Here is a 288,358-nt window from a genome sequence, read left to right on the forward strand (position 1 = left end):
CCGCATCACCTGACCACTGTCGCGTCCATAAACTTCTTCTGGCAGATATGGACATCGCACTTACTCTCGATGCCAGAGTGCAAATATCCCTCTGAGCATCTCGCATATAAAGAAAAGCATCCTTTAATTGCTCTATAGTCAATAAAATACTGTCCCTATCCAGGGTATCAATATTTTCAGTCAGGGAATCCGACCAGACCACCCCAGCACTGCACATCCAGGCTGAGGCGATGGCTGGTCGCAGTATAACACCAGTATGTGTGTATATACTCTTTAGGGTAGTTTCCAGCCTCCTATCAGCTGGATCCTTGAGGGCGGCCGTATCAGGAGACGGTAACGCCACTTGTTTTGATAAGCGTGTGAGCGCCTTATCCACCCTAGGGGGTGTTTCCCAGCGCGCCCTAACCTCTGGCGGGAAAGGGTATAATGCCAATAACTTTTTTGAAATTAGCACTTTTCTATCTGGGTTAACCCACGCTTCATCACATACATCATTCAATTCCTCTGATTCAGGAAAAACTACAGGTAGTTTTTTCACCCCCCACATAATACCCCTTTTTGTGGTACTTGCAGTATCAGAGATATGCAAAGCCTCCTTCATTGCCGTGATCATATAACGTGTGGCTCTACTTGAAAATACGTTTGTTTCTTCACCGTCGACACTAGATTCAGTGTCCGTGTCTGGGTCTGTGTCGACCGACTGAGGTAAAGGGCGTTTTACAGCCCCTGACGGTGTCTGAGACGCCTGGTCAGGTACCAACTGGTTTTCCGGCCGTCTCATGTCGTCAACTGATTTTTGTAATGTGCTGACATTATCACGTAATTCCATAAACAAAGCCATCCATTCCGGTGTCGACTCCCTGGGGGGTGACATCACCATTACCGGCAATTGCTCTGCCTCCACACCAACATCGTCCTCATACATGTCGACACACACGTACCGACACACAGCAGACACACAGGGAATGCTCTTATCGAAGACAGGACCCCACTAGCCCTTTGGGGAGACAGAGGGAGAGTTTGCCAGCACACACCCAAGCGCTATAATATATATGGGAACAACCTTATATAAGTGTTGTATCCTTATAGCAGCTTAAATATATAAAATATCGCCATAAAAAGTGCCCCCCCTCTCTGTTTTACCCTGTTTCTGTAGTGCAGTGCAGGGGAGAGTCCTGGGAGCCTTCCTCACAGCGGAGCTGAGCAGGAAAATGGCGCTGTGTGCTGAGGATAATAAGCCCCGCCCCCTATTCCGGCGGGCTTTTCTCCCGTAGTTTGTAATATCTGGCAGGGGTTAAATACATCCATATAGCCTCAAGGGCTATATGTGATGTATTTTTTAGCCATAAAAGGTATTTACATTGCTGCCCAGGGCGCCCCCAGCAGCGCCCTGCACCCTCCGTGACCGTTGGTGAGAAGTGTGTGACAAACAATGGCGCACAGCTGCAGTGCTGTGCGCTACCTTCAAGAAGACTGAAGAGCCTTCTGCCGCCGGTTTCTGGACCTTCAATCTTCAGCATCTGCAAGGGGGGTCGGCGGCGCGGCTCCGGGACGAACCCCAGGGTGAGACCTGTGTTCCGACTCCCTCTGGAGCTAATGGTGTCCAGTAGCCTAAGAAGCCAATCCATCCTGCACGCAGGTGAGTTGAACTTCTCTCCCCTAAGTCCCTCGATGCAGTGAGCCTGTTGCCAGCAGGACTCACTGAAAATAATAAACCTAAAAACTTTTTCTAAGCAGCTCCTTAAGAGAGCCACCTAGATTGCACCCTGCTCGGACGGGCACAAAAACCTAACTGAGGCTTGGAGGAGGGTCATAGGGGGAGGAGCCAGTACACACCACCTGATCCTAAAGCTTTAGTTTTGTGCCCTGTCTCCTGCGGAGCCGCTACCCCCCATGGTCCTGACGGAGTCCCCAGCATCCACTTAGGACGTTAGAGAAAAAAGGTTAAATGCACAATTAACCCACAAAGAGCCCTTCCAGGGAGAGACAAAGAGTATGGAGCCAGCACACGGCGCCCTTACCGCTAATGCCAAGCTTAGCTGGGTAGCAGACAAAGGACCTAGATTAGGGATTTAGTACACTAATAACCGCTCCCCCCCTGCTATGACCCCCTGGTACCGCTGAGGTAATCTGGAGTCTCTCCAGATGAGCTGCGTGTCCCTGTCAGTCAGTGTCTGTGTCAGCTGCAGACGGAAAATGGCGCCTGTGAGCTGTTGGATCCGCTCATAGTGAAGCCCCGCCCCTTCAATGGCACATGGTCTTCCCGGTCTTTTTTATACTGGCTGAGGTAATTTTGTGCCTAAAATGGAGTCAGCCCCCTTTAAAGTCTGTAATGCCAGTCTGGGTACAGTGTACACATATAGTGCACTGAGACTCAGTTCGCTCCCTCAATAGCTTTGCATCTACACTGTGTACTGAGTCTGGAGACCCAGCCGCCCCATGTAGAAGCCGTGCGTCTCCGTGCCCTCATGCCGCCATAATGGCTGGCGACCCGCTAACGGGACTCCGGCTTAGTACTCACCACTCTTCATTCTTCTGGCTCTGTTAGGGGTGGCGGCGTGCTGCGGGAATGTACGCTCGCCGTGGTGGGGCTTGCAAATAGTTCCCTCAGAAGCTAGTGTCCTGTCAGCAGATAATGGGACCATTAAGCCTTCAAGAGGTTGGGCCGTTCTCCCCCCTATGTCTCACGAAGCAGGCAGGCTGGTGCCATCTAGTCCTGTCTGAAAATAACAAATATATCAAATAAATGCAGAAAACTCTTCAGGAGCTTCCAGAGACGTGACCGGCTCCTTCGGGCACATTTTCTAAACGGAGTCTGGTAGGAGGGGCATAGAGAGAGGAGCCAGCGCACACTATGACATTCTTAGTGGACCTGTCTATACCCCATGGTACTAAATGGATTCCCAGTATCCCCTAGGACGTAAGAGAAAAGGGCTTTACAGGCAAGGATACAGATTTGGATTTAGGCCCTCATTCCGAGTTGTTCGCTCGTTATTTTTTTCGCTACGGAGCGATTAGTCGCAAACTGCGCATGCGCAATGTTCGCAGTGCACCTGCGCCAAGTAAATTTGCACAAAAGTTTGGTATTTTACTCACGGCCTAACAAGGTTTTTTCATCGTTCTGCTGATCGTAGGGTGATTGACAGGAAGTGGGTGTTTCTGGGCGGAAACTGGCCGTTTTATGGGAGTGTGCGGAAAAACGCTGGCGTGTCAGGGAAAAACACGGGAGTGTCTGGAGAAACGGGGGAGTGGCTGGGCGAACGCTGGGCGGGTGTGTGACGTCAAACCAGGAACGAAACTGACTGAACTGATCGCAGTGTAGGAGTAAGTCTGGAGCTACTCAGAAACGGCTAAGAAATTTCTATTCGCAATTCTGCTAATCTTTCGTTCGCAATTCTGCTAAGATACACTCCCAGAGGGCGGCGGCTTAGCATGTGCAATGCTGCTAAAAGCAGCTAGCGAGCAAACAACTCGGAATGACCCCCTTAGACCTCATGGAGCCCTAAACAAGACACAGATTTGGGGCCTTTTTTCTTCAAGCAATCCTCAGTGTGCCCCCACCCCACCAATTGTAGCAGACAGGTCCTTCTGCCCCCCAGTCAGTGTATGCTCCTCAATTTGCCCAAAGCCGATTATAGCAAGCGGAAGGTAGTTGTACTAGTGTATTGATTATTATTTATTACCAATCATTTATATAGCACACACACATATTCTGCAGCGCTGTGAGGCAGCTTTGCTAACCATTACATCGACCTTGCAAAGCTTCAAATGGGCACTGAAAACCCACCTATTAATCAAAGCGTACTCTTCCGATGCATAACCTAGTCCTGAGGTTGCTCCTCCAACCCCCCTGCCTCATGCCTTGACCATCTATGCTTTACTTACATCCTGACATCAGGCTACCTCCCTCTTGCTGCCCCTCATGTCATCTGTCCGTCGTTCCTTCCCAGTAGATGGTTAGCTCCTCAGCCACACCTGGCAGCTATCTAGTCACTGACAGCCTACCGGGAGTACTCAGCCAGCCCAAAACAGCACTCGAACATTTTCGGCGGAAATCAGAAATGCCCTCCTGACTCCCATGATCTATCGGTGAGCCCCCTGGGACCCACCGGGCCCTTGCGGCTGCTTTGGATGCCTACTGGTAAATCTGCTACTGCACGGTAGTCAGTTTGCTAACTTAATTGTCAGTGAAGCTTGTGGTCCACTAGAAATGCCATTTACACAGACTTGTCGGCAGGCCCCCTGGGACCAGCAGGGCCCTAAGCAGCCGCTTTGGCTGCCATGTTGTAAATCCCCCTCTGCAAGGATATTGTTGCTAGTAAGATTGCACCTAAATCAACCATTTATTGGACCATCAAGGAGAGAGGTTCAATAGTTGTGAAGAATGCTTCAAGACACCCAAGAACGTCCAGCAAGCGCCAGGACCGTCTCCTAAAGTTGATTCAGCTGCAGGATCGGGGCACCACCAGTCCAGAACTTGCTGAACGATAGCAGCAGGCAGGTATGAGTGCATCTGCACGCACAGTGACCCGAAGACTTTTGGAGGATGGCCTGATGTCAAGAAGGACAGCAAAGAAGCCACTTCTCTACAGGAAAAACATCAGGGACAGACTGATATCCTTCACAAGGTACAGGGATTGGACTGCTGAGTACTAAGGTAAAGTCATTTTCTCTGATGAATCCCCTTTCAGATTGCTCGGGGCATATGGAAAAACGCTCGTCCAGTTTGGTGAGGAACACTGCCCTTTTCCAGCATGATAAAGCCCCTTGCCATGAGGCAAAAGTGATAACTAAGTTGCTTGGGGAACAAAACATCGATATTTTGGGCCCATGGTCAAGAAACTCCCCAGACCTTAATCCCATTGAGAACTTGTGGTCAATCCTCAAGAGGCGGGTGGACAAACAAAAACCCACAAATTCTGACAACTTCCCAGCACTGATTAGGCAAGAATGGGTGGCCATCAGTCAGTATGTGGCCCAGAAGCTGATTGACAGCATGCCAGGGCGAATTGCAGAGGTCTTGAAAAAGGGTCAACACTGCAAATATGGCCTCTCTGCATAAACTCAATGTAATTGTCAGTAAAAGCCTTTGACACTTATGAAATGTTTGTGATTTTATTTCAGTATGCTATAGCAACATCTGACAAAAAGGTCTAAAAAAAACACTGAAGCAACAAACTTTGTGAAAACCAATACTTGTGTCATCCTCACAACTTTTGGCCACGGCTGTGCGGTAATAGAGTCTACATTTTATTGCTGGATAGTCACGTACAGCTTACTGTGAACACAGGACCCATCCAGTATACAAGGATGTCTAGCAGACCCCTTCCTTTCTGATAGGCCCAGTTTAAGTAGCACAGTCTTTTCAGGCAAGTCCCTTGCAGTATATCTTAAGAATAGTAAAACAAGAGAGCTGAAAAACCAATACACTGCTCTAACTAGATCTCAGAGTGCAGGCCGCAATTAATGCTTCCCTTCTTAATGAGCTCTGGATGTCTATGTATAATTAATAAACTATAGCAGGGGTTTCAACTCCAGCCCTTACGTACTGCCAGCGTCGATTCCAGGATTTCGGTCTCTAGAAACAGGTGGGATAATTACTCACCCATCAATATATATTAATTCATCTAAAATAGATTAATTCACCCGAGCATGATTAAAGATCCCCTGAAAACATTATCTAGGCGGCAGAGGGTGCCTGGGGTCTGCACTGAATGCGCCTGAGCTATACAGTATTATAGTTGCATTGAGGGGGTCATTCCGAGTTGCTCGCTGCCATTTTCCGCAGCAAACAGGTTACTACTGCGCATGCATATGCACCGCAACGCGCAGGCGCGTCATACGAGTACAAAGCGGATCGTTGCTGGGCGATGGATTTAATGAAGAATCCATTCGCACAGCCGATCGCAAGGAGATTGACAGGAAGAAGGCGTTTGTGGGTGGCAACTGACCGTTTTCAGGGAGTGTTCGGAAAAACGCAGGCGTGTCCAAGCGTTTGCAGGGTGGGTGTCCGACGTCAATTCCGGGACCAAAAAGACTGAAGTAATCGCAAGGGCTAAGTCTACAGCTACTCAGAAACTGCAAAAAACGTTTTCGTCACGCTAGCCTGCACACGCGTTTGCACACTTGCAAAGCGAAAATACACTCCCTCGTGGGCAGCGACTATGTGTTTGCACAGCTTCTCAAAGCTAGCGAGCGATCAACTCGGAATGACTCCCATTATTGGCACTCACAATGCGCGAGACTGGAGAGGCGGGATGGGGAAGGAAATACCTAACATACGAGTACAATAGACAGGTCTTTACACAAGTGCAGTTCACGCAGCCCTGAAAACACGCACATATGCCTTTTACCAGGGAGGTGCAAACGCGTTGGGTATGGTATCCTGGCGGTCAGCATACCAACGCTGGGATCCCGGCCGCCAGAATGCTAGCAGGGGGGCGAGCGCAACCATGCCCCTTGTCGTGGACACCTGTGTGAATAGTCCCTGTAAGTCGGCACTCAGGCTGTCGGCATTCCAAGCGATCAGGATTCTGGCGTCGGTATCCTGACCGTTGGCAACGTGACTACATTCCGGTGCAAACACATGCTGACAGCGACTAGCCTAAACCAGGTGCATTTGCACCATATACTGAGGGGTAACTTTCCCATCTACTCTCATTTTATTACCAACGCTGCTTTGACCCCTTTAATTAAAGTAAGATTTATTGATTTTCTAGGCATGCTCAGTAACGCATGTCTGTGGGAGCTGACATACTGTACAGATATCATAAAATATTTCAATACACAAGTGCCACCTAGTGGCCAATGTGTCATAAGAGCAATTACGCAGTACTGGGAGTAAGCTAGCCCTATCCAGTTTTTATTCTTGTTTTATTACTGTTTGTTCTGAATTGTAAAGCGCTGCAGAGTATATCGTTTAAGTGTGTAATGTTAATATACAAATGTTCAGAAATTAGCATTTATGAAATAGATTGTAAATGGCAACCACCCAAAAAAACTGCCCAATTACATTTAGTGCTACAACTTACTGCAATAACACATGAAACTTGAAATAGGACTTCCGCCAGAAAACTCCAACTGAAATCTCAAAAACACACTGTGGCTGCATTGCAGTATACTGTAGGTCAGCGCTCAGCAACTTCCTAAGTGACATCTGGAAATTATGGAGTGCACTGATTGGGTCTATGGTCGCTGACTAAAGTGTAAAGCTGTTACGGATTCAGTATGAGGCGCCCGGCAGTGGGACGGGCACAAAGAGTGCCCTTGCGGGCTTGCTGCGCTCGCCACAGGATCTATTCCCACTCTACGGGTATCGTGGACACCCACGAGCGTGAATAGGCCTGGTGCGCAGGGTTTACAGCTGGCGGCATTGTTGGCTATAAAGATACAGGAACTGTGTGTTTCTGAGGTTTCAACTGGCAATTTCAGAGAGAAGATGGGAGAAAAAAAAAAACAAGAAAAACCAAAGTCATCCCACCAAGAGAATAGATCCCACTCTAAAATACCGACACAGATTACTCATTCTACCCAGAGAGCATCATTATAAGACACATTTAATCCGTCAGACAGATTATACATCACTGTTTATCAGGGATTTGCATAATGGTCCACCAGTCTCCATAAAAAGCAAGAAAGTTTTCCTGGGTTTAGATTACTAATTTTACCAAATTGTTAAAGGGAGTTTTCACATTGGATTTCCTAAAAGTTCTACTTTGTTATTTTTTTTTTTTTTATAGAGCTGTTTTTGCTGGACATTGTCCCATCTCCAAGAAGCTTTGTCCAAAAAAATAGCCATATATTGCAAACAGGGTGGTTTGGCCACCAGGGGGCACTGGTTTACCAAAGTCTATTATGCGGGATGCAGTTACACCGCCAGGCTGTCGGGATCCTGACATATTACCGGCAGTCGGAATGCCGACACCTGCCCGTGATTTCTACTTGGTTGGTGGGTCCACGTCACCAACCGAGTGGCAATAGAACCTGTGGCGACAATAGCTCGCCACCGGGACAGAAGCGTGGCGAGCGCAGCAGGCCCACAAGGCTACTCATTGCCGGTACACCGGCAGACGGGATGCCACTGTGTGTATACAGATGGAGCCTTGCTCATCTAGCCTTCTCTGCTGCGCCTAGGTGCACCAAGGCTTATTAGCATAAGCCTTTCATCTATTGTTCTCAGCTGCAATACAATACAAGAGAACAATACAGCAGGGGATTACCGTATATACTAGAGTATAAATCGACCCGAATATAAGCCGAGGCACCTAATTTTACCACAAAAACCTGGGAAAACGTATTGACTCGAGTATAAGCCTAGGGTGGGAAATGCAGCTCTACCCGTACACAGCCCTCATACTGCCAGATATTCCCCCACAGTGCCAGATATGACCCCCACAGTGCCAGATATGCCCCCACAGTGCCAGATATGCCCCCACAGTGCCAGATATGCCCTTACACTGCCAGATATGCCCCCACAGTGCCAGATATGCCCTCATACTGCCAGATATGCCCCCACAGTGCCAGATATGCCCCCACAGTGCCAGATATTCCCCCACAGTGCCAGTTATGACCCCTACAGTGCCAGTTATGACCCCTCACACTGCCAGACATGCGCCCCCCACAGTGCCAGATATGCGCCCCCCCACCGTGCCAGATATGCGCCCCCCCCCCCACCGTGCCAGATATGCGCCCCCCCCACCGTGCCAGATATGCGCCCCCCCACCGTGCCAGATATGCGCCCCCCCACCGTGCCAGATATGCGCCCCCCCACAGTGCCAGATATGCGCCCCCCCACAGTGCCAGATATGCGCCCCCCCACAGTGCCAGATATGCGCCCCCCCACAGTGCCAGATATGCGCCCCCCCACAGTGCCAGATATGCGCCCCCCCACAGTGCCAGATATGCACCCCCCCACAGTGCCAGATATGCGCACTGTGGTATGCGCCCCCCACAGTGCCAGATATGCGCCCCCCACAGTGCCAGATATGCGCCCCCCCACAGTGCCAGATATGCGCCCCCCACAGTGCCAGATATGCGCCCCCCACAGTGCCAGATATGCGCCCCCCCACAGTGCCAGTTACTTACCTTCCGCCACTCCTGCGCTGTCTTGTGAAGGAGGGACACGGAGGGCACAGCGCGCTCCTCTCGTGTCCCTCCTGCGTCTCCGGCGGGTCTGTTAAATGAAGTGCCGGTTCGTGAGCCAATCAAAGCTTACGAACGGGTACATCCTTTAATAGACCCGCCGCTGCCGCCGGAGATGCAGGAGGCGCGCGCTGTGCCCTCAGTGTCCCTCCTTCCCACTGCACTGCCACCGACATGACTCGAGTATAAGCCGAGGGGGCTTTTTCAGCACAAAAAAAAAGTGCTGAAAAAGTCGGCTTATACTCGAGTATATACGTTAAGTCTGACAGCACTGCCTCAGTGAGCCTATTAAAGGGATAGATGAACAGGGCTCCATCTGTATACCATCATGATGGAAGATTCGTTTTCTCACCAGTTCACTCTATGAAATCCCAGTATGCCGCTACTTGCAATCACAGCTGGTAACAGAGAACAATAGCTTACACTCCACTGCCAAACCAATGTAAATACCATATTAAACTACATGTTTTGCCGTGTGGAAATTTTGGAGTCTACATTTACTTAGGAGCATTATTCGGTAAAGTTTTGTTTCCTTTAGGTTGATACCTGTCGCGGACCACGTGTACTCATGTAAAACACTGACAGGCGCGACGTTTTGGTCATTTATTGCAATCTACCATTTACAAAGACGTCTTACGTAAAACATAACAGATATTAAAAAAAAAAAAGTTGTTTGTAAATATCCTGCAGCAGCTTTGCACGTCTGACAGTCTTTAGAGAAATGAACGCATGGAACAGAAGTGGAATTGCCGTTACGTTTGCGGAGCTGGTCGCAATGGGGATTTTACGGCATGACTCCGCTTCTTTAATGGTCACGCTCATTTGGAGATGTAAAAAATAAAATAAGAAAAATGTCTTTATATCTACACATTTCCAAACCGTACAAAACTCTAGAGGCTTCCCGGCAGGTGTGCAGATTCCGTGGGGCCGCACTACACAGAAATATGGCATGGTGTGCTGTGATGGGAAATTTATGCTGCTCACTGTGTCATTGGTAGCCTCATGGGTGCTGGGGGACGTGGAGGGGCGGGGCGTGGAGGTGGGAGGGGGCCACGTTGGTAACCATAGGGTGGAGGCCTTGGCGGGCCGTTGTATCCGTGTGGTGGCATCAGAGGTGGTGGTCGCATTCCAGGAGGCATAGCCGGATGTCCTAGGGCAGAAGTGATGAACATGTGAGAAAGCAGCACAATTTCTGGGGCACAGAGCTAATAATACAGCCAATACATCCGCTAAGGAAGCCTACCATCAGAAGTGTGCGGCACTTTATAGATAGACAGCTGTACCAAGCACAAATCTTAATAATGGACACAAACGTAATAAATGACCCCACATCACTTACACAAGAATCCTCAGAAACAGCCAAATGGCATCATGTAACCTACCCATTGCTCCGAACGGTGGCCCTCTCGGTGGCATGCCCATCGGAGGGGGGCCTGAATGGGTCATACCGTGTGGACGTGCCACCATCTGATTCGGTGAAGGTCCCAGGGCGTGATGTGGAACCTGCATTTGCAAACCTGTGGGAATGCAAAGTGTTAAGTCACCGGGGGAAACACATACAGGGTGATACACAAAGTACACACAGCATCAGTCACCGGGGGAAACACATACAGGGTGATACACAGAGCACACAGAGTGTCAGTCACCGGGGGAAACCGCAGCAGCACATACAGGGTGATACACAACGCACACAGAGTGTCAGTCACCGGGGAAAACACATACAGGGTGATACACAGAGCACACAGAGTGTCAGTCACCGGGGGAAACACATACAGGGTGATACACAGAGCACACACAGCATCAGTCACCGGGGGAAACACATACAGGGTGTTACACAGAGCACACACAGCATCAGTCACCGGGGGAAACACATACAGGGTGATACACAGAGCACACACAGCATCAGTCACCAGGGGAAACACATACAGGGTGATACACAGAGCACACACAGCATCAGTCACCGGGGGAAACACATACAGGGTGATACACAGAGCGCACACAGCATCAGTCACCGGGGGAAACACATACAGGGTGATACACAGAGCACACACAGCATCAGTCACCGGGGGAAACACATACAGGGTGATACACAGAGCACACACAGCATCAGTCACCGGGGGAAACACATACAGGGTGATACACAGAGCACACACAGCATCAGTCACCGGGGGAGACACATACAGGGTGATACACAGAGCACACACAGCGTCAGTCACCAGGGGAAACACATACAGGGTGATACACAGAGCACACACAGCATCAGTCACCAGGGGAGACACATACAGGGTGATACACAGAGCACACACAGCATCAGTCACCGGGGGAAACACATACAGGGTGATACACAGAGCACACACAGCATCAGTCACCGGGGGAAACACATACAGGGTGATACACAGAGCACACACAGCATCAGTCACCGGGGGAGACACATACAGGGTGATACACAGAGCACACACAGCATCAGTCACCGGGGGAGACACATACAGGGTGATACACAGAGCACACACAGCATCAGTCACCAGGGGAAACACATACAGGGTGATACACAGAGCACACACAGCGTCAGTCACCGGGGGAGACACATACAGGGTGTTACACAGAGCACACACAGCGTCAGTCACCGGGGGAGACACATACAGGGTGATACACAGAGCACACACAGCATCAGTCACCAGGGGAAACACATACAGGGTGATACACAGAGCACACACAGCGTCAGTCACCGGGGGAGACACATACAGGGTGATACACAGAGCACACACAGAGTCAGTCACCAGGGAGGACACATACAGGGTGATACACAGAGCACACACAGCATCAGTCACCGGGGGAAACACATACAGGGTGATACACAGAGCACACACAGAGTCAGTCACCAGGGAGGACACATACAGGGTGATACACAGAGCACACACAGCATCAGTCACCGGGGGAGACACATACAGGGTGATACACAGAGCACACACAGAGTCAGTCACCAGGGAGGACACATACAGGGTGATACACAGAGCACACACAGCATCAGTCACCGGGGGAAACACATACAGGGTGATACACAGAGCACACACAGCATCAGTCACCAGGGGAAACACATACAGGGTGATACACAGAGCACACACAGCATCAGTCACCAGGGGAAACACATACAGGGTGATACACAGAGCACACACAGCATCAGTCACCGGGGGAAACACATACAGGGTGATACACAGAGCACACACAGCATCAGTCACCGGGGGAGACACATACAGGGTGATACACAGAGCGCACACAGCATCAGTCACCGGGGGAAACACATACAGGGTGATACACAGAGCACACACAGCATCAGTCACCGGGGGAAACACATACAGGGTGATACACAGAGCGCACACAGCATCAGTCACCGGGGGAAACACATACAGGGTGATACACAGAGCACACACAGCATCAGTCACCGGGGGAGACACATACAGGGTGATACACAGAGCACACACAGCATCAGTCACCGGGGGAAACACATACAGAGTGATACACAGAGCACACACAGCATCAGTCACCGGGGGAAACACATACAGGGTGATACACAGAGCACACACAGCATCAGTCACCGGGGGAGACACATACAGGGTGATACACAGAGCACACACAGCATCAGTCACCGGGGGAGACACATACAGGGTGATACACAGAGCACACACAGCATTAGTCACCGGGGGAAACACATACAGGGTGATACACAGAGCACACACAGCATCAGTCACCGGGGGAAACACATACAGGGTGATACACAGAGCACACACAGCATCAGTCACCGGGGGAAACGCATACAGGGTGATACACAGAGCACACACAGCATCAGTCACCGGGGGAAACGCATACAGGGTGATACACAGAGCACACATAGCATCAGTCACCAGGGAGGACAGCCCTCTTCACACGCTTATCTCTCTGCCCTCTCTCATCTCTTCCCAGTTATACCTTAACTACGCTGGTTTGTACACTCTCACAAGCAGGGCCTTCCACCCTCCGCTTCTCTCCTTACACCATTACTCCTTTCTCACAGTCCGTTACCCTAATCCTTTCTGTCCGCCCTTTCCATTGAGGGCTATTGCTTTTGCCAGACACTCACTTGTTTAAATGTATTTTCCCATAAACTGTCTGTTTGAAACTTTTTACATTGAATTGTTTGTTTTTCGCTGTTATTATGCCTGTACGGCACTACCGACCCCGCTGTTATTATGCCTGTACGCCACTACCGACCCCGCTGTTATTATGCCTCTACGCCACTACCGACCCCGCTGTTATTATGCCTGTACGCCACTACCGACACCGCTGTTATTATGCCTGTACGCCACGACCGACCCCGCTGTTATTATGCCTGTACGCCACTACCGACCCCGCTGTTGTTATGCCTGTACGGCACTACTGACACCGCTGTTATTAAGCCTGTACGGCACTACTGACACCGCTGTTATTATGCCTGTACGCCACTACCGACACTGCTGTTATTATGCCTGTACGGCACTACCGACCCCGCTGTTATTATGCCTGTACGCCACTACCGACACCGCTGTTATTATGCCTGTACGGCACTACCGACACCGCTGTTATTATGCCTGTACGGCACTACCGACCCCGCTGTTGTTATGCCTGTACGCCACTACCGACACCGCTGTTATTATGCCTGTACGCCACTACCGACCCCGCTGTTATTATGCTGTACGCCACTACCGACACTGCTGTTATTATGCCTGTACGGCACTACCGACACCGCTGTTATTATGCCTGTACGCCACGACCGACCCCGCTGTTATTATGCCTGTACGGCACTACTGACACCGCTGTTATTATGCCTGTACGGCACTAGTGACTCTGGGTGGCTGGAGATTTGATGAGGGCCCACACCTGGGATAGCGGATACTTGGATTGGGGGATTAGACAGCTTCTAGTGCTGGGCGACTTAAACCACCCAGGGTATGCGCGCTTCAATGGCCAGAAGTACAGAAGTGGATGAGCCCGACTCTGCGCCACCGATCATGAGAGCACACTTCTCCTAATTACTGTCCTTTATAGTATGTGTGGCATGTTGGGTCTTATGCTGCCACACAGAAGTTGTATCAGTACATCTGAGCCTGCCCTGTACAACACAGCCCATCTCCCGATCAGTGTCTGCCAGTATTACTCACCAGGATGCATAGCACCAGACTGGAAAGGAAGCGGCACTTGTGGATGGCCGGCACCTGAAGCGGCCTGTCCAGCTGCAGTGACTGGAGACATCGGAGGTGGAGGCATGTTGGGGGGCATCCCAGGCGGTAATGCACCGGGTGGAGGGACTGGAGGAAAGGTAGGCATGCCTGTAAAGAGAAACAACAGATTTATAAGCAGCAGCAGTGCACGGAGTGGATAAGCACTGAACACCCCCTGCGCTATACAGGTACACCCTACTTGTAATACGGCCCATTGTCCGACAAACCCCCTACCCACAATGCTCCGTACACAGTTATAGACAGGGATCGGGTCTCACCTACACCAATATATCATGTCAGACACTCCACTCCTTGCATTACTCACTGCACGACAAATAGGATAATCCTATCTAGTTACATGTATCCTCACCTCACTGCTACATGCCCACATGGGGCTACAAGTCACTGTGAATTTCTGGCTCCACAACAGCAGTAAGTGCAGAGGACGAGTAATTCTCTTAGATAAGGCTGCTGGGTCCCATCACCAGTGCTTTCATTATCTGTTTTTGTGATGCACAGACGGAGAAGGACTTTGGGGGTAATTCAGAACTACAATCAGTTACTCTGACATGCGGGCTCTGCTCCCACCCCCCTCCCGCACAGGTGCAAAAGCATCACATGGCGGCTATGCTTTTGCACCCAGCGAGTAGCTCTCTGCCTGCGCAGCCTAGCTGCGCTGGCAGGTGGCTACCCGGCACGTCCCGGGTCGCAGTGGCTGCGGCCCGCCCCCAAAACGGTCCTGACACGCCTGCGTTGTCGGGACCGTGCCCTGCCAGCGGCCTTCTAACGCCGTTGGCACGCCCCCTCCTGCCCCACCTCTGCCTGTCAATTAGGCAGAGGCGATCGTAGCCCTGAGATGCTTTTAGCATCTCGCTGGGCTCCCGGGGTGCGCACGCGCAGCGCAAAGGGCATCAGACTGTGATGGCTGCAACGATCCAGTCTGAATTAGGCCCTGTGATGGATCAATAACAGAAGATTTCTTTTCAGCTTAAATCAAATGGATGAGGGGCTTGTGAGACGACTGTCCTTTTAACTGCAGAAGCCAGTCACTAATACACACACCCACCCTTCCTAAGCAGAACACCCACAGTAAGATGCTGCCATTCAGGCTAGGCACAATGGTCATGTCTAACAAGCGCCAAGTGCCCAGACTGGATGACAGACAGCCACTTCCTGCTGGACCTGTCCCGGAGTCATGTGGCTTGTGACCACACGCCGCAACAAACGGACCATTTGTCCCACATCAGTTGAAGTAGCATGCGTGTCCAAGCGTTACGGACAACTTTATTAACACAAAACGCACACACTCCACCACACTTCTATGGTATAAAAGAAGGCAACCTATACTACCCAGTTTCCATGCTTTTAACTGATTACTAATTAAACTGATTAATGAGATCATATACCACAATTAGATATTGCCTATTATGGAGTACTGACCCTTCTATCCCCAGTAACAATATATACCCAATACAAGCGACACTGATAAGTTTTCATTTCCCATTTCCACCCAAGAGGACCCATTGTTTTCACTTGCACCAGCTGGCGTATGGAAGCCATAGCTAGACTGTGCCTCGGACATCGTCTAGTTCAACGTATAACCAGGAGCATAAACATCTACTCACCTGCAGCAACCGCGCTGGTTAAGGAGGTGATGACAGCGGGCACGCTGGGAGGCGGAGGGGCGTCTGCAAAAAGCTGGTGAGGCCTGTCGGCCTGGGATAGTGGGTTCTGCGCGGCCAGCAACCTCTCTGCTGCGGACCCGTGCCTTTCACCCTTGGAGTCCTTCTTAAAGGCGTAGGACACGGTGATCGGCCTGTTACATAAATACTGTCCGTTCATGGCCTCGATGGCTGCGTCAGACGCATCGAAGCTGGCAAAGTTGATGAAAGCATAGCCCTTGGAGTTCCCCGTGTCTGGATCTCGCATGATCTTGGGGGTTTGTAAGATCACTCCGAATGCGCTGAAGGTGTCGTACAAAAGCTTCTCATCAATCTCAGGGTCCAGGTTCCCAATGAATATATTTGCTCCGACATCCAAGTTCTTGTTGTGTGCTGAGGCTTTATTTACTCTGATGGGCTTCCCATACAGCTTTATCATGTTCATAATCTTAATAGCATAGTCTGCATCTTCCTCACTGAGGAACTCCACAAAGCCATAACCTGGGGAGGGAAGCAACATGGTCAGTCCCTTATTATAATCATAACTTTAATTAAACATGGAGACCACACGCTGGCCAAACATCAGGCGGTGATCGGAAACAGACCAGGCCGTCAGGCGGTGATCGGAAACAGACCAGGCCGTCAGGCGGTGATCGGAAACAGACCAGACTTGCCTTTACTCCATACATGTGGTGCCATGTTTTGATGATAAAACCCACCTTGCAATACATATCTAGACTGGCACAAGTTGAGCCAATGTAAACGGAAAGATGTCTCCCTGCACAGGGCCAGGACACGTGCAGATTTCCTCCATTATGCCATTGCAGGACGGGGGCATTACAACGCAGGTAAGAGTAAAGAAAGAGTGGTCGAGCAATTGTGAAAACATGCAGGCCGGGACACAAAAGACCCGATGCCGGGTACACCCCTGAGCGGCCAACCGGCCGTCCTGCCGACTGATTTGGTAGCTATGCACACTGACCAATCAGGCGCGCGATGTTTAGCCAGTCATCTCAACTGGTTGGACATTTCAATCTGCCGCCTAGTTGTGATGTCATTGTCGGCAGTTCCTGTGGCCCAAAAACGGGACGTCAGTGGGACGCCCGTACACACAGCCAAAAGTACCGACATCTGCAAGATATACCGTCATCGACTGTGCTGCAGGGCCGACCTGATACGTCGAACAACATCCTGCACACCTGCTGATGCACTAGCGATATATTGTATGTCGGCTGTAAAAATATATCAGTCAGTGTGCAGCCAGCCTGAGAAAGCTGTACTGTGTGTGTGGTCGCAGGCAGGTGTAACCAGCGGCTGATGAGAACCGCCCTGCAATTAGAGGTTTCCAGCTCTCCACTGACAGACTAACGATCTCTCTCTCACTCGGGCATAGATTCAGCAATTATGTTTAAGTAAGTGTTTTATTTTTCTTCTAGTAAAGGGGAGACGGGAAGGGGCTTGTGATGTATTAGGGAAATTTTCAATAATTAATTGAAGCCTTATAGCAAATGCCTTTGTTGCAAACAAAATAACTGGTTATATCAGGAGCTTTAAATATGTGACATAAACCTGGTGTAAACGCATTCCAATTCCGCTGTCCAGCACCAAAACATTTTCAGGGATACGGTCATTAGGTCGAACCACGCTTAGGTCGACAGTCATTAGGTTGACCACTATTGGTCGACATGCATTAGGCCGACACGGGAAAAGGTCGACATGCGCTACGATTAGGAATAGTAACCTGTGCCAAGCGCAGCAGTAGCGGAGCGAGGAACCTTGCCCGAAGCATGGCGAGGGGACACAGTGATCTAATTGGGGTTCCCCGTCACTTTAAGAAGAACACAATACCAAAAAAAGTAATAAAAAAACTCACGTCAACCTTTTTCCATGTCGACCTAGTCACTGTCGACCAATACTGGTTGACCTAATGACCCATACCCACATTTTTATATGGTAACAATTGTAGCCAACTCTGCTTCGGATGTGGTTCCAGAGCAAGGGTCCAGTTACTCCACTGAACCGGTACCCTGGAGGCCGGCCGGCCGGACGGATTTACCAGCTGAGGCATCCGGCACTTAAGTTTATAACATGCTGTAGTTCTAATTTAAAGAATATGGGAGAGGCTGCGGAGCAAAAGCTGCGCCGGATCAAAAGAGGTGATAAGTGACATTAATATAGCAAATGCTCCAAATTCATCTACAATCCCAATGCGCCTGGGATATCGGAGAAATCCTGTTACCGTCACAAAGAATGACCATTCTTCCATGATAAACTCTAGGGAACAGGCTCTTTGTGCATCCCATTCTGTTTGTGTAGTGCTATTAATGATTGCAATAATCAACTATCGAACAGATAATAAAATATAGTTACCTTCAACTATGTAAAAGCTATGAAATGCAAAAATCACGTCATTTTTATTAAAGGTTTATAGTTTTGCATCGTCTTTTATGGGGGAGATGTATCAAACCATGGAACGAGATAAAGTGGAAAATTGGTCATAGCTTCTGTGATTCCATAGACAGTGCTAGATAAATGATAGGTAGTAGGTGATTGGTTGCTACGGGCAACTACTCCACTTTTTCTTTTTAGAAGGTCTGATGCATTTCCCATTTAGGCACTAAGACAACGAGTGGAGAAATATTAGAGGGCACCCATGACCACAAATATTTAGACAGGGATATTAAGGCCCAGACTGGACACATGCCTGGAGGCTCCTGAATAAAAGGACAATGGGGTCAATTCAATTCGGCAACAGATGAATAGCGCCGGGAATTAGCTCCCGCCGCTATTCAATTCAGCTCCAGTTAAGTCGGCGATGGCCCGTTTCTCCCTGACTAAACAGGTTGTTTTGTCGGGAGAACGGGCATTCTCCGACTTAACTCCCCGGCGCGAGGCTGATTCCCGACAGAATCAGCCTCGCGTCGGCCGTGCGGCAGCACTTTTGTCGGGTTTCTTCTCTCATCCACCGGGGATGAGAGAAGAATTCCCGACAATTGAGGGTCACTCGTCGCTGTATTGAATAGCGCCGGGAGTTTGCTATTCAACTGTCAGTGAATTGAATCGACCCCAATGTTAGAAGGTAGCGGGGGTCTCAGGGTAGCAAATGCACTCTCCTCACCTTGGTGCTGCCCCGTGACCCTGTCTTTGGGCATGTGTGTGTTCACTACGGGCCCGGCTTGTAAGAAAAGCTCCCACAGCAGCGGCTCGCTGACTTTCTCATCCAGACCTCCGACGTAGACTGTGGCATCTAGGGATGAACAGGGACAAGTTACTACACAGGTATCACATTGCCAAAATATAAACTTTTCTTCTACAATTGAAATCCTATAAGATAAAGATAGGGCTTATTACCAGTATCAACAGCCGAATACGCTGCAGGGGCGGCCCTCTAACCTTCCAAAGTGCCACAAATGGCTCTTACCCTCAGTGAATCAAGGAAAGACAACTATAATAATAGTAACTGCAGTTTAAAAGCCTGAAAACACAGCAGGAGCAGCTCAGCTCAGAAACCAGTGCCCATAGCGAAGCTCCTTCTCACATTAGCAATCCTCCAGTGTCCTATGCACACCACCTAGCCATCGATGGTTAAATGATTACATTGCAAGAAGAGTTGCTATAGCGGCAACGCCGACACCATTCAATGGCCATCCCTAGTGGCAGGAAAGGCTGGAAGTGTCACTATTGTGCCAGTTATCTGCCAGGCACAGCTATGTTATCGCACAGGGCACTAGAGGGGCCTATTCACAGTACAACAATGCAGGCTCAATTTACCAGCGGAGGCCTAACCTCTTCAGCACCAGTTTCAGATATTAAAAAGGATTGTATATGCCATGCAATGTACAGTGGACATCACCGGGCTGGTGAGAGATGGTAGATACCGGCGGTATAATAGTACCAAAGTGAGATACAAGGACAGTAACCACACAGCAGAGGACGCTGCAGAGGGCAGCGCCACTGGACCTCGCCAAGCTGGTGAGTGATGGTAGATACCGGCGGCATATTAGTATCATTGTGCGATACAGGGACAGTACCACACAGCAGAGGACGCCGCAGAGGAGGGAGGCACCGCTGGACCTCACAAGGCTGGTAAGTGATGGTAGGACCTCGCCAGGCTGGTAAGTGATGGTAGGACCTTGCCAGGCTGGTAAGTGATGGTTGATACCGGCGGCATATTAGTATCATTGCGCGATACAGGGACAGTACCACACAGCAGAGGAAAACGCGGAGTAGGGAGGCACCGCTGGACCTCGCCAGGCTGGTAAGTGATGGTAGATACCAGTTATATAATAGAGCGAGATACAGGGACAGCAATTTATTATATGGACTCAGCACTGGGGGCGCATGTATGCATCACTGCTGAATCAGTGTCATGCAGAGCATGCTGGGAGCTGTAGTCCTCACGCACGGGACGCAGGCAACACCTGGGACACATACTCCAGGCTGGAGCGCTCGGTTCCCCTCAGCTACATAAGGGGGAAGAGAACTCGGGCGGCAGCAGCCTGTTATAGAGGTAGCACGGCTATGCAGGGACTTGTATCTTCAGAGAGGACAGAGAGCCCCTGGTTGTGGGCTACACACCCGCCGTCACATGCAGCCTGCTGCCTCCCACCCCCGGCACACAGCGTGGTGTCCCCCCACTATCTCACCCTGATTCCGCTCGGAGATCGGCCCCGCCGCCATCTTCTTTCACCTCGCGCCGTCCTGCCACTTCCGCCACATCACATCCGCCCTTTTCCCTTGCATTTCCGCCACTGCGATCTACCACTTCCGCCCGTCTCCTCCTCAGCTCCCATGGTACCGCACCTAGATCCCCTTCGCCGGAGGACCTTTCCCCAGCGATAGTTTTTTTTTGTCCACCCTCCAACAGAACTTTATTAACACACGCCGTTGTAGTTGCAGAGGCAAAACCATGTGCACTGCAGGGGAGGCAGATATAACGTGCAGAGAGAGAGAGATTTGGGTGGGGTGTGTTCAATCTGCAATCTAAATTGCAGTGTAAAAATAAAGCAGCCAGTATTTACCCTGCACAGAACTAAAATAACTGACCCAAATCTAACTCTTTCTGCACATGTTATATCTGCCTCCCCTGCAGTGCACATGGTTTTGCCCAACTGCTAAAAAATTTCCTGCTGCGATCAACTTGGAATTACCCCCATGGTTGGGTCTGTGACTGTGAATGACTCTGACTGATGTATTAGAATAATAATAATAATAATAATAATAATAATTAATAATATTGATAATAATCATTATTATAATAATTATTATTTATATGGTGCCACATGTGGTCCATATCGCAGTACAGGGAGCAAACAACTAAGCAATACATGTTAACAGTACAATACTGTGGCCGGTTTTTCGGCCACTTTTCTGCTGTCCCAGTGCCACCCATGGGTGTCACGTGAGCTGAGGGAAGTTGGGGGAACACTATCACTGCGGCGGTGATTGGATGAGAATTGCATTTGTGCATCAACCACACTGTGCAGGAAGCGGTTGGGGGCTGCCCAGCAACTCCCGAAGCGCTGGGAAACCCCCCTTCAATGCTGAGAAATACAGGAAGGTCCTTATCCATCATGCAATGCCATCAGGGAGGCATCTGATTGGCTCCAAATAATTCTACAGCAGGACAACGTCAAAACATACAACGAATGTCATTAAGCGCTATATTCAGCATAAAGAAGAACAAGGAGTCCTGGAGGTGATGATATGGCCCCCAGAAAGCCCTGATCTCAACATCATCTGTCTGCATTACATGAAGAGACAGGAGGATCTGAGCAAGCCTACATCCACAGAAGATATGTGGTTAGCTTTCCAAGATGTTTGATACAACTTCCCTTCACGTGTACCAAGAAGAAATGATGCTGACTGGGGGCCCACCTCATCCTTTAGTGATCAGGATTCAGACTGTACACCTGAGTTATACATACGTTACATTATACTGCACAGGACCTTGGTGTATTCTCTACAGTGTTATTCATTTGGTATATTACCATGCATGCACTACAGGTGCGTATTAACAGAGGAAAAGGCCTGTGTGCAACCTCCTCTATCCGGGCACTCTACTCTGTAGCCGGCGCCGGCAGCGCAATGGAGTCTGAGCACTAGAAGGGCACAGGCTCCGTTGCGCATGCTGAAATCTCCACAGAAATGGCATGGCGGGCATTTTCCCAGAGATTTCCTTACTGCGCATGCGCAAAACTCCAGGAAAATGTCCAACGCACCATTTACCCGTTGATTTGTGGCGATATGCTGCTGCCGGTGAGGAACTCCGGAGAGGTGAGTAATGAAAAAATGGGTGCAGGGTGTGACCCCGTGGGCACCGCACACACTGCACCCATTATATATACGCCACTGATGCAGTAGCAGTATGTACTATATATATATATATATATATATATAAAATCTATACAGTATATATATTTTGTGTATTTTTAAAGGGGCACAAGCCATGCACACTCCAGTGGTTAGCCAAGCCTCTGTGGAGACTGGCCACACCCCTAAGTGTGGGCCCTTACCACTGCATTTCCCGGTGGGCCCTTCATGCCCCAGTCTGACACTGCATGCGCTCATCCGTCACCATCATCACCTCGCCTCCTTCATACATGGGCTCATCCGCCACCATCATCACCTCGCCTCCTTCATACATGGTCTTATCTGTCACCATCATCACCTTTCCTCCTTCATACATGAGAAATTGATGATGGGGTATTCCTGCACAGCTAGGGAAAATTAACTAATATGCGTAATTATATAATTATGTGTTTACCAACAGTGTGTATTTATTAGTCATAGTAGGATTGACAAAATAATTAATGGTGTTGGCGGTGCTCCCCTGAGGTTATGAAAATTCAATCATAAAGGGTTTTTTTGTCCCCAAAAAAAGAAGTAACGGGACTGAGAGTTTTTTTGTTTTGCCACACAGCATACGATCCTGCACCGCCTGCAGTGCTGAGAGGAGCAGCCACACGTGGTAAGTGAAATGGCTGAAAGAGCTCAGCGCGGGAGTTGCTAGGATGACATCAGACATTCCATTTGCGTGATCATAGCCCAGTTTATAGTTGCGGCAGGATCTAACCAAGGAATGTGATGAGGCCTGCCGCCTCGCTGAGGTATTTAGTGTGCCTGTGCTGTATAGTCTCGTGTCACAGCAGCTAGATAGAGGCGACATAGGGAGGAGGGTGCATAGAACCTTCACGGGAGGCCAGCTCAGCACCGGGGTGCCTCCATAAGGACAGGATGCATTATAGCACTATAAACTCGGGCAGGGCGTAGTGCCCCGCTAAAGCAGCCTAACAGGAACGCTAGTATCACTTCTACTCTTCCAAATTCTCGCTCTTAATCTTTGTATCTCCTTATTTTGTATCTGTGGAACAATGCTCGGTACCAGTACTCCTGGTGATACTTTTATCTGGCTCACTCAACTACCTCTCTGATAATTCAATGGAACATTTTGGAACTGTCCTGTCCTGACACGGTGCAGGGTCCCTCTCTACCGTCATAGCGGCAACGCTCAGCCATCCATACTTACCGCTTTATTCGCCAGAGTAGAGGGTCCCTCTGTACCGTCATTGCAGCAACTTTCCTTGCCAGAGTTCAGTTCAATCCTTCCCCAAAATTGGACACAATTCCGTCCACACACCCAGGACATGGCCACAGCCAACTCATGCTAATTGCGAACGCCCCCTTGCTGCTTGGGTACAGCCATTTTGATGCCAGTGTAGACACAACTGAGTTTTCTGCTGCTCTGAGCAGCCAGGCGTATTTGCAGAGGTGCGCAAGCGTGCCTCATTCGGTCTTGTGAGTATGCAGAGTCAGCAGCGCATCACTAAATCAAGGCCCCTTTTGGCCATCTGCAATAAAGCCAAGAATATTAGACTTAGGAAAGGTTTGCTCTCTTAGGGGTCTATTCATGAAGCAGTGAAAAGTGTGGAGAAGTGAGCCTGTGGAGAAGTTGCCCATGGCAACCAATCAGCTGCTCCGTACAATTGAATAGTATGCAAATTATAAATGTTACTTCATTGCTGATTGGTTGCCATGGGCAACTTCTCCACTGGCTCACTTCTCCACACGTTTCTCTGCTTCATGAATAGACCCCCCAGTGAATATGACAAAATGTCACCCCTGACAGCACAGTGTGTTTCAGAGGAGATTTGTGAACCGCTTTGTGTGACCTGTATAAAATTAGCTTAAAATAAGTTGCAGACATTTGGGCAGTACTCTGTAGTGTCCCCATTAACAATTATTATTATTATTATTACCAGTTATTTATATAGCGCACACATATTCCGAAGCGCTTTACAGAGAACAATGAAAACACAGAATAAGGTTTATTATAAATATCTTACTTTAATAAGCTTTTACATCACTACAAAAATATACATGTGATCAAAAAACATTAGATGGACGTACGCGTCATTTCACATCATAGGAATCGGCATACGAGGGCTTATCTGCGTTATCAGATTTGTATACAGGAACACACCCAGAGCAACTCATACAATGACCAATTCATGTGATAAATATATGGACGTCTTTCTCACAGAGAAAAGAAATGACAGTACCGCCGTAAGCCTTATACGCAGTGAAGGGGTCTTAGAAGGATGTTATGGGGGACAGAGAACCGGAGCAGGAGCTTACCCTGAATATTTGCTCACATTACTGGAGAAGACCAGAAAGACTGCAATATTGTGGTTTAAAACAACAAACAGATCGTTAATAAGGGAGGAGTAAAGTGACATCTCTGTGACACAAAATGGCTGACATGGAGTTGGCTCAAAAATATAGTGCATTTCCGCACATTTGCAGAACTGTGTGTGTGTATATATATATATATATATATATATATATATATATTACCTCATGTATAGCATACCCTCCAATATTTTACACATGAAGGGGGTAATTCAGACCTGGTCCCTGGTCATACGAAGGCTATTTTTTGCACTGCTGCGACCAGGTAATCGCCACCTACAGGGGGAGGGGGTAAAGGCTTTGCAGGGGTGCGATGGGCTGTGCAGTGAGCTGCTCAAACAAAAGTTTGTGCAGTTTCTCCACAGCCCAGGACTAACTCACCTACTGCGATGATCCAGGAAGCAGCTGACGTCAGGGACCCTCCTCTGCAACGGCCGGGCACGCCTGCGTTTCTTCCGACACTCCCAGAAAACGGTGAGTTGCCGGCCAGGAACGCCTTCTGCCTGTCAATCTTCTTGCGATCGCCCCTGTGATCGCTTTCTTCGTAGAAGCCGTCGCTCTCCGGCGACCCCCGTCGCCAGGCAATGACGCGCCTGCGCATTGCGGCCTGCACGCATGCGCAGTTCAGACCCGTTCGCACGGCTGCGAGAAAATGCAGCGTGCGAACGGGTCTGAATGACTCTCCAAAATCGGTACAAATTAGAAAAGGGGGCATGGCCACGGGTAAACGGGCGTGGCCATGCCCCTTTTCCTATACTTTCAATGGAAGTTTGGAGAGCCAAAAATCGGTACGCTGAACCTGCGCAGAGCAAACTGAAGTTCAATGCGCTGCGCAAAGTGATGTACGTTGAGCTCTGCATCAACCCCAAAATGCTTTAAGCTTAAGAAGCATCTCTAGCTCCTAGACCATTGATAAGTCTGCACCTCATAAACACTGGGGCTCTACTCACAAAATGGCTGCCTCCGCTGTGAGCGGGCAATGGGCCTACTTTAATTGGGTGTGAATAGCTCTGATTTGTCTTGTTCCTGTCAGACTAATACAAGCTCATGTTTGCCAGGTTGCTGGCTACAGCATATATTTGTCCTTCATCAGTGATTATTGATGGAATCAGTACATACATAGAACAGCCATTTCAAGTGGACAAAATAAGCGGACATGAAAACAAAGGGTAGGGAGGGCCCTGGTGATGAGCTTACAATCTAATGGGATCAGGGCAGCGCTGTGACGGGAGGGGGGCAATGGGAGAGTAAGAGGGTGGGTGTAGTATAGTGGGAGCAAATTAAGCTCTAATAAAAAGATCGCTTTTCAGAAATGCGTTGATCTTTTTTAATATTGGTACATTGTTATGAAATAAGCTTTAACGGGTTTTACATCGGTTAGCAATGCAGCGCTGACCCGCAATACGGTTTCGAGTATCAGAGCGCGAAGAGGATGAAATATCCCGACTGTGATGTTATGAAGAGACTTTGGTGACAGTCGCCATTCAGGGCATTCAATGCACGAAAATACAAATGCTTAAAATGTTGCTTTTTATCCGTGTCTTGAAGCATTTTTTAATTAATGTAAGTTTTTTTCTCCACATTTTATCTACATTTCATTCTTTCAATTCAATATTCAAAGAAAGGTGGATGCTGGAATGTAAAGAAGTCCAAGTTTGGTGGCGGTGCGGTATGCCGGCTGAACGCAGATGGCAAGTGTTCTTTTTAAAGGGCCCATCATGTACAAGGCTAAACCATGCCTTGTACATATTTGCTCCTTTAAAAAAACATCTGAGTTCGTCCGGCATCCCAAACGGCCGCCAAACTCAGACTTCATTACATCCCGCCCCAAAAAAGGTTTTACCCCTTCCCCTCTCATGGGACACATATGGTGTTACATACAAGGCATATCATGAAGAAGGACTGCTTAAATGACTGCAATGTGCCATTAGGGGTCTATTCATGAAGCAGTGAAAAGTGTGGAGAAGTGAGCCTGTGGAGAAGTTACCCATGGCAACCAATCAGCTGCTCCATAAAATTTTATAGAAGGCACTTTAGAAATGTTACGTAAGCACTGATTGGTTGCCATGGGCAACTTCTCCACTGACTCAGTTCTCCACACTTTAACTGTTTCATTAATAGACCCCTTAATGTTTTACGGGAAGCCTCCTGCTTTTAGTATATAACAAACAAGCAGTACTATTGGGCGGCCATTTTATTTCCTCACAGACTGTGTAATGGTGTCCTGTGGGTAGACAAGGCACAATGCCCTGACACAACGGGATAGAATGAAGTTGACTCTTAAATTACTACAACGAAGCATAATACAGCTAATTTGAAAGTTGAAAGTTCATGTACAAGTTAGGAAGAGAAATCTGTGTATAATTTAAATGAGACAGCAATAACACTACTAGTCAAGTAGTAAGACTGGGCCCATAGCAATATGCAGCTCCCAGCCTGTACAGTCTGCTCTAGATGCCCTCCCAGGCTTATTGCAGAGCCTGATCAATGGGCAAACAGGGGTCTGTCATCTCTCCACTTGTCATTGTGACCCCGTGTGTCAGTGTGTCACTATTGTGTGATCTTGCGTGTTATTGTTCTGTCACCCCAAGTGTCAGTGTGCCATTGTTCTGTGACCATGTATGTCAGAAAGCCATTGTTCTGGGACCCCAAGTGTCAATGTGTCATTGTTCTGGGACCCCAAGTGTCAGGATGCCATTATCCTGGGACCCCAAGTATCAGGATGCCATTATCATGGGACCCCAAGTGTCAGGATGCCATTATCATGGGACCCCAAGTGTCAGTGTGCCATTGTTCAGGGACCCCAAATGTCAGTCTCCCATTGTTATAAGGCCCCAAGTGTCAGGATGCCATTATCCTGGGAAATCCAAGTGTCAGTGTGCCATTGTTCTGGGACCCCTAGTATCAGTGTGCCATTGTTCTGGGACCCCAAGTGTCAGGATGCCGTTATCCTGGGACCCCAAGTGTCAGTGTGCCATTGTTCTGGGACCCCAAGTGTCAAGATGCGATTATCCTGGGACCCCAAGTGTCAGTGTGGGCACTCACAGCTTTAGCTTAGCTCATTACTTGTATGACCATGACAAGTTGAAGTGAGTATGAAGTTGGATAGTTTGCTGTATATTCCAAGAAACCTAATGAACTGTTCTTATCTATTCCATAACACTTGCGGTATTGTATACATTAATGCACTTGGGGTGATTGGCCCTCGCGTGTGTATGATAAATTACCCTGAAGAGTGGATGTGAGTGGGTAATAAATAATGATGGGTGCTTCTCTGTGTGGTCAAGCGACTGAGCCCTTCCTAGGACTAATGGTAGTTTTGGTATATTATATTCATAGAACACCTCAAAAATATTCAGTAAATAAAGATAACAAAATACATTGGGGTGAAAAAGTGTTTGCCCCTTCTAGTTTTTGCTTCTAACAAAACTGAATATAACATGAAGAAATCCTGAGTAAACACAGAATACACAGATCACTTCATTTACTGATGGGAAAAACACCAACACCGACTGGCCCTGTGTGAAATAGTAATTGCCCCCTTAGTTACTCATTCAACCAATGAACCAAAGTGAATTAAAGCCATTTCTAAGGCTCTGGGACTCCAGCAAACCACAGTTTGAGCTAGTATCTGCAAATGGAGAATACTTGGAACAGTGGTAAAAGTTCAGCGTAGTGACCGGCCTACCAAACTTCCTCCAACGACTCATCCAGGAAGTCACAAAAGAACTCAAACATCTAAGGATCTGCTGGCCGCACATCAGTTAATACCAGCGTTGATGATTCCACCATAAGAAATAGACCGGGCAAAAATGTTATACATGGGTGAGTATAGATGAAAACTACAGCTTGCCAAGGAGAACAATCGTCTCACATTTACTAAGAAACACATTGACGACCCACAAGCCTTTTGGGCTAATGTTCTGTTGGCTGATGAGTCAAAAATTGAACTTTTTGGAAGACACGGGTCCTACCACATCTTGCATGAAGCTAGCATAGCATTCCACAATAAGGCCATCATACCAACTACCACACATGCTGGTAGTAGTGTGATGGCGTAGGATGCCCAGGGATTTGCCGTAATTGATGGAATCATGAATTCTGATCTCTACCAGAAAATTCTGAGGGAGACTATCCGGTCATCAGTATCTGAAGCTCAAGCCCAATTGGGTTATGCATCTAGACAACAATCTGACATCTGAATGACTAAAAAAACAAAATTGAGGTTTTGGAGTGACCTAGTCAAAGTCCTGATTTGAATCCAATTTAGATTCAGTGGCAGGATCGTAAAGGGACAGTTTCTGCTCGGAAACCCTCCAATGTGGCTGAGGAAAGAAATTCTGCAAAGAAGAGTGGGCCAAAATTCCTCCACAGCAATTTGAGAGACTGGTCTCCAGTTATCGGAGACATTTGGTTGCAGTTGTTGCTGCTCAAGGTGGCACAACCAGTTATTAGGTTTAGAGTGGCAATTTATTTTTCACATAGGCGATATATGTGTTGGATAACTTTTTTCCTTCAATAAATGAAATGATCGATTAAAAACTGTATTTTGTGTTTACTCAAGTTGCCTTGGTCTTATGTTCAGTTTTGTTACAAGATTTGAAATAATTGGACAAATATGCAAAAACAGAAGAAATCAGGAAGGAGGCAAGCACCTTTTCCCACCACTGTATAGGTACAGATTTGACGACCTATGCTAGATGCTACATCTGCTCCTGGATTGCACCTCGACAACTTCGAGCCGATACAGGTTCAGCAACTGGACAGCAAAGGCCATTCAAGCAGTTTCCAAATAGTTTCTTTAGAATGGCAGAAGGACCTCTTCCTTTTAATGTCAGAGGAAGAAATGTCAGAGGAACTCATTCCCAGTGTTTGTTTAAGCTTTAAATTCCATTGTATCTCCGCATGAAGATGTAAACGGCCTGCTAGACAGTTATATATCCTGGGCCAATATACAGACAATATACAGGTCTCCACTGACAGAGCATCTGAAGACATGGAGAAGCATTGCATGTTTCTTCTCATGGTTTAGTCATGTCATCATGTAGTCTCTGGCAATCTCTGCTATCTGTAGTATGAGAGGGGAAAGCCATTTACACCAGTCTTGCTTGAACCATTATGTTTTCCATCCTGGCTCTTTACATGAAGGTTCCTCAGTCTGTCTTCAAGGACCTTCAGCTCTTGGGCTAGGCTGCTTGCCGGGGGACGGGTGATGTCACACTGCCCATAAGAAGAGACAAGAAGTTCTTAAGTATTTTTGAATGGTTTTATCGATCTCTGTGATATTACATTCCAACATACTCGTGTTTTGTGTTTTACCTCATGTGTCGTTAGTCTACATGGAAAATTATACCCTAACCCAGAGGTTCCTAAATGCGGTCCTCAAGGCACCCCAACGGTCCTGGTTTTAAATGTATCCATGCTTGACCACAGGTGACTTAATTAGCACCTTAGTCAATATTATTTAACCATCTGTGCTGAGCCATGGATATACCTAAATCCTGGACTGTTGGGGTGCCTTGAGGACCACGTTTGGGAACCTTTGCCCTAACCAAAGCTACAGGACTCTCAGGGGGGACAATTAAGTTCTTAGGGACAATGCATACCGCCGGGAATTACAGTACCTCAACATTTAGCTGCACAGCTCTATGGGGTGTTAGGGAATATTATGCAATGCTGGTCCTCCAACTACTTCTTAGCCACTTGGAACTGAATTGTGCTCTCTCTCTCTCTTCCATTCATATTACCTTCTTGGAAAAGGTACAATCATGGGCAGTCATTGAAAGCTGCTGCTGTGTTTGGTTACCAGCAGGGGGCAGACTGCCACAGGACAGTTGACTAGAAGTTGAGATGTCATAGGTCTGTTAGGTGCAAGTGAAGTGAAAGGAGATAATGATTTTTTGAAGAAAATGTCTGTAAACATGTATAAGGACTATAGAGGCAAATACTGTATATAGGGACATAAGATCCAAAAAGGGGTTATTCTATTCTGTGCCAGAAATGTCTCAGTCTGTTATCGCTGGTAATATCCCATTTGTTTTGGGTAAATATCCATTAATATAAGCGCAGAAGGAGAATCTGCGGGACCTGCCTTACCTGCATCTCTGTGGCACAACGCAAGTAACATCTTTTCCACAGCCTGATCCAAGGCCCCACGCACATGGGAGACAGAATGTCCGCCGCGCTGTGTTCAGAGGAGAGGTTGCTCCTAAATTGCTTCTCCTCTTCCAGCAAGCTCTCTGAGGACTGGGCTCGGCGAGCCACTCGCTTTGACACTGTGCCACTCTTCCGTGGGAAGAACGGAGATTGCAGGACCAGAGAACCCTTGGACAGCAGGTAGATACTGCATGAACTGGAGGCATCCATCTTGGAAAAGAAGATGACACACGTTAATTTATCATGTATAAGCAATGTCTTAGTAGAATCTCAAAGTGCTATATCTCCGTACAGGTACGAGATATCTTGGGCATGCCAAATGACGCCTGTCACTACTGATGTCTGATGCTCTATCTTCTAATTTATTGCCCCACAATACCGAGGAAATTTGCATTTTTATTTCATAGATAATAGCTTGTTTTCCTTCAATATATCCTCCTGTACAGTACATTCCAAGTGCAAGTATGACATTTACTTAGTCTTTCAGGGGTGGGTGCAGAGTTGGACATACGCTTATTTGCGGAGCATATTTAGCATGTTTTTGCACGGCGCATGCTCCGAAAGGGAGAACGGAAAAACGGGCGTCGCACAATCGTTCGCATCTATACTTACATATAGACCCGCTGCTGGTGCATTCATGATGATGATAACTGGTCGGAAGCCAGGTGGACACGTAGGGGCAATCGCATCGCAAGGTACTTACAATTCTGCATGCGGAGGAACATGCGCAATTCTTTCACATAGCAACATCCCCCCGATTTACTTTCAACTCTGCAACAGGCACTGAGTCTGCATCTATGATGAGCATTTTTTCAGACAATGCAGAAAATAGCACCAAACACTGGACTAAAAATAAGGAGTTGTGCGCTTACTTAATTTTACAGCAGAGGCCTCACATTGTAGGCTGAAAGAGGATTCAGCCTATCAAATTGCTATTAGCCAGTGACATCACTGAGACACTGCTTAACCAATCTTCACGAGGCCTGACTAACATTCACGAGGCCTTGACTAATATTCATGAGGCCTGACTAATATTCATGAGGCCTGACTAATATTCATGAGGCCTGACTATATTTACGAGAACTAACTAATATTCATGATGCCTAACTAATATTCACGAGGCCAAACTAATATTCACGAGGCCAAACTAATATTCACGAGGCCTGACTAATATTCACGAGGCCTAACCAATATTCACGATGCCTAATTAATATTCACGAGGCCTAACTAATATTCACGAGGCCTGACTAATATTCATGAGGCCTGTCTGATTGTGCATAGGTGACAAGGACACTTACACCAGGAACTCACCTTGTCAGCATTGTGCATAATCCCATTGCCATTTAATACACCATGTTCCTTGATTTGGTGATACGTGGGATTCCGGAACTGCTGCCTGCGCGAACGACTGTAGAAGAGGTTCCATTCCCAAACGGTGGTGGGGCCAGCCTTTACCTCATCCTCCGCCTTGTAGTCTCCGTTCAGGAATATCTTTTCACGCACAAAGTCTCTCCAGCCATTCACAGGGGTGTAGGTCTGGCTGGATGAGTGCCGCTAAAACAAAAATATGCTGAATGAAATGTAGCAGATCCGCATCCATGTTCCCAGCTATTGCATACCCCCCCCCCCCCCCACACACCCCCCCAACAGTCCCTATTTTGGCTGGACTTCAACATGACAGGGACCGGTGTCCAAAGCTGTCAGTCTTCCGGTCTCAAATGTGGTGTCTCTCTACTGTAACTTTAGATGATGTAAAAAAATAAATGAAAACAAAAATGTTCTAAATAAATAAAATATTTAAAGGGGCGCTGCAGCTGCTGTCTGGGAGAGAAGAGGCGCTGCCGCGGAATCAGCGTAGACACTGTTTCCCCAAAACACCAGCATATTATGTTCAGTCACTGTCTCCAGGATGACGTACGTACCTGGCTCCCTCTGATTCGGTCCCAGTGGCAGTTGTGTGTAAAGGTGCTGCAGAAGGGGTTGTAAGCGCTGTCGTGTAACGCCATCAGGTAGGACTCTGTAAACTCAAAGGAGGCCGGGAACTGCTGCACAATCTGCCAGACGCAATCCAGGAACAGCGGGAACACGGGGGACTGGAGGGGCAGACAAGCACCAAAATGTTACTGCTCTAGTACCCAGCCTCGCATCATATCATGTCCTCTGCTCCTGGACATAGGGGGCAGGTACAGTTCAAGAATAATTAAATTAACATCCAGTTACGTTGTATGGTGAAAACTATACTCGGATAGGTATTTATTGTTATCTCTCCCATTTTATATATTGGGGCTAATTCAGGTTTGATCGCAAACCGCGATCCAACCGGAATTATTACGATCGCCCCGCGGGCGCATGTGCAACGCCCATCCTGTGCATGTGCATGCACTTCCGGTCACGGTGCGGCAACGTTTCGTTTCCAGGGCGGAGACGGAGTGTTGTGGGGGGGCGGTGCGGCGCGAACGCGGGGCCAGAGGCGGACAAATGGGGGCGTGATCACGGCGGCTGCATGACGTCACACGCAGCTGCCGCGATTGAGAACATGGCGGTGGGCGTCCTGCGGGCTGCGCCGGCCAGCCACGCCTGTGTTTCTCCTGGCACGCCTGCATTTTTCCGAACACTCCCTGAAAACGCCCAGTTGACACCCAGAAACGCCCACTTCATGTCAATCACTCTGCGGCAGCCAGTGCAACTGAAAAGCTTCGCTAGACCCTGTGTGAAACTACAACGTACGTTGTAATAGCACGTCGCGAGTGCGCATTGCGCCAGATACGCATGCGCAGAAGTGCCGTTTTTTTTTTTGCCTCATCGCTGCACGGCGAACGAATGCAGCTAGCGATCAACTCGATGGTTTTGCCCATTAGCTAACAAATTTTCTGCAGCGATCAACTCTGAATTAGGCCCAATGTTTTTGCTGTGCATACGTATATATCACACTGCACATGCATCCACATTATGTGCATACAGGGTCGGAGTTGCGATTGAGGCCCACAGATTTTTTTTTTTAAATATATAGTGGGCGGTCTTGGGCGGTGACATGGAGGCAGCTGCGGTTGCATGGAGATGGTCCATCTTATATGTGTCATATGTTACAGAAGTGTTGCGACCGTGTTGCGGATAGTGGTTACATACAGAGACATATAATTGCTCACATTGGAGGCCATTCTCTGACGGAGAATCTGCTCCTGGCATGGGGCTGGAGAAAGTTTTGACGCTGAGACCGATGGTGGCGTCTACAGACGCACCATGTGGTATGGCAGTAGGCGTCCTTGCACACGCAGATGCAGTGATGTATGTCAGGGAGGGGCCTATAGCAGTATGTGCATAAAGTCGCAGAAGCATTACTGGCAGCAGACGCACACACTAATACTGCAGCTTCCGACGCAGAATCAGGACCATTGTGTGTGAGAACTGGACTACATTTGAGGCCAGTTCTCACACACAAGAGTTCTGCCTCAGATAACCAATAACATAGCCCAGCCCTAGGCACTTGCCTAGGATACGTAGTGAGTAGTTCCATCATTAAATGTACAGTTCTATTGGATCTGATCTCAAACTGCTTCCTTAATAATACTCCTAAGTACAGTAATAACGTTACAGTTTTTAATACTCATTACTCACTTCCTCCTTGTCTGATCTCCGGAAGTGATTAAACCTTTGCATGAAGGGATGTCCGGCTGAAACCCACTCTTTCTGCACCAGACTCTGGAAGCCGGACAAAGTCCTTGTGTGGGGGTCCAGTATCACCTGGACCAACGACGTCAGCAGACAATTTATATCCCGGTCCTCAGGTTCTGACAGAAGAAGAGTAAAGACTGTTATATAATGTACATAGGATAATGATGAAACCTCATCTTGTGGGCAAACTAAGCAGGTCCATGTGTCCTAAATTTGTAGCCCGACTGTGCGTGGCTTAGTTGAGAACTTTAGGATTAATAAGTGTGCTGAGATTGTTGGGTAGTAGCTCTGATGCAGGTACACACATTATATTATATATACACGTATATATACGTATGGGTATCCGTTCACATGGTCGACCATGTTATGGTCGACAGTCATTAGGTCGACCACTATTGGTCGACATTTACATGGTCGACATGGACACATTGTCGACACATGAAAGGTCGACACTTGAAAAGGTCGACATGCATTTTTTTACTTTTTTTTTCTTTTGGGGAACTTTTCCATACTTTACGATCCACGTGGACTACGATTGGAACGGTAATCTGTGCCGAGCGAAGCGAAGGCACCATGCCCGAAGCATGGCGAGTGAAGCAAGCCATGCGAGGGGACGCAGTGCACTAATTGGGGTTCCCAGTCACTTTACGCAAAAAACGACACCAAAAAAAGTAAAAAAACTCATGTCGACCTTTTCATGTGTCGACCTTTCATGTGTCGACCATTTTCATGTGTCGACCATGTGTCCATGTCGACCAATAGTGGTCGATCTAATGACTGTCGACCATAACATGGTCGACCATTCATACCGGAACCATACGTATGTATTAGGTGTGAGTTTGGGCGACTGCCCTATTTACAAACGTAAACCAGACTCTACTACCACGCTGCCCTACCTACCCATCATAGGAGCTCTCTGAGGTGTTCATTAGGCTGGGAAAGGTTACAAAATGATTTATTTGGCCTTCACCATTCCACTTTTAGGCAAGTTGTGTACAAACAATGAAATGTGCTATAATACAGTATATAATATACTGTATTTCTACTATCCTGGTAGGGGTAGATTTACTACAGCTTCTAAAGCAGACAAACTGTGGAGTTGCCCATAGCAACCAGATTCTAGCTATCACTTAGCAACTAGGATCTGATTAGTTGCTATGGGCAATACCATCGCTTTTCTGTTTTAGAAGCTTTAGTAAATCTACCCCCTGCAGTGGTCACCCAACAATCATGAGCTACTTTCTAATGCTGGTCAGAGCCAGAGCCGGACCTAGGCATAAACAAACTAGGCAAATGCCTAGGTGCACAAGCAGCTTCTGCTGATTATAATGATATGCGGCCTGTGTATATTCTGTGTGTGACTGCGGCTGTATCTGCATACAAAATGCTACGTTGCAGTGTCTTCCTGGAAATCACTGTTACGTAACATTTCGTATGCAGATCCAAAGTCGCACACAGAATATAGGCATGCCGCATATCATTTTAATCAGTAGAAGCTTCTTGTGCATCCTAGCCACATAGCAATGCAAATAAGACGCACTGTCGGCATATTGAGGCAGGATGTATGAGGATACATCTGTATCCAAGCAGAGGCATGTGAGTAAGCTGCATTGTGTGTTTCATGTGTAGAAATGCATTAATAATGTGCGGCATATGTGTAAGGCACATTATGTTTATAAGGAAAATAATGTGTGTCATATGTGTAAGGGGCATTACTGTGTGGTATTATGTGTATAAATGCATTACTAATGTGTGGCATTATGTGTATAAGGTGCTCTACTGTGTGGCATAATGTATAGAAAGGGCACTACTGTGTGGTTTAATGTGAATAAAGAGCAATATGGTGTGGTGTAATGTGAATAAGGAGCAATTCAATGCGATGTAATGTGAATAAGGGGCACTACTGTGAGGAGTAACGTATGGGTGAGGGGTGATGGTGCAGGGTCAGAGGTGGAACTAGCGGCGGGGCTAGGGGACACCAGCCAAAATCTTGCCTAAGGCATCATATTGGTTAGGGCCACCTCTGTCCATAATGCTTGTCAACATTTGGATTGCCTACTAGCTATCTATGGTGTCTATTTACTAAGCCTTGGACGGAGATAAAGTCCCAGCCATTCAGCCCCTAACTGCCATGTCACAGGCTGGTTTTATAAAATGACAGTTAGGAGCTGATTGGCTGGTACTTTAACTCCCTCCACTTTATCTCCAACCAAGGCTTAGCAAATACCCGTGTATCCCATGCGAAGATGGTGGGGGGGGGGGGGGAGATGGAGGAGGAGTTAAAGATAAGACACAGGATGAGGGGGACAGAGATGAGATGGGGGGGGGGGGGACGGACCTCCAGTGCCATGATAACTAATGACCCCGCATATGACAGGCCCAAAGTGCATTGGTGATTCTATAAATGTGATATTATAAAACACAGAGGCATTAGTTATTTTTGTGATCCAGGGAAGGTGGAGTGCTTGCTCCCCACAATACTATGTGATCTTCACTAGTGTTTTTCCACACACTTTTTTTATTTTATTTTATTTTACATTTGATTCCTTTGCCAGTACAGGGGTAAGCATCACAACCCTTACGTATCCCTTGATCACTGTATTTGCTCTGTGTGTGTGTGTGTTAGTGTGGGAGACCTCAGTCGTTCATGCTGATTATGGGCCTAATTCAGACTTGATCGCTGCTGTGCGTTTTCACACAGCAGCCGATCAGGTCTTCAGCCCTGCGATCGCCTCTGCCTCAGCCAATGGCTGTCTCAGCCCTGCGATCGCCTCTGCCTCAGCCGATGGCTGTCTCAGCCCTGCGATCGCCTCTGCCTCAGTCGATGGCTGTCTCAGCCCTGTGATCGCCCCGCATGTCAAGCCCTACGGGGCGATCGCAGGGCTGAGACAGCCATCGGCTGTAGGGCCTGACATGTGGGGCGGACTATCCCTGTGCTGGGCGTCCCGTCCCCCCCCCCCCCCCCCCCCCCCGCATGTCAGGGAAGCTAATCGTAGATGTGCTAAATTTAGCACATGTACGATCAGGTCTGAATTAGGCCCCATGTGACTACTCAGTCCTGGTTTTGTTGGCTTTATGCCGGGGCCTAGGAAGAAGCACACACGGTGATGGATCGCATGAAAATCTGTTACTTTGCTGTTATGTCTTGTAATCTTTTTATTACAGCTGTAAATCTATCATGTATGTATATAATTCCTGTCACTTATTTTTGCTTTCTGCGATTTGTGCTTCTGTTCTTCTTTATTGCTGGGTGCAAAATCGTGGCAGGACATTCTGGGATGTGTAGTTCTACAGCAGCTGGAGGGACGCTTATTGCCCACCCCTGATCCAAAAACAAGGCCTCCACGTGCAATAAAATGGTAAAAATGTATCTCTCAGTCAAGAGTAAACACACACACAAACATATATTTCTACACATTTTATGTACTCCAAATGTAATGAGAGCAATTATTTTGCTGGAAAAAAAATAGATTTCTATAATTTTTTCCCCCTTAAAAAAAAGTAAAAAAAAAAGCCTATAATAGCCATTTGACCCAATGTAATGACACCAAATAATTTTATTATGGCCACTAACAGACGTCTATAGTATTTTCCTATATTAGGTTGGCTTTTTTGGGGTACAGGCAGATTAACCCATTTTCTCCTATACTTATCTCTGGTTTTGCTGGCTAGAATTATGTCATGAATCCATTTTCGAATTTTTGCAATAGGATATGTGTGATAAACGGGAGTGCGCAGTCTGTGATAAGCTGTGTTTTGGGAGTTAAGTGTGATAACTTTGCCCACAATCGTGTTATCACGGCTAATTGGATCCCCCCCCCCAGTGTTGGTTTATGTGTTAGCTGCAGTGGAATGTATGCCATGTGGGTGACGATCCACACTTACTAGTCTGGATACCAGAAATGGTTCTGGAGCTGGCTTCAGACTCGGTGACATTGTTTCTTCTGTCTGCTGCTGATTCCTCTCCCTATGCCACCAAACATCTGACTTTCCTTCCTCGTAGCTTTGTTACATTGCTTACCTGCCTCTGTCACCTGACACAGTGACTCCTAGATCCCATCCAGTATAGCGCCATTAATACTAGATTTAGCCTTTGGGTTTCTGAGACCCAAGTACGTGATTTTGCATTTTTTGGCATTAACCTGTAGTTGCCATGCTCTTGACCATCCCCCTAGTCTACCTAGATCATCAATCATTTGTTTTACCCCTCCTGGTGTGATACCCTGTTGCATACGTTAGTGTCATCTGCAAGAAGGCATATAGTACTCTTCCCTCCAATACCATATGCAATGTCCCCAATAGAGTGGTTCGATATGAAATACCGAAGGTCGGTATGTTGGCGGTCACATGACCGACAGTGATGTCCCGACAATGAGGATCCCGACACCAGAGAGGGTTAATTATTTTACTCCTCTCATGTGCTCTAGGCTAATTAGTGGGGGGGTGGCTAGGCTTAATCCTCGGGGTGTAGGCTATGGCTATAACCACCCCCGTGCCTAACCCTAACCATCCCCCTCCCCCCCTCCTGGGCCCTAAACCTAACCCGCATACTCACCTTCAGCATTCCGGCAGTCGGTGTTCTGACGCCGGTCTCCTGCGTGGTCTCAGGATTCTTGCGTCGATCACCGACGGCATCCCGACCGCTGGGATGCCAGACACATCCCCAAAAGATATTTAAAAAAGCACTTGTCCAAAAGAAGATCCCTGGGGTACGTCGCTGTTAACCTGTCCCCCCTGTGAATGCACTCCATTTACTACAACTTTCTGTTTCCTATCCTGCCACCAATATCTTATCTATTCAACCAGTTTCGTATCCGATGCCATGCTCCCCAGATTTACAGTCTGTGATATGGGGCCACTTCAGAAGCCTTACCAAAGTCTAGATAAGATACATCTAAGCCCCCCGATCTATGCTCTCACCCATAGCTGTATCCCAGGGATGCCTAGTAATTGTGGGTACCCGTACAAATAGTTATTAATAAATACGTATGTCCCTGGGTGTGATGTAAGAAAGTGGCAGATATGCCTATGACCTGTATAAATAATAAGATGCCCTGACTATGTACTGTAGCAGGAATACAGAGTGAACTACAAAACATTTCTAATATCTCAACAGAAAATCAAAGAGTCAAACGTTTGTTTTAAGATTTATTTAGCAATTAGCCGCTTCCGTGGTCTTGTGATCTAGCGGAGGGCTTGCTGGTGTCAGCTGTTCCTGGATGCTGGTGGCTTCTCGGCACCTCTAGCACATGTATATAGGATGTACATCTATATTAGCCACTTCCACGGCTTGTTGATCTCGTCGAGGGCCTGTGAGGGGCCTGGAGCTCCAGCCTTCCACCATGCGGAGATCAGCTGTTCCTGGATGCTGGTGATGATCTGGGAGACATCCTTGGGCTGCTGCACTTGGTTGTTACTGGCAGCTGCCAGGTTCATCCACTTCTCAGTGAGACACTGAGCCACGCTTCTTGCACCTTGGTGGATGTCGGCACACGGATGTCTCAGCGCTTTCTCCAGATCCCTGGACACGTTTCTGAGGTCTTTGGATGACATCACATGATTGGGAATAAATTCCATCATTGCCGCAATGAGCCGCACAAGGTCTTCTGTCTCCATGAAGATGGTCAGTTTTTTCACTGCCTGCAACAAGAGCTTCTTCAGCAGCTGTTTCCTTGCCAGGAGTGTGTACAGGGACTTCTTGTACTGGGGATCCCCCCAGCTGTTGCCCCTCAGCATGCTGGTGTTACACCCCAGGTGGGGTAAGCAAGCGTGGAGACAGGCGGCTGCAGCTGATGACAGCTGGGCGTTGCTGCTCTGCATCTTGGTCATTATGACCAGAAGTTGTTCCTTTATAATGGCGCTGATGTCGCTCCATGGATAGCATCGGTAGCGCTTTATCAGCTCCGTGAGCAGGTGCAGGGCGCTCAGCTGGACGTCGTCGCTGGGATAATTGATGTACCTTAACATACGGAGCAGTATGTCATCGTGTCCATGACAGCTTTTCCCGTGGCCGGTCTGCACTAGGGCCGTTACTGCCTGCAGCACTGCCGGCAGAAGTGCCACGGTCGCCTTTCTCATCATGCACAGGAGAGCCTCGGTGATGGTGCTAGCGTGGTTCTTGGCCTCCTTTGGTGCTGAAGTTGCGCCATTGATAATGCACTGTAGGGCGGAGAGGCGTACGCCCTCATCACAGTGATTCAGCGCAGTCAGAATGTCAGTAAGGGCGATGTTACAGATTCCTCCTGACGTGCAGTTCTGGTGTTTCACCAGTTCTTCTGCCACTGCAGAACGTAGGTACTTTTTGGGTGCATCGTCGGATGTATGTAGCAGACATAACATCCTCAGCACCTCGGGCACAGTCATATAGTCTGTGCCCCGCATTTCTGCGTCTGGAGCTGCTAGCTGGTTGGTGTTGAGCAGCTCTTACCTCCTCTATCAGTATCACTGATATCTGGCACACAGCTTCTTATCACTGGTGTAAAGGAGATGAAGTTGTTGTAGTAAATCGCAATCGTAGTCTGAATCCGATGAGTAGACAAACTCGATCAAGCTCTGGATAGCAAGGTAAGTTGCCACCAAATGGGGCTGCCCCTGGCCGGCTGCCCAAGATGTAGGGCTTTGAGGCATTATGACATCATCCACATGTCATTATGACATCACAGATGGCGGCAGTGGTTAAGGATCTGGTTAGAACTAGTTAGAACTGGTCTATAGAAAATTTGCTTTAACCAATAACCTCATAACCTAAAGTCAGTTTCTACAATAAGACCGACCAGGACAACTGTAGGAAATGTCAATAGATGCGTGTATACATATACATATATTTTAAATTGAGCAATTTTTATTATTTCAATAACACACATTTGCAAAAAGTGGAAAATACTATAATAAAAAAACATATTATACAGCTGCACAGAAACATAGACATAGAAAACACCGTCACACTACAGAAAATAATATCCAGAGGTAACGAATATAGGGCCGAATTCAGACCTGATCTCTGCTGAGTGAAATCGCAAGGCTGCCAATTATAGAACGACTGCGCGAGCGTACGGATCGTAATGAGCAGGCGCGAGACCAAACTGCGAAAGTAATCAGCGTCTTGTTTGATTGCTAGGCGAACGCAGGCTAATTGACAAAAAGTGGACGTTTGGGGGTGGTTACCGGCCATGTTCTGGAAGTGTCAGGAGAAACGCAAGCGTTCCCAAGCGTTTTCAGGGCGGGTGTGTGACGTCAGCTCCGGCCCCGATCAGCCTGTTTCTATCGCACTGTAGGGGTAAGTCCTGGGCTGCGCACAGACTGGAAAAATCATTCGATGGTGAGTGAGTTGCAAACGGATTTGCAGCTGACCGGCATTTACAAAGCTTTTCGCACGGGGTACGCCGACTTGCACGGGGAACAGCGGGAACACGGGGGACTGGAGGGGCAGACAAGCACCAAAATGTTACTGCTCTAGTACCCAGCCTCCCATCATATCACGTCCTCTGCTCATGGACATAGGGGGCAGGTACAGTTCAAGAATAATTAAATTAACATCCAGTAACGTTGTATGGTGAAAACTATACTCGGATAGGTATTTATTGTTATCTCTCCCAATTTATATATTGGGGCTAATTCAGGTTGGATCGCAAACCGCGATCCAACCGGAATTATTACGATCGCCCCCTAATGACAGTTAGGAGCTGATTGGCTGGTACTTTATCTCCATCCACTTTATCTCCAACCATGGGGGGGGGGGGGGGGAGATGGAGGAGGAGTTAGAGATAAGACACAGGATGAGGGGGACAGAGATGAGATGGGAAGGGGGAACCTCCAGTGCCATGATAACTAATGACCCCGCATATGACAGGCCCAAAATGCATTGGTGATTCTATAAATGTGATATTATAAAACACAGAGGCATTAGTTATTGTTGTGATCCAGGGAAGGTGGAGTGCTTGCTCCCCACAATACTATGTGATCTTCACTAGTGTTTTCCCACACACTTTTTTTATTTATTTGATTTTACATTTGATTCCTTTGCCAGTACAGGGGTAAGCATCACAACCCTTACGTATCCCTTGATCACTGTATTTGCTCTGTGTGTGTGTTAGTGTGGGAGACCTCAGTCGTTCATGCTGATTATGGGCCTAATTCAGACTTGATCGCTGCTGTGCGTTTTCACACAGCAGCCGATCAGGTCTTCAGCCCTGCGATCGTCTCTGCCTCAGCCAATGGCTCTCAGCCCTGCGATCGCCTCTGCCTCAGCCGATGGCTGTCTCAGCCCTGCGATCGCCTCTGCCTCAGCCGATGGCTGTCTCAGCCCTGCGATCGCCTCTGCCTCAGCCGATGGCTGTCTCAGCCCTGCGATCGCCTCTGCCTCAGCCGATGGCTGTCTCAGCCCTGTGATCGCCCAGCATGTCAAGCCCTACGGGGCGATCGCAGGGCTGAGACAGCCATCGGCTGTAGGGCCTGACATGTGGGGCGGACTAGCCCTGTGCTGGGCGTCCCCCCGCATGTCAGGAAAGCTAATCGTAGATGTGCTAAATTTAGCACATCTACGATCAGGTCTGAATTAGGCCCCATGTGACTACTCAGTCCTGGTTTTGTTGGCTTTATGCCAGGGCCTAGGAAGAAGCACACACGGTGATGGATCGCATGAAAATATGTTACTTTGCTGTTATGTCTTGTAATCTTTTTATTACAGCTGTAAATCTATCATGTATGTATATAATTCCTGTCACTTATTTTTGCTTTCTGCGATTTGTTCTTCTGTTCTTTTTTATTGCTGGGTGCAAAATCGTGGCAGGATATTCTGGGATGTGTAGTTCTACAGCAGCTGAAGGGACGCTTATTGCCCACCCCTGATCTAAAAACAAGGCCTCCGCGTGAAATAAAATGGTAAAAATGTATCTCTCAGTCAAGAGTAAACACACACACAAACATATATTTCTACACATTTTATGTACTCCAAATGTAATGAGAGCAATTATTTTGCTGGAAAAAAAATAGATTTCTATAATTTTTCCCCCCTTAAAAAAAAGTAAAAAAAAAAGCCTATAATAGCCATTTGACCCAATGTAATGACACCAAATAATTTTATTATGGCCACTAACAGACGTCTATAATATTTTCCTATATTAGGTTGGCTTTTTTGGGGTACAGGCAGATTAACCCATCTCCTATACGTATCTCTGGTTTTGCCGGCTAGAATTATGTCATGAATACTATTTTCGAATTTTTGCAATAGGATAGGTGTGATAAACGGGAGTGCGCAGTCCGTGATAAGCTGTTTTTCGGGAGATATGCGCGATGGTTTTAGCTGGGATTGTGTTATCACGGATAATTGGATCCCCCCCCAGTGTTGGTTCATTTGTTGGCTGCAGTGGAATGTATGCCATGTGGGTGACGATCCACACTTACGGGTCTGGATACCAGAAATGGTGCTGGAGCTGGCTTCAGACTCGGTGGCATTATTTCTTCTGTCTGCTGCTGATTCCTCTCCCTATGCCACCAAACATCTGACTTTCCTTCCTCGTAGCTTTGTTACATTGCTTACCTGCCTCTGTCACCTGACACAGTGACTCCTAGATCCCATCCAGTATAGCGCCATTAATACTAGATTTAGACTTTGGGTTTCTGAGACCCAAGTACGTGATTTTGCATTTTTTGGCATTAACCTGTAGTTGCCACGCTCTTGACCATCCCCCTAGTCTACCTAGATCATCAATCATGTGTTTTACCCCTCCTGGTGCGATACCCTGTTGCATACATTTGTGTCATCTGCAAGAAGGCATATTGTACTCTTCCCTCCAATACCATATGCAATGTCCCCAATAGAGTGGTTCGATATAAAATATCGAAGGTCGGTATGTTGGCGGTCACATGACCGACAGTGATGTCCCGACAATGAGGATCCCGACACCAGAGAGGGTTAATTATTTTACTCCTCTCATGTGCTCTAGGCTAATTAGTGGGGGGGTGGGGGGTGGCTAGGATTAATAATCGGGGTGTAGGCTATGGCTATAACCACCCCCCGTGCCTAACCCTAACCATCCCCCTCCCCCCCTCCTGGGCCCTAAACCTAACCCGCATACTCACCTTCAGCATTCCGGCAGTCGGTGTTCTGACGCCGGTCTCCTGCGTGGTCTCAGGATTCTTGCGTCGATCACCGATGGCATCCCGACCGCTGGGATGCCAGACACATCCCCAAAAGATATTTAAAAAAGCACTTGTCCAAAAGAAGATCCCTGGGGTACGTCACTGTTAACCTGTCCCCCCTGTGAATGCACTCCATTTACTACAACTTTCTGTTTCCTATCCTGCCACCAATATCTTATCTATTTAACCAGTTTCGTATCCGATGCCATGCTCCCCAGATTTACAGTCTGTGATATGGGGCCACTTCAGAAGCCTTACCAAAGTCTAGATAAGATACATCTAAGCCCCCCGATCTATGCTCTCACCCATAGCTATATCCCAGGGATGCCTAGTAATTGTGGCTACCCATACAAATATTTATTAATAAATACGTATGTCCCTGGGTGAGATGTAAGAATGTGGCAGATATGCCTATGACCTGTATAAATAATAGGATGCCATGACTATGTACTGTAGCAGGAATACAGAGTGAACTACAAAACATTTCTAATATCTCAACAGAAAATCAAAGAGTCAAACGTTCGTTTTAAGATTTATTTAGCAATTAGCCGCTCCCGTGGTCTTGTGATCTAGCGGAGGGCTTGCTGGTGTCAGCTGTTCCTGGATGCTGGTGGCTTCTTGGCACCTCTAGCACATGTATATAGGATGTGCATCTATATTAGCCACTTCCACGGCTTGTTGATCTCGTCGAGGGCCTGTGAGGGGCCTGGAGCTCCAGCCTTCCACCATGCGGAGATCAGCTGTTCCTGGATGCTGATGACCTGTCTGATGATCTGGGAGACATCCTTGGGCTGCTGCACTTGGTTGTTACTGGCAGCTGCCAGGCTCATCCACTTCTCAGTGAGACACTGAGCCACGCTTCTTGCACCTTGGTGGATGTCTGCACACGGATGTCTCAGCGCTTTCTCCAGATCCCTGGACATGTTTCTGAGGTCTTTGGATGACATCACATGATTGGGAATAAATTCCAACATTACCACAATGAGCCGCACAAGGTCTTCTGTCTCCATGAAGATGGTCAGTTTTTTCACTGCCTGCAACAAGAGCTTCTTCAGCAGCTGTTTCCTTGCCAGGAGTGTGTACAGGGACTCCTTGTACTGGGGATCCCCCCAGCCGTTGCCCCTCAGCATGCTGGTGTTACACCCCAGGTGGGGTAAGCAGGCGTGGAGACAGGCGGCTGCAGCCGATGACAGCTGGGCGTTGCTGCTCTGCATCTTGGTCATTATGACCAGAAGTTGTTCCTTTATAATGGCGCTGATGGCGCTCCATGGATAGCATCGGTAGCGCTTTATCAGCTCCGTGAGCAGGTGCAGGGCGCTCAGCTGGACGTCGTCGCTGGGATAATTGATGTACCTTAACATGCGGAGCAGTATGTCATCGTGTCCATGACAGCTTTTCCCGTGGCCGGTTTGCACTAGGGCCGTTACTGCCTGCAGCACTGCCGGCAGAAGTGCCACGGTCGCCTTTCTCATCATGCACAGGAGAGCCTCGGTGATGTTGCTAGCGTGGTTCTTGGCCTCCTTTGGTGCTGAAGTTGCGCCATTGATTATGCACTGTAGGGCGGAGAGGCGTACGCCCTCATCACAGTGATTCAGCGCAGTCAGAATGTCAGTAAGGGCGATGTTACAGATTCCTCCTGACGTGCAGTTCTGGTGTTTCACCAGTTCTTCTGCCACTGCAGAACGTAGGTACTTTTTGGGTGCATCGTCGGATGTATGTAGCAGACATAACATCCTCAGCACCTCGGGCACAGTCATATAGTCTGTGCCCCGCATTTCTGCGTCTGGAGCTGCTAGCTGGTTGGTGTTGAGCAGCTCTTACCTCCTCTATCAGTATCACTGATATCTGGCACACAGCTTCTTATCACTGGTGTAAAGGAGATGAAGTTGTTGTAGTAAATCGCAATCGTAGTCTGAATCCGAAGAGTAGACAAACTCGATCAAGCTCTGGATAGCAAGGTAAGTTGCCACCAAATGGGGCTGCCCCTGGCCGGCTCCCCAAGATGTAGGGCTGTGAGGCATTATGACATCATCCACATGTCATTATGACATCACAGATGGCTACAGTGGTTAAGGATCTGGTTAGAGCTGGTCTATAGAAAATTTGCTTTAACCAATAACCTCATAATCTAAAGTCAGTATCTACAATAAGACCGACCAGGACAACTGTAGGAAATGTCAATAGATGCGTGTATACATATACATATATTTTAAATTGAGCAATTTTTATTATTTCAATAACACACATTTGCAAAAAGTGGAAAATACTATAATAAAACAAATAAAAACATTATACAGCTGCACATAAACATAGACATAGAAAACACCGTCACACTACAGAAAATAATATCCAGAGGTAACGAATATAGGGCCGAATTCAGACCTGATCTCTGCTGAGTGAAATCGCAAGGCTGCCAATTATAGAACGACTGCGCGAGCGTACGGATCGTAATGAGCAGGCGCGAGACCAAACTGCAAAAGTAATCAGCGTCTTGTTTGATTGCTAGGCGAACACAGGCCGATTGACAAAAAGTGGACGTTTGGGGGTGGTTACCGGCCATGTTCTGGAAGTGTCAGGAGAAACGCAGGCGTTCCCAAGCGTTTTCAGGGCAGGTGTGTGACGTCAGCTCCGGCCCCGATCAGCCTGTTCTATCGCACTGTAGGAATAAGTCCTGGGCTGCACACACACTGGAAAAATCATTCGATGGTGAGTGAGTTGCAAACGGATTTGCAGCTGACCGGCGTTTACAAAGCTTTTCGCACGGGGTACGCCAACTTGCACGGGGCAGATTTTCACTCTGTCTGGGCAGCGACTATCCAATCGCAAACCTCTGCAAATTGGCAGCGGTGCGATCAGGTCTGAATTAGGCCCATAGAGTCATATATTATGCAATTAGCAGCAAAAAAAGTATATAGTTGCACACTTCTAAACAAAAGCAACAGTTTATAGGTGGATACACACTAGGACGACTCGCACACGATGCAATGTTGTCAGCGACGGGACCCGGCATCGTCGGGAGGTGGAGCCACGCTGCATTCGTTAGCATGGCCCTAGCTGGTGCTGTCGCCCGTTGGACCTGCATTCAGATCTGACGGAGGATGTCGCTGATGATGTGTGGGAGCGCGCCACGTCAGGGGCATAGTGCATACACACTGGACGATATTGTAAACGATGTGTCTGAATCGGGCGCATCGCGCCAATACCGCCCCAGTGTGTACACATCGCAACGCCGGAGAGGACGCAGAGTATTTGCAGGAACAGGCGCCTCAGTGATCACACATACTACAGTAGGGATGAAAGGGGAACAGGAGTAACAACGGTTCAGCATTAAATCCCCTCAATCAGATCTCAATGGGGGGCATATTACCATTGTTATTTATGAAACACCGGGACCCCAGCGCTCACCTGTGTGGGGATCCCGGCTCTGCACGACATCACGCCACATAATACAGGTGTTCTGTATTTATATTCCTCACCCATCCTATCATCGCCCCATCGCCCTCCATCCCCATTCCACAGAGTGGCCGCTGCTGCTTGTACTGGTGTCATGTGATGATGCAGCCAGTGTCAGACTGGGGTGTGAAGGGCCCATCTGGGGATACTGTGGGGCATGGGGGAGATGTACTAAGCCTTGGAGAAAAAGCACCAGCCATCTGGCTCCTAAGTGTCAGGCTGTGTGATAAATGGCAGCTAGGAGCTGATTGGTTGGTAGTTTCTCTCTCTCTCCACTATATCACTCTCCAAGTATTAGTACATAGACCCCATAGTATAGCAAGGGCCCGTGGAAAAGTGTGTGCGCTGCCACTGAAGGGGTGTGGTCACCTGCCGCAGGGGCGTGGACAGACACTGCAGGGGGTGTTGTCAGCCCACAGAGGATGCTGCATGTTATGGAGTCTCAGATTCCCAGACGTAGGGCTGCTGTTTATATCCTATTTATTATTAAAATAAAAAATGACTGTACAATATATTATAGAGAGCGACGCGTCAGGGAGTGAATAGCGCGCGCCTGTGTTCCTGCTGGGTGACCTGGGAACGCATCAGGGAGTGATGAGCGCACCCGTGCTCCTGCTGGGTGACCTGGGAAACGCGTCAGGGGTGATGAGCACGCCCTTGCTCCTGCTGGGTGATCTGAGAAACGCGTCAAAGTGACGAGCACACCCGTGACCTGGGAAACGCGTCAGGGAGTGACGAGCATGCCTGTGCACCTGTTGAGTGACCCGGGAAACGCGTCAGAGAGTGGCGAGCGCATCCGTGTTCATGCTGGGTGATCTGGGAAACGCGCCAGGAGGTGATGAGCACGCCCGTGCTACTGCTGGGTGACCTGGGATATGCGTCAGCGAGTAACGAGCATGCCCGTGCTCCTGCTGGGTGACCTGGGAAATGCGTCAGGAAGTGACGAGCGCGCCTGTGCACCTGCTGAGTGACCTGGGAAACGCTTCAGGGGGTGATGAACACGCCAGTGCTCCTGCCGGCTGACCTGAAAACGCGTCAGGGAGTGATGAGTGTGTCCGTGTTCATGCTGGGTGACATGGTAAACGCGTCAGAGAGTGATGAGCATGCCTGTGCTCCTACTGGGTGACCTTGGAAACGCATTAGTGGGTGATGAGCGCGCCTGTGCTCCTGCTGGATGACCTGGGAAACGCATTAGTGGTGATGAGCGCGCCTGTGCTCCTGCTGGGTGACCTGGGAAACGCATAAGTGGGTGATGAGCGTGCCTGTGCTCCTGCTGGGTGACCTGGGAAACGCATTAGTGGTGATGAGCGCGCCTGTGCTCCTGCTGGGTGACCTGGGAAACGCATCAGAGAGAGGTGAGCGCGCCTTTTCACCTGCTGGGTGACCTGTGAAACGCGTCAGAGAGTGATGAGCGCGCCTGTGCACCTGTTGGGAGACCTGTGAAATGTGTTAGTGGGTGATGAGCGCGTCCGTGCTCCTGCTGGGTGACCTGGGAAACGTGTCAGGGACTGATGAGCGTGCCTGTGCTCCTGCTGGGTAACCTGGGAAATGCATTAGAGGGTGATGAGCGCGCCTGTGCTCCTGCTGGGTGACTCGGGAAATGCGTCAGAGAGAGGTGAGCGCGCCTTTTCACCTGCTGGGTGACCTGTGAAACGCATCAGTGAGTGATGAGCGCGCCTGTGCACCTGTTGGGAGACCTGGGAAACGCGTTAGTGGGTGATGAGCGCGCCCGTGCTCCTGCTGGGTGACCTGGGAAACGTGTTAGTGGGTGATGAGCGTGCCCGTGCTCCTGCTGGGTGACCTGGGAAATGTGTTAGTGGGTGATGAGCGTGCCCGTGCTCCTGCTGGGTGACCTGGAAACGTGTTAGTGGGTGATGAGCGCGCCCGTGCTCCTGCTGGGTGACTCGGGAAATGCGTCAGAGAGAGGTGAGCGCGCCTTTTCACCTGCTGGGTGACCTGTGAAACGCATCAGTGAGTGATGAGCGCGCCTGTGCACCTGTTGGGAGACCTGGGAAACGCGTTAGTGGGTGATGAGCGCGCCCGTGCTCCTGCTGGGTGACCTGGGAAACGTGTAAGTGGGTGATGAGCGTGCCCGTGCTCCTGCTGGGTGACCTGGGAAACGTGTTAGTGGGTGATGAGCGTGCCCGTGCTCCTGCTGGGTGACCTGGAAACGTGTTAGTGGGTGATGAGCGCGCCCGTGCTCCTGCTGGGTGACCTGGGAAACGTGTCAGGGACTGATGAGCGTGCCTGTGCTCCTGCTGGGTAACCTGGGAAATGCATTAGAGGGTGATGAGCGCGCCTGTGCTCCTGCTGGGTGACTCGGGAAATGCGTCAGAGAGAGGTGAGCACGCCTTTTCACCTGCTGGGTGACCTGTGAAACGCATCAGTGAGTGATGAGCGCGCCTGTGCACCTGTTGGGAGACCTGGGAAACGCGTTAGTGGGTGATGAGCGCGCCCGTGCTCCTGCTGGGTGACCTGGGAAACGTGTTAGTGGGTGATGAGCGTGCCCGTGCTCCTGCTGGGTGACCTGGGAAACGTGTTAGTGGGTGATGAGCGTGCCCGTGCTCCTGCTGGGTGACCTGGAAACGTGTTAGTGGGTGATGAGCGCGCCCGTGCTCCTGCTGGGTGACTCGGGAAATGCGTCAGAGAGAGGTGAGCGCGCCTTTTCACCTGCTGGGTGACCTGTGAAACGCATCAGTGAGTGATGAGCGCGCCTGTGCACCTGTTGGGAGACCTGGGAAACGCGTTAGTGGGTGATGAGCGCGCCCGTGCTCCTGCTGGGTGACCTGGGAAACGTGTTAGTGGGTGATGAGCGTGCCCGTGCTCCTGCTGGGTGACCTGGGAAACGTGTTAGTGGGTGATGAGCGTGCCCGTGCTCCTGCTGGGTGACCTGGAAACGTGTTAGTGGGTGATGAGCGCGCCCGTGCTCCTGCTGGGTGACCTGGGAAACGCGTTAGTGTGTGATGCGCACGCCCGTGCTCCTGCTGGGTGACCGGGGAAACGTGAGCTGTGTGGGGCCCTGAGGACAGAGTCTGAGAACCACTGATAAGATTAGTTACTGGTGACACTCTTTTGGGGCCGGAGTTTGGTGACTTGCAATATTTGCTTTAGTCTCTCCCCATAATAACACTGACATACAGGGCGTGTTCCTGGGATGACTGCTACGTATCAGGTGTAATGCTCCACATGTCTCTACTAAATACATTGTATAATAGTAATGTGCCCATTTTTCTTGCTCAGTGCTAGCATACCAGATGGTCTGTTTCATCTCCGTGGAGCTATTGGGGAGCTATTGGGGTGCTGTGGGGGGTGGGCAGAGTTATGGGGGGAGGGGGGTTAACGTATGTATGTTTTAAATTCTGTAAACTAAATAGGAACTTATGTTTCCTCTTCAAAGCATACAGTTGGTAGTCAGTGTTCTTAAAGTGAAGTAAGGTAGAGTCTGATTGGTTGCTATGGGAACATCCCATCTTAAATAGAACTCCCATCTTAGTAAATTTACCCCTATGTCTATAAAGAAATGAAATGCAAAATAAAAAGTAAAACAGGCTGTGGGCTTCCTGGTGCTCTGACCAGAGCTGGTCCTAACCAATATGATGCCCTAGGTAAGATTTTGGCTGGTGCCCCATAGCACTGCTGCTAGTTCCGTCTCTGACCCTGCACCCCTTTCCCAGCACCATCACCCCTCACCCATAGCAGTGCTCATTTTGGTGTCCTACCCCCTATATGTTAAATAGGAACAGTGCGCACATTCGGCGCACAGCCCAAAAAGGGGTGTGTTCTTTTGGAAAGGGGCATGGCCACACCATAGTGCCCCCAATTCAAATTATTCCACACAGTAGTGCAACTTTATCTGCATTATATCACGCGATAGTGTCCCTAATTCATGTTACATCACACACTAGTACCTTATATACGTTACTCCTCACAGTAGTGCCCCTTATTCACATTACATCACACTGAACTGCTCCTTATTCACATTACACCACATCATATTGCTTTTCCAACAAAATCAGAGCAGCTCCACCTTGTTGCATCATACCCACGGGGAAGTAGGACCAAGCGTATGCCACTGTCCATTAACCTGGTGGCCACACAACGATGGCACCTGAGGCAGAGTTAGGAATAAATCCAACCGAACTCGGGAGGAACTACCATTGGTGCAGCAGGTGCAATCGGGGCCCCTGAGGGCTAGAGGACCAGCTGCTGCCTAGACCAGCAATGAGTTATCTCCTGGCACCCCCGCAGACCATTTTGAGTGTCGGATGAATGTCCCGTGCAGAGACCAGGGTGGGCCCTGCTTTCTGGGGTACCTGCCCCTTACCTTAGGTCGGTAGGGCTGACCGTGTGTGTGCCGGAATGGCAGAGGAGTCCTGCCACCTATCAGTGCTGATGATCACAGCCACATACTGCCTCTAATTAACATACAGCTGTACATTATTTCTGATTCACTTCTGTCTGTGAATTAAAGGCAGGTCACACTCGGTGTAACTGGCACTGTCAGAGTCTGCCTGACCGAGCACCAAACTGAGTAAAGGACAAGTGGCGGGCGTCCCTGTCACGGGCAGAGTAGAGGCCGCTGCATTCTTGTCCCCACCATGGTACATGCCGCGTTCTCCACACCACACAGGACATTGTGCTTGTACCCATGTCACCCACTGTCTCTCCCTGTCACCCTCTGCCTTCCACAGTCTGCCTCTGCCTTTCACTGTCACTCTCTGTCTCCCCCTGCATTATGCCGTGACCCTCTGCCCCTCCCTGTCACCCATTGCCATGTGGCATATTGTGAACTTGGGTTGAGTGGAGGAGGGGGAAGGGGGGGGGGGGCAAATTTATATTTATGCACCTGGGCCCACCACTCGCAAGTTCCGCCACTGCAGCTGGAAGGTGCAGTTTTGCACCTTGGCAAAGTGTTCACCTGCAGCAGGGGTGGGGGAGGGCAAATGTAAAATATGCTGAAAGATTTAGGTTTGGGAGGGACGGATGCATCCTGTCTTGTCTCTATATAGCAGTGTAAAAGGCCAGCATTGATGAGCTGCTGGTAAAAGCGGGCAGCGTCTACACTGCTTACAGCGTGCTTTGTCCAGTCACACAGTTGCACCACTGAGCAAATAATAATTCTATTTTGCAACCATAAAGGGGCCCATATGACATCTCGGGATCCAGTTTACATACCGGCGTTTGGGATGCCAGCAGTTGGAATACACTGATCAGAAGACTGACGCCGGGATCCTGACATCGTTCACAAAGGTTAGGCTGCAGGAAAGGGAGGGTTTAGGGTCAGGCTGCGGGGAGGGAGGGTTTAGGGTTAGGCACAAAGGGGGTAGGGTTAGGGTTAGGCTGCAGGTTGGGGAGGATTAGAGCTAGGCACTAAGGAGGTAGGGCTAGGGGTAGAGGGAGAGGGCTAGGCTGCAGGGGGATTAGGGTTAGGCTGTGGAGGGGAGGGGCTAGGCACTAAGGAGGTAGGGCTAGGGATAGAGGGAGAGGGCTAGGCTGCAGGGGGATTAGGGTTAGGCTGTGGGGGGGAGGGGCTAGGCACTAAGGAGGTAGGGCTAGGGATAGAGGGAGAGGGCTAGGCTGCAGGGGGATTAGGGTTAGGCTGTGGGGGGGAGGGGCTAGGCACTAAGGAGGTAGGGCTAGGGGTAGAGGGCTAGGCTGCAGGGGGATTAGGGTTAGGCTGTGGGGGGGAGGGGCTAGGCACTAAGGAGGTAGGGATAGAGGGAGAGGGCTAGGCTGCAGGGGGATTAGGGTTAGGGTGTGGGGGGAGGGTTAGGGTTAGGCACTAAGAGGGTATAGTTAGGGTTAGGCTGCGGGGAGGTTTAGAGATAGGCACTAAGCGGTTAGGGTTAGGGGTAGAGAGGGAGGGTTAGGGTTAGGCTGCAGGGGGAGGGGCTAGGCACTAAGGAGGTAGGGGTAGAGGGGGAGGGTTAGGCTGCAGGGGGATTAGGGTTAGGCTGTGGAGGGGAGGGTTAGGGTTAGGCACTAAGAGGGTATAGTTAGGGTTAGGCTGCGGGAGGGATAGGGATAGGCACTAAGCGGTTAGGGTTAGGGGTAGAGAGGGAGGGTTAGAATACTCACTTAGCAGGTGCCGGGATGCTGCTGTCGGTCCTCTGACTGCCGGCATCCGAAGCGCCAGGGTACCAATACTATCCTGACATCTCAGGGGGCCGCTTGATGGTAAAGCCTAATGCAAACAGGCAGGGACCTAGAATGGCCCTTCCATACTACACTGCCCCCGCACCCAGAACATACAACGTCATGACATCACAAAGAGGTGTCTGGTCCAAGCCCAGCCCTGTCGCTGTGTGCGGGACACGTCCTACGGATGCACCCCACAAGCCGCAGAAGGCTGTGACTGGGGCTGAGAGGGTGCTGCCCCTCAGCCTTACACTCTGGGCGGTGGCACCAGCCGCACACCCCTTACACCCTAGTGCCTGGATATAGAACAAGTACCGCTATTACCACAAAAGCAAACTAGGATAACAACAAAGAAAACAGACCGGAAACCAGCTTATAATGCATTCAGTTTGCATTTACCTTGTAGGACCACCGACCGATTTCTTTCACTCAGCAAGACGGACAGCTCGCTGGCTTTCTTCAGACACAACCTGCGGCAGAGATAAGGTCATGTAACAGGTCAGGTGCAGCCACCCCATACTCTGCTGCCTCAATGCACGCCTGGCCTCTCCTGCTGGAACATCTCTGTCCAGTCTCTAGTTTCCTCCCAGCACAGCATTTTATTGCGATCCCACAGTCTTTTTCCACAAGCAGAAAAATGCTGATCGCAAGTTCTTTTGTGGATTATCTTATTACAGTTACCTACTCCCTCGCCAGCACCAGACAGTTGAGATCAGAAGATATAATAAAGTCTGGGGATGTCCAGATGCCCTGTACAGATGCCCACTTTGTGCCTCTCCAGGAGCAACCATCGAAAGCACTATCGGAACTTGCCCTAGCCCAGTGCTAGGTGCAGAAGCTGCATCAGACTATGACCTCCAATGTACGTAATGGAGCGTTGGAGTTCAAAACCACTCCTGTGTCACGCCCGCAACACTTCCATAGCATGCCCATCAGACAGAATAGCTTTGTGCATCTGTTTAGCCACCTCCCAATGCAATCCAGAGTCCTGTATGGAGATGATTGCCCCTCTAGTCCTGCAAAGAAGCGGTTTAAAGGTATGGGCAATATTCAATTCACAGGACTGTAACCAGCTGCTTCTACACTGCGGAGAACTAGGTTATCCAGGCGTTTATCACTACAACTAATTCAAACAAAATACTGCAATGATTTCCAAAAAGGATCATTCAGACTATCTAACGCTACTCTCCACCCCTTGTCCCCTGCAGACGTCTCCATCATTCCAGCTCAGCCAGTTGGGACCCCCAATCACAATGCGTCAGGAACCTGCATCAAGGAGACGTTTGCCAGTGTGGCGTAGCTGGAGGGCAGAACAGCCTGCAGGGGATAGCTCAGGGGTGCAGCTGCCTCTAAATACTGAAAGAAGCTTTAGCTGGGCTGCTGGGTGCTATAGTATGTAACCATGCCATTTGCGGGGAGACATCCACTTCAAACGAAAAAGTTCTTAAAGGAACTTATTGGTAAAACACATAATGTGGTCAATGACTTAATTACACCCAGAAATGTTATTATATAATTCACATACTCGCTCCAAGTAACTAGGGAAAGATCTATCCAGTCAGAACTACTCTGTATTAAAGTTCTCCCTGGCCACATCCATTACACCGCTGGCAGCTCTCCTGTGGTAGTCCAGGCACTGGGCCGCCTCAGTCCTGGTAATTAGGGGGCTGTTACTTCAATATTTGTTCAGAAAGTTAATTTTTTTTAAAGTTCATAGAGTACAGAAAAAATGCTGCAGGGGGAACCCTCTTCTGGCTAAGATTGCAATGTGTAACCCATGTGCTACAGCGGGCTGCCGCCATCTTTACATGGCAGTAGTTGCAGGGGGCCAAGGTCAGGAATTCTTATTATTCGGGAAGTTGGTAAATCTACCAGCATCGTATCCCCAATAGACACCTAAGAGGGCTGCGGCTGCTGGCGGAAACGGAGGGGTCGCAGCAGGTATCAGAGATCTCTGCTGCAGTCCCTCTGTGATACATTCAGGAGATGGTAAATATTTGCAGTGACCCCCCGAAATATGGTATTTTGGGGATTAAGGGGGAAATGTACTAAGCAGTGATAAAAGTGGAGAAGTGAGCCAGTGGAGAAGTTGCCCTTGGCAATCAATCAGCTGCTCTGTATGCTTTTAGAGTATGCAAATTATAAATGTTACGTCAATGCTGATTGGTTGCCATGGGCAACTTCTCCACTGGCTCACTTCTCCACTTTTAACACTGCTTAGTACATGTCCCTCTAAGCCACAAATATTTAATGATAACTGAGCCCCTGTGTGTTGTAAAGGACATTTCCGATAACTCTTTATGCTATTACCTAACATGATCGAGCCAGTGTGTTCCCTCCAGGTACGACAGCCATTTCTCATCAGGCACTGGTGCAGAGGTATCTGTGAGAAACATACACAGTGACGTTATAGTTAAGCAGGTGACATAACTTGCCTTCAGCCTAGGTGGAACGCGCGACCATGTGAGGCCCTGTCAGGAAACAGTCGGCATATCCAGATTACAGTCCGATTCCAAATTTGTGCAAATGTTTGTGTAGAAAAAATTAATCCCCGCCTTACCCGAATTGTGGCTGCCCCTCCCTTTACAGCCCCCCGCTATCTGCGCTGCTCGGGTACCCTGATGAAGTTGGCAGACTACTGTTTTCATAGCAGCCTCAGTAGAAAGCTCTTTGGGACTATCTCATGGCACGTGATGGCCTTCCAACCGTCCAGGTTTTAAGGATATCCATGCATAGACACAGGTGTCTTAATTAGTACCTCAGTCAGTTTGATTATACCATCTGCGCACAAGCAGGGATATCCCTAAAACCTGGACTGTTGGGTTGACTTGAGGACCGCATTTGGGAACCACTGGCATTAGTGTGATATTACCTATTCACACACTAGAAGGTATCACTACCTAAATACAACACACAGCGTGGAAACAGAAGATTGTCATACCACAGGAGCACAGGCCACGCAGCTTGAGGTAGGAAACCTGGATATCGGCTATAGAAGGAAGGTCATCGTTGGTGTCAATAATCACACACTGGGAATGGTTGGCAAATAACAACGATCTTATGGACCTGGAAAACACAATTTAATAATTAGCTACCAATCAGAACAGAGGATTAAATCATCTACAAAGCGTAGCATTTTGTTACAAATCCCCAGCTGATAATAGACACAGCACACAGTGTATAATATATGACACAGGGGAAGGTCAGACAATGAGGTGTAACAGAATACAAGAGAGAAGTGTATTTTCACAGAAATCTCAGGACAGGAGGCCATGACATGTAACTGGAGAATGACAATGTACTCAGGAGTATTACTTTACAGAAGTGCTATTCAGTAGGACTATGGGATAACGTACCCTCTAGCATAAGTCATAAGGACATGAGCAGTGTCATTGCCATATACTGTACATTGTTGAGGACACAAGCTCAATGTTTTAACGTTCACCTGTTAACACCACACAGTGGAGGTAGCCATTTTGCAATATCCTTTTGAATTAATCTTCCAGATAATGTATTGCATGTAATAATCTGAGAATATGTGTAGGCAGCCATTTTGTTGCCTAAAGCAATCTTTTCGAGAGCAAGTGCTAGCAGCCATTTTGATGCCCGAGGCAACATTCTTCAGAGTTTATGCCAGCTGCCATTTTGTTGCCTGAGGCAATCTTTTCAGAGTTTGTGCCAGCAGACATTTTGTCACCTGAGGCAACCTTTTCCAGAGTTTGTGCCAGCAGACATTTTGTTGCCTGAGGTAATCTTTTCAGAGTTTATGCTAGCAGCCATTTTGTTGCCTGAGGCAACCTTCTCCAGAGTTTATGCCAGCAACCATTTTGTTGTCTGAGGCAACCTTCTCCAGAGTTTGTGCCAGCAGACATTTTGTTGCCTGAGACAATCTTCTTGACTGTGTTTAGGCAGCAGTTTTCAGGCAACAATGCAACCTGTAATTTCAGTAGGAGCCAGTGTCATCTCTGAGGCATAAAGTGAGGTCCGTGGTTCCTTCTGAATTGGTTTAAGCCACAATAAATAGCTGACTCACACAGGGATAGGAATTTAAACACCTGGTCATGGAGTTCCAACACTACAGTATTGTTTACCTCAAATCCGCTTTATCAGGGTCTGTGTTGGTTTGAAATACAGCGGATCTCAGTAGGTCACTGCCCCCAGGGTGATGCCAGGACCACCTCTGCCAAACAGACACAAAATCCGGTTATCACGTTATACAATATATTGTACATGTTAAGATTATTATTATTATTATTATTATTATTAATAATAAATGAAGAGGTTGCATGCTACTCACGGGAATGCGCCGCTGGTGAAAGTGTGCAAATGTCTTTTTCAGGTCATTGTCCAAGAGCTTACATGGAACCACAAAATACTTGGAGAGGCTGCAAATGAATACATAAAGGAATAATTCCCGTAAAGCAAGAACCTTAGCCAAAGTTACAATTAGTAACAGGACATGAAGTAGCTGCTTAAGGGCTGCATTGCACTTCTTGTACGCGTCGGCCATGACAAAGCCTAAAAATGTCTGATATCATTTTATACTAGTCAATATTTGCAAATATGCCCTCAAAAGAAGTGTCACAACAACACGGGATATAATAAAAGTCCTATCACCATTATCACCCTGATCCTGCTCCACAGTTGTCGTGAATGAAAAACAAATACTGAAAATGAAAAGTTGGGGCTGCTACGAGAATAGGACTAGAGGTGAAGCGGACATAAAAATTTGGAAAGTGTCCACCTTTCTTCATTGGCTCAAGGACATCAAAAGCCCAACAGACCTTGTTAGAAGCAAATGCTTGTGGCTTGCATATTTACGGTGCAATCTAGGTAAAAATAGGAGCCGCCTTTGGTTAAATTGGGTTATGGACAATTTTTGACCCAAATTTGTCAGGAGAGGTGTCTATCCCTTCTTATCCTCCTCACATTACCTAGTACAGGTGTCGCAGCGCTCATTGAGGGGGGTTACTCTCCAGGCGGTTGCTCCCAGTCTTTCAATCTCATTCTCCCAGTCAGCTGCAGACTCAAACAAACGCGTGGGGTAGTCCATCTGTGCCACGCCCTCCCTCTTGTCTGTCAACAGAAAGATGGTTGCTGATGTGAAACAAACCGAACTGTGAGGTAACACTTGTTGTAAAAGAGCTAAAACACATTACAAAACATTATTTTTGGATTTAGGATGTATGATCTCAAAAGCTACGTCCTTGTTTACTACCATACAACGCAATTCCTTTATTTTAAATGCCTTTATGTTATTTTTGTATATGTGCCTTGAATAGCAATAAAGGGCCTAATTCAGACCTGATCGCTGTTGTGCGAAATCGCACGGCGGCCGATTATAAAATGACTGCGCATGCGTACGGATCGTAATGCGCAGGCGCAAGGCCAAACTGTGAAAAAATCCTGCGTTTTTTTTTTTTATTGCTAGGCGAATGCAAGCTGATTGACAGGAAGTAAACGTTTGGGGGTGGTAACCGCCCGTTTTCTGGGGGTGTCAGGAAAAACGCAGGAGCTCCCAAGCGTTTTCAGGGAGGGTGTGTGACGTCAGCTTCGGCCTCGATCGGCCTGTTTCTTTGCACTGTAGGAGTAAGTCCTGGGCTGTGCACAGACTGAAAAAATCATCAGATGGTGAGTGAGTTGCGAACGGATTTGCAGCTGACCAGCATTCGCACAGATTTTCACACGGCGTACACAGACTTGCATGGGGCGGCTTTTCACTCTGTCTGAGCGGCGACTATCCGGTCGCAAACCTCTGCAAATTCACACAACAGGGATCAGGTCTGAATTAGGCCCAAAATACTTACGTTTCAGTAGAAAGAACTGTGAGAAATAGTATTTTTTGGGTGATTAGTGAGATCAAAAACAAAGATAATATTTTTCACTGCTGTGTCCCCTTTAAGACATACTCTAACTATGTCAGAGATGTCCCTGGAATGTCCTTCTACTGTCTGATAGTTACAAACCAAATATAATATTATACTTCACAGTAGCTAATATATGTTCTTTATACAACACCTGCTCCTTCTGTGCCTCACACTGATATTCTCCACCTCAAACATGGTTTACCTGTCCACAAAACATCTGGCAGCACCCCTGCCCCGGCACGGCCACAGACGTGTCCACAACCTATCGCTGACTGGCATACTCGTATTACACTCACAGAAACAGGCTTGTACTGGCCTGCCGGGGTGCCGAGGGATCCACCGGTAGGCCCTGCCAATTGATAGCCACGCCCATGTCTGCAGAGTGACGGGACTTAGCCAGGCAGGTGGCAGGCTCTGTTCCCAGAGAAGCACTGCGGGTTTGTAGCGCCATGATGTCACACTGCACTGCACAGTCCCACCGTGGATCCCCCTGCCACGGTCCGCAGGGGACCGTGGCGATGGTGAGTGCGGTCAGCGGGCACCACCAGCAGGAGGGGGCTGAGGAGGTCCTCCGGTGCTGGAGCTGGTGAGTGCGGTCAGCGGGTGAGTGCGGTCAGTGGGCACCATCAGCAGGAGGGGGCTGAGGAGGTCCTCCGGTGCTGTCAATATCGGGAGCCTCTGCCAGCGGCAGCCCCAAGCTACTGTGAGTTGTCCAGTGTGCTGCCCGTGACGTCTGTATGTTTGGGGCTATATATTTGCTCTATGCAGACTCTGCATTGAAGGATCCCACCACCACAGATGACAGATGTCATTAGCAGGCTAGCTGCCTTGTCTGGTCCTGAATGACAGGCTAATATATATATATATATATATATATATATATATGTATATATAGATAGATATGCAGTACTGTGGGGCAATAGATATGCAGTACTGTGGGGCAGAATGGGTAACTAGCACAGAGGGGGCATATGTGTATCTGTCACTGCACTACTGGGGGGCATGTGTATCTGTCACTGCACTACTGGGGGGTATGTGTATCTGTCACTACTACTGGGGGGTATGTGTATCTGTCACTGCACTGCTGGGGGCGTATGTGTATCTGTCACTGTACTACTGGGGGGGGTATGTGTATCTGTGACTGCACTACTGGAGGCGTATGTGTATCTGTCACTACTACTGGGGGGTATGTGTATCTGTAACTGCACTACTGGGGGGTATGTGTATCTGTAACTGCACTACTGGGGGCGTATGTGTATCTGTCACTGTACTACTGGGGGGTATGTGTATCTGTAACTGCACTACTGGGGGGTATGTGTATCTGTAACTGCACTACTAGGGGGTATGTGTATCTGTAACTCCACTACTGGGGGCATATGTGTATCTGTCACTGTACTACTGGGGGCGTATGTGTATCTGGCACTGCTGGGGTCATTATATGTATCTGACAGTCTACTGGGGTCATTATGTGTATCTGTCAGTCTGCTGGGGTCATTATGTGCATCTGACAGTCTACTGGGGTCATTATGTGTATCTGAGAGTTTACTGGGGTCATTATGTGCATCTGACAGTCTACTGGGGTCATTATGTGTATCTGAGAGTTTACTGGGGTCATTATGTGCATCTGACAGTCTACTGGGGTCATTATGTGTATCTGAGAGTTTACTGGGGTCATTATGTGTATCTGTCAGTCTGCTGGGGTCATTATGTGCATCTGACAGTCTACTGGGGTCATTATGTGTATCTGTCAGTCTGCTGGGGTCATTATGTGCATCTGACAGTCTACTGGGGTCATTATGTGTATCTGAGAGTTTACTTGGGTCATTATGTGTATTTGACAGTCTACTGGGGTCATTATGTGTATCTGTCAGTCTGCTGAGGTCATTATGTGCATCTGATAGTCTACTGGGGTAATTTTGTGTATCTGAGAGTTTACTGGGGTCATTTTGTGTATCTGAGAGTTTACTGGGGTCATTATGTGTATCTGACAGTCTACTGGGGTCATTATGTGTATCTGCCACTCTACTGGGGTCATTATGTGCATCTGACAGTCTACTGGGGTCATTATGTGTATCTGCCACTCTACTGGGGTCATTATGTGCATCTGACAGTCTACTGGGGTCATTATGTGTATCTGCCACTCTACTGGGGTCATTATGTGCATCTGACAGTCTACTGGGGTCATTATGTGTATCTGATAGTCTACTGAGGTCATTATGTGCATCTGATAGTCTACTGGGGTCATTATGTGTATCTGAGAGTTTACTGGGGTCATTATGTGTATCTGACAGTCTACTGGGGTCATTATGTGTATCTGCCACTCTACTGGGGTCATTATGTGCATCTGACAGTCTACTGGGGTCATTATGTGTATCTGCCACTCTACTGGGGTCATTATGTGTATCTGCCACTCTACTGGGGTCATTATGTGCATCTGACAGTCTACTGGGGTCATTATGTGTATCTGCCACTCTACTGGGGTCATTATGTGCATCTGACAGTCTACTGGGGTCATTATGTGTATCTGACAGTCTACTGGGGTCATTATGTGTATCTGCCACTCTACTGGGGTCATTAGGTGTATCTTGCACTATACTGGGGCAGAATGTGTAACTGGCACTATACTGGGGCAGAATGTGTATCTGGCACTATACTTGGGTTCTCTCCCGGTGTAACCCAGGCACATACACAACAGCTTGAAGTGGGCAGCGAGGCAGAGCTCTTTTTCTTTACACACTATGCTAGGTGGTGCCTATAATGGCTGGCCACTCCTCTGTGGTCACGTGGCCACACCCCTTCCAGAATATGGCAATGCCCCTTAGTGGGCCCCTGTGATTGCATTTCCCTGGTGGTGGGCCCTTCATGCCCCAGTCCGACACTGCACAGAAGAAACACAGCCATTTGGTAGATGCAGCAAATGGGGAATTGAAGGTTAAGTAAAAATGTGTGTTACATTTGGGTAGAATTATTCTTGACCTTTGCTGGCAAAATGCATTAACATTTGGGTTTAGTTTTATCCATATTACACATTTAGTTCATTTTTCGGTAAAGTCTGCCAAAGGCAATAGCCCCCTCCTTGAACTTGTCTGGAATGCATGTCTGTACATACGGGCTTTCATTACTTCATCCACTGTGAACAAAACACGTTGGAGGGCCATCAAGTACATTAAACTGTAATGGAGAATGATTTTAATTAGCTGCTTCTGTTAGAAAGCTGCGTTCTCCCATAATCCAGTTCTGTTCTCCGTCCACAAAGGATTCCACCTCGGAATGCAGGGATAACTCAGAGCAGCAAGAAGCCTAACCACGGAATTCTCAGTCTTCCAGTCATACAGCCCACCAGAGTCTCATCATAGCTAAACTGTTGTGGATGGAAATAGCTCAGTGCATGGAGCCTCTAATTGGCTAGCTCTTGTCCAATCACCTCTTCTCTGCACTGAATGCCGCCTTTGAATAACATTTTAATTATTGATAAGTGCTCTCACACTTGAATTCCCGCCATAAAGGTGAGGAGCAGCATTAGGCTTTTATTATATAGGATTGTCTACAGAAAACATAATATGTTTGTAATTTTTTTTTTGCATAGTTCCTGTGGGAAGTTTCTAATGAGTCTTTATAGTGTTAATTAATTACCAGAAAAGTGACAGATCCTCTTTACAAACGTAGTGATTGGGTGTGAGCCTTATCCCACAGATCGCACTATTCCCTCATCCATGTTCCCTGTTTTACACAAACTCACTCGGGAGGCAGCAACCCAGGAGTGAGCATAAACAATATGGAGTCGGGGGTCTCCTGTCCAGTCAACAGATTTATATATAGGATGTTTTTTTCTTTAATGCTCTTTCCATTCTGCATTCACAATCTATAGGAACTATGGGGGACATTTACTAAGCAGTGATAAGAGTGGAGAAGTGAGCCAGTGGAGAAGTTGCCCATGGCAACCAATCAGCACTGAAGTAACATCTAGAATTTGCATACTATAAAATGATACAGAGCTGCTGATTGGTTGATAGGGCCACTTCTCCACTGGCTCACTTCTCCGCTCTTATCACTGCTTAGTAAATATCCCCCTATGTCATACTTGCCTACTTTCCCGGAATGGCCGGGAGGCTCCCAAAAATCGGGTGACCCTCCCGGCCCCACGGAAGAGCAGGCAAGTCTCCCGATTCGCGGGGTCCCCCCTGCCCGTCCGCCCACTTAGTGTGTAAAGTGGGCGGTCCGGGCAGTTGATGACGCGATTCTTGCAGAATCGAGTCATCATAGCCACGCCCCCTGCAGTGTAATGCCGGTGATCGCGGCATTACACAGTGGGGGGCGTGGCTTAAAGGAGGAGTCATCGTGACCCCACCCTTGCTCCGTCCCCGCCCGCCCTTGCTCCGCCCCCGTCTCGCCTCCGGTCCACCCCCTCCTCTTCGTCACAGCCTCCCCTACCCGCCCTCTGAGCCGACCTGGCTGCTCTCTCCCGCAGAGAGCAGCTAGAATGTTGGTAACTATGCCCTGTGTCCCTAATTCGCAGTTGTACTCTATGCCAATATTTTTTTACAATTGAGCAATTATCGGCAGACTGCGCACATGCTGCGATCACAATGTGCATGCGCAAATGTACCTTTGCGATTACGTTCGCAATGAGGATTCAGCCGCAAAGTGATTGACAGGAAGTGGCGGTTTGGGGGTGGTAACATGGTGTTAGCGAGGAGTGGTTGTAAAAAAGCAGGAGTGTCATGGCCGTATATGGGGCGTTTAGGTGATGTCAACTGCGAGCTTCTGTGTACAAAAACATGGCACCTGTGTGACTTCTGCCGAGTCTAGTCTGCATAGTCATAGACCTACTCGAGCAGCGGATGTTTGACGTTCTTGCGTATAGGCTGCGTGTGTGTATGCAAATTGCGAATGAGTTGCGTTCACTTCATTGATCGTCTATCTTCATTTATGAGCGTCAGCTTCACCTGCTAACACTAGGCCCGCTTCAGACCCGATCGCTGCTGTGCGTTTTTACACAGTGGCCGATTACCAAACTACTGCGCGTGCATATGTACCGTAATGCGCATGCGCGTCGCCTAACAGCAACATGATGGTGCAAACATTTAGATTGCGTGGCTGTTCGCAAGGTAATTGACAGGAAGAGGACGTTTGTGGGTGGTAACTGGCTGTTTTTAGGGAGTGTCTGGAAAAAAACGCAGGCGTTCCCAATTGTTTTCAGGGAGGGTGTGTGACGTCAGCTCCGGCCCCCGATCAGCCTGTTCTCATCGTACTGGAGGAGTAAGTATTGAGCTACGCACAGACTGCACACACTGCACAGAATAGGAAAAACATTCGATGGTGAGTGTGTTTTGCAGCTGTCCGCTGACTGAGAGGAATTTTCGCACACAGTGTACACATGCAACTGCGCTCTTGCACAGGGCAAATTTTCACTCGCCCTGGGCGGTGACTATCTGATCACAGGACAGTGTCATTTGCAGCACAGGGATCAGGTCTGAATTAGGCTTATTAGCAGTTGTGTAGGGTAGAAAATCGCAATTGCAATAGTACACAACTCTCAATTAGGCCCTATGTTAATTTAAAAAAAACGCATTCACCAAATAGTGATATGTCCTCTTACCGAACAACTCCCCCCAAAGCTGATAACCTCAATTTGGGTATCGTTTCATAATCATTATTTTTTTTAAGTTGTTTTTTACAAACTTTCCCCACTCCATCTATAATATACGTTGGATACAAGACGACGCATTTCACTATCCTCATGTTCTAAGGTACAGGACCATTAGAACCATGGCATACTCGGCAGGACTCGGTGTATTGTGAAACGTGTTCATTTTCAAATAGATCTCATGAAATTTTGGGCGTTCTTGGGAGTTGTCCTCTAAACACCATCACTATGGTAACAGTGGTTCCTCTTTCATCCACTCTGTAATTTGCTGGGGGATTTCCATGAAGAATGTTTTGGTGAAGCTGCAAACTCCAACTGTGATTTCAGCTTTCATAGAAACGAGACCCTATTTCAAAGTGAGCTTACTAAAGATCCGGGACAGTATATGGACATACACTTGATGACAGAAATGTAATGTGATGCACTGTTTTCTCTGCGGAGATACAATGAAACTCCATATATAGACAGCAGCAGATTAGTGCCCCCTAGTGCACAAGAACAGAATGAAAAACATCAGATCCTGTACACTTTGTTTTCATCTAAAAACTAATTAGAAATGGAAGCATTCCTGTTATGGTAAATCTGCTTGATAAATAATTAGATGATATATAAATATGTCCCTGAATACGAGTCACACCCTATGCCAATCATTACGCAAGCGGCTGATGATTTTTTTTTCTGCGCATGGTATCAGATGTACACCCGGTGGGAAGGGCATTGTAATGGCAGTAATATAAAGTCGCAGACGTCACTGCGGCAAAAGACGCTTCTGTGTGGAACTCTGAATTGGCCATTATATCCCATCATGCCCTATTTCTCACCTAGACTTCGTAGCATAGCCTCCTCCTGCTGGACCACTGAGATGATCACCTGCTGGTTCCTTACCATGGATTTCGTAATCTAGCAGGAGAAGGAAGAAACGGGGCAATGCGTGAGGCACAGTACTCTGTGTGAGTATACAGAGAGAGCAGCTGTATTGTAATGCTCTCTATTTATATCCCTTTATGTAATGTAGTTATACATAAATATTCACATTTATACACTATAGATTTCTGTGACGGTGTCGGCTGTAAACAGCAGGTAAACAACCAGTGTGACGCACCACCATACTTCTGGGCCTCTGTGCATGTGGTAACAATTTCCTCCCTCCCGACCCAATCTCCATGTGCAGTCTAGGAATGGCCATTGGTGGGGTTACCATCGATGGTGATATGGCAAGAGGCCATCAATGGTTGGCAAATATAAAATGGATGGTTTCACCAACTGATGGTAATCCCTGGTCTTTGACTGACTGGCCCATGGGCCAATCAGAACCTAGGGGTGGAGCTTCACGGGTGACAGGGGGTGGATCTATGCCCAGTGCATTTCCCGGAACGTTGTACCAAAAAAAAAAAAATTTTGTTATGCTGTGCCATCGATGGAGAGAAGTCAGCTGGTTTTCTCCCTCATCAATGGCAAAAGCATTCGACAGTGACGATTACGAATGGTAAGGGCCATCCCTAATCTGCACTGCCCCCTTCACAGCTGCAGACAGAAGTACTGTACTTTCGGATCTGACATAAGTTTGGATTAGAAGAGGTAGGAAGGGAGTCTAGGGTTTGGTGTGGTGCAGAAGGTAGAACCAGTTAGATTTGGGTGGGTTATATTGTTTCTGTTCAGGGTAAATACCGGCTGCTTTATTTTTACACTGCAATTTAGATTTCAGTTTGAACACACCCCACCCATATCGAACTCTCTCTGCACATGTTACATCTGCCCCCCCTGCAGTGCACATGGTTTTGCCCATTAGAGAACACATTTGCTGCTGCAATCAGGGCTGAATTAGGACCCTAGAGTCTTATTCAGCACCAGTTGCAGTTTTGCTAATTTAATTGCGATCGCATTACTGACCATGCAAAACAAGAGTAGCCTAGCTGCGAAGGTGGCCACCCTGAAACTGGCCCACCCCCAATTTCCCTGCACCACCGACCAGCAAACACCTCTGCCTGTAAATCAGGAAGAGGCGTTCTCATCAATGCGATACAAACGTATCTTCCGGTCGGCCCAGGCGCTGCGCGTGCGCTCTGGACCCCGGATCTGGAGAATGCGATCGGATTGGATCTCCGATTCAACCTGAATAGAGCCCAAAGTCTCCCAAAGTAACGTCTCTACCCAGTAACAGAGCATAATAAAAGCAGACAGTATTAATAATCTGAAGGTAATATTATTAGTGACTGTCATTTTGCTTACACTATAGGCCTCAGTCTTTAAGCCATTGTCACCGAAGAGAAAGTGCATCAGCCGAAACCCTCTATTATAGATCAGCAGTTCTGACGGGATAAACTTCAGGCTGAAGGGGGCAGAGACAGCTTTCACCTTGCTTTGGCTGTCCACTACAGAAACACAAAAAAAATCAAAGTGACAATAAGCAGAGGCCATTACTCCTCATGTTAGTAACAAGCAATGTGTCTTATTGATACAACCCGAAGCCTTGCAGAGCTGTGTGTCACCAATGCAAGGCTAAGTTATTATAAGGCAACATAGGGCCGAGCCTAGCCGATCAGTCATGACGGACATGGGAAATATAAAGTATGTTATACACTGACCACTGTACAGATCATACTTTGTGACCTAGGCTGGCAAAATATATGGTTACACCATCTGTCATTGTGCCCTGGTTCCTCTTTCACATCAAATATTTACAGCATCTTATATTAATGCCATAAACCAAGGCACTAGTGAGAGTGCGGGGAAACCACCTTGGGTACTTTTGGAGTTGGGTTGATTCGGGAAGTTAACTTAGAGAAGGAAATTAGACATTTACAGTCATTACAGCAGTATTATCCCAGGAGAATGGCTCAGCAAGATGTGATTAGCGTAAACTGTGTGTTAATATACATACAGCACAGGTCTATCACTCCAGAAAAGTAACAGTGGCTGTGCCTGGTGCCTTCTCAAATAAATTGATAAAGTCAGCACTCAGGTCAAATGAACAAATGACAGAAGGCTGAACAGCATTTCAGCGTTATTGATATACGGTCTTCAGGATTACATTCCTCCTACTGGTCTGTTGGGTTACAGGAACTTCAACACAAAGCTCCACGTTTAATAGAAATGGTTAATTAGACCTAGGTATCTGGACTCTAGGTCGACACCAATAAGGTAGACAACACATGGATCGACACCAATTGGTCGACACCTGAAATAGGTCAACATGGACCAAAGGTCGACCTGACTTTTTCAATTTTTTTTTACTTTTTCATACTTTACGATCCACGTGGACTACAATTGGGAATGGTAACCTTGCCCGAAGCATGGCTTGCGAAGGGAGTCATGCGAGGGGATGCGGTGCACTAATTGGGGTTCACATTACAGAGAAAATGACAAAAAAATAAAATAAACTCATGTCGACCTTTTTCCATGTCGACCTGGTTTATGTCGACCTATTTCAGATGTCGACATAAGGACACACCTTAAGTGTTGTCGACCCTGAGTCCCAGACCATAGACCTATACCACTGGCCATTCCATGTTTATTAGGAATCCTAACAGTCTTTTGAAAGTAATGCCCAGATTTATCAAGCCTTGGAGAGTGATAAATAGCACGGTGATAAAGTGCCAACCAATCAGCTCCTAACTGTCATTTTTCATACGCAGCCTGTGGCATGACAGTTAGGAACTGATTGGCTGGTACTTTATCACCGTGCTATTTATCAGTCTCCGAGGCTTGATAAATCTGGGCAATAGTTATAAATGCCTCCTCAAAAATACTAGTGAAAGGGGTCAGGATTTATGTGTTTCTGGTTGGCCAAACTGGTATTGCAGGCACTGCTGGGATAGCATAATGCTGGGTTCAAGCTCCAGGCGGTCAAAATCCAGAACTGGGTTATGTTAGTTGTCCTGGGTCTTGAATCTAACGGTCTTCTTTGGGAGTCTTTTGGGTTATAAGAATTTAGGGTGTCATTCCGAGTTGATCGCTCGCCAGCAGTTTTTTTGCAGCTGTGCAAACGCATAGTCGCCACCCACGGGGGAGTGTATTTTCGCTTTGTAGGAGTGCGAACGCCTGTGCAGTTGCACGGCAGCAAACACATTTTGTGCAAAACAAGACCAGCCCTGTAGTTACTTATTCTGTGCAATGATTGCTGTGATGAATGACACGGTAATGACGTCAGATACCCGCCCAGCAAACGTCCGGCCACGCCTGCGTTTTTCCAAACACTCCCAGAAAACGGTCATTTGACACCCATAAACTCCCACTTCCTGTCAACCTCCTTGCGATCGGCTGTACAACTGAATGCGTCGCTAGAAGCAGTGCAAAACCACGATGCTCTTTGTACCCATCGCCGCGCGGGCGCACTGCAGATTAGACGTTTTTTTCACTGATCGCTATGCAGCAAACAACGGCAGCTAGCGATTACTCGGAATGACCCCCTTAATCCTCCACGTGGATCGTAGACATTGGTCACTCTTGGGAAATTCTACGATGAAGGTGTCCTCAAATATTTTTTTATTTTATTTCTCTGACGTCCTAGTGGATGCTGGGAACTCCGTAAGGACCATGGGGAATAGACGGGCTCCGCAGGAGACTGGGCACTCTAAAAGAAAGATTAGGTACTATCTGGTGTGCACTGGCTCCTCCCTCTATGCCCCTCCTCCAGACCTCAGTTAGATTTCTGTGCCCGGCCGAGCTGGATGCACACTAGGGGCTCTCCTGAGCTCCTAGAAAGAAAGTATATGTTAGGTTTTTTATTTTACAGTGAGACCTGCTGGCAACAGGCTCACTGCAACGAGGGACTAAGGGGAGAAGAAGCGAACCTACCTGCTTGCAGCTAGCTTGGGCTTCTTAGGCTACTGGACACCATTAGCTCCAGAGGGATCGACCGCAGGACCCGTCCTTGGTGTTCGTTCCCGGAGCCGCGCCGCCGTCCCCCTTACAGAGCCAGAAGCATGAAGATGGTCCGGAAAATCGGCGGCAGAAGACTTCAGTCTTCACCAAGGTAGCGCACAGCACTGCAGCTGTGCGCCATTGCTCCTCATACACACTTCACACTCCGGTCACTGAGGGTGCAGGGCGCTGGGGGGGGGGGTGCCCTGAGCAGCAATAAAAACACCATGGCTGGCAAAATAATCACAATATATAGCCCCAGAGGCTATATATGTGATAATTACCCCTGCCAGAATCCATAAAAAAGCGGGAGAAAAGTCAGCGAAAAAGGGGCGGAGCTATCTCCCTCGGCACACTGGCGCCATTTTCTCTTCACAGTGTAGCTGGAAGACAGCTCCCCAGGCTCTCCCCTGTAGTTCTCAGGCTCAAAGGGTTAAAAAGAGAGGGGGGGCACTAAATTTAGGCGCAATATTGTTTATACAAGCAGCTATTGGGGAAAATTCACTCAGTGATAGTGTTTATCCCTACATTATATAGCGCTCTGGTGTGTGCTGGCATACTCTCTCTCTGTCTCCCCAAAGGGCTGTGTGGGGTCCTGTCCTCAGTCAGAGCATTCCCTGTGTGTGTGCGGTGTGTCGGTACGGCTGTGTCGACATGTTTGATGAGGAGGCTTATGTGGAGGCGGAGCAGATGCCGATAAATGGGATGTCGCCCCCTGGGGGCCGACACCAGAGTGGATGGATAGGTGGAAGGTATTAACCGACAGTGTCAACTCCTTACATAAAAGGCTGGATGACGAAACAGCTATGGGACAGCCGGCTTCTCAGCCCGCGCCTGCCCAGGCGTCTCAAGGGCCATCAGGGGCTCAAAAATGCCCGCTCCCTCAGATGGCAGACACAGATGTCGACACGGAGTCTGACTCCAGTGTCGACGAGGTTGAGACATATACACAATCCACTAGGAACATCCGTTACATGATCCCGGCAATAAAAAATGTGTTACACATTTCTGACATTAACCCAAGTACCACTAAAAAAGGGTTTTATGTTTGGGGAGAAAAAGCAGGCAGTGTTTTGTTCCCCCATCAAATGAGTGAATGAAGTGTGAAAAAGCGTGGGTTCCCCCGATAAGAAACTGGTAATTTCTAAAAAGTTACTGATGGCGTACCCTTTCCCGCCAGAGGATAAGTTACGCTGGGAGATATCCCCTAGGGTGGATAAGGCGCTCACACGTTTGTAAAAAAAGGTGGCACTGCCGTCTTAGGATACGGCCACTTTGAAGGTACCTGCTGATAAAAAGCAGGAGGCTATCCTGAAGTCTGTATTTACACACTCAGGTACTAGACTGAGACCTGCAGATAGTGCTGCTGCAGCGTGGTCTGTAACCCTGTCAAACAGGGATACTATTTTGCGAACATAAGTCGTCGTCTTATATATGAGGGATGCACAGAGGGATATTTTGCCGGCTGGCATCCAGAATTAATGCAATGGCCATTCTGTCTGGAGGGTATTAGAGACCTGACACTGGACAGGTGATACTGACTTTAAAAGGCACATAGAGCTTTATAAGGGTGAGGAATTGTTTGGGGATGGTCTCTGGGACCTCGTATCCACAGCAACAGCTGGGAAGAAAAATTTTTACCTCAGGTTTCCTCACAGCCTAAGAAAGCACTGTATTATCAGGTACAGTCCTTTCGGCTTCAGAAAAGCAAGCGGGTCAAAGGCGCTTCCTTTCTGCACAGTGACGAGGGAAGAGGGAAAAAGCTGCACCAGTCAGCCAGTTCCCAGAATCAAAATTCTTCCCCCGCTTCCTCTGAGTCCACCGCATGACGCGGGGGCTCCACAGGCGTAGCCAGGTACGGTGGGGGGCCGCCGCAAAAATTTCAGCGATCAGTGGGCTCGCTCACAGGTGGATCCCTGGATCCTTCAAGTAGTATCTCAGGGGTACAGGCTGGAATTCGAGGCGTCTCCCCCCCCGCCGTTTCCTCAAATCTGCCTTGCCGACAACTCCCTCAGGCAGGGAGGCTGTGCTAGAGGCAATTCACAAGCTGTATTCCCAGCAGGTGATAGTCAAGGTGCCCCTACTTCAACAAGGACGGGGTTACTATTCCACACTGTTTGTGGTACCGAAACCGGACAGTTCGGTGAGACCCATTTTAAATTTGAAGTCCTTGAACACATACATAAAAAAATTCAAGTTCAAGATGGAATCGCTCAGGGCGGTTATTGCAAGCCTGGAGGAGGGGGATTACATGGTATCCCTGGACATCAAGGATGCTTACCTACATGTCCCCATTTACCATCCTCACCAGGAGTACCTCAGATTTGTGGTACAGGATTGCCATTGCCAATTCCAAACACTGCCGTTTGGACTGTCCACGGCACCGAGGGTCTTTACCAAGGTAATGGCAGAAATGATGATACTCCTTCGAAAAAAGGGAGTTTTTATTTATCCCGTACTTGGACGATCTCCTTATAAAGGCGAGGTCCATGGAGCAGTTGTTGGTCGGAGTAGCACTATCTCGGGAAGTGCTACAACAGCACGGATGGATTCTATACATTCCAAAGTCACAGCTGGTTCCTACCACACGCCTGCTGTTCCTGGGGATGGTTCTGGACACAGAACAGAAAAAAAGTGTTTCTCCCGCAGGAGAAAGCCAAGGAGCTGTCATCTCTAGTCAGAGACCTCCTGAAGCCAAAACAGGTATCGGTGCATCACTGCACACGAGTCCTGGGAAAAATGGTAGCTTCATACGAAGCAAAATTCCATTCGGCAGGTTCCATGCAAGAACCTTTCAGTGGGACCTCTTGGACAAGTGGTCGGAATCGCATCTTCAGATGCATCGGCTGATAAACCTGTCTCCAAGGACCAGGGTATCTGTACTGTGGTGGCTGCAGAGTGCTCATCTTCAAGAGGGCCGCAGATTCGGCATACAGGACTGGGTCCTGGTAACCACGGATGCCAGCCTTCGAGGCTGGGGGGCAGTCACACAGGGAAGAAATTTCCAAGGACTTTGGTCAAGTCAGGAGTCGTCCCTACACATAAATATTCTGGAACTGAGGGCCATTTACAATGCCCTAAGTCTGGCAAGGCCTCTGCTTCAAAACCAGCCGGTACTGATCCAATCAGACAACATCACGGCAGTCGCCCATGTAAACCGACAGGGCGGCACAAGAAGCAGGATGGCGATGGCAGAAGCCACAAGGATTCTCCGAGGGGCGGAAAATCACGTCTTAGCACTGTCAGCAGTGTTCATTCCGGGAGTGGACAACTGGGAAGCAGACTTCCTCAGCAGACACGACCGACACCCGGGAGAGTGGGGACTTCATCCAGAAGTCTTCCAACTGTTGGTAAACCGTTGGGAAAGGCCACAGGTGGACATGATGGCGTCCCGCCTAAACAAAAAACTAGATATTGCGCCAGGTCAAGGGACCCTCAGGCAATAGCTGTGGACGCTCTAGTGACACTGTGGGTGTACCAGTCGGTTTATGTATTCCCTCCTCTGCCTCTCATACCAAAGGTACTGAGAATAATAAGAATACGAGGAGTAAGAACGATACTCGTGGTTCCGGATGGGCCAAGAAGAGCTTGGTACCCAGAACTTCAAGAAATAATATCAGAGGACCCATGGCCTCTACCGCTCAGACAGGATCTGCTACAGCAGGGGCCCTGTCTGTTCCAAGACTTACCGCGGCTGCGTTGGACGGCATGGCGGTTGAATTCCGGATCCTAAAGCAAAAGGGCATTCCGGAGGAAGTCATTCCTACGCTGATAAAAGCCAGGAAAGAAGTAACCGCAAACCATTATCACCGTATTTGGCGAAAATATGTTGCGTGGTGTGAGGCCAGGAAGGCCCCAACAGAGGAATTTCAGTTGGGTCGTTTTCTGCACTTCCTACAGTCAGGAGTGACTATGGGCCTAAAATTGGGTTCCATTAAGGTCCAGATTTCGGCTCTGTCGATTTTCTTCCAGAAAGAACTGGCTTCACTGCCTGGAGTTCAGACATTTGTAAAGGGAGTGCTACATATTCAGCCCCTTTTTTGTGCCTTCTGTGGCACCTTGGGATCTCAACGTGGTGTTGAGTTTCTTAAAATCACATTGGTTTGAGCCACTTAAAACTGTGGATTTGAAATATCTCACGTGGAAAGTGGTCATGTTATTGGCCTTGGCTTCGGCCAGGCGTGTGTCAGAATTGGCGGCTTTGTCATGTAAAAGCCCTTATCTGATTTTCCATATGGATAGGGCAGAATTGAGGACTCGTCCCCAGTTTCTCCCTAAGGTGGTATCAGCTTTTCACTTGAACCAACCTATTGTAGTGCCTGCGGCTACTAGGGACTTGGAAGATTCCAAGTTACTGGACGTAGTCAGGGCCTTAAAAATGTATATTTCCAGGACGACTGGAGTCAGGAAAACTGACTCGTTTTTTATCCTGTAGGCACCCAACAAAATAGGTGCTCCTGCTTCTAAGCAGACTATTGCTCGCTGAATTTGTAGCACAATTCAGCTGGAGCATTCTGCGGCTGGATTGCCGCATCCTAAATCAGTAACAGCCCATTCCACGAGGAAAGTGGGCTCATCTTGGACGGCTGCCCGAGGGGTCTCGGCTTTACAACTTTGCCGAGCTGCAACTTGGTCAGGGGCAAACACGTTTGCTAAATTCTACAAATTTGATACCCTGGCTGAGGAGGACCTTGAGTTTTCTCATTCGGTGCTGCAGAGTCATCCGCACTCTCCCGCCCGTTTGGGAGCTTTGGTATAATCCCCATGGTCCTTACGGAGTTCCCAGCATCCACTAGGACGTCAGAGAAAATAAGATTTTACTCACCGGTAAATCTATTTCTCGTAGTCCGTAGTGGATGCTGGGCGCCCATCCCAAGTGCGGATTGTCTGCAATACTTGTATATAGTTATTGCCTAACTAAAGGGTTATTGTTGAGCCATCTGTTGAGAGGCTCAGTTATATTTCATACTGTTAACTGGGTATAGTATCACGAGTTATACAGTGTGATTGGTGTGGCTGGTATGAGTCTTACCCGGGATTCAAAATCCTTCCTTATTGTGTCAGCTCTTCCGGGCACAGTATCCTAACTGAGGTCTGGAGGAGGGGCATAGAGGGAGGAGCCAGTGCACACCAGATAGTACCTAATCTTTCTTTTAGAGTGCCCAGTCTCCTGCGGAGCCCGTCTATTCCCCATGGTCCTTACGGAGTTCCCAGCATCCACTACGGACTACGAGAAATAGATTTACCGGTGAGTAAAATCTTATTTTTTGTTTTCAATTTGAATTTGGGATTCCAAATGGATATATCTACTGCTGTTTACAGCTCACAATTTCCAGATGGAAATGGAATAAATTAAACATGGAAATGAATGGCGCTATTCCTTCTGGATACTAAGAGGAAGGAGAACAAAATAATACTAGGCAAGGTACTAGTGTGCTACCCAGCAATGGTAGTAACACGGCTGATTTAGAAAAAAATAACATAAAAAATAAAATATAATAATAATAATTTTACATATATATATATATATATATATATATATATATATAGGAATAGGAGGGGATGAGGGTTTGTAGCGACCTTGGTGTCCGTAAGGTAAAAACTAGCAGTAAGTTTTAAAAAGTTAAAACTATTTATTCACATAAAAATTCAAACATAAAAGAGATACATAAAAAATGGGACAATTTAAAACACAACTAAACTAAAAGCACCAAATAAAAGAGTATAAAAGATCCTTATCTTAGAGAGAGGTATGTACAGGTCACCCAACGCGTTTCGTCTGATGAGACTTATTTATATATATATATATATATATAATGGTCAAATATGGGGCGAGGACGGACAGTGCAACAAGGTCTTAGACCGCCGGTTACATTATTATCCCACCATGTGAGTGTGATTGCTAAATATTACTGCAAAGTGACTCTGAAAACGGCTATTTCTGGCAGGTAAAAATGTAGTTCATCGTCACAGTCAGAAGATTTACTGATAAATGGCAATCCTACTTTAGGCTCATAGCAAGTAAACCATCTGTGATTTACCGACACGTGAGCCAGTAGCGTGTAACAATTTTCTGCATTCCGTTCCTTTTGTCAAGAGTAAAATAACAACACTTACCTGCCAAAATCCTGTCAGCGCAGGGTAGAGCAATGTCATTATCATTGTCATATAACACCTCGCTGGTGGAATCCTGCCACAGAACAAACACAGGGTATTAACGATTTCAGATCTCGTGACCCACTGTTACCAAAACAGACGCAGAAAGACATTCAGGTTTAAATGTTACGCGTGGGGAAATAAGTATACACAGGCTACTCTCCTGATGCAGTGACCGCTGACGATTGCAGCTCAGACAGAGGATATTATGGAACGTACGCTCACACTGCTGCTTTCTGTAAAGTGCAGCGATGAGCAGAAGTGTGTATGATTACATTTCATGTAAGTGCAATGTCTCTTATTGGTCAGTCTGCAGCTCTTCTTCCTGCACGCTCAGGAAGAATAATATATCATAGTCTAACTGACAATGGGGGTAATTCCAAGTTGATCCCAGCAGTATTTTTGTTAGCAGTTGGGCAAAACCATGTGCACTGCAGGGGAGGCAGATGTAACATGTGCAGAGAGAGTTCGATTTGGGTGTGGTGTGTTCAATCTGCAATCTAATTTGCAGTGTAAAAATAAAGCATCCAGTATTTACCCTGCACAGAAATAAAATAAACCACCCAAATCTAACTCTCTCTGCACATGTTATATCTGCCCCCCCCCGCAGTGCACATGGTTTTGCCCAACTGCTAACAAAAATCCTGCTGCGATCAACTTGGAATTACCCCCAATATGCAGCTCCTACAAGTATTGGGATGCCTTAGGGATACAGTACATAGGCACAGGCAGACATACACATTCGGCTTGTATTGTGGACCACTGGCCACATTCAGCAGAGCCCAGTAACCAACCAGATCAACTTTTTACCCCCAAGTCACCGTCCAGAAATGCCACCTACATTTCTGATACTCTGCGTCCAAGTCTATACTGCGTCTCTGTATGTACAAACATCGTCTGTTTGTGTGAGTATCGATATAGTATGCCACTCTAAACCAGGACCCGTACAGATGTGTCCTCAAACGTATTTGCTGCAGTCCTGACAAATATCCCCCTTCGCGCCGAAGGTCCAGTGAGGCTCTGCCAGCATCGGGTATATTTTGTTGCCAAAATGCCTCTTAGTCACAACACGATGCAGCTACGACGCACCTAGAGCCGGCCCTAACCAATTTGATGCCTTAGGTTAGATTTTGGCTAGTGCCCCCTAGCACCACCACTAGTGCCGCCTCTTTCCCAGCACTCCTCTACTAGCACAGCACCCATCACCCAACAGCACAGATCACAGCAGCAGCCAGCAACACCCCTCACCCCTCACCCCTCACCCATAGCAATTCTCACCCACAGAGCCATAACTATACATTTTGGTGCCCTGTGCCGGCAAGAGCATTTGCGCCCCCCCCCTCCCCACCATATGTTAAAGGGGCGTGGTTTTGCTGGGAAGGGGCAGGGCTACATAATAGTACCCCCAATTAAAATGTTGCCATACAGTATTGCAACCTTTTCACGTTATGTCACACAATAGTGTCGCTTATTCACGTTACATCACACAATAGTGTCGCTTATTCACATTACATCACACAATAGTGTCCCTTGGCCCTCATTCCGAGTTGTTCGCTCGGTAAATTTCATCGCATCGCAGCGATTTTCCGCTTAGTGCGCATGCGCAATGTCCGCACTGCGACTGCGCCAAGTAAATTTGCTATGAAGTTAGTATTTTTACTCATGGCTTTTTCTTCGCTCAGGCGATCGTAGTGTGATTGACAGGAAATGGGTGTTTCTGGGCGGAAACAGGCCGTTTTATGGGCGTGTGGGAAAAAACGCTACCGTTTCCGGAAAAACGCTGGAGTGGCTGGAGAAACGGAGGAGTGTCTGGACGAACGCTGGGTGTGTTTGTGACGTCAAACCAGGAACGACAAGCACTGAACTGATCGCAGATGCCGAGTAAGTCTGAAGCTACTCTGAAACTGCTAAGAAGTTTGTAATCGCAAAATTGCGAATACGTCGTTCGCAATTTTAAGGTGCTAAGATTCACTCCCAGTAGGCGGCGGCTTAGCGTGAGCAACTCTGCTAAAATCGCCTTGTGAGCGAACAACTCGGAATGACCCCCCTTATTCACATCAAATCACACAGTAGCGTCCATTATTCATATTACACCACACCATATTGCTCCTTATTCACATTACACCACACAGTATTGCACCTTATGCACATAACTCCGCACAGTAGTAGCGCCCCTTATACACATAATGCCCACATTAGTAATGCCCTTATGCACATAATGCCACACAGTAATGCCCCTCACACAGTATGCCACACATTTTTACACCTCAACCTCGCCTCACCCAGCCAATAAAACTGTGACCTCAGCCCTAGTCTACCTGGACACTGCAGATATTGAAGCCTGGCTGCAGAGAGTCCATGCAGGCTCAGACTGCTGGACTCCGCAAAGTCTCATGAGAGGAGGAGCTGCTGCCCTCCTGCAGCGGCCATTTTTGTTACTGCTCATTGGCCCCACTGTCTCTGCTCTCCCGCTGCGTGGTATATTGAGGCAAGATGTAGGAAGACAAATCTGTATGAAATTCCCATGGCTATTTGGTAATTTACAATAGTATGTTTTCATTAGCGTTCTATATATGGGTCCAGCTATAATTAAATTAAAAAATAATAGCTGTTACCTGAGGGGACTGGAAGGAATCTGGTCTGAAGGCAATCCTGTAGCTGGTACAGAATAGTGTGCCAAAAACATCATGGTGGCCATCTTTAAAATGTATGCGTTTCCTAACCCTCAGGGGTGCGTCATGTATCTGTTCCCCTGTAAAAAAAAAAAATCTAGATTAAAAACATATAGTACTCACAAAATGACCACCACACCTCAAACTTTCTCACACAACCAATAATTGATATATTATATATACTGGGCGGGATGTACTAAACGAAAAATGCTGTACACTCCTGTTTACCGCAATTTGCTAATGTACTAACCCCCGGGCGGCAGGTCAGTGCCGTGGCGGAATTCGCCAGCTTTTGCTGGCGATACCCCCATAGGAGCCTACGGGCTTCTCTCCACAGCGCTGTGTGAGGGATTGGATCCCTCCCAGCATGCCTCGCCCCCGCCCCCGTCACCCTGCGCATGCGTAGATTGACTCCTGGGGCCGAATCCCGGAAGTCAGGCAGCCGCTGCGCATCGCGGAGGATAGCTCTTATCGGAAGAGCTTTCCTCCGCAATGCTGACCCCATATGAAGTACATATTCGATCAGCATTATGGCGTTGGGCGGCGATGTGCATTAGTACATCCCGCCCACTGTACATACTGTACACCTACCCAGGTTTGTCTATATCTTGCAGATAGGCCACTATAAAATACAAGTTAAACATGTTTTGCTGTGTTGCATGGTTTCCTGTCACAGTCTTGAGAAGGGGGGGGGGGGGGAATGCCCGCCATGCTGCTTTCAGGATCCAGACTGCAGTGCCAGTGTCTCACCACCTGCCAGGTCCATTGCGCCTGCACAAATACTGGCAGACCGGTGCATGAGCCCGGCTTCTAGAAACTGCATCTCAGCTGCAGCCCCTGGGACCTGGGTAAGGCTGATGGGAAGACAGGAGAGTGGCTTCACACTGGAAGCACGCTCTCTGTTAATTGTGTTCCGGCTGACAGTGCCCGAGGGAGAAAACACCTTTCCGTTGGGACTGCCTGTCCTGTGTGTGATTAGCAGATAGTGCTTCCCATGGGAAGTCATACCAGTGTCGCCAGTGCGCACGGACTTCAACTGGCTCACTGGAGGTGGCAGATTTTACTGGGCGTGGGTGGGTGTTGCAGGACTGCAAGTGAGCACCTGTCCCCTTCATGTTTAACGTCTGCATGTCACAACACGGGCGTCACTGGAGTCAGTGACACCCGGGGGGCAAATTTATTAAGCTTGGAGAAGTGATAAAGTGGAAGGTGATAACACACCAGCCAATCAGCTCCTAACTTCCATGTCACAGGCTGGGTTTGAAAAATGACAGGAGCTGACTGGCTGGTGCTTTATCACCTTCCACTTTATCACTTCACCAGGCTTAATAAATCTGCCCCTCGGTGTGCTAAATCTCTCCACATGACCAAAAAGAGGTCATGGCCTTGCGGCGTGACCACGGTTTCATCACTCCAGGGGTGTGGCCAGCATCCCCTGGAGACTCGTCTGCCTGCACTGCCGGCTCCTCTTCAGTGATAGCTGCACGATAATGTCACAGTGCGGCTCCCTGTCCCTGCGGGTGAGTCTGCAATTTGGAGTCACCCTATAGTCCGCACAACACCCCCCCCCCCTAGTGACGCCTCTGTGTCACAATACATAATATTAGATTAAGGTTTTTCTGTCTTAGACTCTGCACAGTGACTTGCATGTAGACAGTATAGCTGTTAAAGAAAAGTAATTTAACAAATGCAAGGGATAGCATGGGTTAACAAAGTTTTTTTTCTATGACTATATATAGCATTAAGGTCACCTTTACACTTTGGTTGCACGGAATACTCTGCTTGTAAAACACCAAGCGCTTTATCTGAAAACATTTCATTTCTGTTATGAATGCTGCAACGTATTGATAAGAACTAAAGTACTTGCAGGAATTTTTTATCTCATCTCTGGGAGATCCTATAAAGGAGGTCCAAGGGGTGAGTGCATGGACGCGGTGCTGCGATAAGCGTCATTATAGCCCTGCCCCCCACTGCGCAGTGCCTATACTCACTGCATTACGCAGAGGTGGGAGTGAATACCGTAGCAAATTGCGCCATCAAGCCCAGCTCCGGCTCACTTCACTAGGGAACTGGGAAGGATGCAAGAGGGTGGCTTTCTGTTCTGGGAGTACGAGAGGATTCTCTGCAATCTGGAAATCTCCCGGACATTACGGGAGAGTAAGGGGTCTATTCATGAAGCAGTGAAAAGCGTGGAGAAGTGAGCCAGTGGAGAAGTTGCCCATGGCAACCAATCAGCTGCTCTGTATAATGTTATAATATGAAAATTCTAAATGTTACTTCAATGCTGCTTGGTTGCTATGGGCAACTTCTCCACTGGCTCACTTCTCCACTCTTTTCACTGCTTCATGAATAGACCCCTAAGTAAGCATAAGAAATACAGGGGAACATTTACTAAGCAGTGATAAGAGCGGAGAAGTGAGCCAATGGGGAAGTGCCCATGGCAACCAATCAGCACTGAAGTAACATCTATAATTTGCATACTATAAAATTATACAGCGCCTCTGATTGGTTGATGGGGCAACTTCTCCACTGACTCACTTCTCCCCTCTTATCACTGCTTAGTAAATGTACCCCCACAGTCACAGTATAACTGGTGCTATTGTGTGTTTTCCTCTTCAAAATAATGATTCCGTTCACGGGACACCCAAGGAAATCCAAAATGGCCAAAGCGCTGTGAAATATCTTCTTTGGCAGCGCTGAGCATATTGACGGCGAGCAAAGAGCGTGGAACTGTAGAACTAGATAGCAGCATTTGCGTAGTAGACGCCTCCACAGACTGACAGAAGGAGATGGCAGGTGGGTGGAAAAGGGCGGAGGGAGGGAGTTGGCACGCTGGCATAAACTAATTTAATTAGAAAAGTGCATAAACAAGATTTTGTTTTGTGGACAGAGATTAATGGAATGAATATGGTGGTTGTGGTGACGGAGGGCTGCCAACAGAGAGCGCTGGGCAGACCGTCTTGCAGCAGCTCTGCAAAACCAAGACTTAACATCTAGTTGAATCTGCCCTATGGTGGTTTGCGTGTCCAAATCCGCCACTCAATTAAGCTAAAATAAATAAATCAGGGTAAAATGGGGTACACACAACAGCGATCGATGTCGGCACAATATGACGTTTTGTAACAACATATTACCTACATCGCTCAGTGTGTACAGGGGATTGCGCGCCCCCGCGGACGCTAGCGATGGACCATGACGCTTGGTTCTATGTGCTGCACGTAAAACCAAGCGTTGTCGCTAGCGTCCTGTATTATGCTAATGAAGGACGGAACAAGTTTGTTCCGACCTTCATTATCATCGCCCCAGTGTGTACACACGATCTAGGGCTGAAGGGGATTCGTTCCGACATCGGAACGAATCCCCAATGCTCTAGTGTGTACCCACCTTAAGAGCAGTAAGTTCTGGTCTCCCCACAAGTATCCCACTACTGGTGGTACAGGTGGTAACTCTCTAGAGACAGCCCGGCAAGCAGGACGGCATGTACACGCTAGTAAATGAGTCATCTGACGATGGAAAATTCAATTATCATGAAATGAAAATAAACTATACTTATAAATAGGGAATATTTTCACATTCATAGAACAATGCATTTCCCTTAGGACATGCAGGCGTCCCAGCCAAGAACATAACTACAAAGAGAAACTGGCCTAGGGCTCTAGTCATAACACAGCTAGCCTGGCCATAAAATGCAAATTAGTATAGCAAGAGATAGAAAATAAAGCATTTAGTGCCTGCACATGTTTGTAATTTGAAGACATAACAGGAGTGAATTGTTGTGAATGAGGAGGCAGGCGTCAGAGAGTGAGAGCAGGAAGTCTGACGTTGGGGCCTAGTCAGCGTTTCCATAGTAACACAGCCACACTCTCACTGTGTGCACACAGGGTTGGTGGCAAAACGGGCATCATTTTATACCATAAGAACTTAAATATAGAGTACTGTATCTAGACTCTGCCATGTGCTGAACCGTAGATATCTGAAAATGTGTTTAGCACCACATTGGCAGCACATGTGCCCTGTTTCCGCCAAGCACACGTCACAATCACTTAGGCCCATGTTTTTAACCGTTTGTTTGGCTTGCAAAAATAAATATCTGCTATTAAGCAGCAATAACACTTCAGCGCCCCCAAGCTGCAGCATGATTGACAAGCTGCTCTATTTGGGGGGCGGAGAGAGGATGGCGACACAGAGTTCATTCCCAAAAAGAGAGGCATGTCGAGATGCATGTAGGAGTATCGCAGAGGTAGTACTGGAGATCCAAACAGGAACACTGCACAGAGCCTGAAGACAGCTCACAGGAACTAGCAGTCACTGTAGAAGGAAGTTGTTCAAGCAATTTCCTGTTCCTGAAGACCAGTTTTATACCCTAAGGTGGACTGTGATTGGTAGAAGGAGTCAGCTAAGACATTCTGCGAGCTCCCCTGAATTTAAGGAGTTTTTGCCCCTAAAATCCAATCCCTGCCCGGGAAGAGCCTTCTAAACGTGTTCCCCCTGACAGAGGGAACACTCATCGTTGGTGGGGTAGTGCTGCGGAATCGGGGAGCCGGTTTACCGGCTCCTGCGGGTTGCGGCCTACCCTCCACCTAAAAGCCGGGGCCTAAATTTCGGACCCCCTGGCGGCGGACCTCACGGAACTTCAGCCCCGTCCCCCAAAGTGCGATTAAGTGCCTGGACGTGGACCCCCTGGGAGCTGACACTCACTCCCTCATACCAGCAGGACGGAGGAAGCTGTGGAGGAGCGGGGAGCGGGCCGGAGAACAGACGCCGGGGATACGTTGCTCCGGAGGCGGCGGCCATCTTAGGTCTCGGTCCCGGTGACGGAGCTGGGGACTCGGGACCCGGCGACCTCCACCGTACACAGAGGTGAGCTGATCCCCCATCGCACTCTCTCCCCCACCGTTGCCCGCGCCTGACGCCGGCGGGCGCCCACGGCTGGTCACTCCGTGCTGTGTGCCGGAGGGAGACTCAGCACAGCACCGCTACGGCTCCCACGTCGACCTCTCTCTGGGTCTGACTCTCAGCCCCAAGCCTGCACTTAAATAACTCTCCTCGGGGGCATTCTCATTAACAAGTACGCCCGGCCGCTGGAGAGCCCTGCTTGACCACCAGCACGGATAGGGGCATCTGCTCTCTCCCCCCCCCCATTACCTTAAAGTGCAACTAAACCAAAGAAGAAGAGTGCCACCCTCTTAACATATAGGGGTCCTTTATATGTTATAACACCCCCCCCCCAGCATTAAATTTTCATAAAATTTACTAAAGTTACCTGATACTTCCCTTCTATGCTGGATTCTTCTGCTTTACATTTTTTACAAGCCCGGGAGCGCCATCTCCTGACCTCTTCCTGCAACTGCACCTGCTTTATACTTTATACTCCAGTCTATTATGTTGCTATCTAGCAGAGAAATGTGCTGCTGAATGCCTATAGGCGCGACCACGGGGGTCTTCTCCTTGTGAAATCTCAACTTCTACCTCATGATGGATCAGTAACTATTTATGTTATTGCTCAGCTATGCCCTATGACCTCTCCTAGCTTCGGGACTGTCACACACCATGTCTAAGTCTAAGTCCAAGAAAAATACGTCCTCTGCGGAAATCTCCTCCTTTATTTCTAAAATGAAATCCAGTTCCACTAAAGTACCGGCCGCCTCTACCCCCGCCCCGGTTTCGGAACCGGAGGAAGACTCATCTGCCCCAGACCCCTCCATGAAGGATGGCATTTCCTCTATCCTGGCGGAGATGAAATCACTGAAACAAGCTTTTCATTCGGAGATCCAGAACGCCATCTCGGGGCTCAAGGCGGAGATATCTGATCTCGGGGCCCGTACTAACGATACTGAACAAAAAATTGATGAAGTCATTTCCTTCCAGCAAGAAATGGAACATTCAATCCACGTTATGCAGGAAGATATTTACCTGCTCCAAGACCAACAGGAAGACGCAGATAATCGCGCACGACGTAATAACCTACGTATTAAATGCATACCGGAGTCGGTGGAACCAACACAATTGGAGGATTTCCTCCTCAGATTTTTCCAACACCTCCTACCGGACGTCCCGCGCGAGCAATTCCTTCTAGACAGGGCTCACCGGGCCCTGCGCCAAAAACCCCCGACTTCGTCCCCCCCAAGAGACGTAGTCTTACGGTGTCACTACTTTAAAACCAAGGAAAAAATCCTAACAGCGGCCCGGAATAGAGACTTGTGTTTGTTCGACTCGCATAAGTTAATGGTGTTTCAGGATTTATCCCCTACCACTCTTAAGAGGCGCTTCGACCTGCGGGAGTACACCCAAATTCTCAGGGACAACCAAATCCGTTACAGATGGGGTTTCCCTTTTGCTCTCATTGTGCAAAGTGATGGGAAGAATCTGCTGGCACGTTCTAAGGAGGAGGCCCACCGGCTTCTGATGAGACTTAACCTCTCTCCCCCGGAGTCGGATAAACCTACCTTCCCGCGGGAAGCTCCAGCTCTTCAACGCTCTCCAGTCTCACCTCTCCCACAGCGGGCGCCCCGACGACTGTGGCTGACAGTCCCGACAAAAACTTCCGCGAGACTCGACCCTCCGTGAACATTTCTTCACAGCTGCAATGTCGGGTTAATACATGTCATTTTCCACTGTTATGCATATTACCTTAGAGGTTTTCGGGTTCCTTTGTTCCACTGTGCTCATATAACTGAGCATATGTTCTATGTGTTCACAAGATTCAAAAATGGTTTATTAAGTTTATCTGAAGTTGTGACCCCCCTGGTCGCCCCCCCTACCTGATTGGCCGGTGGGCCCCCTGATACTCGGAGCCATACCCCCCACCGAGCCATTATAGTCAGTTTTGAGCATAGGGGAGAACCCCTCTCCCTTAATACCCCATACGGGAGCTCAAACGTTCAGACCCGTACATTGCGTACAATGGGTCATTGGCTCGGTATATTATACATGTTCATTGCTATTCATTTTGTATTGTTATTTATGTTGCTCAAACACCCAGACCCGTACGATATGTACAATGGGTCACTGGCTCGGTACGTTATATTTGTTCATTTCTTTTCTTTTTGTACTGTTCTTTATGTTTCTATCTTCCTTTTTTCCCTCTCTCTATCTACCCCCCCCCCCCCCTCTCCTCCTCTCTCCCCCGTCCCTCAGGGAGATCACTTATGGGCCCTTTGGGCCATTAGAGTTATGGTTCCACCTATCCAACCATGTCTGTTAACATATTATCTTATAACGTGAAGGGTCTCAATAGCCCCCAAAAGAGGACCAAACTATTTCTCTTTTTGAAACAGGTGGGGGGAGATCTGGTATTCCTCCAGGAGACACATTTTAAAGGTACTTCTCACCCTGAATTACGTTCCAAACGCCACCCTGTCGCCATACATGCCTGCGATCACTCCCAGAAGAAAAGAGGGGTCGCCATATTAATCCCCGCTCATCTACACTTAGAATCAGAAAATATTGTTAGGGACAAGCGCGGAAGGTTCCTCATTATAGTAGGCAAGCTTAATAATGTCCCCATCACCTTGGTCAATATCTATGCCCCCAATGTCAATCAAGCCTCGTTTTTCGCCGCCTTAGATTCCAAAATTGCTCAGTGTAGGAAAGGTGACATTTTAATGGCAGGAGATTTCAATACTATTCTCCATCATAGTCTTGATCGCTCCAGCTCCCTGCCAACATCCCAGACCCATACACATACCCGCAATTCCCAAGCCCTGCAGTCCCTACTTAAAAATCACTTACTTTTCGATTCCTGGAGGGTTGCCGACCCCTTAGTTAAAGATTACACATTCTTTTCCCCAGTGCATAATCTATACACTAGAATTGACATGATTATGGTAGGAAGAGACCTCACTTCTCGAATCCAGAAATGCTGTATTCATCCAATTACGTGGTCTGACCATGCCCCGATATCCTTATCTTTGTCTGGGCTGGCCCGCACTTTTTCCCCCCCCTCTTGGTCCCTTAACGATGCCCTCCTCCAACAGCCCGATGTTCCGCAACAAGTGACTCAGACATTGAATGATTACTTTAATGTTAACCAAACCCCTGGTATATCGGACATGACCCTGTGGGAGGCGCATAAAGCGGTCCTTAGAGGCCATTTCATTCAGATCGCAGCCAGGCTCACCAAACAGCGCTCCCAAAAGATCTTAGAGCTCTCTGACCAACTCCACCTTCTGGAGGAGGTTCATAAGTCTTCTCTAAACCCTGCTGACTTAGACAAACTACTTAAAGTTAGGGGGGAACTCAATATGCTCTTGTCTCATAAGACTGAACAATGCCTTAGACGCCTCAACCAGATTTACTACGAAAAAGGGGATAAAGCAGACAAGATTTTGGCCAGGAAGTTGAGGGCTCAGATCTCCTCAAAAAATATCTTATCTATACGCACCAAGCAGGGAACACTAACACACGACCCCGACCGCATTCTGGGAGAATTCGAGGAATTTTATAAGCTATTATATAATACGGAGGCAGTCCCTTCGTCGCCCTCAGCGAGATTCGAGGAGGGGATCAAATCCCTCTTAGATAAGTGTGACCTACCATCACTGAGCAGGTCGACAGTCTCTCAATTAGGCTCAGAAATTACTGTAGAAGAGTTAGATAACGCACTCAAAACTCAGAAATCTGGTAAAGCCCCTGGCCCTGACGGCATGTCAATTATGTATTACAAGAAATTCAAAGGAATTCTTCTGCCCCATCTCTGTAGGCTCTTCAATGGCTTCCTCAAAGGTAACCCTCTATCCCCCCGGACTCTAGAGGCACGCATAGTTTTAATTCACAAACCTGGGAAGGACCCCAACTCCTGTGCTAGCTACCGCCCCATCTCTCTACTAAATAATGACATTAAAATCTTTGCCAAAATTCTTGCCTTGAGACTAAATTCAGTTCTCCCACGTCTGATCCATGCGGACCAGGTGGGCTTCATCCCAGGCCGACAAGCTAGGGACAATACCCGCAGAACCATTGACCTGGTCCACCTGGTCAATAAAGCCAAACTGCCCTCAGTCCTTCTCTCGCTTGATGCGGAGAAGGCTTTTGATAAAATACTTTGGCCTTTCATGTTCGCTACTTTACGTAGATTCGGCCTGGGAGGAAGCCTACTTCAGGGTATACAGGCACTCTACTCCAACCCTTCTGCCAGGGTCCGGGTTAATGGTAAAGATTCTTCCCTCTTCCAAATCAATAACGGTACGCGACAGGGGTGCCCCCTATCTCCGTTAATTTTTGCCATGACCATCGAACCCTTGGCATGCATGATCAGGGCTAATCCTGATATCAAGGGCATCACTGTAGGCGATGAGGAGTTCAAACTGTCTTTATTTGCAGACGATGTTCTATTAACTCTGTCTTCACCTAATATTTCTATCCCCAACCTATTTAAAACCCTATCATTGTATTCACATTATTCGGGATACCGTATTAACTATTCTAAATCGGAGGCCCTCCCTTTGCATCTCAATGAGGATACCAGATCTCTCCTAGCTGCTAACTTTAATTTCGCCTGGCGATCCAAAAAAATTAAATACCTAGGCGTGTTCATCACAAACTCCTACGACTCCCTATACTCAGAGAATTTCCCAGCCTTATTTAAGTGTATAGAGTCGGACCTCCGGACATGGGACAAGCAGATTATAGCCTGGTTCGGACGGATAGTCTCAGTAAAGATGAACATCCTACCCAGGCTCTTATACCTGATTCAAACAATTCCCATACGCATCCCCGCTGAGGCCTTAGGTCGAATGCAGAGACTCTTCCTAAAATTCATATGGTCAGGCAAGCCTCCTAGAATTAAGACCTCTACTTTGGTACGGGACCCACTAGAGGGAGGCAGAGGTTTGCCGGACATTCGCAAATATTATCACGCAACTCACCTAAGCCAGGCTGTCGCCTGGTTTTCCCCAGCGCCCCATCTACCATGGATTCGAATTGAGCGGCTAGCAGCCGGGGTTTCCACTTTGGTATCCCTACTAACGCCGACCAAGTCAGTCCAGACAAGGCTAACAAGCCTCCCCCCCACTAAAATTACCTGCTCCCTGTGGTGTTTCTGCATTCGGCATTATGGTTTATCCACTTTCCCCTCGCCCATTACTTCCATTTGGGACAATCAAGATTTCCCCCCTGGATCCACCTTACGGTCCCACCCATGGTTCCACCTGAGCCCGCGCCCGGGTCTGGTGTTTGACTTCATAGAGGGTTCCTCCTGGCGCTCCCTGCAGTCCCTACGGGACAAATATGATATCCCCCAACCTGTATTTTATGAGTATTTACAAATTCGTTCTTTCCTAAGCTCCCTCCCAAAATCCCAAGTCATACGTCAACTTACCCCCTTGGAACGTTTGTGTATTTATTCTCCTATGCGACAGGGTATTATCTCCATACTTTATGGCTTACTACGTTCTCTGAAAGCAGCGAACATACTTCCCCATGAGCGTAAATGGGAACAGGACCTTGGCCCACCCCCTGCAGAGGACTCATGGGAAATCATCAGGCAAAACGTAGCCCAGTCCTCAATCTCCTCCTTAGTGAAGGAAAACTCTTATAAAGTCTATACTAGATGGTATCGGGTCCCAGCAACACTGCATAAGATTTTTCCCGGGTCATCCCCATTATGTTGGCGCGGTTGTGGCCAGACTGGAGACTTCAAGCATATCTGGTGGTCGTGCCCCAAGATATGCGCGTTTTGGGCCCAGGTGGAAACCCTCATTGGTTCCATTTTCCACTCGCAAGTAGTACTGGGCCCTTGGTCGGCCCTCCTGGGCCTACCTCTCCCCAACTTTGACATCCAGGCGAGTAGTCTGGTACTTCAAATTCTACACGCTGCTAGATGTGTGATAGCTAAAAATTGGAAAAAAACCATTACTCCCCCTAGGAGCATGTTGATAGCCAAAATATGGCATATTTCTATGATGGAGAAAATCACGGCCTCTCTGCGGGACAGGTCAGAGAAATATGGGAGAATATGGGACCCATGGTTCACCTATACCACGCCCTCTAATGCTGGAATGTGACTCCCTCCGTTATACGGTTCTCAATAAGCAAAAGAAGTAATATACTGTCCACAGTTATATGGTTTTACCCTGTAGGTATGTTACTATGATGATCCCCCTCTCTCCCCTACCCTTCCTGTCCCTTCACCCCCTCTCTCTCTTATTCTCTTCTTTTCTTTTCTCCTTCTATCCTTCTCTTTATCTTTCAGTTAAACACAAAAAATTTCTGTCGATATATACATATATGGTTGTGATGATGTACTTCCTTGTTGATGCTACAATTGGTTATTCCCCACGGGATAACGTGTATGTAATTTTGAATATCTAATCTGGAGTCATCATCTCCTATTTGTTTTGTTCCAGCATATCCGACTTTTCTTCAATAAAAATATATTTAAAAAAAAAAAAAAAAGAGAGGCATGTCGGCCCTGTTTTCTGGGAGTGTCGAGGCCAGTGTCTGTTACGGACCCCAGCTATGGAGAGGAGATGTCCATGCTGTAAAGCCTAAATGTGACCACATACGGTGCAATATTTTAAACGATGTGGGCGTTTCCGTCCGATCGGAATGACACATAGTTTAAAAAGTGCCATGTGTGGGCAGGATAACGACGCCGACGAGCGCACCCGCAGGTCGTTCGTCGCCTCCTTATATCCCTTCAACATGCAAAGGGGTCTGAGGAGGTGGTAAAGATGCCATGCTGCTGAATAATACGAAATAATATGGCTTTTACGGAAATATATGCGCCTGACTGCCGGTCTGGATATTCACATCTACTTGGTGTACCCGGATTATGCTAGAAAGCCCCCTTCCCTCCCAACTCCCCTTCTCCAGGGGCAGTAGGGTGTAAGCGCCAGAATCACGCAAATCTGCCTCTGTGCATATGCATGCTTTGCTTTCTGTGCGTGCACAGAGCCATTACCCAGACCCTACCTCCATCTCACAGTCTCTTCCTCTCTACATACCCACCTGGGAGGCACTTCAGAGTGACACCTTGGGTTGTGCGGTTACTTATTCTCTGAGACTTTGGGCTTCTGACCTGTAAAGAAAGCGTAGCACTGGTTATCGCTGGATAAATACAGAAAGAAAAGCACACTTTATTTTTAAATCATTTAGTTGGACAGCTAGGATTACTCGCCGGCCATGTAATTTGGACTAATATGAAATATACTGCACGGCTTAAATGCAGTCACTGTTCAGAGGAACCACAGTAACATTCAGTACATTGCATAGCTGCCACGCCAAGGGTACATCATGTGATTTTGCAATTACAGTACACAGCCAGTCTGCAGAATGTGTGTACACACATGGTGACGTTTTCCTACCCAGTGCTCCTGTTTTTGTGTTAATGGTAATGTATTTATTTGGGTAAGAGCACAGTTTGGGAGGGTCAAAATGGCTGCACAAAATGTTGCTTCAGCCAATGGGCAGAGCAGTGTGAATTAGGCAATGCCATGCTTTGCTGAATGTTAGTTTTAAGACTTTCAGTTCCATTTGTTAAAAAAAAAAAATGAAGTTGAAACCACAAATCACACACATTCGCATTAAATACTGTATATACAATAAGTTAATAAATTGTCACATCACCCGTAGGCTAACACCCTATGGGTATATCTATGCACAATGTAGGGTGGCACTCATAGGCGTGCGCAGCACATTTTATTAGGGGGTGCACTGTTGGAGGGGTGTGTCTAGCACCGCCTTTTGGGCGTGTCTAGCACCATCTATTGACGGTCAACGCAATATAAAATATCCACCCTTGTACCAATCCTAATAAAGCAGATACATTGTCAGATGTTGTGGTGTGCACCAAACAAACAACCCTGATGGCACTCACTGCAATTACACTGCTCCTACTCAGCCTGGTCTGGCTCCCTCTCTCTTTCCCCTGCAAGCTGCAGCAGCTTACTTACAAGTCAGTCACTCACTGACACTGACAGTCGCAGACTAGTACTGCTGCTGCTAGAAAAATGAGTGACGTGTCAATGCTGCTGCCGACCGCCTGCCAGTATTGAACGCTGGCTGCATGCTGCTCATCAGTGGCTGGCGTTGGCATAGAATAGAAGGAGAGAGGTGGGCATGTGGCGGGTGTGACGGGTGGGCGTGCGAGCAGCATGATGTCATCACGTCACATCACGCTGTTTTTGTACATGGTGGTGGAGCTGGGAGTTTGAAAGCCGGTGGCAGTGGCACCCTTGATTAACCCAGGCGTCCGGTCAGTAATGCAGTCCTGACAGGGTGCAACCCAGAGGGGACAGTAATCAGCCCGCTCGGCGATCGCTGCATCAGGCATGTGAGATCGGGGTGCCAGACATTAGGGGGTGCCTGTGCGCACCAGGCACCCTCCTGCGCACGCCTATGGTGGCACTGGTGGTGTACAAATACTGGGCGAGCAGGGGCAAATATAGGATTTTTAAGGTGGGGGTTCCGTGTATGTAGTTTTATTATATATATTCAGATACTTGGATTCACAGGATAACTTAGACTGTAAGACCAGGAGGTTGAACATATTGGGTTTTTTCCCTAAACCTGATTGTCCAAGTATTTGATCTATTATACGCCATTTCTAAACCAACTAGGTGATTGGGCCACGTGTATAAGAATCTTTTGTGCAATCGGTTGGAGCTGAGTGTCCAGATATAACTTGTCTACTACAAATTTTTGAGGATTGCCTCATTTATAGTAAGATGTACCCCTGATGAAGTCTCAGTATGAGATGAAATGCGTTGGTTATCTGTTTCTATTGTGACCTCCAATTTACACAAATAGAAGGAGGAAAGAAAACACACCTATGAAATAATGGAGACTTTTTGCTGATACATTTTAGGAAATTTTAATAAATATACAAACGAGTGGAACACTTTTGTCATTTACATTTTTTTTGTCCTTTACTGTTATATACCGCCAATTGGCGGCGTTTTTGCTTATTGCGGGAACAATTTGAAAATATTCACTACTGCTGTATACATTTTCAATTTTTTGGTTCCTGCTAAAGGACTGCCTAAAATTACTTTAATCATCAATCATTTAATCATCATATAAATAGCGCAGGAAGGGACTATTGTTTCATTTAGTCTGCGGCCAATCACAGACAGGTGGGGGAGTGGCTTTGCAGCCATTCCTTCACCGCCGCTGACTCCCAGAACCAGCTGCGGACCCGCCGCGGACTCCCAGGACCTGCCACGGACCCGCCGCTGACTACCACGGCCCCAGGGAGTGGAATTATTATGGGGGCAGTGAGTGGAATTATTCTGGGGGCAGGGAGTGGAATTATTATGGTGGCAGGGAGTGGAATTATTATGGGGGCAGGGAGTGGAATTATTATGGTGGCAGGGAGTGGAATTATTATGGGGGCAGGGAGTGGAATTATTATGGGGGCAGGGAGTGGAATTATTATGGGGCAGGGAGTGGAATTATTATGGGGGCAGGGAGTGGAATTATTATGGGGGCAGGGAGTGGAATTATTATGGGGGGCAGGGAGTGGAATTATTATGGTGGCAGGGAGTGGAATTATTATGGGGGCAGGGAGTGGAATTATTATGGGGGCAGGGAGTGGAATTATTATGGGGGCAGGGAGTGGAATTATTATGGTGGCAGGGAGTGGAATTATTATGGGGGCAGGGAGTGGAATTATTATGGGGCAGGGAGTGGAATTATTATGGGGCAGTGAGTGGAATTATTATGGGGCCAGTGAGTGGAATTATTATGCAGGGAGTGGAATTATTCTGGGGGCAGGGAGTGGAATTATTCTGGGGGCAGGGAGTGGAATTATTCTGGGGGCAGGGAGTGGAATTATTCTGGGGGCAGGGAGTGGAATTATTATGGGGGCAGGGAGTGGAATTACTATGTGGAGCAGCATGTGGAATTACTGGGGGAGAAGTGTGTACCATTATTATAATATTGATATGTTTTATCGACAAACGGAATGCTGGCTGTAAGTATACCGACAGCGGCTTCCCGTCTGTTGGAATCCCAGCAGTGAGTACCCTCGCGGGCTCGCTGCGATCACCACACTTCAAGCCCGGTGGCTTGCTTAGCTCGCCACAGGTTATATTCCCACTCAGTTTATGGCGTGGACCCACCAACCCGAGTGGGAATACCCTGCAGAGGTCGGGATTCCACTTTTTCCACTTTCACTGGCTGTCGGTATTCCGGCGTCGGTCTCCGGAACGCCGGAATCCCGAAAGCTGGTATTTTAACTGCATCCCATTATTATAAATCTGTGGGGGTGAAAGCATTTTTTTTTTAAATTACCGCAGGGCCCAATGTATTTGTATTACTTTGGGGGCCAATGTGTTTGTGCTACTGTGGTGGCCAGTGTGTCTGTTTAATTACTATGGGGGCCAATGTTTTTTGCCCCCGTGGGGCACTGATGGTGTGCCTTGGCAATTTTAAAGTCTTGCCGGTGTGCCGCGAGTTGAAAAAGGTTGAAAATCACTGGCCTAGCCTGTACAATGCTGCTAAAAGCAGCTAGAGAGCGAACAACTCGGAATGAGGGCCATAGACCGGCCTTATGTTAGTGTAATCTAGTCCTCTAAAACGTTGGCCTCGTCTGCTGAACATGGGCTGGACAGCTTGTGTACGAGTTCTTTCCAAAAGCACGGGGTATGACTCACTAAAGCCTTTTTATTCTGGAAGTGAAAAGTGTTTTCTGTTCTGTGTAAGCCGTTCCCCAGTTCTGCTGCTATGTGAAATCTTCCATTGTGGAACCCGTCAGTCCCAGAGTTCCCAGAAGCTAAACTTAAATGTAAAAATAAAGGACAAATAGGAGCCAGTGGTTCCAGTCCCTCTGCCAATCTTCCCACCCGCTGTGCCCCCCACATCACATATCTGTGCTGTACTATCTGCCAAAGGGCACTGAATTCTTTACCATTCCAGGGCAGATGTTCCAAACATCTACAGTATTCTGGTCAACAGTTCAGGGAGTAAAAGTCATTATGACCATAGGCTACAGGACCAGACCTGGCATAACCATATTGCTAGCCCATCAACGAGTACACAGGTTGACCTGTAATTGGGTGTTTTGCCATCCGTGCCCATCAAAAGCAACAGTGCCCAGTCCTACGCAAGGCTAACGTACGTTATTAAAATCAAGGCTGGGAGATACATTTTACCCAAATTTATGAAGCACGGACTAATCTCAACCCTACTGACTACTACCAATACTAATCTCATCCCTACTGACTACTACCGATACTAATCTCATCCCTACTGACTACTACTGATACTAATCTCAACCTTACTGATTACTACCGATACTAATTTCAACTTTACTGACTGCTACCAATACTAATCTCAACCCTACTGACTACTACCAATACTAATCTCATCCCTACTGACTACTACCGATACTAATCTCAACCTTACTGATTACTACCGATACTAATTTCAACCTTACTGACTGCTACCAATACTAATCTCAACCCTACTGACTACTACCAATACTAGTCTCACCCCTACTGACTGCTACCAATACTAATCTCAACCCTACTGACTACTACCAATTAGAGATGAGCGGGTTCGGTTTCTCTGAATCCGAACCCGCCAGAACTTCATGTTTTTTTTCACGGGTCCGAGTGACTCGGATCTTCCCGCCTTGCTCGGTTAACCCGAGCGCGCCCGAACGTCATCATGACGCTGTCGGATTCTCGCGAGGCTCGGATTCTATCGCGAGACTCGGATTCTATATAAGGAGCCGCGCGTCGCCGCCATTTTCACACGTGCATTGAGATTGATAGGGAGAGGACGTGGCTGGCGTCCTCTCCGTTTAGAATTAGAATAGATTAGAGAGACACTTGATTTACTAATTTTGGGGAGCATTAGGAGTACTCAGTAGTGTACAGTGCAGAGTTTTGCTGATAGTGACCAGTGACCACCACTTTTATTTATAATCCGTTCTCTGCCTGAAAAAAGCGATACACAGCACACAGTGACTCAGTCACATACCATATCTGTGTGCACTGCTCAGGCTCAGGCCAGTGTGCTGCATCATCTATATATATTATATATCTGTCTGACTGCTCAGCTCACACAGCTTATAATTGTGGGGGAGACTGGGGAGCACTACTGCAGTGCCAGTTATAGCAGGAGCCAGGAGTACATAATATTATATTAAAATTAAACAGTGCACACTTTTGCTGCAGGAGTGCCACTGCCAGTGTGACTAGTGACCAGTGACCTGACCACCAGTATATAATATTAGTAGTATACTATCTCTTTATCAACCAGTCTATATTAGCAGCAGACACAGTACAGTGCGGTAGTTCACGGCTGTGGCTACCTCTGTGTCGGCACTCGGCAGCCCGTCCATAATTGTATATACCACCTAACCGTGGTTTTTTTTTCTTTCTTTATACATACATACTAGTTACGAGTATACTATCTCTTTATCAACCAGTCTATATATTAGCAGCAGACACAGTACAGTGCGGTAGTTCACGGCTGTGGCTACCTCTGTGTCGGCACTCGGCAGCCCGTCCATAATTGTATATACCAGTGACCTAACCGTGGTTTTTTTTTCTTTCTTTATACATACATACTAGTTACGAGTATACTATCTCTTTATCAACCAGTCTATATATTAGCAGCAGACACAGTACAGTGCGGTAGTTCACGGCTGTGGCTACCTCTGTGTCGGCACTCGGCAGCCCGTCCATAATTGTATATACCACCTAACCGTGGTTTTTTTTTCTTTCTTTATACATACATACTAGTTACGAGTATACTATCTCTTTATCAACCAGTCTATATATTAGCAGCAGACACAGTACAGTGCGGTAGTTCACGGCTGTGGCTACCTCTGTGTCGGCACTCGGCAGCCCGTCCATAATTGTATATACCACCTAACCGTGGTTTTTTTTTCTTTCTTTATACATACATACTAGTTACGAGTATACTATCTCTTTATCAACCAGTCTATATATTAGCAGCAGACACAGTACAGTGCGGTAGTTCACGGCTGTGGCTACCTCTGTGTCGGCACTCGGCAGCCCGTCCATAATTGTATATACCACCTAACCGTGGTTTTTTTTTCTTTCTTTATACATACATACTAGTTACGAGTATACTATCTCTTTATCAACCAGTCTATATATTAGCAGCAGACACAGTACAGTGCGGTAGTTCACGGCTGTGGCTACCTCTGTGTCGGCACTCGGCAGCCCGTCCATAATTGTATATACCAGTGACCTAACCGTGGTTTTTTTTTCTTTCTTTATACATACATACTAGTTACGAGTATACTATCTCTTTATCAACCAGTCTATGTATTAGCAGCAGACACAGTACAGTGCGGTAGTTCACGGCTGTGGCTACCTCTGTGTCGGCACTCGGCAGCCCGTCCATAATTGTATATACCACCTAACCGTGGTTTTTTTTTCTTTCTTTATACATACATACTAGTTACGAGTATACTATCTCTTTATCAACCAGTCTATATATTAGCAGCAGACACAGTACAGTGCGGTAGTTCACGGCTGTGGCTACCTCTGTGTCGGCACTCGGCAGCCCGTCCATAATTGTATATACCAGTGACCTAACCGTGGTTTTTTTTTCTTTCTTTATACATACATACTAGTTACGAGTATACTATCTCTTTATCAACCAGTCTATATATTAGCAGCAGACACAGTACAGTGCGGTAGTTCACGGCTGTGGCTACCTCTGTGTCGGCACTCGGCAGCCCGTCCATAATTGTATATACCAGTGACCTAACCGTGGTTTTTTTTTCTTTCTTTATACATACATACTAGTTACGAGTATACTATCTCTTTATCAACCAGTCTATATATTAGCAGCAGACACAGTACAGTGCGGTAGTTCACGGCTGTGGCTACCTCTGTGTCGGCACTCGGCAGCCCGTCCATAATTGTATATACCACCTAACCGTGGTTTTTTTTTCTTTCTTTATACATACATACTAGTTACGAGTATACTATCTCTTTATCAACCAGTCTATATATTAGCAGCAGACACAGTACAGTGCGGTAGTTCACGGCTGTGGCTACCTCTGTGTCGGCACTCGGCAGCCCGTCCATAATTGTATATACCACCTAACCGTGGTTTTTTTTTCTTTCTTTATACATACATACTAGTTACGAGTATACTATCTCTTTATCAACCAGTCTATATATTAGCAGCAGACACAGTACAGTGCGGTAGTTCACGGCTGTGGCTACCTCTGTGTCGGCACTCGGCAGCCCGTCCATAATTGTATATACCACCTAACCGTGGTTTTTTTTTCTTTCTTTATACATACATACTAGTTACGAGTATACTATCTCTTTATCAACCAGTCTATATATTAGCAGCAGACTCAGTACAGTGCGGTAGTTCACGGCTGTGGCTACCTCTGTGTCGGCACTCGGCAGCCCGTCCATAATTGTATATACCACCTAACCGTGGTTTTTTTTTCTTTCTTTATACATACATACTAGTTACGAGTATACTATCTCTTTATCAACCAGTCTATATATTAGCAGCAGACACAGTACAGTGCGGTAGTTCACGGCTGTGGCTACCTCTGTGTCGGCACTCGGCAGCCCGTCCATAATTGTATACTAGTATCCAATCCATCCATCTCCATTGTTTACCTGAGGTGCCTTTTAGTTGTGCCTATTAAAATATGGAGAACAAAAATGTTGAGGTTCCAAAATTAGGGAAAGATCAAGATCCACTTCCACCTCGTGCTGAAGCTGCTGCCACTAGTCATGGCCGAGACGATGAAATGCCAGCAACGTCGTCTGCCAAGGCCGATGCCCAATGGCATAGTACAGAGCATGTCAAAACCAAAACACCAAATATCAGTAAAAAAAGGACTCCAAAACCTAAAATAAAATTGTCGGAGGAGAAGCGTAAACTTGCCAATATGCCATTTACCACACGGAGTGGCAAGGAACGGCTGAGGCCCTGGCCTATGTTCATGGCTAGTGGTTCAGCTTCACATGAGGATGGAAGCACTCAGCCTCTCGCTAGAAAACTGAAAAGACTCAAGCTGGCAAAAGCACCGCAAAGAACTGTGCGTTCTTTGAAATCCCAAATCCACAAGGAGAGTCCAATTGTGTCGGTTGCGATGCCTGACCTTCCCAACACTGGACGTGAAGAGCATGCGCCTTCCACCATTTGCACGCCCCCTGCAAGTGCTGGAAGGAGCACCCGCAGTCCAGTTCCTGATAGTCAGATTGAAGATGTCAGTGTTGAAGTACACCAGGATGAGGAGGATATGGGTGTTGCTGGCGCTGGGGAGGAAATTGACCAGGAGGATTCTGATGGTGAGGTGGTTTGTTTAAGTCAAGCACCCGGGGAGACACCTGTTGTCCGTGGGAGGAATATGGCCGTTGACATGCCAGGTGAAAATACCAAAAAAATCAGCTCTTCGGTGTGGAGGTATTTCACCAGAAATGCGGACAACAGGTGTCAAGCCGTGTGTTCCCTTTGTCAAGCTGTAATAAGTAGGGGTAAGGACGTTAACCACCTCGGAACATCCTCCCTTATACGTCACCTGCAGCGCATTCATAATAAGTCAGTGACAAGTTCAAAAACTTTGGGTGACAGCGGAAGCAGTCCACTGACCAGTAAATCCCTTCCTCTTGTAACCAAGCTCACGCAAACCACCCCACCAACTCCCTCAGTGTCAATTTCCTCCTTCCCCAGGAATGCCAATAGTCCTGCAGGCCATGTCACTGGCAAGTCTGACGAGTCCTCTCCTGCCTGGGATTCCTCCGATGCATCCTTGCGTGTAACGCCTACTGCTGCTGGCGCTGCTGTTGTTGCCGCTGGGAGTCGATGGTCATCCCAGAGGGGAAGTCGTAAGCCCACTTGTACTACTTCCAGTAAGCAATTGACTGTTCAACAGTCCTTTGCGAGGAAGATGAAATATCACAGCAGTCATCCTACTGCAAAGCGGATAACTGAGTCCTTGACAACTATGTTGGTGTTAGACGTGCGTCCGGTATCCGCCGTTAGTTCACAGGGAACTAGACAATTTATTGAGGCAGTGTGCCCCCGTTACCAAATACCATCTAGGTTCCACTTCTCTAGGCAGGCGATACCGAGAATGTACACGGACGTCAGAAAAAGACTCACCAGTCTCCTAAAAAATGCAGTTGTACCCAATGTCCACTTAACCACGGACATGTGGACAAGTGGAGCAGGGCAGGGTCAGGACTATATGACTGTGACAGCCCACTGGGTAGATGTATGGACTCCCGCCGCAAGAACAGCAGCGGCGGCACCAGTAGCAGCATCTCGCAAACGCCAACTCTTTCCTAGGCAGGCTACGCTTTGTATCACCGCTTTCCAGAATACGCACACAGCTGAAAACCTCTTACGGCAACTGAGGAAGATCATCGCGGAATGGCTTACCCCAATTGGACTCTCCTGTGGATTTGTGGCATCGGACAACGCCAGCAATATTGTGTGTGCATTAAATATGGGCAAATTCCAGCACGTCCCATGTTTTGCACATACCTTGAATTTGGTGGTGCAGAATTTTTTAAAAAACGACAGGGGCGTGCAAGAGATGCTGTCGGTGGCCAGAAAAATTGCGGGACACTTTCGGCGTACAGGCACCACGTACAGAAGACTGGAGCACCACCAAAAACTACTGAACCTGCCCTGCCATCATCTGAAGCAAGAAGTGGTAACGAGGTGGAATTCAACCCTCTATATGCTTCAGAGGTTGGAGGAGCAGCAAAAGGCCATTCAAGCCTATACAATTGAGCACGATATAGGAGATGGAATGCACCTGTCTCAAGTGCAGTGGAGAATGATTTCAACGTTGTGCAAGGTTCTGATGCCCTTTGAACTTGCCACACGTGAAGTCAGTTCAGACACTGCCAGCCTGAGTCAGGTCATTCCCCTCATCAGGCTTTTGCAGAAGAAGCTGGAGGCATTGAAGAAGGAGCTAAAAGGGAGCGATTCCGCTAGGCATGTGGGACTTGTGGATGCAGCCCTTAATTCGCTTAACAAGGATTCACGGGTGGTCAATCTGTTGAAATCAGAGCACTACATTTTGGCCACCGTGCTCGATCCTAGATTTAAAGCCTACCTTGGATCTCTCTTTCCGGCAGACACAGGTCTGCTGGGGTTGAAAGACCTGCTGGTGACAAAATTGTCAAGTCAAGCGGAACGCAACCTGTCAACATCTCCTCCTTCACATTCTCCCGCAACTGGGGGTGCGAGGAAAAGGCTCAGAATTCCGAGCCCACCCGCTGGCGGTGATGCAGGGCAGTCTGGAGCGACTGCTGATGCTGACATCTGGTCCGGACTGAAGGACCTGACAACGATTACGGACATGTCGTCTACTGTCACTGCATATGATTCTCTCAACATTGATAGAATGGTGGAGGATTATATGAGTGACCGCATCCAAGTAGGCACGTCACACAGTCCGTACTTATACTGGCAGGAAAAAGAGGCAATTTGGAGGCCCTTGCACAAACTGGCTTTATTCTACCTAAGTTGCCCTCCCACAAGTGTGTACTCCGAAAGAGTGTTTAGTGCCGCCGCTCACCTTGTCAGCAATCGGCGTACGAGGTTACATCCAGAAAATGTGGAGAAGATGATGTTCATTAAAATGAATTATAATCAATTCCTCCGCGGAGACATTGACCAGCAGCAATTGCCTCCACAAAGTACACAGGGAGCTGAGATGGTGGATTCCAGTGGGGACGAATTGATAATCTGTGAGGAGGGGGATGTACACGGTGATATATCGGAGGGTGAAGATGAGGTGGACATCTTGCCTCTGTAGAGCCAGTTTGTGCAAGGAGAGATTAATTGCTTCTTTTTTGGGGGGGGTCCAAACCAACCCGTCATATCAGTCACAGTCGTGTGGCAGACCCGGTCACTGAAATGATGGGTTGGTTAAGTGTGCATGTCCTGTTTTGTTTATACAACATAAGGGTGGGTGGGAGGGCCCAAGGACAATTCCATCTTGCACCTCTTTTTTCTTTTCTTTTTCTTTGCATCATGTGCTGATTGGGGAGGGTTTTTTTGGAAGGGACATCCTGCGTGACACTGCAGTGCCACTCCTAGATGGGCCCGGTGTTTGTGACGGCCACTAGGGTCGCTAATCTTACTCACACAGTCAGCTACCTCATTGCGCCTCTTTTTTTCTTTGCGTCATGTGCTGTTTGGGGAGGGTTTTTTGGAAGGGACATCCTGCGTGACACTGCAGTGCCACTCCTAGATGGGCCCGGTGTTTGTGTCGGCCACTAGGGTCGCTAATCTTACTCACACAGCTACCTCATTGCGCCTCTTTTTTTCTTTGCGTCATGTGCTGTTTGGGGAGGGTTTTTTGGAAGGGACATCCTGCGTGACACTGCAGTGCCACTCCTAGATGGGCCCGGTGTTTGTGTCGGCCACTAGGGTCGCTTATCTTACTCACACAGCGACCTCGGTGCAAATTTTAGGACTAAAAATAATATTGTGAGGTGTGAGGTATTCAGAATAGACTGAAAATGAGTGTAAATTATGGTTTTTGAGGTTAATAATACTTTGGGATCAAAATGACCCCCAAATTCTATGATTTAGGCTGTTTTTTAGTGTTTTTGGAAAAAAACACCCGAATCCAAAACACACCCGAATCCGACAAAAAAAATTCGGTGAGGTTTTGCCAAAACGCGTTCGAACCCAAAACACGGCCGCGGAACCGAACCCAAAACCAAAACACAAAACCCGAAAAATTTCAGGCGCTCATCTCTACTACCAATACCAATCTCAACCCTACCGACTGCTACAAAAACCAATCTCAACCCTACTGACTACTACCAATACCAATCTCACCCCTACTGACTACTACCAGTACTAATCTCATCCCTACTGACTACTACCAATACTAATCACAACCCTACTGACTACTACCAATACTAATCTCATCCCTACTGACTACTACCGATACTAATCTCAACCTTACTGACTACTACCGATACTAATTTCAACCTTACTGACTGCTACCAATACTAATTTCACCCCTACTGACTACTACCAATACTAATCTCACCCCTACTGACTGCTACCAATACTAATCTCAACCCTACTGACTACTACCAATACCAATCTCAACCCTACTGACTGCTACCAATACCAATCTCAACCCTACTGACTGCTACCAATACTAATCTCAACCCTACTGACTACTACCAATACCAATCTCACCCCTACTGACTACTACCAATACTAATCTCAACCTTACTGACTACTACCAATACTAATCTCACCCCTACTGACTACTACCAATACTAATCTCAACCCTAGTGACTACTACCAATACTAATCTCAACCCTAGTGACTACTACCAATTCTAATCTCACCCCTACTGACTACTACTAATACTAATCTCAACCCTACTGTCAAATGCAAGTGTTGCCAACCACTCCTTGAAAACGGCCTCCAACGGTGAGTATCCGCCCCGGAACGCCTCTCCGCTGTCAATCTTCTGTCCAGCTCTGCGTCTTTTTTTCCGCTGGGCGCTACGTTGCCCGGCGAGCAACGACGCGCGGGCGCAATGCGCAGTTCCAACCCGTTCGCACGGCAGCGAAGAACCACTGCGTGCGAACGGGTCGGAATGACCCCCAATACCCCATAATGACAACGTGAAAAAAGTTTTTGAGATTTTTACAAATTTATTAAAAATAAAACACTAAGAAATCACATGTACATAAGTATACACAGCCTTTGCTATGCAGCTCAAAATTGAGCTCAGGTGCATCCTGTTTCCACTGAGCATCCTTGAGATCTTCCTACAGCTTAATTGGAGTCCACCTGTGGTAAATTCAGTTGATTGGACATGATTTAATAATAATTAATAATAATTTTATTTATATAGCACTCTTTCTTCAATAGGACTAAAGGCACACACCTGTCTATATAAGTTCCCACACCTGACAGTGCATGTCTGAGCACAAACCAAGCATGAAGTCAAACGAATTGTCTGTAGACCTCCGAGGCAGGATTGTCTCAAGGCACAAATCTGTGGAAGGATACAGAAAAATAACTGCTGATTTGAAGATCCCAATGAGCACAGTGGCCTCCATCATCCGTAAATGAAAGAAGTTCAGAACCACCAGGACTTTTCCTAGAGCTGGCCAGCCATCTAAATTGAGCGATCAGGGGAGAAGGGCCCTAGTCAGAGAGGTGACCAAGAACCCGATGGTCACTCTGTCAGAGCTACAGCATTCCTCTGTGGAGAGAGGAGAACCTTCCAGAAGAACAACCATCTCTGCAGCAATCCACCAATCAGGCCTGTATGGTAGAGTGGCCAGATGGAAGCCACTTCTTAGTAAAAAGCACATGGCAGCCCGCCTGGAGTTTGCCAAAATGCACCTGAAGGACTCTAAGACCATGAGAAACAAAAAAATTCTCTGGTATGATGAGACAAAGATTGAACTCTTTAGCATGAATGCCAGGCATCATGTTTGGAGGAAACCAGGAACCGTTCATCACCAGGCCAATACCATCCCTACAGTGAAGCATGGTGGTGGCAGCATCATGATTGATGTGGGGATGTTTTCAGCGGCAGGAACTGGGAGACTAGTCAGGATAGAGGGAAAGATGAATGCAGCAATGTACAGAGACTTCCTGGATTAAAACCTGCTCCAGAGCGCTCTTGACCTCAGACTGGGGTGACGGTTCATCGTTCAGCAGGACAACGACCCTAAGCACACAGCCAAGATATCAAAGGAGTGGCTTCAGGACAACTCTGTGAATGTCCTTGAATCCGATTGAACATCTCTGGAGAGATCTGAAAATGGCTGTGCACCGACGCTTCCCATCCAACTTGATGGAGCTTGAGAGGTGCTGCAAAGAGGAATCAACAAAACTGCCCAAAGACAGGTGTGCCAAGCTTGTGGCATTATATTCTAAAAGACTTGAGGCTGTAATTGCTGCGAAAGGTGCATCAACAAAGTATTGAGCAAAGGCTTTGAAAGCAGGCTGAGGGCTGCCTAAGCCTGAAGCCACATAAGCGCCCTGGTTTTTGTGACTAATGGATTAAAGACAGGGCAGTGCTAGCTTATTGATGTCATATTGGGTCAGGTGCTCTTGTCTGCCTATTAGGGAGATTGTGGGAGGAGTGTATAATACAGTACTTATAGGCAGGTCCTGGGGGCCATCTTTCTCTTTGCCATTTTGGTGCGCCATCTGCTGGTCAGCCCGGAATATTGCATGTACTTTCTGCTCAAAGTGCTCTTTCCGCCACATTTACGGTGCCGGGCACGGTTTTTCATGCGGTTTTCCTGGGTTTGTTTTCAATTACTACGGTGTCTGGGGCTTGGTCTAAGGCACAGCACGGCCTTATCATGAGTACAGCCGTTATGCCCGGTGTGCCTGTGCCTAGGTCCTCCGTGTCTTCCCCTTATTTCCCTGCGTTGGTATCTTCTTCGCAAGGGGTCAGCCCTCGTGGTCTGACGCGATAACTCCCGTGTCGGTTCCCACAGCCTCTTTTACAGGGTCTTACCCTGGGGTTATTACGCATGCTTCTCTTCAGCAGATGCCGCATTGGCAGTCGCCTTTTGCTCCTGCTCCGTATTCCCTGCCTCCGGGTTATATCACCCAGCCCACACAGAATTGAAAGGACTGCGCTTGTCGCTGTCTGATAAACCAAGCTGCTATAGGAGTATGAAGGGGATCCACTTTCCCCAATAATACGTTAGAGAACCAAAAAAGACCTCCAAGCGCTAAAGTATCAGAAATTGCTACCTCTGTTCAAATTATTGAGCATACATTTTTTTGGGAAATTTTTTTTATTTTAAAAATATATATGGACACACTTACACATAATTAATAACTCAGAAAATGTGATTCCTAATACCGGTATACTACATACACACAAAACAACATATAACATATATTGGGGAGTCTATGATACATGCAGTATAATGATACATGCTGCATAGATAGCCATCAATTTCCTGTTCAATTGAAAGATTGATATGGGTATAAATATATGATCTATGCAGCATGTATCATTATACCCCTGAGGAAGTCCAGGCCGTGGGCATAGGACGAAACGCGTTGAGTGTTTTCTCGTATGGACGACTACTAACAGATAACTGTCTTTTATTTCTTGCACTGTACGGGCAACTACTTTTATTATTTAGGACCAGTTTTTTGGAATAAATGTGTTTTTATTTGTTATGAAACATATTGCACTATTGGTCCTTTTTGCTTTTATCCTTAATATGTGAGATATAAACCGGGGAGAAGCACCACCAAAATTATTGTGATGAAAAGTATCCCTACTATACACTGAAATACGTGGTATTTTGCGACTCATTTAGGTGGTTGGAATTCCACCATCCAAGGTACACCTTGAATTCACCGGGGTGTTACTAAAGGTGGAGGTCACAATTTTATGTGAGATAATGCACTAGGAGGCGTCTATTCTCATCTTTTGTCTTAAACATATATATATATATATATATATATATATATATATATATATATATATATATATATATATATATAAGTGTGTCACAATAAAGTTATGGGCGACTTATACTTATGTACATGTGATTTCTTAGTTTTTTATTTTCAATCAAATTTGCAAAAATGAATTTATTCCATTTTGTAATACTGCTGTAACATAACAAAAATGTGGACAAAGTGAAGTACTGTGAATACTTTCTAGATGCGCTGTAAGTACAATGTGCTTTATGTTTACTTCTGCTTTAAGTATATTATATGCCTCTCGTCTGAGGTCAGGATGCCCTGTTATGTTCTGAGCTGGCTTGGCTAAGGTAGACGTCTAAACGTTTTCTCATTTAGAACAAGTGGGATCTTGTATGCACAGAGACAGTATTCAGTGGTTTTGAGGTTACCACATCAGCAAAGCTGAGAAATAGAATCTGGGCTTTACCAGAGAGGTTATTTTGACTGTATTAAAGAGCCAACATCGACACTCGGAGCAGAGGAAAAGGTTTCTATAAATATCTTAAAGATTTCGGACTCATGAAGAACATTTAAGCTAAGAGGCAGATCTGTGATATTATCACCATCCAAGCAATGGAAATACCGGTGGATTTAGAGTGAAATTGTTATCTACACACAGAAGGGGGCACGCAATATCTAGGTAGCAGGGCTGCCATGAGAAATATAGGGAGCCGGTAGGAAACTGGTTGGCCCCGCCATGTGTGGGGCACACCTACATTATGCAGTGGTGGCCATCTTAGTTGCGTTACTTGGGTCCCCAGTCTTAGGGGTCTATTTACTAAGCTTAGGATGGAGAGAAAGTGGATGGAGATAAAGTAACAATCAATCACCTAACTGCCATGCCACAGGCTGTGTTTGAAAAATGACAGGTAGGAGCTGATTGGCTGGTACTTTATCACCGTGCACTTTATCTCCATCCAAGGCTTATTAAATAGACCCCTTAGTCACTAAAACCGCTGAGCAATTTTAGCAAGATGGCCTCCAAAAACGAGAGTAGTTGTAGTTTCCTCTGGAATTGAGACAATACATTTTGAAAGAACATTGACAGGACCTCTAAGGTTGTGATGGTACTGTATAAGGAAGCCATCCCATTGAGGAACACAGATTTTTACTTGTACATAAGAATTCCCATCATTAAAGGGAATCCTTATGAACATTAATAATAAAAAAAAGAATGGACGAGAAATTCCCTTGTTTTATTGATGCTAGGTTGACTCCAGGAAAGTCAATACTCATAAGTCCAGAAACCATTATGCAAGGTTAGGTGGATGTTTTTATTAGGAAGACATCGTTAGAGGCAATTTCCAGAGTCTCAGGACCAAATTCAGAGATGTACGCAAGCCAGATGGTCTCCATACATCTCTGATGTTTTCAGATGTGCACATGTGTAGATCTCAGTCTGCAAAATCGCTTGCACTGCCACCTAAACCCTTTATTCCCAGTCCTCTGGAAAAGGGCAGCATCCACAGCAGAATCAGAGGCATTCACTTATGGCAATTGTGCTTTGTGATGGATGAAAATAGGAACCAAGGTAAAGACAGTTTTCAAATGCAGTTTCAGCTCTCAGGGACCAGTTAAATAGAACGCCCTTCTGAGTGAGTGTTACACAAGGTGTGTCGGTTAAAGAGTACCCTACAAACAATTGCCCTTATTTCTACTTATTTGGGACAGGCAATGCCAGTAAAGGTCTGATATCGCTGGGATCCAAACCTACAAGTTTCAGGGAGAAACACCTTATTCCAAATGTGTGTAGGGGGGGCGCCAGCCCCTTACTTTGCCAGGGGCGCTCGGACTCCTAGATACACCCCTGCAGATATGTACAGACATATGCTACAAGGAGAAGGTACAGATATAAGAAGGTATATACTACAAGGCAGGCAGCAGGGCAGCATGAATGGAGCAACCACCGGGCTGTGTTCTCCAGGCATGATCCACCTGTCCAACGGTGCCCGTCTTTTTCCTGCTGTGACTGGTGGTTGACAGGGCAGTGCCACTCAGTGCTGGTGCCTACTCCATATCACACTGACCCCCCCATCCTCCTCATTCTTACACAGCAGCAGCGGGGCAGAGGAGCCTGATCATGGTGATGCAGCGCCCAGTCACCGACAGGCTGGTACTGCGGGCACCTTAGTAGAAGCAGTGAGAGATGAACAGAGCTGTCTGGTAGATTACAAATAACAAAGACGGTTATAATGAAGAAGGATGGTGGGAACTGATGAAAGGGGCAATGAATAACAAAGTTGGAGGGGTCATAAAGTGAGATAAAGAAAGGGCATAACAGGCAGGGGATAACAAGGAAGAGGATGATAAAGGAAGGGGATGATAAATTGTGGTGAGGGGTGGTCTGTGCGGGTAGTGGGGTTCTTTGGGGAAATTAGTCAACGACTAATGGTGATATAATCATATACACAAAACCATCAGCGGCAAACAGTTGCAAAAGCAAACAAACAATAAGTGATTAGAATTTGGCGCTTGCCATACATAGCTGTAACTCATTACCCCCCATCTGTTTTGTACAGTATCTGCAGAAGTTTAGGGGGTGGGAGGCTGGAGGGAAGCCTAGCGCTCCTTAACCTATTGGCATGCCCTTTGCTCACTGGAGGCATGGCCGCTGGTGGCTCACCATTGCGCTGTGGTGCCTCCAGCAACAGGGATGAGGTTGTGTGTGAGCGGCTGCTGTCTCTGGGCGGCATGGCACCAGCTCACACCCCTGAAGGTAGGGGAGGTGTGTGCAGCTATGCTATCAGGCACCTGTCGGCGTAGGACATGCTTCCTCCGCAGCAGCTGCACACAGCGACACTTGCTGCCATGCTTGGGATGTCTGTCATTACTTGGCAGATTTCTCTCTTCAGCTCCCAAGGGCTCAATGAAATTAAACTTCTTCTCTCCGGCTTCAGATCATAATCCCTCAGGCTGCGCCCTGCGGCTTCCTCCGTTTAACCCTTTCCTGGTCTCCCCACCCCAGCAGGATGCGAGACAGGCTCCACACTGACAGCCAGGACCGCCTGGCCATGTCGGGGTTAATCCGCAGCTTCTGCAGGCGATCCCCATAGGGCACTCCAGCCGTGATACTACTTACTAATGGTTTGTTTTAGAACAAACTACACCTTAATGAGAGGGATTGTCAGGATTACAAAGAAATATATAATCTCCCGTCAAGTATTAACCCCTGGCACTCCCTCCTGCCTGCTAGGAATTTGTCTGATCCCAGGCCAGATGTCCCCTGGCAGTCATTACAACAGGATTACAACACATGGACCTCTCTGCCGTCTGTGCTGGGAATAGAATCCATGAATCCACTACTCCCAACGGTAGCAGAAGCGTTTCCTAGTCCTGAAGTTCCAAGAGCATTTTCTGATATGCAATAATATCAGTAGACCTAATAAGGTCCTGACATCTGGCACGCTGGCCCAGCAGCTCTGCCAGTCCTGTGAGGCACAGAGGGGCATTGTACAACACAAAGGCAGGGCATGTGGAATTGTTCGACCATAGAATAGCTTCAGCTGGGAAAACAACATCACACGACCGCATCGCAAATGCAGCCACAGAAAACATTATTTCACCCACGTCGCCTTTTTACACAACAGCGGTGTCTGCCAGCGTTACGTTACGCACATTCCACATAGGACAAGAAAATTGCATTCACAGTTATTCTTGTGTTAAAAGTAAACAATGCAAAACAAACTTTCCCTTTCCTAATACAAATCCTCCTGTGGTAGACGCAACGTTAAGTCTGGAAGAATGAAATCTACCCATCATTTATAAAGTGATAATTCATGGTAAACACAGTGGACGGTACATGCTGTGCCCCCCCCGCAGAGCCCACTCACCATGATCTGACGGGGGTCCTGCTGGAGGGTGAAGGTGGTTCTGGGTCTGGGCAGCATGATGCAGAAGGGTCTGGGGACCACTGCAGACTGGGGATAGCTGGAAGCAGAGGAAGGAGAGACTCAGGTCTTGTGTGCTGCTCCCATGGTGACAGTATAAAGGGCACTTTGTTCTAGAGTTGAGTGCAGTAGAATAGGCTGGGGTAGGGTAGGGGGGCAGCTGCTGGAGACCCCAACCTGCAGGAGCCGCCGTGCAGCCAGGAGAGTGCTGTGTGTGACTGCAGGGATTCCCCACTGCCTGCCTGCTGCAGTGTGGGGGTTAGAGACAGCCTCTCCTCTGTCTGCGCTCTCTCCCCGCTGTCTGATCACCATAGTGAAACTGAGACTCTTTCTCCAACTCTTAAAGGGACAGAGGATGTGTTTGGCGTTGTGGTGTGCTGCTTTTAACCGCATGAGGCTTTGCAGTGCTATAAATAACCCATTCAGCACCAACAGGGCACAAGTACTGTGAATTATTTAACATGAGAAAAAAAGAAAAAAGAAGAGGAGGAGTAATATTCACAGATGCACACATTTGTAGTGGACGGTGGTTTATAGTGGCACCTTCATCAGTCTCCACGTACGTCGACGACTGGGGCCGATTAAGGGGAGGACGCAGTCACGGCTTGGTGCTAATGCTGCGTCCGATTTTTAAACAACTGAGACGCCGTCTTGCAGTGTACAATCCAATCACCATGCGTGTTTAGATGCACCACCGGAACGTACACCAGCCCTATGGAAGGTTCGGCTTCTCCGTTCGATTATGGCGTCCGGTGTAGTGGCGAATCTATAATGGGTGCAAGGTGTGTGGTGGATGCATTCGTTTCTAGAATACTTACCCCTCCGTAGTTCCGCGTCGGCAGCGCCAGTCACTGGGAAAGTGGCGCGGCGGATATTTTCCCGGCGCTTTACGCATGTGCAGTAGGAAAATAGCTGGGAAAATGGCCATCGCACCATTTTCTTGGCGCTAGTTTCTGGCACAGCGCTAGGGTCTCGTAGAGAACCTAGTGCTCAGAGGCCCACTGCGCTGGCGGCTAGAGAGGAGGAGCCCCAGATGTAGACTGCACGCGGGCCCCCTCCTCCGGGGCCGGTGCAAGGTCTCTCTGTACCCTAGGCAAGGCTTCAGCATAGCGCCCCCTAACCTGCAATCCCCATCACTACCGCCTCTTGGAGGGGAGATGCAGGTGGCCACTAGGTGAGCTGGGGTTATTTGCATCATTATACATGTACAGAGAAAATGGACCACACCCAAGGGCTTTTAAAGTGAAAAAGTATCCTTGAGTGATGACTATTCTTTACTATATATATATATATATATATATATATATATATATATATATATATATATATACACACACACACACACACACACACACACACACACACACACACACACACACATACATACATACACACACACACACACACATACACTGCATGGCACACATATATATATTTGTATGACCTTTCTTAGGTTACATCCTCCAATCTGTTTTTTAGTCCCGTCCCGTCCCCCCGCCCCATCTACTGTATTGTGCCCCAGTGTCAGTGTTTTCTCTATAATGCTGCTTACAAGTGCAAACCCCCCATCGGGCTGTAGGAGCTGTACTGTCTGTGGTCCTACAGAGACTCCCATGGGTTACTTACCTAAACGTTGTTTCCTTGTTGTCCCTGGTAACTGGCATGGTTCCTCTTACAGGCGGCAGCAGCATTACAGCGATGCTGGTTGGTGCAGACATGTAGTCAGGTGATGCTTGTTGCTGGAGAGACGGGATCCAGAGGCCTGGAGGAGGTGCATCAGGGCTATGACAGCGGGGGCACCCCTCGGGTGCCATAGTTACATTCAGAGCTGGCCCTAACCCATATGATGCCCTAGGCAAGATTTTGGCTGGTGCCCCCTCACACCACCGCTAGTTCCACCTCTGACCCTGCACCCTTTTTGCAGCACCATCACCCTTCACCCATAGCAGTCCTTATTTTGGTGTTCCTACCACCTATATTTTAATTAGGAACAGTGCGCACATTCGGCCCAGAAAGGGTGTGTTCTTGCTGGGAAAGGGCATGGCCACACAATAGTACCCACAATTCAAATTACGCCACACAGTAGTGCAACGTTATTCACATTTTATCATGCGATAGTGTCCCTAATTCACGTTACATCACACAGTAGTACCACTTTACCTTATATACGTTACTCCTTACAGTAGTGCCCCTTATTCATATTACATCACACTTACTTGCTCCTTATTCACATTACACCCCACCATATTGCTCTTTATTCACATTAGACCACACAGTAGTGCCCTTTCTATACGCAACGCCACATAGTACAGAACCTTATACACATAATGCCACACATTAGTAATGCATTTATACACATAATACCACACAATAATGCCCCTTACACATGACACACATTATTAATGTCCTTATAAACATAATGTGCCTTACACATTGCCAATCTTTATTAATGCCCTTATACACATAATGCCTCTTACACATATACCACACATTATTAATGCCCTTATACACATGACACACATAATGTCCCTTACACATATACCACACATTATTAATGCCCTTATACACATGACACACATAATGTCCCTTACACATATGCCGCACATTATTTATGTCCTTATAAACATAATGCGTGTTACACATTATGCCAACCTTTATTAATGGCCTTATACACTTAATGTCCCTTGCACATATGCCGCACATTTTTAATGCCCTTAAACACATAATAACACAAATAGTGCCCCTTACACATATGCCGCACATCATGCATTTCATGTGCGGCATGCCTCATATCATTTTAATCAGTAGAAGCTGCTTGTGCCCCTAGACATACCAAATGCCCTAGGCATTGGCCTAGTTTGCCTATGCCTAGGACCGGCTCTGGTTACATCTGCCTCGTATGTGCCTTCACATGACTTGATATTACAGATGTCAGTACGGAGGAAGCGCTGAGACACTATGTGGGACAGACTGATAGCGGTGGCTGCACCTGATTAGACCCGCAGCAGCCAGCGCAGTGTTAAAGGAGGAGGCCGCATACAGAGACATCCTTCAGTTTTTTTCCTACTGTAAATACATTTAGTGGTGCCCTCCAGGGGCCGGTGCCCCTAGGGAGCCGCCTAATGGTAGAGCTGGCCCTGCCCTCCTCTCTTAATATGCCCCTTGTCCTGTGTGAGAGGCTGTGAGTCTTTGAAAGCAGCCGCTTTAATCGACACACCCATGACACGCCCTCATTGGCTTCACCACTCCATTTCCTCCCAGGACACATACGCTGTGGGATTCCAGCGCATGAGCAGACTTAAAACATCGGCCGTTTGTGTGCAACATTGACGCTGTGCCCAACCCTGAATCAGGCCCACTGTGTATGTTAAAGAAAAAATAGGGTGCGCTATCAATAGCAGCTGGTTGGGGGTGGTAAAATCCCCAATAGGTATGGAAACAAGAAAACAAGAGAAACCAGCGCTAATTGCTCATGATATAAATGAATCTAAAACTCAAAAAGGCTTGTATAATTATTCAACACATTTATTACCATATAAAATGTACCATGTAAAATCAATAAAATATATTGCCACATAAAAGCCTGTATATAATATTTGAAATTCCGCACTGCTGGCTAGGAGACCGCTCAAAGGGGACTGAAGTCACTGGATAGGACCATCAATAATCGGTCACTAGCATATATCCGATACTGTAGCATTCATGAGGTTATTACCAGTGAGAGTTGAGCAGATTTTGTCCACCTCATCAATAAAGGAAAATCCTTGGTGATGTCCTTTAAAGAGGATAAATTCCAGGTGGATGGATACTGCGAAACAAAGTCCAGTCTTTTGCAGAGTGGTGACCAATAAGTGCCGGCTGGTTAGTGTGGTCCAGCTTCCTCAGGAGCAAGTGTATGTTGCACATTGCTGAGTCTACTTGTTAAACCCCAACCAGCCTTATGCACCAGAGATGTTTTTTTTATTTTTTTTATATATTATTTATCAAAGGCTACCACTGACGTTGGCTGTGTCATCAAGTATTGCAACAGTGTGGGAGGCTCCTGGATTGCTGGATTACTCCCGGGAAAGTCTACATATTTCCCGGATGAAGGGAATAGTAGACGTGGATGAGGGAATTGTGCCGTAAGTTTCATTGGCCCTCATTCTGAGTTGATCGCTCGCTAGCTACTTTTTGCAGAGCAGCGATCAGATAGTCGCCGCCCACGGGGCAATGTATTTTCACTTTGCAAGTGTGCGATCGCATGTGCAGCCGAGCGGTACGATTTTTTTTTTTTGTAGTTTCAGAGTAGGTCTGAACTTCCTCAGCCCTTGCGATAACTTCAGCCTGTCCGGTCCCGGAATTGACGTCAGGCACCCGCCCTGCAAACGCCTGGACACGCCTGCGTTTTTCCTACCACTCCCAGAAAACGGTCAGTTCACACCCATAAATGCCTTCTTCCTGTCAATCTCCTTGCGATCGGTTGTGCGAATGGATTAGTCGCTAGAAGCATTGCACAGCAACGATGCTGTTTGTACCCGTACAATGCGCGTGCGCATTGCGGTGCATGCGCAGTAGTAACCTGATCGCTGCACTGCGAAAATCGGCAGCGAGCGATCAACTCGGAATGAGGGCCATTGTAACAACACATCCACCATTTTGTGTGAGCAGTGGAGTGAGCTTAATATTCATCATTTTCTGGTGGGAGGGCAGCTTGCTTGACTGCCGATATCTCCAGTTCCTGGAAATAGATTTCTTAGCTGTCAATGGGCTAAAAAAAAAAAAAAAAAAAAAAAAAAAAAAAAGAGAGTCCCACCTTCAGGAGGGTTTGCACCACTCGAGGGCCTTCGCTGAAAGGTGCTGGCAGGGCAATAAAAAAATGGGGGGTGGGGCTTAGTGGGTGGCGGGGGTGGACCTATGCTCCGTGTCCTGGCACCTTGCAAAAAATAAAATAAAAATATTAGTTTATGTTGTGCCATCAATGGAGGGAAAACATCTGATTCTCTCCCATTGATGGCAAAAGCATTTGACATCGGCCATAAACCATCAACGATTAGGAATCATCGATGGTCGATGGCCGTCCCTAGCTGTCGCTGCTGCTCTGAGAATCTTTGAGAGGTTAAGAGAAATTCTAGGTGTCTTCTGGTTCTCTCAGCATCTCAAAGAATCTTAGGACAGCCGAAAACAGATGTGGGAAAGGAGGTGGGGAGGAAGCAGCAGTCGGGGGCAGTTATAGCTACATCTCAAAGCTGGAGTTGATCCACCTGATATATTGGCCGGGAAATATTATTTGTACATTCGAGGGTTATTTAGAGTTTGATACATAGAAACCACTGGGTGCTAACACCTGATGGTTCTTCTCTGTGCATGTGTCCCGATCTATAGCTCTTGGGGATGCAGATCGGAGAAGCAATTTCAGGACAGTACCTTTTCCCTGGTGTTGTGGTGCAGTAATAGTTATTGCACCACCACCACTGGTACTAGTACTTTCTATTGAATCAAACGGTGTTTCTTCTATATTGCACTGGAGAACCAAGTGCACATGAGGCACTGTAAAAATTAAGAGGCTGCCGCTGTATTCTTACTTTCGTAATGACCAAAGAGCAATCTATTATAAAGTCTATGGGCCCGCAGAAGACCAACCCTAACCTGGTAATTTTTTGAGCGCTGGTAACTGTAGGTTACAAACCGTGATGACTAATAAGAAACTCTAGGACTGGAATGTGGAGTTTGCCCTATGTCATTAGTCTCGCAGGCTGGTTCTGTGGACTTTGGTTCTTTCCTACCCACACAACAACAGTTATTTCCTGACAGCTTATAATGAACTGCAGATTAATTGACAGCTTACATAAACAAGGAATGCAGAGTTCACACACAGGTGGAGAAAAACAATGCTATACACAGTATATACAGAAGCTTGTATGTTGTGCTACTGTGTACTAGCAGGTGTATTTATTATTATTATGGGGTGATAACACAGATTTACTATTGCTCTGTATTAAGCTATCGCTGCAATTTACTATTAAAGTATTGTCAGTGCCGTGGTAATGGGGCATATTCAGAGTTTCCGCCATGCTGGCTGGCCCCTCCGGGTGGGCGGAGGTGGGTCACAACATAGGAGGAGGAGGTTAAAGGATATGGCCATGCCCCCCGCTATACGATGCCGCGATTACAGGGTGGGGGATGTGGCTAACATGATATTCAGCGCAACACTTGCATCATCAGCTGCACGGACTTCACTCAGTAAGTGGGCGGCAGGGTGGCATGTTGTGACTGCCACCGGGAGACTTGTCTACTCTTACGGTTGGCACTCCCAGATTTCCGGGAGCCTCCCGGCCGTTCCGGGAGCCTCCCGGCCGTTCCGGGAGAGTAGGCAATTATGGCCTGATCCAGAGTTGTACACTATGGGGATGTTTTCAAAGCGGATTGATTATGGCCAGTCTGCATATGCATCTAAAGCTGGGGACACATCTATACAATAATTGTCCTAGTTGTGCGATCAGGTCGATGGTTGTATAGGTGTGTATGTAAGATGGATGCAGGAGCGTTAGACGATAACCAGCTTACAACGCTCCTGCACCGGTCAGGACTGGGAGGTCGCAGTTTATGTGCGGTTTAATATTTTGGATGCCGACCTCACAATCCCATAGAGGAGCCACGTCAGAGACAGTCTCACCTCAATCCCTGGTCACTGTCGTTTGCTGCCTCACAGGGGTTCTAGCTGGGTACACGGTATTCATAACTGAGTGATCGCAGTCAGGGACCGCTTGAGGAAGGTAACAGGTAGTGGCGGCAGAAGACGCAGGCCTGTCACAACACTTTTTTGGGGCATGTCACAGCCTGCATCTGTGATCCCTTACACAATAAAAATGGCTCCGGCCTCTCAGTACCAGAAGGTCACTCAGAAGCCGATTATTGAAGGATCTGCGCTGCATATTTGTACGTAGTTGCTTGGATCTGCGAAGCCGGCAGTGGGCGTTCCAATAGAAGACCTGGCTTCTGTGGCATTTGTATATTTCACTCATCCGGTGCGTGCACATTCATATCAGTGGTGGCTCCATTAGCATACAACTCTGAACCAGGCCTATAGTACCTCCTAATGGTTCACACGTGTAGTGGTTCTGGTTAAGATGTAAAAAAAAAAAAATCTATAAAAGATAATAATTAATTTGGTGACTGCCATGGCGAAAGCTATACAGAATAGCAGACACTCGGGGCGGAGCTTGTCGCCTAGGTGTCCCCATCACTGACGCCCACCTACCTCTATTGGGACCCTCTGCCCATAGGTGATGATCTGCCACTACTTCTTACCTTGAGTAGAGTGGGGACAGGGCTGGATGGTCTCTTCTTGGGAGTGCGGAGCTGGTCTGTAATATTATCTTCTTGAGGGCAGCCCCGATTGGATCATTATCGGCCAAAGTGATAAATGTGGTTGGAAGCTATCCGCATAGCACTGCCAGCAGCCTGTCTGTACTGTCATCTCCTGGCTAGACTGAAAGGTCCCAAGGCATATGGCAGATCTCATTCTCCTGTCCAATTTGTCCTCCTATGTATTTTTCTGATTAGAGACGCTCAAACCGGCCACGTTTCCATTCCCGAGACTATTAGTCATATCATTCCTGATGCTAATCGCTGGAAAGTCCAAAAGTGGCTGCATCTAGTGGTATTTAGCAAACTGCGCATGCGTCCCAGGTCTGCATGCGCATCTTTGTGAACTTACGAGCAATTCAACATCTCCCTTGTATTTTCTCCACCTGCTGATTGGTGGTTTCTGGGTGGCAACTGGGCTGTATCCTGATGATAAGTTGCCAGTACTAACGTCAACAGTCAGTAGGTTGACCACTATTGTTCGACATGCATTAGGTCAACTTGGACAAAAGGTTGACATTATCAAAAGGCCAACATGTCAATGGTCAACCTAGGAAGAAAAAAAAAAAGTAAACTTTTTCATACTTTACCACCCACGTGGACTACGATTGGAAATAGTAATGTGTCCTTTCCCGCAGCGCGAGCCATGCAAGGGGGCGTGGTGCACTAATTGGGGCTCCCAGTCATTTTACGGATAAACAATGGGGGTCATTCCAAGTTGATCGTAGCTGTGCTAAATTTAGCACAGCTACGATCATCTTCCCTGACATGCGGGGGGACGCATGGGGGCACAGGGCTAGTCCGCCCCGCATGTCAGTCTGCCCCCCCGGCGCACAAATACAGCGGCGATGCTTTTGTATTTGTGGAGTAACGCCCGGCCAGCGGCTGCCCGTGAGTTGATCGTCGCTGCCACTGGCCGTAGCGGCTGCGTGAGACGTCACGCAGCCGGCGTGGCCCGCCCTCCCAACGGTCCGGACCGTGCCCCCTAAACAGCAGCTTAACGCCGCTGTCCAGCCCCCTCCCGCTCTGCGACCGCCTCTGCGGCGCTGGCGCATGCGCAATTCTGACCCGATCGCTGCGCTGCAATAAACTGCAGCGATCGGGTCGGAATGACCCCCTATACCCGGAAAAAAACAAAAAAAACTCACGGCGACCTTTTCCTGTATCAACCTTTTACTGCAAAAGTACCATTATAGAATCACGCCCCCATTAATTTTTACTCAACGTTATTTTTTTAAATTTTTTATGGAAAAGCATCAATAAATAAAGCAAGTATAATTTCATGTTTGTGTTAATTACATTTCTTATCTGTAACTGTACCTTATTAATTATTTGGAATTCTGTGAATTCCTATGGCGATCGTTTAGAACCGTGTGTGTTCTAGAACACGTTACACTGTGAGTCACATAATATACGATGATGGCCGTACAGAATTTCCATAGCCCTTAGTAACAGAAGCGGGGTATGTATTGTGACAGTCCTTAATGCAACTGCACAGTGTGTCTCCGAGTGTCAGATTCCAGACTTGTCGTTGTCCTGGGTGTGTCACCGCCAGCTGAATGTTCTATCATATGCTCAGCAAATATTTGGCAAAAGAAGCGTGCTCAGAGTTTCTCCGTTACTAAAGCAAATGTCATCAAACCGTTGTGAAATCTCTTATTTTCCTTCACATAAAATCGCTACATTTTCTAAACAGATTCTTATCACCATTAAATATGCAGAATTTTTTTTAAACTGGTTTGAAATTGGATTAAAGGGGGTCATTCCGAGTTGATCGCACGTAGCAACTTTTTGCTGTTCGTGCGATCAACTAGACGCCGCCTATGGGGGAGTGTATATTAGCATAGCAGGGCTGCGATCGCTTGTGCAGCCCTGCTATGCTAAAAAAGTTTTGTGCAGAACAAGACTAGCCCTGCAGTTATTTACCCTGTGCGATGGATCCAGCGATGAAAGTCCCGGAATTGACGTCAGACAACCGCCCTCCAAACGCCTGGACACGCCTGCTTTCGGATCTCCACGCCCGGAAAACGGTGAGTATCTGCCACGGAATGCCTCCCCGCTGTCAATCTTCTTGCGATTGCGCTAGCAATCACTTTCTTCTTTCTTCTGGTCGTTGTCCGGCTGGGCAACAACGCGCGTGCACATTGCGGGCGCCACGCATGCGCTTTTCCAACCCGTTCGCACCGCAGCGACGAACTGCTGCGTGCGAATGGGTCGGAATGACCCCCATAGTTCCTTGGTTCAAAGACTGCGAACACATTTGTGGTATATTTGTCAATAGATTTGAGCTGTGGGTTCCAAATTTTTTGCTCACTTTTGCCATGCGTAGTTTATGTTTAAATGTTTAATCCTTTTCTGAAAATACTACTTAAATAATGCTACACAGTATTTTAACATTTGTTATGAAGGGAGTCCTACGCATCTACTGTGTGTGATCACAGCACCCCGCTCCTCCGTCTAGGTGCAGGAAATTTGTCCAATACAGGACACACCAGTGTCGGACTGGAGCATGAAGGGCCCACCGGGGGTATACAGTGGTAGGGGCCCATGATTAGAGGTGTGGCCAGCCTCTGAAGGGGGTGTGGCCAGCCACCACAGAGGTTTGGGTAACCATTATAGAGTACCTGGTCTGGACTGCTTGATAATTTATATAGTAATTAATGCTAGTGCATGCATGATAATGTGCCAGATTAATGACAGCAAGGTACTGTAGAGAATACATCATAATCCTGTGCAGTATAAAGTAATATATGTATAATATATAATTCAAGTGCACAGTCTAGAACCTGATTTCTAGAGAAGGAGGGCTCCCCAGGCAGTGGGGCCTACCGGTGGTTTCCCCAGTACCCCTGTGGGCCAGTCCAAGCCTGGGACACACCCATCCAGGGACGGACTGGGGTCCGAATTTGGCCCTGGCATGTGCGTGCACGCGCGCACCTCGCGCACATGCCAGAAGGGCAGCCCGGCCCTGCACCCATGAAATGGTTCTCTTATATTCCTTTTGCATTATCGACGCCCAGTTGGGGTGTAGATCATTGGGTCTTCGTGAAAAAGGTTGACAGTGTCTAGGTCGACGCCAAAAGGTCGATATGCACACGTTCGACATAGGGAAAAATGGACATGGTAAAAAATGTTGGCATGGAAACTGTCGACACAGGAAAAGGTCGACATGAGTGTTTTTTTTTTAGAGGATGTCGTAAATTACAGGGAACCGCAATATATGTATCACGCCCCCTTGCATGTCTCGCTTCGCTCGCCATGTTGCGGGCAAAGTGCCTCGCTCCACTGCCGCTGCCCTCGGCACAAGTTACTATTCCCGATGGTAGTCCATGTGGATGAAAAAGTTGAAAATTAATAAAATTTTGACAATGTCGGCCTTTTGTCCGTGATGACCTAATGCATGTTAAACAATAGTGGTCGCCCTATTATTAATACACCTGTGCACCTGCTGGGTTACCTGCAAAACCTGCACTGTGCGGGGTCCTGAGGACCGAGTTTGAGAAACTGTGGATTGTGCTATCTGTACAAAAGCATGGGTATCCTTAAGACCTGGACTGTTAGGGTGCCGTGAGGACAGAGTTTGGGAAACGCATAAAGGTTAATAATCTGCAGCAAATGGTACTAGTCAGATACACTTTATAAGAGAGTACATGTAACAAATGTTCACCTTTTAGATAAGGCTGAGGTTCCCAAACTTGGGTACGTGTTCAAGCCTTGTGAGTGAAGTGAGCCCGCAAGGGTACATTTGGACTCTCATGCTCCTCCCCCTTTGTTGCGTGTCACATGTTTGTGATGTCATGGGTCCTTTAGCCTGGTAATATTTAGACTTAACCAATAAAACTATACTGTGGCTGGTACATGCAAACGTCATAACATAACACTAACCAACATTTTTCTACAATACAGTACATTGGTGTAACGTAAGAAACAGCACCACCTACTGTCCCACTAATTTAGCCTCACTAAAGGGCCCTACACATATGGCGATGTGCCGCCGAGGTGCCCGACGGCCGATACGGCCGACGGGCGACCCGGCGGCGGGGGGGGGGGGGGCAGTGACGGGGGGAGTGAAGTTTCTTCACTCCCGCCGTCACCCGGCTCCATAGACGTGCAGGCAAATATGGACGAGATCGTCCATATTGGCCTGCATGCACAGCCGGCGGGGGACCAGCGATGAACGAGCGCGGGGCCGCGCATCGTTCATCGCTGGAGCCTCCACACTGAAAGATATGAACGAGTTCTCGTTCATATCTTTCAAAAAATTGGCATGTGTGTAGGGCCTATAAGAAATACTCTGCCTGTAGCTGCTGCCATACTCTGTCTAGCACAACTACCCAAAAGATGAGGCTTAGGAGTATATTTATTAAAGTTTGATTTTGTATTTGATGTTAAGTTCGATTTAAATCGACTAAAATAAAATCAAATCGACATTCTTTTTTACTCATAAAATCCCACATTTACTAAGATTTGATTTTGAAATTGATTTCAAATTCATATTCGATGTTGTTTGCTTTGGTCTGGTGATTTTGTGTTCGGTTTAGGATATCACATAGAAAACCACCTATAAATCGAACAACAAATCGAAAAAAAAAAACTTCCTCATTTATTCCTATTGGTCCAAATATATCACGTGGAAGAGGCGGCTGTGGTTCCTCTAATTTTGGTTTGCCTTCGTCTCCGATGCTGGGGCACCTGCAGAGGATCTGTTCTGTGTACGTACAGAACGGGTCCTGCATCGTCGCACCACACAGTGGCCCCTAAGCCGCATCCTGGCATTGCTTGGGGGTGGGGAATCCAGAGACGCAGGCGCTGCACTGCGTCCGTCTCTCTACGGGGCCTATAATTCCTACAGTCACAGTGAGCCACGTGTTTGGGTTCCTCGTTATTAGAGATGAGCGCCGGAAATTTTTCGGGTTTTGTGTTTTGGTTTTGGGTTCGGTTCCGCGGCCGTGTTTTGGGTTCGACCGCGTTTTGGCAAAACCTCACCGAATTTTTTTTGTCGGATTCGGGTGTGTTTTGGATTCGGGTGTTTTTTTCAAAAAACCCTAAAAAACAGCTTAAATCATAGAATTTGGGGGTCATTTTGATCCCAAAGTATTATTAACCTCAAAAACCATAATTTACACTCATTTTCAGTCTATTCTGAATACCTCACACCTCACAATATTATTTTTAGTCCTAAAATTTGCACCGAGGTCGCTGTGTGAGTAAGATAAGCGACCCTAGTGGCCGACACAAACACCGGGCCCATCTAGGAGTGGCACTGCAGTGTCACGCAGGATGTCCCTTCCAAAAAACCCTCCCCAAACAGCACATGACGCAAAGAAAAAAAGAGGCGCAATGAGGTAGCTGTGTGAGTAAGATAAGCGACCCTAGTGGCCGACACAAACACCGGGCCCATCTAGGAGTGGCACTGCAGTGTCACGCAGGATGGCCCTTCCAAAAAACCCTCCCCAAACAGCACATGACGCAAAGAAAAAAAGAGGCGCAATGAGGTAGCTGACTGTGTGAGTAAGATAAGCGACCCTAGTGGCCGACACAAACACCGGGCCCATCTAGGAGTGGCACTGCAGTGTCACGCAGGATGGCCCTTCCAAAAAACCCTCCCCAAACAGCACATGACGCAAAGAAAAAAAGAGGCGCAATGAGGTAGCTGACTGTGTGAGTAAGATAAGCGACCCTAGTGGCCGACACAAACACCGGGCCCATCTAGGAGTGGCACTGCAGTGTCACGCAGGATGGCCCTTCCAAAAAACCCTCCCCAAACAGCACATGACGCAAAGAAAAATAAAAGAAAAAAGAGGTGCAAGATGGAATTGTCCTTGGGCCCTCCCACCCACCCTTATGTTGTATAAACAGGACATGCACACTTTAACCAACCCATCATTTCAGTGACAGGGTCTGCCACACGACTGTGACTGATATGACGGGTTGGTTTGGACCCCCCCCAAAAAAGAAGCAATTAATCTCTCCTTGCACAAACTGGCTCTACAGAGGCAAGATGTCCACCTCATCATCATCCTCCGATATATCACCGTGTACATCCCCCTCCTCACAGATTATCAATTCGTCCCCACTGGAATCCACCATCTCAGCTCCCTGTGTACTTTGTGGAGGCAATTGCTGCTGGTCAATGTCTCCGCGGAGGAATTGATTATAATTCATTTTAATGAACATCATCTTCTCCACATTTTCTGGATGTAACCTCGTACGCCGATTGCTGACAAGGTGAGCGGCGGCACTAAACACTCTTTCGGAGTACACACTTGTGGGAGGGCAACTTAGGTAGAATAAAGCCAGTTTGTGCAAGGGCCTCCAAATTGCCTCTTTTTCCTGCCAGTATAAGTACGGACTGTGTGACGTGCCTACTTGGATGCGGTCACTCATATAATCCTCCACCATTCTTTCAATGTTGAGAGAATCATATGCAGTGACAGTAGACGACATGTCCGTAATCGTTGTCAGGTCCTTCAGTCCGGACCAGATGTCAGCATCAGCAGTCGCTCCAGACTGCCCTGCATCACCGCCAGCGGGTGGGCTCGGAATTCTGAGCCTTTTCCTCGCACCCCCAGTTGCGGGAGAATGTGAAGGAGGAGATGTTGACAGGTCGCGTTCCGCTTGACTTGACAATTTTGTCACCAGCAGGTCTTTCAACCCCAGCAGACTTGTGTCTGCCGGAAAGAGAGATCCAAGGTAGGTTTTAAATCTAGGATCGAGCACGGTGGCCAAAATGTAGTGCTCTGATTTCAACAGATTGACCACCCGTGAATCCTTGTTAAGCGAATTAAGGGCTCCATCCACAAGTCCCACATGCCTAGCGGAATCGCTCCGTGTTAGCTCCTCCTTCAATGTCTCCAGCTTCTTCTGCAAAAGCCTGATGAGGGGAATGACCTGACTCAGGCTGGCAGTGTCTGAACTGACTTCACGTGTGGCAAGTTCAAAGGGCATCAGAACCTTGCACAACGTTGAAATCATTCTCCACTGCACTTGAGACAGGTGCATTCCACCTCCTATATCGTGCTCAATTGTATATGCTTGAATGGCCTTTTGCTGCTCCTCCAACCTCTGAAGCATATAGAGGGTTGAATTCCACCTCGTTACCACTTCTTGCTTCAGATGATGGCAGGGCAGGTTCAGTAGTTTTTGGTGGTGCTCCAGTCTTCTGTACGTGGTGCCTGTACGCCGAAAGTGTCCCGCAATTCTTCTGGCCACCGACAGCATCTCTTGCACGCCCCTGTCGTTTTTTAAAAAATTCTGCACCACCAAATTCAAGGTATGTGCAAAACATGGGACGTGCTGGAATTTGCCCATATTTAATGCACACACAATATTGCTGGCGTTGTCCGATGCCACAAATCCACAGGAGAGTCCAATTGGGGTAAGCCATTCTGCGATGATCTTCCTCAGTTGCCGTAAGAGGTTTTTAGCTGTGTGCGTATTCTGGAAAGCGGTGATACAAAGCGTAGCCTGCCTAGGAAAGAGTTGGCGTTTGCGAGATGCTGCTACTGGTGCCGCCGCTGCTGTTCTTGCGGCGGGAGTCCATACATCTACCCAGTGGGCTGTCACAGTCATATAGTCCTGACCCTGCCCTGCTCCACTTGTCCACATGTCCGTGGTTAAGTGGACATTGGGTACAACTGCATTTTTTAGGACACTGGTGAGTCTTTTTCTGACGTCCGTGTACATTCTCGGTATCGCCTGCCTACAGAAGTGGAACCTAGATGGTATTTGGTAACGGGGGCACACTGCCTCAATAAATTGTCTAGTTCCCTGTGAACTAACGGCGGATACCGGACGCACGTCTAACACCAACATAGTTGTCAAGGCCTCAGTTATCCGCTTTGCAGCAGGATGACTGCTGTGATATTTCATCTTCCTCGCAAAGGACTGTTGGACAGTCAATTGCTTACTGGAAGTAGTACAAGTGGGCTTACGACTTCCCCTCTGGGATGACCATCGACTCCCAGCAGCAACAACAGCAGCGCCAGCAGCAGTAGGCGTTACACGCAAGGATGCATCGGAGGAATCCCAGGCAGGAGAGGACTCGTCAGAATTGCCAGTGACATGGCCTGCAGGACTATTGGCATTCCTGGGGAAGGAGGAAATTGACACTGAGGGAGTTGGTGGGGTGGTTTGCGTGAGCTTGGTTACAAGAGGAAGGGATTTACTGGTCAGTGGACTGCTTCCGCTGTCGCCCAAAGTTTTTGAACTTGTCACTGACTTATTATGAATGCGCTGCAGGTGACGTATAAGGGAGGATGTTCCGAGGTGGTTAACGTCCTTACCCCTACTTATTACAGCTTGACAAAGGGAACACACGGCTTGACAAATGTTGTCCGCATTTCTGGTGAAATACTTCCACACCGAAGAGCTGATTTTTTTTGTATTTTCACCAGGCATGTCAACGGCCATATTCCTCCCACGGACAACAGGTGTCTCCCCGGGTGCCTGACTTAAACAAACCACCTCACCATCAGAATCCTCCTGGTCAATTTCCTCCCCAGCGCCAGCAACACCCATATCCTCCTCATCCTGGTGTACTTCAACACTGACATCTTCAATCTGACTATCAGGAACTGGACTGCGGGTGCTCCTTCCAGCACTTGCAGGGGGCGTGCAAATGGTGGAAGGCGCATGCTCTTCACGTCCAGTGTTGGGAAGGTCAGGCATCGCAACCGACACAATTGGACTCTCCTTGTGGATTTGGGATTTCGAAGAACGCACAGTTCTTTGCGGTGCTTTTGCCAGCTTGAGTCTTTTCAGTTTTCTAGCGAGAGGCTGAGTGCTTCCATCCTCATGTGAAGCTGAACCACTAGCCATGAACATAGGCCAGGGCCTCAGCCGTTCCTTGCCACTCCGTGTGGTAAATGGCATATTGGCAAGTTTACGCTTCTCCTCCGACAATTTTATTTTAGGTTTTGGAGTCCTTTTTTTACTGATATTTGGTGTTTTGGATTTGACATGCTCTGTACTATGACATTGGGCATCGGCCTTGGCAGACGACGTTGCTGGCATTTCATCGTCTCGGCCATGACTAGTGGCAGCAGCTTCATCACGAGGTGGAAGTGGATCTTGATCTTTCCCTAATTTTGGAACCTCAACATTTTTGTTCTCCATATTTTAATAGGCACAACTAAAAGGCACCTCAGGTAAACAATGGAGATGGATGGATACTAGTATACAATTATGGATGGACTGCCGAGTGCCGACACAGAGGTAGCTACAGCCGTGGACTATTGTACTGTACTGTGTCTGCTGCTAATATAGACTGGATGATAATGAGATGTAGTATGTATAAAGAAGAAAGAAAAAAAAACCACGGGTAGGTGGTATACAATTATGGATGGACTGCCGAGTGCCGACACAGAGGTAGCTACAGCCGTGGACTACCGTACTGTGTCTGCTGCTAATATAGACTGGTTGATAATGATATGTAGTATGTATAAAGAAGAAAGAAAAAAAAACCACGGGTAGGTGGTATACAATTATGGACGGACTGCCGAGTGCCGACACAGAGGTAGCTACAGCCGTGGACTACCGTACTGTACTGTGTCTGCTGCTAATATAGACTGGTTGATAAAGAGATGTAGTATGTATGTATAAAGAAGAAAGAAAAAAAACCCACGGGTAGGTGGTATACAATTATGGATGGACTGCCGAGTGCCGACACAGAGGTAGCTACAGCCGTGGACTACTGTACTGTGTCTGCTGCTAATATAGACTGGTTGATAAAGAGATGTAGTATGTATGTATAAAGAAGAAAGAAAAAAAAACCACGGGTAGGTGGTATACAATTATGGACGGACTGCCGAGTGCCGACACAGAGGTAGCTACAGCCGTGGACTACCGTACTGTACTGTGTCTGCTGCTAATATAGACTGGTTGATAAAGAGATGTAGTATGTATGTATAAAGAAGAAAGAAAAAAAAAACCACGGGTAGGTGGTATACAATTATGGATGGACTGCCGAGTGCCGACACAGATGTAGCTACAGCCGTGGACTACTGTACTGTGTCTGCTGCTAATATAGACTGGTTGATAAAGAGATGTAGTATGTATGTATAAAGAAGAAAGAAAAAAAAAACACGGGTAGGTGGTATACAATTATGGACGGACTGCCGAGTGCCGACACAGAGGTAGCTACAGCCGTGGACTACTGTACTGTGTCTGCTGCTAATATAGACTGGTTGATAAAGAGATGTAGTATGTATGTATAAAGAAGAAAGAAAAAAAAACCACGGGTAGGTGGTATACAATTATGGATGGACTGCCGAGTGCCGACACAGAGGTAGCTACAGCCGTGAACTACCGTACTGTGTCTGCTGCGACTGGATGATAAATAATGATATAAAAAATATATATATATCACTACTGCAGCCGGACAGGTATATATTATATAATGACGGACCTGCTGGACACTGTCTGTCAGCAGAATGAGTTTTTTATAGAATAAAAAAAAAAAACACCACACAAGTCACACGACGAGTGTTTAACTTTTTCAGGCAATCACAATATAGTATACTACTAACTATACTGGTGGTCAGTGTGGTCAGGTCACTGGTCAGTCACACTGGCAGTGGCACTCCTGCAGCAAAAGTGTGCACTGTTTAATTTTAATAATATGTACTCCTGGCTCCTGCTATAACCTATAACTGGCACTGCTCCCCAGTCTCCCCCACAATTATAAGCTGTGTGAGCACAGTCAGATATATACATAGATGATGCAGCACACTGGGCTGAGCAGTGCACACAGATATGGTATGTGACTGAGTCACTGTGTATCGTTTTTTTCAGGCAGAGAACGGATTATATTAAATAAAACTGCACTGTCTGGTGGTCACTGTGGTCAGTCACTACTAAACTCTGCACTCTCTACAGTACTCATAAGCTCCAGTAAATCAAGTGTCTCTGTCTCAAATCAATCTCACTCTCTCTCTTCTAATCTAAATGGAGAGGACGCCAGCCACGTCCTCTCCCTATCAATCTCAATGCACGTGTGAAAATGGCGGCGACGCGCGGCTCCTTATATAGAATCCGAGTCTCGCGATAGAATCCGAGCCTCGCGAGAATCCGACAGCGTCATGATGACGTTCGGGCGCGCTCGGGTTAACCGAGCAAGGCGGGAAGATCCGAGTCGCTCGGACCCGTGAAAAAAAACATGAAGTTCGGGCGGGTTCGGATTCCGAGGAACCGAACCCGCTCATCTCTACTCGTTATCATTAGAGATGTGCGCAGATCCTCAAGTGTTTCTTGAAATCTTTTAAAATTGATAAAATCATGTCATTTGGATCTGTCACATAGAGCCTTTACGGTATTATTATCTGGCCTGATTCACTGACGGACGCTATGGCGACTGCAGCTACGATTGTGCATGTAGGGAATGTGCAAAATTATTTAAAAAATAAAAAGCAGCGTCCAGCAGCTGCGTACACATTTCCAGCGCACAAGCACATCCTTCGATAATCGGCAGCTCGATTAAGTGAACGGTAACACAGCATGGCAGCCTGAATAGAGACGCTGGAGGCGCGCTGCTTGAAAACAGATTTAAAGGCACACCCAGCGACATGCCTCTAACTGAACACAATACAACCCCCCCCTCAACGCCCACACACGGTGCCTGACTGTCAATCACTCTGTGTAAAGGTAAACGCTGCGAGCTGCATTGCTATTAGGCTTTGGCGAATGCGCGTAATTTAAAAAACATCGGTGTACAGTCCGTCATCTGTACTGTTATAGGCATCATAATGAGGGTTTAGGGAATAGGTTGTTGTCTAGAAGCTAAAATCACCTGTCTGCTATCAGTCTATTATTTTGGGTATTTATTTGTAGTTCGATTTTGTGTTTGATTTTCAATTTGAATGTTAGTAGATCAGGGGATCCTACATTCATCTATGGAAAAGTACCAATGTTTTCCGATATTCAATTCCGAGTGGGATTTGGTTTTATATTCGATTTTCCATTCAATGTTGCCTTTCATTTTTTTATTTAATTACAAAACTAATCGATTGCAAAATCACTAGAGACCCAGAATCAAACATTAGTAAATAAACCCCGTAGTCCAGTGGTTCTCAAACTGTGTGCCTAGGCTGAAATCTAAATTGCAGTGTAGAAATAAAGCAGCCATTATTTACCCTGCACAGAAACAATATAACCCATCCAAATCTAACTCTCTCTGCACAGGTTACATTTGCCCATTGGAGGAAAATGTTGTTTTGCAATCATCCTTAAATTAGGCCCTTAGGGGACATTTACTAAGCAGTGATAAGAGCGGAGAAGTGAGCCAGTGGAGAAGTGCACATGGCAACCAATCAGCACTGAAGTAACATCTATAATTTTCATACTATAAAATTATACAGAGCTGCCGATTGGTTGATGGGACAACATATCCATTGGCTCACTTCTCCGCTCTTATCACTGCTTAGTAAATGTCCCCCTCAAGTCTGTTAAACCCATTTTGTATACTGGTCTGTGAACTCTTTCCCGAGACACTTACCTTGCCATCTGTGTTACACTTTTTATAAACGTCCAGTAGCAGCCTATGGCTCTTTGTCACTGCCGGCAGCTCAGTGGGTGTGGTGCTTCCCATGCATTGGACCTTCTTTCCTCCTGAGCTGCTTCTGTGCATCTGTGGCCTTCTCCTGCTGAAAGATGAGATATGTTGCTTGCACATCGTAACCTTTCTGTGGTAGTTTTATATCTTATGTAAATTGACTGATCATTATTAATAAATAAGTTTATGGTTGCTCACTCCTGTCTGTCTTTCTTATCCCATTCTTGGTTATTAATTTCTGGTCTGGTTTTCCGGCACCTGTGTTGAACAGGGTAATGGATAAGAAAGGTGTTTCACCACAGGTGATGGCAATCGTAGAGTAAGAGGGAAGTCCAGAAGCGGAGCATTCTGACCCTACTGGAGAGGGTCATGTTATGAGGTATAGGCCCTCATTCCGAGTTGTTCGCTCGCAAGCTGCTTTTGGCAGCTTTGCACACGCTAAGCCGCCGCCTACTGGGAGTGAATCTTAGCTTATCAAAATTGCGAGCGAAAGATTAGCAAAATTGCGAATAGACACTTCTTAGCAGTTTCTGAGTAGCTCGGGACTTACTCGGCAACTGCGATCAGTTCAGTCAGTTTCGTTCCTGGTTTGACGTCACAAACACTCCCAGCGTTCGTCCAGACACTCCTCCGTTTCTCCAGCCACTCCCGCGTTTTTCCCAGAAACGGTAGCGTTTTTTCGCACACACCCATAAAACGGCCAGTTTCCGCCCAGAAACACCCACTTCCTGTCAATCACATTACGATCACCAGAACGAAGAAAAAACCTCGTAATGCCGTGAGTAAAATACCTAACTGCATAGCAAATTTACTTGGCGCAGTCGCACTGCGGACATTACGCATGCGCATTAGCGACTAATCGCTCCGTTGCGAGAAAAATATAACGAACGAACAACTCGGAATGACCCCCATGGTTAGAATCTCCCACAAGTAATCTCTGTATAACATCTTCAATTTCCACACCTGATAATTGTCATTATTCAGTTGACCCACAAGTAGTGTAAGGTCTGAGATAAAGGCTATTTTAATTTTTCTTTTTTTTCTGCTTTACTCCTTTTGAAATACAGCATTGTATTGTGTCCAAGTCATTGGCGTTTCTATAATGGGTGCAATGGGTGCAGTGCACACGGGCCCCTGGGTCCAGGGGGGGCCCACACCGAACCCATTGCACTAATTTTAATACTTACCTTTCCGTAGTCCAGCGCCGGGAGCTGGGATCGCGCCGGAAGTCGCAGCCAAAATGGCCGCCGCGCATGCGCGGTAGCCAAATTGGTCTCCGGATCATGGTGGGCGCCATGTTTCCGGAGACCTGCGCATGCGCATGCCGGAGTCTACAGCACCGTGCAGAGGAGGGGGCCCACCCGGAGGTGCACACAGGCCCCCTCCTCTGTAGAAACGCCCCTGGTCCAAGTCCATAACCTGTTACCGAATATGCTTCTTTCTTCTATCATCAATCACTCAGGGAAGATTGTGGTATAAACTTGGAGGATTACTAAAACAATGGTAAAAGTTATAGCGCCACCTGCTGTCCCTGTATTATTGATTCTCAAGCAAGGCCTGGACTTAGGGTGGGTTATCCATCAATGGTTACAGTGATGGATAACTTTGATGGTATAAAACCATCAGGGAACCGGGATCCGGTCTGAAGATCGACAGTGTCTAGGTCGACAATGTTTAGGTCGACCACCATAGGTCGACAGTCACTAGGTCGACATGGATGGAAGGTCGACAGGGTTTCTAGGTCGACATGTGCTAGGTCGACAGGTCTAAAGGTCGACATGAGTTTTTCACATTTTTTTTCTTTTTTTGAATTTTTTCATACTTAACAATCCAAGTGGACTACGATTGGAACGGTAAAGTGTGCCGAGCGAAGCGAAGGCACCATGCCCGAAGCATGGCGAGCGAAGCGAGCCATGCGAGGGGACGCGGTGCACTAATTTGGAATCCCGGTCACTCTACGAAGAAAACGACACCAAAAACAAAAAAAATCCCCATGTCGACCTTTAGACCTGTCGACCTAGCACATGTCGACCTAGAAACCCTGTCGACCTTCCATCCATGTCGACCTAGTGACTGTCGACCTATAGTGGTCGACCTAAACATTGTCGACCTAGACACTGTCGATTTGATGAACCACACCCCGGTGAACCATCAGTGGTTTTACCCATGGATACCTGCATTAGTATTAAAAGAGCTGCGGGCAACTCAAAGCCCGGGGGAGGGGCTTTATGTGTGTTAGGCAGCGGAGCTAAGCTTCTGTGTCCCAAAACTTGGAGAAAACATTCAACATTGGTTGAAAATCATTTGATGGTCACTGGCCTGCAGACATCAGTTCCTGTGTGAATTATAAACACATTGATGCTCATGTAGAGTGATGGATGCAAATTTCAAAGTGATGGAGGTCGTCATCTGCTCCCGAACCCCTCCCACTTATGCTAATACCAGTAATGTGTCTGCTGGGATCTATTTGCATAATACGGGGATATTTGCATCAGTCCATAGCAATGAAACATATTTCCAATTCATTTTTTTTTTTTACGGAAATGTGACGTGTGTATTCCATTCAACATAAGAAAAACATTAATTTTATCTTTGCGTCTTGATCTAATTTCCATTTATATAGTAAATGTGACTTTATTGGTTACAAATATCACTTACCAGTCAAATACTATATTATGTAAGTATGTACTGTACTGTATGTATGTATGTATGTATGTACTGTACTGTACTGTATGTATGTATGTATGTATGTATGTATGTACAGTATGTATGTGTTTGTGGATGTGTGTTTTAGCATTTATCACGTGATCAGTATGTTTTGCCGGTGTACGGGATCCCTGCGGTCATACCAACCGGGATTCTGAAGTTTGAGAAGCCGACAGGGGTGAGTAAAGGGTGTTCCCCCCTCTCCCGAACCCCCTAACCTCCCCCATTGGTGCCTAACCCTAACCTCCCCGTAGGTGCCTAAATCTAACCCCCTGTCCCTGCTGCCTAAACCTAACCCTCCTCCCCGCAGCCTAACCCTAACCCTCCGAAGGGGGTACCTAACCCCAACCCCCCCTCCCCACAGGCTAACCCTAACCCTCCGAGGGGGTACCTAACCCTAACCCCCCCCCTCCTCCCCACAGGCTAACCCTAACCCTCCAGGACGCAGCCTAACCCTAACCCTCCCCCCGCAGCCTAAACCTAACCTCTCCCCACGGATTACCTGTGGTGCCCTGCGGGCTGTCCTCGTTCGGGATGCCGGCTGTCAGTGTTTCGGCGCCAGGACGGTGTACCCATACTGGATGCCGGTGACGGCATTCAGAATAGGGTCGGTATTCTGCCGTCAGTATTCTGACTGCCGGGCTACCGACAGCCGGGATCCTGACTGCATCCCTTTATCACTAGTACCACTGCAAAGCCACGTCACTTAGTGTAAACCAGGCGCGTATACTACAGTTCTGTCCAGGAGAAAGCAAGCAAGAAGACTTGCTATGCAGAAATTCACTGGGTGTGCTGATTGCGTCATACACAGGAGTCGTTATGTCACAGCTGCTGGAATGACTAGAGTCTCAGACGCGTGGCCTGTAATAAATCCCATCAGGAGGTGAGAGGAACCTCAGCTGTCAGCGTTGGAGTGACTATCATGTTCAGTCACCGCCATTGGTAGGGCCACCAAGTGATTGGCCACAGTCCACGTGACGGCCACGGGGTCCCCTGAAGAAGCTGCCACGCTGGAGTCAGGTTCACAATGTTACACACTATAAAAAATGAAACTACGCATGACAAATGGCATATCGGCAATGTCCAGGTGAGATAAGTTTAAATGGGCCGGGATATCTGTAAAGACCTGAAAGAAGGCCAGATAAGCATCACGCTGGGAGAGGTTATCCTGATGTTTTTTGTTTTGTTTTTGTTAATCTACTAGGCTGCCTGCCCAATGATTCTTATCCAGTTCTTCCAGCAAATGAGGTGAGCGTTACTAGTTATTGGTGACTTGGTTACATGGTGACTTAGTTCCATCCAGGGAATGAAGGGTTTTCATAGATCAGAGTATTCCCTGCCCTAATGACCGTTCATCGCATTGCTTTGATTTGTTATTCTCTACCAGCCAGGCCTGGGACTGATCACACAGGCTCCAGTTCCGTTCTGGCCGCAGCACAATTCAGGAGGGGTCAGGACGGGCCTGTCTGTACAGAAGTCCATCTGGATGTAATCAGCACACATGCCTCTCTCGCATGAAACTCTTCATTTCTTCCACACCATGTAATCCTCGGATACACATTAGCCAGGAAACACGCGCCAGCGCTCTCGCTCTGTAGCGACATCACGTGTACCAGACCCTCTGTCTCGCTCTCCAGCTGCACCCACAGCAGCCCTGGCCTGTCTCCCCTCATGGCATCCCACTGCTAAAGCCACTGTTATGGCAGCCATTTTATTGTGAGGTACAAAGCAGCCAGGCTGATCCGTTATGCTAATATTGCAGACAAATGAACGCGGGACACTTCGTAGCCAGATATTTCAAACATTTTGCTAAAATACAAATCTGCTCGGGGAGTAAAGCTGAAAAACTTTCCAACCTTTCAAAAGTAAATGTCAAATAAAATGAAAGCAGGGGCTGACTAACCCCCTAACCGATGACGTTATGATGTCACGCCGAGAGGTTGGGGCCCCCAGCCCTGGTAACTGCAGCACTGCCCGCAGTTACCTCAGGATGCTCCGGGAGGGGGTACAGGCTGCAATGTGGATGTCTGGGTGGAACTGCATCTGGTTGTTAATAGTGGCCTATTAACTGCAGAGACCAAGGAAACTTTTTTTGTCAGCTCTGCAGAAATAAAAGCTCACATTTTGCAGAGGAGGGATATAGGGCCCGATTCACACCCGATCGCTGTTATTGAATGACTGCGTATGCACCGCAATGCGCAGGCGCGACGCCAAATAGCATCAGGATGGCACGAAAATTTTGACCGCAAGGTGATTGACAGGAAGAGGACGGTTGTGGGTGGTAATTGGCCGTTTTCTGGGAGTGTCAGGAAAAACACAGGTGCTCCCAAGCGTTTTCAGGGCGGGTGTGTGATGTCAGCTCCGGACCCGAACAGACTGTGTGTATCGCACTGGAGGAGTAAGTCCTGGGCTACGCACACACTGCACAGTATGGAAAAATCATTAGATGGTGAGTGAGTTGCGAACAGATTTGCAGCTGTCCGCTGTCTGGCGGAATTTTCACACGCCGTACACATGCAATCGCACACTTGCACCGGGCAGGTTTTCACTCTCCACGGGTGGCGACTAACGAACAGATAGACGCCACCCGTGCAGATCTCTGCAAAAATGCATAGCAGCGACCAGGTCTGAATCGGGCCCAGAAATTGCTTTTACGCTTTAGGCTCATTAATGGCTTAAAAATGGCCCAGAACACCGGTCTCAAATTATAAGGGACAACTTCCAGTGGGTGTAAGTTGATGCAGCCTGCGTGGGAAGGGGCCTGGCTTTGTTGGAAAATAAACATGCCATGGGCAAATTGGTGAATGGCCTTGCCAGATTTGGGGGCCATGATCAATGTTGTCCCAATGTTTCAATCCACAATGTGAAGTGGCATTAACCACATCAGTGCACACTTGCCTACTTTTGAAAAAGCATTTCAGGGAGACTATGAAAGTAACAGCTATTAGCGCGGGCGCATACCACTACACCGGAGAGGCGAGTCATGAAAATTACTTACATCCAAGTGTAAATGAGCCCCAAAGTTAGTAAGATCTAGTTGTTGAAGAAAAGACACTGATATTTTGCAGAATTTGCTCGGGTATTGTATTTTACAAGAGGTTCCATATACTGTAAGTGGCCACGAGAAACCTTATTTAAAATGCATGTAGCCATAGGGATCATTGTGCCTTATAACCAATGCAGGGAAATGGCTGATGATCCCATTTGAAAGTATGTATCTCTGATTTATTTTGTCCCCCCAGAATGTAACAGCTACATAATGTGGGATAAGGTGCAATCAGGGAGATTGCTGGACTATTCAGGGAGTGAGGGAGATTGCTGCTGTTTCAGGGAGTCTCCTGCAGAATGAGGGAGGGTAGGCAACTATGCATCAGTGGCTTATTATATAAAGAGGGCCGTAGGGAGGGGTGTGCGAGCGGAGCCAGTGCGTGGTGCCCTGGCAGTGCTGGAGCAGGGCACACCGGCTTCCTGTAATCCTTCTCCATATTGATAACAATGACAGCGGCGTCTTCGTGTCAGCCACATCTACAGTATGTTCTGCATTGGGATACGTCACCTCACAATACAGCTGCAGAAACGTGTACAATGCAACCTTTAGTAAGAAAAAATAAGAATTTACTTACCGATAATTCTATTTCTCGGAGTCCGTAGTGGATGCTGGGGTTCCTGAAAGGACCATGGGGAATAGCGGCTCCGCAGGAGACAGGGCACAAAAAAGTAAAGCTTTTACCAGATCAGGTGGTGTGCACTGGCTCCTCCCCCTATGACCCTCCTCCAGACTCCAGTTAGGTACTGTGCCCGGACGAGCGTACACAATAAGGGAGGCAATTTGAATCCCGGGTAAGACTCATACCAGCCACACCAATCACACCGTACAACTTGTGATCTAAACCCAGTTAACAGTATGATAACAGAAAGAGCCTCTTAAAGATGGCTCCTTAACAATATAACCCGAATTTGTTAACAATAACTATGTACAGTATTGCAGATAATCCGCACTTGGGATGGGCGCCCAGCATCCACTACGGACTCCGAGAAATAGAATTATCGGTAAGTAAATTCTTATTTTCTCTATCGTCCTAAGTGGATGCTGGGGTTCCTGAAAGGACCATGGGGATTATACCAAAGCTCCCAAACGGGCGGGAGAGTGCGGATGACTCTGCAGCACCGAATGAGAGAATTCCAAGTCCTCTTTTGCCAGGGTATCAAATTTGTAGAATTTTACAAACGTGTTTTCCCCCGACCACGTAGCTGCTCGGCAGAATTGTAATGCCGAGACCCCTTGGGCAGCCGCCCAAGATGAGCCCACCTTCCTTGTGGAATGGGCCTTAACAGATTTAGGCTGTGGCAGGCCTGCCACAGAATGAGCAAGTTGAATTGTGTTACAAATCCAACGAGCAATCGTCTGCTTAGAAGCAGGGGCACCCAACTTGTTGGGTGCATATAGTATCAACAGCGAGTCAGATTTTCTGACTTCAGCCGTCCTTGAAATGTATATTTTTAAGGCTCTGACAACGTCCAACAACTTGGAGTCCTCCAAGTCGCCAGTGGCCGCAGGCACCACAATAGGTTGGTTCAGGTGAAACGCTGATACCACCTTAGGGAGAAAATGCGGACGAGTCCTCAGTTCTGCCCTATCCGAATGGAAGATTAGATAAGGGCTTTTATAAGATAAAGCCGCCAATTCAGATACTTTCCTGGCGGAAGCCAGGGCCAGTAACATAGTCACTTTCCATGTGAGATATTTAAAATCCACCTTTTTCAATGGTTCAAACCAATGGGATTTGAGGAAATCTAAAACTACATTTAGATCCCACGGTGCCACCGGAGGCACCACAGGAGGCTGTCTATGCAGTACTCCTTTAACAAAAGTCTGTACCTCAGGAACTGAGGCCAATTCTTTTTGGAAGAATATTGACAGGGCCGAAATTTGAACCTTAATAGATCTCAATTTGAGACCCATAGACAATCCTGATTGTAGGAAATGTAGGAAACGACCCAGTTGAAATTCCTCCGTCGGAACACTCCGATCCTCGCACCACGCGACATATTTTCGCCAAATGCGGTGATAATGTTTCGCGGTGACTTCCTTCCTTGCCTTAATCAAGGTAGGAATGACTTCTTCTGGAATGCCTTTCCCTTTTAGGATCTGGCGTTCAAACGCCATGCCGTCAAACGCAGCCGCGGTAAGTCTTGAAAGAGACAGGGACCCTGTTGTAGCAGGTCCCTTCTCAGAAGTAGAGGGCACGGGTCGTCCGTGACCAACTCTTGAAGTTCCGGGTACCAAGTCCTTCTTGGCCAATCCGGAGCCACTAGTATTGTTCTTACTCCTCTTCACCGTATAATCTTCAATACCTTTGGTATGAGAGGCAGAGGAGGAAACACATATACTGATTAGTACACCCAAGGTGTTACCAGTGCGTCCACAGCTATTGCCTGTGGATCTCTTGACCTGGCGCAATACTTGTCCAGTTTCTTGTTGAGGCGAGACGCCATCATGTCTACCATTGGTCTTTCCCAACAGTTTATTAGCATGTGGAAGACTTCTGGATGAAGACCCCCCTCTCCCGGGTGAATATCGTGTCTGCTGAGGAAGTCTGCTTCCCAGTTGTCCACGCCCGGGAAGAACACTGCTGACAGTGCTATTACGTGATTCTCCGCCCAGCGAAGAATCTTGGCAGCTTCTGCCATTGCACTCCTGCTTCTTGTGCCGCCCTGTCTGTTTACATGGGCGACCGCCGTGATGTTGTCCGACTGAATCAACACCGGTTTTCCTTGCAGGAGTGGTTCCGCCTGGCTTAGAGCATTTTAGATTGCTCTTAGTACCAGAATGTTTATGTGAAGAGACTTTTCCAGGTTCGTCCATACCCCCTGGAAGTTTCTTCCTTGTGTGACTGCTCCCCAACCTCTCAGGCTGGCGTCCGTGGTCACCAGGATCAAATCCTGTATGCCGAATCTGCGGCCCTCCAATAGATGAGCCTTTTGCAACCACCACAGAAGATATACCCTTGTCCTTGGCGACAGGGTTATTCGCAGGTGCATCTGAGGATGCGACCCTGACCATTTGTCCAACAGATCCCTTTGGAAAATTCTTGCATGGAATCTGCCGAATGGAATTGCTTCGTAAAAAGCCACCATTTTTCCCAGGACTCTTGTGCATTGATGTACAGACACCTTTCCTGGTTTTAGGAGGTTCCTGACAGGTCGGATAACTCCTTGGCTTTTTCCTCGGGAAGAAAAACCTTTTTCTGAACCGTGTCCAGAATCATCCCTAGGAACAGCAGACGTATCGTCGGAAAACAGCTGCGATTCTTGGAATATTTAGAATCCAGTCGTGCCGTCGAAGAACTACTTTAGATAGTGCTCTTCCGACCTCCAACTGTTCTCTGGAACTTGCCCTTTTTAGGTCGTGCAAGTAAGGGATAATTTAGATGCCTTTTTTCTTTGAAGAAACATCTTTTCGGCCATTACCTTGGTAAAAAGGCCCGGGGTGCCGTGGATAATTCAAACGGCATCGTCTGAAACTGATATTGACAGTTCTGTACCACGAACCAGAGGTACCCTTGATGAGAAGGACAAAATTTGGACATGGAGGTAATCCTTGATGTCCAGGGACACCATATAGTCCCCTTTTTTCCGGTTCGCTATCACTGCTCTGAGTGACTTTATCTCGATTTGAACCTTTTATGTAAGTGTTCAAAACATTTTAGATTTAGACTATGTGTCACCAAGCCGTCTGGCTTCAGTACCACAATATAGTGTGGAAAAATAATACCCTTTTCCTTGTCGTAGGAGGGGTACTTTGATTATCACCTGCTGGATATACAGCTTGTGAATTGTTTCCAATGCTGCCTCCCTGTCGGAGGGAGCCGTTGGTAAAGCAGACTTCAGGAACCTGCGAGGAGAAGATGTCTCGACTCTCCAATCTTTACCCCTGGGATAATACTCGTACGATCTAGGGGTCAACTTGCGAGTGATCCCACTGCGCCCTGAGACTCTTGAGACTACCCCCCCACCTTGAGTCCGCTTGCACGGCCCCAGCGTCATGCTGAGGACTTGGCAGACGCGGTGGAGGGCTTCTTTTCCTGGGAAAGGGCTGCCTGCTGCAGTCTACTTCCCTTACCTCTATGTCTGGGCAGATATGACTGGCCTTTTGCCTGCATGCCCTCATGGGAAAGGAAAGATTGAGGCTGAAAAGACGGTGTCTTTTTTAGCTGAGATGTAACTTGGGGTAAAAAAGGTTGGATTTCCCAGCTGTTGCTGTGGTCCCCAGGTCCGATGGACCGACCCCCAAATAACTCCTTCCCTTTATACAGCAATACTTCCATCTGCCGTATGGGATCTGTATCACCTGACCACTGTCGTGTCCCTGACATCTTCTGGGAGATATGGACAACGCACTTATCTTGATGCCAGAGAGCAAATATCCCTCTGTGCATCTCACATACATATATATAGAATGCATCCTATTAAATGCTGTACATGAATAAAATATTTTCAGTCAGGGAATCCGACCAAGCCAACCCAGCACTGCATCTCCAGGCTGATGGCGATCGCTGGTCGCAGTATAACCACCGTATGTGTGTATATACTTTTTAGGATATTTTTCCAGCTTCCTATCAGCTGGCTCCTTGAGGGCGGCCGTATCTGGAGACGGTAACGCCACTTGATAAGCGTGTGAGCGCCTTATCACCCTAAGGGGTGTTTCCCAACGTACCCTAATTTCTGGCGGGAAAGGGTATAACGCCAATATTTGCTATCGGGGTAACCCTACGCATCATCACACACTTCATTTTATTTTATCTGATTCAGGAAAAACTACAGGTAGTTTTTTCACTCCCACATAATACCCTTTCTTGTGGTACTTGTAGTATCAGAAACACGTAACACCTCCTTCATTGCCCTTAACGTGTGGCCCTAATGAGAAATACGTTTGTTTATTCACCGTCGACACTGTATTCAGTGTCCGTGTCTGTGTCTGTGTCGACCGACTGAGGTAAATGGGCGTTTTTAAAACCCCTGACGGTGTTTCTGAGACGCCTGGACCGGTCCTAATAGATTGTCGGCCGTCTCATGTCGTCAACCGACCTTGCAGCGTGTTGACATTCTCACGTAATTCTCTAAATAAGCCATCCATTCCGGTGTCGACTCCCTAGAGAGTGACATCACCATTACAGGCAATTTCTCCGCCTCCTCACCAACATCGTCCTCATACATGTCGACACACACGTACCGACACACAGCACACACACCGGGAATGCTCTGACAGAGGACAGGACCCACTAGCCCTTTGGGGAGACAGAGGGAGAGTCTGCCAGCACACACCAAAAACGCTATAATTATATAGGGACAACCTTATATAAGTGTTTCTCCCTTATAGCATCTTTTATATATATACAATATCGCCAAAATCAGTGCCCCCCCTCTCTGTTTTAACCCTGTTTCTGTAGTGCAGTGCAGGGGAGAGCCTGGGAGCCTTCTCTCCAGCTTTTCTGTGAGAGAAAATGGCGCTGTGTGCTGAGGAGATAGGCCCCGCCCCTTTTTCGGCGGGCTCGTCTCCCGCTATTTTTGAAGTTAGGCAGGGGTTAAATATCTCCATATAGCCTCTGTGGGCTATATGTGAGGTATTTTTTGCCTCTAATAAGGTTTTTATTTGCCTCTCAGAGCGCCCCCCCCAGCGCTCTGCACCCTCAGTGACTGTTGCGTGAAGTGTGCTGAGAGGAAAATGGCGCACAGCTGCAGTGCTGTGCGCTACCTTTATGAAGACTCAGGAGTCTTCAGCCGCCGATTTTGGACCTCTTCTCTCTTCAGCGTCTGCAAGGGGGCCGGCGGCGCGGCTCCGGTGACCATCCAGGCTGTACCTGTGATCGTCCCTCTGGAGCTAGTGTCCAGTAGCCAAGCAGCAAATCCACTCTGCACGCAGGTGAGTTCACTACTTCTCCCCTAAGTCCCTCGTTGCAGTGATCCTGTTGCCAGCAGGACTCACTGTAAAGTAAAAAACCTAAGCTAAACTTTCTCTAAGCAGCTCTTTAGGAGAGCCACCTAGATTGCACCCTTCTCGTTCGGGCACAAAATCTAACTGGAGTCTGGAGGAGGGTCATAGGGGGAGGAGCCAGTGCACACCACCTGATCTGGTAAAAGCTTTACTTTTTTGTGCCCTGTCTCCTGCGGAGCCGCTATTCCCCATGGTCCTTTCAGGAACCCCAGCATCCACTTAGGACGATAGAGAAACAGTATTTACTTATACGAAAGGTGTATGACAGATGTTCCCAAGGCTGGTCCTTAAGGTACCCTAACAGTGCAGGTTTTAAGGATATCCCTGCTTGTGCACAGATGGTATCATCAAACTGACTGAGGTACAAATTCAGTCATCCATGGATGTCCTTAAAAAACAAGACCTTTAGGGTGCCTTGAGCATTCCTCCCAACTGTACTGCATTCAGCGAAACAGTCCCGTTTTTCTAGGATTGCCCCGCTGTCCCACTCGTGGGCCACAGCGGGTAAGCAGCAGGGTCCCGCTCCACGAACCACCAATGTCGGGAGGTATGCCTTGAAGACCGCGTTTCGGAACCGCTGGTGTATGGTATTATCAAACGGCGGACACATCTCATGCTGGCCATAATTGTGCCAAAGCTGTCCACGGGTGAGGTATCTGCCATGAAACCAGAGATTCTATATCAGAGATTTAGGAGAAGATCCATAGTGTGATCATTACAACTGCCTGTTCTACACGCCTCCCATCTATATAAACATGGCTGCCTTCTCCGGGTGTGGATCTTTAGATATACAAGCAAAAGGTCTACAGTCAATAGGTTGACCCCACAAGGTCAACAGAGTTAAATGGTCGACATGAAAAAGGTAGGACAGTAGAAAAGCGCAACAGGGCCAAAAGGAAGACCACTGAAAAGGTCGACATAACAAAATGTCGACACATGAAAAGGTTGACGCCACATTTCTTACTTGTTTTTGGTGTTGTTTTTCGCAGTCACAGCACATGGAACCGCAAATCGCGTACCGCTTCACTCGCCATGTTTTAGGCAAGGTGCCTGGCTCCGTTACTACTGCGCTTGTTACTACTGCGCTTGGCACAGGTTACTATTCCCAATCATAGTCCATGTGGATGCGAAACACCCCAAAAAAGCTGTGTTGACCATTTGTGTGTCGACCATATGTGTGTTGTCGACATTTTGAAGTTGTCAATTTTTTGTTCCAGTCGACCATAAGCACTGTCGACCGGTTTGACCATGTCTAGCTAATGCTTGTTGACCATTATTGGTCGACCTAATGACTGTCGACCTTTTCATTGTCGACCTATAGTCCGGATACCGCCTTCTCCAGTGAGCCACTAATAAACAAGCCAGTCTGTATCCTGGGAGATAAATAGTTATATCAGTGGCAGGACCCCTGCGTGGCCAGAACAGCAGTATTACGCAATGTCACATCTGGCTGAGCTTATAGTGTTTGTGTCTAGAACTCAAATTCTTCACCAGAGGATCCGGGATTAATCACCACATGTTCCAGTGTTTGCACTCCATACTTTTATACAGTTTATTACAGGGACTCTCAGCCATAGTAATATATACGTAATGTAGTGCCCCCTTGAAATCAAGTATATAGATGGTGCGTTCCATCCACAGAGATGCACACAAATGTGCGTACAGTCCGATATCCACATTTAGTTCCATGCATGCACTGCGGGAACAAATACGGTCAATTTGAGTTCAAATCTGCAAAGGCCCCTGTATGCCTCAATGTGTGCAAGTGCACCTAGATGTCCACCCGTTTACTGTGGATTATAACAGTGCACAGAGAATGAGCTTGATACAAGATGGATGCTGCTGCTGCGAGGCTGCTGGAGGGAGTAGGACACTGGGAGGTGAGAGGCAGCTGGAGGGAGTGGGACACAGGGAGGTGAGAGGGTACTGGAGGGAGTGGGACACAGGAGGAGGTGGGAGGAATCTAGGAGGAGTGGGACACAGGGAGGTGTGAGGCTGCTGGTGGGAATGGGGCACAGGGGGATGTTTAGATAGAGGTTGCACTCACTCTCTGGCTGGAAACAGGTTTGTCAATTTGCCATTCAGTGGGCAGCAAACAACTGTTGCACCAAGCTCCCATTGTACTTAATATCCTTCCTCTGTTGGTTGTATACCTGATCGCATCCTATGTGTACCTGCTCGCATCCAGTGTGTACCTGCTCACATCCAGTGTGTACCTGCTCGCATCCTATGTGTACCTGCTCACATCCAGTGTGTACCTGCTCGCATTCAGTGTGTACTTGCTCGCATCCAATGTGTACCTGATCGCATCCTATGTGTACCTGCTCGCATCCTATGTGTACCTGCTCACATCCAGTGTGTACCTGCTCGCATTCAGTGTGTACTTGCTCGCATCCAATGTGTACCTGCTCGCATCCAATGTGTACCTGCTCGCATTCAGTGTGTAGCTGCTCGCATCCAACGTGTACCTGATCGCATCCAATGGGTACCTGCTCGCATTCAGTGTGTACCTGCTCGCATTCAGTGTGTACTTGCTCGCATCCAATGTGTACCTGCTCGCATTCAGTGTGTAGCTGCTCGCATCCAACATATACCTGCTCGCATCCAACGTGTACCTGCTCGCATTCAGTGTGTAGCTGCTCGCATCCAACGTGTACCTGCTCGCATCGAATGTGTACCTTCTCGCATCCAACATGTACCTGCTCGCATCCAACGTGTACCTGCTCGCATTCAGTGTGTAGCTGCTCGCATCCTATGTGTACCTGCTCGCATCCAATGTGTACCTTCTCGCATCCAATATGTACCTGCTCGCATTCAGTGTGTAGCTGCTCGCATCCAGTGTGTACCTGCTCGCATCCAATATGTACCTGCTCGCATTCAGTGTGTAGCTGCTCGCATCCAGTGTGTACCTGCTCGCATCCAATATGTACCTGCTCGCATCCAATATGTACCTGCTCGCATCCAATATGTACCTGCTCGCATCCAGTGTGTACCTGCTCGCATTCAGTGTGTAGCTGCTCGCATCCAACGTGTACCTGCTCGCATTCAGTGTGTAGCTGCTCGCATCCAGTGTGTACCTGCTCGCATTCAGTGTGTAGCTGCTCGCATCCAGTGTGTACCTGCTCGCATCCTATGTGTACCTGCTCGCATCCTATGTGTACCTGCTCGCATCCAGTGTGTACCTGCTCGCATTCAGTGTGTACCTGCTCGCATCGAATGTGTACCTTCTCGCATCCAACATGTACCTGCTCGCATCCAACGTGTACCTGCTCGCATTCAGTGTGTAGCTGCTCGCATCCTATGTGTACCTGCTCGCATCCAATGTGTACCTTCTCGCATCCAATATGTACCTGCTCGCATTCAGTGTGTAGCTGCTCGCATCCAGTGTGTACCTGCTCGCATCCAATATGTACCTGCTCGCATTCAGTGTGTAGCTGCTCGCATCCAGTGTGTACCTGCTCGCATCCAATATGTACCTGCTCGCATCCAATATGTACCTGCTCGCATCCAATATGTACCTGCTCGCATCCAGTGTGTACCTGCTCGCATTCAGTGTGTAGCTGCTCGCATCCAACGTGTACCTGCTCGCATTCAGTGTGTAGCTGCTCGCATCCAGTGTGTACCTGCTCGTATTCAGTGTGTAGCTGCTCGCATCCAGTGTGTACCTGCTCGCATCCTATGTGTACCTGCTCGCATCCAGTGTGTACCTGCTCGCATTCAGTGTGTACTTACTCGCATCCAATGTGTACCTGCTCGCATTCAGTGTGTAGCTGCTCGCATCCAACATGTACCTGCTCGCATCCAACGTGTACCTGCTCGCATTCAGTGTGTAGCTGCTCGCATCCAACGTGTACCTGCTCGCATCGAATGTGTACCTTCTCGCATCCAACATGTACCTGCTCGCATCCAACGTGTACCTGCTCGCATTCAGTGTGTAGCTGCTCGCATCCTATGTGTACCTGCTCGCATCCAATGTGTACCTTCTCGCATCCAATATGTACCTGCTCGCATTCAGTGTGTAGCTGCTCGCATCCAGTGTGTACCTGCTCGCATCCAATATGTACCTGCTCGCATTCAGTGTGTAGCTGCTCGCATCCAGTGTGTACCTGCTCGCATCCAATATGTACCTGCTCGCATCCAATATGTACCTGCTCGCATCCAATATGTACCTGCTCGCATCCAGTGTGTACCTGCTCGCATTCAGTGTGTAGCTGCTCGCATCCAACGTGTACCTGCTCGCATTCAGTGTGTAGCTGCTCGCATCCAGTGTGTACCTGCTCGCATTCAGTGTGTAGCTGCTCGCATCCAGTGTGTACCTGCTCGCATCCTATGTGTACCTGCTCGCATCCAGTGTGTACCTGCTCGCATTCAGTGTGTACCTGCTCGCATTCAGTGTGTAGCTGCTCGCATTCAGTGTGTAGCTGCTCGCATCCAGTGTGTACCTGCTCGCATTCAGTGTGTACCTGCTCGCATCCAGTGTGTAGCTGCTCGCATCCAACGTGTACCTGCTCGCATTCAGTGTGTAGCTGCTCGCATCCAGTGTGTACCTGCTCGCATTCAGTGTGTAGCTGCTCGCATCCAGTGTGTACCTGCTCGCATTCAGTGTGTAGCTGCTCGCATCCAGTGTGTACCTGCTCGCATTCAGTGTGTAGCTGCTCGCATCCAACGTGTACCTGCTCGCATCCAACATGTACCTGCTCGCATCCAACATGTACCTGCTCGCATCCAACATGTACCTGCTCGCATCCAAGGTGTATCTGCTCTCCCCCTCCCCTCTCTATGCATTCCAGCTTTCTCCGCCTCCCCTCTCCATGTACAGGGCCGGTCCTAGATTATGCGGCGCCCAGGGCAAACAATTTCTTTGTCACCCCCCCCCATTCAAAACAGGGACAGTGCGTGTCAAAGGCGTGCGTCAAAAATATAGGGGTGTGGCTTCATAAGGAAGGGGCGTAATAACAGAATAATACCAATTCACATTACACCACACTGTAGTGTCCATCAGTCACATTACACCACACAGTAGTACCCCTTATACACGCCAGGTAGAGCCCTTTATACACATTACGCAAGGTAGGACCCCTTTTATGCCCGTTACACCAGGTAGAGCCCCTTACAAACATTGGGCCAGGCAGAGCCCCTTACACACATTGGGCCAAGCAGAGCCCCTTATACACATTGGGCCAAGCAGAGCCCCTTATACACGCTGCTCCTCCATCCACTTTACAGTCACAATATATTTTCTTGCACGTTTCAGTAGAGCGTGGCTGCACTCCTTGGGCAGAGACAACATTTGCAATGTCTCCCCAGGTAGTCAACTTTGCCGTGTGGGATTTGTGCTGGGCAAGTCTTCCTAGCAACATCATCATTTTACAGCATCCTTACCCCTAATACTTCATTCTCTTCACTAATACTTAATTCTCTTCCTCCCAGACTCTTGCGGCTTCCCTCTTCCGCATCAGCACTGTCACCTTCAGTTTCCAGGACTTTCTTGATGTAGATCTTCCTGTAGACAGATCAGTGTAAAGATTAAAACGGTATAAAAAAGTTATTTAAAGAGAAAAACAGTAAAAAAAAAAAAAGCAAAAAAACCGGAAAAAAAAACAAACAGTGCTGGATTTGTTACTGATTTATTGCTGTTCAATATGAATTTCTACGCTTTGCTACAGTTTTGGAGTGTGTGTGGGGTCAGTAAATAGTACACAAGTGTAACATTATACCACACAGTAGGTGCATTACGGTCACATTATACCACACAGTAGGCGCATCACTGTCACATTATACCACACAGTAGGCGCACCACGGTCACATTATACCACACAGTAGGAGCACCACGGTCACATTATACCACTCAGTAGGCGCACCACGATCACATTATACCACTCAGTAGGCGCACCACGATCACATTATACCACACAGTAGGCGCACCACGGTCACATTATACCACACAGTAGGAGCACCACGGTCACATTATACCACACAGTAGGCGCATCACAGTCACATTATACCACACAGTAGGAGCACCACGGTCACATTATACCACTCAGTAGGCGCACCACGATCACATTATACCACACAGTAGGCGCATCACAGTCACATTATACCACACAGTAGGAGCACCACGGTCACATTATACCACTCAGTAGGCGCACCACGATCACATTATACCACACAGTAGGAGCACCACTGTCACATTATACCACACAGTAGGAGCACCACTGTCACATTATACCACTCAGTAGGCGCACCACTGTCACATTATACCACACAGTAGGAGCACCACGGTCACATTATACCACACAGTAGGCGCACCACGATCACATTATACCACACAGTAGGAGCACCACGGTCACATTATACCACACAGTAGGAGCACCACGGTCACATTATACCACACAGTAGGCGCACCACGATCACATTATACCACACAGTAGGAGCACCACGGTCACATTATACCACACAGTAGGAGCACCACGGTCACATTATACCACACAGTAGGCGCACCACGGTCACATTATACCACTCAGTAGGCGCACCACGATCACATTATACCACACAGTAGGAGCACCACGATCACATTATACCACACAGTAGGAGCACCACGGTCACATTATACCACACAGTAGGAGCACCACTGTCACATTATACCACACAGTAGGCGCACCACGATCACATTATACCACACAGTAGGAGCACCACGGTCACATTATACCACACAGTAGGAGCACCACGGTCACATTATACCACACAGTAGGCGCACCACGGTCACATTATACCACTCAGTAGGCGCACCACGATCACATTATACCACACAGTAGGAGCACCACGGTCACATTATACCACACAGTAGGAGCACCACGGTCACATTATACCACACAGTAGGCGCACCACGGTCACATTATACCACTCAGTAGGCGCACCACGATCACATTATACCACACAGTAGGAGCACCACGGTCACATTATACCACACAGTAGGAGCACCACGGTCACATTATACCACACAGTAGGCGCACCACGGTCACATTATACCACTCAGTAGGCGCACCACGGTCACATTATACCACACAGTAGGAGCACCACGGTCACATTATACCACACAGTAGGAGCACCACGGTCACATTATACCACACAGTAGGCGCACCACGGTCACATTATACCACTCAGTAGGCGCACCACGATCACATTATACCACACAGTAGGAGCACCACTGTCACATTATACCACACAGTAGGAGCACCACTGTCACATTATACCACACAGTAGGAGCACCACTGTCACATTATACCACACAGTAGGCGCACCACGATCACATTATACCACACAGTAGGAGCACCACGGTCACATTATACCACACAGTAGGAGCACCACGGTCACATTATACCACACAGTAGGCGCACCACGGTCACATTATACCACTCAGTAGGCGCACCACGATCACATTATACCACACAGTAGGAGCACCACTGTCACATTATACCACACAGTAGGAGCACCACTGTCACATTATACCACACAGTAGGAGCACCACTGTCACATTATACCACACAGTAGGTGCACCACTGTCACATTATACCACACAGTAGGCGCACCATGGTCACATTATACCACTCAGTAGGAGCACCACTGTCACATTATACCACACAGTAGGAGCACCACTGTCACATTATACCACACAGTAGGCGCACCACGGTGACAATATACCACACAGTAGGTGCACCATGGTCAAATTATGCCACATATAATTAGTTACTCAGTGATTTAATTCAGTTCATTACAACAGAAAAATGACGTTTTGGTTTATGTTCAGTTCACATAAAATAGATTTCCTACACAAAGAAAACCAACATGCCAGAAATAATTGTCCTAATCTAAAATTAAAACTGATTCTTTACAAAATGGAATTTAAAAATGTCTTTGCATCATCACACATGATGCTCCCAGCAGTGCCATATATACACATAATGCCCTCAGCAGTGCCATATATACACATAATGCCCTCAGCTGAGCCATATATACACATAATGCAGTCAGCAGTGCCATATATACACATAATGCACTCGCATCCAGTGTGTACCTGCTCGCATCCAATATGTACCTGCTCGCATCCAATATGTACCTGCTCGCATCCAATATGTACCTGCTCGCATCCAGTGTGTACATGCTCGCATTCAGTGTGTAGCTGCTCGCATCCAACGTGTACCTGCTCGCATTCAGTGTGTAGCTGCTCGCATCCAGTGTGTACCTGCTCGCATTCAGTGTGTAGCTGCTCGCATCCAGTGTGTACCTGCTCGCATCCTATGTGTACCTGCTCGCATCCAGTGTGTACCTGCTCGCATTCAGTGTGTACCTGCTCGCATCGAATGTGTACCTTCTCGCATCCAACATGTACCTGCTCGCATCCAACGTGTACCTGCTCGCATTCAGTGTGTAGCTGCTCGCATCCTATGTGTACCTGCTCGCATCCAATGTGTACCTTCTCGCATCCAATATGTACCTGCTCGCATTCAGTGTGTAGCTGCTCGCATCCAGTGTGTACCTGCTCGCATCCAATATGTACCTGCTCGCATTCAGTGTGTAGCTGCTCGCATCCAGTGTGTACCTGCTCGCATCCAATATGTACCTGCTCGCATCCAATATGTACCTGCTCGCATCCAATATGTACCTGCTCGCATCCAATGTGTACCTGCTCGCATTCAGTGTGTAGCTGCTCGCATCCAACGTGTACCTGCTCGCATTCAGTGTGTAGCTGCTCGCATCCAGTGTGTACCTGCTCGCATTCAGTGTGTAGCTGCTCGCATCCAGTGTGTACCTGCTCGCATCCTATGTGTACCTGCTCGCATCCAGTGTGTACCTGCTCGCATTCAGTGTGTACTTGCTCGCATCCAATGTGTACCTGCTCGCATTCAGTGTGTAGCTGCTCGCATCCAACGTGTACCTGCTCGCATCGAATGTGTACCTTCTCGCATCCAACATGTACCTGCTCGCATCCAACGTGTACCTGCTCGCATTCAGTGTGTAGCTGCTCGCATCCTATGTGTACCTGCTCGCATCCAATGTGTACCTTCTCGCATCCAATATGTACCTGCTCGCATTCAGTGTGTACCTGCTCGCATTCAGTGTGTAGCTGCTCGCATCCAGTGTGTACCTGCTCGCATCCAATATGTACCTGCTCGCATTCAGTGTGTAGCTGCTCGCATCCAGTGTGTACCTGCTCGCATCCAATATGTACCTGCTCGCATCCAATATGTACCTGCTCGCATCCAATATGTACCTGCTCGCATCCAGTGTGTACCTGCTCGCATTCAGTGTGTAGCTGCTCGCATCCAACGTGTACCTGCTCGCATTCAGTGTGTAGCTGCTCGCATCCAGTGTGTACCTGCTCGCATTCAGTGTGTAGCTGCTCGCATCCAGTGTGTACCTGCTCGCATCCTATGTGTACCTGCTCGCATCCAGTGTGTACCTGCTCGCATTCAGTGTGTACCTGCTCGCATTCAGTGTGTAGCTGCTCGCATCCAGTGTGTACCTGCTCGCATTCAGTGTGTACCTGCTCGCATCCAGTGTGTAGCTGCTTGCATCCAACGTGTACCTGCTCGCATTCAGTGTGTAGCTGCTCGCATCCAGTGTGTACCTGCTCGCATTCAGTGTGTAGCTGCTCGCATCCAGTGTGTACCTGCTCGCATTCAGTGTGTAGCTGCTCGCATCCAGTGTGTACCTGCTCGCATTCAGTGTGTAGCTGCTCGCATCCAACGTGTACCTGCTCGCATCCAACATGTACCTGCTCGCATCCAACATGTACCTGCTCGCATCCAAGGTGTATCTGCTCTCCCCCTCCCCTCTCTATGCATTCCAGCTTTCTCCGCCTCCCCTCTCCATGTACAGGGCCGGTCCTAGATTATGCGGCGCCCAGGGCAAACAATTTCTTTGTCACCCCCCCCCATTCAAAACAGGGACAGTGCGTGTCAAAGGCGTGCGTCAAAAATATAGGGGTGTGGCTTCATGAGGAAGGGGCGTAATAACAGAATAATACCAATTCACATTACACCACACTGTAGTGTCCATCAGTCACATTACACCACACAGTAGTACCCCTTATACACGCCAGGTAGAGCCCTTTATACACATTACGCAAGGTAGGACCCCTTTTATGCCCGTTACACCAGGTAGAGCCCCTTACAAACATTGGGCCAGGCAGAGCCCCTTACACACATTGGGCCAAGCAGAGCCCCTTATACACATTGGGCCAAGCAGAGCCCCTTATACACGCTGCTCCTCCATCCACTTTACAGTCACAATATATTTTCTTGCACGTTTCAGTAGAGCGTGGCTGCACTCCTTGGGCATAATGCAGTCAGCAGTGCCATATATACACATAATGCACTCAGTAGTGCCATATATACACATAATGCAGTCAGTAGTGCCATATATACACATAATGCAGTCAGTAGTGCCATATATACACATAATGCACTCAGTAGTGCCATATATACACATAATGCACTCAGTAGTGCCATATGTACACATAATGCCGCCAGCAGTGCCATATATACACATAATGCCCTCAGCTGAGCCATATATACACATAATGCAGTCAGCAGTGCCATATATACACATAATGCACTCAGTAGTGCCATATATACACATAATGCAGTCAGCAGTGACATATATACACATAATGCACTCAGTAGTGCCATATATACACATAATGCACTCAGTAGTGCCATATGTACACATAATGCCCTCAGCAGTGCCATATGTACACATAATGCCCTCAGCAGTGCCATATATACACATAATGCACTCAGTAGTGCCATATATGCACATAATGCACTCAGTAATGCCATATATACACATGCCCTCAGCAGTGCCATATACACACACAATGCCCTCAGCAGTGCCATATATACACATAATGCCCTCAGTAGTGCCATATATACACATAATGCCCTCAGCAATGCCATATACACACATAATGCCCTCAGCAGAGCCATATATACACACATAATGCCCTCAGCAGTGCCATATATAAACATAATGCCCCTGCAGTTCCCTATGTACAAATGAATCCCCCAGCAGTGCCGTAAATATACATAATGCCCCCAACAGTGCCGTAAATACACATAATGCCCCCCAGCAGTGCCGTAAATACACATAATGCCCCCAGCAGTGCTGTAAACATACAAGCTCGCTGCCTAGGTGTCATACTTGACTAAAAACTGTCCTTTGTTCCCCACATTCAATCTGTCTCAAAATCATGTTACATGCATCGAAAAAATATATCCAAAATATGACCATATCTTACACAAGACACAGCAAAAACTCTAATCCATGCACTCATTATCTCCCGCATTGACTATTTTAATAGTCTTCTTACTGGTCTTACCAAAAAGAGACTCTCACCACTATAATCCATTCTGAATGCAGCGGCGAGGCTAATCTTCCTCGCTAGACATTCATCGTCTGTAGATCCACTCTGTCAGTCCCTCCATTGGTTACCTGTATTCTACCATATTCATTACTCGCTCCCCTGCATGATTGCAGGCTGCACCAACTCTGTGGAATGCCCTCCCATGCACAATAAGACTCTCCAGTAATCTCCAAACCTTCAAGTGAAAACTCACCTCTTCAGGCAGCTTATCACATTCCAGAACCGCTCACTCAACCTTCATGAGCTTTCCTATCCAATTATATCCCCACTGTACAGTCCGCACATATCCTCCACATATTTTCTCTTTCTTCACGCTCCCGTCCTTCTGACCCCGGTTCATCATTGCTGTGCAGTGATATCATGTAACCCACCTAGAACCTTTGCAATCCGGTGGACAACTATGCAGTGGATAGCACCTATCCTTGTGTATCAATGCCTATTTCCCTATAGTGTGTAAGCTTGCAAGCAGGGCCCTCCTACCTGTATGACTGTTTGTTATTATGAAGTTTTGTTTTATCATTGTGTCCAGTTGTAAAACGCAACGGAAATTGCTGCGCTATATAAGAAACTGTTACTAAATAAATAATGCCACCAGTGCCATATATACACATAATGCCCTCAGCAGTGTCATATATACACATAATGCCCTCAACAGTGCTATATACACACATAATGCCCTCAGCAGTGTCATATATACACATAATGCCCTCAGCAGTGTCATATATACACATAATGCCCTCAGCAGTGTCATATATACACATAATGCCCTCAACAGTGCTATATACACACATAATGCCCTCAGCAGTACCATATATACACATAATGCCTCCAGTAATTCCAGTTACACATTGTCCCCAGTAATGCCAGTCAGGGCCGTAACTAGGTGTGTGCCGATGGTGCCTTGCCCACAGCGCACATGCACTGAAGGCGCACCATCGGCAGACCCCCCTCCCCCGCATGGCCGCAGCCACTGTTGGTGTGTCAGTACACTCACTGTCCAGCGCTGCCGCCTGTCTCCCGCCGGCAGCCGACTCAAAAAGGACTGTGAGTGCGGCATTCACCCCCTCTTCACTGCCGCAATGTTAGGTCTCTGAGTCCTGCCCCACCGTCATCTGCCTCCTCCCACCGTTGCCTCTGCAGGGGACTCAGGAGCGCTGCCGCAGCTGCCAGCTTCTCTGCCATTGACAGCCTGCCGTGGATGCCGGGTCACAGGTGAGGGGGAGTATAACTCTCTCTCTCCCCCTCTATCCGATAAAAGGGAGACTGCCTGCCATAATGTGTAAAAAAGGGGGAGAGCCTGCCATAATGTGTAAATAAGGGGGACTGCCTGCCAGTAATGTGTAAAAAAAAAGGGGGACTGCCTGCCATAATGTGTAAAAAAGGGGGACTGCCTGCCATAATGTGTAAAAAAGGGGGACTGTCTGCCAGTAATGTGTAAAAAAGGGGGACATTTTTTACATGATGTGTAAAAAAAGGGGGACTGCCTTCCATAATGTGTAAAAAAATGGAGGAGTGCCTGCCATAATGTGTAAAAAAGGGGGACTGCCTGCCAATAATGGGTAGAAAGGGAGACTCTGCTACTGTAATGTGTAAGAGGGGGACTCTACCTGCTGTACTGTGTAAAAGTGAGCTCTGCCTGCCGTAATGTATAAAAGGGAGCTATGCCTGACGTAATGTGTAAAAGGGGACTCTGCCAGCCATAATATGTAAAAGGGGACTCTGTGGCCATACCCCTTCCCCCATGAAGCCACGCCCCTATATTTTTTGCGCGTGCCTATGGCCCTTGTTTGTATATGGGGGGGGGGGGGGGGGGGGCGATGGTGTTTTTTGCACACAGCGCTAAAATGTCTAGTTACAGCACTGATGCCAGTTACACATTGCCCCCCCAGTAGTGGCAGTTACACATTGCCCGAGTAATAGTGCTCACTCCTCCGTGTGCTGCTGCTGCCTCTGCTTCAATTTCCTCTGACTGAGACTAAGGGGAGGAGAGTGCAGCGTGCATCTCTCCTTCCCCTCGCTGTGCCAATCAAAGCTCGCGGGCCGGCAGCCAATCAGGAGCCACCGCTGCCAGTCCGCGAGCTCTGATTGGCCGCCAGAGACGGGATACAGCGTGGGGAAGGAGAGAAGCAAGCTGCGCTCTCCTCCCCTCAGGCTCAGACAGGGGAAGCGCCGAAGCAGAGGCAGCAGGGCAGACAGGGCTGGGCCATAGACGGTCCAGAACTCCGTTCCTGGTGAAGTCATTTTAGAAAAGAGCTTCAGGAACGGCGTTCTGACCCTAAAATACTCTCAGACAGGCTATCTACCTACACTACCTCACAGATCAGCAGAGGACTGCAGTAGCATTTGTCAGGATGGAAAATTCACATTCGGCCATAGATCTCCCAAAGTATAAAATCACTGTCACTATCATACTGTTAAACACTATTAAATTAATGATAAAGGATGGGATGTACCAAAGGATGTACTAACATATGTGATTAGTATCGCGAAGGACATCTCTCCCGATATGAGCTGTCCTTTGCGATGCGCTGCGGCTTCTGGACTTCCGGGCCTATGACCCGGAAGTCCATCTGCGCATACGCATACCAGCGGTGGCCACGGGGGATGCTGAGAGTATGCCAGATATATCCCCTGTGCACACTGAGAATGCCTGCACCCAAAGAAGGCGTTTGTGGGTGTCAACTGAGCATTTTCTGGGAGTGGTTGGAAAAACGCAGGCGTGTCCAAGCATTTGCGGGGCGGGTGTCTGACGTCAGTTCTGGGACCGGACAGGCTGAAGTGATCTCAGCGGCTGAGTAAGTCCAGACCTCAAACTGCACACAACTTTTTTGGACCGCTCGGCCGCACATGCGATCGCACACTTGCAAAGCGAAAATACACTCCCCCATGGGGGTAATTCCAAGTTGATCGCAGCAAGAAATTTTTTAGCAGTTGGGCAAAACCATGTGCACTGCAGGTGGGGCAGATATAACATTTGCAGAGAGAGTTAGATTTGGGTGGGTTATTTTATTTCTGTGCAGGGTAAATACCGGCTGTTTTATTTTTACACTGCAAATTAGATTGCAGATTGAACACACCACACCCAAATCTAACTCTCTCTGCACATGTTATATCTGCCCCCCCTGCAGTGCACATGGTTTTGCCCAACTGCTAACAAAATTCCTGCTGCGATCAACTTGGAATTACCCCCTATATGCGGTGACTATCTGATCGCAGCGCTGCAAAAAATAGCTAGCGAGCGATCAACTCAGAATGACCCCCTATGTACAGCCCTGCTCAGTATGCCTACACGGCAATTAAAGGATAAGGAGAGGGAGTGGGAAAACGATCCACAGCAGCTAGAAGGGGAGAAAAACCACATTGTTTGAAGCCACGTGAGTATCTGGGCCGCAGAAGAGGCCGTTGTTATTCACATCAGACGTTTTGCAAAACAGAAGCAGCTGGTAGATAGTGAGGTCGCTGTTATCTTGACAGAACGACTTATTAAATCCAATACATGTTTGGGCCAATTCTGTGCATTTGGCTGATAGTTGGGAGCTTGGTGTGAAGATGCTCGAGTGGAAGTGAGGGAGAAAGATCCCAGGGCTGGGTGGTATTGCACGAAACTGGCCGGTCTGCGGATTATCTGTAACCCTTACACTGCTGAATGGGACATTGTAGGTTGTATCCTTGCTGCGTGTCACGCAAGAGAACAGCATTCCCAGATCTGAGACACAGTAAGTTATTAGGTATTGCTTATAATAACCAGCAAACATTTTCTCATTTATTTGGCCAGATAGTGATACCTCTAAGCTTCTCAATGCGGAGGAGGCCAAACCATTACCACATTGTAGTGTCAGGAGATAACAGACCATACCTGCTCCCTGCCATCCGATGTAACTGACTGCAATTTCACCTTTTTGACCTGTGCCACATTGCATTAGTATGCTGCCAGGAACTTGCAGTGTCAAGTGGCTTTAATGGAGTTTGCAGGCAACGCTCTCATTTATTTTTTGTGTGACAGAGCTACAGTGGAACATTATTGTTCTATGCTAAAGTGTCACCACTGATGTTTAGCGATTCATATTTTCCCGGCAAACTATACTCAGACATTCTATTTTACATGGGTCTGGAAATATTCAAGGCCCTATACTGAGAAGGGGAGGGCGGTGTGGCCAGTGCCGTGTGGGCGTGTACAACCCTACCCAGTATCGGACTGGGACATGTAGGGCCCACCGGGGGAATGCAGTTGTAGGGGCCCATGTTTAGGGGTGTGGCCAGTCTCCAGAGGGGGTGTGTCCAGCCACCACATTGGTTTACCTAACCAATTTGAAAGTGCTGGTCCCCTAGATAAATACATACAGTAAATACTGTAGTAGTAACAGAACCTGATCCCTAGAGGAAGAGGTGGGGCCCCAGGCAGTAGGGCCCACCGGTGGTTCCCCCTGTTAGCCAGTCCAACCCTGCCCCTACCCTATCAGCCCCAATGTCTCCCTAAATATGTAAAAATAGAAAAATTGCATTTTCTTTGTTTTTTAGAAAACTAGAAATAAAATGTTAATATTTATAATTTATGTCAGACCGTGTGCTCAGGTGGGTGGCCGGTCCTCGTTATACTGCCATGATGATGGGCCAATCTTTATGTGGAGGCCTGGAGCTTCATCTGCTCATTGTTAATCTGGCCCTGCCAAATATGTAGGCTGAAAACTCACAGATCCATAAAAGATCACTTTTGATAAATTCTAATTGTGTTTGAGGACTATAAAAAAGGACAGTCTTTATTCAAACAAGTTATTATTCAGCTAGCTAAAACATTTTATATCGCTCTAGTCTGGAGGCAAGTGATACATGGTGATAAGTGGATTATGGGGTTATACATATGGGAATGCGGCCAAGACTTCGAAAACTGCAATTTTCCGAGTTTTGGACGCATTTTAAGCCTTTGTACATCCCATCCACTAAATTTAAAGAGCTGCTATGCTCTTCCGGGTGTGGATCATCAAATCGACAGTGTCTAGGTCGACAGGCACTAGGTCGACAGGGTTTCTAGGTCGAAATGTGCTAGGTCGACAGGACAGTGACTGTCAACCTATAGTGGTCGACCTAAACATTGTTGACCTAGACCGTGTCGATCTTCAGACTGGATCCCGCTCTTCCATTGTCCCCAACCTCTACGGAGATACATTCCGCATTTACATTCATAGCTATAAGCACATACTTGCCAAACAGGGACACCACAATGTTTTTAGGTTGGGTCAGGCAGGGGGGGGGGGGGGAGATATCATTTCATTTGTGCACCCCTAAATTGTGAATGCGACCCGCAGCTGGACTTACCTGCCAAACCACCTACCTGACAGAGATATATATGTATATATATATTTATATAGATATCTCTATCTATCTGGAGCATACCTCCCAACTTTAGAAAGTTGGGAGAAGGGACACATATGTGCGACGAAGGCGAGCCCCCAAACGTAGGGGGCATAGTCTCACGTGTAGGGGACGTGGCCTTGCAGGTCATGCCCCCGTTTTCACGTCTGTGGTTTGTTTTAACTGTGTCCTCTCCTCCCCCCCCCTTGCGCGGGCAGTCTAGGCGGCTGTTATCAGGTTGTGCAGCTTGACCTCTGACATCACGTCATGCTGCGCAGTGTGCACAGATTGGCGCAGGGGGAGCCGGGCAGCAGCTGAGCCTCCTGAGAATGTTAACGCTGCTTTGAAAATACAAAGGGGGTTGGCTAATCCCAAAATCCCCGGGATTGAATCCCGGACAATTTTTGTCAAAAATCCGTGGGATTGGCCATTATAATAGAGATGCCTTTTGAATAAAGTAATGAAAAGTATTGTTGAACATTCTTAAATATCTTCTGAAGTCATGGAATATATGACGAGCATCCTTAATAACTCTTCAAAAATTGTTATTGCCATTTGGTCTCCGTGGATCTCCCTGCATCGAATCAGCTCTCCTTTTGCTATTTGATACTTACCCCCACTAGCGGTATTTTTATATACAGGAGCATATGATCCTTTATCCCTTTTTGTCAAGGGTCCAACCCTCCCCGCTTCTTCCTTCTTCCTTACTCTCTGTTCTTCTACTGTCCTTTGACCCTATTTTTTTCTTACTTTCTGCCTTTTTAGGTTTATCACTTCCTTAAGTAACTACACCATCCAGACGTTTGTCTTTTCTTTTTTTCTTTAAAAAAAGGGTAAAATGTATCACATACAGAAACACACAATAGTACAATAATTATTGGGTTTTTATAGGTGTTTTTATTGTATTAGATTGTGAATGTTGGAATTTGTATTGATGTATTGTGATCTTCCAATAAATAAATCTTTAAAAAAAAAATAAGAATTTACTCACCGGTAATTCTATTTCTCGTAGTCCGTAGTGGATGCTGGGGACTCCGTAAGGACCATGGGGAATAGACGGGCTCCGCAGGAGACTGGGCACTCTAAAGAAAGATTCAGTACTATCTGGTGTGCACTGGCTCCTCCCTCTATGCCCCTCCTCCAGACCTCAGTTAAGGAAACTGTGCCCGGAAGAGCTGACATTACAAGGAAAGGATTTTGGAATCCAGGGTAAGACTCATACCAGCCACACCGTATAACTCGTGATAAACTTACCCAGTTAACAGTATGAACAACAACTGAGCATCACTCAACCGATGCTACATAACCATAACCCTTTGTTAAGCAATAACTATATACACGTATTGCAGAAAGTCCGCACTTGGGACGGGCGCCCAGCATTCACTACGGACTACGAGAAATAGAATTACCGGTGAGTAAATTCTTATTTTCTCTAACGTCCTAGTGGATGCTGGGGACTCCATAAGGACCATGGGGATTATACCAAATCTCCCAAACGGGCGGGAGAGTGCGGATGACTCTGCAGCACCGAATGGGCAAACACAAGGTCCTCCTCAGCCAGGGTATCAAACCTGTAGAATTTTGCAAAAGTGTTTGCCCCTGACCAAGTAGCTGCTCGGCAAAGCTGTAATGCCGAGACCCCTCGGGCAGCCGCCCAAGAAGAGCCCACTTTCCTTGTGGAACGGGCTTTCACTGATTTCGTCTGCGGCAATCCCGCCGCAGAATGAGTCTGCTGAATCGTGTTACAGATCCAGCGAGCAATAGTTTGCTTTGAAGCAGGAGCACCCAGCTTGTTGGATGCATACAGGATAAACAGCGAGTTAGTCTTCCCGACTCCAGCCGTTCTGGTTACATAAATCTTCAAAGCCTGGACTACGTCCAGCAACTTGGAGTCCTCCAAGTCACGAGTAGCCGCAGACACCACAATAGGTTGGTTCAAATGAAAAGATGACACCACCTTTGGCAGAAACTGCGGACGAGTCCGCAATTCTGCCCTGTCCATATGGAAAACCAGATAGGGGCTTTTACATGACAAAGCCGCCAATTCTAACACACGCCTAGCTGAAGCTAAAGCCAACAGCATGACCACTTTCCACGTGAGATACTTTAGTTCCACGGTCTTAAGTGGCTCAAACCAGTGGGATTTCAGGAAATCCAACACCACGTTAAGATCCCAAGGTGCCACTGGTGGCACAAAAGGGGGCTGAATATGCAGCACTCCCTTAACAAACGTCTGAACCTCAGGCAGTGAAGCCAGTTCTTTTTGAAAGAAGATGGATAGGGCCGAAATCTGGACCTTTATGGACCCTAATTTCAGGCTCATAGTCACACCTGACTGTAGGAAGTGCAGGAATCGACCCAGCTGGAATTCCTCTGTAGGGGCCTTTCTGGCCTCACACCAAGCAACATATTTTCGCCATATACGGTGATAATGCTTTGCTGTCACGTCCTTCCTAGCCTTTATCAGCGTAGGAATAACTTCATCCGGAATGCCCTTTTCTGCTAGGATCCGGCGTTCAACCGCAATGCCGTCAAACGCAGCCGCGGTAAGTCTTGGAACAGACAGGGCCCCTGTTGCAACAGGTCCTGTCTGAGAGGCAGAGGCAATGGTTCCTCTGTGAGCATTTCTTGCAGTTCCGGGTACCAAGTCCTTCTTGGCCAGTCCGGAACAATGAGTATTGTTTTCACTCTTCTTTTCCTTACGATTCTCAGTACCTTGGGTATGAGAGGAAGAGGAGGAAACACATAGACCGACTGGAACACCCACGGTGTTACCAGTGCGTCCACAGCTATCGCCTGAGGGTCCCTTGACCTGGCGCAATACCTTTTTAGCTTTTTGTTGAGGCGGGACGCCATCATGTCCACCTGTGGCAGTTCCCACCGACTTGCAATCTGCGTGAAGACTTCTTGATGAAGTCCCCACTCTCCCGGGTGGAGGTCGTGCCTGCTGAGGAAGTCTGCTTCCCAGTTGTCCACTCCCGGAATGAACACTACTGACAGTGCTTGCACGTGATTCTCCGCCCAACGAAGAATCCTGGTGGCTTCCGCCATCGCCACTCTGCTTCTTGTGCCGCCCTGGCGGTTTACATGAGCCACTGCGGTGATGTTGTCTGACTGAATCAGCACCGGTTGGTTGCGAAGCAGAGGCTCCGCTTGACTCAGGGCGTTGTATATGGCCCTTAGTTCCAGGATATTTATGTGCAGACAAGCCTCCTGACTTCACCACAACCCTTGGAAGTTTCTTCCCTGAGTGACTGCCCCCCATCCTCGGAGGCTCGCATCCGTGGTCACCAGGACCTAGTCCTGTATGCCGAACCTGCCGCCCTCGAGAAGGTGAGCACTCTGCAGCCACCACAGAAGAGACACCCTGGCCCTGGAGGACAGGGTAATCAGCCGATGCATCTGAAGATGCGATCCGGACCACTTGTCCAACAGATCCCACTGAAAGATCCTTGCATGGAACCTGCCGAAGGGAATGGCTTCGTATGATGCCACCATCTTTCCCAGGACTCGCGTGCAGTGATGCACCGACACCTGTTTCGGTTTTAAGATGTCTCTGACTAGAGTCACGAGCTCCTGAGCCTTCTCCGCCGGGAGAAACACCTTCTTCTAGTCCGTGCCCAGAATCATGCCCAGAAAGGGCAGACGCGTCGTAGGAATCAGCTGCGATTTTGGGATATTCAGAATCCAGCCGTGCTGTTGCAACACTTCCTGAGAGTGTGCTACGCTGATCAGCAACTGCTCTCTGGACCTCACCTTTATGAGGAGATCGTCCAAGTATGGGATAATTGTGACTCCTTGCTTTCTCAGGAGCACCATCATTTCCGCCATTACCTTGGTAAATATTCTCGGTGCCGTGGAGAGCCCAAACGGCAACGTCTGGAATTGGTAATGACAGTCCTGTACCACAAATCTGAGGTACTCCTGATGAGGCGGATAAATGGGGACATGCAAGTAAGCATCCTTGATGTCCAGAGACACCATAAAATCCCCCTCTTCCAGGCTTGCAATGACCGCTCTGAGCGATTCCATTTTGAACTTGAATTTCTTCAGATAAATGTTCAAGGATTTTAAATTCAAGATGGGTCTGACCGAACCGTCCGGTTTCGGTACTACAAACATAGTGGAATAGTAACCCCTTCCCTGTTGAAGGAGAGGAACCTTTACAACCACCTGCTGGAGGTATAACTTGTGAATTGCTGCCAGCACTACCTCCCTTTCCATGGGGGAAACTGGCAAGGCCGATTTTAGGTAACGATGAGGGGGCGTCACCTCGAATTCCAGTTTGTATCCCTGAGACACAACTTGTATAGCCCAAGGATCCACCCGTGAGCGAACCCACTGGTGGCTGAAATGTCGGAGACGCGCCCCCACGGTTCCGCCTGTGGAGCCCCAGCGTCATGCGGTGCATTTAGTGGAAGCCGGGGAGGACTTTTGTTCCTGGGAACTAGCTGCGTGATGCAGCCTCTTTCCTCTACCCCTGCCTCTGGCAAGAAAGGATGCACCTCTGACTTTCTTGCTCTTTTGCGAACGAAAGGACTGCATTTGGTAATACGGTGCTTTCTTAGGCTGTGGCGGGACATAAGGCAAGAAATTTGACTTCCCAGCCATAGCTGTGGAAACTAGGTCTGAGAGACCGTCCCCAAACAATTCCTCACCCTTATAAGGTAAAACCTCCATGTGTTTTTTAGAGTCGGTATCCCCTGTCCATTGCCGAGTCCATAAGACCCTTCTGGCAGAAATGGACATTGCGTTTACTCTAGAGCCCAGCAGGCAAATGTCCCTCTGGGCATCCCGCATATATAGGACCACGTCCTTGATATGTGCCAGGGTCATTAGAACAGAGTCCCTGTCCAGGGTATCTAACTCCTCAGACAGAGTATCCGTCCATGCTGCTACCGCACTACACATCCAGGCCGAAGCAATTGCTGGCCTCAGCAGCGTACCAGAATGTGTGTAAACAGACTTCAGGATAGCTTCCTGCTTTCTATCCGCAGGATCCTTTAGGGCGGCCGTATCCTGAGACGGCAGGGCCACCTTCTTAGATAAGCGTGTCAACACCTTGTCTACCCTGGGGGAGGATTCCCAGCGTAACCTGTCCGTTGGCGGGAAAGGATACGCCATCAGCAATCTCTTGGAAATTACTACCTTCCTATCAGGGGAATCCCATGCTTTTTCACATAATTCATTCAATTCATGTGACGGGGGAAAAGCCACGTCTTGCTTTTTCTCCCCATACATATAAATCCTCTTGTCAGGGACAGGATTTTCCTCAGAAATGTGTAACACATCCTTCATTGCCACAATCATGTAGCGGATGGCTTTAGTCATTTTAGGCTGCAACTTTGCATCATCGTCATGGACACTGGAATCAGATTCCGTGTCGACGTCTGTGTCAACTAACTGGGATATTGGGCGCTTTTGAGACCCTGACGGCCTCTGCGCTGTGGGAGCAAGCATGGGTTGAGACCCCGACTGTCCCAAGGCTACAGCTTTATCCAATCTGTTATGTAAGGAGCTTACACTATCATTTAACACCTTCCACATATCCATCCAATCAGGTGTCGGCCCCGTCGGGGGCGACACCACATCTATTTGCACTTGTTCTGCCTCCACGTATCCTTCCTCATCAAACATGTCGACACAAGCGTACCGACACACCACACACATACAGGGAACGCTCTGACTGAGGACAGGACCCCACAAAGGCTTTTGGGGAGACAGAGAGAGAGTATGCCAGCACACACCCCAGCGCTATATAACCCAGGGATTACACTGTACCTTAGTGTTTACCCAGTAGCTGCTGTTTTTATATATATATATATATATATATATATATATATATTCTGCGCCTAAATTTATGTGCCCCCCCTCTCTATTTTACCCTCTATTGTACCTGTATACTGTAGGGGAGAGCTTGGAGAGCGTCCTTCCAGCGGAGCTGTGAAGAGAAAATGGCGCTGGTGTGCTGAGGAAGAAGGCCCCGCCCCCTCAGCGGCGGGCTTCTGTCCCGCTTCTCATGTGTAAAAATGGCGGGGGCTCGCACATATATACAGTGCCTGACTGTATATATGTATACTTTTGCCATCAGGTATCTTAATTGCTGCCCAGGGCGCCCCCCCCTGCGTCCTGCACCCTACAGTGACCGGAGTGTGCGGGTGTGCTGCGGTAGCAATGGCGCACAGCTGCACTGCTGTGCGCTACCTCATGTGAAGACAGGAGTCTTCTGCCGCCGATTTCGATGTCTTCTTGCTTCTGCTGCTTCTGTACTTCTGGCTCTGCGAGGGGGACGGCGGCGCGGCTCCGGGAACGGACGATCAAGGTTAAGTACCTGTGTTCGATCCCTCTGGACCTAATGGTGTCCAGTAGCCTAAGAAGCGCAACTTAGCTGCAGTGAGTAGGTTTGCTTCTCTCCCCTCAGTCCCACGTAGCAGAGAGTCTGTTGCCAGCAGAATCTCTCTGAAAATAAAAAACCTGACAAAATACTTTCTTTTCTAGCAAGCTCAGGAGAGCCCACTAGGAGCACCCAGCTCTGGCCGGGCACAGATTCTAACTGAGGTCTGGAGGAGGGGCATAGAGGGAGGAGCCAGTGCACACCAGATAGTACTGAATCTTTCTTTAGAGTGCCCAGTCTCCTGCGGAGCCCGTCTATTCCCCATGGTCCTTACGGAGTCCCCAGCATCCACTAGGACGTTAGAGAAATATATATATCTTCTGAAGTCATCATTATTTTGATTTATTTTATTTAGCAGCATCAAATGAAGACGGATGTGAATTATTAGATCTACACTAAAAAGCTCTACAGTCAATATGTCTACCACTAAAGGTAGACATGCATTAGGTCTTCAGGGTCGACACAGAATAGGTAGACAGTAGAAAAGGTTGACAGGGTCAAAAGTTTGACATGGAAATGGTTTCGGCCACAAACAAGCCCCATTAGTGTACCGCTTCGCTTGCGTTACAATTCCCAATTGTAGTCCACGTGGATGGTAAAGTATGAAAAAGTTGAAAAACAAAAACAACAAAATACTTGTTCCTCCCACAACTGGTCAACACTTTCCCCTACAGTGGAATGATTATTGGCTGGTTGGGTTGGTGATAAACGTTTCAGCAAACAGACGTTTATTGTTTTCTATCACAATTATCATTCCAATGAGTCAAATATTATGGTGGTCTGAACGATAATCGTGTCATGGGAGCCCGCTTGAGGCTGTGTGGACAGCAACTCCCCGATTTCCACTCTGCGGCCCTGCACACGTGAGGAGCCATTGCCATGAGGTAAATGATGGCTGCAGTTATGTCAGGCACTGCCAGGTGTCCCTGTCAGATCTAAATGTGCTGCATAACTGCCCCTAAACCACTTACACCAGGTGCAGGGCTTCCTGATGCGGCATATTACCAGACTGCAGGTGTGTGCCATGCAGCCTGTCTGCTCACCACCTCACCGCTTAGTAAAACCATTCTGCACCGCAGGTGTGGCAGATGTAATGGGCAGAGCTGAGCTGGGTACACACTTACAAGAGATATCCGCCAACCGCCAGATCCGTCGACCAAGCATCTGACTCAGGTAAGCATATACACTTACCTACTGGCTGCTTGATACATCATCCTGGGGTCACAGGTGGGCAGGCATTTAAATTTGCCCACTCGGCTTTGACGTCTGTCCCTGCAGCCAATGTACATACAGCTCGATACACAGATTAAACTGTAGATATATTGGCCGTAGCCTGTACTGCAGGGCCGACGCAATATGTCGGTGAACTACGTTGTTCACAGACATATCGGGTGTAGGCACTCGCAGACCTGCTAGCGATGTAGCACCCAAAATGAAATCTAAATGACTATGTAAAAATAAAGCTGTGCAGAATTTGTGGGCTACATGCAAAAGCAGACAGTGTTTACTCCGCATGCAAAATAATAAATGTATTTGCACCCCTTGCAGTGCAACATGGTTTGTCCAGGAACACAGCCACTTGCTCTTCTTAAGGTGTGTACACACGGTGAGATTTTTGCTTGCAACTTTGACTATATAGTCAAAATCGCAAGGAAAGTCAGTAAGTCACCTTGCGATCCCGATGCGCGGTCCTACACGGACGGCATCGCAAGCCTAGATAGACTGTGCAGGCAAGTCAATTTTGACTATCTAGTATTAAAGTATAGTCAAAATTGACACTTAGCCAAAATCGCATAGCCAATATCGTAAGCACAGTCATCTACGCTTGTGATTCCGTCCACAGTCCATATCGCATAGTGAGAATCGGGCACAGCTGAAATCTCACCGTGTGTACACACCTTTACTTTATTCCCAAATCAGAATCAGGCTCCGCTTCCTTTGTGAAATATACAATGCAAGAGGTCTGTGACTGTCTGGCACCACCTTGTGGAGATATTGTGCATTGCCACTTTAATATAACAATCATTATTTATATAGTAAGCGCAGGCCGGGCCAACCTGTGGCTCTCCAGCTGTTGTGAAACTACAAGACCCAGCATGCCCTGCCACACATTCGTTATTAGGGAATGCTAAAACTGTGGCAGGGCATGCTGGGATGTGTGGTTTCACAACAGCTGGAGAGCCACAAGTTGGCCAGGCCACCGCTTCCTTCGTACAACTTTCACACCGATCAGTGCAAGGTAATGACTGGTGAATCAGTATGGGCTGCAATCTGACTGGATTGCGTAGAAATTAAGCACGGATCTCTCCGTGTGTATGCCCCATAGTGTTAGCGATGCACAGCCCCGCGTGTCGCTATCGCCTGTACTAGATTGGCCTGCATGTAAGCACAATCTAGTAGATCGCTCATTTCACCGCTGGGTGAAATGAGCACCCCCCCTCGCGCTGAGTGGGGGGAGGGATGTGTGCTGAGCGGTCTGTGACAGATCGCTCAGCACACATCTCCACGTGTGTACCCACCTTTAGGGCGACAGGAACAACCTAAGACAGCCATGTCAAACTGGCCCACCCATTGGCTACATTATGGAAGCAGCATGTCACGGTGTATGCAGCGGCTCTGACACTCTGAGGCGGAGCAGTTCCACCTCCTCCCTGTTCTGCTCCGTGGGCTTTCTGCTTGTAAAGTATACTCACCTACGCTCCTGGAATGCCTGTGAGATCTTGGGTGGCTTTTCCAGATGCTTGGAAGAGTGGGGAATTCTCCCTGAGGCTGCCCGCCAACTTCCCAAGTGAACAGGGCGTTCCTGGTGGATACCTATGAGATTTGCGCTGAACTGCATCACAGTGACCACACTACCTGATTTACAGGCGGTAGTCCCAGAGGTAGGGCCACAATGGTGCAAACACAGCATCATGCACTCCTGCCTCACCGACATGTCCATAAAGCCGCTGACAGGTGCCACGGATAGTCACATACTTGCCGTGATCTATGGGGAATGGAAATATGCTTATTGGTATAAATGCACACTGGATCCATGGTGTACTACAGTAGTGGAGACACCCTGTATCTGTTCTAGAACGCAGGGGAGCAAGCTGGGTATTTCCAGTAACATTGGGGGTCATTCGGACACAGCGGTTCATCGCTGCGGTGCAAACGGGTCAGAAATGAGCATGCGCGGCGGATGCATTGCGCACACGTGTCGTTGCCTGGCGACGCCAGCAGGAAAAAGTGATCACAGCGCCGATCGCAAGAAGTCTGACAGGCGGGAGGCGTTCCAGGGCATCAACTCACCGTTTTCCAGGCGTGGTGAGGCAAACGCAGGCCTGTCCAGGCGTTTGGAGGGCGGATGTCTGACGTCAATCCCGGGACCTTCGTCGCTGGATCCATCGCACAGGGTAAGTAAGTCTGACCCTGGTCTTGTTTTGCAGGAAACTTTTTTAGCATAGCAGGGCTGCACAATGCACTCCCCCATAGGCGGCGTCAAGTTGATCGCACGAGCAGCAAAAAGTTACTACGTGTGATCAACTCAGAATGACATCCATTAATAGTACGTATAAGTGCCAGCAGTCTATCGATTTCCGCTCCTCGAGCTGGCCCTGTTATATTAAGAAACGCAGATCTACGGATGAAGCAGCTTCGGTCCCCGGTGCAACCACTATAGCTATTCCTATATTATTATATTGCATAGTGTCGCCCTGGCCATTTAATCTTGGTGGCACTGAATCCTTCCCTCGTGATGCCCCCGTCCAGCCACCTCCTGACACTTATGAAAGTTTATCCATGCAGACTCCAGAAGATAATTACTGTTCCTCCAACAGCCTCGTGTTAGAACAAACAATAGTATATATAGTTTTGTACAATTATACAAAAAGGAACACTAGTGAAAGATCACATTTAATATACGACTGAATGATCTTTCCTGGGAATACCACAATTGAGGAAGGTGTGACACATTTTAGAACTTTTACAGCAGAAAAGAGCATGGCACTAAATTTGACAACCGGCTTCTATTTTTATAAACATAAGTCTATTTCTCTAACGTCCTAAGTGGATGCTGGGGACTCCGTCAGGACCATGGGGTTTAGCGGCTCCGCAGGAGACAGGGCACAAAAAGTAAAGCTTTAGGATCAGGTGGTGTGCACTGGCTCCTCCCCCTATGACCCTCCTCCAAGCCTCAGTTAGATTTTTGTGCCCGGCCGAGAAGGGTGCAATCTAGGTGGCTCTCCTGAGCTGCTTAGAATAAAAGTTTAAGTTAGGTTTTTTATTTTCAGTGAGTCCTGCTGGCAACAGGCTCACTGCTACGAGGGACTTAGGGGAGAGAAGTAAACTCACCTGCGTGCAGGATGGATTTGCTTCTTAGGCTACTGGACACCATTAGCTCCAGAGGGAGTCGGAACACAGGTCTCACCCTGGGGTTCGTCCCGGAGCCGTGCCGCCGACCCCCCTTGCAGATGCCGAAGTTGAAGAGGTCCAGAGGTCCAGAAACAGGCGGCAGAAGACTTTCAGTCTTCATAAGGTAGCGCACAGCACTGCAGCTGTGCGCCAATGTTGTCAGCACACTTCATACCAGCGGTCACTGAGGGTGCAGGGCGCTGGGGGGGGGCGCCCTGGGCAGCAATGTATTATACCTTTTTTATGGCTAAAATACATCACATATAGCCCTTGAGGCTATATGGATGTATTTAACCCCTGCCAGATCTCACAAACTCCGGGAGAAGAGCCCGCCGTTTTAGGGGGCGGGGCCTATTCTCCTCAGCACACGGCGCCATTTTCCTGCTCAGCTCTGCTGTGAGGAAGGCTCCCAGGCTCTCCCCTGCACTGCACTACAGAAACAGGGTTAAAACAGAGAGGGGGGGGCACTTATTTGGCGATATGATTACATATGTGAAAATGCTATAAGGGAAAACACTTGTATAAGGGGTTGTCCCTGTATAATTATAGCGTTTTTGGTGTGTGCTGGCAAACTCTCCCTCTGTCTCCCCAAAGGGCTAGTGGGGTCCTGTCCTCTATCAGAGCATTCCCTGTGTGTGTGCTGTGTGTCGGTACGTGTGTGTCGACAAGTAGGACGATGATGTTGGTGAGGAGGCGGAGCAAATTGCCTGTATTGGTGATGTCACTCTCTAGGGAGTCGACACCGGAATGGATGGCTTATTTAGGAATTACGTGATAATGTCAACACGATGCAAGGTCGGTTGACGACATGAGACGGCCGGCAAACAAATTAGTACCTGTCCAGGCGTCTCAGACACCGTCAGGGGCTTGTAAAAACGCCCATTTACCTCAGTTGGTCGACACAGACACGGACACTGACTTCAGTGTCGACGGTGAAGAAACAAACGTATTTTCCTTTAGGGCCACACGTTACATGTTAAGGGCAATGAAGGAGGTGTTACATATTTCTGATACTACAAGTACCACAAATAAGGGTATTATGTAGGGTGGGAATAATCTACTTGTAGTTTTTCCTGAATCAGATAAATTAAAGGGTGTGATGATACGTGGGTTTCCTCCGATAGAAAATTATTGGAGGTATACCTTTTCCCGCCAGAAGTGAGGGCGAGTTGGGAAACACACCTTAGGGTGGATAAGGCGCTCACACGCTTATAAAAACAAGTGGCGTTACCGTCTCCAGATACGGCCGCCCTCAAGGAGCCAGCTGATAGGAAGCTGAAAAATATCCTAAAAAGTATATACACACATACTGGTGTTATACTACGACCAGCAATCGCCTCAGCCTGGATGTGCAGCGCTGGGGGGGCTTGGTCGGATTTCCTGACTGAAAATATTGATACCCTTGACAGGAACAATATTTTATTGACTATAGAGCATTTTAAGGATGCATTTCTATATATGCGAGATGCGCAGAGGGATATTTGCATTCTGACATCAAGAGTAGATGTGATGTCCATATCTGCCAGACGATGTTTATAGACACGACAGTGGTCAGGTGATGCAGATTCCAGACGGCACATGGAAGTATTGCCGTATAAAGGGGCGGTCCATCGGACCTGGTGGCCATGGCAACAGCTGGAAAATCCACTTTTGTTACCCCAAGTCACATCTCAGCAAAAAAGGACACAGTCTTTTCAGTCTCAGTCCTTTCGTACCCATAAAGGCAGGAGGGCAAAAGGCCAGTCATATCTGCCCAGGGTTAGAGGAAAGGGAAGAAGACTGCAGCAGGCAGCCCATTCCCAGGAACAGAAGTCCTCCACAGCTTCTGCCAAGTCCGCAGCATGACGCTGGGGCCATACAAGCGGACTCAGGTGCGGTGGGGGGTCATCTCAAGCGTTTCAGCACGCAGTGGGCTCACTCGCAAGTGGACTCCTGGATCCTACACGTAGTATCCCAGGTGTACATTGGAAATTCGAGACGTCTTCCCCTCACAAGTTCCTGAAGTCTGCTTTACCAACGTCTCCCTCCGACAGGGAGGCAGTATTGGAAAAAAAATTCACAGGCTGTATTCCCAGCAGGTGATAATCAAAGTACCCCTCCTACAACAAGGGAAGGGGTATTATTCCACACTATATTGTGGTACTGAAGCCAAACGGCTCGGTGAGATCTAAAGATTTGAACAATTACATACAAGGGTTCAAATCAAGATGGAGTCACTCAGAGCAGTGATAGCGAACCAGGACGATATGGTGTCACTGGATATCAGGGACGCTTACCTACATGTCCAAATTTTGCCCTTCTCACCAAGGGTATCTCAGGTTCGTGGTACAGAACTGTCACTATCAGTTCAGACGCTGCCGTTTGGATTGTCCACGGCACCCCGGGTCTTTACCATAGTAATGGCCGAAATGATGATTCTTCCTAAAAGAAATATGGACGCTTTCCTGATAAGGGCAAGGTCCAGAGAACAGTTGGCGGTCGGAGTAGCACTATCTCAAGTAGTTCTACGACAGCACGAGTGGATTCTAAATATTCCAAAAATCGCAGCTTTTTCCGACGACACGTCTAATGTTCCTAGGAATGATTCTGGACACAGTCCAGAAAAGGATGTTTTCTCCCGGAGAAGAAGGCCAGGGAGTTATCCGAGCTAGTCAGGAACCTCCTAAAACCAGGAAAAGTATCAGTGCATCATTGCACAAGGGTCCTGTGAAAAATGGTGGTTTCTTACAAAGCGATCCCATTCGGTAGATTTCACGCAAGAACCTTTCAGTGGAATCTGCTGGGAAAATGGTCCGGATCGCATCTTCAGATGCATCAGCGGATAACCCTGTCTCCAAGGACAAGGGTGTTTTCTTCTGCGGTGGCTGCAGAGTGCTCATCTATGAAAGGGCCGCAGATTCGACATTCAGGACTGGGTCCTGGTGACCACGGATGCCAGCCTGAGTGGCTGGGGAGCAGTCACACAAGGAAAAAATTTCCAGGGAGTGTGATCAAGTCTGGAGACTTCTCTCCACATAAATATACTGGAGCTAAGGGCAATTACAAGGCTCTAAGCTTAGCAAGACCTCTGCTTCAAGGTCAGCCGGTATTGATCCAGTGGGACAACATCACGGCAGTCGCCCACGTAAACAGACAGGGCGGCACATGAAGCAGGAGGGAAATGGCAGAAACTGCAAGGATTCTTCGCTGGGCGAAAAATCATGTGATAACACTCTCAGCAGTGTTAATTCCGGGAGTGGAAAACTGGGAAGCAGACTTCCTCAGCAGGCATAACCTCCACCCGGGAGAGTGGGGACTTCAGCGGGAAGTCTTCCACATGATTGAAAACCGTTGGGAAAAACCAAAGGTGGACATGATGGCGTCCCGCCTGAACAAAAAACTAGACAGATATTGCGCCAGGTCAAGGGACCCTCAGGCAATAGCGGTGGACGCTCTGGTAACACTGTGGGTGTACCAGTCAGGGTATGTGTTCCCTCCTATGCATCTCATACCAAAAGTACTGAGAATCATAAGAAGGAGATGAGTAAGAACGATACTCGTGGTTCCGGATGGGTCAAGAAGGACTTGGTACCCGGAACTTCAAGAGATGCTCACGGAAGAACCGTGGCCTCTACCTTTAAGAGAGGACCTGCTCCAGCAGGGGCCTTGTCTTTTCCAAGACTTACCGCGGCTGCGTTTGACGGCATGGCAGTTGAACGCCGGATCCTGAAAGGGCATTCCAGATGAAGTCATCCCTACCCTGGTCGAAGCCAGGAAGGATGTAACCGCAAAACCTTTTCACCGCATTTGGCGAAAATATGTTGCGTGGTGTGAGGCCAAGAAGGTCCCTACAGAGGAATTCCAACTGGGTCGTTTCCTACATTTCCTGAAAACAGGACTGTCTATGGGCCTAAAATTAGGGTCCATTAAGGTTCAAATTTCGACCCTGTCGAATTTCTTCCAAAAAGAACTGGCTTCAGTGCCTGAAGTTCAGACGTTTGTAAAAGGGGTACTGCATATACAGCCTCCTTTTGTGCCCCCAGTGGCACCTTGGGATCTCAATGTTGTTTTGAGTTTCCTAAAGTCACATTGGTTTGATCCACTCACCACTGTGGAATTAAAATATTTCACATGGAAGGTGAAGATTCTATTAGCCCTGGCTTCAGCCAGGCGTGTGTCAGAATGGGCGGCTTTATCATATAAAAGCCCTTACTTAATTTTTCATTCTGACAGGGCAGAATTGAGGACTCGTCCTCAATTTCTCCTTAAGGTGTTTTCTGTTTTTCACATGAACCAACCTATTGTGGTACCTGCGGCTACTAGGGACTTGGAGGACTCCAAGTTACTTGACGTTGTCAGGGCCCTGAAAATATATGTTTCCAGGACGACTGGAGTCAGAAAATCTGACTCGCTGTTTAGCCTGTATGCACCCAACAAGATGGGTGTTCCTGCTTCTAAGCAGACGATTGCTCGCTGGATTTGTAGTACAATTCAGCTTGCACATTCTGTGGCAGGCTTGCCACAGCCAAAATCAGTAAAAGCCCATTCCACAAGGAAGTGGGCTCATCTTGGGCGGCTGCCCGAGGGGTCTCGGCTTTACAACTTTGCCGAGCTGCTCCTTGGTCAGGGGCACACCCTGACTGAGGAGGACCTGGAGTTCTCTCATTCGGTGCTGCAGAGTCATCCGCACTCTCCCGCCCGTTTGGGAGCTTTGGTATAATCCCCATGGTCCTGACGGAGTCCCCAGCATCCACTTAGGACGTTAGAGAAAATAAGAATTTACTTACCGATAATTCTATTTCTCATAGGCCGTAGTGGATGCTGGGCGCCCATCCCAAGTGCGGATTGTCTGCAATACTTGTACATAGTTATTGTTACAAAAATCGGGTTATTCTTGTTGTGAGCCATCTTTTCAGAGGCTCCTTCGTTGTTATCATACTGTTAACTGGGTTCAGATCACAGGTTGTACGGTGTGATTGGTGTGGCTGGTATGAGTCTTACCCGGGATTCAATATCCTTCCTTATTATGCACGCTCGTCCGGGCACAGTATCCTAACTGAGGCTTGGAGGAGGGTCATAGGGGGAGGAGCCAGTGCACACCACCTGATCCTAAAGCTTTTATTATTGTGCCCTGTCTCCTGCGGAGCCGCTAAACCCCATGGTCCTGACGGAGTCCCCAGCATCCACTACGGACTACGAGAAATAGAATTATCGGTAAGTAAATTCTTATTTTTTCGGTCCTCCGATGCAGTAGAGTGTACGTTAACTTCAACTATCCATTTGCTACAAAGGGCTTTTTCTAAGTTTTGCACTTTTTTTCCCAAAATAACTTCTGCTAAGACTCTGGGTCCACTGAGAAAACTATTCCCAATTGTATTAGGTTGCATGCTGCTCTGATTGTGACATCGTGAAATAAAATTATGGCTACAAACAAAAACACACCCAGCGTGTAAAATTGTAAAGAGAAAAAAAAAAAAGAAAAAGATTCAAATGAAAAAGCAGTTTTTTTACCTTGCAAGAAAAAATAAGAATTTACTTACCGATAATTCTATTTCTCGTAGTCCGTAGTGGATGCTGGGGACTCCGTCAGGACCATGGGGATTAGCGGCTCCGCAGGAGACAGGGCACAAAAGCAAGCTTTTAGGATCACATGGTGTGTACTGGCTCCTCCCCCTATGACCCTCCTCCAAGCCTCAGTTAGGTACTGTGCCCGGACGAGCGTACACAATAAGGAAGGATCTTGAATCCCGGGTAAGACTCATACCAGCCACACCAATCACACCGTACAACTTGTGATCTGAACCCAGTTAACAGTATGATAACAAAGAAGTAGCCTCTTAAAAAAGATGGCTCGCAACAATAATAACCCGATTTTTGTAACAATAACTATGTACAAGTAATGCAGACAATCCGCACTTGGGATGGGCGCCCAGCATCCACTACGGACTACGAGAAATAGAATTATCGGTAAGTAAATTCTTATTTTCTCTAACGTCCTAGTGGATGCTGGGGACTCCGTCAGGACCATGGGGATTATACCAAAGCTCCCAAACGGGCGGGAGAGTGCGGATGACTCTGCAGCACCGAATGAGAGAACTCCAAGTCCTCTTTAGCCAGAGTATCAAATTTGTAAAATTTTACAAACGTGTTCTCCCCTGACCACGTAGCTGCACGGCAAAGTTGTAATGCCGAGACCCCTCGGGCAGCCGCCCAAGATGAGCCCACCTTCCTTGTGGAGTGGGCTTTTACAGTTTTAGGCTGTGGCAGGCCTGCCACAGAATGTGCAAGTTGAATTGTGCTACAGATCCAACGAGCAATCGTCTGCTTAGACGCAGGAGCACCCATCTTGTTGGGTGCATACAAGATAAACAACGAGTCAGATTTTCTGACTCCAGCTGTCCTTGAAATATATATTTTCAATGCTCTGACAACGTCCAGTAACTTGGAGTCCTCCAAGTCGCTAGTAGCCGCAGGCACCACAATAGGCTGGTTCAAGTGAAAAGCCGAAACCACCTTAGGGAGAAAATGAGGACGTGTCCGCAGTTCTGCCCTGTCCGAATGGAAAATCAGATATGGGCTTTTGTACGATAAAGCCGCCAACTCTGAAACTCTCCTGGCTGAAGCCAGGGCCAATAGCATGGTTACTTTCCATGTAAGATACTTCAAATCTACCGATTTGAGAGGCTCAAACCAATGAGATTTGAGAAATTCCAAAACTACGTTTAGATCCCACGGTGCCACTGGAGGCACAATTGGGGGTTGTATATGTAGTACACCCTTGACAAAAGTTTGTACTTCAGGCACTGAAGCCAATTCTTTCTGGAAGAAGATTGATAAGGCCGAAATTTGAACTTTAATAGACCCCAATTTGAGGCCCATAGACAATCCTGCCTGCAGGAAATGTAGGAATCGACCCAATTGAAATTCTTCCGTTGGGGCCTTCTTGGCCTCACACCACGCAACATATTTTCTCCAAATGCGGTGATAATGTTGTGCGGTCACTTCCTTCCTAGCTTTAATCAAGGAAGGAATAACTTCCTCTGGAATGCCCTTTTCTTTTAGAATCCGGCGTTCAACCGCCATGCCGTCAAACGCAGTCGCGGTAAGTCTTGGAACATACAAGGTCCCTGCTGAAGCAGATCCCTTCTTAGAGGTAGAGGCCACGGATCTTCCGTGAGCATCTCTTGAAGTTCCGGATACCAAGTTCTTCTTGGCCAATCCCGAGCCACTAGTATTGTTCTTACTCCCCTTTTCCGTATAATTCTCAGTACCTTTGGTATGAGAGGCAGAGGAGGAAACACATACACTGACTGGTACACCCACGGTGTTACCAGAGCGTCCACAGCCATTGCCTGAGGGTCTCTTGACCTGGCGCAATATCTGTCCAGTTTTTTGTTGAGGCGAGACGCCATCATGTCCACCTTTGGTTTTTCCCAATGGTTCACAATCATGTGGAAAACTTCCGGATGAAGTCCCCACTCTCCCGGGTGAAGGTCGTGTCTGCTGAGGAAGTCTGCTTCCCAGTTGTCCACTCCCGGGATGAACACTGCTGACAGTGCTATTACATGATTTTCCGCCCAGCGAAGAATCCTTGCAGCTTCTGTCATTGCTCTTCTGCTTCTCGTGCCGCCTTGTCTGTTTACGTGGGCGACTGCCGTGATGTTGTCCGACTGGATCAACACCGGCTGACCCTGAAGCAGCGGTTTCGCCAAGCTTAGAGCATTGTAGATCGCTCTTAGCTCTAGTATATTTATGTGAAGAGACGTCTCCAGGTTTGACCATACACCCTGGAAGTTTCTTCCCTGTGTGACTGCTCCCCAGCCCCGTAGGCTGGCATCCGTAGTCACCAGGACCCAGTCCTGTATGCCGAACCTGCGGCCCTCTAACAGATGGGCACTCTGCAACCACCACAGGAGAGACAACCTTGTCCTTGGTGACAGTGTTATCCGCTGATGCATGTGCAGATGCGATCCGGACCATTTGTCCAGCAGATCCCACTGAAATATTCGTGCATGGAATCTGCCGAATGGAATTGCTTCGTAAGAAGCCACCATCTTTCCCAGGACTCTTGTGCATTGATGTACTGACACATTTCCTGGTTTTAGGAGGTTCCTGACAAGTTCGGATAACTCCCTTGCTTTCTCCTCCGGGAGAAACACCTTTTTCTGAACCGTGTCCAGAATCATTCCCAGGAACAGCAGACGTGTTGTCGGGGGACAATTGAGATTTTGGAAGATTCAGAATCCACCCGTGTTGATGAAGCACTACTTGGGTTAGTGCTACACCGACTTCCAGCTGTTCTCTGGACTTTGCCCTTATCAGGAGATCGTCCAAGTAAGGGATAATTAATACGCCTTTTCTTCGTAGAAGAACCATCATTTCGGTCATTACCTTGGTAAAGACCCGAGGTGCCGTGGACAAACCAAACGGCAGCGTTTGAAACTGATAATGACAGTCTTGTATCACGAACCTGAGATACCCTTGGTGTGAGGGGTAAATTGGGACATGCAGATAAGCATCTTTTATGTCCAGGGACACCATGAAGTCCCCTTCTTCCAGATTCGCTATCACTGCTCTTAGTGACTCCATCTTGAACTTGAATTTCTGTATGTACAGGTTCAAGGATTTCAGATTTAGAATAGGTCTTACCGAACCGTCCGGCTTCGGTACCACAAATAGTGTGGAATAATACCCCTTTCCCTGTTGTAGGAGGGGTACCTTGACTATCACCTGCTGAGAATACAGCTTGTGAATGGCTTCCAATACCGTCGCCCTTTCTGAGGGAGACGTTGGTAAAGCAGACTTTAGGAAACGGCGAGGGGGAGATCTTTCGAATTCCAACATGTAACCCTGAGATACTATCTGCAGGATCCACGGGTCCACCTGTGAGCGAGCCCACTGATTGCTGAAAATCTTTAGTCGACCCCCCACCGCTAGTGAGTCCGCTTGTAAAGCCCCAGCTGATGGCTTTGTAGAACCCGGGGCGGGCTTCTGGTCCTGGGCAGGGGCTGCTTGCTGCCCTCTCTTACCCTTTCCTCTGCCTCGTGGCAGATAAGACTGTCCTTTTGCCCGCTTGTTTTTATAGGAGCGAAAGGACTGCGGCTGAAAAGACGGTGTCTTTTTCTGTTGGGAGGGGGTCTGAGGTAAAAAAGTGGATTTGCCGGCAGTTGCCGTGGCCACCAGATCCGATAGACCAACCCCAAATAATTCCTCTCCTTTATATGGCAATACTTCCATATGCCTTTTGGAATCCGCATCACCTGACCACTGTCGCGTCCATAAACTTCTTCTGGCAGATATGGACATCGCACTTACTCTCGATGCCAGAGTGCAAACATCCCTCTGAGCATCTCGCATATAAAGAAACGCATCCTTTAATTGCTCTAGAGTCAATAAAATACTGTCCCTATCCAGGGTATCAATATTTTCAGTCAGGGAATCCAACCACTACCCCAGCACTGCACATCCAGGCTGAGGCTATTGCTGGTCGGAGTATAACACCAGTATGCGTGTATATACTCTTCAGGGTAGTTTCCAGCCTCCTATCTGCTGGATCCTTGAGGGCGGCCGTATCTGGAGACGGCAACGCCACTTGTTTTGATAAACGTGTGAGCGCTTTATCCACCCTAGGGGGTGTTTCCCAGCGCGCCCTAACCTCTGGTGGGAAAGGGTATAATGCCAATAACTTCTTAGAAATTAGCAGTTTTCTATCTGGGTTAACCCACGCTTCATCACACACGTCATTCAATTCCTCTGATTCTGGAAAAGCTACAGGTAGTTTTTTCACCCCCCACATAATACCCCTTTTTGAGGTACCTGCAGTATCAGAGATCTGCAAAGCCTCCTTCATTGCCGTGATCATATAACGTGTGGCCCTATTGGAAAATACGTTTGTTTCTTCACCGTCGACACTAGATTCATCTGTGTCGGTACCTGTGTCGACTGACTGAGGTAAGGGACGTTTTACAGCCCCTGACGGTGTCTGAGACGCCTGAGCAGGTACTAACTGGTTTTCCGGCCGTCTCATTTCGTCAACTGACTTTTGTAATGTACTAACATTATCACGTAATTCCATAATTAAAGCCATCCATTCCGGTGTCGACTCCCTAGGGGGTGACATCACCATTACCGGCAATTGCTCCGCCTCCACACCAACATCGTCCTCATACATGTCGACACACACGTACCGACACACAGCAGACACACAGGGAATGCTCTTATCGAAGACAGGACCCCACTAGCCCTTTGGGGAGACAGAGGGCGAGTTTGCCAGCACACACCAAAAGCGCTATAAAATGTATATAAACAACCCTAAAAGGTGTTGTTTTTGTTATATGCGCTTTAAATATATAAATATCGCCAAAATATGCCCCCCTTCTCTTTTTTACCCTGTTTCTGTAGTGCAGTGCAGGGGAGAGTCCTGGGAGCCTTCCTCACAGCGGAGCTGAGCAGGAAAATGGCGCTGTGTGCTGAGGAGAATAAGCCCCGCCCCCTATCCGGCGGGCTTTTCTCCCGGGTTTTGAGATATCTGGCCTGGGTTAAATACATACATATAGCCTCAATGGCTATATGTGATGTATTCTTTGCCATCAAAGGTATTAAATATTGCTGCCCAGGGCGCCCCCAGCAGCGCCCTGCACCCTCCGTGACCGTTCAGTGTGAAGTGTGTAGCAACAATGGCGCACAGCTGCAGTGCTGTGCGCTACCTTCATGAAGGCTGAAGAGCCTTCTGCCGCCTGTTTCCGGACCCTCGATCTTCAGCATCTGTAAGGGGGATCGGCGGCGGCGCGGCTCCGGGACGAACCCCAGGGTGACCTGTGTTCCGACTCCCTCTGAAGCTATGTCCAGTAGCCTAAGACTCCAATCCATCCTGCACGCAGGTGAGTTGAAAATCTCTCCCCTAAGTCCCTCGATGCAGTGAGCCTGTTGCCAGCAGGACTCACTGAAAATAATAAACCTAAAAACTTTTTCTAAGCAGCTCTTTAGGAGAGCCACCTAGATTGCACCCTGCTCGGACGGGCACAAAAACCTAACTGAGGCTTGGAGGAGGGTCATAGGGGGAGGAGCCAGTACACACCATGTGATCCTAAAAGCTTGCTTTTGTGCCCCGTCTCCTGCGGAGCCGCTAATCCCCATGGTCCTGACGGAGTCCCCAGCATCCACTAGGACGTTAGAGAAATAAGAGATGTATTTGCCCCCCCTCAGCACTGCAACATGGATCGCCAGAGGTGCAGTTACTTGTATTTTTTGCTTAGCTTCCCGATTCAGCCCCAGTATTTATCTTCTAAATAAAGCAAATTGTAAAAGCTTCTATACTGAAAACACAATGTTCTAGATTAGAATACTGAGTATCTATCAGACTAGACACCATCCTTCTATCTGAACCTCAACTATGCTCAGTGTTCCATTGCACACTGATGCACAAAAGCCATAGGCAAATGCATTGGTGGTGTTGGGGTGGGAGGGGAAGGGGGGGGCTCGTTATGACAACGGCATATAATATTATTACTAATGCCACCACAGCATGCAGTTAAAGGGACAGAGCAGAGCCGCTGCACATGCCCAGTGTTAGCATCTTCTTCTACTGAGTTTGCTGTACAGTATGTGTGGATCCGAGTCCTCAATCAGTGCACTGGACCAGGGAGTAGCTACCAGGAAGAGACAGGAGGCTTACCATGAGGTGGGAGAATGTGTGCTTAGAAAATGCAGCACTGGTTCTATTATGTTTGTGTATTTATTTATTATGGTATGATTAATATTTTCCTGACCATTTATTCATATGATTTAAATATGCTTGATACAGCCTTTTTACTAGAGACCATATATATTGTTAAATATTAATACTGTATTCCAAACATTAATGTCCAGGTTCGTTACTAGGTTCTGCTACCGCTCCCCCAGACTCCCGCACTTGCTCCAATGTTCCGCAGAGTGGGAGATTGTGGATTGCATTTGAAAACCCCCCTCCAGAAATCCTGCGTTTATCACTGAAAGCAGTTGCGCCATTCACAATATTTTTTAACCAAACCAGCAGCATGTACAAGTTGACAGCAGGTATTAGACGTGGCTGGGTTACCTAGAGAGTAGGAGGATGATTGGATCCCAGTATAAAAACACATGAATATGTGCCCCAGTATATATCTTTATTATCAGTTTCTTATATAGCGCAAATTCCTTTGCGCTATACAAATGGAAACAACAATGATACAACAAAACTAGGTAACAGAGGTAGAATTTATAGGGAGTCACACTGCTTAGTTAGGATCGCCCTATTAGCAAGACTGCCGGGATGTGACTGGTGACTAACATATAAGGGCAAATGTAGGTAATTTTTCCCAAACTCCGCCATTACACTTCAGGTTTTAAGGATATCCATGTTTGAGCACAGGTGACTTAATTAGTACTTCAATCAATAGGGCAGATGTATTAAGCCTGGAGAAGTGATAAAGCAGTGATTATCACCTTGCACTTATCACTGCTCTATCACTTCTCCAGGCTTAATACACCTGCCCCAATTTGAGTTACCCATCTGGTCTCAAGGCTGAATATGCTTAAAACCTGGACTGTAATGGGGAAGTTTGGGAAACGCTTATATACAAAGACACTGGCAGCTTTATACTGGTGAACAGCACCGTTCTGGATCATTTTTTTTTTTCTTTCTATATGTTAGAAAACATTTTAAAAAATAAGCGTTTTTATATATGGAACAAATAGGCAGTGAGTCAGTATGGACTACATTTGCCCTTCTGCTCCACGGGAGGTTGCTGTCCTTCCCGAGTTCACCTTAGGATATCTGCCAATTGCCAACTGGTTTCCAGCTATGCATTAGCCCATAGGTTCTCAAACTCGGTCCTCAGGACCCCAACCAGTTCATTACTCACCGACATTTTAAAACATCCACAGGTGGCGCTAATTACTTCACTTGTAATTCTTTGAGGAGTCCTGGAAAACATGTCCTGTTTGGGGTTCTGAGGACTGAGTTTGAGAACCAATGTTCTAGAAGTTCAGTGCCTCAGCTGAGATTTTAGGATGTAAAACCAGCTTTTCACAGAATACTGCAGAAAAGAAGAAATGCGCCACACACACAAATAAAACTATTTTTTATTTAAACAAATCCAACCCATAATTTAAAAGTAAAACGAACGCACAATTTTCTATGACGCCATTTATTTTTATTCAAGGCACTTCAGCTCATGTCCCCGCTTTGCATGTATCTGCATCAACTCCCTCACCCACAGGGTCCGAAAAAATAAAAACCTGACAAGGAACCAATAAAAATCTCAACATTGGTAAAACATTAATTAATTTTATTGCAATAAATTTTAAGTGGCAATGCTGCTCGGAACAGAATAGTTTTGTTATTTAAAGCTTTTGTCGAGAAAAAAAAAACAAAACAAAAATAAAGTTTCAAAAACATTCAGTTAACAATACACCTCGCAATTACAGCCTCCCGCTCCGACATTGTGCTCTACAGTTAGAAAGGTTTGTGCAAATACTGCTAAATAATCGCCGCATCACGGGTGTCTCTGCGGACTGCGCTGTCAGTTTAGAAGAGAATGTGAGCGTGTGTGTGTGATAGATAGATATATATATATATATCTATCACACACACTTTAAGACAGATTAATTACACTTATGATTAGGAGACCGAAATGTGCAAATATTCCATATAATCCTCATAAGCATGTTCCTGCAACACTGGTAAACGTTCTGCAGACTTGAGATGGTAGATTTGCATAGGTCTGCATACAAAACACAATTAATGGGAAATGCTATATCCAAAAATAATTTAACACCTAAATTCAGATGCTGGATCACACTGAAAACAAAAGCATTACTGCTAAGCAAGGCAAATATGGAAGAAAAAAAAACCCAAACAAAAAAAACAAGTTAGGTTTTCCTTGAAAACAGGGGTATTTAACAAAATGAGTAAGTTTACAGCAGAAATGTTCAAAATGCGTCCCTCCAGCTGTGGTGTAACTACACATCCCAGCATGCCTGCCCACATAGCAAAACTGTGGCAGGGTATGTGTAGTTCCACAGCAGCTGGAGGGCCGAACGTTAAATATCCCTGCTTTATAGGGACTTATTTTGCTATACAGTGTTGGCAGACATTTTATGAGCGGAACCTAATATCCCCAAACTTCTGAAGAAGTCGCTAGTTTCTAATGAATGGACAAACCCACAAGATGGCCGCCACAACAGCAGGTGATGGATATACTTTAAAAGACAGTGGTGAAAAACACAAAACACATATGGAATAATCTAAACTGATTCGCACATTTCATTATTTTTTTTTTTATTCGAAATTAGAAGATAAAAAAAAAAATATCGCCTACATAAGCCTTTATGAAGATGACTCACTGCATCGCTGTCCATCCAATGGAAATCAATGAGTGTTAAACCCTGAATGCACCAAATCATCACCAAGCTGACTAGAACTTTCCACCTGCAGCCATTTTATGGACTGAAGTAATAGTGCCTTACCTCAGCAATGTCACTACTGGTGTGATAGACTGTATACTCATGTAAATAAATTCAGCTCACAAAATGGCTGCCTCCACTGCTTTAGGTGACAAACACTTTACCACGTAGCATTCCCGGGTATAAAAAATAAATCTGCAGTTGGTTAAAAGCTGTAAAAAGGTTAAAAAAACAAAACAAAAACAAAACATGAAATACTTGAGAAAGTGCCTAAAGACTTTGATCTTTAAATGTTAATTCAGCGAAAAACAAACATTCAATGCATTGCATAAAATAAAACATTTATGTCATTGCTAGGTCATATTTACATAAGTGTTTTTTTATGGCTAAAATGTCCAGAACAAAAAACAAAACACATAGAATCGAATGAAAAAAATGATAGGGGAGCCAAAGCAAAATGGAAGTTAGCTCTGCGCATTACGAATGATCGGAAATGATATAACGTGAGATGATGCTATCCACGAGATGAAAAAAAATCACACAAAAGGCAAATTCGTGGTGCAGACAATTAGCAAAACCAAAGTTATCAATCATCATTTGATCTCCCTCCCACAGATTAATCTAAAACATCACATTATCAAAAATATCTTTCCCGCCTTCTTTCCTCAGGGTCCGTTACAGTATTCTCAGCTCTTCAAAATAGAGCCACAGGCATAATATATTTATATAAAACATTTTATATATATATTTTTAATAGAGATTTCTATCAGCCAGAACAGAGGTAGTATGGGAAATGTAGATCACGATGAAAGCTGGTGAGCAGCGCCACAAAATGAGGGCAGGACACGTGTATAAGTGGACGTGGTTTTAAATTTGTGCCTGTGCCAATTGAAGAACTTCACTTGTTATCTGTAAAAAGATTTATTGCTATGTGGACAGGCCATGGGGACTTTATTTATTTCTAAGCACAGAATGTGCTCATTAGGAGGAGCACTGCTCTAAGAGCAAGTGTTAGTTTGTTATGATAAAAGAACAAAACCAACGACACCTATAGACCAATAACATTTAAGGGAAGTCAATGATATCACTAGCCAATAGTGAATGAATAAGCAGCTAATTGGTATAGCCCCAATAATGGCCTCTGTGGTGAACGGATAGGCTACTGCTTAGTACGGTCCACAAAATGGCTGCCTCCACAATCTGTGGTAAACGGATAGGATGCTATTTAGTACGGTCCATAAAATGGCTACCTCCAATGTCTGTAGTCGCAGGGTAGACTTTAACCGGTTGGGGGGGGGGGGGGGGGCATAATATACCTCCAAAACGTGTCAACAGATGAGCAAATAATATTAAAAGAAAAAAAGTCTTACAGAAGAAGGATCTTCAGGGTTATACATCTTGACATTCCTGCTGTTGATCTGACTTAATGAAGAGTTTGAAATGAAACCAATTGCTATAAATTCTTACAATATTTTTTTTTTTACATTACAAGAAATAGAATGGGATTCAAATGTTGGTAGTAGATTAAATACCTGATATTTCTACATGAATTTGCAGTCTAGTACCAGCCTTTTATTTGCAGCGCAAACTGTTTAGAGGTTATTGAACCACCAAAGGGCTTCTATATTTAGAATAAATCATTTTAGGTTTAATTGGGGAGAAAAAATGCTCTCAAAATTACAGGATCTGTAATAAAACGTCAGCCTTTGAGCAAATTGCACTCACTCACTTGACCGCTGTGTTAACGTGCACTTCTAAATTAGTCCACGCCCACTTCGGTGATTTTTTTAAATGCTTTTTTTCTTTCCTCAGGAAGCTACATAACAGTGATGTCAAACTGAGATATGATCTCAAAAAAGGGACCCGGAACATTTTTATATTTCCAATATAATGTAGTTATTACATTCAAGATGGCCGCCGTTTCACTGACTAGCACACAGATCATTTACTGGAATTACCCAACACAAGAGAACCTGGCTCAATGGACTGAAATGGCGTAGCCATGTATGGTGTTGGTAATGTAGTTATAGTATGTGTGTGGAAAGATTATTGCATTTAGTAAAACGTTCATCTTAGTCAGCCAATCGCAACCTTACTGCCTCTTGCCTCAGTGCTATCACTAGCTGCTAGTGAAGGAGGCCGCATTCTCAGCACACAAAATGGCTGCCGCTCTGCACTGGCGATGGGAGACATTAACTGCTGCTTCTAAGCGGGGGGCGGGGGAAATATCTAGCTTTAACCATCAATTTTACAGGGACTTTGCAAAGCAACTGAAGCTGGTATGAAGGCAATGGGAATGGTGTAACTATGTATTTATTTATTGTTTGAAGACCCCTTGCCTGGCAAATTGTGAACAGATACATGCCCAAGTTATGCTCCCAGCACTTGAGGGATTAACTTTATCCAAACCAGATCAGTCGTGAATTTTAAATATTAAAAAAAAAAAAAAAAACAATTTTTATTTCTTTTTTGTTTACAATTTTCTATCTAAAGTGCTATGGAGGCAGTCAACGTTTTGAAAATCTGTTGTCACTTACAAAATACCAATTTGCATTTGTTTTCCTCCCGATAAACCTTTACATCCACGTTTCCGAAACATGGGCGCTATACCTCACCTGTCCTAGATACCATCTACGATTTGTACACTTTGTTTATATGCACCTCTCTGGGGAGTAGACAACTCTCACCAAACCCTTACAGGAGAAGTCTGTAGAGACAGTATTGCAACCTCCCCCTTATGCTGCCCCCTACTGGAACACTTCATGGATTTTAAATCAAAACACCAGGTAACTTTCAGTCCCTCAGAACCTGTGTATTAAAGCCTCTTTTTCCCGCTCTTTTCGCCTCAGTTCCTCCTTGTAACAGCACGAACAGTAGTTCCCCGTTTCCGGGTGTCCATAAAAAGTGCAGTTTATCTGCTTACACTTGGTCTGCTGGACGTTATAGAGTGTCCGCGTTTTGCCGTTGTCAGAGGTTATCGCTCTGGACAGAGAGCTGGTGTCTGTGTACTCTCTGTAGCCATTGCTGTGCGTGATGCAGACTGTCTGGTCACCCTCCGCAGGATAGACCGGAGGAAGTTCTGTCTCTGAGGGAGGAAGCAAGCCCACGTGTGGTGGGCTAGACTGGTACGGGTGAGGGCGGGCCTGCATGCAGTGCCGTGGGAGAGTGGCGTAGGAGGGCAGGTTGTTGCAAGAGCCACCTGCTACCTGCCTTCTACTGTCCTGGTAGCTGTGAGAGTGGGGACTGTCTGACGTGTTCGCTATGGAAGGTCTGGGGATAGTAAAGCCCCCAGAGTAACTGGAAGGCAGTGCTCCTTTCATGCCACCACCGTACTCCATGCCCTGCATCCCATAGTTATTAGTCACTTGGGAGTAGGACGGCAGTGGGAGAAGATCGTCGGCTTTAGGTTGCAGCATGTCCTGCTCCAACCTCTTTGCCGTGCCGCAGTTCAGGAGGTTCTTTTTCTCTGCCTCTCTCTGCTTCTGCTCAGCCAGGAACCTCTCGTGAGCATCGGCCAGATAGCGCTGGATCATCTGCTTCTGGTAAGGCTGACGATCGCTGGTTTTCAAGAGGCAGGCAAAGATGAACTTGCGTTCCCCTTGCATGGCTGCTCGCAGGATGCTGAGACTCAGCTTGACATCGTGGCTATACTTGTAAGGATCATTCTGGGTCTTATCTGTGGTTGTCTTGAGCGAGGATTTCTCTGAGGACGTGGAGGCTTCGCCTTGGGACAAGTCCTCCTTGCTACCTTTCCTCCCCTTCATGGACCCTTTCTTTTTCTTCTCCAGTGTGTCCGTCTGCCCGTTGCTCATTCCTGACTTCCCACTCTTGCTGTGCATTAACCCACCCATGTTTTTCTTCAGCTTACTCCCCAAGCTCTTCCCAAAACTGCCCAGCTTGTTGGCCACGGAGTCTGCTCTCTTCTTCTCTTTCTCCTTGTCTTTTTCTTTTTTCAGCCTCTCTTTCTCCTTGTCTCTCTCTTTCCCGGTCTTGCTGCCCCCGTTGCTTGCGGAGCTGCTGCATACGGACTCTTTGTCCGACTCTCCAGATTCGGCAGCAGACCGTGCGTCATCCCCAGCAGATGCAGTCGGAGACTCTGGCTGGGCAAGAGGAGCCTGTGTGTAAGGAGGAACACGAGTGTCAGAATATTGTCACACACAAAAAAATTATCTGATTTCACCTACGCTCATCTCAGGGTTATAGAGATCGGTTCCGGTATTAAAGATAGATAGTGTCTAGTTAGACAGTCAATAGATAGACACCATATGTTAGACAGACATTTGGTCGACAGGGTCAAAAGGTAGACATGAAAAAGGTAGACACCATGTTTTTTGCATTTTTGTGGTGTGTGTGGATAGTTTTGTCATCTGGGACCCCCAATTGTAGAAAGGCATACGCTCGCCACGCTTCGGGCACGGTGGCTCGCCACAAGGTTTATAACCAACTCTTAGCCGACATGGATAGAGAAAGTATGAAATAGTCCAAAAACATGTTACATAAAAAAAAAAAATTGTCTATCTTTTTTATGTCGACCTTTTGACCTGTCGACCTAATGTTTGTCTAAAATATGGTGTCTATCTACTGACTGTCTAACTAGACACTATCTATCTATCAACCGGATACCATAGAGATCAGGGACTATAAACCTCCCTGCAGCATGCTGCTATGCTATATATATATATATATATCACTCTTTACACACACACTTTGATGAATAACTATAGTGCATTGTTTTGCGATCAAATGGTTCCAAGCCTGCACGCTAAAAACCAGACAGGGGAGTTAACAACGCAGGTCCTAGCAAACAAAGAAGCACAGAACGTTTCCAAAAATTCTCTATATATTAAGCCATGTATACTCCCCACATACCTGCATCTCGCACGGCAGAGAGAGCCAGGTCACAGTCATGTAACTGTGCAGCAGGTTTAACTTCGCTTCCAAAGATAACGTGACACTAGAAGCGAAAGAAGATGACACATTGTAATAACATGTTATCATTGCATGTCAGCACATTCATACGGTTTGTACTCTATACAGTGATGGCCTGTAGACAACACCCCTTTGAAACATACTAGTGAATACTGAATTCGGCCTAACATACAGAAGAGCTTTACCTTCACAGATTCTATGAGTAGGCCTGGGTGCTGAATGGTTTGATAACTGTGGGCAACAGTCTATATGGCCAATAGGGATAGGGATTCTTCCTCACGGGCCATGTAGCAGGATTTGCCTGCGTGGCTACCTAAATGGAAGACACTGGTCGTGTTTTCCCGACGTGCAATAAACGTTACTTGGCTTGCAAGAATCTATCGGACGCCTATGGCCAGCAGTAGTCCTGTGACCTAGAGATGAAAGCTAAACTGTAATGTGTCCCCCGGGCCGGTGTTTACCCCGGGAGGCAGTCAATTGACCGCCTGTTGGGATCTCGGCGGTCAGGATACCAATGCTGGAATCCCGACACCAGCTGAAATACCGGCGGTTGGAGTCCTGACCCCCGGCTGGTTACCCCTCTTGGGTGGTGGTCCACGCCACCACCCGGAGGAGAATAGAACCCTGTGGTCGCCACCGGGCCAGAAGTGTGGTGAGTACAGCGAGTCCGCAAGGGGACTCGTTGCGCTCGCCGCCGGGATCCCGTACTGATCCCTTTACCCCGGTGTCCAGTGTCTCCCTGCTATACTGAAGTCATTAGTATATATAGTTTTTTCTGCTTTTAGTATTACTTGTTGCGTTGGTCCACCAGAGTAAAATGACATCTATTTCCATTGTGTATAAGATACAGCGCCTAAGTGCAACAGTCACCGCTACACGGGATGAAATGAATCTCCCATAATCCTCCTTAGCTAATCATTCATACCCCAAATGCTACAGCGTTCAATGTTGCTCATCCTTGGGTGACATACGGCCGGATTCTCAGTCGGACGCAAAGCGCCGCAACTGTGGACAGCTAGATTATCTTATGCTAATGCAACTCCAGGGTTAGTAACTGGCAACCCATCGTCAAACGCGCTCATCAGAATAACATGCCCATGACATTCCCACTGAAGGGATGTCTTGCGCTTGATGCCAACGTGGCCGCCCAGAAATGCCAAGGTTTGCTAAAAAAACAAACAAAAAAAAAAAACACAAAAAAAAACCCTGATGCGTCTGCATTTGTATTTGCACCCGTCTTCATCTTCTCTCTCCCTGTACTGCAAGGAAATCCTGAGGACCCGTACTGCTCGGGCCTGAATTCTGCAGATGACAAGATCACGTTGCACATTACATTCAGCGAGATGAAATGAGTGGCTGTAGCTTACCCTGCCAGCCGCACGTTATCAGAATCATTCTTGCCCCACTCCCAGTCTTTGCCCGGGTCTACTGCAAAGTGCACCGGCAGTAACTTGTGCTCAGAGTCGGTCAGAGGGATGAAAGGCACTGTATGCAAGGAAGAGAATAGGCAAGTGAGAAGCACGGTCACCTTACTAAATGTGCATCTTGTTCTGGTCACTAATCTGGTTCCAAAATACCTCTCTGCCAATCAAATCACCCGCTCAGTCTACAAACGCTGGAATGCTTAGCAGAGCTCAGGCCCAACTCCTTTGGCTTCTTGTAACCGTAAAGCTCAATGTGTGGAACATACTAGCGATCATCTGACTGTACGATTCACAGCTTCCAGAGACCCTTACACCACATTGCAGTGACAACAGATACACTACACTTTATATTCTAGCACACAATGTACCTTGATCCTTGCTCTGCTCATTCTGTTCCATGGACACCAGGGCAGAAAAATGGGCCTGGTCATACGCCAGAACCAGTGGGGAGCTGTGGCATTTGCTTGCCGGGACCTCCAAAGGAAGGTAGATGCCTCCAAAAGGTATTGGGGCAAATGCTAGAAGAAAAAAAGAGCTCAGCGTCAGATAAGTACCCTACCAAATGGCAAAGGGCTGATTGCTATAGTCCCACATTATGTTGGCCAGGGGTCGGGAGTATGTGAAGTGAATAAAGACAAAATATGTGAGGTTATGTGTGGACTGTAGAGGGGATGTAAGAGGTGAGTTTTCAGGGAACACTGGAAGGTTTGGAGACTAGAGGAGAGTCTTATTGTGCGTGGTAGGGCATTCCACAGAGTGGGTGCAGCCCGAAGTAAGTCCTGCAATCATGAATAGGAGCGAGTAACGAGTGTGGATGAGAGACGCAGATCTTGTGCAGAGCGGAGAGGTCGGGTTGGGAGATATTTTAAGAGAAGAGATGTATGTTGGTGTAGTTTGGTTAATGGCCTTGTGTGCGAGTAAAAATATTTTATATTGAATACAGTAGAAAACTGGTAACCAATGGAGTGACTGACAGAGCGGATCCGCAGATGATGGACGTCTAGCGAAGATGATTAGCCTTTATTGAGAATGTATTGTAGCGGTGACACGGTCGTATTTTCGATATGTTTTTTAGATGTATATAACATGATTTTGAAACGTGAGGAACAAAGGACAGTTCAGAGTCAAAGATGATACCTAGGTAGCGAGCTTATGGGGTTGGGGTTGATCGTCAAGTTATCAACAGTGGTAACTGCTATTGGCCGATGGAAATATAATTAATTCTGTTTTGGAAATATTAAGTTTAAGGTGACAAGATGACATCAAAGATGAACTGGCAGAAAGGCACTCAGTGAGGCAGAGAACTACAGTAAGAGGGTAGCAAGAACACTGGTATTTCGGACAATGGTAGGAGCAGTACCAACAAGGGAACCTGGAGAAATAGTGCCAGTGGCACATCTAGGGAACCTAGTGGAGGAGCAGTGTCAGCAGACACATCTATGGAACCTAGAGGAGGAGCAGTGCCAGCAGGCACATCTAGGGAACCCAGAGGAGGAGCAGTGCCAGCAGGGACATCTATGGAACCTAGCGGAGGAGCATTGCCTGCAGGGATATCTATGGAACCTAGCGGAGGAGCAGTGCCAGCAGGCACATCTAGGGAACCTAGAGGAGGAGCAGTGCCAGCAGGGACATCTATGGAACCTAGCGGAGGAGCATTGCCTGCAGGGATATCTATGGAACCTAGCGGAGGAGCAGTGCCAGCAGGCACATCTAGGGAACCTAGAGGAGGATCAGTGCCAGCAGGCACATCTAGGGAACCTAGAGGAGCAGCAGTGCCTGCAGGCACATCTAGGGAACCTAGAGGAGCAGCAGTGCCTGCAGGCACATCTAGGGAACATAGTGGAGGAGCAGTGCCAATAAGGACAGCTAGGGAACCTAGAGGAGGAGCAGTGCCTGCAGGGACATCTAGGGAACCTAGAGGAGGAGCAGTGCCAGCAGGCACATCAATGGTGGAACCTAGAGGAGGAGCAGTGCAAGCAGGCACATCAATGATGGAACCTAGTGGAGGAGCAGTGCCAGCAGGCACATCTAGGCAACCTAGAGGAGGATCAGTGCCAGCAACCACATATAGGGAACCTAGAGGAGGATCAGTGCCAGCAGGCACATCTAGGGAACCTAGAGGAGAATCAGTGCCAGCAGGCACATTTAGTGAACCCAGAGGAGCAGTGTCAGCAGGCACATCTAGGGAACCTAGTGGAGGAGTAGTGCCAGCAGGGACATCTAGGGAACTTAGAGGAGGATCAGTGCCAGCAGGCACATCTAGGGAACCAAAGGAGGATCAGTGCCAGCTGCAACATCTAGGGAACCTAGTGGAGAAGCAGTGTCAGCAGACAAATCTATGGAACCTAGAGGAGGAGCAGTGTCAGCAGGCACATTTAGGGAACCCAGAGGAGCAGTGTCAGCAGGCACATTTAGGGAACCTAGTGGAGGAGTAGTGCCAGCAGGGATATCTATGGAACCTAGCGGAGGATCAGTGCCAGCAGGCACATCTAGGGAACCTAGAGGAGAATAAGTGAAAGCAGGCACATCTAGGGAACCTAGAGGAGGATCAGTGACAGCAGGCACATCTAGGGAACCTAGAGGAGGAGCAGTGCCAGCAGGCACATCTAGGGAACCTAAGGAGGATCAGTGCCAGCAGGCACATCAAGGGAACCTAGAGGAGGAGCAGTGCCTGCAGGGACATCCATGGAACCTAGCGGTGGAGTAGTGTTACCTGGCTCATCTAGGGAACCTAGCGGAGGAGCAGTGCCAGCAGGCACATCTAGGGAACCTCGAAGAGGAGCAGTGCCTGTAGGCACATCTAGGGAACCTCGAGGAGGAGCAGTGCCTGCAGGGACATCTAGGGAACCTAGAGGAGGAGCAGTGCCTGCAGGGACATCTAGGGAACCTAGAGGAGGAGCAGTGCCTGCAGGGACATCTAGGGAACCTAGAGGAGGAGCAGTGCCTGCAGGGACATCTAGGGAACATAGTGGAGGAGCAGTGCCTGCAGGGACATCTATGGAACCTAGTGGAGGATCAGTGCCAGCAAGGACATCTAGAAAATCTAGAGGAGGAGCAGTGCCAGTAGGCACAACTAGGGAACCTAGTAGAGGAGCAGTGTCAGCAGACACATCTAGGGAACCCAGAGGAGGAGCACTGCCTGAAGGGACATCTATGGAACCTAGTGGAGGAGCAGTGCCAGCAGGAACATCTAATCTATCAGAGATTCTTTAAGGTAGTGGTTCTTAACCTCAATCACTCCAACAGGTCGTGTTTTGAGGATTTCTGTCTGCGGAAGCAGGTTGGATAATTACTGAACCAGCAAAATAGAGTAACTCACCTGTGCAAGATGAAAGAAATGCACAAAACATGACCTGTTGCTGATATTAAGCCATCAAATGAAAATTTCAGATGACAAGCGCCTCAACTGGGGATGCCAAGAGATCTGCAGAGCACATTAATGCCACCGTATACTGGGTATTAAGGAGGCCTCCAAAGGAAGCTGAGCTCTCATTTTTCTTTCTCATAGAACACAACTGTTTCTTACTAAGTGATCCCACTTTCCAGCTCTACAGACAGGTTTTGGGATACACAGCCCACCTCAGTCTGTAATACCACAGCCAGCTGGACAGTAGAACTTTGCTGCGTCATATCAGATTTCACAGAGAAGTTCTATTGAACAGCTGCATTCAGAGATGCTGCCGAGTCACAATGTATAACACAGATGGGCAGAAATGGGACACAGAGCTTTATGCTGAATCTGCAGAACGGTTTCCACCCAGCACTGCTCCATCTGCACAGCTTCTGGACTTCTTAGGTCCAAACACCAGGATAGTGAATGCTGCAGTGTCTGGTATCACAGTTCAATGACAATAGTTATTTATAAATTGGGCTGTAAAACAAAATAATGATATGTATTTGGATTTCCAACTCTCTGGTCTTTTAGCTGTGCCGTGTGCAGGGACATGTGTGTGTATGTGTGTGTGTGTATGTGTGTTAGGGGCAGCTGTGCTGTGTACAGGGGGGTGTGTGTGTGTGTGTGTGTGTGTGTGTGTGTGTGTGTGTGTGTGTATGTGTGTGTGTGTGTGTGTGTGTGTGTGTGTGTGTGTGTATGTGTGTGTGTGTATGTGTGTTAGGGGCAGCTGTGCTGTGTACAGGGGGGTGTGTGTGTGTGTGTGTGTGTGTGTGTGTGTGTGTGTGTGTGTGTGTGTGTGTGTGTTAGGGGCAGCTGTGCTGTGTGCATGGTTGTGTGTGTGTGTGTGTGTGTGTGTGTGTGTGTGTGTGTGTGTGTATGTGTGTTAGGGGCAGCTGTGCTGTGTGCAGGGGTGTGTGTGTGTGTGTGTGTTAGGGGCAGCTGTGCTGTGTGCAAGGTGTGTGTGTGTGTGTGTGTGTTAGGGGCAGCTGTGCTGTGTGCAGGGGTGTGTGTGTGTGTGTGTGTGTGTGTGTGTGTGTGTGTGTGTGTGTGTGTGTGTTAGGGGCAGCTGTGCTGTGTGCAGGGGTGTGTGTGTGTGTGTGTGTGTGTGTGTGTGTGTGTGTGTGTGTGTGTGTGTGTGTGTGTTAGGGGTAGCCCAGCTGTTGTGTGTGTGTGTGTGTGTGTTAGGGACAGCTGTGCTGTGTACAGGGGTGTGTGTGTGTGTGTGTTAGGGGTAGCCCAGCTGTTGTGCGTGTGTATGTGTGTTAGGGGCAGCTGTGCTGTGTGCAAGGTGTGTGTGTGTGTGTGTGTGTGTGTGTGTGTGTGTGTGTGTATGTGTGTTAGGGGCAGCTGTGCTGTGTGCATGGTTGTGTGTGTGTGTGTGTGTGTGTGTGTGTGTGTGTGTGTTAGGGGCAGCTGTGCTGTGTGCATGGTTGTGTGTGTGTGTGTGTGTGTGTGTGTGTGTGTGTGTGTGTGTTAGGGGCAGCTGTGCTGTGTGCATGGTTGTGTGTGTGTGTGTGTGTGTGTGTGTGTGTGTGTGTGTGTGTGTATGTGTGTTAGGGGCAGCTGTGCTGTGTGCAGGGGTGTGTGTGTGTGTGTGTGTGTGTGTGTGTGTGTGTGTGTGTTAGGGGCAGCTGTGCTGTGTGCAGGGGTGTGTGTGTGTGTGTTAGGGGCAGCTGTGCTGTGTGCAGGGGTGTGTGTGTGTGTGTGTGTGTGTGTGTGTGTGTGTGTGTGTGTGTGTGTGTGTGTGTGTGTGTGTGTGTGTGTGTGTTAGGGGCAGCTGTGCTGTGTGCATGGTTGTGTGTGTGTGTGTGTGTGTGTGTGTATGTGTGTTAGGGGCAGCTGTGCTGTGTGCAGGGGACGGTTGGGGAGATCAGGCTTTTCCGGCTGTTTTCACCAGTCATCACTTTCTATTCTGAGTAGTGGAAAGGAATGTCACGATCTGATGTGATGGAGGTCGCTCACTGAAAGCACACGTGCGAGCGGGCAATGCAACACAACAAGGCAATCAACAAAGTGCACACTCCGTCGGAACCTTGCGCATTGATACAGCGTGGGCCCTGTGCCGGCTCACACAGCACACAGGTGCGAGGAAACACACACACACAAGCTTTTCCTGCCAGAGCTACTTGCAATGTACACAAAGTTATAAAACAAATCTCCCCAGTGGCTGAACTGCAGATGAAGTCATTAGGATTACACTGTAACATGGTGGGGGGGGTTCCAGAGGAAAAATGAAAGGAACATAATCTCTGACTCCTAGTGTTACCTTCTCCCCCGGAGTCCCTCAGCATAGTGTCTGCCACCACCACAATCGGTCTCTTCAGAACGTGAGCCAGTACGAAGACATGGAGCTCCTCCAGGCTCTCATATACCGGCTCCTCTGAGCCTTCAGCTCTGCAAAATAATGACACACATCAGCTGCTGGGAAATATGCGACGCTTCGTGCTGAGCCGCGCTCAGAGGTGGCCGCTGAAGGGTAATCTGACCATAGGGCACCAACGTCCCAGGGATGACAACCTCGCTCCTACTAAGACTGGCTTTCTGTGTAACAACCAACGTTGTTGTCCGTTCAGATATTTGGGATCCTATCGATATCATATCAGCCCAACATGTACACTGTGCTGCCGCATGCCATTGGCAAACTGCGCTGATGCCGCCAGGTCTGAATGACCCTCAAAGAGTCTTTCTAGCTCACAAACGACCAATCAGGCTTGCACTGATCAGCTTCATGAGCGACATCGGTACATCGGTGTGCGACCAAGCTTAAATCGGTGCAACAAAATTTCAGAACGTAACTGGCTGCGGCTTTTTCTCTCTCCGACTTCCGCTGCGCTTCACCTGAAACTTTGCATGAGAGTAATACCCCACAGAGCGACATCGTCATATGTGTATGGACCTTTAGGTCTTGCAGTAATTTTATATAATAATTTTTTTATTTTTGTCGGGACAATTGAGATTACAAAAAACAGATTTGACCCCCCCCCCCCTAAGATAAAAATAATAAAAAATAATCATGAATATCTACAGTACATAAGGGGAACAACGACGCAGTAAAGGAATACGTATAGCTGGGAGACGGATGTGAGAATAAAGGGGCTTGCTTGTAAATGTTTTGGGCTGACCTCCTGTCAGCGTGCAGGCGTGATCACAGGTCACAGCACAGAGGGGAAGTCACTCCCAGCCACAGTGTAAACAAGTGTGCTCGTGTTCAGGAGATTTCAGGTTAGATCCAGGCGCTTTTTAAAAATAGGTTTGTATACACTCAATGTGTGCCCTGCCCAGCCTAGGGGATAGCACAGAAAATCACATCTGGTTTCTCTGCCGGCTGGGGAGACGGGGAGGACAAACCTGGATGTGGCCTGTCTCTCTAGCGTTCAGGGAATATACAGATGCGTCCTCATACATCATGGCTGCAGTCGCGCCAAACAGCCCCTCTAGGAGATGTCCCATGAGGCTCTGCTAGAGTCATTAGATATGTGACACTTGTATATCTGTGCGACTGAGTCTCTGAGTCTGTACACGAAGTGCTACAATGTAGCAACACGCAGCTTTTTTCCAATACAAGTTCTGTTCCTCAGTCACACACAATATACAAGTCACTTATCACCAGTCTCCTCGTGCATCCAAGAAACATTGCTTTGCATCGTCAAAAAGACGCCTGACGCTAGCAGAGTTGCATGGGACATGGTGGCTCAGTCACGCCAGGCATCTCGAAAACCTCAAACATTTTACTATTTCCCTCCATTACTTTTTTCACCTCACAGACTTACGTGGCCGCAGCTGGCAGCCATTTTAGGCTCCCTTCAGTGTCTCTGTACTGTGCTACAGACAGGAAGTCTAATGTGCGACTGAAAACACGGGACCAAAGTCACACAGGAACTAGTATTTTGTGGATGGGTGTGGTAGAAAAAGTAGACATTCATAATGTTGTTGCTAACATTGGGACTGTCGACAGCTGTCGACAATGCCTTTTTCCATAGACATGTCAACTAACCCCAAGCGTAGGCTAACCAACATTGGCTGTCAGCTTTCTAACAAAGTTGATATGCTCGTGTCGATTGTTGACATACTCGGTGTATACCCTTCTGGGCTTTCCCCAGATGTTAAGAACATGATTCGGAATTGCGCAGTTATAGTCTAACACAGATCAAAATCCTGAAGCTACATCTAACCAAGAAACCTGTGCAGTTTGTACAGTGTATTTACAGCCAGACACGGGGCACAGAATGTGTGCACTGTGTCATACAAGGCGCTACCAGAGCATGTGACTCGTTACTTACCCTGCACAGCTCCCCCCGTTGGTACCGTAATGCATACGCGGCTCACTGGATGCAAGCTTTATCAAGTCGTTCCACTCTTTCTGCCACTCCTCCTCCGTGTACACTAGGCCGGACTGCAATCAGAGGCACAGAGGCATGGTGAGGGCCTGGGTAAACCACTGCAGAGACATTAACTCACACTGCGCTATACCCCCTCCCGCATGCACAAAATAGGCCACATGACACACAGACAGCCCTGTGCTAACAATCCCTTCTGCGTAATGCGATGCCACTTGCTGACACAGTAAGGGTTAACCCCCCCGTTTCTACCTCTTTATTCTGCATGGTTTGCTGGAATCGCCACCTCCGCTTCAGAGCTTCTTTCTCCACCCCTTTATCCATCAACGTATAGAGGGACTTGCGGAGCATGAGGTCTCGGTCATGGAAGCCCCACATCCCTGAAACAACATGGCCGCCTGTTAGAAATTTCCACAGAGGTTTAGGATTCCCCTCACAATGGTCCTTTTACACCTTTCACTGTACTCACCAAGGGATGCCGCGTGAAGCAAGCAGTTCCCATCTCCCGTGGTTGCCAAAGGTAGCAGCCTCTGGTAGGAAGGGTCCAACTGTGCCCACCAGTTGAGACGACCTGTGGAGAAACAGAGGACAGCGATGTCAAGGCTTTGTACAGCTCTGGTTCCATCAACAAATGTAAAAACAATCAAAATATGTTGCAACGTGATGCATTACCTTGTGCACGACGGTTCTGGGATAAATGGTCGACCTAATTAAGGTCGACAATCATTAGGTCGACCACTATTGGTTGACATTGACACAGGAAAATTGTTGACACACGGAAATGGTCGACACTGGTCAGGTCGACACGTCTTTTTGCAAGGTGAGTGGCTGCAGGCAAGGTTAATATTCCCAATCGTAGTCCACGTGGATGGTGAAGTATAAAAAAAAGTTACAAAATTTTATTTTAAGCCATGTCGACATTTTCACGCGGGACCTATCCTGTGTCAACCATTTTCATGTGCCAATCATGTCAGTGTCAACCAACAGTGGGTTACCTAGTGACTGTGGACCTAAGTAGTGTAGACCTAGCATCCGGATATCGCGCACGACCAATCCCAGTGCTCTCTTCAGACTGTTATTTGCCGGATTTAATCCATAGCGGATTAATGTAACGGAAAATAGGATTTTAAATTACCTACCGGTAAATCCTTTTCTCGTAGTCCGTAGAGGATACTGGGGTTACATTTAGACCATGGGGTATAGATGGGTCCACTAGGAGCCATGGGCACTTTTAGAATTTGATAGTGTGGGCTGGCTCCTCCCTCTATGCCCCTCCTACCATACTCAGTTTAGAAACTGTGCCCGAGGAGACGGACATACTTTGAGAGAAAGATAGATAAAGATAGAGGTGAGATTCTGAACCAGCACACACAAACAGAGGAAAGCTATGCTAACTAACCAAACTTTAAACAGAACCAGCAACAGCTGAACCAACAATACTTAACCAAGTAACAGTGCAGGAAGAACGGAGCACCCGGCAGGCGCCCAGCATCCTCTACGGACTACGAGAAAGGGATTTACCGGTAGGTAATTAAAATCCTATTTTCTCTTACGTCCTAGAGGATACTGGGGTTCCATTTAGTACCATGGGGATGTACCAAAGCTCCCAAACCATGGGGATGTACCAAAGCTCCCAAACCGGGTGGGAGAGTGCTTAGGTTCCTGTAGAACCGATTGGCCTCTGAGGACCTTCAGTTTGCTCAAAGTATCGAACTTGTAGAACTTAGCAAACGTGTTCGAACCAGACCAAGTAGCCGCTCGGCAGAGCTGTAAAGCCGAAACACCCTGGGTAGCCGCCTAGGAAGAACCCACCGACATAGTAGAGTGGGCCTGTACAGATTTTGGAACCGGCAAACCTGCCGTGTAATAATCATGCTGGATAGTGAGCCTGATCCAGCGTGCAATTGTCTGCTTCGAAGGAGGACACCCAATTATATTGGGATCATATAAAACGAACAGCGAGTCGGATTTCCTGTGACGAGCTGCCCTCTTTACGTATACCTTCAAAGCCATCACAACATCCAAAGACTTTGAAGTAGTGGAAGTGTCGGTGATAACCAGAACCACAATAGGCTGGTTGATGTGAAATGCTAACACCACTTTTGGAAGAAATTGCCGATGAGTTCTGAGTTCAGCTCTGTCCTCATGGAAAATTAAATAGGGGCTCTTGTGAGACAAAGCCCCCCAGCTCTGACACACGTCTTGATGAAGCCAAGGCCAACAGTGTGACAGTCTTCCACATGAGATATTTTACGTCCACCTCCTGTAATGGTTCAAACCAGTCCGATTTGAGGAACTGCAGCACCAAATTGAGATCCCAAGGTGCCGTGGGAGGCACAAAGGGAGGTTGGATGTGCAGAACACCTTTCAAAAACATCTGGACCTCCAGGAGAGAACCCAATTGTTTCTGAAAGAAAATGGACAAGGCCGAAATCTGGACTTTTATGGAGCCCAGACGTAGGCCCACATCCAACACCTGCCTGCAGAAAGCAGGAAACGTCCCAGGTGAAATTCCACCGCAGAATAAGTTCTGCTCTCACACCAAGAGACTTATTTCTTCCAAATATGGTGGTAATTTTTAGACGTTACCCCCTTCCTGGCTTGGATCATATTCAGGATAACTTTGTTAGGGATCCCTCTTCTGGCTAGAATCAGCCGTTCAACTTCCATGCCATCAAACGTAGCCGCGGTAAGTCCTGATAGACGAACAGGCCCTGTTGCAGAAGATCCTCGCAAAGAGGTATTAGCCACGGATCTTTGAACAGCATCTCGAGAAGATCTGCGTACCAGGCCCTTCACGGCCAGTCCGGAGCAATGAGTATTGCTTGAACCTTTTCCCTTTTTATTCTTTTGAGAATTCTTGGGATCAGAGGAAGTGGAGGAAACACGTACACCATCTGATAGACCCATGGAGTCAGAGCGTCTACCGCCACTGCCTGTGGGTCTCTCGACCTGGAACAATACCGCTTGAGCTTCTTGTTGATACGCAAGGCCATCATGTAGATTTGTGGATATCCCCACCGATGTGTCAAGCACCTGAACACTTCCGGGTGAAGGCCCCACTCCCCAGGGTGCAGGTCATGTCTGCTGAGGAAGTCTGCTTCCCAGTTGTCTACTCCCGGAATGGCAACGCCACAGCATTTTTTTCTGCCCAGAGGAGAATTCTTGACACCTCTGACATTGCTGCTCTGCTTTTCGTTCCGCCCTGTCGGTTCATCTTCCTTGAAAGTGCACCAACCTCTGAGGCTTGCGTCTGTGGTTAACAGGATCCAGTCCTGAATTCCGAACCTCCGACCCTCGACGAGGTGTGAAGTCTGTAGCCATCACTGAAGGGAGATCCTGGATTTTGGTGACAGTCGAATCCTCTGGTGCATGTGAAGATGTGATCCGGACCATTAGTCCAACAGATCGAGCTGGAAGGGTCTTGCGTGAAACCTTCCGTATTGAAGCGCCTCGTAAGAGGCCACCATTTTCCCCAGAAGGCGAATGCATAGATGCACAGATATCCGGGTTGGCTTCAGGACATCCAGAACCATCAACTGGATTACCAATGACTTTTCCAGCGGAAGGAACACTTTCTGCGACTCCATGTCCAGTATCATTCCCAGGAATGGGAGCCTCCATGCTGGCTCTAGGTGAGATTTTCGGAAGGTTCAGAATCAACCCGTGATCCGGGAGAGCTGTCCAGCAACCTCTCCCTGGACGGCGCCTTTATCAGAAGATCGTCCAGGTACGGAATGATGTTCACTCCCTGCTTGCGGAGTATAAACATCATCTCTGACATCACTTTAGTGAGCATCCTTGGTGCCGTGGAGAGACTCAAAAGGCAGGGCCTGGAACTGGTAGTGACAGTCCTGTAGTGCAAACCGTAGATAAGCCTGATGAGGCGGCCAGATCGGAATGTGAAGGTATGCATCCTTGATATCCAGAGACACCACGAATTCCCCTTCCTCCAGACTTGAGATCACCGCTCTCGGAGACTCCAGCTTGAACTTGAACACTCTTAAGAACGGGTTCAAGGACTTGAGGTTCAGAATTGGACGTACCGAACAGTCCGGTTTTGGTACCACAAACAAGTTGTAATAGTAACCCTTGTTGTGTAGATGAGGTGGAACTGGAACAATGACTTGAGTCTGTACCAGTTTTTGGATGGCCTGCTGCAAAGTTATACTTTCCTCTTGTGAAGCTGGTAAGCCTGATTTGAACAATCTGTGAGGTGGGAGCTCTTGGAACTCCAGTCTGTAGCCCTGGGAAATAAGATCTATTACCCAGGGATCCTGGCACAAACTTGACCACATGTGACTAAAGAATTGTAGTCAGGCTCCCACCTGACAGACCTCCAGGCCTCGCGGTCCACCGTCATGCTGAAGGCTTTGAGGAAGCAGAGCCTGAGCTCTGTTCCTGAACACCTGCAGTTGCTGGTTTGCATGGTTTACCTCTTGAGCCTCTGGAGGCTGTAGAAGCACCTCTGGATTTTCCCTTAAACTTGGCTGTCCGAAAGGACTGTACATTTGAAGCGGAGTAAGCTTTCCTGGCTGGGGAAGCTGCGGAAGGAAGATACGTAGACTTACCCGCAGTAGCTTTGGGGATCCATTTGTCTAGTTAGTCTCCAAACAAGGCCTCTCCTGTGAATGGTAGGCCTTCCACGCCTTTCCTGGAGTCCGCATCAGCAGTCCACTGGCGTAGCCACAAGCCCCTGCATGCTGACACTGACATAGCAGTGGTGCGTGCATTAAGCAACCCAATCTCTTTTATGGCTTCTACCATAGAGTTCGCAGAGTCCTGTATATGCTGCAGGAGTAAAACAACATCCCCCCTAGATAAGGAATCTAACCCCTCCATTAGGTTACCGGACCATTTAGCAATGGCTTTTGTGATCCACGCACATGCTATAGTGGGTCTTTGGGGCACCCCAGCAGCTGTGTACAATGATTTGAGTGTAGTCTCAATTTTACGATCAGCCATATCTTTTAGGGAGGCTGCACCAGGGACAGGCAATACAATTTTACGTGACAGTCTAGAGACTGATGCATCCACTATCGGTGGGTTTTCCCATTTTTTCCTATCCTCCAGAGGAAAAGGAAAAGATGAGAGAAACCTTTTAGGGATTTGAAACTTCTTATCAGGCTTAAACCACGGTTCTTCGAACAGAGTATTCAATTCCTTTGATGCAGGAAAAGTGACTGAGGACTTCTTTTTTTACATTAAAAGAAGATTCCTCCCCCTCCTCTGACACCTGATCAGGAATTTGCAGAACATCTCTGATAGACTCTATAAGAGTTTTCTATTCCCTGTGACACAGAGTAGTATCCCCCCCCTCCAAATCCACCTCACCCTCCTCCATGTCTGACCCCTCAGCGTCAGACTGCAGGATATGGGCCAGAGATAGTTTTTGCGGACAAATGGGAGGGGATGGAGACGCTGGTTTGGGGACAGAGTCTCTATTTATCAACTCATCCACAGTCTGTCTTAAGTATTAGTCTCTTTCTCATTGCGGGATAGCTTTGTAGAAATACTTGAGATCATTCCCTTAATGAAATTAACCCATTCCGGTTCAGCCCCGCTATTCTGGGAAGGTGCACTGCCCTGAGTACCCAGTAGTGAGCCCCCTGGTGCAGAGGAACACTGTGCTGTACAAGAAACACACTCTTTGCCTGACATAATGTAAATGTGACAGCACACACACACACACACACACACACACACACACACACACACACACACACGGCTGTCTTAACAGCAGTGTAGACCCCTGGGCACAGCAATGCACTGGGCCCCCTACCCATCCTCCAGCGGTAGGGGTGGGGGTGCTATCAGAGTCAGCTTTGATGTCCCGTGGGTGGTAGCGGGTGTTCTATCTTCCACCTAGCATGTAGGACCTGGAGCAGTAATTTCTGTTAATTACTCCTTTACTGCACAGATGGGGCGGGAGGAAGAACACTTTACTGTAGAAGGGGGCATTGGGCTGAATGTAGGGACCATGGTACATGACTTCCAAGGTGGTAGGGGGTGTTTAATATGTAGGGGAGGGGTGGATAGTGGAGTGGGCTTATTATTCATCATTTTCTGGTGGGAGGGCAGCATGCTTGACTGCAGATATCTCAAGTTCCTGAAAATACATTTCTTAGCTTTGAATGGGATAAAAAACTAGTCCCACCTTTCAGGAGGTACTGCGAACTTGGGGATCAGAGTTCAGGAGCCAGAATAATCCACCATTGAAAATATAAAACTGCATATTAGGCGTGTGGAGGTGGAGCAGGAACCAGCTGCTAGAAGGCTGATATGTCTGGTTCTGGGCATAGTAGAGACAAGCTGCCAGTGTCCACCAAAAGCGGAGTGTCCCAACTTTTGGAATATACATCAGACAGAACCCGAGATATCTGGCTGGAAAGAGCAATTAACAGGCTTGGATGGGGACCACTGCTTTGAAGTCGGATATCTCTGGTTCCCCAGGGCCGATTTAAAAAAATCTGGTACCCCTGGAAAGAGGGGACTCTCAGCTATCAGTCTAGGGCCATTGGGCAAGTGCCCATTGAGCCCATACGAAAAGATGGCCCTGCACACACACACACAGGAAAAGCTTAAGCACAATTAACCCACAAAGAACCCTTCAGGGAGACAGAGTAATTTGGAGCCAGCACCCACCGCACCCTTATCACTAATGCCAAGCTTAGCCAGGTCGCAGACTAATTACCCTGATAGGGGACTTAGTACACTAATAGTCGCTCCCCCCACTGCTATTACCCCCTGGTACCGCGGAGGTAATCTGGAGTCACACACTGCTATTAGCCCCTGGTACCGCGGAGGTAATCTGGAGTCACACTGGAGGAGCTGCGTGTCCCTATCAGTCAGCATCTGTGTCCACTGCAGAAGGAAAATGGTGCTGGGGAGCTGCTGGATCCTCTCATAGTGAAGCCCCTCCAATGGCGTGCGGTCTTCCCGCTTTTTTTATACTGGCTGAGGTAATCTGTTGCTTAAAATGGAGAGAAAACGGTTTTAAGACTGTTTTTGCCAGTCTGGGTACTGTGTACAGTGTACTGAAATGCAGCTATGTACTGTGTCTTGAGACGCAATCCGCCCCAGTTAGAAGCCGTGCATGTCCGTACCCTCATACTGCCATAATGGCCGGCGACCCGCTGGTCGGGACGCCGGCTTAGTACGGACCACTCTTATTTCTTCCGGCTCTGTTAGGGGTGGCGGCATGCTGCGGGAATGTAGGCTCGCCCTGGTGTGGAGTGAAATAGTTCCCTCAGGAGCTAGTGCCCTGTCAGCGGGGAACGGGACCATTAACCCTTCAAGAGATTGGCCCATCTCCCCATTTCTGTCATCACTACCATGAGTGTTAATGGCATTAAGCAGGAGTGAGGGCAGCGATGATCTGATCCATTGTGTCATACCCCTGCACCTCCCACGTGGCCATCACCTCCCTGACTCCAGGTAATAAAAGGTCAGAAACCATTTTGTTGGTTATCCCGATAACATTATAATTAGGCTTACCATAACCACCCTTTAAACTGGGATCCTCATGGATTACACAGGTTCTGTGGCTGGCTGGCTTCAAGCCTGCATGTCACCTGGTTTTTATCAGCCACAGAACCTGTGTAATCCAAGAGTGTCCTGGTTTATAAGGGATAGTATGGTAAGCCTAATTAAAATGCAGCTTATCAGTTCAATAATTATGAAGTCATTCTTAAAAATACAAGCTTTCATCAGACACTCCTAGTTGACACATTTTAATATTCACATTTCAAATCCACTATTAAAAATATATTAAGGGCATCCATGGTGGCCAGGTTACCTCAGGACTAGGCTGTAACTACCGTTTAGGCCTAGGGGGGGATGCAGGCCACAGTTACCTCTACTACTAATGCCACAGTACTGCAGGGGAAGAGGATGAGAATAAAGTAGATTGTCAAAAGGGGATACGGTCATCAGGTCGACAGTCATTAGGGCGACCACTGAAGGTCAACACGAGCATTAGGTCGACGTGTACTAGGTCGACATAAGTTTTTCACTTTTTTTTTCCCCATTTTTTGGATTTTTCCATACTTGACGATCCACGTGGACTACGCTTGGAACAGCTTGCCCAAAGCCGCCATGCGAGGGGACGCGGTGCACTAATTGGGGTTCCCAGTCACCTTACGAAGAAAACGACACCAAAAAAAGTTTAAAAAACTATACCCGTCAAAAGTAAAATTAAATTGCTTTTAGGTTGGTCAAAGCAAATCCACTAAAAATAAATAACTCATTTGCTAAATATACTACATAGGCAGAATGATCAACGTTACAGGTTTACCGGCGCCTCATTTAAATGATGCGGCACAGACGTTACTGAAACGCTGCGCTGCTCCCGACACAGCAGATAGGCATTCCTGAATTTGCTTTGAGTGCCTGGAAGAACACAGAAATTTACAACGGGAGGCCCAAAGCGTGGGCCCGGGCCAAGGGAGATAAATTGCAGATATCGGAGTAAAGAATCCACTTTAGCTGCCTGGTACACTGCTCCAAGGGACAATGGCTCCACACAGAAACACAGGCTATTTTCAGTCAATACATCCTGAGCCAAATGGATGAGTTCCAGGAGGGATGAGCACAACAAAAGGAGAGCTGCCAGCCAGATAGAGACTGCGCTCCGTGGCTTTAACCCTTTGCAGCACTTCCAGAAAAAAAAAAGTTTTGAATGATATACTTTCATTTTTAAAGTGCTGCCATGTGGTATCGGTACTTCCTGCTCCACTCACCACGGTCTGGTAATTGTGGTAACCTATTTGTGTAAATGGATCCCAATACATTTCTCCTCTCCTAACCAACGCTTACTCTTATACGCAGCTCGGCCACGTTCACAATTATACATAAACTTGAAGTAAAAGTTCCAGAACCGCTGCCTGGTAATAACTGTACAAGCAGCGTTCATAGTTGCACTTATTTGGCCTTTGAGCGGGTAGCAGTGTATTTACCGACGGTCCTAATCCCAACAGCCAAAATACAGACAGTGTCAATATACCGACATTTGTTATGTCAACATGATCAAAATTCTGACAGTCAGAATACAGACATTTGAAATGCCGACATGCGTTTTTAAGGAATTTTTGCCCCAAAACAGACTTGTTAATACTTTACCGTACCAATGGACCTAGAAGGGGAATATAACAGTGCCTGAAGCATGGCGAGCACCACACAAAACACCCATAAAAACTCATGTCGGTATTTTGACATGTCAGCATTTCAAATGTTGGTATTCGGACTGGGTCGGCATTCCGAACATGTCGGCATAATGAGTGTAGGTATTTTGACTGTGTCGGTATTCTAACTGTAGGTCAATGGCTGTTAGGGATTAATACCGTCGGTACTGTGTCGGTCGGTAAATCATACTGAAGTCCTTTGAGTACTACCATAAAGCCTACCTGCAGACTACAGTACTAGGGATGGGCGACGTTGCGGAGATACCTCAGGCATTCTGGGAATGTGGCGAAGTCACAGGTAATGTATATATTGAGCGGGTTTTATGGTGGCTGCTGAACCATCATCTTTACACAACTATGGGCTATGCAAGCAAACAACTGACAAGCAGGCTAGAAAGCCCTCACACAATAGGAGGCAGGACTGACGTGGTGAGAAAACGAATCGGCGCACTCGTAGTCGCTGGTCCTGGGAGTGGAGGGAAAGCAGCAGAGTAAGGCCGGCATCAGCACGTGCGCTAACATTTACCTGCTTAACTACTGTATAATAACTGGCTCAGCATCTAAAATGGCTGCCTCTACTGAGAAAAGTCACATGGTAATATGCCAGACTAACAAATGAAAGTCTTTTTTATTATTTAAATCATTACATAATGTCCGGTTATAACAGTTTTCCTTGACCATTAACGATGCGATAACTGATATATATAATAAAAGCTACACATAACAGATTACACATCTTCAACAATTAGATATTCTTCCTTATTTCATTACAAATACGCCAAGAAACACAGACACCGTTCCGTGTGAACATAGAGCATCTAGGGGTCTATTCATGAAGCAGTGAAAACTGTGGAGAAGTGAGCCAGTGGAGAAGAACCAATCAGCATTGAAGTAACATCTATAATTTGCATACTATAAAATCATACAGAGCAGCTAATTGGTTGCCATGGGCAACTTCTCCATTGGCTCACTTCTCCACTCTTTTCACTGCTTGATGAATAGACCCCCTAGTCTTTTCATGTGTGACATGGGAGCGGCCATGTTGTTTTCGCTACTGATTTCAAAACTAAAACACCATTTCAGATTTTAGGGGAGAGGTATTCCAAGCCAGTTTTGCTAGTAGGGCATGCTAAAACGGTGGAAGGGTATGCTGGGATGTCTAGTTCCACAGCAGCTGGAGAGCGCTATGTGGCATAGCCCTGCGCTAGGGGGTAAATTTATTAAATCTTCTGGGCAACAACATCACTGGTCTGTTTTAGTAGCTTCAGTAAATCTACCCCCAGGGACCAAACTGTCCGGGAAGAGCGTTCTGTGTACTATATAATGCCCCTGCAGAACAGGATAACCCCCACTAACAAGCAGCGGTTCTTATGTCCCCCCCCTCTATTAAATAGGAGACAAAGCATGTTCCCCTCATGGACACACCATGTAAGGACAGTTCCACCTCTAAAAGTGTTTGTGACTTAATATGCACCCCACATGCAGCAAATAGGGGGAGGGTGGGCAATCTGTCTCCTGGGAGCCCACCCCCGGCCCGCTGCAGAGAGAACAGCTTCCCTGCGGTTCTATTGTACAGGGTCTGGCTTTATTCTCCAGCCCTGGGAAGGGCAGAGAGTCACAGGCTTGGGAGCAGCCTCTGTACTGCGTTGGTCCCAGAAGCAGTGACATCATCTTGCAGGAATCTGCCATCTGCCCAAAAGCAGGTTAAACAACAGTCTGGTGTCACTCCTTCCCGAGCCAACGAGGTTCTGCTCATCAAACCAAGTATCTGGAATTCCTCCATGGCAACCAAATGCTTCTTGCTGGGAGATGGCGGACAAAGGTGTGCTGGGACTTTTAGTCCCACAACAGCTGGAGAGACACAGGTTGCCAAAGCCTGCTCTAGCTGTATGCTGTTGGTTACTAATCTCAACTCTCTGATGCATGCTTGTATGTCGGAGACTTGTGCAAAATACAGACGTCTCATCTGTTCGGGACATACACAGGCATTACGTGATAGGTGCTCCAACACAGGTGGTCATTCCGAGTTGATCGCTCGCTAGCAGTTTTTAGCAGCCGTGCAAACGCTATGCCGCCTCCCACTGGGAGTGTATTTTAGCTTAGCAGAAGTGCGAACGAAAGGATCGCAGAGCGGCTACAAAGATTTTTTGTGCAGTTTCAGAGTAGCTCAAAACCTACTCAGCGCTTGCGATCACTTCAGACTGTTCAGTTCCTGTTTTGACGTCACAAACACGCCCTGCATTCGCCCAGCCACGCCTGCATTTTTCCTGGCACGCCTGCGTTTTTCCGAACACTCCCTGAAATCGGTCAGTTGACACCCAGAAACACCCACTTCATGTCAACCACTCTGCGGCCAGCAGTGCGACTGAAAAGCTTCGCTAGACCTTATGTGAAACTACATCGTTCGTTGTAATAGTACGTCGCACGTGCGCATTGCGCCGCATACGCATAAGTGCTGTTTTTTTGCCTCATCGCTGCACAGCGAACGAATGCAGCTAGCGATCATCTCGGAATGACCCCCAGTATTCAATGTGTGGTGACACTGCAGTTTTTATAGGACGCAATAAGGAAGAGCCAGCAGTACACAACAGCTCACAGCATCTATGCAACATGCCCTATTGACTCTTGTCCACGCACAGTGCAGCCTATATGCTCCTGTGTACTCTCCGCACATTCTTCATAGGGTTCAATGATCCCTACTTGCAGTGCCAGCTAGGCCGTGTGACCCAGATGAAAGCAGTTCAGGCGGAATGTAACATAGGTACAAGGAAATCACTACGAAAAACGCCCCCTTCAGAAAATGACCCATCTACCATTTTATGGGCTCAGCAAAAGTTCGGCTTAACCAATCGGTAGGAAATGGAATAATTTACTGAGGGATGGTGCACAAAGTGGTTCTGTGGAGTAGGAGCACTGGTTCAGCCCACAAATCCAAAGCCGCCATCTTGTGTATGTGAGGTGTCATGTTACACAGTCTACGTAATCATCATCAGCCAGAAGGGTTAAAGTGAAGGGCGCTTACCAGCGTGCTCCAGGGCCACCAGCATGGACTGCTCAATCAGGTCACGCTCGATGAAGCTGCGGAAATCATCATTGTAGACGGTAAGGTCAGGGAGCTGGAAGGTACAGACGGGCGTCTCCAGGGTGTGCTCGTTGCTACCATTACTGGAAACGTGGGATCGGGCCAGGGAGACTATGGAGGAGCTCGCGTGAGAAATACCTCGGGACAGGCGTTTCTCTGTAAGGAACAGAAAGCGAAAATGGGGTCAAGTTGTGCTCGCAAACATGTGACTCCTTACTGGACTACAACAACATGGCTACCATTGGGAAATTACATTTCAAATGCAGAAACTCAAAATGTGGCATGTCGTACAGGTTAAAGTATTTTCCAACACAGGTACACATTACATTTTAAACTGGTTGTATGGATATAGCGGCTTGTAACATTTCCACATCTGTGCACAACATTTTCCGGTCCCTGACAAAACTAAAGAGATTTCTTATTTCAAGATATGGCTTTTAGTAGAATGGACTCCTGCGCTCGGACCTACGCCCTTGCTTTATATATTCTCCAAGTCTGTCTGGGTTCCTTAACGTCTGACCGCTTCCAGCTACCCAAAGTAGAGAATACAGTTCTAGAGTTAAGCTCACTTTTTATCTCATCTTCCTCAGGAAGATTCCTTGCGATAAAGGACATTCTACTACAGGACTCTCTGCTCTGTCCCTATACACTGAAAGTGCTTAATGCACCAAGGGGGACATGTATCAATACCCCCCCACCCCGGGAAAAGTAGCCAGGCCTGGATGGTCTTACATAGCAATAACAATCCTTTTATTGCACATAGGGCCTTTTTCAGGTCTCAACAAAAGTATAGGCACAGATGCAAAGTACAGATGGACGGTACTTTGTGCCAAACCCGTACGGAGCACTTGCAGTATGGGTCCTGCATCAATGGACGCACTACGGTTGCAGATGTCAAGAGATTAACAGTCTGCAGCCATTTGGGGGCAGGGAGGGCATGGCAGCAGTTTCACAAAACAACCGAGTTGCCTCCATTTTGTAGGACTGCCAAGGCCAGGGTCTCAGTCCCTGGCCTCTTGGAAGCAGCTGCGGCAGACATCTTGCATGACCACATGAGTCACTCAGCCGGCCGATGGTGTCACAAGTGATCCTATTCTGCATTCTCAGGCGCAGCACTGGATCACACATGCACGCAGGAGGCGTCTACCTCTACCAGACACCTCCTGCTGCATTAACGGAGCATCGATGCTGCATCCAAGGAAGCAAGAGCAATGCTCCCACCAACCACAACTGAATCAAGCCCATGGTGGTTTCATGTGTTCATAGGCAGAGAAGTCATGTGACACTGCATCAGTCACTCCTTCACAGTGGCCTGACACAAGCCAGCAAGAGCTCCGCCATGTTGTTCCAGCTACCGGCCTAATGGCTCTGAAAGGCAGATCTGAAGGGATTTACATGGCTAGGGCAGTATTTTCTCTAGGTTGATCCATAAGGATCCACTGCTTTTGTAAGGCAATACCTATGCGCGCTGTGGATTTGAATCACACAGGAAAACCAGGACTCACGCTCAGCCTCCATGAAGGGAAAGCCACTAATAAGCTGGGTGGTCGTTCAATTTCAAAGGAGGTATTCCATATAGCGGCGATGGACACCAGGTGGCGGTGCATCATCACAGATTTAACCTCACACTCCATAACGGAGCGCAGGAAACTCTGCAGTGCTGGGTTACCTTATTTAACGGTGATATGTGCAGTCGCTAGCTGAATACCCCCCCCCACCCACACCCCCCATTCCTTCCCAGAGACCTAAACACAGATAGGTTTTCAGGGCAGTCTAAGGAGGTCTTGGTGATCCTAAATAAATGGCCACCATACACCTCCCCTCCTCTTCCCTACTGCTAATGAGCAGAGTGATCAACAGAAATACTATATACCTTATGTTTAACTTTAATGGTTTCCAATTACTTGCACTGTTTTGGTTTTATTTAAAGACCAACAAAAGAAAATTAATAAAAACAAACAAATATTATGCATCAAATAATAGATGTCTTTTATGGGGATGCGGTCAACATCCCGCTGGACGGGATCCCGGCGGTCGAAATACCGACGCCGGAATCCCGACAGCCACAATCCAGACATATTCTCCCTCCGTGGGTGTCCACGACACCCATAGAGGGAGAATATAATAGTGTGCCGAGCGTAGCGAGGCACCGTGCCCGCAGCGTGGCGAGCGAAGCGAGCCCGCAAGGGGCTGCGTTCCGCTCGCCACCCCTGTCGGGATTGTGTGGTCGGGATTCCGGCGTCGGTATTTCGACCGCCGGGATCCCGTCCAGCGGGATTACGTACTGATCCCCTTTTATGTACATACACAAAACAAACACAAAACTAAAAGCACAATACAAAGCACACCAAAAAGAAACAAAACCAGTGATAAGGATGGCAGAAAACGCACCTTGTATGATGTCATCCGGCCGCTGCAGTGCCGGTCTCATAGGGTGAGCCGCTTCTGGGGGTTTGAAGTTCCGTGTGTCGTTGTAGGTATGCGCTAGGCCACCTGCATTTGCTTGGCGCAGTTTATCGTAGTCCGGGAGAGCAGCGTTAGCGTCCCATTTCTTGCCTAGGTAACAAAAATAATCTCCGCATTAGAACATTGTATTTTTTGTTAACAGCCAGAGTAATAAAAGTTCGGCAGACCGGACAGATAAACTCCAGCACATTGGTAGCTTAACTGATATGGCAGCATCTATAACGGGCGTCTTCCAACCGCACTAGCAGGCCCCACTGACTACAGGAGAGTCCTAGCCTAGATGCCCCATTTACAACGGCTGGATCGGACCACGTGTGCTGTGAACCTGTGGCTCAGCGGACGAGTTTAAAGGACAACCACTCGGAAATTCATCACTCCATTTCAAAGTACATTTCATTTTATTTTTATTAGCCACATCCAGTCAAAACTGTTCAGTCACTCGTCATATGTGGAAACGTTTTCCCACGCAGTCTTTTTTTATTGCGGCTGAAAGTGACTCCGTTTGACATCAATGAATTATACAGTAGCTGTACGATTAAATCTCATCTCTGTTTACTGAAATGTCACTCGCCTGATTTATATTTTCGGAAAACAAATTACATCCCGGCTCCCGTCAGAATAGGAAGCAAATGTGCTCCGTCAAACTGGAAGAGCACGTTGCCAGCTGCTATTCTATGCAGCGCTCCCAAACAACAGCGTCGGCGTTCATTGAGAAGCGTCCTGCACATATAGCCGTATACAGTCCTACTTTGACTGCACATATGACTGTGTTATCGGCTATCACTGCTCTAAGCCCCACGAGGCAGGGTGTGGTGACGGCCAGAAATTTTGGTCTGGCCAATCAAAACTGATTAACAAAACACTGACCCTCTTACCATGTGACCGCGTAGGAGGAATGGGTTATGGACAATATAGGGTGCTGATTTCCTATGAACAGGTGTAAAGTCTTTAGAGGCACATGTACCTATACCCCATTGTCTATGTGCTCCAGTGTCCCCTAGTGGATGAAGGAGAAATACAACATAATAGCTTATAGAAGACATCACCTACAGATGGGTCCACATTTATCTTGGCCTTTAATAGGGTTAGCTGAGCCAGGTCATTCCGACTTAGGGGGTAATTCTGGGTTGATCGCAGCAAGAACTTTGTTAGCAGTTGGGTAAAACCATGTGCACTGCAGGGGAGGCAGATGTAACATGTGCAGAGAGAGATAGATTTGGGTGTGGTGAGTTCAATCTGCAATCTAAATTGCAGTGTAAAAATAAATCAGCCAGTATTTACCCTGCACAGAAACAAAATAACCCACTCAAATCTAAATCTCTCTGCACATGTTATATCTGCCCCCCCTGCAGCACAACTGCTAAAAAATTTCCTGCTGCGATCAATTTGGAATTACCCCCTTAATCCCCTGCTGTAATGACTTAATCCCCTGATGTATTGTTCTCTGCATTGTATTGCAGCTGAGAACAATAGATGAAGAGTTTATGTTAATAAACCAGAGAAGTCAAGATAAATATGGACCCATCTGTATAAATCTATAGAACTGTATTTGAGAAAAGTAGGAGACCTGAATATACTAGAGATGAAGATGGAATTTCCCATACACACTTGTCACTATTCCCAACGATGCACACTGTGGCTGAGAACATAAGCTTAAACGCCTCTGCACAAAAATGTAAAATATATTGCTACACACCTCCTACCACACAATCTAAAAACACACGGCATACTGCCGACCCACAATGAGGACAGAAGGGGTGATGGGGCGTTAGCCACAGAGCTTAAAACTGTTCTCTCTTCAATGCCAAAGGTGATTTAACTCATCCATGGTCTCCAGCAGGCATCAGCTGTGATGAACACATTCCCTATGCTCCATTAGTGATAGGGAACCCACAAATGCAGTAGATGTAATGCAGGCTCGTATGTCCTTGGCTGGGACGTCTTCCTCAGGTCACCCAGGAAAAACATCAATCTCATTACAGAGGACCTGTATTTAGTCTCACGCCCCCCTTCCAATCTGCACTTGCTGGAAAGTCCCAACACAGAGTCACCGCCGGCCAAAGGATGAGGTCACACAGCGACCAGCACACCAACGGGGCCAGCTAATCAGGGCAGACATCTAACTGTATCCGTATAATGCAGAGGATGGGAAGGGCTACGGGTGGCCACAAGAATACAACGCCCATAGCTGTATAAAGTCTGGACTGTCACACAGACAAGTGTGTCACACACGTATTATGTTGCGGTTGTGCTGTGGAAACTCTACTGCACAGAACAGCTACGGGCTGAGCTCATACAGGAAACAGCATAACAGGCGAGCGTGACACGTGCACTTACAGAGTAAACAAAACAGAGACGTACAGCGGCAGAATGAATAGATTTGTACGAGTGCAGTTTGGGTGATGTTAGACTGCAAGCTCACCTGTCCAGGGTCAGCATAAGCTCCCGTTTCAGGTTACTGTGTATTATTTATGGATTCGGCATGATATACCGATGGACGAGGTGAGAATACAGACAACGGCCCCCCGTCCATTAAAATGCTGACAGCCCACCAGAAAGTACTCTAACCCTCCCTTGTGGGTGCCTAACCCTAACCCTCCCTTCCCCACTGGTGCCTAACCCTAACTCTCCCTTCCCCACTGGTGCCTAACCCTAACCCTCCCTTCCCCACTGGTGCCTAGCCATCCCTTCCCTGCTGGTGACTAACCCTAACCCTCCCTTCCCCGCTGGTGCCTAACCCTTCCTTCCCCACTGGTGCCTAACCCTAACCCTCCCTTCCCCACTGGTGCCTAACCCTAACCCTCCCTTCCCCACTGGTGCCTAACCCTAACCCTCCCTTCCCCCACTGGTGCCTAAACCCTAACCCTTCCTTCCCCACTGGTGCCTAACCCTAACCCTTCCTTCCCCACTGGTGCCTAACCCTAACCCTCCCTTCCCCGCTGATGCCTAACCCTCCCTTCCCCCGCTGGTGCCTAACCCTAACCCTCCCTTCCCCCGCTGGTGCCTAACCCTAACCCTCCCTTCTCCCGCTGGTGCCTAACCCTAACCCTCCCTTCCCCCGCTGGTGCCTAACCCTTACCCTCCCTTCCCCCGCTGTTGCCTAACCCTAACCCTCCCTTCCCCCGCTGGTGCCTAACCCTAACCCTCCCTTCCCCCGCTGGTGCCTAACCCTACCTTCCCCCGCTGGTGCCTAACCCTAACCCTACCTTCCCCCGCTGGTGCCTAACCCTAACTTCCACCGCTGGTGCTTAACCCTCCCCGCTGGTGCCTAACCTTCCCCACTGGTGCCTAACCCTATAACCCTCCCCGCTGGTGCCTAACCCTAACCGGTACCTAACCATCCTCTTCCCGTCCCTGCACCCTAACCCTCCCCGCTGGTGCTTAACCCTAACCTCCCCTTGTAAGTGCCTAAACATAACCACCCCCCCCCCCCCCCCCCCGGTACCAAACCATCGCCTTCCCATCCCTGCACACTAACCCTCCTTCTAATGCCTAAACCTAAGCCCCAACCCCCCCCCCCCCAGGTACCAAACCATCCCCTTCCCATCCCTGCACACTAACCCTCCTTCTAATGCCTAAACCTAAGCCCCCCCCCCCCAAGCAGGATGTGGATCACTGCTAAAAGTACATTTGGGATTCCAGGAGTCTGTATTTTGACCAGCTCCTTCGGGATTTTGATGCCGGCATTATGCCGCCAGTCAGGATTCCAGCGTCAGTATTTCAGCCGCCAGGATTCCGTCCGGAAGCATTTTAACTACATCCCTATTATTTGTATCTGCTGCTGCTGTGTAACATGTTAGCGCTTTATAAGTAAAAGGACAATAAATATTTTAAATTTTCATGGTGCAGAAAGACGGACATCGCTGATCTGACACCAGTAGGTGGGGACAACCTCCTACAACATCGCTGACACATATGTAACATGTGCAAAGAGTTAGATTTGGGTGGGTTATTTTGTTTCTGTGCAGGGTAAATGCTGGCTGCTTTATTTTTACACTGCAATTTAGATTTCAGTTTGAACACACCACACCCAAATCTAACTCTCACTGCACATGTTACATCTGCCCCACCTGCAGTGCACATTGGGGGTCATTCAGAGTTGATCGCTCACTAGCAACTTTTTGCAGTGCTGCGATCAGGTTAAAATGTGGCAAGACGCAGCATGCGTACGCACCATAATGCGCAGGCGCGTCGTACGTGTACAAAGAGGATCAGTGCTGGGCGATGGATTTAACGAAGAATCGATTCGCACAGCCGATCGCAAGGTGACTGACAGAAAGAGGGCTTTTGTGGGTGTAAACTGACCGTTTTCTGGGAGTGTTTGGAAAAACGCAGGCGTGTCCAAGCGTTTGCAGTGCGGGTGTCTGACGTCAATTCCGGGACCAAAAAGTCTGAAGTGATCGCAGCGGCTGAGTAAGTCCAGAGCTACTCAGAAACTGCAACAAACTTTTTTGTGCCGTTGGCTGCAAATGCGTTCGCACACTTACAAAGCGAAAATACACTCCCTCATAGGCGGCGACTATCTGATCGCAGCGCTGCAAAAATGTTGCTAGCGAGCGATCAACTCGGAATGACCCCCATGGTTTTGCCCAACTGCTAACACACCTGTATAAGGCCTATAAATCACAACCCTCATTATAAGGGGGCGATTACAAACAAGAAATACACAATTTAAGGAGGGTATGTGACGGGTAATATATAAGTAACTATGCTGGCGACTGTCTCACTATGAGAAGTAAAGCCTGCTATTTTCTCACTTGGTTGTTTTCGCTCCCAGGGGTACGTAGCCCCAACAGTGTAACCTGCACCTTCCGCATGGTTACTCTGTACAGCGAGACTGCTGCAGACAGTGAGCTACCTGCTGTCTATACTGACACAAACCCCAGATTTACGGCACGTGCTGGAAATGAAGTATATGTGGTCTCCCAAATAACGATCCTTTTACCGTCTACAATCAACTTTCTCCATAAACAGTTCCCAGCTCTGCTTGTGGGATGGGACTGGGAGGATGGTGGCCGGCCGGATTACACAGCTGTAACAGGCAGTAATTACCAGGAAGATAAAAGGCACAGAGAGAATTGCTCAGATGCAGTGAAAACGTTTCATGTGAACCCACTGGGTCATGTATGGTGGACGTGTCCGTGACAGACTTAATCCTGCATTTCACATATGCATAAATATGGTGCATATTGTATATACACACACACACACACACACACACACAAACACGAAACGCACCTTTCGGACATTATTGGGACACCTTCAGTTAAAGATACACTGGTGTAAATACACGTAACCAGCACTGGAATCACAACTTTAGGGATCAGTTTTAAGTAACCTAGTACAGGGGGAGTAGATGTGCAGAGCATTCCACTCTGCAGACAACAAGCGTGCTACTGCAGTGGTTCTCGAACTCCGTCCTCAGGACCCTAGTGTTCACTCTAGGCTGTTTTAGCAGGGCGCCGCGCCCTGCCCGTTTTTTAACAGGCAAAACCCGCCCTGCCCCTTTTGCGGCGCCCTGCTAGAACAGCCGCCCGCTCCCTGCCCTCCCGGCGTGTATAGATGCCGTGCGCATGCGCGCGGCATCCATTCACGCATTGGGAGAGGGCTGGGGGAAGCCCAGCACCGACGGAGGTGCTGGGCACGCCCCCAACAGTGATGTCGCCGGCCACAGACGCTCTCTATAGTAGCGTCTGTGGGCCGCACCGCCCCCTAAAATGACGGAGGCGTGGCCACGCCCCCTAATTTGCGTGGCCGCGCCCCCCACCGTGCGCGCACATGTGCCCCCCTGAGTCCGGCGCCCTGCCCCTTTTCACTCCTAGAGTGAACACTAGGACCCCACACACACACATTTCCCAGGTCACCCAGCAGGTGCACAGGTGCACTCATTCCTCACTGACATTTCCCCGGTCACCCAGCAGGCGCACAGGTGTACTCATTCCTCACTGACACATTTCCCAGGTCACCCAGCAGGTGCACAGGTGTACTCATTACTCACTGACACATTTCCCAGGTTACCATGCAGGTGCACAGGTGTATTCATTACTCACTGACACATTTCCCAGGTCACCCAGCAGGTGCACAGGTGTACTCATTACTCACTGACACATTTCCCAGGTTACCATGCAGGTGCACAGGAGTACTCATTACTCACTGAAACATTTCCCAGGTCACCCAGCAGGTGCACAGGTGCACTCATTCCTCACTGACATTTCCCCGGTCACCTAGCAGGTGCACAGGTGCACTCATTCCTCACTGACTCATTGCCCAGGTCACCCAGCAGGTGCACAGGTGTACTCATTCCTCACTGACACATTACCCAGGTCACACAGCAGGTGCACAGGTGTACTCATTCCTCACTGACATTTCCCAGGTCACCCAGCAGGTGCACAGGTGTACTCATTCCTCACTGACATTTCCCAGGTCACCCAGCAGGTGCACAGGTGTACTCACTCCTCACTGACACATTGCCCAGGTCACACAGCAGGTGCACAGGTGTACTCATTCCTCACTGACACATTTCCCAGGTCACCCAGCAGGTGCACAGGTGTACTCATTCCTCACTGACATTTCCCGGTCACCCAGCAGGTGCACAGGTGTACTCATTACTCACTGACACATTTCCCAGGTCACCCAGCAGGTGCACAGGTGTACTCATTACTCACTGACACGTTTCCCAGGTCACCCAGCAGGTGCACAGGTGTACTCATTACTCACAGACACATTTTAAAAGATTCACAGGCGGAGCGAGTTATTTCATTTGCAATTTTGTGAGGAGACCTGGAAAACATGCCCTGTGTGGGGTCCTGAGGACAGAGTTTGAGAACCTACTGTATGTGTCACTGGATCCGCCTCACCTACAATCTGGGCCAATGACAAATCTGTCATGCCACGACCCCATGCAGTTAGACCCCTCCCACTACATAACATAACACAAGAACAATACGTGCACGGGGTACCCTAAATACTGTCGGCAGCGTTTCATTGTGTAACCAGGCACGAGACAGCTTTCCTATACGAGTGACCTGGCGCCTGACATCATTATACTTAATCCGCGACTATTTAACAATTCCTTTGCAACAAAAAGTACTAAGCTATTGTCCCTGCTACACTGTATGTGGCTACAATGCAAAATTCCGGATAAAGTCACAATAGCTGACCATGGCGGAGCTTCTAAATTGTGCCAATCGTCTCTGGCCCCATATGGCGCAAAAATTCCACGTGACTGTGGGCGCATCTGTGCCTTGCAGCGTTTACACACGTGAAACTGGAAAAAATAAGCCCCGCCCTAATCCGCTTAAAACCATTGCCCAGACCCGCCCACTTCTGGATGAAACCACGCCCCCGTTGGGAGGCATGGGTCCAGTGATGTTGGGACAGATACAGACAATTAATAAATACCTACTAGTACAATAAGGTTTTCAGTGTACACTTAAAATTATTACACATTTATCTTTTTACAGGAGATATTAGAATAACCCACAAGGACATCACAGAGATAAGTAAGATGCCTGTAAACTGACACAACCAACCACAAGTAAATAAGTGCACGTACACACACACGTACACACACACACACACACACACACACACAACTACATAAAACAATCTGGACAATGCACAGAATACACACTGTTGCTTTAAATGGGGATAATAATACTCCTGACTGGGAAAGTGAGTGTGTAAACACGGTAATGATGCGTGTACTTATAATCCCAGTAGTTTCCTCTTCCTCACAACACGCCGGAGTATTTACACTGCAGCTTTCCATCCGGCAGTCAGGCGTGGCCTGGAGGGCTGCCACACAACGCCGGGACGTTTAGGAACCCCACTTCTGCTCAGGCACTTGGCCAGCAGGTTACAAACGTTTCACAGGCACAGTTACAATGGAGGCATGCAATATTAGGCCCTGCCAATGAATGTGTACCCACATGAAGCCTGTGTAAGCGTTCCCTTCATCCTACATAGCAGTCTATTTACCCTCCATCACATTTCTGACTTAACCACAACCTGACCTGGGAGCTTGCAGCTAGCGACGCGGAATAGGATAGGCCGCTGCCATGCCGGTTTGAGTATCACCGAGCTGCTGAGGTCTTAAGTTGGCCATACACTAGGACGATATCGCTTAAGAATGTACGATTTCGATGTTGTGTGCACATCGTTTGCGATTTGGGTATGATTACGATGTGCGTCCCCGTGGGGTCAAATGTCGCATCCTCTGACCATACGTGCAGCCCATATTGTCCGTCATATTTGTATGCACATCGTTCGATGGAACATTCAATCGGCGTCATTTTGAATAGCCTTTTTTTCAAGGAGATCACGTGCTTTTTGTGAGGCACACTATCACTCCATAGATCGTATGCTTCATCGTGTGTCCATAAAAACCCAGATTGTGTATCCAAAACTCCCAGGGGAACTGAAGGGAAATCGTGACAGGAATCGGATCGGCGGAACGGACCTGCACACACATACACTATATCACATGCATGGAACCATATCAGGGCTACAGCCACTGTAGGTGCTACGTTACTTGTTATCCCACGGGTACCAATCATTTTTATTTCTGCAGGAGCCTTTATACGGGGATAATAACGTTGCTTTTCCAGTTCGGCTTAGCACGTCCATGTTTGAATACTTAATCTGTGTGTACGACTATATAATGAGTATTAAGAACAATGTAGGTCAGTAGTAATAGTTCTAATTTTACTGTGCTCACGGCCATGCATACCTGCGGCTGATGTATCAAAGCACGTTAAAGATGCGCGTTGGTACCCGGGGCACTATATAAACATTGCAGAGTACTGCCCACATTTATCAAGCCATGGTGATAACGCACCAGACAATCAGCTCCTAACTGCCATGTTACAGGCTGTGTTTGAAAAATGACAGTTAGCAGCTGATTGGTTGGTACCTTATCACCATGCTATTTATCACTCTCCAAGGCTTGATAAATCTGGGCCTATGTCTGGTGAGAAGACCTTTCTCCTTCAGCTGAAAAAATACTGAGACACCTTCTTATATAACGAATACCCCGTTTAGATTGCCATTGCCGGGTTGCACCCGGGAACTGGATACGGCATTGGACCTGTGCAGTGTGAACGGGGTGGCTTCCCGACAGGGCAATATGCTGGCTCGGGTTGCCATCTGGGGGCGAGGATAACTCTTCTTTATTCCCGGGTTGGGAGACCCCGGGAATTCGGCAGTGACCTGTTCACACTGCACAGCAACCTTTGTCGACCCGGCAAAATACTGGGTTATTAGTGCAGTGCGAACGTGGTATAAATGGTAGCATCTGGTATCTGCCGTATGTACCGATCAAGGCCAATCATAGTGCTCAATAAACACTGCCAAACAAACCACGCCCCCTCCTTAGCATTCCATTCCATCTTGCTGCATGCAGAATGGGAACACACGGAGTAGGTGTCAGCGTCTGCTGGGTAAGACACATGTGCTAACTGGTCACACGTGCAATAGTAATAATGCATCAATGACAGAAATAATAAGAATTTACTTACCGATAATTCTATTTCTCGTAGTCCGTAGTGGATGCTGGGGACTCCGTAAGGACCATGCTGGGGACTCCGTAAGGACCATGGGGAATAGCGGCTCCGCAGGAGACAGGGCACAAAAGTAAAAGCTTTAGGATCAGGTGGTGTGCACTGGCTCCTCCCCCTATGACCCTCCTCCAAGCCTCAGTTAGGATACTGTGCCCGGACGAGCGTACACAATAAGGAAGGATTTTGAATCCCGGGTAAGACTCATACCAGCCACACCAATCACACTGTACAACCTGTGATCTGAACCCAGTTAACAGCATGATAACAGCGGAGCCTCTGAAAAGATGGCTCACAACAATAATAACCCGTTTTAGTTAACAATAACTATGTACAAGTATTGCAGACAATCCGCACTTGGGATGGGCGCCCAGCATCCACTACGGACTACGAGAAATAGAATTATCGGTAAGTAAATTCTTATTTTCTCTGACGTCCTAAGTGGATGCTGGGGACTCCGTAAGGACCATGGGGATTATACCAAAGCTCCCAAACGGGCGGGAGAGTGCGGATGACTCTGCAGCACCGAATGAGAGAACTCCAGGTCCTCCTCAGCCAGGGTATCAAATTTGTAGAATTTTGCAAACGTGTTTGCCCCTGACCAAGTAGCAGCTCGGCAAAGTTGTAAAGCCGAGACCCCTCGGGCAGCCGCCCAAGATGAGCCCACCTTCCTTGTGGAATGGGCATTTACATATTTTGGCTGTGGCAGGCCTGCCACAGAATGTGCAAGCTGAATTGTACTACACATCCAACTAACAATCGTCTGCTTAGAAGCAAGAGCACCCAGTTTGTTGGGTGCATACAGGATAACAGCAAGTCAGTTTTCCTGACTCCAGCCGTCCTGGAAACATATATTTTCAGGGCCCTGACAACATCTAGCAACTTGGAGTCCTCCAAGTCCCTAGTAGCCGCAGGTACCACAATAAGCTGGTTCAGGTGAAACGCTGACACCACCTTAGGGAGAAACTGGGGACGAGTCCGCAGCTATGCCCTGTCCGAATGGACAATCAGATATGGGCTTTTGTGAGACAAAGCCGCCAATTCTGACACTCGCCTGGCCGAGGCCAGGGCCAACAGCATGGTCACTTTCCATGTGAGATATTTCAAATCCACAGATTTGAGCGGTTTAAACCAATGTGATTTGAGGAATCCCAGAACTACGTTGAGATCCCACAGTGCCACTGGAGGCACAAAAGGGGGTTGTATATGCAGTACTCCCCTGACAAACTTCTGGACTTCAGGAACTGAAGCCAATTCTTTCTGGAAGAAAATCGACAGGGCCGAAATTTGAACCTTAATGGACCCCAATTTGAGGCCCATAGACACTCCTGTTTGCAGGAAATGCAGGAATCGACCGAGTTGAAATTCCTCCGTGGGGCCTTCCTGGCCTCACACCATGCAACATATTTTCGCCAAATGTGGTGATAATGTTGTGCGGTCACCTCCTTCCTGGCTCTGACCAGGGTAGGGATGACCTCTTCCGGAATGCCTTTTTCCCTTAGGATCCGGCGTTCAACCGCCATGCCGTCAAACGCAGCCGCGGTAAGACTTGGAACAGACATGATCCTTGCTGAAGCAAGTCCCTTCTTAGTATCTCTTGAAGTTCCGGGTACCAAGTCCTTCTTGGCCAATCCGGAGCCACGAGTATAGTTCTTACTCCTCTCCGTCTTATAATTCTCAGTACCTTGGGTATGAGAGGCAGAGGAGGGAACACATACACCGACTGGTACACCCACGGTGTTACCAGAGCGTCCCTGCTATTGCCTGAGGGTCTCTTGACCTGGCGCAATACCTGTCCAGTTTTTTGTTCAGACGGGACGCCATCATGTCCACCTTTGGTCTTTCCCAACGGTTCACAATCATGTGGAAGACTTCCAGATGAAGTCCCCACTCTCCCGGGTGGAGGTCGTGCCTGCTGAGGAAGTCTGCTTCCCAGTTGTCCACTCCCGGAATGAACACCGCTGACAGTGTTATCACATGATTTTTCGCCCAGCGAAGAATCCTTGCTGCCATTGCCCTCCTGCTTCTTGTGCCGCCCTGTCTGTTTACGTGGGCGACTGCCGTGATGTTGTCCGACTGGATCAGCACCGGTTGACTTTGAAGCAGAGGTCTTCCTAGGCTCAGAGCATTGTAAATTGCCCTTAGCTCCAGTATATTTATGTGGAGAGAAGTCTCCAGACTTGACCACACTCCTTGGAAATTTCTTCCCTGTGTGACTGCTCCCCAGCCTCTCAGGCTGGCATCCGTGGTCACCAGGACCCAGTCCTGAATGCCGAATCTGCTGCCCTCTAGTAGATGAGCACTCTGCAGCCACCACAGAAGAGACACCCTTGTTCTTGGAGACAGGATTATCCGCTGATGCATCTGAAGATGCGATCCGGACCATTCGTCCAGCAGATCCCACTGAAAAATTCTTGCGTGAAATCTGCCGAATGGAATCGCTTCGTAAGAAGCCACCATTTTTCCCAGGACTCTTGTGCATTGATGCACTGACACTTGGCCTGGTTCTAGGAGGTTCCTAACTAGCTCGGATAACTCCCTGGCTTTCTCCTCCGGGAGAAACACCCTTTTCTGGACTGTGTCCAGAATCATCCCTAGGAACAGCAGACGTGTCGTCGGCATCAGCTGCGATTTTGGAATATTTAGAATCCACCCGTGCTGTCGTAGAACTACTTGAGATAGTGCTACTCCGACCTCCAACTGTTCTCTGGACCTTGCCCTTATCAGGAGATCGTCCAAGTAAGGGATAATTAAGACGCCTTTTCTTTGAAGAAGAATCATCATTTCGGCCATTACCTTGGTAAAGACCCGGGGTGCCGTGGACAATCCAAACGGCAGCGTCTGAAACCGATAGTGACAGTTTTGTACCACGAACCTGAGGTACCCTTGGTGAGAAGGGCAAATTGGGACATGGAGGTAAGCATCCTTGATGTCCAGGGACACCATATAGTCCCCTTCTTCCTGGTTCGCTATCACTGCTCTGAGTGACTCTATCTTGATTTGAACCTTTGTATGTAAGTGTTCAAAGATTTCAGATTTAGAATAGGTCTCACCGAGCCGTCTGGCTTCAGTACCACAAATAGTGTGGAATAATACCCCTTTCCTTGTTGTAGGAGGGGTACTTTGATCATCACCTGCTGGGAATACAGCTTGTGAATTGTTTCCAATACTGCCTCCCTGTCGGAGGGAGACGTTGGTAAAGCAGACTTCAGAAACCTGCGAGGGGGAGACGTCTCGAACTTCCAATCTGTACCCCTGGGATACTACTTGTAGGATCCAGGGGTCCACTTGCGAGTGAGCCCACTGCGCGCTGAAACTCTTGAGACGACCCCCCACCGCACCTGAGTCCGCTTGTACGGCCCCAGCGTCATGCTGAGGACTTGGCAGAAGCGGTGGAGGGCTTCTGTTCCTGGGAAGGAGCTGCCTGCTGCAGTCTTCTTCCCTTTCCTCTACCCCTGGGCAGATATGATTGGCCTTTTGCCCGCTTGCCCTTATGGGGACGAAAGGACGGAGGCTGAAAAGACGGTGTCTTTTTCTGCTGAGATGTGACTTGGGGTAAAAAAGGTGGATTTTCCAGCTGTTGCCGTGGCCACCAGGTCCGATGGACCGACCCCAAATAACTCCTCCCCTTTATACGGCAATACTTCCATGTGCCGTTTGGAATCTGCATCACCTGACCACTGTCGTGTCCATAAACATCGTCTGGCAGACATGGACATCGCACTTACTCTTGATGCCAGAGTGCAAATATCCCTCTGTGCATCTCGCATATATAGAAATGCATCTTTTAAATGCTCTATAGTCAATAAAATACTGTCCCTGTCAAGGGTATCAATATTTTCAGTCAGGGAAACCGACCAATCCACCCCAGCGCTGCACATCCAGGCTGAGGCGATCGCTGGTCGCAGTATAACACCAGTATGTGTGTATATACTTTTTAGGATATTTTCCAGCCTCCTATCAGCTGGCTCCTTGAGGGCGGCCGTATCTGGAGACGGTAACGCCACTTGTTTTGATAAGCGTGTGAGCGCCTTATCCACCCTAGGGGGTGTTTCCCAACGCGCCCTAACTTCTGGCGGGAAAGGGTATAACGCCAATAATTTTCTATCGGGGGAAACCCACGCATCATCACACACTTAATTTAATTTATCTGATTCAGGAAAAACTACAGGTAGTTTTTTCACACCCCACATAATACCCTTTTTTGTGGTACTTGTAGTATCAGAAATATGTAACACCTCCTTCATTGCCCTTAACATGTAACGTGTGGCCCTAATGGAAAATACGTTTGTTTCTTCACCGTCGACACTGGAGTCAGTGTCCGTGTCTGTGTCGACCGACTGAGGTAATGGGCGTTTTAAAGCCCCTGACGGTGTTTGAGACGCCTGGACAGGTACTAATTGGTTTGCCGGCCGTCTCATGTCGTCAACCGACCTTGCAGCGTGTTGACATTATCACGTAATTCCCTAAATAAGCCATCCATTCCGGTGTCGACTCCCTAGAGAGTGACATCACCATTACAGGCAATTGCTCCGCCTCCTCACCAACATCGTCCTCATACATGTCGACACACACGTACCGACACACAGCACACACACAGGGAATGCTCTGATAGAGGACAGGACCCCACTAGCCCTTTGGGGAGACAGAGGGAGAGTTTGCCAGCACACACCAAAACGCTATAATTATACAGGGACAACCTTATATAAGTGTTTTCCCTTATAGCATCTTAATATATTATAATATCGCCACACAAAATGCCCCCCCTCTCTGTTTTAACCCTGTTTCTGTAGTGCAGTGCAGGGGAGAGCCTGGGAGCCTTCCTAGCAGCGGAGCTGTGTAGGAAAATGGCGCTGTGTGCTGAGGAGAATAGGCCCCGCCCCCTTTTCGGCGGGCTTCTTCTCCCGTTTTTCTGACAACCTGGCAGGGGTTAAATTCATCCATATAGCCCCAGAGGCTATATGTGATGTATTTTTTTAGCCAGAACAAGGTATTCTCATTGCTGCCCAGGGCGCCCCCCGCAGCGCCCTGCACCCTCCGTGACCGCTGGTGTGAAGTGTGTGACAACAATGGCGCACAGCTGCAGTGCTGTGCGCTACCTCATGAAGACTGAGAAGTCTTCAGCCGCCGGTTTCTGGACCTCTTCTCTCTTCGGCATCTGCAAGGGGGTCGGCGGCGCGGCTCTGGTGACCCATCCAGGCTGTACCTGTGATCGTCCCTCTGGAGCTAGTGTCCAGTAGCCTAAGAAGCCAATCCATCCTGCACGCAGGTGAGTTCACTTCTTCTCCCCTAAGTCCCTCGTTGCAGTGAGCCTGTTGCCAGCAGGACTCACTGAAAATAAAAAACCTAACAAAACTTTTACTCTAAGCAGCTCTTTAGGAGAGCCACCTAGATTGCACCCTTCTCGGCCGGGCACAAAAACCTAACTGAGGCTTGGAGGAGGGTCATAGGGGGAGGAGCCAGTACACACCACCTGATCCTAAAGCTTTTACTTTTGTGCCCTGTCTCCTGCGGAGCCGCTATTCCCCATGGTCCTTACGGAGTCCCCAGCATGGTCCTTACGGAGTCCCCAGCATCCACTTAGGACGTCAGAGAAAATATAGATTCACAATAGCAGCCTAGAAAGAGCACACGGCATTCACGTAGTAAATCATTCTGCCGGCTGCCAGATAATAACAGTGCAGTCACGGCGTATGTGTATCAGCATCAGTGTATGTGTCAGCGTTACTGTGTATGTGTTCTCCCCCAAAGTCTCCAGGCCAGCTCTACCCACATTAAACACTGTATAAGCCTGTATGAAGTGGGAAAGTTGTCCATGGCAACCAACCAGATTCTATATATCATTTATCTAGTACATTCCATAAAATGATAGATACAATCGGATTGGTTGTTTTGGGAAACGCCTTCACCTGTCCTCTTTGGAATGTTTGTATATATATATTTTATTTAATATGATGCTTTGAAAGCCAATCTTAATCACAGGGTTCGTTTCTCCGTACGGCATGTTTGTATCGTCTGTCATGGGGATGTACTGGCAGTCAGACTGAACTGGTGAGCAGAACAGGTGGATGCCATATGCCTTGGGCCATGTGATGCTATGAAAACAAAGCATTTCCCATAAACCCATTCCAAGAACGCATCAATATTAGGATCACATGACAGCCATGCACTGCAGACGGGAGGGGGAGAGAGAGCGCTGCACAGGACAGTACTCGCAGGGACACTGCAGGGTGGGAATAACCCCGCTCACATACAGCCAGCATCCGCTCTCATGGAGGGAGAAACAAAACCAAAAAGAACCTCATCTCTCTAGATTATAATTTGTAGGGAATCCATTTTTACTTTTGCATTGCCCCAGACATAACTCTCCCCACTCCAACAGACCCAATGCTCTTAATGGCCCAAATTACTACTATTATATCTGGAAGCAGTTCTAGCAGTGTTCTTCCATAGTTGCCAAGAAACAAAGTTCTTATACAAGATACAGCCAATCACAGGAGACCTTTTGTTGCATTTGGCGAGTGCTGCGTGTATGGTGGCCAATCCCGGGATCGGGATCTGCAGGATCCCGGGGATTTTGGCCAAAAATTGTCCGGGATTGGAAGCTCCAATCCTCGGGGGTTTCGGGATTGGCCAGCCCCTTTGTTTTTTCAACACTGGGCAGCGTTGAGCTTCCTCAGGAGGCTGACGATGCCCGACTTCCCCTGCCCCCCAGCTGTGCACACTGCGCAGTGTGACGAAAAGTCAGGGGTCACGTTGCGCAGCCTGCCACCCACCGCCTGCCCTGCCCTGCACCAGAACTCGCCTCTATGCAGCAAGAGGACCCACCCGCTCTCCCGTTCGGCTGAGGGCGAGTTATGTGGGCTGGGCAAAGCGGGGATGACACACACTGAAAAGAAACCAATCCTGGGATTGCTCATTTTTAAATTTCCGATACCCGGGATTAAAAAAAAAAAAAAAAAAAGGCCCGGGATTGGCCACCCAGTTGCGCGTTTCTGTATAAAGGATGTCTGATACATGAAACGTGTGTAAGCAATTCTGGTGCGGAGAAATCGGCCCGCCATGGGTTTAGCGCTACGTCTGCTCTTGTACTGTAGTCTCAAGAACCAACAGACGACCGGGATGCAGCGGCACTTACGTTACATGCAGCACCTTATGCTCCCTACAGTATATAGTAACTGCTTCTATAGATCGAGCAATAGGAGGGCAATAGTCACTTCAAGTTGAACCTTCAATCGGGGAAACTTGGACTTCATTAAACATTGTGGGAAACAAATTCCACTAAACGACATTAACATTATGGGGGCGTTTCAACCGAGTTTTCCGTCAGATCACTAGACTAAAGTCACGCGTTCAATTGTTTGTGCCGGCGGGTGGCAGTAACTGAGTGCCAATGGCATGTCCAAATGGACTGGGTTTAGGCACGTAAAGTGGTTCCCAAAAGCCTTGATTTCTCGCAAATTTCTGCTTGCCACCTCAGTTGGGTGTGCGTAGAAATAATGGGTATTCCTGCCCATCGGAAGAAACAACTGAATAACTCCCAAAGAGCTGCAGAATCACACGGGAAAGGAAAACATTAATGCAGCTTAGGGGTTACGTAAGGTCAGCGGACAGATAGATTAAGGCTCTTTAATAGGTCAGATCCGAGGACTGCTCCACAAAATTAGAGATTTGCATTTTACGTTAGAAATACAAGCACAAGTGAATGACACTACCAAAGTCTAGTACAAGGATTAGAAGGTCCATATAAAAAAAAATATATAATATATATGTACATAAAATTTTGCCCTTGGTGAACGTTTCAAACACTTACCACCCCCCCACACGGCCTGGGGCAGGCAGAAATCTCACACACAAGCGACATGCAGCATAGAAGGCAAAGTACGGAAGAGGCAAGCGTGTGCAAAGGGTATACTGTCAGCTTATCTGGAGCCGATCACACAGCAGGAACCCCATAGGCACACTCACTACCAGTGTAATACTGGAAAGTGTCCCTGCATAAGGTATTATTCCAGGGCAAAGGGCCAAGTTCAGGACACCCAGTTGATTGGTTCCAGAAGTTCGCGCACACACACAGGGGGTAATTCTGAGTTGATCGCAGCAGCAAATGTTAGCAGTTGGGCAAAACCATGTGCACTGCAGGGGGGGGCAGATGTAACATGTGCAGAGAGAGTTAGATTTGGGTGGGGTGTATTCAAACTGAAATCTAAATTGCAGTGTAAAAATAAAGCAGCCAGTATTTACCCTGCACAGAAACAATATAGCCCACCCAAATCTAACTCTCTCTGCACATGTTATATCTGCCCCCCCTGCAGTGCACATGGTTTTGCCCAATTGCTTACAAACTTGCTGCTGCGAACAACTGAGAATTACCCCCATAGTGTAATAACTCTAGCTGTGGAAATGCTTTCATTGCAGCTTATTACGTAGCTCTGCACCACAATAAAGCACCTTTTACACACCCATTGCACAGTAGAGTACAGAAACGCACAACACAAATATTATGGGGGTTACATTACAAGGAGCTTACTATCCAAATACAGCCAGACAATTTCAGGACACAACCAATATACCATCCTGTCCTTGTGCAGTACAGATCGGAGGCCAATAACAACCAATAAGATGCTAGCAATCATTTTACAGCATGCAACAGACAGATGAATGATGGGAAGAAGCTCATCGTTAGGTGTGATAAATATCCCCCACCCTACCCTGATCCAGCTGGACGATTGGCTGGTGGTGCATTCACATCTGAGATGTGTGACCACGCAACATGGCCAAGCCCACTTTGTAGAGTTTGGGAGGTACAATATTAATCTTTCACTTCTCTGTGAGCCAATGACAACAATGAGGTATGAGGCACTACGTGCCTCAGTGATGTCACTCGTTCCAAGTGAATTTATAAGCTGCATTTCCGTGAACATTGGTTCAGATCAAAACATGGCTGCCTGCTCTGGTTCACTGTAAATACGTATATAGGTTAGATTGGTAGTTTGTGGTCAGTAGGGAGGAGGCCAGCCTCACCTTCAAGCAGATCCTTAGCCAGACCCGTCTCCGCCCCGGTCGAGCACACAAAATCCGACAGGACGAGATCCATGTCCGCAGGTCACGTGATCCAGAATTCCTTTGGGACGGTTAGGGAACAGGTGGGACACAGATGAAAAGTTCAGGTTGAAACAATGCACAGAGCTCACGTTACGCCCAGGGAACAGCAGGACGCAGACGTACGGCGTACAATGCAGATTGTGGCATCGTTAGCTGGTCCAACCCCCGGTTTTAAAGTGGGGAGAGAAAACAACACAAAAAAAAATAATGCTGGAGAAAAACCAGCACTGATAACATAAAAAAACAAGCGGATATAAATAAAGTAATAAACCTCTCTCAGAGCTCAGTGTGGACGCTGCCTGGCCGCCTTCTCGTCATCATTTTCTGGTGCCTGCCTCGCTGTTCAGAAGGGGGCATTGTTCTAACTCCTACAGGTGCTGCTCCGCAGACACAACCAGCTCCGACAACCAGCTCCTTAACCCTTCTCTCTGACAGCGGCATGTGATGTTGTGCTGAACAAATGTGTTATGCGAGGTTAATGCCATCTGCAGTTGCAGACGGATGGCTGTTTTGGTTGCTATCAATTGCCCAGTGCAGAAAGACAGGTTACAGGGGTTAGCGAAGGGCCTTTCCTGGTGGGTCCAGTAAATGAAACAGAAGGAGAGGTACATGGTGTACAAAACCCCCTAATTTACCAACAGGCTAGGGGCTTGTACCCCCCGAGCCACGCTCACAAGATGGAAGCGAGAACGGTTACTTTGAATGAAGCGTCTTGTATCAGCCGCACAAGACAGATCGTTTAATTAGTTCTTGCTAAACTGTAACCTTGTCCAAAAAATGTCAGACTTTCAGAAAATGGAACTTCCCCAACAGCTAGTGATATCACTGAGGTACGAGGCACCGCTTCTGAATAAACGGACTGGCTGCTGCACTGTTAGGACTATTAGTTTTGCGTTTAACACGAAAACAATTAAACAGCACCACCAGCACAGAGAACAAACTTCTATGGGGTCTACTCAATTGAATTCGGAACTGCCGTCAAGTCGGAAAGACGTCAGTTTCCGACTTTTTGGTCAAATCAGGATTCGACCTATTCAATGGAGCTGCCGTTTTTCCAACTTGCCGGAAAAAACGTGGATCGGCGGATTAGCCGCGACTCCATGTGATTTGACGAATTAGCGGCCAATTCCGACAGTTTTTTGGCCCATTTTCGAGAATGCTGATCCGACTTTAAGAAAGAAAAAAAAATGTCGGCTCAGCATTGTCGAAAATGGGCAAAACCTGTCGAATACCGCACTGTCGGATCCTCTCCGTCGGAGAGGATCTGACATGCATTGAATAGACCCCTATATCTTCATATGGTTTTGGGTCACTGAGGCCAGACACTCAGGTGTGTGAAACTCATGCTTACACTCAACTCTTCACCCCTAGTAAAAGCGTGGTAAAGGCTGCAAGGGCATGGAATGTAGTGGTGTGGTAAGCAGAGCCACAAAGCGTTTTCCTTATGTGCCAGTGGGTAACTTGCCAAACTCTGGCAGTAGCTCTCACTAGCCAAGCACTAAGGCCACACAGCCGCCAGCTGGAGAATAACGCGTTTCGCATACTTACTATCGTTTGTTTTCATTTCACATGACATGCCTCTAAGCGAACACTTCTTCCCTTGCCGCACGTTAATACATTTGTAAGAAAACTATACAATCGTCTCATTTATATTGCAAGTTAGAACCCAAATACAACACGCCAGTGGGTACGTGCCCAAGATTGGCCAATGACGCAGCAGCCATGTGGGCAGTACCAATTATTCTGGATTCAGCATGATTTACCGTGATCCCGACAGTTAGCAAATGAAACGCGTCCCATTCTAACATATACTGTTTTTTATTCCAATCACTTAGAAATAATTCTGCTCTTTATTTCACAAATATTACGGTTTAACGACCAGTTTTGAAACGCTCTATTTTATTATCCAGTGCTAGAGCGACAGCTCCATAGTCAAACACTCGATGGAGCATCCAAACTGCGCCACGTAATCGCTGCAAGTGAATATAGTTCTATAGCACGGGTCTTCAAACCCTCGTCCCTCCAGCCGTTGTGGAACTACACATCCCAGCAGCTGGAGAGCCGACACTGAAGACCCATGTTCTATAGGCAGCCGGGATTACTGGCTACGCAGAAATCTATACCGCAGTAAGCATTCATCATGAAGCCATCAGATTAGGAACAAGACAGGGAAAAAAATGCAGTGGCCTACACCCAATGTTGTTGGCATGTTCAGCAGCTGGAAACCTCCCTCTTACAGAAGAATGTCAGGGGCTGGAAAATGAACTCTAGTTGACAGTAACACTGTGAAAGTCATGTCCAGACTGCAGCCCGGGATCCGTACATTCTACAACTGCTGTTTACAACGGGCTGGGCCCGGCCCACGAATCAGACACACAAAGGCCTGTACTTGGACGCACTGCGACTACTGTGCTAAACACACACTACACAAACAAGATTATCCACAACACTGGGGAGCGCTAATGATTTTGCTGGGGAGAGGGTTTGGCACAGAAAGGAGCAGAAATAAAACATAAACATATACTGCTAACACTGCTTGTTCTCTAGTGTACGAGTCCTGCAGCTATACAGTCTGATCACGTTCCTGTGCAGTGCCCAGGTCAGGGAACCCCCCTCCCCTCCAACCCATACCACCCCAAAGTTCCCACCACCACCTGCATGAGCCCCTGCACTGGACAGCAGTTCCGGAGAATTAACTCCAGTAATGGCCCATCATATTACACGTACTGTAAATGTATGTTTAATAATGTATTTTGACATGTTATATTTATTGCACTGTAAGTCATAGGAATGCATGTTTAACTCTATGGACTATGCACTCACAGGAAGTCACCTCAACGCAGTGCTCCTGAGACTCTCACTCATTGGGGCAGATGTATTAACCTGGAGAAGGCATAAGGAAGTGATAAACCGGTGATGTGTGCAAGGTGATAACGCAGATCCTGTTGATTTACATATTGGAGCTGATTGGCTGATGCCTTTATCACCTTCCACATCACTGGTTTATCACTTCCTTATGCCTTCTCCAGGTTAATACATCTGCCCCCTAGTGTGAAATGGCCAAACCTTTGCTTACAGCGCTTTCTCTGCAATGCCCACTAGGGGATCGGCAGTGTGTCTGTGTGTGGCATGTCCAGGCAGACGGGAAGTCGGCTGTCACTATACAGACAGAAGCATCTCATCTGTCGGAATTCCGCAGAGTACCATCGCTGGCTGGCCACGCTTTGGGCACAGAGGCTCGTTTCGCTTGCCACAGGTTATGTTCCCACTCGGTTGGTGGCAAGGTTTGGGAATAAGCCGCGTTTGTTGGGATTCCGACAGCCAGCATTTCACTGGCTGACGGGATTCCGGCGTCTGATCTCCTGAACGCCGGGATGGCGACAAACGGGATATTAACTGCATCCCTGTCCAGCAGGTTTGGGGAAAAACTGTTCTTCAAGAATTAGTGTAGTGGGGAACTGTCTAAGACAGTGATCTCCAACCCGTAGCTCGCGAGCTACCGGTAGCTTGCCGTAGTATTTTCGTTAGCTCACACAGCGCACGGGTGGTTACTGGCACTCCTCCTCCCTTCATTTTTATTATTGTGCCGCCCATCAGCCAATCAGAGCTCGTGGAGCGGCAGTGGCGGCACTTGATTGGCTCACTCACCGGCACCATATTTTAAATGCCTGCCGCCGCCGGAGACTGTCACCCTCACCGCAGCCGCTCTCCGGACTTCACAGGAGAGGTGCGCGCTGCACTCTCCTTCCGTCCCTCATACAGGAGGAGCAGCACCGGCGGCAGTAGAAGAAGCCAACAAGGGTTAGCACTGTGTGGGGCACTGCTGAGGTGCATTATTTGTGTATCTGGCACTGCTGAGGGGCATTATTTGTGTATCTGGCACTGCTGGGAGGCATTATTTATCTGGCACTGCTGAGGGGCATTATTTTAGTATCTGGCACTGCTGGGGGGCATTACTTGTGTATCTGGCACTGCTAGGGGGCATTATTTGTGTATCTGTCACTGCTGATGGGCATTATTTGTGTATCTGTCACTGCTGATGGGCATTATTTGTGTATCTGGCACTGCTGGAGGCATTATTTGTGTATCTGTCACTGCTGATGGGCATTATTTGTGTATCTGGCACTGCTGGAGGCATTATTTGTATATCTGGCACTGCTGAGGGGCATTATTTGTGTATCAGGCACTACGCGGGGGGGGCGTTGCTTGTAGTTGTGAGGCCACACCAACTTTCGCACGAACGCACACGCATTGGGGGGAGGGGGTGGCTCCTTCAGAGGTTTTATTTTCCGAAAGTAGCTCACATCCCAATTAAGGTTGGAGACCACTGGTCTAAGATGTATATGAGAGAGAGATAGTTATATGCTACATCAGAGTATGTGTTAGGAAAGCAAACTGCTAGATATATAAAAGGAAGAAGGAAATTTGGACACTTGAAATATAAGATGTATTCACTTATATTTTGTGAGATCACTTGATTGGTTAAGGGACCTGGGCGGATTTACCCCCCGTGGTACTGTGTATTAGGATGGGATAAAAACAGCGGCCTGCGAGACCCGAGAGTGTGTATTCTCTGACTCTGAGAGGATGGACTTCTGTAACATCTGTATGCTGTGATACACCCAAACACCATCTGTAAGGGGAAGAGACTTTTTAAAAAAGACTTCTGAGCAATAAACATCTTGCCTTAAGAGGCTGCATCTGCCTGTATCCTGCAACCACCACATCGCTCTTCGCATCAACCTGTATCCTGCGACCACCAGAACAGCTCAAAATGATATTCCGTTCTCTGGCTGTTACGGACTAAGCCCAATGTCTCCAGGTTCAAGCCCTCTGCCAGCTTTCTTACAGGGCCTAGACCATGGTGAGGGACCAGTGAGAATTAGCAGACGTCAACCAGGTGTTGCAGTGGCATGTCCAGCCATAATCAGAAGTAGGCGGGTCCAGGTGTCAGAGGTAAGAACCTTTGAGAAGTGGTTCCAGTTGTCAGAGGTAGAAGGCTGGGAGAAGTGGTTCCAGGTGCCAGAGGTAGAAGGATGGGAGAAGTGGTTCCAGGTGCCAGAGGAAGGAGCCTGAGAGAAGTGGCTCCAGGTGCCAGAGGTAGGAGCCTGGGAGAAGTGGCTCCAGGTGCCAGAGGTAGGAGCCTGGGAGAAGTGGCTCCAGGTGCCAGAGGTAGGAGCCTGGGAGAAGTGGCTCCAGGTGCCAGAGGTAGGAGCCTGGGAGAAGTGGCTCCAGGTGCCAGAGGTAGGAGCCTGGGAGAAGTGGCTCCAGGTGCCAGAGGTAGGAGCCTGGGAGAAGTGGCTCCAGGTGCCAGAGGTAGGAGCCTGGGAGAAGTGGCTCCAGGTGCCAGAGGTAGGAGCCTGGGAGAAGTGGCTCCAGGTGCCAGAGGTAGGAGCCTGGGAGAAGTGGCTCCAGGTGCCAGAGGTAGGAGCCTGGGAGAAGTGGCTCCAGGTGCCAGAGGTAGGAGCCTGGGAGAAGTGGCTCCAGGTGCCAGAGGTAGGAGCCTGGGAGAAGTGGCTCCAGGTGCCAGAGGTAGGAGCCTGGGAGAAGTGGCTCCAGGTGCCAGAGGTAGGAGCCTGGGAGAAGTGGCTCCAGGTGCCAGAGGTAGGAGCCTGGGAGAAGTGGTTCCGGGTGCCAGAGGTAGGAGCCTGGGAGAAGTGGTTCCGGGTGCCAGAGGTAGGAGCCTGAGAGTAGTGGTTCCAGGTGCCAGAGGTAGGAGCCTGGGAGAAGTAGTTCCAGAGGTAGGAGCCTGGGAGAAGTGGTTCCAGGTGCCAGAGGTAGAAGGCTGGGAGAAGTGGTTCCAGGTGCCAGAGGTAGAAGGCTGGGAGAAGTGGTTCCAGGTGCCAGAGGTAGGAGCCTGGGAGAAGTGGTTCCAGGTGCCAGAGGTAGGAGCCTGAGAGAAGTGGCTCCAGGTGCCAGAGGTAGGAGCCTGGGAGAAGTGGTGCCAGAGGTAGTAGCCTGAGAGAAGTGGTGCCAGGTGCCAGAGGTAGTAGCCTGGGTAGAAGGAAGTTGTTTCGAAGTGCCGGTGAAGGAGCCTTGTGGTGGCAGCGAGATACACACCCACTGCGCAGTTGGTGGAGGCAATAACAAGCGGTTACTGGTGGTAAGAGGGAATCCCTACTATTCCAAGTCAAAGAGATCGAGGTCATCCGGTCACAAGCCTCCTATGAACGGGTGTAGATTTTTAACAACACAGGAGGTGTACAAACGTGCTGCGAGTTGATTTTGAATAACATAAGTGGTGCAGGGTGGAGCGCATCATTGCACAACGCATGAGCCCCAATTTAAATAGCTTCAGCAATAAAAGCAGTAGCGGGTATTCGCAAAGAAGCAAGGAAGAAGGAATAGTTAGCCGCTTATACAATATTTTTATTTTTAATTTTTTTAAAGGCAGCAATTAATCGTTGCAATAAATTTCACTTGATGTCCTCGTTCATCAGAAATGAGCTACAAAACGCACCACATGACGTTTCACTTAATGGATTTACGCGCTGGAACACATGTAAAAGGAAGAGAAGCACTTGGCAGCGTCCCCTATGAGCTTGTAGGTACGGTGAGCACGCAAGCCTTGCTTCTGGCGAGAGAGTATACGGCCTGGCGGCTACACTTCCCCTGAGGCCACGGAGTGCGACAAGTAGAGAGTAAGTGCCAGCTGGTGGGGAAAACACAGAAATCCTCCAGGTACTACACTATCCAGGATCACGTGATCACCTCTGTTCCTATCAAATCAAGTGTTTAGCAGGTGGACAGCAACAAAAGCTTTTTATGTCATCATTATTTCAAAAACACAGGCAGATAATGTCCATTCTATACAAGACTGGGTGCACCTCGGTCCTCTACTAAGCGGGATCAGCATACCCTGGACTGTGCAGCAGATTTGGCCCCCGGGGGTGGTAAATCAGCTTAGCCTGCCAGTGACCAGGCCTGTCCTGCATGCGGCAGATGGCACACTGCTAGTAAAGCACCGGAAACGTAATACACAATGCACTGGCAGATGCGGAGCACCGTGTCCCCTGCTGTACAGATGTACTTAACCCTGTGCGGTGCGGCAGCATAGCTGCAGGTCGGGTGAGGGCAGAGGGATTACAGCAGCAGCGATGTGTAAAAAGCATGTCTGCGGGGCGGCGTATTTCCCGAGTGCTGCACGCACCTCTATCCTGTCTGATCTAGAGGCAGCTAAGGACCGGCTAGTTCTCCAGCCAAATACTAACCAAGCAGAGAGTAGGATTTAGTCTATTTACCAATAAATCAGAACATGGAAACCACAACACAGCGACAATGCAATCACCTGTCAATATACAGCTTACACTGGAAAAGGAGCACGCCGGGTACAATAAGGAGGAGTAAATGAGTCGCTCGCTTAAAGGACCACTGAACCCCAAAACTGGAATGATGACATAAAGCTCAGTGTTACACTGACATCACGTGTGGTTAAGGGACTTCAAGCAAAAACTATCTTTAATTAAACAAATCACCTCCCCACTTAATTATGGTATCCGGATGATAGGATGTCATTGACAAAAAGGTCGACGTGCCGGCGGTCGACCCAGGCCAGGGTCAACGTGCCGGCAGTCGACCCAGGCCAGGGTCAACGTGCCGGCGGTCGACACAGGCCAGGGTCAACGTGCCGGCGGTCGACACAGGCCAGGGTCAACGTGCCGGCGGTCGACACAGGCCAGGGTCAACGTGCCGGCGGTCGACACAGGCCAGGGTCAACGTGCCGGCGGTCGACACAGGCCAGGGTCAACGTGCCGGCGGTCGACACAGGCCAGGGTCAACGTGCCGGCGGTCGACACAGGCCAGGGTCAACGTGCCGGCGGTCGACACAGGCCAGGGTCAACGTGCCGGCGGTCGACACAGGCCAGGGTCAACGTGTCGGCGGTCGACACAGGCCAGGGTCAACGTGCCAGCTGTCGACACAGGCCAGGGTCAACGTGCCAGCTGTCGACACATGACATCGTCAACGTGCCAGCGGTCGACATGACATCGTCAACGTGCCAGCGGTCGACACAGGAAAAATTACAACCTGGCAATGGTGGACACAGGAAAAATGTTGACTTGTGTCAATGGTCTACACAGGAAAATATTAACATGGCAATGGTCGACAAGGGTTTTTTTACACCTTGTTTTCATTTTCAACTTATTCATACTTTACCATCCACGTGGACTACGATTGGGAATAGTAACCTGTGCCGAGCGCAGCGACAGCGGAGCGGGGTACGTTGCCCGAAGCATGGCGAATAAAGTGAGCAACGCAAGGGGACACGGTGCACTAATTGGGGTTCCGATGTTGTTACGGAGAAAACTACAGCAAAAAAATAAATAAATAAAATGAAAAAAACACTCATGTCGGCCTTTTCCATGACTACCTTTTATCAATGTCAATCTTTCTCCTATGTTGACCTTTTGCGGTCGACCCATTGATCCATAACGCTTTATTACACACGACATCTTCAGAACAGCGCCGCAAAGAGATCGGATACAAGAAGTCAACTAGCTGAAATTTTAGTCAGTGAAGTGGAGGAAACAATCCCAGCCCCAGTGTACAGGCCACTAATTCACACAGAACATTTCTGCACCTCGGCTACAGGCCTGTCCGATACACTCTGAAAGAGACGCCCAGTCCTCACAGGACCGCCTGCCTCAGGGAGGTGAGCGGGAACGGTGCTTTTAATTATCCTACTACACAAACTATCTTTCTGACCCAAAGCCTGAAATCACGACAAACCACGTCACCTCGTTACCCGGCAAAGGGACCTTGAAAGCAACAAAAGCCAATTGAAAAAATAAATAATATTTTTAATTACTATATTTAGCAAAAGGTGAAAATAAATATACCGCAATACCCTGGTTGCATAAGTACACTTATATTATACCTAAATCCTGTGAGGAAAGGTTCCTGTCTTGCCGTCCTACCACACAGCCCAGACGTGTGCAGAATGTGGGAGACTGCCGTCACACGCAGGGACAGACCGTTCCCGACAGAAATTCCTGCAGCTAGTTTAATGCTGCCGGAGGCCTCTTGGTGGCCTTGCTGAAGAGTTTTCTCCTTGTCCTGTCATCAACTGTGGAGCGAGGCCTACTTGTTGGCAATGTCCCTGTTGTGCCTTTATTGAGGATACTCTGCACAGGGTACCATGGCACATGCAATGCTTTTGAACTTCATTTATACCCCTCTTCCTCCCTTCCCGTGGCCTAACCCTCTGCTGCGGCAACCTAAACTCGTCCTCCCCTCCTGTGGCCTAACCCTAACCCTCTGCTGCCACAGCCTAACATTAACCCTCCCCTCCCGTGGCCTAACCCTAATCCTCCCCTCTTGTGGTCTTAACATAACATTCCCTTTCAGTGGCCTAACATTAACCCTCCCCTCCCATGGCCTAACCCTAATCCTCCCCTCTTGTGGTCTTACCTTAACCCCCCCCCCCCCCTCCCGTGGCCTAACCCTCTGCTGCAGCAGCCTAACACTAACTCTCCACTCCCGTGGCTAAACACTAATCCTCTGCTGTCACAGCCAAACACTAACTCTCCCCTCCCGTAGCCTAACCCTCTGCTGTCGCAGCCAAACACTAACTCTCCCCTCCCGTAGCCTAACCCTCTGCTGTCGCAGCCAAACACTAACTCTCCCCTTCAGTGGCCTAACACTAACCCTCTGCTGCAGCAGCCAAACACTAACTCTCCTCTCCCATGGCCAAACACTAACCCTCTGCTGCAGCAGCCAAACACTAAACTCTCCCGTGGCTAAACACTAACCCTCTGCTGTCGCAGCCAAACACTAACTATCCCCTCCCGTAGCCTAACCCTCTGCTGTCGCAGCCAAACACTAACTCTCCCCTTCAGTGGCCTAACACTAACCCTCTGCTGCAGCAGCCAAACACTAAACTCTCCCGTGGCTAAACACTAACCCTCTGCTGTCGCAGCCAAACACTAACTATCCCCTCCCGTAGCCTAACCCTCTGCTGTCGCAGCCAAACACTAACTCTCCCCTTCAGTGGCCTAACACTAACCCTCTGCTGCAGCAGCCAAACACTAACTCTCCTCTCCCATGGCCAAACACTAACCCTCTGCTGCAGCAGCCAAACACTAACTCTCCCCTCCCGTGGCCAAACACTAACCCTCTGCTGCAGCAGCCAAACACTAAACTCTCCCCTCCCGTGGCCAAACACTAACCCTCTGCTGCAGCAGTCTAACTGTAAGCCCCCCCTACAGAGTGACAAGAACGCTGACATTCTGCAGATGCCAAAATATTCAATGCTGACATTTCAACAACGTTGACATAATAACGGTCGACACTGAGGTGTCAACATCATGACTACGTACCCCTTCTCCTGTTTAGTACTGTACTTCCCGACAATGAGATCCAGCACATTTTAATACACTGCAAGGAGCTCCTGACGGACAGCTGATCCGTATACGGAACTGATCTCAGCCACTCGCAATGCCTGGAACGGCTTTTCAACGTGATTTTGATCAATTCTTGAACACAGCTGCAGCCATTACACAGGGAAAGGGGGGGGGGGGGGTGTACTCCTGCAAGTAGGGTATTGCAGACAATGTTACACTTCATCTTCCTAAGGGATACAGTCGTTAGGTTGACAGTCATTAGGTCGACAAATCAAAAGGTTGACATGATTTTTTCGTTTTTTTTCATATTTTGTACCCAACGCCCCATACCGCTTTTCTAAACAAAAACAAAAAATTATAAAAAAAATGCAAAAGGGGGGAAAGAGACTGATGGGATTTTTCTCAATTTCAGGCTTTGTATGACAGAAACCTTTAATGTCTATACAGGAGAGTATGAGCTGCTGCAGCCACTCTGCTGCAGGGATTTCATGTCTTATCAGAGCAGACCGTCTCCCACTACCCCTCCCTCTAGAATGCAAGCTCTCACGCACAGGGTCCCCCTGCACCCTACGTCTCGCATATATCCCGCTCTGCGGTTAATGTGACCTCTACGGCGGCTGTCTTCACGTACACGCCAAATCCATACCGCCTTATAAATAGACCAAGACCATTACAGACATTAACATATATTAAATTTGGGTGGTGTAAGAAGCTACATGTTAGCGAGGGCCCCAGTGCAGGGAGAGGTGTAAATATTACCCCTAAGGAGTTACGCTCCAGCAGCAAGTATTTAGGTGCTGCAGCTACACGATTCCCAGCTCAGTCCTGCCCTCTGACACCGTCAGTACAAATATTTCTAGTGATAATGTTCCTTTAACGCTTCTGGTGCTGGCAGCCAGGTGAGGGCACGCGTTACAGCCGGGCCGCCTGGCGAGAGCGTTCTGCCTCTGTACCCCCCCTGCACGCCTGCCGTGTGCTGAAGAGGCACAGCAAAAAAATGTTCTTGCATGATTCGTAACATATTAATAATGTTTTTTGCTGTTTTTTTTAAACAAATTCATACAAGTTCCCAGACTGCAGCTATCAGCAAATAAAGCAGCAGCCACCTCTCACCCGCTCTGTAGTAAGCGGCCGGGAATGCTGCAAACAAGTTCAACACCACCTCCTCTATAGGATGATATCAGTGCTAAAGTATGCCTAGAACACAAGATGGTCTCAGGGTAATGGCATTTCTGCACGCTCATCCCCCGTAAGCACAAGCACACAGGCCTACAAGACGGGCACTGCTTCACTGCCTAACCTCGCTCCAGAGTAGCATTAAAGCATCACTCTGGGCTCGTCAAAGTCTTCTGATGTAGCAACGTACAGGTCAAATTGTGAATAATTTCCCCCCCCCCCCCCTTATTTTTTAAATAATAATTTAGATCAAACAATTTCAATGGAGCGACATCGTCTAATGTGTACGGCCCTTAAGTAATGGGGCTATTCAATAGTTTTGCAAGTGCTGTGGGCGCCCATTACGCATCGCGCCCAAATGCACTGGGTACTCTTGGCGCTGCAGAAACTGCAGTTCGGGTGCCCAAAAGCCTGACTTTTTTTTGGAGATTTCTACTCGCCATCTGAGGAATAATAGGCGCCCTTACGCCAAAACAATTGAATAGCTCCTGTCGACTACTCATTAGCGCCCAAAAACAATTGAATACCCCTCAATGTGCTTTTCCAACGGAGGCTCTCTCTACTCCGCCGGGCAATGATTCGGAGGACAGTTACCACAACCTGGCTACTACTGAATCACAGCAGCTTGTGTTTTTTCTAAGAACGACAGGTAGATGGCATGCACAGTACTGAACGCGTGCCGCCAATTGGCACGAAGCAGAGGTCACCCCCCCCGGCTGCAAGCGTCGGCCACCGCCAGTACATGGGCAAGCCAACAGCCAGGTGTATAGTAAAAGCAGTACAAATGTGAAAGGCTGGAACGGGACAACATTAAATCCCCCTAAATAATAATGCAAGCGTCGGCAGTAGATTGCTAGAACAACAATATACCTGTACAGAGCCTGGCAGCAAGAGATTGCACGTCATGGCCAGGTGACTACGTCCAGTGCGCTTTAATGAAGGTCACCCCTAATATTTATTCCACGGCCTTGTGTATTCAGGAGTGCTAGCGGAGGCTGGCTGCCCCACACTCTCCTGCGTGGTTCCTCTATGTTCAAGTCATTTAACACATTTGACTTCAGTCAACTTGGATTGCCAGATATGTGAGCCTGTGGCGGTTGTGTTTAGAGAAAGGAGCGTTCAGCATTCCCATAGCAGCCTGCTCGCTGTATTGACAAGTGAGAGCTTTGTGCACGTGTCCTGAGCGGCCACCGCGTCAAATATTTGCTCTTCATTGAAAAGAGACATGTCCCTAGAGGTAGTCTGGAGACCGGGGTCTATTTCTGGGAAGTTCTACACATACACAGACGGACATGTATACAGTAGAACCATGCAACAGGCAAAACAGGGCAGGAGGAAGCGCTTATATCACTTACTAATGCAATTAATAAGTATCCACGGCATTTTCGCTTGCAAAAGCAGAACCTCTGCGTTTTTTCTTAATTTGGCACCGATACCTAACACCATCTCCAGACAGCGTTATCTGCTGCAGCCTCTTAGCTACACCCCCTCCCCACCACGCGCCATTCGGAGGTGCCCCTGTACCTGCGTGTGATCGTTAATATATCCGGGTGATCTATTAACAAGTCACTGTTTCAAGAGCACACACAGAAACTGCAGAAGGAATCTGCCCAGGACAGGGTACGAGGCCATTTTTGCAGAAGACCATTTGCATATAGCGAGCAGAGAGGTTTTAGGGTATGTACTTTCTAGGAGACACACGGGAGGGCGATTCAATAGTTTGTACTGCCCCATGTTGAGCATCAAATGTGTGCCCAATGGTGCATTCAATTGTAACTCCATTTGGGTGACCATTAGTAACGATGTGCCGAAAGCAGTGGTTTGGTGCCAAAACGGACACTTGGCCGCCCAAACCTCGGATTTTGCACACATTTCTTCTCAAACCTCGGATGGCTGCAAAAAGAACTGTCTCTCCCTCGGATAATGGGCACCAAATGGAGCAACAATTGAATTGCTCAGTCAGGCGCCCATAAGTTTACTATTAAAGTATGCAAAAATTGTGGCAGGGCATGCTGGGATGTGTATTTCCACAGCAGCTGGAGGACCGCATGTTAAATACCCCTAGTATAATATGTAAAACAGAATATTTGGTGCATGATAGGCTGCCCTTAAAGCATTTGTATTAAAAGATGGAAAGTGGGCTTCTTAGAAATAGTTACAGAATGGCCAGTCCGGGATCTTCTTACCAATATATTGATATGGAATGGCTGCGCGCATCCCACTGTGACCCTACAAGAGCCTGGCACAGCAGTCAGTGCGAGGTGCACATGTAAGATAAGGTAGGCAGTAGTGTGTACCCCATGCAGAATTCCACTGAGCAGGTGCTACTATCACAATGGTCTATGATTATCTGTAGCCCAAAAATATTAGTCTGTCACACTCCCTGTCCCCTACAGAGAACACAACATGCTAATTAGGGATGAATACACTGGACCCGTCACGCGCCGAGTCGAGAGCAAGCATTATGCACGAACAACGTGATCTGAACGCACCACCAGGAAAAAAAAAACACCAGAGAAATACAACACTAACAGCCCATACACACTGGGTGATTTTGCGCTGAGAGCAGGTCACTTTTGGCGTTTTCAGCTTAAAACCGCCCAGTGTGTATGCCCCGGTGATTAGCGCTGATGAGCGCCCCCGCTTCATCGCTGGCAGCCGCCGTTCATCTGCTGGTATTACCAGTAGATGAACGGCGGGGTGAGCGGCTTTCCGTAGCGTCCTGCTATGGAAAGCCGCTCACCCCTGCTGACATCGCTGGGCAGCGGGGAAAAACGCCCAGTGTGTATGCATATTAAGGGGGAGTTGATCAAGCTAACTGAAGCAGCAGGGCTATTCAATTAGACCACAGGCTGCAGTTAACTGGGATTTTTTTCAAGCCCGAGTAAGCTTTAAAGGACTCCCAGTCAAAGCTTCCCACTCATGGGTGTCCATGAGGGCGCGGATCATAGGGTCGACAGTGACTAGGTCAACACGGTCATTAAGGGAAAAACTAATGTCGACCTTGTCCACCGGATACCATCCACGACACTTGTAGAGTGGGAATAGAACCTGTGTGAGCCAGCAAGGGTCTACGCTGTGCTTCCCCCCCCCCCCCCCCTCCCACTCCACTCCCGCTAGTCATTCTGCTGCCAGTATCTCACAGACGATATACTGACCGGCAGGATCCCCAGTGCCGGTAATGCATAAGCAACCCGGTACAGGAAATTATCCCGGATTCTATGTGTTAAAACCAGTTAACAATTAATTTGCCGGGTGAAAAAAAAGGGTCTATAATTGAACCATCCCGGGCATTAAACCACAAAGCTATCACCGTTGTTTACACCCAGTAAATTATTGTGGCTAATTGAACTGCAGCTTTAATACATATTGCTGTATAGCCCCCGCCCTTCTGTCTTTCCATATAGAAATCAAGTAGCAATGCATCAGTACTGGGTATTAGTATCTGACAGCATGGTGCCACAGTGGTTAGCATTGTTGTCTCACAGCACTGGGTCATATGTTTGATCCCAACCAGAGCCATATCTGTGTGGAGTTTGCATGTTCTCTGTGTTTTTGTGGGTTTCCGCCAGGTGCTCCTAAACTTTACTGGTAGGTATGTTGTAAAACAAAAAAAATAAAGCAACCCACAACAATCTTGTGCATCCTTGACGTAGGGAATTTAGAATGTAAGCTCCTCTGACGCAGGGACTATTCTCTATAAAGAGTTGTATAATGTGTGTGCTATATTGGCAGTACGGATGGGTGGTTAGCATTACTGCCTTACAGGACTGAGGTCATGGGTTCAATTCCCACCATGGCCCTAACTGTGTGGAGTTTGTATATTCTCCCCGTACTTGCGTGGGTTTCCTCAGGGTACTCCGGTTTCCTCCCACAATCCAAAAATATACTGGTAGGTCAATTGGCTCCCAACAAAATGAACCCTAGAGTGAGTGTGTGTGTGTGTGTGTGTGTGTGTGTGTGTGTGTGTGTGTGTGTGTGTGTGTACATTTGGTAGGGAATATAGATTGTAAGCTCCACTGGGGCAGGGACTGATGTGACAGGACCACAGTTCTCTCTGTAAAGCGCTGCGGAATATGTGTACGCTATATAAATAAATGGCAATAAATAATAATAAATAATATAAATAAACATAATACATAAATCAGAGCCAGGGTATTTTGCAAATAGACTGAAGATAGTAAAATGTTTTCTTCCCAAAATAACCCGAACGAATAAATAAACGTAAAGAGAAAACACAGGCATGATACTACATACTGTATGACAGCAGAGGAGGCAGAGTGGGACTAGAAAGCACAACTACTTGCAACAGCCTACGAATTGAATCGCGGGAGCAGCCAAGATTCCAGCGAGATCGTTATTAGATGTAAAACAAAACATGGTTGGTTTTGCCTTTAAATAAATCTAATCACTCTCGTTGGCTCACGCAAATCTCAGGCAATTACTTATTAACCACTTAACGGGCTCATTTATTTCCCAAAAACAGCTCAGAAATTGTCGGGTTTTTTTTATTAGTCAGGTAACGAATGTGTATTTATCATCATCTAAAATGATTTTATTTAGAAAAAAAAAAAAAAACTTTTTTAGATTGAAAAAAAAGTAAATAATTTTTTTTTACAAACAGCGGAACATCGGTCACGACCATAGGAAACAAAGCCGGGACAGCCTCCAGGTACACAGGGTGGCTTGGAGCAGTTAATTTACACTTCCCCGGCGGCGGCTATTGTCTGCAGCCGCTGGAGTGGGGGGTCCTGCCGTACTGTACTGTACTGTACCGTACTGTCAGTAGGGAAGGGTGCGGGGAGGTAGACGGACCTTCCGGTCCCTCAGGCGGCAGCCGCTAACACTCTCTGACTGGTCGCATCCTGTGCAACCAGGTCAGATAAAACACTGCCTGGTGTGGTCGCATCTGATGCCACCATGCCAGGCAAGTGGTTAATAAGGGATCACTGCACAAAGACTTATGCAAATAAAAAATAAGTGTACACTAAGGGGGCGATTGAATTCATATGCAGGAATTTAGCTCCTGGTTTAAGTGCCCAGGAGCTAATTCATTTTGTCCCACGATGGCCACTATTGCAGCTCCCGGGCTAAGGGGAGAATTTAATTAGGTGAAAGTATGGTCCCGCTAGGTGAGTTCACAGCAAACTCGCATTGCGAATTACATTTGCAATCCAATTCCAAACTTGCTTTCTTTTTTGTTCGCATTCCCCTGAGCAAGTAAAAAAGTAGGAAAATATTTAATGCACAAATAAGCCATTTGACACCTTTGAAAAGGTTCCGTGTACTTTCCTTATGCCCACTAATAGTCTTCTATATAAAACTCTGCAAACGAAGGTGTCACTTTTTGGGGTTCTAAGAAAGTCTCCCCACTTTTTCATGCTATTTTCCCAGTTTGCTATTTGGACAAAGGGGGTTATTCAGGTTTGTTAACAAACCAAAAAAAGTTGGGTATGGGACTCCGGGTCGACACCAATTGGTCGGCGCACCTTAGGTCGACATGAAAAAGGTCGACATGAAAAAAAGGCCGACATGGGGGGGAAAGGTCGACATGAGTTTTTAATGTTTTTTTGGCTGTTGTTTTCTTCATAGAGTGACCGGGAACCCAAATAAGTGCACCGATTCACTCGCCATGCTTCGGGCAGGTTACCGTTCCCAATTTTAGTCCACGTGGATCGTAAAGTATGAAAAAGTTAAAAAAATTAAAAGAAAAAAAAAAGTGAAAAACTCATGTCAACCTATTGTCCATTTCAACCTATTGGTGTCGACCTGGAGTCCGGATACCAAAAAAGTTTGCCACTGGACAAAACCATGTTGTACTGCAGGTGGGGCAGATATAATGTGCAGAGAGATTTAGATTTGGGTGGGTTATTTTGTTTCTGTGCAGGGTAAATACTGGCTGCTTTATTTATATACTGCAATTTAGATTTCAGTTTGAACACACCCCACCCAAATCTAATTCGCTCTGCACATGTTATATCTGTCCCACCTGCACTGCAACATGGTTATACCCATTAGTGTGCTTTTTTGGTTTCCTAACAAATCTGAATAAGGCCCAAAATTTGCAAGAGGGGGTCAAATTGGCAATTCTAACTGAATTGTGTCAATCTCAGGTGTGTATAAAGGCGAAATGTGCAAATTTATAGGGAACGTGTGCAAGTTTAACGCCTTTTGCAAACTTGCACCTAATTGAATTCCCCCCTAAATGTCGGAAGCGCTGCAACTAGCCCACAAAGCCCACTTCAACGCAAATTTCAGCGATAAGTGCAGCCTCAGGGCTAGTCGTGGGAAATAATTGAACAGCTCCCGAGCACTTAGCCCAGGAGCTAAATTCCTGCGCAAGAACTGAATCGGCCCCTAGACTCAACTCACCAGAAAACATGGCAAGATTAAATGAAAAAAATTATAAATAATAAATTAGAATATATTTAATGAGGATCACAGTTTCATTATTTTTCTACAACAGCACATGTAGGCAGAGGTCACTGTGCCCCGGCAAGCTTATTCCTATGCAGAGTTTTTAAAGGCACTCTAACCTCAAAAATGTTATTTGCACAAGTATCCTAAGATCTGGGAATTAAGTGTAAAATATACCTCTATATAGGCTACAGGCAGTGGGTGTTTGTAATTGTTTCCTCATTGTCTGCTGTCAGACCTCTAGGGGTAGTCTCGGCCTGGTGACGCCACGGGACTGGTGATGCCACGGCACAGGCCAAAGTGGTTTCATCGTGGTTAATAACAAGTCTATTCCTCCTGTAACAATCGGTGCATACAAACAGGGCACTGCTGCAAGCTACCGGCTCCTTTCCTGTAACTGGTGCACCATTACAGGAGCCATAGAGAGATGCTGTGCCTGACATTACAGGTGTCAGGGGTACGCAGGTGGTAAACATAATGCTGGTTACACTGCAATATGTCGTTCATTCAGCCGCCAAACGACATATTGCATAGTGCACTGGCAGATGTGTACAGAAGATATGTCCGTGAACGTCATTCAAAAGACGTATTACATGGGGCCTGCAGCACAGCCGAATCCGATGTATCTTGCAGATATATCGGTACATCCGTCTGTCTGCACGGCTGCCCCCTCACATGCCTGCCCAGGAACCGCTGACAATGACGTCACTACTAGTTCCGGTAAGTGTGCATTGCTTGTGTACAGCAGGAGTGGGGCGGCCAATCCATCGCTCAGGCTTGTACCCAGCACAATAATGGTGAGAACGTTTAGAGACACCATGACGACTTCTACAGCCAGAATATTTGCACAACTTTTTGATCATTTTGCATTTTTTTAAATCCATTTATGTACTCAGAATAAAGGTCTTTCCACAAGAATCACTTGCTCCCCCCAGTCGCTATAGAGTTCATGTAGATTTGTGACGGAATCTGCAATGTTTTACCATTTACGGTTAACCTCTGTTTAAAAAAAGAAAGAAAAAAGATTCATATAGAAAAATAAACAAATAAAACGGTATATAGTAATGGTAAGCTAACAGTATAAACGTTTACGGTCACCTGGTGAAAGCGGGGGGTGCTAGATTCCTACTCAGGACAAGGCAAGGAACTTTGCATTAGTAGGAAAACTTCAGCAACGCCCGGCCGTCGGAACCAGCCAGCCGTTTCTGCCGAGACAAAGACAGAAATCCAGGGCTAAGACAGAAATAGCTCATTATAAATAGATTTCTGAATGTGTTGATTAAATTATCCGCCAACGCTCACTGACACCTCTGCCTCTGTGTCAGACCCATGTGCTGATCTAACAGACTAGCTGAACCCAACATCCATGGTCTGCTCTGATGTTATCTGGATGGAAAATAACAAGAACTATAGTCAAGCAGGTAAACCCCCAACCCACGTCAATGTGACCATAACTAGGCCAAATCCATTCTGTTACCAGGAAAAGCTACCACCTCTGCTCACCGGGTTATGGGACGTCCACTCCTAACCAATTGTAACGCCATCATGTGCGATGAGGTTTCAAGCGGTCCAAAGCCGTTGCAGCGAGCTCCGCATGTGACACAGACATTAGGGGGGGGGGGGGGGGGGGGGGGAGTATTATTGGGCAATGCAACGATGCAGATGCCGCTTTGAGGCTCTTGAAAAATACAAATTCTGCAGTGTGGTAATTAAGATATTAATGGTCTGTCCAATTCCAAGCAATGCGCCACGTATGGATCGCCGCAATGGCCGGCTGCGCACGTACCATCTAATGACGGTAGTGAAGACGTTATAAGATTTTTCCTCGCCTCTCCGCGGGGTGTGAGGGAAATCATGCCAGCAGTCATTTTTTTTGTTTTTCAATAAAGGGGAGACAGCTTCCTTTTAAAGGGAAACCACGCAGGCCAAGCCGTTCTGATTAATCACCAAGTTTGGGCAATGCTGGCACCCTGGCTTTAACTATTGCCCAGGCAGACTGAGTGCAGCACAGGGTTCTACTCCCGCTGTATGCCTGAGTGGGAATTGTCGACAGTAGGGCATAGTGACCGACATGATGCCGAGCACCGGTCACATGACCGGATCCCCAATCAACGCTATAGCACAGGTCAGCTGATGGTGGTCTCTACATACAACCCCTGCACCCCATCCCCCCCCCCCCCCGAAAAAGCAACATGACACTCTACGTTATTCCTGTACTCACTAGGTATCAATGGGCCTAATTCAGACCTGATCGCAAAAGCAAAATTGTTCTCTAATGGGCAAAACCATAAGCACTGCAGGTGTGGCAGATGTAACATGTGCAGAGAGAGTTAGATTCGGGTGGGTTATATTGTTTCTGTGCAGGGTAAATACTGGCTGCTTTATTTTTAAACTGCAATGTAGATTTCAGTTAGAACATACCCCACCCAAAATCTAACTCTCTCTGCACATGTTACATCTGCCCCACCTGCACTGCACATGGTTTTGCCCATTAAAGAAAAATGTTGCTGCTGCGATCAGGTCTAAATTAGGCCCATTAACAGAACACCAACAAGTAACGACACAGATGCAAAACGTCACTGGAAGGTCATTTAATGGACACTTAATATTACCTCCGCATTACTGTTATATTTACAATGGAGGTGTCAAGGCCACCTGACGCGTAATATGATAATACAGAAATTAATATTTAACGTCTACTTCCAATCTCGTTTCACCATTACCTGCACAATTTAAAAGACCTTTTCTGACCCTGTACATACTGCGCAAGGAGCACGTATCCCCAATACTATTACTTCCTGCGTTACGCTGGCATGTTCTATAACCTTAAACACGCCCAAAAGAGACAACAATGTCCAAGACTAAAACAGCGATTCCGCTATCACACCATAAAATCCAATCTGTCAAAACTGTGGTTATAAACTACAGTACAAATTAAATATTCAGCTGCCCTGCTACTATAGAATAACAGTAACGCTGCGGCACCTTATTGAAGGTAAAAAAAAAAAAAAAAAAAAAAAAAGACACCCACAATCCCTTGGATAACAAGCGCACTATGTAAACATTACCTTCATCCTTATCACAGAGGACATCAGACATATACACATACACACCATATCGCAGGTGACGCAGCTGCCTCGTTAAGGCCCAAAGCCTGCACTAGAGTGGAACCCACTTCCATTGGGAAATAATCCAGCAACTGATTTTGGCAACGTATTGCTAAATACACTGATAGTACGAAGCAGAGGAGAAGGTACGCCTGTACGTAATACTCCTTTCCACCGTGTTTACACAAACAGCAACTTGTGAGGCAGACGTGTGCCAATTTCCCGGGTAGCGCCATGTGCCCGCCTGACCTGCTCAGATGTTCGATTGTGAATCGGCGCTTGTTCCGAAGCAGAGGAAGCCATGGGCTGTGGAATAATACAACATTTCACAGAAAGGCTGTTTCATCATCTGACGTGATTCAGGCCTGAAAAATAACTCCGCCGAACGCGAATTCCATAAGCACTTTATAATTACTTTGCAATTACTTAACCGGAGTAATGACAGCCTGTTATTAGATAAGCGCTGAGATATCTAGTCTATACTTAAAAAGAGTACGTTAGACAGCTCATTAAAAACCCTATCTATCAGACCTCTTTGCAGAACCCCTTTAAAATGCCACTTGAAACAAACTCCAGAAGGGAAAAAAAAAAATTTTTCTTTTTTTGGTATCTGAACCATGAGGGTAAAATACAATGTTCAGGGTAAGTCTTCACATTCCACGGCATCTCCGTAATAAATACAAGTATTTCCCCACATTACTGACAGCTCAAGGACCCCTCCCCCTAACACACATATGCTTTGGACAATACTGGGATCTGACACAGGTCAAAAAGTGGGGGCTGCAGTCATTTGAGCAGCTGTGACATCACCGCTGCAGCCTACGAATGAACAATTTCTATATGACCTGATCACAACTTATGGCAGACAAATATTTTGAGCAGCAGGAAAACTAAGCGTTACGAACGTCAAAAAAAAAAAGTATATAAAATACAATACAAAAGGATCTTTAAATATTTGATATATTTTATAAAGGTGGCGGTAAGGCGGCCCCAAACATCATATTATTATCGGGGAAGCGATACAAAAATAAATAAATAAAATAGATGTATACTTTATAGCAATTTGTCAGCAACTTATGTACAATAAAACAACATACATTTACACGAACATATCATGAGCAGCCGGCAGTAAAGAGATAGAGAAAGCAAGCAAGCTTATTAAGATCATAAAATTGAACATGATTCAGTTTAGATAAGAGAGTCATACAATGCAGGACATAGTCCAAGTTGGCTCTCCGAAAAAATATGAAGAGGTGTGGCAGGGACGGGAACATAGCGACGGACTCCGCAGCCACTACAAAGGCCAGGGTAAAATAAACCGCATATACCAAAAGATTGCAAATGATACAATGTTTACTAGCTGTCACCAGAACAGTGCACAGGTCTCCTCTGTAATACATCACTACTAAGATGCAACTTGCATCAAACTTCATTTAACTTCAGAAAATCGACAAACAGGCGTTCATGTACGACAGCGATAGGCAACCGGATAAAGTCAGCACCAGGGCTGCCCTCTAACCTTCAAAGGGGCTGCACATTACTCTGTCCCCCTGACTGTTTTGTTGGGACCCTACTCTGAACGTTAGGACGCTGCAATCACCCCCATTTTGTGTCATCTATTCTAAGGGTAGACTATTCCAACCAGGGTAATACCAAGCAGCGCATCCAAGATGGCCGCCTCACCTGGTACCCTGTGAGGGTGGAATACACAACCAGTGGAAGTTATTACCCAAAATGCCTACACCAATCCTGCATTATGCTTATTGTGCGCTCAAGGTTTTCTTTTTATGTCTTTGTGGCTTGTCAATCGCTGTATTACTTACACCTTCTGTATTGTGTGCATTGCTTTTGATGCCTGTAAAGCGTCTTATGGGCCCTACACACTGGCCGACATGACTGCACGATATGAACGATCTCGTTCATTAATGAATGAGATAACGTTCATATCGTGCAGTGTGGAGGCTCCAGCGATGAACGATGCGCAGGCCCCGCGCTCGTTCATCGCTGGTCCCCCGTCGGCTGTGATTGCAGGCCAATATGGACGATCTCGTCCATATTTGCCTGCACTTCAATGCAGCCGAGTGACGGGGGGAGTGAAGAAACTTCACTCCCCCCGTCACTGCCCCCCCCCGCCGCCGCCGGGTCGCCCGTATCCGCCGTCGGGCAGCTCGGCGGCGGATCGGCCTGTGTGTAGGTCCTATTAGAGTCCTGTTGGAGAAAGAGCGCTAAATAAATAAAATTATTATTAATTATTATTATCCAGATGTACCAAAATGGCAAGCAGAGGATGATGGGAATTGTAGTTTAACGTAATAAGAGACTGGTCATAAGCTTTGTCACTGCTATTATACAAAAGGTACGTAGGAATTAATTTTAAGTTCTCAAAAACTGGACCTGGCTTCCACAATGAACACTATTATATAGAGTACATAACCAATAGGTCGTAGGTGACGTTGACACAGTGCATTATGGGAAAGGTCCTCTCCAGGAAGGGAATCTAGACACAACCATGATGATAAACTCCACTGATGTGCACAAAAATCACACAAGTACTTAGCAAGCCGCCAGAAACAGCCTCTCACCCACACCAGTGTACTCACAAGGGAGGTTCAGCAACACCTGGTGCAAAGGCTTTCAGGCACTGTATCTGTAGACATGCAATAGATGTACAATCCTATAGAGTGTAAGCTTGCGAGCAGGGCCTTCCTACCTCTATGTCTGTTATTATCCAGTTTGTCTTATCACTGTTGTTTCCAATTGTAAAGCGCAACGGAATATGCTGCGCTATATAAGAAACTGTAAATAAATATCAAAGGGCAGCTGGCAAGAACGGGCACAGATCAGCCAACCTTGCAAGCAGGTGGAGATGAAGGGCTGATTGCAAACAACCTCATATTTAAGACTGGTAAAATGACATCATGGTCTTGCTAGTAGCACCTGTAAAGTGGAGACACGGTACTGTGGTCCTGCCACTACAATACCACACAGCATCCGTGGCATGGAGGTTAATGGCTATGTACTTTCTATGCTATGTCTTGGTTGCACACTTGGCCAACCAGAATCTCAGGACTAAACCCAGAGCAGAGCCTCTGCTACATCACATATTACGCTGGATTCCTGGCAGACCCTCCCTACAGGGATTTATAGACAATGCACTAAGCTGCCAAAGAATACTTCATTAGCATTTCCTCAAGTGACACAATGCACTAACACTGCACAAACCTTCTACAAGTCATTTACAAAGAGACCCCACAAGACCGTGCCAACTACAGAGAGCCCCAACCAGACAGTGCCAGCTAAAAAAAAAACCCTACCAGACAGTGCCACCTACAAAGAGCCCCCACCAGACTGTGCCAGCTAGAGAGCCCCCACCAGACAGTGCCACCTAGAGAGCCTCCCAACCAGACTGTTCCAGCTACAGAGAGCACTCGACCAGACAGTGACAGCTACAGAGAGCCCACTAGACAGTGCCAGCTACAGCGACACCCCCACCAGACCGTGCCAGCTACAGCGACACCCCTACCAGACCGTGCCAGCTGGAGAGCCGCCTCACCAGACCGTGCCAGCTGGAGAGCCGCCTCACCAGACCGTGCCAGCTGGAGAGCCGCCTCACCAGACCGTGCCAGCTGGAGAGCCGCCTCACCAGACCGTGCCAGCTACAAAGCCCCCCACCAGACGGTGCCCACTACATTGACACCCCCACCAGGCCGTGCCCGCTACAGAGATCCCGACCAAACAGTGCCAGCTAGAGACCCCCCCACAGGACAGTGCCAGAAAGAAGGTACCCTAACCACAGTGCCAGCTACAGCAAGACCCCCACCAAACCATATCCACTATTGAGAGCCCCCCTGCTAGAGAGTGCCCGCTACAGAGAGCCCCATGCTAGACAGTGCCAGTTAGAGAGACACCCCCTGACAGTGCCAGCTACAGAGACACTACCCCACCAGAAAGTGCCAGCTAGAAACACCGACCTGCCAGACAGCGCCAGCTACAGAGACACTCCCCCTACCAGACAGCGCCAGCTAGAGACACCCCCCACCATACAGCGCCAGCTACAGAGACACCCCCCCTACCAGACAGTGCCAGCTGCAGACACACCCCCATCACAGTGCCAGCTACAGACACCCCCCTACCATACAGTGCCAGTTACAGACACCCCCTACCAGACAGTGCCAGCTACAGAGACACCCCCCACCAGACAGTGCCAGCTAGAGACACCCCCCACCAGACAGTGCCAGCTACAGAGACACCCCCACCAGACAGTGCCAGCTACAGAGACACCCCCACCAGACAGTGCCAGCTACAGAGACACCCCCCACCAGACAGTGTCAGCTAGAGACACCGCCCCCCCACCAGACAGTGCCAGCTACAGAGACACCCCCCCACCACCAGACAGTGCCAGTTACAGAGACACCCCCCCACCACCAGACAGTGCCAGTTACAGAGACACCCCCCCCACCAAACAATGCCAGCTACAGAGACACCCACCCACCACCAGCTACAGAGACACCCACCCACCAGACAGTGCCAGCTACAGAGACACCCACCCACCAGACAGTGCCAGCTACAGACACCCCCTACCAGACAGTGCCAACTACAGAGACACCTCCCTACCAGACAGTGCCAGCTACAGACACCCCCTACCAGACAGTGCCAGCTACAGAGACACCCCCCCCCCCCCCGCCAGACAGTGGCAGCTACACAGACACCCCTCTACCAGACAGTGGCAGCTACAGAGACATCCCCCCGCCAGACTGTGGCAGCTACAGAGATACCCCCCCACCAGACAGTGCCAGCTACAGAGACACCCCCACCCCACCAGACAGTGCCAGCTACAGAGACACCCCCACCCCACCAGACAGTGCCAGCTACAGAGACACCCCCACCCCACCAGACAGTGCCAGCTACAGAGACACCCCCACCCCACCAGACAGTGCCAGCTACAGAGACACCCCCACCCCACCAGACAGTGCCAGCTACAGAGACACCCCCACCCCACCAGACAGTGCCAGCTACAGAGACACCCCCACCCCACCAGACAGTGCCAGCTACAGAGACACCCCCACCCCACCAGACAGTGCCAGCTACAGAGACACCCCCCCACCACCAGACAGTGCCAGCTACAGAGACACCCCCCCACCACCAGACAGTGCCAGCTACAGAGACACCCCCCACCACCAGACAGTGCCAGCTACAGAGACACCCCCCACCAAATAATGCCAGCTACAGAGACACCTACCCACCAGACAGTGCCAGCTACAGAGACACCCACCCACCAGACAGTGCCAGCTACAGAGACACCCACCCACCAGACAGTGCCAGCTACAGAGACACCCACCCACCAGACAGTGCCAGCTACAGAGACACCCCCCTACCAGACAGTGCCAGCTACAGAGACACCCCCCTACCAGACAGTGCCAGCTACAGAGACCCCCCCCCCCCCCCACCCCACCAGACAGTGCCAGCTACAGAGAAACTTCCCCCCGCCAGACAGTGGCAGCTACACAGACACCCCCCTACCAGACAGTGCCAGCTACAGAGACACCCCCCCTGCCAGACAGTGGCAGCTACAGAGACACCCCCCCTGCCAGACAGTGGCAGCTACAGAGACACCCCCCCTGCCAGACAGTGCCAGCTACAGAGACACCCACCACCAGACAGTGCCAGCTACAGAGACACCCCCCTACCAGACAGTGCCAGCTACAGAGACATCCCCCACCAGACAGTGCCAGCTACAGAGACACCCTCCTACCAGACAGAGCCAGCTACAGAGACACCCCCCTACCAGACAGAGCCAGCTACAGAGACACCCCCCTACCAGACAGAGCCAGCTACAGAGACACCCCCCTACCAGACAGAGCCAGCTACAGAGACACCCCCCTACCAGACAGAGCCAGCTACAGAGACACCCCCGTACCAGACAGAGCCAGCTACAGAGACACCCCCCACCACCAGACAGTGCCAGTTACAGAGACACCCCCCACCACCAGACAAGACAGTGCCAGCTACAGAGACACCCACCCACCAGACAGTGCCAGCTACATAGACACCCACCAGACAGTGCCAGCTACAGAGACACCCCCCTACCAGACAGAGCCAGCTACAGAGACACCCCCCTACCAGACAGAGCCAGCTACAGAGACACCCCCCTACCAGACAGAGCCAGCTACAGAGACACCCCCCTACCAGACAGAGCCAGCTACAGAGACACCCCCCACCACCAGACAGTGCCAGTTACAGAGACACCCCCCACCACCAGACAGTGCCAGCTACAGAGACACCCCCCACCAAATAATGCCAGCTACAGAGACACCTACCCACCAGACAGTGCCAGCTAGAGACACCCACCCACCAGACAGTGCCAGCTACAGAGACACCCACCCACCAGACAGTGCCAGCTACATAGACACCCACCCACCAGACAGTGCCAGCTACAGAGACACCCCCCTACCAGACAGTGCCAGCTACAGAGACACCCCCCTACCAGACAGTGCCAGCTACAGAGACCCCCCCCCACCCCACCCCACCAGACAGTGCCAGCTACAGAGACACTTCCCCCCGCCAGACAGTGGCAGCTACACAGACACCCCCCTACCAGACAGTGCCAGCTACAGAGACACCCCCCCTGCCAGACAGTAGCAGCTACAGAGACACCCCCCCTGCCAGACAGTGCCAGCTACAGAGACACCCCCCTGCCAGACAGTGCCAGCTACAGAGACACCCACCACCAGACAGTGCCAGCTACAGAGACACCCCCCTACCAGACAGTGCCAGCTACAGAGACACCCCCCTACCAGACAGAGCCAGCTACAGAGACACCCCCACCCCACCAGACAGTGCCAGTTACAAAGTTGGGGCAGTTGCAGATACCCCATGAGAAACTTAGTGGCAGCTACACAGGGGCCCCACACGCAGGTGTACTCTGCCCATCTCTCTCCTCTTGAGTTGTCGGAGGGTGACTGAGTTGTCGGAGGGCGATCAGCCGGTGACAAGCACTCACCCTTGGACGTCATCCTGCCGCTGCCGGGGTCACAGAGCCGATGCGGACACCGGGATACGCTCCCAGCTCAGGCCAGGCCGAAGCCGGGGACTGGAGTGCTGCTTCAGCCCGGGAGAAGCATGTCCCGTATCCCGCGGAGACTCCTCTCTCTCTGCCTCCCCCACCCGCCGCACCGATCCTCCTGCCGCCGCCGGTGCTGGGCCGCTCCTCGCCCGTGCTCCCCCGCTCTGACCTCGCTCTGTGCTCGGCTGCTGGATGGGGAGAGTTCAGCCCATCACCGTCCAACTACTCCGCGGCCGCCGCACGGCATGGCGGGACTTGTAGTTCCGGAGCCGCCCGCAGGGGGGGCTCTCCCTGACCTGTGTCATGGTGTCAGCCTCCTCCTCCTCCTCCTCTGTGTGTGTGTGCTGTCACTCACCTGACAGCGGGGTTACTGAGTGTGTTATACACACACAGCTCACGCCTATGCTCTCCAGGGGCTGTGGGGGGACTACAAGTCTCAGCATGGCAGCCTTCTCTGAGTAATGGCTTGAAACACAAAAATAAGTTGCAGTCCTTTATATCATCCAAAATGCCTCAGTCTCACTGATGGTGCCTCTATTATATTATAGCTCAATTATACATTATCTATTATAAAAAGAAGTCCACATTTGGATCCATTAAAGTGTCATGTTACTACATCCAAATACCTATTTATCAAGCAACATCCCCTGGTATTCTTGTGGAAACGGAGCTTTCTGTGTGAATAACTCAGGCCCTCATTCCGAGTTGTTCGCTCGTTATTTTTTTTCGCTACGGAGCGATTAGTCGCAAACTGCGCATGCGCAATGTTCGCAGTGCGCCTGCGCCAAGTAAATTAGCACAAAAGTTTGGTATTTTACTCACGGCCTAACGAGGATTTTTAATCGTTCTGGTGATCGTAGTGTGATTGACAGGAAGTGGGTGTTTCTAGGCGGAAACTGGCCGTTTTCTGGGAGTGTGCGAAAAAACGCTGGCGTTTCTGGGAAAAACGCGGGAGTGTCTGAAGAAACGGGGGAGTGTCTGAAGAAACGGGGGAGTGGCTGGCCGAACGCTGGGTGTGTTTGTGACGTCAAACCAGGAACGAAACTGACTGAACTGATCGCAGTGTAGGAGTAAGTCTGGAGCTACTCAGAAACTGCTAAGAAGTGTCTATTCGCAATTCTGCTAATCTTTCGTTCGCAATTCTGCTAAGCTAAGATACACTCCCAGAGGGCGGCGGCTTAGCGTGTGCAATGCTGCTAAAAGCAGCCAGCAAGCGAACAACTCGGAATGAGGGCCCTAGTTAGGTACCGGGGTGGGTTGTTTAACACAAAAATGTCACCAATATTTCCTGTGACAAACGTATGTAACGCAAAAAAATGCCGGCCCTATAGTCCAGTATGGGAACGGGGGTCTGGTACTGTTACACTATCTCTGAAAAGCTTATCTGTCCGTATCGCCATTCACTACGACATCTTGATGGAGCCAGCGGCCTATTTCAAAGGAGCTGTAGTTGGTATGGAGGGGGCTCTTCAGATCCCTCCGCTCCATCTTTTTGTGCGCAATTTAAGGTCACGCTCGTGCAAAGCAGGAACGGATTTAGGGGTGAGGCCACCCCTAGGCACAACATTATCGATCGCCCGCCATCATGTCACAGTCCATGTTAATGCCTCCTGACTGTCAACATCTCACACCTGTGACCCATCCCCCCCTCTACCACCACAATTTACTGACCATTACCTCACCAATTACAACATAAATAAAAAAATAGGTTATGACAAAAACAATAAAAAAGAAGGCCTAGGTCTCATCTTGCCATTGGCCTAGTAGAGCTCTCATGCAAGTAAGATGCTGTGCCGCCCCCCCAGCAAGTGTCACCCCTAGGGGGCTTAGCATGTATTGCCGACGGTTGGGATCCTGACGGTCATAATACTGTCGCCGGGATCCCGATGAATAAAATCCCAAGAGGGTTAAGTAAGGGGTATTCTCCCCAACACCCAAACCCTAGTCAACCCTTACCGCGCCTAACCCTAACCTCCCCCCTTAGTGCCTAAAACTAACCTCCCTGCAATGGTGCCTAAACCTAATTTCCTGATTCCACAGCCTAAACCTAACCCACCCTCCCCCGCAGCCTTACCCTAACCCTCCCCGGGGGTCCCTAACCCCCCCTCCACGCAGCCTAACCATGACATCTCCCATGCTGCAGCCTAACTCTAACTCCGCCACCCTGTCAGGACGCCGGCGCCAATCTCCTGCCTTTTCCGGAGTCAGGATTGTGACGGGTGTATAGATTCCGGCGTCTGTATTTCTACTGCCAGGATTCCGACAGCCAGCATATTAGCCGAATCCCCCTAGGCACGTGCCTCACTGGAACTACACGTCCCAGCATGCCGTGCCACAGCTTTAGCATGCCCTAGTAGCATAACTGTGGCAGGGCATGCTGGGATGTGTAGCTCCACAACAGCTGGAAGTCTGTATGTTGAATACCCCTGTAATACACTGTCATAGCATACTTACCTACTTCCTGGCTGCTCTCTCCGGGAGAGAGCAGCCAGGTCGGCTCAGCAGGGGGGCGGGGCAGGACAGTGATGAGCAGAGGGGGCGGAGCGGAGGCGGTACAGGATGGAGGCAGTTCGGAGCGTGCTTACAGCGGGACGTCATTTAAGCCATGCCCCGTGCTCTGTAATGCCGCTATTACCGCATTATACTGCAGGGGGCGTGGCTATGATGACGCGATTCAACAAGAATCGCGTCATCAACTGCCCGGACCGCCCACTTTACTCACAAAGTGGGCGGCCGGGCAGGGGGGAATTTAAGAATCGGGAGACTTGCCTGCTCTTCCGGGGGGCCGGGAGGGTTACACGGTTTTCGGGAGCCTCCCGGCCATTCCGGGAGAGTAGGCAAGTATGTTTCATAGACATTAGCACGAGGAAAAATAATATTGGAAGAGATGTATCAAACCTTGGGAAGAGATATAGCGGTGAGAAATAAAAGTACCAGCCCATCAGCTCCTAAATGTCATTTTCTTTTTCAAACACAGCCTGTACCATGGCAGTTAGAAGCTGATTCACTGGTACTTTATCTCTCTCTCCACTCTCTCTCCCAGGCTTAGTACATCTCTCCCATTGTTATTAAGTGACTTCACCAGAGGGTGGTTACCTCTCTATCCAGGCAGCTCCCAAAGCAAAGTTTTAGGACCCTTGTAGCACACCTGCACACCACCCATCCAATATTTATCTTATTTATGACTTAATTATGACAGTGAGGGGGTATTAGCATCACCTTTATAACTTATGGCACTTTTGTGTTTTTGAAACTTTTTGTATATTGCTTGAAGTCCCCCCAAATAATGTTCTTCCCCCACCAAAAGGCAACTGACTTTTAAATGATTGCCACTTGGAAACAGCGGACAGGCTGTCCGGAATCTCACCGATTCCTGAAAGTTGCAGGTTATTATTACGTATATCCCCCAGGGTTTGTAAACCGCAGGTGCGTCAAACGTCCTTGTGTCACTAGATTGGGATGCCCTCTTTGGTCATTTCAAAAGCTTAGAGTTATGCAACCAAACTATGGGGGAGCTTTATCAACCCTTCTTAATAGGATATGTGGGGCATATGTGCCCACCCTCCCAGAAAGGGCGGGAGGTTCCCAAAAATCGGGTGCTAGTCCCAGTCTCCCGGAAAGGTAGGTAATTCTCCCGCAGCGCTGCAGCTCCCCTTGCATCCCCCCTCAGCCGCCCACATACCCACATACATTGCACAAATCTCCAATACGTAGCCACGCCCTTATTCCGAGTCACGCCAACCCCCTGCTGTGCCGAGCTGGCTGCCATCTCCTGGAGGGGGCAGCCAGAAAGTCGGCAACCCTGATGTGGGGGAGTTGCCCATAGCAACCAATCAGATTTTAGCTATAATTTTATAGAACGTGCTACGTAAATGAAAGTTATAAGCCGATTGGTCGGTATCAGCGATGCAAGTGGACGGGTATGGGTGGGTACCCTTAAGAATTTAGCCGTAGGTACGCCGTACCCACCGCCGATGGGCCGACGCTCCTCGCCGCTTCCTTCCTCCCTCCCTCTGCTGCTCACCGCCGCTGCGAGGGGAGGAGAGCTCAGCGTTCGCCTCTCCTGCCCCTCAGTGTCTTCCTTCAATTCAGCGCCGGCCCGTGAGCCAATCAGAGCTCGCGGGACCGCGAGCTTTGATTGGCTCACGGATCGGCGCTGAATTGAAGGAAGACACCCGCACCGCCGCCGGAGACTGAGGGGCAGGAGAGGCGCAGGTTGCCCTCACACACACACAGGACAGCAGCAGCAGCGGTGAGCAGCAGGGGAAGGGGGGGGCATATCTGGCACTGGGGGGGACATGTGTATCTGGCACTGGTGGCATATCTGTCACTGGGGGCATATCTGGCACTGGGGGAACATGTGTATCTGGCACTGGGGGCATATCTGGCACTGCGGGGACATGTGTATCTGGCACTGGGGGAACATGTGTATCTGGCACTGGGGGCATATCTGGCACTGCGGTGACATGTGTATCTGGCACTGGGGGAACATGTGTATCTGGCACTGGGGGCATATCTGGCACTGGGGGGACATGTGTATCTGACACTGGGGGTATTTCTGTATCTGTCACTGGGAGCATATCTGGCACCGTGCATTTCTGTATCTGGCATTGGGGGGCAATGTATATCTGGCACTCTGGGGGAATTTGTGTATCTGACACTGTGGGGCAATGTATATCTGGCACTCTGGGGGCATTTGTGTATCTGGCACAGTGAGGGCATTTGTGTATCTGGCACTGTGAGGCAATGTATATCTGGCACTCTGGGGGCATTTGTGTATCTGGCACACTGAGGCAATGTGTATGTGGCACTGTGGGGCAATGTATATCTGGCACTGTGGGGGAATGTATATCTGGCACTGTGGGGCAATGTATATCTGGCACTGTGGGGCAATGTATATCTGGCACTGTGGGGGAATGTATATCTGGCACTGTGGGGCAATGTATATCTGGCACTGTGGGGCAATGTATGTCTGGCACTGTGGGGCAATGTGTTTCTGGCACTCTGGGGGCATTTGTGTATCTGGCACACTGAGGCAATGTGTATGTGGCACTGTGGGGCAATGTATATCTGGCACTGTGGGGCAATGTATATCTGGCACTGTGGGGCAATGTATATCTGGCACTGTGGGGCAATGTATATCTGGCACTGTGGGGCAATGTATATCTGGCACTGTGGGGGAATGTATATCTGGCACTGTGGGGGAATGTATATCTGGCACTGTGGGGCAATGTATATCTGGCACTGTGGGGCAATGTATATCTGGCACTGTGGGGCAACGTGTATGTGGCACTAATGGGGGCATATGTGTATCTGCCCCTCCCCACATATGTGTATCACGCCCCCATTTTTCATTGGCCACGCCCCATGTGGCATTTGGCCACACCCATTTTTTGGCGTGCGTGCACACAGTACCTATAAGACATTTTTTCTACTTGCACCACTGGTCGGTATGGGCAACGAGAGGGGAGTTACTCTTGTAAAGTACATAGCTGTGGTCATTCTAAAGATATTGGCCCTCATTCCGAGTTGTTCGCTCTGTAATTTTCTTTGCATCGCAGCGATTTTCCGCTAATTACGCATGCGCAATGTTTGCACTGCGACTGCGCCAAGTAAATTTGCTAAGAAGTTTGGTATTTTACTCACGGCATTACGAGGTTTTTTCTTTGTTCTGGTGTTCGGAGTGTGATTGACAGGAAGTGGGTGTTTCTGGGCGGAAACTGTCCGTTTTATGGGAGTGTGTGAAAAAACGCTACCGTTTCTGGGAAAAACGCGGGAGTGGCTGAAGAAACGGGGGAGTGTCTGGGCGAACGCTGGGTGTGTTTGTGACGTCAAACCAGGAACGACAAGCACTGAACTGATCGCACTGGAAGAGTAAGTCTCGAGCTACTCAGAAACTGCACAGAAAAACCTTTTCGCAATATTGCGAATACTTCGTTCGCAATTCTGCTAAGCTAAGATACACTCCCAGAGGGCGGCGGCTTAGCGTGTGTACTGCTGCGAAAAGCGGCTAGCGAGCGAACAACTCGGAATGAGGGCCCTTGTTAGCTACACACAAAAAAAATAATAAAGAAAATGCGGTGTAACACTACAACCATATAATCATCCTAGTGATAAACATAGGTCAATTTCCATAACAGATTACTCACATTTGTTCACCCATCAAACATACCTAGCAACACTGCATTGGGGGTGAGCAGGTGGGGACAGGGGGCATGGCCGGGTCATGGAGGGACGTGCCTAGCATTGAAACACGGAGTGCCACACTGAAATCAGAATGCTTGGGAGGTATGCTCAAAAACTAACAATGTAAAAAGCCCTCCCACAGCATATACTGTACTAGCAATAACATAAAGAGAATATTATTATTTGATGTCTTGTGCTTCTCTCTTACACAATGGGCGTCATTCCGAGTTGATCGCTAGCTGCTGTTGTTCGCTGCGTAGCGATCAGTGAAAAAAATGGCTAATCTGCACATGCGTATGCTCCGCAATGCGCACGCGCGTCGTACGGGTACGAAGTCCATTGTGGTTTTGCACTGGTTCTAGCGACAATTCCAATCGCACAGCCGAACGCAAGGAGATTGACAGAAAGAGGGCATTATGGGTGTCAACTGAGTGTTTTTAAAAATGCAGGCGTGGCCGGGTGTTTGCTGGGCGGGTATCTGACGTCATTACCGTGTCACTCGTCGCAGCAATCATCGCACAGGTTAAGTAACTACAGGGCTGGTCTTGTTTTGCACAAAAAGATTTTGCAGGCGCTCTGCTGCACAGGCGTTCGCACTTCTGCAAAGCGAAAATACACTCCCCCGTGGGCGGCAACTATGTGTTTGCACGGCTGCTAAAAACTGCTAGCGAGCGATCAACTTGGAATGACCCCTATTCTGACTATGCGAGATTGTACATACACACTATACAATGCAATGAACAACGGAACGATACCTTGTACCGTCCTTCATTACACTGCACAGCCCCGCTTTCAATACTGTCTGACTGGCCGTGCAGGTCGGCTGATCAGAAGATGACGCATGCGACCCATGGGATCAAGTAATTGTGCGTACACACTACACGATGCAGACAATTTGTTACACCAATAAGGCAAATCATTCCGAAATCGTTGTGTGTTACCACCCTTAATATATATATATATAGTTTAATGGTATACAGGTGTACCGTATAACTATCAGAATACAAAGCGCCCCTTTGCTTTTAAAAATGAGCAAAATAGCTTAGTTTTGCTTTTTCCACTCTAATAATGAACTTAGGGGTCTATTTACTAAGCCTTGGAGAGAGATAGAGTGGACAGAAATAAATTACCAGCCAATCAGCTCCTAACTGCCTGGTTGGTTGGTACTTTATGTCCATCCCCTTTATCTCTCTCCAATTTACTGCAAAGTGAAAAGGGTGTTAGCCTCTGGCCTTAACGCCTGGGGCTATTCAACTACAGCCTCTTTTTCTCTCCTGGTAAATTACCCTGTTAACCCGCGTTGACCCATAGAATCCGGGGTGAGTTGCCGGACCTATGAGTTAACACATTTTCTGCACCCGCAAATAGGCCATATAACACAGATTTCTTTTCAAGCCTGCTCAGGTTCTACAAGAAATCCTTGTTAGCTGCAGCCCGCCATTGGCTCTAATTGAATAGTTCCGCTAATGTTAGTATGTGTTTTTTTGTTTTGTTTTTTTAATAGATATTTAATTGTGATAGGCCAAATTCGGGAAAGCAGGAGCACTCATTCCACTACAAAGACTTGTCCCACAAACCCTCAAAATGGTAATTACCCTTTAGTAATCCTCAGCCATATTTGTGTTGGAAAAAAAAAATATATATATATATATGATTTTTGCCTTGGTGACTAGAGGTACCTTGGGGGCTTGGTGATTAGGGCTACCTTAGTGACTTGGTGGATAGAGGTACCTTAGGGGCTTGGTGGTTAGAGGTACCTTAGTCACTTGGTGGATACAGGTACCTTAAGGGCTTGGTAATTAGAGGTATCTTAGTGACTTGGTGGATAGAGGTACCTTAGGGGTTTTGTGGTTAGAGGTATCTTAATGACTTGGTGGATAGAGGTACCTCAGGGGCTTGGTGGTTAGCGGTACCTCAGTAACTTGGTGGTTAGAGGTACCTTAGGGGCTTGGTGGTTTGGGGTACCTTAGTGACTTGGTGTATAGAGGTACCTTGGGGGCTTGGTGATTAGGGTTACCTTAGTGACTTGGTGGATAGAGGTACCTTGGGGGCTTGGTGGTTAAAGGCACCTTACTGACTTGGTGGTTAGAGGTACCTTAGGGGCTTGGTGGTTAGAGGTACCTTAGTGACTTGGTGGATAGAGATACCTTCTGGGCTTGGTGGTTAGAGGTACCTTAGTGACTTGGTGGATAGAGGTACCTTAGGTCTTAGTGATTAGAGGTACCTTAGTGACTTATAGGTTAGAGGTACCTTAGGGGCTTGGTGGCTAGAGATACCTTAGTGACTTCGTGGTTAGAGGTACCTTAGGGGCTTGGTGGTTAGAGGTACCTCAGTGACTTGGTGGATAGAGGTACCTTAGGGCTTGGTGGTTAGAGGTACCTTAGGAGCTTGGTGGTTAGAGGTACCTTAGTGACTTAGTGGTTAGAGATACCTTAGTGACTTGGTGGTTAGAGCCAACTTGGTGGTAACTTACATGAATGATAAATAGTTTATATATCACAAAGATTTTTGGACCACTAATGTGCCTGCATACCATTTAAATATTATTGGTAGATGGCCCCAGTGCCAGATTAATAACAGGGCGGTTACCAAAGGACCCCCATACACTGAGGGTCCCTCAGACATAGCTACATCGCCAGCATCTTAGGCACTCTGGCATATATGTGTGAACTGAGGTTTAATAACATCATCAGCATATCAAATTGTTAGTATTATTAGCTGGGGCCCCCACAAGTTTCCCTGGGGCCCCTTCACACTTTAAACTTACCCTGGTTATCCCATCCATCCTCTGACATAACAGACACTTGTAAATAAGTCAGATTTGTGTTCTTTACCTCCACCAAATATCTTCCAGGAGCCCGTTGTGTTTTCTTACAGCAGTTATAAACAATCACTCATACAATACTGTACGTCCCGGAGTCTCCCTTGTGAATGACACATCCGTACTGTACAGTGATATTTGCATTGCGTGAAGTAAATAATTTGCTGGCGGAGGAAGTATTTAGGGAATGTGGCTGGTCAATCAACAGCAAATATATGACAACATTTATACTATACTGTAAATGCTGGGCTACACCATTCACAAATCTGTGGAACATTGTGTAACTGCACAAGTTGTGACTCTAGGGAAGATGTGATGCATTAAATTATCAATCAAGTCATGAAGAGTAAACAAAATATCTGTGTAACCACCTGAGGTAACTCTTGTCATGAGTGGGGAGGGGGACACCACCTGAGGTAACTCTTGTCATGAGTGGGGAGGGGGACACCACCTGAGGTAACTCTTGTCATGAGTGGGGAGGGGGACACCACCTGAGGTAACTCTTGTCATGAGTGGGGAGGGGGACACCACCTGAGGTAACTCTTGTCATGAGTGCGGAGGGGGACACCACATGAGGTAACTCTTGTCATGAGTGGGGAGGGGGACACCACCTGAGGTAACTCTTGTCATGAGTGGGGAGGGGGACACCACATGAGGTAACTCTTGTCATGAGTGGGGAGGGGGACACCACCTGAGGTAACTCTTGTCATGAGTGGGGAGGGGGACACTAAATTTCATTTTACAATGTTTGTCTGCAATCCCTACATTCGTGCATTTGATGAGGTCAGGGGACTTATATTGTGCTCATTTTTTCAAAGCTGGTTACACAGACTCATGGAGCAGCTGATTGCACCGTCATGGGTGGGACTAAAACCACCCACAGCCAACCAGAACACTGGCAGGAAATATTTCAACTGAACCGACTCCACGTGTGCATGTGTAAGTAAACAGTATCTGGTATTTACCACTTTTACCACTATTGGTCAACATGCATTAGGTCAACATGGTCACTAGGTCAACATGGTCACCAGGTCGACATGGCAAAGTTCGACACATTAAAAGGTTGACATGAGTTTTACGCATTTTCCCCCCATTGTTTTACTTTTTCATTGTTTACAATCCACGTGGACTACGATTGGGAAGGGAGATGGTCATTAGATCGACCACACTTAGGTTGACAGTCATTAGGTTGACATGCATTATGTCGACATGGTCACTAGGTCGACATGTACTAGGTCGACATAGAAAAATGTCGACATGCATTTTTCACTTATTTTCTTCTTCATCTTTCGACCTTTTTCATACTTTACGATCCACGTGGACTACGATTGGGAATAGTAACCTGAGCTGAGCACAGTGGTCGCGGAGCGAGGCACCTTGCCCGAAGCATGGCGAGTGTAGCGAGCCATGCAAGGGGACACGGTGCACTAATTGGGGTTTCCGGTCACTTTACAAAGAAAACGACACCAAACAACGTAAAAAACCTCATGTCGACTTTATTCCATGTCGACCTTGTTCATGTCGACCTAATGACCTTGACGACATAGTGACCATGTCGACATAATGCATGTCGACCAATAGTGGTCGACCTAACGACTGGCGACCTAAGTGTGGTCAACCTAATGACTCATACCCATTGGGAATGGTAACCTTTCCCGAAGCATGGCGAGCCATGTGAGGGGACACGGTGCACTAATTGGGGTTCCCGGTCACTTTACAAAGAAAATTACACCAATTTTTCATGTCGACCTTTTTCCATGTTGACCTACTGACCATGTCGACCTATTTCAGGTGTCAACCTAGTCACTGTCGACCAATAGTGGTCAACCTAATGACTGTTGACCTAGTTACTGTCGACCCAACGATCCACACCCTAAGTAAACTGCCCATTATCGCCACACATACACGGCGTCCACCTCATTCAGAGGTGGACGCAGTCGCAGCCGCGAGTGCGATTTATACGCAGCCGTAACTGCGTTTTCATGCTAATGCCATGGCTGATGGTCTTCCTACCGTCACACCCACCGTCTGCGGCGCCAATATGTCACTGTGCGTGTTAAGGCTCACAACCATTCGCACCATCAGAGATTGGAACCCGTTTTATCGCAGAGTAAAAAATAAAGCAGCAGCTTACACGATTATTCTGTATTCTGTAATATTAAATGCAAATAGATAAGACTATATCTAACATCAGCGAGCATATTATAATGGGCGTCCGCCATGGTCAGCGCTACAAATGTATTACATGCACCTTCCACCAGAAATATATCCCTGGAATGGACTTTAAGTATTGTCAGCTGTAGAGTTGGTTCAAATGAAAAATCGTGTTCCTCACATTGTTAAATAACACTTATACCAAACCTGAAATCTTCACATATGAAGTACTGAGGTAAAAACATAGTTTAGTGTTCAGCTGGCATTCCAGTACTGCAGTAATGTACAGTATCACCTCCCTGGTCCATTACTGACAGATGACACTCCTCTCACTTCTTTAGTGCCCTGATGGGATCTGATCATACTTGCTCAGTTTACAATACTCCTCTCCAGGAGAAGCCTGGAGAGGATAAGCAGACGAGCACTTAGGGGGCACGGCCGGACTTCCACGGGAACTTAGGGAAGCGGATTTCCACGACATTAGTCCACACCCCCGTTATGTCAAATGCCGCAACTTGCGGGTCTTCGATGAAGGGGTGGGGCTAAAATGTGCACAGTTCCCATCCTTTTTAGCACCACCCCCCTCCATACGGACCACGATTCCCGGCATTATCTCCCTATCCTGTCTGCTTCATTAGGAATTGGGAAGGATACGGTAGGACTGCCCACTCTTCCGGGATTGCAGGGGGCTACCCAAAAAAAAAATCAGGATCCTCCCGCATCTTCAGGGAGAGTAGGATCTGGCATAAGTCGGAAAGGTAAGAATGCAGTAATTTGAGCTACTGTGACATCAGTGGCTCTGCTCCTGTGCGTGAATCCTTCAATCCCCACAGTACACTTCTACAAGGCAAGTCTCACAATATTGTCAGTTACTTAGCGGTCTATTCATGAAGCAGTGAAAAGTGTGGAGAAGTGAGCCAGTGGAGAAGTTGCCCATGGCAACCAATCAGAATTGACGTAACATTTATAATTTGCATACTATACAATTGTACGGAGCAGCTGATAGGTTGCCATGGGCAACTTCTCCACAGGCTCACTTCTCCACGCTTTTCACTGCTTCATGAATAGACCCCTCTGTCTGCTCTGAGTCTGTATGTAATAGCCCCTTCCCCTAACATGGCAGACTGTCGCATAGCAGTGAAACACAGCATGGTAAACAAACACTTCCAATAATTTCATGTGCGCTGTTCATCTCCGCAATGCTGGGCACACACGATAAGATTCTGTCCAACAACGCTAACAACTAGAGCGATCCAGACTGACCAAAATGATGCCATAAAAATGGCAGATATACACCATACACGCTGACCATACACACTCCCCAATAATCTTTTTGTGCCCCCGGTTGTGTAAAATCGTACAGTTAAGATTGTGAACCTGCGAGCTGGGCCATCTTACCTATGGGCCTGACTCAGAGAGAGAGATGCGATGACAATATTATACGCTGTGGAGCGATGATTTTTCCACTGCGTTTCATCTAAGTTGCCCTGTACTGCGATGGTCTTGTGGTGACGGTCGCAGTGAGGATTTATTCAGAAAGTGAGTGACAGGCAGGGGGCATTTGTGGAAGGTAACGGGGGAGCGGTGAACAACTGAAAAAGACTCACAAACGCTTGGGGGCAGTGTCACTGCTTGAGACTGTGATCCCAAACTCGGGTATGATGGCGTTTACATACATCTCTGAATCAGACCTTTGTCTGTTCGTTATTACCCAGGTCCTAATTCCTAATGGCTCCCAACTGACGCTATATAGGGAGATATTCAATTAGCCCTAAACAATTTTCTGATGAGAAAACTCCCCGATTTTTTGTTTACCTTTTCACCAATTTTTTTTACCCCTCCCCCCCAGGGGGATCAATTAGCCCCGGTAAATTATCGCAGCTAATTGAATATCCCCCTTAATGTTAATAAATAAAATTAACGCTTTTCTGTAGGGGTACGTACATTTTTTTGTTGTTTGTTTTATAATGCACGTTGGGTACCTCAAGGTCCTCAGAGCAATCAGAAAAACACTACAAGGGTTTGAATGTGAAACACCCTTACTGGAGAATAAATGTCAGCCACCCCATCTACATATTTAATTAGCGGCGGTGTGTGCGAGGCGTTACAACAATTTGTCCGTCCCCTATTAGCCAACAACATCGCAGATTTTCTCCCACACACCATAAATAAATACTGAAAAATCTGCGATGTTGGGCTCCGTATTAAGCATCGATGTGCGCCTCTGGCCATCACTGCTAATTTAAATAGCAATCAATGTATCCTCTGACAGTGTGGATCACAGTCAACTGTATGGGATCAATCCTATAAGCTGCACCGGTAAGTCTTACGGTACCTCCAGACTCGCAGACCACAAGGCTGCATCCAAAAATCTGCGAATGCGAGGCGAGATTGGGCCTGGGGGGGAATTGCGGTGCATTTGCTGGTGTTTCTACACTAATGCAGCGGCAACTCCTCCCCCCCACCCCCCTGCATCTAGTGGAATTGACCCCAAATACTCATATCAATACTCAATGCACCTAGAAGTATCATTACATTATGAAAAAGAATTGATATGATCATTAAAAGTATAATTTCCTCAAAGACCAAACTAACAGCACGTAATAAATAACCAGATACCGCAACATTCTAAGGGTGCCCACACACGAAGCGACGGAGCGTCCGAGGCCCGATATATATATCGGCCGGTCCCAACACATGGGGCGCTATGCCGGCCCTCCTACGCCTAGCTCTGCATGGGGTTGTCCGCCTGCATCACTGATCTTCTGAACAGGCTGAAAGAACACAACTGTTGGTTCCAACTGGGAACATTTAGAGATCTATTCATGAAGCAGTGAAAACTGTGGAGACGTGAGCCAGTGGAGAAGAACCAATCAGCATTGAAGTAACATCTACGATTTGCATACTACAAAATCATACAGAGCAGCTGATTGGTCGCCATGGGCAACTTCTCCACTGGCTCACTTCTCCACTCTTTTCACTGCTTCATGAATAGACCCCTTAGCGGCCTACATTTGTAGTTGATCATACTAAGTAATCAGAAACTTGCTTTTAATAGTCTAACTTGCGACAGACTGATAAAAGCTGAAATCTGCGCTATAAGGAATGCATGGCGCTAAATATGTCTAATCGTTTTCTGCAAGCAAATAAAAAGAATATATATTTGTGTGTAAGTTCAAACCTTGGAGCGACAAAAAACTACCAGCCAATCACCTCCTACCTGTTACTTTTCAAACACAGCCTGCAAAATGGCAGTGATAAGATGAGTGACTGGTACTTTACCTCTCTCCAAAGTTGGATACATCCCCTTCCCCCAAAGTAGATAAAATACCACGATGGCATACTGTACTACAACAGCACAAAGGCTACAGCCCAACACACGGATAGACTGAAGAATTGCTTACCTGCCTGCCCTTCAGACGTGGTCCTCTGTAGAATATTAGATTAGAGTGGTATAAATAATACAGTACGGTCTTGTCGCTCTGAGTGCTCAGAAGTCTCGTGCCTGCATAGTGCAGCCTCTGGTATTATAAGAGAGCTCATTACATAATTAAATCAACCACAGACAAGTATCTGCTACATATATGCGAGCCCTAGGGGAGCGTAGAGCTTGTGAATGGCGAATGAATAATGAGGAAGGTGTACAATTTGTAATCCTAATCCTGTGACATCACGCGTAGGCATTATGCATGGGGGTAATGAATTCTACAGGCATGTCTGTACATCATGTCCTGCTCGTTATAAATTACCTGCTTCTTCTGCTGAATGTGTTCCTGATGCAACCGCTTCTCACTCATCCTATAAATTCCGGACGCAATTTTGAACAAAAATACATTTTACCTGTTCATAATGTGGATCTGCGTTTTCGCACAGAGGGTGATCAGGTCATAACAGCGCATGCGTAGGCACCGCAATGCGCACGCGTGTCGCGGACAACAATGACGGGGATCGCCGGTCAGCAACGGGATGATGCGGAAAATCAGTTCGCACAGGCGTTTGCAAGGTAATTGACAGGAAGAGGCCATTTGTGGGTGGTAACTGATATCTTACTGGGAGTGTCAGGGAAAATGCAGGCGTGTCCAAGCGTTTTCAGGGAGGGTGTCTGACGTCAGCTCCGGCCCCGATCAGCCTGATGTGATCGTACTGGAGGAGTAAGTCCTGGGTTGCGCAGAGACTGCACACACTGGATTTTAGCAGCTCGGTGTACACATAGCATCGCACACTTGCACTGCAAAAAAATGCACTCCCACTGTAGGCGGCGACTATCTGATCGCAGGACAGCAAAAAACGCAGCCCAGCGATCAGATCTGAATGACCTCCTAAAAACACCTATTTTCTCTTGTGCTTATCGAAGCGCTAAAATATATTTTGGGGGCCTATTTACCAAAATCAAATTCATTGCTCAGCTCCCCGGGCATTATTGTCTGTCAGCAGAAAGCAGAGACTTACCACAACCTGAGTCCATCCATGTAACCAAGCGATGCCATATCAAATATACGCACTGCGGCTGGAAGCCCAGTCTTGGAGGGTAGGTGTAAACTCCCCAATTTTTATTTTTTTAATCTGAAATAAAAAATAAAAAATAAAAAAAAATGTTAAAAGGAAAAAAAAAAAAAGATAAAATTAAATTTATTCATAAATAATTTTTAGCATATCTACTATTTTCGGTCTCAGACCCCCTAAAATTAGTACTGTCTAACCTTCATCGGGACAGTTGGAAGGTGTGTGGTGGGTCCAAAATTCCTTCCAGCGGCTTCCTGTCAAAGCAAGGAAACCAAGGCCCTGACATCCCAGTTCCACTTCTAACAGGAAAATGTGAAGCAAATGATGACGTGCAGAAATGTAATGATGTATAAGCTGGAAGCACAGATGGCATTTATATAACCACTGGGTTTTGGGATGAATTTCATATTATACAAAAAGTCTATGGTAGTGTCACAGTAAAATATAAACTTATAAATTATCCTTAAAATGTTGTAAAAATAACACACACACACACACACACACACACACACACACACACACACACACACACACACACACACACCCTCACTGTTGTCAGCATATCAACTGAATGCAGAAGGGTGAGGAAGAGAGGAGGGGTTTAACAGTGCTGAGCTCAGAGGGACGTTTCGAAGTTTCTCTGCTCACCACATGACACTGAATCATTAAACAAAGCCTGAAGAAACAAAAAAAGGTAATTACCGAGATTCTTCTTATAGTCTGCCACAGTAATTTATGTTAAACTACACCTCATTAGTTCATGGGATTCTGCTTTACATTTTGTAAATTTGATTGTATGCATTGCTAATGAACAAATTAATAAATGAACAGTAGTTTACAAAAACTAGTTCATTTTCCAGTTCATTTTCTCTGCAACTTTCTTGTAATTTAACAAAACAAAAAGGATGATCTATAGTGACAGAGGCTTTCACAGTTTTATAGTGTTGTTAAAATTTATATTTTTTTGTTGTAGGAAATATAATATCATAAAGATAATTGTAGTAAGAAAACGTGCACTGCTTGTATTTTTGGAAGAAAACCACGTTTCAACACACAACTTTTTCCTCATAAACAAATAATATATCTTGTATACAACTTTTGAAAGTAATTCATTCGAACGTCCCTTTAAGAGATAATTATTTTCATTATAGAAAAAAATTAAATACATTTTAATGTGAGTCATCTTTATGTATTTTCGTAGAACTTGCCAAACCGTGGAAGAGCATTTATTTAATGTCAAAATCCAGTTGTTGTTTTTTTAGAGTTGACTTTCAAAGTTAAACAATAAAAAATGACTCAAAAACGATAATCCATAATGAAAGTAGCTGAAAGTGTTGTAATTAATGATGTTATATTAGAAAACATCAAAAAAAGACTTAAAATAATTAACAAAACCTTTACACTACTTAGTTTTGGCAGGAAAGGAAAATAAATTTAAGCAAACAACTTATAAAATATATATATATTTTTTTATTTATTTTTTAGCAACTTTTTAATTAACAAGTTAAGGAAAGCTTTTTTGTAATTTAGAATTAAACAACTTACATTTTTTCAATTATTTTTTTGCATGTAAGTCATCTTAACTTTATCATTATAGAATGCGACAAGGATTATGGCTTATGCCAAAAATAAGGGAAACATTTGAAAGAAAAATAACTCATGCACACTTTTTTTTTTTTGTTAAACTCTTTATTTGTGCAAAGAGAAAGAGAAAAATGCACAAAACAGACATAGGTGCATAATAAAAGGTACAAACAATTCTCTTTGGTGTTTTTCATTTTTAACAGTAGGCAAACAGAGATGTCCCACAAGGGGGGACAATACAGGGGCAAGAGAGAAATAGAGAGAGAGATAAAAGAGAGAAAAGAGCGGGGAAAGAAGAAAGAGCAAAGACAAAAGAAAAGAACAAGGTCAGTCTAGGTTATGGAATGTAGAAAACACACAGTGTAATAATATGAATGATACAATCATAACAGTGTAAGCATGGAGCGGAGGACAAAACATTTCTATAAAACGGAAGGATAGCAGGAGGATAGGACGACAACCGGAGGGAAGGTCCAAGGAAGACATCTTCAACGAATCCAAAGGGTTTAGGACAGACACTAAGTGAAAATCAGTGAGAGGGAGACATTGCAAGCAACCAGGGACCCCAAACTAGGTAAAATTTGTGGGGACAGTCATGTAAAAAATAAGTAATTTTCTCCATATTAGCGACAAACCAAACGTAATTATTCAATGCGGGAATCGTAGGCGCAGCTGGAGATTTCGAATTCCTAGCAATTAAGGATTTAGCGGCCACAAAGATATGGGAAAACAATTTATTCAGGAGTGGGTCTAGATCTGGAAATGGATGGGCTAATACAAATATCCACAAGTCCATCGTGAGTGGGAGGCCGGAGAGGGATTTCAATATATTGAGGACCTTATTCCAAAAATGGACTATAGTTGGACAAGTCCACCAAATATGGAAAAGAGTTCCCCTTTGACCACATCCACGCCAACAAACAGGAGTAACAGAAGGGAATATCCTAGACAGTTTGTCCGGGGTGTAGTACCACTTATAATATAATTTATAAGACGTTTCCTTGAGTCGGGTGGAGATAGAACTTTTGTCTATGGCCTCTCTTGCACACTTTTTAATGGGAATATTGTGTAATCTTAAACTGCTTTTACCAATCCATTGTGTGCATGTTTTGAAGAAGAAAAAAAACTCGCCATCTACTCGACACTTTTGAAGTGTTACATTAAAAAAATCTGATTTTTATAGGATACATTGGTAGATGCCACTGCAACATGTCCACTATCAGTCTGTGTGCGCAGAAAATCTCTGAACGCATTAGCAGGCCAGTCAATCAGGAGCAGCCTGTCCCGGTCAGAGATGAGAAATCATTCCTGTTTGGATGGCCATCTCTAAGTAAGAAATTAATTCATTTTACGCCAAGTTCTCTGCGTGACCGTCCATTGCGCTTCAAATTTATTTCAACCCATGGCAAACATCTATTCAAGAAGAGTGTAGATTATTACTTACTGATACCAGTACACTGTGGAAAATGTAAGGTGTTCTAAGTGGTGGAAATAATTATTATAAAAAATACGGGCCATTGTTAATGACTAAAATAAAGGAAGCACTCACAATGATTAAAATAAGTAAATAGGGCACTAATAATGAGGAAAAGAATTAAGGGGGCACCATTTTTCACTAGAATATCTACAAGGGCACTGGGAAACTTCTCAGCTGATGGAAGTGTTACATACGGTGAAACGCGTCAGTTATTAATTTCAATTAATATGCTAGTCAACTACATTAGAGGGTTCTACTGAATATTATAGAGTAGTGTCTTGGAATCTCCACCTGCATTTACACATCTTAACACTTGTTTAAGTTACAGCTTTACCATATTGTATCGCAGGATTGAATCGGCATTCAGTAGATGACTGACTGTGACAATACATTAAGCACAGTGGATTGCTGCCTTGGCATTTGCATTGTGGTTTAAAAGCCCTTCAGCGCCTGTCTAGGCTACGATTGTATTATACTACATAAGTGATCTGGCATACTACTTACCCTATTCCGTAGCCCACTATCAGTCACATCCGGTGACTTGGAAGAGAGTGTGCGTGTTACATATCCAGTACCATCTGCTGCCGAGACCTGCTTGTGACTATTTGTAGCTGCACACTTCATAATGCATTGGCGTTTCTATTATGGGTGCAGTGGGGTGGTATTCATGTGACCGGCGGTCTGCTGACCGACAGTCACATGACCTCCACCATCCCGCCGGCTCAGTATCCCGATGGTCGGCATGCTGACCAACAGGGACTATTTCCACTCGTGGGTCTCCACGACACCCACAGAGTGGGAATAGAACCCGTGGCGACCGCAGGTCGCCACCGAGCCCGCAGCGTGGCAAGCGCAGCGAGCCCGCAAGGGGCTTGCTGCACTCGCCCCTCACCGCCGGGATCTCGGCGTCGGTATGCTGCCGGGATCCCGGTGTCGGTAAGCTGACCGGCAGTCAGGATACCGCCGGTCAGCCATACTACACCCGTGCAGTGTGTGTGGTGAACACGGGCCCCTGAGTCCCTCCTGTCCCGCAGCCGTCGCGCCGCTGCTAACGCACAGTGCCAGAGTCTACAGCGCATGCTCAGGACTCTAGAAAAATGGCGCGGGAGGGCAGATGTAACATGTGCAGAGAGATGTTAGATTTGGGTGGGTTATTTTGTTTCTGTGCAGGGTAAATACTGGCTGCTTTATTTTTACACTGCAATTTAGATTTCAGTTTCAACACACCCCACCCAAATCTAACTCTCTCTGCACATGTTACATCTGCCCCCTTCAGTGCACATGGTTTTGCCCATTAGAGAAAAAGTTTGCTATTGCGATCAGGTCTGAATTAGGCCCAAAGGCAGAGTATAATGAACACTTATTGGGGGTTGCAATGTGTGTTGCAAAAGCTGTAGAATTTTAATTATATTTTGTGTTCTCTTATGATGTTTGTTAAGTCCTCCAACCAGGACTAGGCCTGGGACAGGCTTGTGTGTTGCTGATTTTCAGTAGGTTGGTGATTTCATGCAGCAGATGGCAACATGCCGTAAGGCACAACAGGAGGAATTTGGGCACCAGATTGTAAGTGACCTAAGCTTTACTCAGCAATGCACGGCAATGGGAATACGGGCTCTGACTTTGTCTTCATTGCATAGCTAATGAAGTATATGGAAAACAAAAATCAGCTAAACACTCTCCAATTCAGGCAACGTCTGTGGGGCTACCACTCAGAATTTGCACCAAGGGGCAGGGGTAACTGTGAATGGTGTAGAGCCCGATTAATAATAGGGCAATCGGGGCGAATGCCCAGGGGCCCCCACACACTGGGGGGTCCCCACATATAGCTGCGTCACCAATGTGGGAGCACTGTGACATATGTGACCTGGGGTTTCTGTGTGCCATAATGCAAACATACAGATGTGTCCTCTTACATCCTTGCTGCAGTCACACACAAAAAAAACCTGGATGTTGCGCCATGCCGTGGCAGGACTTTGTAGTGCAGAGTGTCTATTTTTCCCTATTATATCCACCTTTTATATCCACGAAAATGTGCCTGAGACGCACATTAATGTAATAGGACGCACAATCAGCTTCTGCTGATCAAAATGATATGCAGCATGCCTATATTCTGTGTTTAATTGCGTCTGTATCTGCATCCGAATTACCACGTTGCAGTGTTTTCCGGGAAAACACTGTAGCATAGCATTTTGTATGCAAATACAGTCGCAGCCACACACAGAATATAGGCATGTCGCATATCATTTTAACCAGCAGAAGCTGCTTACGCGTCCTATTACTCACTGTGCGTCTAAAACACATTTCCGCGAAAAAAAACATAAAAAAAGACACTCTGCGCTACAGAGTCACATGACACTCCCGCATTATGTGTAACACGACTTGTAGCGCACAGGGCAAAGATGTAAGAGGACACATCTGTACTGTTTAATACATTTGTGGTACTTTTTAATAACATGAACAGCATATCCTACTGACAGTTTTATTGGTAGACCCCCCCCCCCCCCCCCCTCCCCCTCACGTTTGTTGCCCTGGGGCCCACACAGATAATTCAGCCCTGGCCTGTTGATACATAAAAGCAGCAGCCAGATTGTGGATGTAAACACAGACACTTCCCGGTATCATATTTACTGCAGGATACAATTACAGGGCTTGTGTTTGGCTGTCAGAAAGGCTTTGTTGGTATCCTGGGCTGCAGCAGTGAAGTCACATGACAGCGGCCGGACATAAGTGGCTGCCTTACATCACCCTCCTCTATGTACAGCGTGTGCTTTCCATATACAGCGCTAGTGTGCATGTTATATATAAGTTAGTTAGTGAGCACATCCTCATTATGTAATAGGGCATTTTATAACTGTTCTGGTAATAAATATTTCACATCATACGTGTCTTTCATAAAAACAGAAACTGCTAATTATGAGCACACAGACAGCTGCTCCTTAAAGGGACTGTTGAATTCTTAAAAATACATAACGCCAGACAAGACCTAAAAAAAATGTGGGTGTGCTATTAGATTAACTGTATGTGGGAAAATTCAATTACAAATATTGCAATAACCACTAGGGGGTTAAACAACTGGGGGCAATACTGCAGCCAACGTTACTACTGGGGGTAATACTACACAGGGGCATTACCATTACGGGCATTACTAATGGGGGCACTACTAATGAGGGCATTGTAAAAGGGGCACTTCATAAGGGGCATCACTCCTGGGGACATAAGGGGCACCACTACTACTATGGGCTCTATATAAGGGGCACTACCACTGTGGGCACTACCAGTACAGTGGACATTGCATAAGGAGCACTACTACTGTGGGCATTGTATAAGGGGCGCTACTGCTGTGGGCATTGTGTATTACGTGTTGCTGCTATGGGCATTATGTGTATTAGGGGTGCTACTACTGTGGGCATTATTGGGGGGGGGCGCAATACCTTTATTGCTTGGGTGCCAGGGGAAGGGGGGGGGGGGGGGAGTTCCACCACCTCTCTAGGAACACTTTGAGCACTACATACACTTCTCTTATACAGTGGGCAGGGTGGGGGTATGACGTTGATGTTATTTCTGCGGTGGGGGATGGGCTATGATTAAGCATATGGAGTTGTCCCTTGGACTTCCACTCCCCATTCTCCCAGTGGGTCCTTGAACCGTATTCGCCACGGAAAGAAAGCTTTTTTTTCACCCTTTAATAAATCGGCCTCTATGTTTGTGGTGGACTTATCTGCTGAGGCATATTATGGACCATTCTATGCTGGCATGCTAAGACGTATCTACTACTATCACACATACCCCCAACAGTTTCATTTTTCAGGCACCGCCCCTACCTACAGGCAGCAACGTCCCACGGTCAGGGGGGAAGTTTGGGAGGCCTCCCACTCACCTGTTGCTCTGCTAAGCTTGCAGTATCTACACACCACAGAGAGGTACTTGGGGAAGCACTGCAGCATGGGAAGTGCAGGCCATGTACCCGACCCAGCGTAATGTAAAATGGGAGCTTGAGGCACAGACACACCCCATGCCACAAAGCCCCACCTGCACTGCAAAACCACGCCCCTTTTCCAGGCGCACAACTTCTGTGTCCCTCTCCACACCTCTCAAAAGTTGTGAGGTATAGGCTTATTATGGGCCTATCTGCTGCCGCCATATTATGGGCATATCTACTCCCAGAATGTTATAGGTGTATCAAACATGACTAATGCAAGAAAATAAATCCAAATACTCTGTGGCTCAACACTTCAGTCCAAATACTCTGTGGCTCAACACAAAGTGTTGAGCCACAGAGTATTTGGATTTATTTTCTTGCATTAGTCATGTTGTACAATGCTGAGGAATGTTCAGACTGCCTATGGCTCGGCAGCCATTGTGGAACTCCAAGTTCCAGCGTGTGAAGCCAGTCAGAAGCTGGACGTATAGTTCCACTACTATGTGAGCGCTACAGGTTCCCTACCTCTGCATGAAAGGATATACAGGGGGGAACTCAATTAGCTGCAGGCATTTACTGCGGGCTCATTGATCCCCCAGGGCTATTCCATAAGCCCTGAAGGCAGCTCGCAGATTGCACTTAACGGGGATTTCTTTTTAGGTCTGAACAGACATGAAGAGAGATCCCAGATAAAAAGCTTGTTGTTATCACACTGTGCCGGGCACTTCATTTAACAGACACGCCGCTGCTGCTGGAGACCCAGGAGGGACACACAGGAGAGGCGCGCGCTGTGCCCTCCGTGTCCCTCCTTCCCAGCAGAAATCAGTGGGGCGGCTAGGGCGCCCCGCAGCCCTGCGCGCCCCCAAGCGCTCGCAGGGGCTACGGGCCCCTAGTTACGCCACTGGTCCAGGAACTTACCCCGGATTCTATGTGCCAACACCCGGAAACAGATTAATTTATCAGGGGAGAAAAAGGGACTGAATTGAATGCCCCCAACAGTATATGATATTGGGCCTAATTCAGACAGGATCAATGTTGTACAAATTCTCACAGCAGCCGATTATCGATAGACTGCGCGTGTGCATGCATCGTAGTGCGCATGCGCGAGGCCAAACTGCAAAAGAATCCTGTGATTTTTTTTTTTTTCATCCGATAGGCGTTCGCAAGGTGATTGGCAGGAAACGGACGTTTGTGTGAGGTCAGCTCCGGCCCCGATCAGCCTGTTTGTATCAGACTGTAGGAGTAAGTCATGAGCTACGCACAGACTGCACTGACTGGAAAAATCATTCGATGGTGAGTGAGTTACAAACGGATTTGCAAATGTCCACTGCCTGGCGACGTTTTGGCACGGCGTACACATGCATTCGCACACTTGCACGGGGCAGGTTTTCACTCTCTATGGGCAGCGGTTATCTGATGGCAGAGGAGAGATCAGGTCTGAATTAGGCCCTTTGTTAGACAGCCAGTATATAGTGGGAAAGGACATGGCATCATATGGTATAACAGAGCAGTAACTAGTGGAACTGGACAAGCTCACATGTGCACTTCAGGATGGAGGCTGACCTGGCAAAATTATACATTCATTGTAGGGGCTGATTGTGGGTCATGCACAGCGGGTATTGCTTTTACGGCTATTCAAATACATCCATGTGTCTGCATGTGCAAGGACTGGGCGCCCACTGTCAGCCCCTCTAGATGATCACATACCGCTTGGTGTATTTTTATTTGCAACCAAGGGTGTAGTTACCATAGGTGCAAGGAGTGCAGCTGCTATGGGGTCCAGAGCTGAGAGGGGCCACCTTCCCTGCCACAGTTACATGTGTTATATACAGGGGTGTAGCTACGGGTGTAGTATGGTTTGCCGGAGGTCGGGTTCCCGGCGACCAGCATACCGGCGCCGGGAGCCCGACCGCCGGCATACCGACAGTGTGGCGAGCGCAAATGAGCCCCTTGAGGGCTCGCTGCGCTCGCCACGCTGCGAGCACGGTGGCGCGCTACGCGCGACACGCTATTTTATTCTCCCTCCAGGGGGGTCGTGGACCCCCACGAGGTAGAATAAGTGTCGGTATGCCGGCTGTCGGGATTCCGGCGCCGGTATACTGTGCGCCGGGATCCCGAGAGCCGGCATACTGAAGACCACCCGTAGCTACCATAGGTGCAGGGAGTGCAGCTGCTATGGGGCTCTGAGCTGAGAGGGGCCACCTTCCCAGTCACAGTTACATGTGTTATATACAGGGGTGTAGCTACCATAGGTGCAGGGAGTGCAGCAGCTATGGGGCCCTGAGCTGAGAGGGGCCACCTTCCCTGTCACAGTTACATGTGTTATATACAGGGTGTAGCTACCATAGGGGCAGGGAGTGCAGCTGCTATGAGGTCAGAGCTGAGAGGGGCCACCTTCCCTGTCACAGTTACATGTGTTATATACAGGGGTGTAGCTACCATCATAGGTGCAGGGAGTGCAGCTGCTATGGGGCCCTGAGCTGAGAGGGGCCACCTTCCCTGTCACAGTTACATGTGTTATATACAGGGTGTAGCTACCATAGGGGCAGGGAGTGCAGCTGCTATGAGGTCAGAGCTGAGAGGGGCCACCTTCCCTGTCACAGTTACATGTGTTATATACAGGGGTGTAGCTACCATAGGAGCAGGGAGTGCAGCAGCTATGGGGCCCTGAGCTGAGAGGGGCCACCTTCCCTGTCACAGTTACATGTGTTATATACAGGGTGTAGCTACCATAGGGGCAGGGAGTGCAGCTGCTATGAGGCCAGAGCTGAGAAGGGCCACCTTCCCTGCCACAGTTACATGTGTTATATACAGGGTGTAGCTACCATAGGTGCAGGTAGTGCAGCTGCTATGGGGCTCAGAGCTGAGAGGGGCCACCGTCCCTGTCACAGTTACATGTGTTATATACAGGGTGTAGCTTCCATAGGGGCAGGGAGTGCAGCTGCTATGAGGCCAGAGCTGAGAAGGGCCATCTTCCCTGTCACAGTTACATGTGTTATATACAAGGGTGTAGCTACCATAGGTGCAGGGAGTGCAGCTGCTATGGGGCCCAGAGCTGAGAGGGGCCACCTTTCCTGTCACAGTTACATGTGTTATATACAAGGATGTAGCTATCATAGGTGCAGGGAGTACAGCTGCTATCGGGCCCAGAGCTGAGAGGGGCCACCTTCCCTGTCACAGTTACATGTGTTATATACAGGGTGTAGCTACCATAGGTGCAGGGAGTGCAGCTGCTATGGGGCCCAGAGCTGAGAGGGGCCACCTTCCCTGTCACAGTTACATGTGTTATATACAAGGGTGTAGCTACCATAGGTGCAGGGAGTGCAGCTGCTATGGGGCCCAGAGCTGAGAGGGGCCACCTTCCCTGTCACAGTTACATGTGTTATATACAAGGGTGTAGCTACCATAGGTGCAGGGAGTGCAGCTGCTATGGGGCCCTGAGCTGAGAGGGGCCACCTTCCCTTACACAGTTACATGTGTTATATACATTTTCACCATTGGGTGGTGCATACGGGCCCTTACCCACTTTTACTATGGGGCCTACACAAATATCTAGTTACGCCCCTGGACGCAACCATCGGTTGCACCATGGAAACTCGCGCCAGCTCCACGCAAGGTGCAGATTCCCCATCAGAGTATGGCCTCCAGCGTGAGCGATTATGTGTCCGAGTTCACAACCACGTCTGCAACCTGCCCGCGACTCCCACATACTACACCCATAAGATGGACAATCTCTGTGTGTCCGCATAGCTACTGTCCAGTCACCGCCCAGGAACGCCCAATAAATTCCTAATACATTTCTGATACCGTGTGTCTAACATGCAGCTGCGCCTCTGTGCGCACACACTGTGGGAAGCGTGCGCCGTGCAACTTTCATGTAGCAAAAAAATTGCTCAACTCCGTGAACTGTGTGTGACCCAGAATCGAGCTCTTAGGGGCTCATTTATCAAGGAAGGCATTTGCAATGTCATCTGGGCCCGGTATTAGCGCCCAATGCGATTGTTACGGCAGGATGTATCATTGCACATCTTCGCATTCCAGTCACGTTTAGCTGGGATCTCTTGGCGACTTTCTCCAACCCCTGGAAAAAAAATGAAAATAAAACAAAAACGATTGCAGCATGTTAAATAGGTTTTATCGTGTCCCTTTCCACTTCAAAGGCCAGCGGCAGGTAAGTGGAGTGAGTGCAGCACTCCATCAGCTTGTGGCTGGATGGGTGGCTGCGTAGGACAGCATGTTCCGTGTACTCAGAAGACACTTCCATCAGGTGCTGGTGAGTAAGGCAGTGACTCAGGCGTCTCTAGAATAGACAATGTGGATGAGATCATAGGCTCCTGGCACATGTGGGACAGCTGATCACATGATCGCAGCTTACCCAGCGTGCACTGCAGCTGGGATATCATGGTATCAATTAACAAAGTGCACGGTGAAAATGCACTGAGTGACTGGTGTTACAGAACCAGGGCGTGATAAGGTGACAGACGCATACAGTAGCTGCCAGCATTTTAAAACACTTTCCACAGACACTTTGCCGCTGAGCCAGTGCATCCACACAGGTGGAACCTGGAAAACTACAATCCCCACCATGGTTACTGAACCAAAGAATGATAAATCCATGGCATGCTATCTCTGCCATACCTATCTACTCCCTCAGAATGTCTGGGAGACTCACAATTGTAAGGTGGCACTCCCAGACTCTGGGAAGACTTGGCAAGTCTCCCCTTATTGTAATGTGAAAAATTACTACATTTCCTGCTATGGAAATATAAGTACGGATGGCTTTTGGTGGGTTAACCATTGACAGTCACCATCGATGGTTCCAATGGGCTTAATATCGATAATATAAATCCATCGACAGGGAACCATTGATGCACACCATTCCTGCTTTGGGGAATGGCAGGTCAATCAGGGAAGGGGCAAATCTTAGTGGACCACCAGTAAGGCTACTGTGAACTGTGTAACCTGGTTAGACTGATGGAGGAGGAGAGGAATGCGGTAGAGAAGCCTACTGATGAGGAACGATGAGACACGCAGGACACATCCTGGGTTATGGGCACATCTGAAACCCCTGAGAACAAATTTTAGGGGTGCAGAGTTTTTTTTTTTTTGTGGAGCTTTAGCAAAAATGTATCTAAATCGTACTCACCCAGTGTACAAGAGATGCTGTGACTTTGGGGTATCAGCTAAATCCAGGGTCTGATTCTGCGTCAGAAGAAGGTCCAAAAGCAGACGCATCCCACATCAGCGCCGACTGCGCATATACTGCACCGTGCCTGATGGAGAATATGAAAGCTGGCGGTTCGCTTTTGGGGGGGTCATTCCGAGTTGATCGTAGCTGTGCTAAATTTAGCACAGCTATGATCATGAACTCAGACATGTGGGGGGACGCGCCCAGCACAGGGCTAATCCGCCCCGCATGTCAGTGCCGCCCCCCCCCCCCCCGCAGAAGTGCAAAGGCATCGCACAGCGGCGATGCCTTTGCACTTCAAGAGTAGCTCCCGGCCAGCGCAGCTTTAGTGTGCTGGCCGGGAGCTATTCATCGCTCCCCAGCCCGCAGCGGCTGCGTGTGACGTCACGCAGCCGCTGCGGGCCACTCCCTGCACGGTCCGGCCACGCCTGCGTTGGCCGGACCGCGCCCACGATATGGTGGCCAAACGCCGCCGTTTCGCCCCCTCCCACCTATCGATCTCTAAGCTGCGAAAAACTGCAGCGTGCGATCGGGTCAGAATGACCCCCATGGTTACTGTGCAGATGCACGGAACAGATGCTTCTTGTGGGAGTGTCATG

The 288,358-nt window shown here is 47.9% G+C and overlaps 3 protein-coding genes across 5 annotated transcripts; all 3 read right to left on the reverse strand.

The window, feature by feature from the left end:
* Positions 1 to 9,730: 9,730 nt before the first annotated feature.
* SF3B4 (splicing factor 3b subunit 4) lies at positions 9,731 to 20,820 on the reverse strand. The gene is made up of 6 exons (XM_063947170.1): positions 20,680 to 20,820; positions 19,152 to 19,280; positions 15,998 to 16,534; positions 14,313 to 14,480; positions 10,524 to 10,658; positions 9,731 to 10,291 (listed from the first exon to the last, which is right to left on the reverse strand). The coding sequence occupies exons 1-6, from the start codon at positions 20,711 to 20,713 to the stop codon at positions 10,122 to 10,124; spliced, it is 1,173 nt and encodes a 390-aa protein (XP_063803240.1). The 5' UTR covers positions 20,714 to 20,820; the 3' UTR covers positions 9,731 to 10,121.
* Positions 20,821 to 24,359: 3,539 nt separating this feature from the next.
* Positions 24,360 to 130,959, reverse strand: MTMR11 (myotubularin related protein 11). 3 transcript variants are annotated; one of them, XM_063947172.1, is made up of 18 exons: positions 130,882 to 130,959; positions 130,627 to 130,774; positions 91,438 to 91,507; positions 79,432 to 79,568; positions 76,778 to 76,850; positions 68,027 to 68,169; positions 66,619 to 66,697; positions 59,218 to 59,359; positions 58,581 to 58,668; positions 58,375 to 58,463; positions 57,225 to 57,349; positions 56,594 to 56,666; positions 54,683 to 54,753; positions 34,496 to 34,668; positions 32,803 to 32,973; positions 32,192 to 32,434; positions 30,821 to 31,090; positions 24,360 to 29,944 (listed from the first exon to the last, which is right to left on the reverse strand). In XM_063947172.1, the coding sequence occupies exons 2-18, from the start codon at positions 130,756 to 130,758 to the stop codon at positions 29,789 to 29,791; spliced, it is 2,235 nt and encodes a 744-aa protein (XP_063803242.1). In that variant the 5' UTR covers positions 130,759 to 130,774; positions 130,882 to 130,959; the 3' UTR covers positions 24,360 to 29,788. The 3 variants fall into 3 exon arrangements, with proteins under 3 accessions (XP_063803242.1, XP_063803241.1, XP_063803243.1); XM_063947171.1 differs by lacking the exon at positions 130,882 to 130,959 and having other exon boundaries at positions 130,627 to 130,829; XM_063947173.1 differs by lacking the exons at positions 130,627 to 130,774; positions 130,882 to 130,959 and adding an exon at positions 110,730 to 111,099.
* Positions 130,960 to 183,215: 52,256 nt separating this feature from the next.
* OTUD7B (OTU deubiquitinase 7B) lies at positions 183,216 to 260,255 on the reverse strand. The gene is made up of 11 exons (XM_063947174.1): positions 259,865 to 260,255; positions 213,087 to 213,251; positions 210,636 to 210,851; positions 198,901 to 199,002; positions 198,684 to 198,811; positions 198,375 to 198,487; positions 196,361 to 196,488; positions 191,069 to 191,218; positions 190,644 to 190,761; positions 189,217 to 189,301; positions 183,216 to 188,462 (listed from the first exon to the last, which is right to left on the reverse strand). The coding sequence occupies exons 1-11, from the start codon at positions 259,875 to 259,877 to the stop codon at positions 187,149 to 187,151; spliced, it is 2,532 nt and encodes an 843-aa protein (XP_063803244.1). The 5' UTR covers positions 259,878 to 260,255; the 3' UTR covers positions 183,216 to 187,148.
* Between the last annotated feature and the right edge of the window lie 28,103 nt (positions 260,256 to 288,358).

Source organism: Pseudophryne corroboree, chromosome 12 (assembly GCF_028390025.1).
Source record: "Pseudophryne corroboree isolate aPseCor3 chromosome 12, aPseCor3.hap2, whole genome shotgun sequence".
Lineage (NCBI taxonomy): Eukaryota > Metazoa > Chordata > Amphibia > Anura > Myobatrachidae > Pseudophryne > Pseudophryne corroboree.

Excerpts from the sequence above, each read along its gene's own strand:
- SF3B4 (XM_063947170.1), bottom strand. The coding sequence starts at position 20,713 with ATGGCGGCGGGGCCGATCTCCGAGCGGAATCAGG. Across the intron at positions 14,481-15,997 it reads AACCAGCGCGGTTGCTGCAG|GCATGCCTACCTTTCCTCCA; the intron begins GTGAGTAGATGT and ends TTCTCTTTACAG. Across the intron at positions 10,659-14,312 it reads GTCTGGTGCTATGCATCCTG|GTTTGCAAATGCAGGTTCCA; the intron begins GTGAGTAATACT and ends GCATTCCCACAG.
- MTMR11 (XM_063947171.1), bottom strand. The coding sequence starts at position 130,803 with ATGTGCAAGCAACATATCTCATCTTTCAGCAGGAGAAGGCCACAGATG. Across the intron at positions 91,508-130,626 it reads AGTGTAACACAGATGGCAAG|GTCAGAAGCCCAAAGTCTCA; the intron begins GTAAGTGTCTCG and ends CTTTCTTTACAG. Across the intron at positions 58,669-59,217 it reads CGCTGCGACACCTGTACTAG|CCTCTCCAAGTATTTTGTGG; the intron begins GTAATGTGAGGA and ends ATTCATTTGCAG.
- OTUD7B (XM_063947174.1), bottom strand. Across the intron at positions 198,488-198,683 it reads AAACCATGCAGAATAAAGAG|TCCGGCCTAGTGTACACGGA; the intron begins GTAGAAACGGGG and ends CTCTGATTGCAG. Across the intron at positions 196,489-198,374 it reads AACGGGGGGAGCTGTGCAGG|AGCTGAAGGCTCAGAGGAGC; the intron begins GTAAGTAACGAG and ends ATTATTTTGCAG.